Consider the following 243,679-nt stretch of genomic DNA (forward strand, 5'->3'; position numbering starts at 1 on the left):
TGCAAGAGAACCACCTCTTTCAACCTTCACAAACATATGCAGTTTTTAATATCTGGAAAAATTTGGAATTAACTTGCTTAGAGATCTTTATATAGACAACGTCTTTGCATCCTATGAACAATTACATTCCAAATTTAACATTCCAGCTACAAATTTCTTTCACTATCTTCAAATCAGGAACTTTGTTAAACAGAACCTTCCAGATTTTCCTCATCTTGCACCCTCATCCACGCTGGAAAAATATTGCTCAATTTCAAGGAATTAGACTCCATCTCTACAATATATAAAATCATTTTACAATCCCTTCCTTTCAAAGATCCAAGAGGACACTGGGAAAATGACCTCTCAATTAATATATCAGAAAAGGAGTGGAAAGTAGCAATGCAGAGAATTCACTCAAGCTCCATATGCAAAGCATACAATTATACAACTCAAAATTATATATCGAGCACATCTGTCTCGACTAAAACTCTCCAAAATGTTTCCAGGGCATGATCCAACCTGCGAACGTTGCAACCAAGCCCCAGCCTCACTGGGTCACATGTTCTGGGCCTGCACCAAATTAACATTATTCTGGACAAAAATTTTTAATTACCTCTCAGACAGCCTTGGACTCACAATCCCTCCTAACCCATTAACAGCTGTGTTTGGGGTTCTTCCAGAGGGCTTAAAGTGGAGAAGGACAAACAAATTGTGATTGCATTCACTACACTGTTGGCACGCAGACTTATTCTGATAAACTGGAAGAACCCAAACTCTCCTCTTTAAGTCAGTGGGAAACTGATGTGTTATACTATTTAAAATTGGAAAAAATCAAATACTCAGTTAGAGGATCTGTGCAGACTTTTTTCAAAACATGGCAGGATCTAATCAGTAATATTTTAAAATAAGTTTATAAAGCACAGAGAATTTATTAATTTAGGTATTTTTACAAGCCTTAAATTTTACACTGTTTGGCTTGCTCTCTCTCTCAGGGGTGGGGATCGATCTGTTCTTAACATAATTCTTTTTTTTTTGTAAAAACTTGATTGCTATGTATCGATTGTAATAAAATTAATAAATTAAAAAAAAATGCAAGTTTTATTGAAAATGTGACTCGTAAATAAAGAGAAGTAACACCCTTATTGTTGTAGACTGTGTTTGTAAGTGAACAGTAAAGTCTTGATCAGGATGCTCAGTTTCCAAGCTGTGTTATCCTGTAGGATTACCGGCGAGTCCAGTAAAGTCCAGTGTGCCATTTGCAGTCCATGATGATAAAAGTGGAGGCTCTGCTCAAATCTCTAAGTTCTAGTTGTGTTAATACACGAGAAGACTGGGCCAGCACAAATGAAACTAAACACTAAGTATTGTCACTGCCAAAAACAAAAGTTTATTAATAATAATTCAGTATAAATTGTACAGCCATGTCAAGAAATATTTACAATTAATAATAATGATGGGTCAGTTGAACTGAAATAAACAACAAACAGGGAAGATTAATTTAACAAACAGACTGATCAGAGAATATACTGAAGCTGAAGTATTAAAACTGCAGGACGCCCACTTCTATAGATTATATAGAAATAAAAGAACAATGTAATGGGGATAGATGGCCAGGAACCCTTCCCCTCCAGGATTCCTGGAGAAACGAGGAACCCTGATAACGGCACTTCTTTTCCCCGGGTACCCAGCTAGTCCTTGATACCTGGGGGACAGCAATTCAGGGACATCAGGAAGTGCTGACAGACCAGGGATGGTTTATTTCCGGAGTGCTTCTGGGTGCAAGGGCAGCACTTCTGCCACACTGGGGGGTTCTGCCAGAAGTTCATCGGCAGGCACCTGGGGCACATCCGGGATGGGATAAAAGGGGCCGCCTCACTCCAATCAGGGAGCCGGAGTTGGGTGGAAGAAGGACGGAGCTTGCAAGACAGGAGTGGAGGTGGCCAGAAGAACCAAAGACTGTCAACTGTAAATTATTGTAAATATTGCTGGGAGTGAACATGTGTGTTGTGGACACTGCAGTGTCGTGTCTGTCTGTGGCCGGGCTAGCTTTTACAACATGTTTACTTGTACAGAAAAGGAATAAAACTGTACAATGCAGTTATAAAAATTAAAAAAAAAAAACTACAGATGACATGAAATGGCTAAAAACAGAAGCAGATAATTTCAAATATACAGAAGTTAATCAATGATCTTTAACAATAAAAGTGTCCTTTATTATTGACATCAATAGTTCAATCAAATCTACACAACTCTATTATGCACAGTCAGTCAGTTCAGCACTCAGAAATCCAAAAGGCCAAAGACCAGTAAAGCCAGTGACACGTTTATCAGAGGAGGCGCTGGGATGGAATCCCAAGTTGAGAGCCTCAGTGATGCTGACCTTGTGCTTCCAACTGCTGCAGTTCAAGTACAGAATGGCAAACTCTTCTCTCTCACTAAAGATTCACTTTCACCAGTAATAAGTTTATTAATGCGTATTTTAAATTTCACTTTAAACATATATATATTTACATTGATATCTATTTAGTTTATATTCTTGTCTAAATTCACTACAAGTAAAATGTTATTCTGATTAACAGATGAATGGTGCTGATAGGAAACAGAAAGGACCGTCTCTCTCCCAACACCACATGACGTCCCACTCACCGCCTGCTGGTTCATCAATGATCAGACCTTCTGCCTCTGCTAGAGAAATCCTCTCAACTGTTCCTCGAGCTTTAATAAGAGCCGATGACAGACACAGAAACAGAGAGGACGTCACTCACAGTGACACTTTCTGTACTCAGAGACTCACTGAAGCCCAATGAACCTCCGGCATCAGCACATCCAGAATGACGTGAACTCTGTGGATCTTCACAAAGTGCCTACAGCTCTTCACAGCACTTCATCAGGTAGTTGTAGAGACCATCTGTCAGCTCTTCATCTTCTACTGTATAGAGGTCATTACCTGGTGACCTGTAGGATCTTCATCATTTTTAAACCATTTGGATGACACCTTTGAGATACAACAGCCTGTTGGACATGAAAATACAAGAGTTTGGTGCTCTAAAGGCATCATGGCTCTCTGTTACTAGATGTTGTTATCTGAACTAAGTTACCAGCAAGTGATCATCTGCTCCATGGCCGTTTATGATGAACTCCACGAGTTTTTCATGTTGAGTCCTCCTGGAGGTCCTGCTGATCTCTGCAGCCTCATAAACCTCAGCCCTTTGTTCTCGAATCTGCTGCCCTTCGGCAGTCACACAGCCAGCCTGCTCTCCTACATGGTGGACACACAAATAAAAACATCAGACTGTCAGATGAAGCACAGTATTTGTCTTATGCTGGCTGTCTGGTTTTGGTCTGAACACTCCTGTTTTCTCATAAAAGTGGACACTTTGGAATGGAGTTCAAACTGTGAGGATTCCTCTGTGGTTCATTATAAAAACTCTTGTTTGTGGTTATCTCAATAGTTTTTTTTAGAATACATCGATTATTTCAGAATATTATGAATACACCAATCTGAACACTACCTAAAGTAATATGCAAGTCACAGGCATGTCATCCTAAGATAAAAAGGATATACTGTATACAGTGCTCTCCACTATTATTGGCACCCCTTATAAAAATTAGTAAGAAGGGTTAGAAATTAAATCCCAGTTTGCTGAAGAAATGTCACCTCGCACTGAAAAAATGAGAAACATCTGACTTTTAATTGAAACAATTTCATTCAAAGAAAAACGAAGCGCTCATCAATAAATATTTTTTAAATTAACTTTTTTATAAGGGGTGTCATTAATAGTGGAGTGCATGTTAAATGAATGCCACAATAAAAAGTATGCCACACATGAAGAAAAAAATATCATCATCATCTTTAAAAGACTGAGAGCAGTAAAATCAAAGGGTCCCTCCTGGTCAGATAAAGAGCAGACTGAGAGAGGATAAGAGATAAAGTACTGAACTCCTACACAATCGAAAGACAAATGTAAAGTCACATAAAGCCTACAGTTCATATTCAAACACCATCAACGTGTCTACTCCACAGTCTACTGAACCAGCAGGGATGTCCTAGGAAAAGAAGGAAAGAAAATAAAAAGACACGTGAAAGTCAAACACTCCGAGTGAATTACGAGTTTAACAGGCGGGTGTTTGCAGTTTACCTGATTTTTCATTAACACCCAATTTACAGAAGATATTCTTGTAGCAAGTTGGCTGAAAGGAAAAAATCTAAATGTCACTTGTAATTAAATTGAAAGGCTCTGTGCACATCGTGACTGTCAGTCTGAGTCACATACAAGTTAGTGGCGCACTGCACATTGCAGGAAAGTCTTTAACAGTTTATAAATGGCAGGCATCATCTGCACAAAACTACCATGAAATGTTATTAACATTGAGAGTATAAAAAACACGGCAGATTACTTGGGATTACAATTTAGACACATTACTACAAGAACTCAAACATAAGGAGCTAAACTGAAAAAAAATGAAAGGTAACCTGGTGCACCACTGCAGTCAGTCTGAACTTTATTCAAAGCCTGCTTTACCACAAAATTACTAATAAAGCGTTTCCAAAATTCTTGTAAAAGTTTATTTTGTCTTCCATGCACAGTCGAGGAGTTCTCGTGAAACTCGCCTTGTGGAATTTCAGGAGTTGCCGGTTCCGCTGAGTGCTGATCCACTTCAAGCACTGAATATAAATCAATTACTACAGCGAAAATGATTATTAATACAAACGTAAAGGTTCACGGTACAAACATAACCATGCAACACAAAGTTGTTAAAAAATGCAAGGAAAACTGCAAATTTCAAACGCTTTCATTTCGAAACACACTTACTTCCAATGCCAAAAATACAAGTAATTAGTTTTGTCGCTAACTCTTCTTCTTTTGTCTAATGCGGAGTTTCGTCGCTGCTACTTCTTTTTTGTCTCCATTCGTTTAATGGAGTTTCATCGCTTGCTACAACAGCTGGTTATTTAAGAGGAAACTCTACAATGCTGAACCTTATAATTGACGGAGATTTTTGTTGAGAAGAATAGACGCATGGACTTCATTTACAAATAAAGGTAAGACCATAAACGGTTTACATTTTTAGAAAAAATGGGATCAGACTAAGAAAGAAATCAATCCCATATTTAAAAACTAAATTTTGACCCTAAATAAAATATTATTTTGTTTTTCTTGTTATCCTTTTGTTGAACAGTCGATTAAAATTGATTAAAGCATCGGAATTAAAAGCTCTTAAAAACAATTAAATATTTCAATTAAGGTAAAAATTGAAATCCATTTTTTTTTCTACACCACTCTACAGTATACTGTCATTTGTATTAAATGAGTATGAATTGTGGAGGGTGAGGATCAAATGCGCTCTCTCCGTCGCTCTAAATGTAAATGCTGATGAGATATGAAACATAATCAGTAGTCAATGAGCACGCTGGCTGCCAATCGAATAGTGAATAAGCTGCTCTTTGGGGTTCATATATTTGTAAATCTGACAGACTCTAAAGGAGTCAGTGCCTCACCAGCCATGAACCTCACCGCACGTCACTGATCAGGAGGACAATCACAGAATGCGAATGACCAGGAGCAGCGCTAAGTGTCCAGACTTTTAAAACGTTAAAAATGGGCTTTCAGAGAACACACCAAACACGTCTATGATGCTCTCTGGCAGCTGGCACCGGTAGGACTGCCCAGTCCTCTCTTTTTCTCAAGTTACTCAACTTGTTCATGTCACAAGTACATACCTCTCCGCTTGTTAAATGTTGTCTTCCACCTGAGAGACCAGCACGACTCTGATTAACATTCTGTCCCTCACTTAAGAAATCACTGTCTAATCTGAAATGTACATGGGCACCAATGTCATGCCAGCACGGCCCGAGCTGTAGTGCGCATGTGCACACATTTTCTGGCCGCAGACAGAGATGTCCTTTGTATTGTGAGAGACAAGCACTTCGATCAGACAGCTGTGTTGCACACAAGCCAAAAATATTATTGAGTTATTCATTTAAGGCTTGCTGATATTTTGGCCAGTCCTTCATAAACATATTTGAATGCCTCCTAAACGTTCTTAGTTTTCAAAGTAAACTAGTAAGAGAGTGAGAGGTTGGAAGCACCACACAACGAACCGCCTGGACTGAGACCCGAGTGTAGCGGGTGACACCTCAGCACCACACTGGGCACTGTGCGAGGTTTTTTATGGTGACTGGAGAGCCAATCCTACCACCAACCCCCAAGTTCTCCCTGTAAGTTGGAGGACCTTCTTGCAGTGCTGGATGCAGATTAACATCATACCCAAGATGAAGCAATTGTAGGTTAAGCACCCTGCTCAATTGTCCAGCAGAGTAGAGTCACTATTGGCATTTAAGGGATTCAAAGGGTTTATTAAAAATGTTTATCCAGTTGTAAGATGAACCATCATGTAATGTCATTAAACAAATATATCTCGTATTATGAAATGGGTAACTTTTGAACATTAAAACATTTTAAAGAGAACAGGCCATTCCTCCTAACAAAGCTCGCTAATTGTATCCACTTAATTCCTCCAAGATAATATCAAGTCAAGTTCTGAAGTTCCATAAACTCCTACTCTCCATCACACTATTAGTCACCCATTCCGGGTGTTTGCAGTTCTTTGCATGAAGAAAGACGTCCTAATATTTCTGCGAAATTTACCCTTAGTAAGTTTCCAGGGGCCTCATGTATAAACGGTGCGTACGCACAGAAATATTGTGTAAGAACTTTTCCACGTTCAAATCGCGATGTATAAAACCTACACTTGGCGTAAAGCCACGCACTTTTCCACGGTACCTCATGCCTTGTCGTACGCAAGTTCTCTGCTCGGTTTTGCAAACTGGCGGCACCCAGTGTCAAAGCAATGGTACTGTTCTTGTGTGATTACTCATTATTTTCATGACGCGGCTTTATAAATACACAGAAACTAACCGCATATTGTTTATTAGTGTAATGCATCTGATTGTAATTAACTCGTAACAATATAATGGTCCAGGGAACAGCCATAGTATTCCAAATACCATAACTGCTTTAGCGTTGTTACTCTCACTTCTTCTTCTTCTTCTTCTTCTTCTTCTTCTTCTTTCAGCTCCTCCCGTTAGGAGTTGCCACAGCGGATCATCTTTTTCCATATTACTCTCACTGCACAACTCGGAGTATTTATATCACTGTATCTGAGTGTGAATCACAGCAGCAGCTGATCGGAAAAAGAATTATCGGTATACAGCTTTAAGGACACGCTGTCTCAGCCACTGCAAAATGTTTTAAAGCCTTTCCTGTACGGACCTCGCGGTTCAGAAACAGTTTAATCCCAAGAACTTTAAATGCACTCAATCAATTGCTCCTTGTAGAACGGTTTGTACTTATAAGTACAATCACCCCAATGTAAACTTGCACTACAGTTATAATATCTCACAACCTGGGCCACTTTATAAAGCGTGTATTTACATATGATGACGATATCATTTTTAAGGTGAAATGCAGCAAAATATGTTTGTTAAATTATACACATAAAACTTTAACTTCATTTAAATAATCTATATTCTTCACTGGGAGTGTCGTGAAGGATAGAATAATTAAACATGTACTACGAAGATATTTCAATGTTCTTTAAACGTTTTGAAGAATCGGCACTAAACTTACAGATAGCTTAACTTCTATTACAGAGCTGATTGTGTGGCGATCGGTTACTTGGGGAAAGAAAAGCAAGGACTCTTGGGGCGGCCACGCCAATATATATTGAATATAAAACAGAAAGAGAAAATAACAACACAGCTAAACGCAGCGACAAATTTCGACAAAAGATAAATGCTTGTCTTGAGCACGAGGCTCATGAAACACATGTTTAATAATGTGCTTTAGCTCCTATCATCATGAAAATGACATCACGTATACATCTCAGTATTTTAGTTATTCAAAGAGCTGTAATATCACAAATGTAATGGACTCTGTGTCCAGTTGGAGGAAGAGAGCCAGTTTAAGAAGCAAGTAGTGATTCACACACATAGATCACATACGAGTAGAAGATCAAATACAAAACAAAGCATTTAACGTGCTACTTTAATTACGATGTAATTTTGAGAAACTGGTTAATTAAACGATTTTAAGATGAAGTTTATAATGTTCTACTAAATGACAAAATAAACTATGTGATTAAAGTGGAAAATTCGAGATTAAAGTTGACATTTTGTGCTTTTTCCCCACCGTGTGCCTTTTTTCTCTGTACCCTAATAAGCTTTCATATGACACTCAGACAGTGGGCTACAACTCTTCTTTTCACGGCAACTTTGATATGTGACTTCTTTTTTATTTCTGGCACTGTGCGATTTTCTGAATGTGAGCTTTCAAGTTTCTCCAACACGCTATGTCACTCGATCAACTTCATTTTGTTGATTATACCATGGTTTATTTGAACAAATAGTATGTTTTTCCTTTGCCTCCACTTGGTATTCGCTGAAATTCTTATATTTTCCCCGTGCTTTTCCCATTGTCTTTTCACAGAAGGCTGCGCTTAAGGGCGATTTATATTGATTTACATATTCAAATAGGCGTAATTCTGGGAGGATTTGAGGCGTTACAAAATGCGCGTGCACGAGCGTTAGTTTTCACGCTGATCGGGATTTATGTAACGAAAGAACGTGGAAGTTGGAGTACGCACAGATTCCAGCATCTGGATTTTTCTGTGCGTAAGCACATTTCGGCTTTTGTGCTTAAGCCATGTTATAGTGCGAGTTCTACGCACGGCATTATACATGAGGCCCCAGGTCTTTCTCTGTGACCTTGATTAACATTTTAAAGTCACAGTTCTGATCCACTGGACTAATTCCCTTCCTATCTATACTAATAAAAGGCAAAGCCCTCACTGACTCACTGACTCACTCACTCACTCACTCACTCACTCACTCACTCACTCACTCACTCACTCACTCACTCATCACTAATTCTCCAAGTTCCCGTGTAGGTAGAAGGCTGACATTTGGTAGGCTCATTCCTTACAGCTTACTTACAAAAGTTAAGCAGGTTTCATTTTGAAATTCTACACGTAACAGTCATAACTGAATCCTACTTACGTACATATATACGTCCATATCCTGCAGCTCGGTCACCGTGTGAGGCGGCATTGGGTCCCCCATCCCAACGCCTCCCACGTTGTTGGCTGCCTGCCTATATAAGGCTGTCCGTCGCTCCGGTCTCTACATTCCCTTCCTTGGTTCACAATGGTATTCACGTCTCCCTGCTGATAACTGCATCCTTTTTATTTAATCCACGGCTTCTCCGCTGTTTTATTGTTTGTTTATTACACTTATAGTTATTGTGTAGGTATTTTAGACTTAGTTTACATTGTTCAGGTACCCATTTCCTTTATCATTCCAACCATACCCCCATTAACATGTCTATCGAGGTGATCACCATCGATCAAAGAACTGTCACTTACTGAGTGGTTTCCATGCCAAGAGATGGCACCTGCCTTTTCCATTCTCTGTGTTACATATTGCACGGCCATATCAGGCTCTCTCTTAATATCCAGAGGAACATTGTGTCTTATGTATTGAATGACTGGGACAGGTTCAAGGTGTGGACTGATGACGGTACAGGAGATAATTATACTACACAGTAGCACTATAAGAGTGAAATGCTTAAGCCCTTCTCCTATGGTTCTGCATGTGAGTTGTTGGCTGCCGCTGAATTGTTCGGTTGTCGCTTTCAAGTGTACCGAAATGGCCAAATATTTTACACCTTTGGAGAACCGCCAATGACTCTTAAACATCTTAGATTCACAGGTGACGGTTTGAGTAGTGGACACTTTGATGTGTATGAATGTTTAAACTCTCAAAAGCTGGATGTGAAGTTATTGGTGAAGCCGGTTGTATGCTTACAACGCTTGACAGATGCCGAATGTCAATTCAACACAAGTCCTGCAAATACAGTCGTAATTGAAACAAACCATAAAACTTAAACCGATTATGACAGCAGCAATCCAAGCTGTGAGAAAACAGTAAAACGGAGGCGTGTCAGACGTTATGGTACATTTTCTGATGCAGCTAGACGAAAACAACTTTGTGACACTGCTCACAGAAATATCCACAAGTTAATACCGGGAATGCCTGTTACACATTTTAGATTCACGAGTACCGATTTGGGTAGTGAACACTTCGATGAATGAAACCTGTTATCTTTACAACGATTGACAAACACGGAATGTAACTTGAACACAACACATCCTCCAAATACGAACCTGATTGAAAGAAATAATGATAATCAAATCCTTGATGACAGCAATACTCTTAACAGTCACAAAACAATTACATTGACAATCATGTTACATTATTTTTAAAATGTTTCCTTTTCTTTTTCATAACTTCTTTAACAAGCTACTTCTCCGCTGCGAAGCGCAAGTATTTTGCTAGTTTTAAGTATTTCAGTCATGTCTCCCCTTAATCTCCATTTGCTTAAACTGAAAAGGCTCAGCTCTTTTAATCTTTCCTCATAACTCAATCCCTGGATTGAGCCTAGTCTCTCTTCTCTGGACCTTTTCAAGTGCTATTATGTCTTTATTGTAGAGCAGAGACCACAACTGCACACAGAACTCCAGATGAGGCCTCAACAGTGTGTTATAAAGCCTGAGCAGATCCTCCTTGGACTTGTACTCCACACATCAAGGCACTATATAACCTGACATCCTGTTAGCCTTCTTAATGGCTTCTGAACACTGTCATGTTCAATTTTCAAATCTTCCATTGTGTATTAAACACTCATATTTTTACTACCTACATGTAATTCTTTACATTTACTTACATTTAGTTTCATCTGCCACAAATCTGCCCAAGCCTGTATGCTGTCCAAGTCCCTATGTGATGATTCCACAAATTCGAGATTATCTGTCAATTCACCCAGCATGGTATCATCTGCACCAGCAGCTTGTTACTGTCAAAGCGGAGATGGGCACCATTAGCCCAAAGAAGGCACTCGGAGTCTCAGGACAGGCAGCAGAATCAAGCTTTATTATGCAATACACATACAGACTCAGAGTCAGGAGGACTGAGTGCTCAGCAATAGGGCAATCTTACTTTTATTACAGGCCTTATCAAGAGCGTACCTCACTTAGTTCATTTGTCCCCCTCATCTGACTCCCAGCATTCCAGTGTCTTGGTCCTGCCTCTGAATGGCTCCACCAATATTTCCCAACCTAATGAACGTAGCACTCTGTTCTGTCCATCATGACCACTTGACAGACCCTCTCCCCACTTTGCACTCATCCAGTACCTGCCAACATTATTTCCAGTCCTCAGCTCAAATTCACCACATAGAAAATGTCTGACCTTGACTTATTAAATATTGGTAGTTTCCAGCCTTCTAAGAAAAAATAAAAAAATATACAGTCACGGGCCTTTTTGTGATTTAACCCTTACTATACTAACGTCTACTAGGATACAATGCTTATTTTCATATATGCTCATGATTCTCTTTGAATACAGTAATCCCTTGCTATATCGTGCTTTGACTTTCATGGCTTCACTCTATCGCGGATTTTATATGTAAGCATAACTAAATATATAAAACGGATTTTACGCTGCTTCGCGGGTTCTGCGGACAATGGGTCTTTTTACTTCCTGTACATGCTTCCTCAGTTGGTTTGCCCAGTTGATTTCATACAACTGACGCTATTGGCAGATGGCTGAGAAGCTAACCAATCAGAGCACACAATTAAGTGCCTGTGTGCTGAAAGGCTCAGTGACGGAGCGCTGAATTCGATTCCGCGGCGTTAACCAGGAAGGCTTGTCTTGCTCATTCAGCATCAACATGTTTCTCTGTGTAAAGAGTTAACTTTTGTGCTCTTTTGTGTTTATCTTTGTGCATAGTCAAGCCCTTCATTAAGGCTCCAAAAAAATCTGCTCCTGCTACTGCTTCAGGGTTTGTACCCAAGCACCTACGGAAGATATTAATGATTGCTGAAAAGGTAAATGTTTTGGATTTGTTGAAGGAAGGGAAAAGCTACACCGCTGTAGGACGCCATTACAGCATCAATGAGGCTACGATTGTTTTTATTTAAAAAGTAGGAAAGGAATATAAGATCTACGGCCACAGTGTCCTTGTAACCAGGGTGCAAAACGAGTTGTAAGTGAATGTAATAAGGCAGTAGTCTGGATGGAATCTGCTTTAGGGATTTGGATTGAAGAAGAATAACAGCGGTGCTACACAGTTGCCTGAAGTGGCTCCTTTACAAGGGCTGTAACGCTCTCCTTTGTTGTGCAGTAAAATTAAACTCATCGTTATCGGACAAGTCATTGTGTCATTGTTGGTGAGTAACCATAATTAATTTTCTACTTACAGTACTTAGTACATGTATGTACGTTTATTGTCACTGTACACACATTTACTTTATACAATTTTTCTTGCATTGTACGTATTTATTTCTGGTGGCCTGTCTTTCGTAATGGCTGTAACATATGTGATATCGGAGACACTCGATATCTTTAAAATAATATTTTGGTTTTACTGTATATAAATAGTGTGTTTACATACAGAATTTCAATGAATCTTACCTAATATCTAAGAGAATACAAAGGGTTTATGCTGTATAACTCTGCGGGGAATATTTAATAAACAGTGTGGAAGAGTTTATAAGGGCTTAAAATATATAAAAATAACCATACAAACATATGGTTTCTACTTCACGGATTTTCACCTATCGTTGTCTGGAACGCAACCCCTGCGATCGAGGAGGGATCACTGTATATGCAAATCATCACCTTTAACAATATACTTTTCTATATTTTCCCTCCTTTGAGGCCAATAATTTTTATAACCCAGAAGGTGAAAAGGAGGAATCAGCTCTCAATCTTCTTTGGGCCTTGAACCTGAGACCACTGTCAGTCTTCACAACCTCTGGTTCACCATTTTCTCCTCCTGGTGACACAGAGGCCAAACATCTCCCCCCTTTCATAGACTAGAGAGGAGTAAAAGACCTCTTGCTGGCCAAATCAATGGAGGTGCAAGACGTATCAGTAGTATAAGTATACAGTAGGACAAATATAAGTAGACGTCGCTCAATGTAACAATAACACAATGGATTACAGGTAATCTAAAAATCAATATAAGACAGTTTAGAGCAGCAGCAGCAGATGATTACAGAATCCAGTGTTCTTCCCAGTCTTGTGCAGATTTCTTCCAGTGTGTAATTGTGTGAAATATTGCTATGATCCAGGAACTTTGCACACCATAGAGGGTCCTCTTCCTGGGGAGCGGTTACCAGAACTTCACCCAGGAAGCCTTTAGTTTGCCATCTCTTGTCCCAAAATGTCATCGAGGAGAAAATCAACATTTGAAGCTACAGATGCTTGTGGTTCAATAACTTGGATATTCATTTGTTTGACAGAAGATCTGGCAATAAGTGATCTGAAAACTGGCAACAGGCAGAAAAACACAAATACAAGACATCCAAGTATAATCAAGAGAATAATGCCTGATTTTGTTAATAATGCTTTTGTGTGCCCAGGTTGAAATGGCATTAATACAAAAATTTGAAATCCTTTCCTTCATTTTCTTTAATTTCTTTCCTAAGAGTTTTACGCTTGGCCATAACTTGTGTAAAAGATCCATCAGGTGCTGTGTTATTAGGTATAAAAGTGCAACACTCCTCTCCTCACATATGGCACACTCCTTCTTCTTCTGCCAACAGCCAGTCTAACACCTGCCTATTCTGCCATGTCATGTGACTGGTACCATCTAATTGCTCTCCTAAAGCTGATAAGGCAGAGTCAGTGCAGTTGATAAATCTCTGCTGATTATACTGATAATGAATCCACTCTGTGTTTCTATTATGCGTAATCCACCCAAATACAAACTCAAGTCCTGATTAAATTTTATCCCTTGCTTTAAACTCATTTAAAACACCTCTAGGTTACCTTACTGCATCTAAGTAAACATTCGGCTCAGGCTCATATGCTCTCGTAACTCGCCTCTCTTGGGATACCTAACTGTAACCTCCTGGATTACCATGACCATTGTGCACCTCGCTGACCAGTCATGTGGGAGAACATCTAGTAATCCATATTATGAACCACATTACCACCATCTATCTGCCTAAGGTCAGTCCTGCACATTTACTGATCTCATGTCTAAGGAGGCACACGTTAAGTTCCACGTTTTGGTGCAGTTTCCTCCAAATCTCCCCACCGGTACCAGACCCTTCCTAGTATAGCACTTGTACTCGGACTGAGCTATCTTGGTGTGAGAGGGTGGTCTTTGCTTTGTGGTTTGCCAAACACCAGAACATTTACAATCTAGATATGTTAATCCTTCCCTAGAGAAGTCTGACCACCCTTGCAGTAGGACACACCAATAAGGACAATGTGTCTCTTTTTTCCCTCAGACACTTCTGGCACATCTTTGTTGAATATGGAAATGGAACTTCGACTATCGCTGGTTTTGCTTTCACACAACCAACATTGCTCCCTTGCTATCTCCTCAGTTGTCTATATAGTCCATTTATAGCAGTCATTTTTCTGTGCACACTCTAAGTGCCATTCTCATTTTCCTGTTCAGTTACACTACTTCTCTTGATTCTAGTCCCATAATCATTATCACTTTCCTCCCTAGCTGCCATTTCAGTCTTATTGTCCATTGGCCAGTTGCTGATCTCAAATGTCCTATTGAAAATCTAAGAAGCTAATGGTGGGAAGTCATCTCAATGCTCCTTCTCCTGGACTTGCTGGGTCATCATCATTTCTGGCAGTATCATCAGGGTCATGAATGCTGCTGCCAGGTACAGCGCCATCACACACGCTCCTTCTTGTCTCATCATTATCAGGTATAGGTTGTCATTGGGGTGAGCCTTCAGATGATTTATTGAGAAATTCGATTAAGGGTCAAAATGCTTTATTATTAATTTTAGTGTTCTTAGCTATGAAGAGCCTAGGCCTGGAGCAGCTTTACAAGGACACCATTAATTTTGTTAGAGAGGCCTCTTACCTGCTTGTCCTCCTCACTTGCCTTGTTTTGAGTTTCTGAGAGTCGAGCTGTGAGCCGAGGTCATCATGATCTCCGAAGAATAAGCAGGCAGATTTTGTTTTGAGAATGCAGGAGCCGAGCTTCTTACTGATAGAAGACGAAACAAACTGTGTGCAGGGCCTTTGTCTGTGTGAGTACAGGGCAGGCTCTCAAGATATCACATAAAATAGATACGCACTTATCTGACATGTAGACTTATTAGAGAACATCAACAGATTAAGCAATAAAATTAAAACAATGTATTATAATATTAGGTAGTTTGAGCAATACAGGGGCTTAACAGTTGATTATTGAATGCTGGGGGACGTTTTCCTGAACATGTGCAGTGACGTAAGCAGTAGCTTGGCCTCTGTCAGACCACCGGGCAGCTTAGTGCCATGACTTAAGAGCGCTGCTGTCTGTGTTCATGGGCTTTTATATTAGCACACACGTATATGTGTTACAGTAGCATTTAAGTTTATATGGCAATGTTTCTTTATAAAGCTTAGTGATAATAATATTAAGATATAGTAGCACATATGAGTGAGCTTAAAGAATCAATTGTTAAAGGCTTGTGTTTTTCCTTCTTTCAAGTATGAAGCTCCATGTCAAGGTCTCTGCAATTTGGTCTTCATCAGTGAAGCTGTGCGCTGCCATTCACTGGCACAGTCACCTATTATGTTAGCCTTACAGGACACTAGTGCAACAAGCAATCATTAATTGAATTATTTATTAAGAAGTCCAGTTTTCATATATGGGTCCTTCTGATCCCAACTTAATTATTAATCATTGAATTGTTAAGAATTCATTAACTGAAAGGCCATCGATCTTTAACAGATCAGGATTAGGCCGTGAGAATGAAGGGAGGTGTAATCAGGTGATTCTCACCTCCGGGTGGCAAATCTGTCCTTCGAGCCAAAGTGGTTGTAATGAGAAGAAGGGCTGGTTAGGAGATTAGTATGGGGATGTCCATGTGGGCAAGGGTATTGTTATGAGGAGGTCTGACACACCAGGTGATTGTTATGAGAAAAGGTGCTGAATGAGGTCATCATCATGAGAAACCCTGTAAAGTAGATGATCGAAAAATAATGTGAGAGGAGGGCATTTTGTGAGAAGAACTGTAATATATTTTGGGCTCACTGAACACTCAGGGCTCACTTCATAAACTGAGATGGCTTTATCTGCTCTGCAATTGTTTTCTGTGCTGTGCAATAAAGTCTAAATTCTGACTGCCTTTCTGAAGACTCTGCTAGTTTTTTCTAAAGATTTTTCCACAACAGATTCTGTAACACTTTCTCCGGGACTTGATTAGTCTTCGAGGGCTGACCTTTGTTCTTTGTTGTCAGGAACATCTTCAGCAACATCTTCCTCATCTTCAGAAGGTGAATCATGGTGGCTGACATGAGTGGTCCCTGGGGCTGCAGTGTAGTAGTTCACATGATACCAGGTGGAGTTTCCCTTCACTTGGAGAGCAGTTGGAGTTGCCCATACAACTTCATATAGACCTTCTCATCTCGGCTCATTCCATTTATTTCAGAACACTCTTAGGAAAACTTAATTCCCAAACCTGATCACACTCAGTTCTTCTCCTGCAAATAGAAAGTTCTATGAACAGCAGTTAAGTGCTTCATGTAATTTTTAATTTCTAATTACAGCTGTTCTAATGATGGCCCCTTATAAGGCTCCCTGCAAACAGGCCTGGGCATTGGATGGCCAGTAATCACTTCATGTTCTGTTAGATGCGTTACTCTGATAGTTTGCTCATTATACATTGCTGATAGCTCATTATAGCAAGTGGCAGAGCATCTAACCAGTTGATCTTCATTGTAGCACAAATCTTATTTATATTTCCCTTCAATGTCCCATTTGTTCCACCAGTCCTTACGATTGTTGATGGTACCCACAGCCAAGTCTCAGTTTAACACCCAATGCCTGCTAGTCTTGTTTCTCTGTTTTCTGAACAAATGCTGAGCCGTTGTCTGAGCTTATTACTGATGGAATGCCAATCACTGGTCTGACCTCCCTAGTTAAACATTTCACAACTGTAGTTGCTCCTTGATCTGGTTACGTCCAGCCATCTGCTAAACTTGTCTCTTATTACAGCAGGCATCTCTGTTTTCACACCGTTTTTTTGTATATCCACACAGTCCATTAGCAGGTGTCTAAATGGGCCCTCTGGTGTTGCTATGTGTCCTAATGGAGTAGTAATTCACTTTCTCACATTGTGTTTAACGCAAATAAGGCATTCTAACAAAATTTATCAACAGTAGCTTACAAATGAGGAGACGATCATCCTTGATTTTTAATCCTCTTAACAATTTTCCCCACTGCTCTCTCCTGCATGTCACTTATGTCTCTTTCAGTGATGTAAGGCTAGATAATCACAAGTGGAGCTAATATAGGAATTGGTGTTTCAGATGCTCGTCTGGCCACCTCATCTGCCATGTTATTCCCTTCGCTCACAAATTCATTGCCTTTCTGGTGTGCTTGACACTTGATCACCACCAACTTAGCAGGCACCATCATAGCCCTGATCAGTTCTTGAATCTTCTGCTGTATAGGTGATCCATCGCTTTTCCTAAACCCTCGCTATTTCCAAACTGACCCAAAGAGTGACGTCCTCCATGGGTATAGGCTGAGTTTGTGAAGACTTTCACCATTTTATTCATTCCCAGCTTGTAAACTTCAGTCTGTGCTTTAAGTTCAGGTTGTTGGGCAGAGCAGGGCTCTTTACAGCCTTGTGACTCAAACACTTTAAATTGTCACACTTTGTCCTTTCTACAACTCCAAATCCTGCATGGTTTCCTACCTGATCCCCATAACATGAGCCATCTATAAAACGTGTGATCAGCGTTCTGTAGAGGCACAGACTCCAAGTTCAGACGTAGCCTGGTGATAACTGATGACTCTGCGATACGCTCATGTGGTTCACCTTCCACAGGCACAAACTCTGTCATGTTTACTGTGTCACACCTTTGGAGGACATGTCAGGATACGTCAGCAACTGAAAAGCAGATATCAGTCTAGCTGGAGTCCAAACAAATCTGCCCAGATTTATTAGTTCAACAATCTTGTGATGGGTGTAAATGATAACCCAGTGTTATAGTGGAGGCTTTATCACTGGGATATTGGAGCACTGCTAAACCCTGAAAGTAAGGTGGGTATCCTTGTGCCACACTGACCAGCTTAGAGCTGTAATATGCCACTGGCTGTTACTTCCTGCCCTTACATGTCTCTTACATCAGCAGAGAAGTGGCACAGCCTGAGTGGGCATTGCCCAGGTACAGCAGAAAAGGCTTGTCATAGTTATACGAGGCCAATGCTGGCACTGACTGCATCTCCTGCTTAATCGAGTCAAATGCCACATTAGCATCACTCGTTCATTCCAAGTGATTTCTCAGATTGTGTAACCCTGCAGTTCTCATGATGTCTCGAAATGGGGCTGTTTTTAAAGCATACTCTGGACTCCAGTCTGAGCTAAAAACCAGTCATCCCCAAGAACGTCACCATCTGTCCCACGGTCGTTGGATTAGGTGCCTTTCTTATCCCTCCCAGTTGCGGTGGAGCTATTGCTTTACTGCCTTGTGTGATAATCCTTCCTAAATACTCAGCCTCAGGTTCACAGTACTGCAGTTTAGCCTTTGAGATCTTGTGCGAGTTTCTTAAGCACTTTTATTGAATCTGCATGGCTTTGTTCCAATGATCCCAAGCAAATCAAGAAATCATCCACATACTGAATCAATGCACCATCCAGAATCAAGTCCTCCATGTCAGTTTTGAGAACCTGATTAAAAACATGTGAGGAGTGTTTGTACCCCTGTGTCATCCTCGTAAAAGTCTGTTACTTCTTCTTATATGTAAATGCAAACAGCGGCTGGCAGGCCTCAGCCAGTGAACTGCTGAAAAAGGCTGAGCATAAATCAGTGAGTGAAGAGCGTTTTGTAGTCTCAGGAATGTCTGTGAGCGACGCGTGGGGGTTAGGGATCTCTGCTGGCCAGTCCTGTGCTCCCTCGTTCACCGCTCTTAGGTCATCTACTGACCTCCACTTTGATTTATCACCTTTCCAGACATGGAGCAGTCTCGTGTTACAAACGCTTTGTGTCTCTTTTAACACTCCTGCCTGTAAAGCCCTGTTACTGTGCTCTCTATTCCTTCCTCTGCCTCAGCTTTAAGAGGGGCTTGCACCCAGGCTTCACCGTCACTCCCACTGGACTGGCTCAACTACTAGGCCCACATCCGTGTCATGTGCAGACCACAGCTCGGTCAGGACTGCTCCTCCATGTCAAGCCTTAGCAGTTCTTGTTTTGTTTCATGCATTTCTAACTGTCGAGATGCTGGCAGTTCCACTACTTTGGTCACACCTTCCATGCTAGCTACGTACTTAATTCTTATGTATTTTTTATCCTCAGATCGATTAATCATTATGTTATCTGTCAGGCTCCACCATGCCCTTTTCACCATAGGCCCTAAGTCTTTGCCCTCAAATCCCTCAGCTACTAGCAGAGTCACGTGTGGCACAGCAGAAGGGTTTTTGAACCATTTCTTAGTGAATTTGTTTTGATCTATCTGCTTAGCAGCTCCCTGTTTCCTGATTAAAACATAGCGTGTGACAAGAAGGACATTCTGAGGAGCAGTTTCAGACAGTCATCTCCGCACCAACTGGCCATCGCCTCCATTATCATAAATCACCATGAAGTGATTACATGACTCAGCCACCACCGTGAGTGGCAGCCTTTCCAGCAGCTCTGTGTACGACTTTAAATTTCTACCATTTTCTCTATTTCACTGATCACTCCTACCACTTTCTTTTATGTGGCCTTTTTCTGAAATAGTGAAGTGAAATAAAACAGATGTAGTTTAATCTAATGAGAATTTATTTGTTTTGTACATATTAATGAAAGTATTCTTTTTTCTTTTTAGCAAACTGGTTTTAGTAATATTTGTAAATATCTGTAAATAGTCTGGACAGAATTGCGTTATAATTATATTTGTTAATAATAATGATGCTAACAATAGGAAATTGCAGTGTAACAAGGTAGTTGGAATATTATTAAAGGCCTTGAAAAAAGTCAGTACTAGTATTACTAACCATTATATTTATTTATTTTTTTTTGTGTCCCTTTACTCTTTCAGAATTCAGAATTGACTGTTTCTGGTATCCCTTACCATGGCTGCAACTAGTGTTCCTATGTGAGTCTTTGTTTTTAGTAGCGATGTTCCTCTTAAAACGAAGGTTTCTTTCTTTAATTAACGTACTGGTTGATTGCGTTGTTTTAATAGACCCAACATCGCCTGCGGTGTTGACATGTAAGTATTCATAGGTTAAATAACACAAAGGTTAATTCAAAAAGTTTTTGGAATATTGGGCTTGGTGCTTATAGACTTTGGTAAAAGGTGGCGGCTAATAGTCTTGCTGTTCCCCTGGTCATTTTTTTGTATGCTCAGTTACTTTTTATTTTATCTCTATTGGAGCTCACGTCGCTTGGTGCAGACTATATTTAGGTTGTAACCTATTAATTATTCCCTGAAGGCCAATTTGTAATATTCTGAAATGTCTTTTAATTTCAGTTTTTGGTAACCTAAACTTTAAATGTAAATGTCTGCCAGTTTCCTGCTGATCTGTTGCAGGTCGCTCGTTGCATTCCAGTTGGTAAAAATTGAAGAAAAACAGAGGTGTTGTAAAACTGGAGTGGAACTGTACCTTTCTCTTGGTTTATCTAATTCATCCAGCTTGAACCCTGTGCCACAGTTCCACCGCGAGACCTCCGGTGAACTGACCCTCAAGGCCTCCGCCAAAGTGATCCAGGTCGCCAAGGCATATGGTAAGTATGGCGCCATGCCGTCCAGAGTAAAGTCAGCCGAGATAGTCAGGGAGCAGGCCAGGAGACGTGTACGGGCTGCAGGTGGTGACCCCGGGGACTCCAAGGTTGTGCGCAGCGCCAGTGAGCTCCAGTTTGGATAGTACGAATACAGTATGAATAGTAACTTTCTCAAGTTAAATAAAGAGAAAACTGAAATCTTAGTGATTGGCAATAATGGATACAATGAGGCTATTAGAAATAAACTGGATATATTAGAATTAAAAGTCAAGACGGAGGTAAAAAGCTTAGGGGTAATTGTTGACTGTAATCTGAATTTTAAATCGCATATTAATCAGATCACTAGGACAGCATTTGTTTTCAGTCGACTAGATTACTGTAACGCACTCCTCTGAGGACTACCCAAAAAAGACATAAATCGTTTGCAACGAGTGCAGAATGCAGCTGCTAGATTCCTAACTAGGAAAAGAAAATCCGAGCACATTTCTCCAGTTTAAATGTCACTACACTGGTTACCTGTGTCATTCAGGATTGACTTTAAAATTCTCCTTATAGTTTATAAAGCCTTAAATAATCTCGCCCCATCTTATATATCGGAATGTCTGACACCTTATATTCCAAATCGTAACCTCAGATCCTCAAATGAGTGTCTCCTTAGAATTCCAAGAACAAAACTTAAAAGAAGTGGTGAGGCGGCCTTCTGCTGCTATGCACCTAAAATCTGGAATAGCCTGCCAATAGGAATTCACCAGGCTGATACAGTGGAGCACTTTAGAACACTGCTGAAAACACATTACTTTAACATGGCCTTTTTATAACTTCAATTTAACTTAATTTAACTTAATCCTGATACTCTGTATGTTCAATTTCCTCATAATAACTACTCATGGTGGCTCTAAAATCCATACTGACCCCTACTCTCTCTTCTGTTTCTTTTTTTCGCCTGCGCCACCTCCACCTACTCAAAGCATCATGATGCTCCAACAATAATGGATGGATTAGAAGGCTACGTGACCATCATCATCAAGCCCTTCTGTGAGAACCCTAAATCCAAAGAGGACTGTTTCATTTATATTAGGTAGAATGTCCAGAGGGGACTGGGCGGTCTCATGGTCTGGAATCCCTGCAGATTTTATTTTTTCTCCAGCCGTCTGGAGTTTTTTTTTTGTTTTTTCTGTCCCCCCTGGCCATTGAACCTTACTCTTATTCTATGTTAATTAATGTTGACTTATTTTGTTTTCTTATTGTGTCTTTAATTTTTCTATTCTTTATTATGTAAAACACTTTGAGCTACTGTTTGTATGAAAATGTGCTATATAAATAAATGTTGTTGTTGTTGTTGTTACCGGGGTCAAACTTTTAAATGGTTGCTGACCCATGACCTCAGCTATGCCGTCATGGTGTTGATAACCCACCTGAGGGAGCGTGAAGATGGCCAGGTGTTGGATAGCCCACTGGTGAGCAATAAGAACGCCTTGGAGTCCTACGCCTGGCTCTTTCCCGACGTGAAGACGGCCATCCGTCATCGACAGGAGAGAGACGGGTCAGTTGGGACCCTGGACGAAGGCAAGAGGCTTTTTGGCTTCGGTGAACATGCACACCTGACATTTCAGGCCCTTTACAATGCAGAAGATCGGGAGCCAAAGAGGTGAGAGACTTTTGGGTGGGGTCTGAGGGGAAATGCCACAGCAAGGTATTGGGACCCTGCTTCCATTTGTTCACCTGTTACCATTCCCACTTTTGTACCCCAACACAGTTACAAAACATGGCTCCGGCGCTAGACCACCAAAGTCGGGACCAAGATGCATGCGCTCCAGCTGTATGTGTGGCGGAGAGATGAGGTGAAGGCGGCAACAACCTCCTCCTTTCCCAAAACCACCACTGTTGCCCCCACCACCTCTCTCTCTGCAGCAGCCTCCGTCGTCAAGATTCCCAATGACATGCTGCTGTCAGCCAGCATGGTGTTGCAGGCTGGTACAGTAAGTGACACTCACCCATGGAAACTGGTGGTGGCTCCTTCACTTTTTCTGTTTCACCTGTTATTTGTTTGAATTTGTTAACAACCTTCCCCAGCATCCACCTCCCAGTCTGCAACCAGTGGAGGGCCTGTGCCATCCCAGTGCTCCCAACTGACGGCTGATCCGGGAAAGCAGCCTTCGCAAACGCTGTCTGTAGCCAGGAGAGAGGTGAGTTAAAAGGATGTGTTTCTTTGAATTGCATTGCCGGGAAAGGAACAGGCCCTGTGTGACTCTTTTTGTTTGTTTTTCTTTTGCTCATGCTGTCTCTCTTTCTTTCTTTCTTTCTCTCTCACTCACTCACTCACTCACTGCTACTTTTACCCGATAGCTGGAGGACATCACTATCTAAAGAGCAGCACGTGTGGGTAAGCCGGGTCCTTTTCACCAGGGGCAAGGACAGAAAGCCTACACTGACCTCCAACCTTCACCTTTTGTGGTTTCCTCCCAGCCCCTGCAACATGCACCTCCAGCCCCCGACATCACCCGACACCTTTTTTCAGCACCCATTCTTCCTGTAGATGCCCTACCGAATGTGGGGCTACAAGCTCTCCTGCACAGTGTGAAGCCACAGGTTGTCGGGAGCCGGACTCTACAGGACTATCTGGAAGGTCCTGGGGCCTCATGTATAAACGGTGCGTATGCACAGAAATGTTGCGTAAGAACTTTTCCACGTTCAAATCGCGATGTATAAAACCTACACTTGGCGTAAAGCCACGCACTTTTCCACGGAACCTCATGCCTTGTCGTACGCAAGTTCTCCGCTCGGTTTTGCAAACTGGCGGCACCCAGCGTCAAAGCAGTGCTACTGTTCTTGTGTGATTACTCATTATTTTCATGACGCGGCTTTATAAATACACAGAAACTAACCGCATATTGTTTATTAGTGTAATGCATCTGATTGTAATTAACTCGTAACAATATAATGGTCCAGGGAACAGCCATAGTATTCCAAATGCCATAACTGCTTTAGCGTTGTTACTCTCACTGAACCTTCTTCTTCTTCTTCTTTCAGCTCCTCCCATTAGGAGTTGCCACAGCGGATCATCTTTTTCCATATTTCTCTCACTGCACCACTCGGAGTATTTATATCACTGTATCTGAGTGTGAATCACAGCAGCAGCTGATCGGAAAGAGAATTATCGGTATACGGCATTAAGCACACGCTGTCTCAGCCACTGCAAAACGTTTCAAAGCCTTTCCTGTACAGACCTCGCGGTTCAAAACAGTTTAATCCCAAGAACTTTAAATACACTCAATCAAGTGCTCCTTGTAGAACTGTCTGTACTTATAAGTACAATCACCCCACTGTAAACTTGCACTACAGTTATAATATCGCACAACCTGAGCCACTTTATAAAGCACGTATTTACATATGATGACGATATCATTTTTAAGGTGAAATGCAGCAAAATATGTTTGTTAAATTATACAGATAAAACTTTAACTTCATTTAAATAATCTATATTCTTCACTGGGAGTGTCTTTAAGGATAGAATAATTAAACATGTACTACGAAGATATTTCAATGTTCTTTAAACGTTTTGAAGAATCGGCGCTAAGCTTACAGATGGCTTAACGTCTATTACAGAGCTGATTGTATGGCGATCGGTTACTTGGGGAAAGAAAAGCACTGACTGCAGTGACGGCTACGCCAATATATATTGAATATAAAACCAAAAGATAAAATAACAACACAGCTAAAAACGCAGCGACAAATTTCGGCAAAAGTTAAATGCTTGTGTCATGAGCATGCGGCGGCTAGTGTCTGCAACATACGTGGCCATCCACCGTGCATGACATTGGCGGCAAGGAGCCACCGATTCTTCCTCTGCCCAGTGCCACCACAAGCTTAGAGCCGCCCCTGAGTACTGCTGCAATAAATTATTTCATCGAAGTGAAACATGTTTAATAACGTGCTTTAACTCCTATCATCATGAAAATGACATCACGTATACATCTCAGTATTTTAGTTATTCAGAGAGCTGTAATATCACAAATGTAATGGATTCTGTGTCCAGTTGGAGGAAGAGAGCCGGTTTAAGAAGCAAGTAGTGATTCACACACATAGATCACATACGAGTAGAAGATCAAATACAAAACAAAGCATTTAATGTGCTACTTTAATTACGATGTGATTTGAGAAACTGGTTAATTAAACGATTTTAAGATGAAGTTTATGATGTTCTACTAAATGACAAAATAAACTACGTTATTAAAGTGGAAATGTCGAGATTGAAGTGGACATTTCGTGCTTTTTCCCCACCGTGTGGCTTTTTTCTCTGTACCCTAATAAGCTTTCATATGACACTCAGAAGGTGGGCTACAACTCGGCTTTTCACAGCGACTTTGATATGTGACTTCTTTTTTATTTCCGGCACTGTGCGATTTTGTGGATGTGAGCTTTCATGTTTCTCCAACACGCTATGTCACTCGATCAACTTCATTTTGTTGATTACACCACGGCTTATTTGAACAAATAGTATGTTTTTCCTTTGCCTCCACTTGGTATTTGCTGAAATTCTTATGTTTCCCCCCGTGCTTTTCCCATTGACTTTTCACAGAAGACTGCGCTTAAGGGCGATTTATATTGATTTGCATATTCAAATAGGCGTAATTCTTGGAGGATTTGGGGCGTTACATAATGCGCGTGCACGAGCGTTAGTTTTCACGCCGATCGGGATTTATGTAGTGGAAGAACGTGGAAGTTGGAGTACGCACAGATTCCTGCATCTGGATTTTTCTGTGCGTAAGCACATTTCGGCTTTTGTGCTTACGCCATGTTATAGTGCGAGTTCTACGCACGCCGTTATACATGAGGCCCCTAGTACTTTATGGCCACGCAGTTCATGGAGTGCCAGTGCTCCATGAAGAAGTTGGCGGGCTGGTCGCAGGATGTCCTGGATCAGCTGCACCAAAGCCACCAGGATGAGTTTCCAGCTATCTTGACTTACAGGTCAGACAAGGAGTCTCCGATGGCTGGGTTAACTCTCCACAGGAAGACAGGCACACACGGGCAGTCCTAACATCTCTGTTCTGTCTAACACAGGTTATCCTGTGACAAAACCTCATCAGGCAGATGCGTGAGCGCAAACTGGGCAATGGGGCCAACTGGCTACGCAGATATCTGATTGAGGATCACACCAGGTCCTGGATGTTGTGGTCCAAAAAGTACCTGTTCACATTGTCCAAGTTCATCACATTTGGTGCTGATCCATCTGCAAGTCCCATTCAACCACCATGGATGACCCCGTTGCCCGGTGCAAAGTGGTTGCTGTCCTTCTACGCCAGGGAGGTGGATTCGAGGCTAGAAGAGACCAAGGCCCAGATCACCTCCATCTTCGGCTCAGTCTTAAAGATGGACTCAACCAAGAAGGTGAGCAATATCGCCATCCCATCCTTCCTTCTTTTATTCTTTCCTTCCAGCTTACCGTCACTCTCCCTTTCATCGCTGAGGTGACCAAGAAACTCACTGGTGCCGCAGCAGGTACGGCAGCCTGGATGAATAACCTTGGGAATGAGAACAGCCAGATCTTGATCAGCATCCTCACTGCAGCTGAGGGCGCTGGCCTGCACCCCATGGCCACCGGACTGATGCAGCGATACCGTGATGCCAGTGTGTCCCCGCCTCTGTTCCTATATGTGGACCGTGACTGCTGTTTCCATCGGGGACCATCCAAGGTGTCCCTCTTATTCCAGTAGTGGGATCAGCTAGTGGTGCGGCTCAACATGTGGCACCTGATGCGACGCTTCACAGAGGGTGTCACCACAGAGAGCCACCCATTATACAGCCTCTTCATGGTGCATCTCTCATTCTGTATTTTTGAGAGGGACCAGGGAGACGTCGCACGGCTGCGACAGGCCAAGGCTGGTGAGGCAGGGAAGGGTCCCTAAGACTCCGGCTTCGGAAACATCCCATTAAAGGAGCTTGCCCGCCACTGCCGCGGCTACACGTGTGGGGCGGAGGAGACCGGCCAGCTCATTGATCAGATGCTGGAGGCCTTCGGGGACACCACTGACACCATGGGTATCCCGCGGTTGGACTGTGAAAAGATCCAGGACATTTGGAAGACTCAAATGCGCCACCTCCACTGCATCCAGGACCCACCCGGCATGCACTTGTACATGCAGACCAGGCGGCTGGTCAAAGGTGGCATCACGCTGCCGGAGCTCAGGTGTGTGTGAGGTTCAACTTCCTTGGAGTCATTCCACCTGCATCTGGACCGCTTCATACCTGGTAAGGGTGCCTGGAAACCAGTTCTTTGTGACCTGTGTTGTGCAAGGGAGTGGATGGCATTATATATTTCTCTCTTTCTTTCTCACTGTGTCTCTCAGGCACTTCAGCCAGCACAGCCCACTTTCAAGCCTATCTCTTGGAAGGCCTGGCACGGTGGAACGAGGACCGTGCGGCACAAGCAGTGGAGGCAGCAGACCGTTATACGGTCTGCTACAGTGGCCAACTCCAGCACTCCCTCAATCAGCTGAGCAAATTTTTGTTTCACAAGAAGCTGGTTAAGGATTACATCTGGCCTGTGAAGTACACTGGTCAGGTGGGCATCCATCCCTTGTCTTGTCTGGTCTGTCTCTGTCTCTCTCTCTCTCTCTTCCTCCCTCCATCCCTCCCACCTTTTCATTTTAAACCAGTTCCCTCTTTTTCACAGGTGAGCTTATTGGCATCCAGTACTTATTCTCACAGACTGGTCGAGTGCTGGAGGAAGTGATGGGCAGGGATCCTGACACTGTGGATGGGACTGATACAGATGACGACAGTGTCAACGAGGGCTTCCAAGAGGATGAGGGGTCGGTAGAGGACCATCTGGACCACACCGTCTTTGGCCTAGAGGAAGACTTTGCCCAGCACACTTCTAAACCATTGTCGTCTGACACGCCCCAGTCGTGCCCTGCCATCGGGGCATCACAGTCTGGGCCAGCCAACCAGGAGACCTCCCCTGAAAACAAGGCCATTCATAGGGTGGGCCACGAGCCGGTAAGTCTCTCCAAGTCATGATATACCTGTGGAATATCTGATGAGAACTCCCCTTTCTCACTTTCGCTCTCTTCCCACAACAGAATAGCCTTGGAGCTGACACTGTCCCGGGTTACGATCACGTGGTCAGCCTGGCCTGCAGTTTCTTGCAGCTGTGTCACCATGCCTATGTGACGCAGCAGCAAGTGGCAGAAATCTTCGCCCTCTGGGAACGATTGCCAGAGGGTGACAAGGCCCCAGTCCACTTCCCACCACGCCACCAAGAAAGACTGGTGGAGGGGAGGTTCAGGCACAAGCACTTACAGACCAGTGTCACACCAGGAGTGGAGAGCTTGCAACGGTACGCGCTCAACTTCTTAGGCGTGGACTCTTTCCTTTTGATCAGATATCGATGGCAGGACTGTCTCTCTCTCTCTCTCTCTCTCTCTCTCTCTCTCTATCTATCTATCTCTCTCTCTCTCTCTCTCTCTCTCTCTCTCTCTCTCTCTCTCTCTCTCTCTCTCTCTCTCTCTCTCTCTCCCAAACCCACTTCCCGAATTTTGTATGTGTATGGTCGGCCAAGGCAGCCAAGCTGCACAGATGCCAAACATCAGCCGCCTTGTGGAAGCCGTTTGTATAGAGCTGTCCAGAATTCACCCTAAAGGAACCACCATCTGTGGCATGAGGGTGAACTGCTGGGCATCAATAATGAGAAATTACTGTATATCTGCATTCAGGAGAATGTCCTTACAAACTCGGTACTCGTGGCCCAGACACGCATCCAGCTATTCCCCCTTAATCAATGCACCCTAGCACAATGGTAAGTACACACTGAACAAATGGGGTCCAACATGCCCCTTTCCTCCCTCCCACCCTGACTTCTTGTGCTTTTTGTCCCTGTAGGCACTATGCTCGCACCAGGGAGCTGGTAAGGCGGGTTCTGGAAATGACCACGCCATTGCCAAGCAGCTCGGCCCTTGCTTCAGAGCCCACCCCTGCAATGCGCCCACGGCCCATGGGCCCTGAGCAGTCCACTGCACAAAATTTGGGTACCGTGACCCACCTGACCTGTCTGGTCAGGCATCACAGCGAGCTCGGGGCCCCATGGAAAAGGCACCACCCATCATCGGGCACCCAATACCACATTAACCACACACCACCCAGCCATTCCCCATGCCGGCCGACACTGCCGTTCCTCCGGCTCCACCGGTACAACCATCAATACCCCGCACCACTGCCTGGTGGTGAAGGAAGAAGCAGGATGTGGTGGAGCTGGCATGACACCAAGGTATCCCCTCAAACAAAGGAAGAAGGTGGGGAGGCCTATGTATGCCAGTGTCATGGCCAGTTTAGCCACAGCCGGTTTTTTGGGTGCCTTTTGCTCCACCTCAGCCAGCAAAAGTATTCAGGAGTGGCTGGACGAAAACAGGAAGGAGAAACAGAATCGTACTGAGGAGGATGGCCATTAAGGATTTTTTTTTTTATTTATATATTCTTTAGATGGGCCCATACATTGCTTTTATTTCTTTTTTTTTACGAGGAGGCCTGATTAAGATTTTGTTAATCTGTATTAATGCCTGGCACTTTGTATGTTGGCAGAAAGGGAGGCCTCCTTCCTTTTTCAAGCTGTTTTTACTTTTTTTGTTTTTTGCAATCTCTGCAGGTGACTGGCACTTTATATGTTGGCAGGTCTCCTCTTCTCAATTTTCTTTTTTTAATTCAGGGCTTCATCTGCAGGTTATGGCTGGCTTAACTCAACTATATATATATATATATATATATATATATATATATATATATATATATATATATATATATATATATATATATATATATATATATATTGCAAAAAATGCCTTTTGTATAATTGTATGTATATAGCTATTTCATGTTATTATTTCATAAACCTTGCATTGTTTGATTTATATTTATTATATGTATATAGTTATTTCATTTTATTTTTTCATAAACCTTGTTGATTGAATCGTTGTGTCTGCCTGCCGACTTCTGTCCTGTCGCCACTTTAAGGGCAGTCTGTTTACCTTCCCGCGACCACGTGGCTAATCGGCTTTGCGTCCGCCCCTTTCACCTTCTACGGACCCGGCTCTTCCCCGTAACCGGCCTTCTGCCTACAAGAAGATCGGTTTACTTTTTTTGCGCATCGAGCAGCCCATCACTATGGAATTCCTACATTTTTAGGGCGGACACTTCCTATGAAACCGAAAGTATCTTTACCAGAATAAAAACACGTCCTCCGTTTGTGGCAGTCTCTTTGGCTAACGGATTTATGAAGTTTTCTTACTTCTGCTTTTATATTTGCCATTCTAAGATCCACTGCGTCTCCTGTAGTCTTTGAAATAATCGGCAACTCGAGGTAAAATATTTTCTTTGTTAATTTGGTGGTGTACGGACTCGTTATGAAAAAGGCCTTAAAGCGCGTCCAGAGAGTCCGTTATTTATTAATTGTTTTTCCGCCGATGTGTCTGTTCGTTTATCGTTCTACATTTATATTTCCTTATTTGTCTGATACCTTTATATATTAACCCTGTTGGAGTTCAGGCAGGTGACACGACTTGTCAAGGTCCCCCGGTGTCAGCAGAGACACTTGAATTCACAGCCTCAGGGTTTTTAGTCCCAAGCCGTCACCAGCAGACCACGCCGCATGTCTGCTCCTTCTTTTCCTTGCGGCTCTGCGGTTGTGCCTGTGAAGTGTTATACTGTGCGGGACACTTTGACATCGCCGTGTGCTGCTTCTGTTCTGGGTGGACTCGTCACACTGAACACACTGACCCCTGCGCAGCCCTGCACTGGACAATCTGCGGTGGGCAGCGGGAATCTGAGGGGAGAAAATCCTGCCGTGTCACCATTGAAGTTCGTTTACGAAGAGTTAAAGTGGAGACTATATAAGCCAACGTGAATAAAATGTATTTATCAAAGCCGTGCTGTTTTGTTGAGGCCAAGTAAACCCGTAGCCGTCATTATTATATGAACTGATACTTCGATATCTTGTGACATGATCAGGCTATTCAAGCTCGTGTGTTTTTGTCACTTGTTACTGTTGTGCCATCACGATGTGTGGGTTGTTAATCTAAATCGGAGGAAATGCTGTAAACGTGTGGTGTGTACAGTTTAAGGAGACCAGAAGATGACAATGCCATTACAAATATTCCAATTTATTAATATCCACACATGTAACTGCAGTCTGTGACAGTGGATTAGGTGAGCCTTCAGGTGAAACACTCACAGAGGTAGAATATTATTGACTTGAGAAACTCAATGGTTCTGGTAGAGTTTATTATTAATTAACATATTAATAACATTAAGTTAATCTAATGTAAAAAAAAAAAAAAACACAAATACACAAGGAGTGCAAGCTTTCATTTTCACTGACCATCTCTAATGAACACATTAACCGAGTGAACCTGTCTGACTCCATGTAAGCCAGAAGGTCAACACCAACACAAGCACAGCCACCAGTCCTGTTACTGGTCAGTCCAGCTGGAGACATCGAGGAGTAGAAGCCCTAAGCAGTTTTATTTATTTTACAATGAATGACCCTTTGATCACTCAAGCATCAATCAATACGACACACCACTCATATCAGTGTCTATCAACCCCACACCACATTCACACTGAGATCCTTTTAATTTTTTTTTTAACTGACAAAATGAAAAATTATGAGAAGCAGGCGGCAGGGTTACAGATTTATTTTACTTTATAGAACGCCTTACATGATGAGCAAAGTCCATAAGGGTTTCTAGCGAGGTAACCTTTGTTTTGTTCTCTTTTTGAATTTTGATAATTAAAGACAAATTGATTGACAGGACTTACTTGATGCTCTGTGATGGCCTGGCGCCCTGTCCAGGGTGTGACCCTGCCTTGTGCCCTCTGCTAGCTGGGATTGGCTCCAGCAGCCCTCCGACTGGCTAACTACTCACTTGATGCAGACCTTTTGCTCTTGTGACTCTTCAGTGTGGACGCTGATGTACCTCCTTAAATCCATTAAATGAGTGCCATTGATTTGCTGCTGAACGCTGAGGTATGGGTCAGGTAGACCAGTAAAGCAGGGCGCTACATGGCTTGAGTGCTCGCCTGTTCATCAGGTTAAAGTCCAAGTCATGTATTCCCATTTGAACTTTTCATATTGTAGCCAAGTGTCTGTGATTTATTTTTTATTTTTTGTTCATTTCATGAACTTTGTTAAATTGTCTCCTCCCTCTGCGTGTTACTAGTTCATTTACCACATTCCTTCTCCTGCTGTTGTGCAGTATTGATTAAAGTTGCACAGAAGGGGGTAATGCCACGCACTTCGCTGCCACCTGAAGAAAGGTGTAAAGCTGAAAGTTGAGTTTTTTAAATTTATCTTTATTAATCAACGGACGCACTGCAAACAACAGTATATAATTCTTGCATATAACATTATTCTGGGATGCAATACATACATAACACATACATCAGCATTTCTACACAGGTACATTATATAGTGTGGCCATCAGGGGGTGCCCCAGAGCTCCAAACACAATTTTAGGTAAAATAAAAGGTACTTTAACAAACAGTACGTTCTTTACAGGGCTCATTCAGTCAAATATAATAATAATGTAGAACTGGTTGCCTTTGCCCACCACTCTTCCACAGGTGTCATCTGCTGCCTCATGACTTGGACCCCCTGATGTAGAGTAGGTGGGCTCATTTATGCTGGACTCAGGAGTACTTCTAGTGTCAGACCACTGCACATTAGAAGCAGTTCTGGGCCAGTTGGAAACCCTCCAAAGTAGCAGAAGTGTTCCCCTGCAGCTCCCTGTGGCAGCACCCGAGTACCCCATCAGGACTTCAGCTCCCAATATGCCCTGCAGTCATACAAATGGAAGTTCCACCAGAGGGGTGCTGCCATCCTGTATACAGGGGAAACACTTGGTCCTGGCAAGCAGTCTGCCTCTGTCCTTCCATTATGGTCTGCCAGGCTGGGAAAGGTCCCAACGACCAAACTGGCTTGGGATAGGCTACTGTTTCTGTGTGGTCTGCCTTTCATTTTTAGATTCACATCCATGATGTGGGCTTTATCAAATACACCAAAATTAACTGTGTATCACTCACAAATTTGACACACCTGATTATAATTATTCTGTAACAATATAATGGTGTCCGGAATGGCCAAACTGTTCCAACTACCACAGCTACTTTAGAGTTGTTAGAAAACATTGCAAATGGAGGAATTAGAAGAGAGTGTGTTTTGTAGATCATACTGACTTCTTGATCCATGATGATGACTGTCGTCTTAGTCGATTTAGATCTCCAGGCACTATGATCTTGGAGCTCTGTGCTGTTAGAATACTGGGTGTATATTTCGTATCATTTTATGATGAAATGCATTAAAGTATGTATATGACATTTTACAGATAGTTAACTTCCTTTAAATAATGGACAGTAATCCCTCCTCGATCGCGGGGGTTGCGTTTCAGAACCCCCCACGATAGATGAAAATCCGCGAAGTAGAAACCATATGTTTGTATGGTTGTTTTTATATATTTTAAGCCCTTATAAACACTCCCACAATGTTAAAATTATTAGAGCCCCCTAGACATGAAATAACACCCATTAGTCAAAAGTTTAAACTGTGCTCCATAACAAGACAGAGATGACAGTTCTTTCTCACAATTAAAAGAATGCAAACACATCTTCTCTTCAAAGGAGCGCCGTCAAGAGCAGAGAATGTAAGAGAGAGAGAGCGAGAGAAAAGCAAACAATCAAAAAATCAATATGTGCTTTTGTGCTTTTAAGTATGCCAAAGCACCGCGATAAGGTGGCATTTTGTAGAGGAGCGTCTGTATCTTCTAAGCAAACAGTCTCTGTGCAAATAGCCCCTCTGCTCACACGCCCTCCGTCAGGCGCAGAGAACGTCAGAGAGAGAGAGAGAGAGAGAGAAAAGCAAACAATCAAGCACCGCGTGGGAAGCATATCGTATATCATTAAGGAGTTTTAGTTAATACGTGCTCTGATTGGGTAGCTTTTAAGCCATCCGCCAATAGCGTCCCTTGTATGAAATCAACTGGGCAAACAAACTGAGGAAGCATGTACCATAAATTAAAACACTCATTGTCCGCAGAAATCCGAGAACCCGTGAAAAATCCGTGATATATATTTAGATATGCTTACATTTAAAATCCACGATGGAGTGAAGCCGCGAAAGCCGAAGCGCAATATAGTGAGGGATCACTGTATACTGTTATTAATTAAACACGTGGGGGTGAGACAAAAGGCCAAAGGAGGGACACAAGGAGAAGGAGTTCATTCACCTAAGATCTGTGGATTTTTTTATTTTGCTTTATTTGTTTGGTTTATTTGTTATTTGGCTTATGGTGAGACTCAAGTGAATGGGGCCAGTGCTGTTCTATCTGTTGACCACTACACACCCGAGCTACATGTGGGACCCCCCAATGGAGTGACTAATTACTCTGAACGGTATTGGTACTAAGCAGGGTTGCCAGATGGTGTGCATTTTTATCACCAAGCTTAAGCCAAAAAGTTGTCTAATAGTACCAAAACTAGCCCAATAAAACTGAACAAAGTGAACAGAACAGAGATATAATCAAAATTCATCATTTTTCCACTATCGCTGTGTTTTGTATTTGAAGATAATTGCAAGAACATTCAATATTCTACATGTAAACTGCATACATTTGTTTTCTTAACTGTAATATCAGTCACAGCCAGTTGACACAGCATGACTTTCAGTGCAGCATAGCGACATGCATGAACAGTGTCAGAGATAATGAAATGCTAGAAAATAAGAATCACACTATAAGGAAGACATAAACAAATAAACGTAGTGTATGCAGAACAAACAGAAAAACAATACAATGAATTGTTCATGGTATTCAAGGTGCAAGACAACATTTTGTGTCTGGCTGTAGAACAATGTTAGCTGCTTACAAGAAATACTTTAATGGCATAGTAGAAAAGGACATACATTTTAGAATATTGTCAAGTAGGAGAAATTTAGAGCATCGAGGTAGTCATTGTCATTGTCTTCCGCAAGTGAAGTGTAGAGGTTGGATATAAAGTATGACAGCATTGATGCTGATGGCACAAAGATATTGCAACAAAAATTATGTCTCAACATGAATGTACAAATGTTCAGTATTACTTCAAGCAGTTCTTGCTGCATTCTGTTCATTTTTGATAAGATTCATCTGAGAGAACATTCTCTCCACAGCAGCGTTGTTAAATGGAAGAGATAGGAGTGACAGGGTGTATTATCGTGGTATTTTCCTTTATTTACCCTTTACCTGTTTTCTCAAGGGTAAGTGTTCTCGTCAAGTTTGTTATCGGGTTGGTCTACTGTTGCACTTTAAGATGAACACACACACACATAGCTATACAGAGACACACAGACTCTAACCACAACTGTGCCCCTTGAGCGACACACACACACACACTGATTAACCTTTACTACTTTATACCACACAAGTGCTTTAGGAATAACACAGCCTGTCACTCAGCACTTCAAGAGACTTACTTATTATCGGCAGGAACAACATGCGATGTTTTAGTAATATCTCAGACCTAAATATTACTCTTGGTCTCCAAGAATACATTTAAACATACAAAGACTCAACACTCTTGACTATCGGCCATTTATCAGCCAAGAATACCTTCTTTACGTACTGTTCCTACTATTGAGTAGAGCTCTCACTCGCAGCCTAATAAACCTCGCAGCACAGAGGTAATGGAAAAACTCTGTTGCACTAGGTGCTCAAAGAAATCTAACTTATTATTTCAATCACTCTATAGACATTAGGAAAAAGCATAGAAAGTTAAAAGCAGCATGGTATTTATTACAACAATAATAATAATACCACAGGAACAAAGAATAATAGAAAAATAGGTACTGATATAGTATACATTATATAGTCTTTAGAAAAAGCTTACGAATAAGTTACAGATGACAAGGATGAATGTCGCAGGGCGGTGTTTTATTTAGCAATCGATATTCATGATGCTTTTTTGACAACCAGTGACGTCTTCATCCATTCTTCTTCCTCCCTCCTTCCTTCCTTACGTCCTTACTTCCCTACTCACTCCTCAGAGAAGACATATTTATTCTAAACTTTCATGACGTGGTTTCACAACACATGAATGTTGCGTGCATCTGATTGGCTGGCTTTCAATATGATGGATACATTTTATCTATCTTTTCCCAGATAATACATTTTTTTTATTTTGCCTCATGTCCTCCTTTTCAAGGCTGTAAACCAAATTGTTGTCCCAGATGTCCAATCCATACAGTAATCAATAGCCTGAGGCATCGGCTCAGTTCTTCTTTCCCAGGCTGTAATACCAATTTAACACTATGCTGTGAACAACAGTTGTAAAAGTGAGGTGTAAGGGAAGAAGATATTGCCTTTTTATTATAATGCCTTGTTGGAATTGAGCAAAATATAATAATAAAAATATAGAGAATAATTTGTAGATTTTATACACCATAACACAGGGCAAACTGGCCATTTCACGGAAATCAAAGTTACCAGCTGTGTCCGTTTGATTAATGACATATATCCAGAATTGCTCAACATCCAAATCCTCTGTGTTAGGCCAGGAAACAACGCTAAGTTCGTTCTACTGTTGCTCAAGTGTTCCCAGGTTGTATTTCCCCTGATATAATGGCCAGAATGAGAGCTGAGACAAGGTTGTTTTTTTTTTTCCTAGAACAACAGATGGACTGAAATCAGCCAAAGATTCCAACAGATTTTTTTGTTGGAAGTCTTTGCTGCATCCATCCATCCATTTTCTAACCCGCTGAATCCAAATACAGGGTCACGGGGGTCTGCTGGAGCCAATCCCAGCCAACACAGGGCACAAGGCAGGAACCAATCCTGGGCAGGGTGCCAACCCACCGCAGGACACACACAAACACACCCACACACGAAGTACTACAGCGCTACCACTGCGCCACCATGCCGCCCTCTGCTGCATCACCTTAACTAATTCCAGGAGGTATGAGTGGTCAACAGTGACCGGCTTTGCAGGGTGACATCCGACATCAAAAAGACTTTGAGCATTAGAATGAGGAACTGTGTTGCGACGGTGCTTTTTAGGTGTTTAATGCGACTTCAAATCACCCCAATGGGCCTGAATTTCACATCGTCAGTAGTTGCAAAAAACTTTTGTAGTGTTTGCTGGATTTCTCTGGATCCAGTCCTTAAATTCCACTTCTTTTCCCACTTATTATTCTTGTGTTTTTTGTGCTGTACGTTGTTATAATATGCAAGTGTTTGGTTGTCTGTTGTTAATTTCAAGTAATGAGACAGTTCCTTTTCTGTAAACTAGGAGTAAGTTGTGGTTGTTATGTGCTAAATGGTGGGTGGTGACTGATATTGAAAATTCAATTATAGGGATGGTGATGCCATACTTAAGAACTCAGGGCCTTGCACACTGCTTAAGACGTAAGGGTGGTGCAAGGGGGTTACACGATAAATATTCTTCTGGTAGTAAAACAAGCTATAAAGTTAGGAAAACAAGTGTTCAGAAATTTTAAGGAACATAGAAAAATCTTCACTGTACATGTTTAGTTATTCCATCCAGGGTTTTGTTCGTCCCAGCAAGCATGGAGCACAAGGCAGGAAGAATCCCTGGATGGGGTGCCAGCTCACCCAGCCTCCACATGTTAAGTACATGCTTTAATGCATTTCATCATGAAAATGATATCAAGTATACATCTTAATATTCTAAAATGATTACAGAGCTGTAATATCATGAATGTAATTTATTCTGTGTGGCGATAACAACAACAACAACAACATTTATTTATATAGCACATTTTCATACAAACAGTAGCTCAAAGTGCTTTACATATTAAAGAATAGAAAAATGAAAGACACAATTATAAAACAAAATAAATCAACATTAATTAACATCGAATAAGAGTAAGGTTCAATGGCCAGGGGGGACAGAATAAACAAAAAAATCCAGACGGCTAGAGAAAAAATAAAATCTGTAGGGATTCCAGACCATGAGACCGCCCAGTCCCCTCTGGGCATTCTACCTAACATAAATGAAACAGTCCTCTTTGGATTTAGGGTTCTCACGGAAGGGCTTGATGATGATGATGGTCACGTAGTCTTCTGCCTTTTAATCCATCCATCATTGTAGGAGCATCATGAAGCTTTGAGTAGGTGGTGGTGGCGCAGGGAAAACCGGAAAAAGAAACAGAAAAGAGAGTAGGGGTCAGTACGGATTTTAGAGCCATCATGAATAGTTATTTTGAGGAAATTGAACATATAGAGTATCAGGATTGAGTTAAATTAGGATTAAAATGAAGTTATAAAAAGGCCATGTTAAAGTAATGTGTTTTCAGCAGTGTTTTAAAGTGCTCCACTGTATCAGCCTGGTGAATTCCTATTGGCAGGCTATTCCAGATTTTAGGTGCACAGCAGCAGAAGGCCGCCTCACCACTTCTTTTAAGTTTTGTTCTTGGAATTCTAAGGAGACACTCATTTGAGGATCTGAGGTTACGATTTGGAATATAAGGTGTCAGACATTCCGATATATAAGATGGGGTGAGATTATTTAAGGCTTTATAAACCATAAGCAGAATTTTAAAGTCAATTCTGAATGACACAGGTAACCAGTGTAGTGACATTAAAACTGGAGAAATGTGTTCGATTTTCTTTTCCTAGTTAGGATTCTAGCAGCTGCATTCTGCACTAGTTGCAAACGATTTATGTCTTTTTGGGTAGTCCTGAGAGGAGTGCGTTACAGTAATCTAGTCGACTGAAAACAAACGCGTGAACTAATTTCTCAGCATCTTTCAGTGATATAAGAGGTCTAACTTTACTTATGTTTCTTAAGTGAAAAAATGCTGTCCTAATGATCTGATTAATATGTGATTTAAAATTCAGATTACAGTCAACAATCACCCCTAAGCTTTTTACCTCCGTCTTGACTTTTAATCCTAATGTATCCAGTTTATTTCTAATAGCCTCATTGTATCCATTATTGCTGATCACTAAGATTTCAGTTTTCTCTTTATTTAACTTGAGAAAATTACTATTCATCCATTCTGAGATACAAGTCAGACATTTTGTTAGTGAATCAATAGAATCGGGGTCATCAGGTGCTATTGATAAGTACAGCTGTGTGTCATCAGCATAGCTGTGGTAGCTCACGTTGTGCCCTGAGATAATCTGACCTAACGGAAGCATGTAGATTGAGAATAACAGCGGACCCAGGATAGAGCCTTGTGGAACACCATATCGGATATCATGTGTCTTCGAGTTGTAATTACCACAACTAACAAAATTTTCTCCCTGTCAGGTAGGATTCAAACCAATTTAAGACCCTGCCAGAGAGGCCCACCCATTGACTAAGGCGATTTCTAAGAATGTTGTGATCAATGGTGTCAAATGCAGCACTCAGATCTAAGAGGATGAGAACAGATAAATGGCCTCTGTCTGCATTTCACGCAAGTCATTTACTACTTTAACGAGTGCAGTTTCTGTGCTGTGATTTGTTCTAAAACCAGACTGAAATTTATCAAGAATAGCATGTTTATTTAGGTGGTCATTTAACTGCATAATGACTGCCTTCTCCAGAACTTTACTTAAGAAAGGCAGGTTAGAGATGGGTCTAAAATTTTCAAGAGCTGAGGGGTCGAGATTATGTTTCTTAAGTAGGGGTTTAACTACAGCAGTCTTAAGACAGTCTGGGAAGACCTCAGTATCTAGTGACGAATTTACTATGTCAAGAATATTTTAAATTAGCACGCCTGACACTTCTTTGAAAAACCTTGTTGGTATCGGGTCAAGGACGCAGGTGGAGGGTTTTAATTGAGAGATTATTTTCTTTAAATCAGGTAAATCTATCCTAGTGAAAGAGTTTAATTTGTTTATAACAGGATGCTGGGGTTTAGGAGGATCCTTAGTGTTGTAGGGATATACTATGTTATTTCTAATATCATTCATTTTTTGATTGAAAAATACAGCGACAGCCTCACAGGTTTCACTGGAAGCACTTAGGAGGCATTACTTTGAGCTACCTGGGTTTAGTAGGCGATCAGGCGATAACTGCCTGCGTGCTCCTGTCTATGAAAGAGAAAGCCCGTTTAAGAAGCCCGTTTAGTGACTAATGACTTGGTTAGGGAACACTTAAAATGCAAAGCATTTAACATGCTATTTTAGTTACAATGGGATCTGAGAAACTCTAGGAAATTAAACATTGATTTTAAGATGAAGTTTACAATGTTCTAATGACAAAATAAACTATGAGATTAAAGTGGAACCTATTTTTTTCTTCACTGCGTCCCTATTTTTTTCTCTTCTCTGTGACCATAATACGATTCTGTATGACATTCAAATGGTGGGCTGCGACTAGCATTTTCATGGTGACTTTGATATATGACCATTTCTTTTTTTATTTCGGGCATGGTGCAACATTCTAAACCTGAACTTTGAGTGCCTCTGCCATGCTGTGCCACTCCATCAATTTCATTTTGTTGCTTATACCACAACTTAAGCCACCAAACAGTATGTTTTTCTTTGCCTCCTCTTCACCGAGTAGTACCTCTATTTCACTGAATTTCATTTTTCCACATGCGTTTACCATTTTCATTTAACAAAACACTGAATGAAAATTTCTATTTATATTGATTTGCATATTCAGATATGCGAAATTCAGGCAGGAGTCCGGGTGGGGCTGTAGGCATGTGCATGAGTGTTAGAATTCACATTGATTAGGATTTTTAAAGGGACAGTGTGTAAAATTTTTCTTATGTACAATTTTATGCATCTGAATTTTTTGTTCACATTCACACTTCTAGTTTTGTCCATATGCCATGTTTAAGTGTGAATTCTATGCAAGACATTATACATGAGGCTCCTGGCGTGTGCTTTTATACTTCCCGCCTTTGAAGGCGACTCTCTGCGTGCCTCCTACGCCTTTACTGCTCCGCTTCTGACTCACACTTGCACTTCCTCTTTCAATCGCATACCCAAAACCAAACTGACTAATCATAACGAAACCAAGCTGACCAATCAGGTTGCTCAGATAGACCCAATACACGCGCACACAGAACTTTATTGTTTTTATTATATATAGTAGTAGACAGATGTCATCTTTCAACTTCAGTGCAATAATGACATCAGATATTCTCATTACGTTGGTGTTAGTACAGCCATTTATAGATCGTAAGTAGGTTCATCCTTGAAAATGTTTTGTTTTACTTAGGCCATTTTTATTTATTTATTTTTTGTGAATGTGATTATCATGCAAGAAGTATTCATAAAGTTATCAAATGTGTAATTTTACCATTAACATCATTCCTTTTGAACCACAGTAGTGTTTCACCATTAGTCAAGTCTAATGCAAGATTAGCAAAATCAGAAAATTTAGTAAATCATTTCATATCACCTTACAGTAGATCAGCAGTTAGGTTCTCAACCTGTGATACTCAAACAATTACTGAGTGCTCTGTGAAAACATAAAAAAAGGAATTTTGGAAAAATTATGAGTGACAAGAGTGGGACGATTAAAACTTCAGTGGTCACCCTGGGAATGTTGACAGTAGGCTGGATACAGAGCAGCTGAAGCTGAATATCCATCTTTAAAGGAAGACTTCATCCATTTAGTATATATTTTTTTTATATGTTACGTAACTCATGCAGTTTATAGTGATGGCTAAAAAAAATTTGAATTTCATGTTCTCTCGCAGAATGGAAGTAAAGTTTCTGGCAAAATAAGCGTTAAATGAGACCAACGCTGTATGACAACAAACATGAAAAAATGTCACATTTCTTGCGTCACCTAATCCAAAAGTGAGGCTGTCTTCTTGCAATATCTAAAACACGTTTTTACTAAAATGCTGTTAAATAAAACACATCTTGTGAATAAACGTGGAACACGTTCAGATTTGGCCGAGCTGGGATTTGCACATTTTGTAACATTGTCTGGCATTTGCTTTGCTTGTTAGCTCTGCTGACTGTGTAAACAAATATAGGACTTTTTGTTTGTTTGTTCAATTTTGGTCATTTTTGGTAGATATTTTGAATGTACGTGAAGCACAACTTAGTACTGCATAACAGTCTGTCCTGGGAAAGGTACAGAAGTTTCTTAAAAAAGAAAAGGAAACACAAGTTTGACAGTCAAGTAACAGGACAGAGGAGCTTTGTGATTGAACACCACATCATAAGTATAAGAGGTGCCTAAACAAAAGTGTACCTTTACGGAAAGTACATATAGAGTGTACAGTGCATCCGGAAAGTATTCACAGCGCATCACTTTTCCCACATTTTGTTATGTTACAGCCTTATACCAAAATGGATTCAATTCATTTTTTTCCCTCAGAATTCTACACACAACACCCCATAATTACAACGTGAAAAAAGTTTACTTGAGGTTTTTGCAAATTTATTAAAAATAAAAAAACTGAGAAATCACATGTACATAAGTATTCACAGCCTTTGCTCAATACTTTGTCGATGCACCTTTGGCAGCAATTACAGCCTCAAGTCTTTTTGAATATGATGCCACAAGCTTGGCACACCTATCCTTGGCCAGTTTCGCCCATTCCTCTTTGCAGCACCTCTCAAGCTCCATCAGGTTGGATGGGAAGCATTGGTGCACAGCCATTTTAAGATCTCTCCAGAGATGTTCAATCAGATTCAAGTCTAGGCTCTTGCTGGGCCACTCAAGGACATTAACAGAGTTGTCCTGAAGCCACTCCTTTGATATCTTGGCTGTGTGCTTAGGGTCGTTGTCCTGCTGAAAGATGAACCGTCGTCCCAGTCTGAGGTCAAGAGCACTCTGGAGCAGGTTTTCATCCAGGATGTCTCTGTCCATTGCTGCAGTCATCTTTCCCTTTATCCTGACTAGTCTCTCAGTTCCATCCCCACAGCATGTGCTGCCACCACCATGCTTCACTGTAGGGATGGTATTGGCCTGGTAATGAGCGGTGCCTGGTTTCCTCCAAACGTGACGCCTGGCATTCACACCAAAGAGTTCAATCTTTGTCTCATCAGACCAGAGAACACAAGTTTGACAGTCAAGTGACAGGGCAGAGGAGCTTTGTGATTAGGCACCTCTTATACTTATGATGTGATGTTCAAACAAAAGTGTACCTTTACCAAAAGTACATATAGAGTGTATATATCAACCCTTTTGAACTAGATACAGCAGGATGCCAACTGTAGCGACTGTATGTGGCACAGGAGCAAACAAAGGTGCTGGCGAGTCAGTAGCTCACATTCACATCAGAACAGGACATCTACCTGAAGTTAAGCATGTTTGGGCCTGGCCAGTACTTGAATTAGGTGATCATCGAGATTGGGTTGTTGGTAACACCAGCAGGGGGTGCTTACTGTGGGGTCTATGTATAGATCCAACTGCAGTGACGGGGACACTGGGATGTAAACATGAGTGCTATCCTTCAAATGAGATGTAAAACTGAGGTACTGACTGTCCATAGTCATTAAAGACTACTGGGCATATCTTGAAAAAAGTAGGATGTATTCCGACGACCTGACTAAACTGCTCATCATATTATGGTCAATCTGGCCTCCTAATCACCTCCTAACTATTCCTCTCACTCCCTTCAATACCTAAAGGCTAATGGGTGTTGGGCGTACTATCACAAGAATGGCTGCCATCACATCATTCAGGTGGAGGCTGCATATTGGTGATGAGTGAAGTGTTTTTCTTCTTTATTCTAAGTAAAGCAGTGCTAGGAGTAGTGAGAAAAGCACTTGTGGTGGTATGCAGATCGGATGAATGCTAAAATAAGGTTGGGTCAACCAGCCTGGAGATCCCTGTTTAATAAACAAAAGTGTATCACAAAAAGAAAAGGTGTGCACATGAATGAGAAAAACATCACTGCCAAGTTAAGCCCATCTTGATCATCTTGAATTCCTCAGAACTCCATTATGTGGGAAGCCTCTGGTCCAAATGACAACCTTCTTCCAGTGGCTGGTCTGAATAAATACCTCTGCACCAAGAGTTAGGTGGCTTATGCATCCTCTGCCACATGTGCCTTGGAGCTATGGATGAGAAGTGAGACGTTTTTAGTATCCCATCCAATCCCACTCCCATCCTGGCATGGTATCATTTACATCGGTACAGCCCTCCTGGCATTCCTTGTGTGTGCACACATAAAAACACTTTATAAATGGCATTAATTGTTATTATTCGCTTTACTAATAAGAAAACTACTGTTTAGGAAGAGAGCTCCTCTGCAAAAGTGGCAGAGTATTTGATGAGAAGAGTTGAACCTTTACAGTTTAAGGAAAAGAAGATTAAAAGGAGACGTGATTAAAGTGTTTAAAATCAAGAAAATGGGAACACAGTTGGAAAGGTTTTAATGGCAAATTTGGCAAAAATATTAAGAAGTGTTTCTTTACACAGAGAACTGCAGACACTTGTAATAAGCTACCAAGTAGTGTGATAGACAGTAAGACTTTAGGAACCTTCAAAATGTTTTTAGAAGAATTAAGTGGACAGGACTGGAGAGCTTTGTTGGGCTGAATGGCCTGCTGTCATCTAGATTGTTCTAATGTTCTAAATACATAAAACACTACAAACTGCTTCATTATTACGTGCTTTGTAAAGTGATTAGAGATAATATTAGCCATTTATAGATTAAATGAGAAGTGAAGCTATAAATGACACTTCATACTTACTGAGTGGATTACACTATATGGGATTTCAAGGCAGTTAAGGCCTCTTCTTCAGGCAAAGTGGGATACATAAACAGAAATTGCATGTGTTTATATACAGTGCCCTCCATAATGTTTGGAACAGTTTTTTTCTTTGATTTAGTCTGATCCACAGTTTAAAATTACAAACCAGCAATTCAGATGTGATTGAAGTACACATTGCAGACTTTCATTTAAGGGAATTTGCATACATTTCAGTCACAGCATGTAGAAATTACACTTTTTCTAGATGATCGCCCAATTTTGGGACACTTAATGTTTGGGACAACGGGTTCACCTTTGTCCATCTGCCTACTAAGTGTAATTCAGGAGCCAAACTGAACAGAACACCAGTCCATTGCAGGACCCAATCTTACACACAAACACTCATTCAATGTAAGACTGGTAAGCATTCACATCTGGACAGGGACACAGTTAGAATGTGCAGAGGCCACAGCATCGGGCATTAAGCATGTCACATGATCCAATACTTTAGTACCAACTGGATTGCCAAAGCAATAACGGTAGTCACTTTTTTATAGTATCGGTAGTGCTGGGCGAAAGCCGATGTATTACTTCAGAAGGAACAGTAATACGTGATTAAAGCCTATGATGGCTACAACTGTATGACCAATCCTTGAAAAGAAGAACAGCAGCTGTCATTTCTGGAAATGCTTTGTGTTTGAATGAGGAGAATTTCAGCACACAATTGAAAGAATCTTGCTTATCATTTTAAAAGAAATGTCAGAACGCACACACAGGCTTTTGTTATTGACACTTTTATCTCCTTCTGCTGTTAGCTTGTTTTCTGAATGCATTGACATGACAGATTAGATGTGAGTTGTAATTGTTTAACTTGTAGATGGGGAGATGATCGCTGTTTTAATGCCATGTCCTGTGATGTCCTGGTAAAGGAGTAGAGGCTTTGCATTCATCCTTTGATTTGTTTCCTGCAGTTGACTGATCAAGCATGTATTCATTTTTTAAGCTGGTGCATACAGTTCAGGGTCAAAGGGTAAACCTCACACACATACAGAATATGGGGTTGTGGATCAAAACTGCATGAGGTAAGCATCACATGAAGTTGCTGTTTGACTCATCTGCATCTGTGAAGACTTCAGCTGCTCCATTTGTTAAGACCAAAATAAAATATATGTAGTGTTCTGATGCTTTAGAGTACAAAACACATCTCTCTATTTATTGACATGTATTGTTAACAGAATGTATTGCACAGATACGCGTCTGTAGCAAAACAGATGAAATAGCAATCTGAGCACTAAATCTATACACCCTAAAGCTGTGTCAGTCGTTTGGTTTCTGAAGAGAAACTGATATCAAATATATGATGAATGCAGTGGTAACACGGGCAGTATGTCATAACTTAAAGATATGTTACCAAATAAAATACAGCCTTTCAGTCAGAATTTATGGACTACATGTAAGGTCAGTCCATTTTTATTTTTCTAGATTTGTACACTGACTAAGCAAAAACAAAAGTCTGACCCTCGTCTGTAGTAAGGTCAACAAAGGCTGTTTTAAAGGAATACTGAAAATGAACAAATCTGATGTCACACAGAAAGCCTTGAAGTTGGGACAAATGTAGAAAACGAGGGGGAATCTGGACAATTAAAACACCAGCGGCCTTGTTTATAAAGCCTGAGTACACACAAAAGGAGGCACGAAATGTACATACACACAACCTCCCTGGCAAAATGTCAACATTTATGAAAGAAAACTTAATGGGAAGGCTTGTGTATATTTACAACATTATTTTAGAAGAAACTCTCAGCTATGTAATCATGCAGTCATTAACATTCTATTATATTTCACAATTCATATAACATTAGATTAGAGGAACATAAGGAAAAGATGGAAAAGGATATTGATATAGCACATGCAATGAATTCCTTATAATTCAGAGTATGTTTGTATTTTAAATGCCTGGCTAGTTAATGCAGCACACTGTTACATATTGATTATGGAAGTTCTACCTTTTTGTAAATTAAATAATGCCTTTTCTTTCAATTATAAGAAAATAGTTTAATCGATCAATATTAGTTTATCTATATTTAAACTGTTGATTTCTTTACCCATAACTTCCTGTTAAAGCTATTTTATGCATGTGGCATTGTTGATATCCAGAATTCTCTGTTCATTTCCAGAGTGTTAGTTATCTAGTAAAAGTAGAGCCTGTGTTTCTGTTGGTGAAACATTCTCTCCCATTAGTTACACACCACGCATGTTACTATAGAACACTTCAACCTGCCCTGAGTACAAGAGGCAGGGAGGATACCTGGATAGGTGCAGGCCCAGTAGTGACTGTGAACACACACACATACACACACACACACCACAGCCAATCCAGCACCTGGAGGTCACCCACACAGACACAGGGAGTACATGCAAATTCTAAACATAAAATAATGAGACTTCAACTTGAGTTCACTGTACCTTTGTCATTTTTAAGATACAGTCATAAGAAAAAGTTTGGGAACCCCATTGGCTGAGCTTTCAAAGTAGCAACTTCCTTTAATTATATGACATGCCTTATGGAAACAGTAGTATTTCAGCAGTGACATTCAGTTTAATGGATTAACAGAAAATATGCAATATGCATCATAACAAAATTAGACAGGTTCATAAATTTGTGCACCCCAACAGAGATATGACATCAATACTTAGTTTAGCCTCCTTTTGCTCTTTTGAGCCTCTAAACACTGTCCTCCCATAGCCTTTGATGAGTGTCTGGATTCTGGATGGAGGTATTTCTGACCCCATTCTTCCATACAAAATCTCTCCAGTTCAGTTCAATTTAATGGCTGCCGAGTATGGACAGCCTGCTTCAAATCACCCCATAGATTTTCAATGATATTCAAGTCAGGGGACTGTGACAGCCATTTCAGAACATTGTACTTCTCCCTCTGCATGAATGCCTTTGTAGATTTCGAACTGTGTTTTGGGTCGTTGTCTTATATATCCAACCCTTGTGTAACTTCAACTTTGTGACTGATGCTTGAACATTATCCTGGAGAATTTGTTGATATTGGGTTGAATTCATCCGACCCTCGACTTTAACAAGGGCCCCAGTCCCTGAACTAGCCACACAGCCCCACAGCATGATGGAACCTCCACCAAATTTGACAGTCGGTAGCAGGTGTTTTTCTTGGAATGCGGTGTTCTTCCACCATGCAAAGCCATGTTTTTGTTCTGACCAAATAACTCAATTTTTGTCTCAACAGTCCAAAGCACTTTGTTCCAAAATGAATCTGGCTTGTCTAAATGAGCATTGGCATACAACAAGCGACTCTGTTTGTGGCTTAAGTGCAGAAAGAGCTTCTTTCTCATCACCCTGCCATACAGATGTTCTGGCCCGGACACACACTGACGGACATCGTTATTCACCCAACACACGTTTATTTATATACAATATTTACAAAGTTTTACTTTAGTGCACTTCCCAGTGCCTCCTGCACCGTTCCCCCAAATGTCCAGGCCTCACAGTCCTTGTGCCTTTCTCCTGGCCGCCTCCAATCCTCTCTCCAGCTCTGTCCACTTGCACCCGACATCCACCAATGACTGGAGGGAGGCGGCCCCTTAAATAGGAACCCGGATAGGCTCCAGCTGCTTCCCGGCACTCCTCTGAAGACACGCCCCAATGTGGCAGAAATGCCGGCTGCGCACTCGGAAGCCGTCCGGGTGTCCCCTGTCGTCTTCCCCCCAGCACTTCCTGGTGTGGCGGAAGTGCTGGGCTCCAGGGATATCCAGGCACCGGGGCGCCGCCTGCCGGTGGCCATGGGTCCCTACAGGTCTGGGCTTCCAAGCCCTTTACCCGAGGCCCCCAACATAACCAGGGCGGACGCCCCCTTGCCACACCATTCTCACAATCCTGCTCATATACCACTCCTGTAATTTTCTTGGCCTGCCAGACCTGAGTTGGATTAACAGCAACTGTGCCTGTGGCCTTCCATTTCCTGATTCCATTCCTTACAGTTGAAACTGACAGTTTAAACCTCTGAGATAGCACCTTCAATTGCTCCAGGGGTGCTGTACAATAGCTGACCCTGCGCTCTGACCCCAGGGGTATGCGAAAACTAACAAATTCCTAATACGAGAAATAAGGTGAAATAAAGAACAAAAACCATGATACTGAACAATCTTTGTTTTCAGATCTTTTGAGAGTTGCTTTGAGGATCCCATGCTGTCTGTCACTCTTCAGAGGAGAGTCAAAGGGAAGCACAACTTGCAATTGACCACCTTAAGTACCTTTTCTCATGAGCTAATCCAACCAATTTGATGTTGCACGTAATCAGTATTGAGCAGTGACAGGCATTCAAATCAGCAAAATGACAAGGGAACTCACATTGTGCACAGCCAGTCTTTCACATTTGATTTAATTTCATACAACTAAGTACTGCTTCACTAAAATTCTTTGTTCTGAAAACACCCCAGTGCTCCAATGTTCCTAGGAAATTGAAGCCATACCACTGTTATCTTTTTTGTTGAAAGTAGAATAAATTATTATTCAGGCTGAGAGGACTTTTTTTACATATGACTGTATGTTAAACATTTCATCAGCTTACTCCACTTATTTATATATGTATCTCTACTTAATGTCACTATCTTTTTCATAGTATTTTAATCAAAAATGTGTCAACTAAACAGTCACCTTAAACAAATTTTTACATAATATATTCTCATTTATAAAACAAACAAGAGTCTGTATACTGTTAAAAAGCACCTCTTCTGATACACAGCTGTCAATTGTGAGAGAATGTGTCTCCTTTGTGTTTTATAATTATCAAAAGAACATTTTTTTCTTAAAACTTGATCAGAATTTTAAGGGAAGACGTTACATTTATAAACCTATATTTATAAGCAAAAGTAGAGACATTTTCATTATACAAAATATTATACATATTCCATTCCATATTTTGTTAATATAAAGGAAAGATTGTTAAAATTTTTTGTGAACACCATATTTTTAGTTTTAACAATTTAAACAGTACTGACAATAGTTTAATATTAGTGTATTTCAGATAGTGAAAGCCCTTTTGATTTTTTTTTCTTACACATAATACCACATTTTCAAACTGAATCATATTTCTTTCAACCCATTTAACCACTCGTTCCGTTTTTCCTCAAAAATTTGATCTTATAAAACAAAAGCAGCATTTTAATTCCTTCCTGCTTTCAGAAATCCTCTCAGTCTCTCTTATTGCTTGTTTTCACAGCGTCTAAGATCCTTCTGTTTATCTGAAGCATCCAGGTAGTCCTTCACCCCCATTGTATTGTTTTGAGAGTATCTTTCAGTTTGTCGTAATTCCTGACTTACCGTTAGTCAGACTCCACTCTTGTCTTTGACTGACTATAAGCGAGATCTTCTACAAGAGCTGCTGTTTTCTGATCCCCCTTCATTTCAGTTCAGTATCCATACCTACTGGTTTAATATGCACTCTTAAAATTAAACTTCCATGATCAATTTAAATTATTACATTTCTTTTTCTCTGTTGCTTTTTACTCTCTTTTAAAATGTTTTTTCTTTTACCCATATTTTTGCAGAATTAATTACAATGGCAACTCTGATAAATGTAAAAATAAATCAAAAAACACCACTGAAGTCTTTGAACATTTTACTCTTCCACTTAAATATGCTTTCATTTACCTTTCTCATCAGTAAACAGAATGTAGATGAAACAGAAAAGAAAAATAATAAAACTCTACAAGTGGATTACAGAAGTCTGCTAAAAATGTTAAAGTGAGCTACAGCACCTCAAGATAAAAGTGGCATACAGCATTAGAATAAATGTAAAAATTCCATGCACTTTTTATTTGCAAAGATGAAGTGTCTCTCTTCTTGCCTTACAAGTGAAGCCTGTCTCAAAATGAGACTTCTGTATGGTCTGACTACTCCGTATGATTCTGACTAAATCTATTAGTCTTTGTACCCAGCATGGTCTTATATAATCACAAATGGTCTATAATATTATCTTATTTAATTTAAGTTTCTAACCCTTCTATTTGTTATATTGGACTATCATCAAAACATGAAATGATTCTCAAATAACACTCACCAGCAGTTCCTGAAATATTCGCAGGCCCAGCCTGACCAACACATTGCTGATCCCGGAGTTGTGAGACCCACTTGGTAATTCTTTCCCACGGCTAATCTGAGTTAGCATCGAACAAGGGAGTTCAAAACTCAGTAATCACAGAGGCAAAGGTCACAGAGAGATGTGCAGACTTTGCAGAGGTTTAATTCAACCACCATTAGGGAAAATATTCATTAAATAAAGAAAAGGCACGAGTCACCATTGAAAATTAAATTCAAGATGGCCGCCTTTTATTTAGGCCAAGTAATGCAGCCCTGCCATGTGAGCAGCTGAGTTCTCCATGACTTAACTAAAGAATTTTAACAAAATAGCTTAAATTTATTTTTTATATATGTTACCGGCAATGTGTGAAAAGCAGGTATAGTAGACAGAGCCTAGGTATTCTTTCAAATATGTGACATTTTTAGTTACTTTAATATGCTATATACTTAGTTTCCCTAGGCATTACACAGAATAACAAATACTATTTCAGCAAGGTATTGCAGAGAATGCCTAGGAAATGTTTGAAATTTTGATTGTTTCATATTTTGACATCCCATTTTCAGCATTCTATAGATTTCCTAAGCATTCTGCACAATGCCCAAGTTCACACATTGACAGTAACATATATAATAGGTAGAACCCTTTTCAATTACAACAATAAGCTCACAGAAACATTTCTTTTTAATATCCATTTATATATAATATACCATTTGACACACATTACAACAAATCTATCAAAACCCAAACAGACACAATGAGAACATGCGAGCCCCTCACACACACTGACCCGGCCGTGGATTTGAGCACTGATGCCTGTAACAATAAATGGAAGTGCCAAGTCACTAAATAACAGTCTAGATAATAGGTGTGAGGTTTCATTTGTATGGAGATTTATTAAGTGTTTGAAAGACTTTGAATAAGTATGTCTTCAATGTTTCATTATGACTTAAAATCACATATAATTGTATGGAGCAGCCTTTGTATGTGTGAGCAGGAGAGAGTTGTTTTATATTCATAGATTTCACCAGGAGCCTAACTGTCACCATGAGCGAGGGATGGCTGTGTTATGTTACTGTGTGGAATCTTCTGCAGTCTGTAATGAGTCCCTGGCTCAGTCTCTGGTCCCTGCATGTTGTAAATCATCTACAATTGTCACAATGCTAAAGAATACTAAGCCTTTCTGCCAGAATGACTATCGACCTGATGCACTAACATCTTTAGTCATGAAGCTGTTTTTAAGATGTAGCTTTATCTTATATTATTAAATACTTCATTGTGTCACTTTCTGATGAGAATAAAGTAAACTCTGAAAATAAACATCAAGCATATTATGATCTCTATTGTTTACAGTGAGAAAATGGCAGAGCGACCCATCTCCATTACAACTGTGGCTCTTGGACGGCCATTCCAGTTAGGAATGCTTTATGACTGTCGCAGTGATCAGCTTGTCCCAGGTAACGTATGTCACGTCTGGTTTTATAAATGGTCAGAACTGAAAACAGCTCTAAAAGGACAAAGCAGACAAATTGGATGATATGCTTGTATGCAATGATCTCTGGGTTTCAGGTGGGATTGAGAAAAGATGGCGGTGGCGTGTGCATCATTGACTGTTATTTTTTTAAGAATGCACAAAGATTCAGGCAGGAAAAACTGACCTAGTTCACGGTAAAAAAAAAATCTTCTTGTTCTCTTTCCACAACTGTTTTGTTTGAATAAATCTTTTATTATACCTTGAAAGTACATTTGTAAAGGTATATGGCACTTTTAGCAAGTATTTAGATCTCCCACTTTGTTTACATTTTGTTCTGTTTCAGCATTGTGCTGAAATCTTTTTGATTCATTTTTCATTCATCAAGCAACACTCTAGAATGACAAAGTAAAAACAGGATTTTAGGTAAGGATTCTCATATCAAGTCACTTTCTAACCTGCTTAGTCCTGAGTGAGGTAATGTAGGGTCCTGGGGTCTATTCTAGCCAGTATAGTGTGTAAGGAATGTACAGACCTCATAGAGGGTGCCAGTCCTCGCAGGCTGAACACACACACACCCCAGACACGCACTAGGGCCAGCTGGCCATTGCCAATTTACCTAACCTTCATGTCTTTGGAAGGGGAAGGAAACCCAGGAAAGCACAAGTAGAACATGCAAACTCTATGTAAGAAGAACCTGAGAAGGCCGCATTTACTTTGAGGCAGCTGCAGATCTTATAATGGGTGGTTTGTTAATCCTACAAATCCTACAACCACAAGAAATTCATAAGTCTTGAATTCTTTAAGTAGGCCTCAAGGCCTACATCCTGCAAAAGCCCGAGGCATGCCACACAATCACATAAGGAAGAGGGGAACTAGAAAACCCCTAGCAGAAAATTCAAACTATTATTCTTTAACACTATAATCACTGAAGCTTATGAAAAAAAATCATAATCCCGACCCACCTTAAATTCCTTCGCACCTCTCAGTCAGCATCTTATGTTTTGTAAATGTGTTGATCAGCACAAGCAGCCTGCTATCCCATCCCCATCACTGCCACAGAATTGGTAAAAAGCTCTCCCAGCTCCGAGCAATGGTACGAGAATGCAGTCAGACTTCGTTTTTTGGTTACATACACTGTTTGTGTTTTACATTTCTTGCATTTCCTGTCATCCTACTATATGAACTGCATGTGTTCCAAATAACAATATGCAGTATTATTTATCATATACAGCTTCAGGTACCACACTCCCAGATAAACCAGGCATGAGCTGGGGGAGCTTTTTGCCCTTACTGCAGTAGTGGAGGGTGGGATATCAGGCAGCTTGTGCCGATCAACAAATTTACAAAGCAAAAGATGCTAGTGGAGGGGTGAGAAGGGATTTAAGGTGAGCAGGGATTACACATTTTTTGTAGGCTTCTGGGATTCTAGTGTTAAATGATACATTTTTAAAATAAGAAACATTTAAAAGAAATAAGATTCCAAAGATGAATGAACAATTCAAAAAGGTTCCAAATGAACAAAACTAGAATGTAAGTCAATGTGAAAATTCTGAAAACTAGATAAAGATCAAAAGACCAATAATACTTGAATGAATTTGTGAACAGAAAAAGAAAAGGGAGCAGAACATCACAGTCAGGAGTGCCCCTGTTGTTTCTGGAAATGTTTGGCCAGAATCTCAGTAACGACTGCCAATTGGTCATTAAGTCATTTTAAACTGTATGGGCTAAACAAGCAAATAAGAAGTTTATGGATCACAAACAAAGAATAAGACAAAAGTCAGAATAGAAATAGAAATAAAAAACTAAATTTATACTTTTTTTTTTTCATTGTCTGTAATAAAAATCTGCAGTTTCTTCAGGCTCCATGAATGAGTCTTCCCACCACCAGGCTGTGCAGCCTGACACAAGTGTCCATTTTGTACATTTTGTTTGGTAATGGCAGAGGAATAGTGGGGGATGCAAGGCAAGAACAAATCCTGAAAATGGGGTGTCTTTGTGCCACAGGGTATACTCAGGTGTCAGTACATGGACCCCAAAACACACACACTCATTCAGGTAACTCAATACACATATTTCAGAGAGACAATAGAAATGTCCTTGAATATCCCTGAGGATACAAGGAGAGCATGCATATTTCAAAGAGAGAGTGACTAGTTCATTAAAGTGTGTCACAGCACTGGTTACCATAATACAGGATATTTTATTGAAGAATATTATAGATCAATGCTGAAATATAATATTTTCAATTAGTTCATGCAGGATACTGTAAAACTAGAAATATATTTGCTTCCACAGGGGTAACACTCTGGAGTAAGTCTGACCTGGAGAAAGACATCAGTGTTGAATCACAACGTCTTACAGAGCATTCACTGGAGACCTCCAACTCTCTGACTGATAAGTCCAAGGCACTCAATATAAATGCATCACTGAGGGGAAGTTTTGCCTGTGGCATTGTAGAGGTTGAGGGTTCAGCTAAGTACCTGAAAAACAGCAGGTCCTCCAAGAATCAAGCTAGGGTGACCCTGAATTACTTCATGACCACCATGTTTAAGCAACTGACAATGAGTCATCTCAGTAGAAACAACGTCACATATGAAGAAGTGTTCAGGCATGGGACAGCGACTCATGTGGTTACGGCGATTCAGTATGGAGCTCGGGCCCTCATGGTGTTTGACAGAGATGTTTCTAAAGATGAATCACTGGAGATCATTGCAGGAGAATTAAAAGCATCAATAGACAACATCCCAAAGATATCCATTCATGGCAGAGGATCACTGGATTTGTCTGCTAAAGAGAAGGTGGAGGCTGAAAAAATCCGGTGCACTTTCCATGGAGACTTTTATATTCATGAACTTCCAGTTGACTATTTAACAGCCCTAGATGTGTGCAAGAAACTGCCCACTTTCCTGGGTGAAGATGGTGAGCATGCAGTGCCCATCACTGTGTGGCTTTACCCTCTCAGTCTGCTGGACTCCAGCGCTGCCAGGCTGGTGTATGAGATAGGTACTGACTTTGTGATCCAGGTAGAGCGTGTGCTGGACTCTTTACTAGAGGCAGTGTCGATATGTGATTATCTTTTAACAGATTCTATAGTCAAGAGCTTCTACAACATAGAAGAGAAAATCAGCAAATTCAAAACTCTGATTGAGAGGTACAAGCTGTATTTTCAAAAGAGGCTCGCTCAGATTTTGCCATCAGTTCGGGGAGGAACAACAAATGCAACTGCATTGGATGACATCCTTGAGGCACACAAGACATCACCATTCGGTCAGCACAAGTTAGAGGGCTGGCTGTGCTCACTGCAGACAGAGATTAGGGGGATTAAGGCCCTGATTAAGGGTATGGAAGACAGCAATATATCACTTCTAACTGGAAGGTTTGATAGAATAGAGCCTTTGATTTTTGAGCCAAACATTACCTGCATTGTGAACTTTAATTTTAACTTGTTAAGCAAAGAAAGCAAAAGTTTAAACACAATGGAAAATTACTTATCTGAAGAACAAAATAGTATTAGAAGCACTGACATTGAGAACAATGACGAGTGGGTCCATTCACAGGCGGATTGTGACAAAATAATACTGCGAAGACAACTCTTTCTTGATTTTGCAAGTAACAATCAACAGAATGAAGCCACCAAATTTGTGGTTACTAGCAGGCCTGTTGAGACGCAAGAAGGCATTTCAGTTCTCTTGTATTGTAAAGGGGAGCTGCGTAGTTCAGACTTTGAGCCCCCTTCAACTCCAGATGTTCCTAAAGTATTAAAAACATCGAGTCAGTCAGCAGAAATAGAACTGTCCCTCCCGCCTCATGGAGCAAGTGGGTCAATAAAGTACCTGGTGCAGTTCCGAAAGCACACTGAGAGATGGTGGAGGTCACAGATGACGAGAGACACCGAGAAATCTTTCACTCTGGAAGGACTTCAGAGGTCTACACAGTATGACGTGAGATATGCAGCTGTCTGTGAGGCTGGAGTGGGACCTCCTAGTGAAGTCATCTCTGTGAACACGGGAGAACCAGGTATTGTTTTGAACTTTTTTGATGACTTTAGAGATGCTGGAAAACTTTTATTTTTAAATTGGGCCTGGCAATAGTAAAGGTGTTTGATAAATACTGGGATGAGGGCAGCTGTGTCCATCATCAGTATGACTAAAACCACTTATAAAATGCTGGATATTCAAGGATGAGCTTATGTGATCTCTTTATGTTAAAGTTAATATACAGTCAGTTAGTTGTAATTAATATTGTGTTTATTGCTTATATGAATTAATCTATGGTGCTTGGTCTGAAACCTGAGCCTTTTTTTATGTTTATGGTTAGGGTTAGATGATTAAAAGAAGAGAACAGCACGTGGTGAGCAGACATAGTGTAAACTATAAAACAAGATGTTAAACTTACAAGTATGGAGAGCTGGAGTGTGTGTGAGTGGCATTTCCAGTCAAAGGAGCACACAACATGAGGAGCTTTTTTGCCTTTTTTCTTCTTTAAACATTTATTTATTTATATATTAATTTATCTATATATCTATTTATTTATAAAGGACCTTGTCCATTTATTTTTATCTAAATTGAATGTCCTAGGCATGCCCATGAAAACGATCCTTGATATGTTAGTCAGTCCATTAGTTTAATTGGGACGGTTCTTCTGTTTGGTGTTCATCTTTTCTTATACGTGGACATTTATATCTGAGTGGGGTTTGAAAGTGTGCCATTTATTTGAACATTCCGAGCAAGCTGAAGAACAGTGTAGTTAATAACGGCATATGCTGTGAACGATAAAACACTGGGTGTCCATACATGGCAGAAGCAGCTTGGTAGTCATTTCTTCTTTCTAACTAACTGCCATAGCTTCTGCCCTTCTACCACAGTGTGGCTATGCAGTTAAAGACATATTTTACCTGCTTGTTTAGGTATGAGAGACAACAGCAGTCTTGAGAGTGGGCCGAGGGGGTGCAGTTATTTTGGCAGGAGTCTGAAGTTAAAGTCTTCTTGCAGCTGTGGGGCTTTTCTGAATTCCCACTTGTGATGACCCCACACCCTAGTTTGCTGAGTTAATGTGGAATTCCAGGATAAAATCACATTTTTCTTGAACCTGAAGTGTACACACTGAACTTTTTAAAAAATGTTTTGTATTTCTCAGAATACAATTTAGCTGAACAAAAAGAATTTTTGCTTGATCAGGTAATTTATTTTTCATTTTTTTTATTTTATATTAATGAGAGATTATAGCTCAGCATTATTACTCGTCCCTAAGAGCTGAACTTTTTGAAGTGAACTTCCACTCTAAAAGGTATTTACGTTAAATCCAACTTTCTGATAGTAAGACAGTGCAGCATGTAGGCGATGGTGGATGTAGGCTGTAGTGTGATCACGTTAAGTGTAGGCTCTGGGTACGTCTTCTTAAATGTAGGCCACAGGGCAGCCACATTGGTGACAAGCAACAAGGAGGCCTTGTTGGAGGAAGACCATTTATGAAGACAAGCACTCTCTTATGAGCAGAATGGTTGCTGGGGAATTCTGGGCTAGGATGACATCAAAGTCATAGGCAACACATGCAGTGGCTTAACAGGCTGGTGACAAACCCAGATGACGTTAGAGAGAACCTATGACTCTCCAAAGGGTCCTATTACTATTAGTGGTGTGACTCAAACCACACACCTCTACCTGTTACCTCACACACATAAACACACACACACTCACTCAAATACCCACCTTCACCCACCAATACATAATCAGCACCAATGCTATTATTACAATGAAGGAAATTGACAACGATTTTGCCTTGAAAGACATAACTTTATTGACAAACTCAGACCTAACTACACACTACTCAACCTGAATCTTATACCCTCACACATACACATATAAAGCCTGTCTTTTACGTTATTATTAATACAGAAGGAAAAGGATCTCAACATGCATGGAAAAACATAATATATTGACAAATCCCAAGTGTATGTAATATTTAAAGGCATCTTGTTAAGTTTAAGAGTCTACATCTTCAGCACTAAATAAATGTCCTTACTTAACTTGAAGTAAAATTGAAGCACATATAAAGCAAAAGAAGCTAAACTACAATCATAATATATCCACATAAATAGTTGTATAAAGTTATTAGCTTTATAAAGGGTGTTCATCACATTTGAAATAACATTCTAAATAAAACAGGAATCAGAGTGATATTTAGAAGTTAACCAATTAAAAATAAAAAGCTAAAAACATACTGCAAACAAGGATTCAAATGAACAGTGAACCTGCACTAAACCAACTGCTTTTATTTTATATAATTTTATTTCAAATGCTTTTTCAGTTTGGATGAAGGCAGTCAGCAAGCAATCCATCTCTACAGGCAAGATGAGCATTTTCAAACTCGACTTGATGTTATTTTGGAGAAATTATGTGGATAGGACTGGTGAGCTTTCTTGGACTGAATGGGCTGTTCTTGTCCAAACCCTTCTGATGTTCTCACAAAACACTCATTGACAGCAACATCCTTAATTATTTGATGTCTCCTACTAAAGAATGGCAAATCTACATTTCTATCACCACACACACAGGGTTCTTGGACCAAACAGTACTCCTCTGACTGTACGAGATTTGCTTTGTCCATTGACACATCAGACCTCCTGTGATAGACCTACGTCTTAAACAACAAATGTATGCTCAGAAAATTAAGTATCACATTCTGCCTTTGGTGTTTAATGGAGAAATATTTTCACAGTAAATGATACAAGCCATTTAGCGAAGCAGTGAAGCAGGATGAAAGTCTGGGTTCCTCTGACAAAGACAGAAAAGTAGCGGAGCGACATGACAGCACAGCCTGAGCCAAACCTAACACCATAGCTTCCGTATAGAAATCTGAGTTAACACCATTTATAAAAGTGGTTCTGAAGTCAGCGTTCCAACTTTTCTATCAAATGCCCAAGAAATATTTTATTATTAACCTGGTAGGGGTTTACATCTAGAAATGTAAAAAAAGTCCCAAACTGCTGACTCTTCTTGATGCTCGTCTATTGGTATAAGCTCCAGGTGGAAAACTGTGATATGGTAGGATTCGGAATGAGTAGAAGGCTGTGGTGGCCTTGATGGGTTCATAGCATTAAATGCAAGGTCACCATCTCTCATGTGATATCTACTACACTTCTGGGTGGGACAGAGAGCTTTGTAAGCCCATTCAGGAGACAGGATGGCCGACAGCTGCTTACCAAACTGTAGTGAGCCCTCAGTCTTGAACCTTAATGATCACTCATTATTATTTGAGATGCACCACAGTCTAACACGTAAACATCCTATTGTTTCCGTGAAATGTACCCTTATCAAATTTCCAACTGTGTCCATGTGTGAACTCAAATTTAAAGTAAAAGACTGCTTTCGCTATAGTAATTCCTATCATGATTTTAAACACTTCAATCATGTCATCATTTAATCTTGCAAGAAACAACATTAGAGTCTAAACGTTTCCAAAATGCCAGAGAATTTGTTCTTCCTTACTTTGTAAGGTATGCTCTGTTGTTTTGTAATTTGTGTGACTGAAGCTATTTGTAACAGCAGAGCTGTGAATTACTGTCTTCTTCTTTTCTTCTTCTTTTTTTAGCTGCTCCCTTTATGGGTCGCCAAAGCGGATCATCTTTTTCCATATCTTCCTGTTCTCTTCATCTTGTTCTGTTACTCTGATCACCTGCATGTCCTCTTTCACCACATCCATAAACCTTCTCTTAGGCCTTCCTCTTTTCCTCTTCCCCTCTTCCCTGGCAGCTCTATCCTTAGCAGCCTTCTCCCCATATATTCAGCATCTCTCCTCTGCACATGTCCAAACCAATGCAATCTCAACTCTCTGACTATGTCTCCCTACCGTCCAACTTGATCTGACCCTCTAATGTACTTATTTCTACTCCTATTCATCCTCGTCACACCCAATGTAAATCTTAACATCTTTAACTCTGCCACCTCCAACTCTGTCTCCTGCTTTCTGGTCAGTGCCACCATCTCCAACCCATATAACATAGCTGGTCTCACTACCATCCTGTAGACCTTCCCTTTCACTCTTGTTGATACCCGTCTGTCACCAATCACTCCTGACACTCTTCTCTACCCACTCCACCCTGCCTGCACTCTCTTCTTCACTTCTCTTCCACAATCCCCATTACTCTGTACTGTTGATCCCAAATATTTAAACTGATCCATCTTCGCCAACTCTACTCCTTGCATCTTCACCATTCCACTGACCTCCCTCTCATTTACACACATGTATAGTAGACTCCCGCGTAGTCGTAGTTAAGGGTTTGCGGACTCAGTCATTCGAGGATTTATTCTTAAAACCTAACTATTAATTGTTAGCGGAAAGTGCAAATATCCTCCACAATTTTTTATGATTTTTTTCGTGGAAATAATGTGCTGTAGAGAGAACAGGAAGCAACCGCTGAGGGAAACACGGACTGGGATGGTGAAAGTAGCCAATCCAAGAGCGTTATTCACTTCTCCTTGCTGATGATTGACTGCTGCTTTCTGACACATCTCCAGCTGAGTGTCCTTGTGTTTTCCATCTTGTTATTGTTTTGTTATTCTTAAACACACACAATGTTGTTGAATCGCCCTGCACAATTCGAAGGCTTCTGGAACTGAGCCTGAGCACCAGAAGAAGCTTAAAACACTCCAGGAGAAGGATGAACTACTGAATTTGCTCCAGGAACTAAAAAGTTATGCTGCAGTAGCACACCACTATGGCATTAATGAAAGCACTTTATGCTACATAAAGAAGAACAAAGCAGCGATCTTGAGTACCGTATCTGTAAGTTTCTGTGATAGTGCAAAAAAGGTAACAACCGTAAGGAATAAAAATATCGTCAGGATGGAATCTGCATTGGCACTGTGGATCACCGACTGCAGGAAGAACATCCCCTTGGATGGTAACATCATCCGTGAGAAAGCACGGAAATTGTACCAGCAGTTCGCTACAGGAGACAATGTAGCAACTTCCTATCACAATGTTCCTGAAACCTATAAAGAAAAGCCTGCATGAAACCCCACCAGAAGAAGACCCATACAAATATATGACTCCTCGTGAATCGCCTGAAGAAGAGGCACCACCTGAGGATCCTGTGCATTGTACTGCACAGCTACTTCATCATCAATATCATTCATCATTGGTGAGTACCCGTATATTTTACTGTATTTTAATTAAATGAAATTATTACGTATTTACTCTACTTATAACAAAGAAAACTACAGCGCATACCAAAGAAAACACACTTGCATGAATTACAGTACGTATAGCGGTAACATCTGTATTTTACATTCTAGCACTGCGGGAGACATAACAGTACTGTACTGTACAGTATACGGGTTTAGCTTTACATTCTGTTTTAGGTAATGTATTAAGGTCATTTTTTAGGTAATATATTAATGTATTAAGCTGAGTTTGCAAGGAAATTAAAGTGCTTTGGGGGCATACTGTATTTAGGGTTGAAACTATAAAAAAGGCATTTAAAAGGCATTTTTTAACCACATCCAAAAGTTGCGGTTTTTCATAATTCGCGGGTGCTCTAGGAACATAACCCCAGCAAATTTTGGGGGTGTACTGTATTCTGAATTTTTCTTACTGACCTTCATTCCTCTCCTCTCCAGAGCATATCTCCACCTCTCCAAGGTCTCCTCAACCTGCTGCCTACTATCCCTACAGACAATGTCATCAGCAAACATCAAAGTCCACGGGGACTCTTGTCTAATCTCGTCTGTGAACCTGTCCATCACCATTGTAAATAAGAAAGGGCTCAGAGCCGATTCCTGATGTAATCCCACCTCCAACCTGAATACATCTGTCACTCCTACTGCAGACCTCACCACTATCACACTTCCCTCGTGCATATCCTGTACAACTCTTACATACTTCTCTGCCACTCCCGATTTCCTCATACAATACCACGACTCCTCTCGAGACACCCTGTCATATGCTTTCTCCAGGTCCACAACGAAGCAGTGCAACTCCTTCTGGCCTTCTCTATACTTCTCCATCAACACCCTCAGAGCAAACATTGCATCTGTGGTGCTCTTTCTTGGCATGAAACCATATTGCTGCTCATTAATCATCACCTCCCTTCTTAATCGAGCTTCCACTACTCTTTCCCATAATTTCATGCTGTGGCTCATAATTTTATCCCCCTGTAGTTACTACAGTCCCGCACATCCCCCCTTTTCTTAAATTATCGGCACGAGTACACTTCTCCACTCCCCAGAAATCCTCTTACTTTCCAAGATTCCATTAAAGAATCTGGTTAAAAACTCCACTGCTATCTCTCCTTAACACCTCCATTCTTCTACAGGTATGTCATCATACCTTCTTGCTGTCACCCTTACTACATCTGCTGTAGATGCCCAACTGTCTGATAACTCTTCACTACCACCCAGTGCCTGTCTCACCTTCTCCATAAACTCAACCTTGCAGTCTTCATTTTTCAACCTCCACCATTTGACCCTTGGCTCTGCCCTCACTCTCTTTCTCTTCTTGATCTCCAACATCATCCTACAGACTACCATCCTATGCTGCTTCACCACCCCTTTCCCTGCAACCACTTTGCAGTCTTCAATCTCCTTCAGATTGGCTCTTCTGTATAGGATGTAATCTACCCGTGTGCATCTTCCTCCACTCTTGTACGTCACCCTATGTTCCTCCCTCTTCTTAAAATACGTATTTAGCACAGTTCTGCCCATCCTTTTTGCAAAATCCACTATCCTCTGACCTTCTTCATTCCTCTCCTTGACACCATACCTACCCATCACCTCCTCGTCTTCTCTGTTCCCTTCACCAACATGTCCATTAAAATCCTCTCCAACCACCTCTTTCTGTCCCTTGGATACACTGTTCATCACTTCATCCAACTCACTCCAAAAATCTTCTTTCTCATCCATTGCACACCCAACTTGCAGTGCATATGCACTAACAACATTCATCATCATGCCTTCAATTTCCAACGTATTTAATCATTACTCTGTCTGATACTCTTTTCACCTCCAAAACACTCTTGATATACTGTTCCTTCAGAGTAACTCCTACCCCATTTCTCCACCCATCCACACCATGATAGAACAATTTGAATCCACCTCAGATCCACCTGGCCTTATTCCCTTTCCATTTAGACTCTTACATGCACAAAATATCAGCCTTCCTTCTCTCCATCATATCTGCTAACTCTCTCCCCTTACCAGTCATACTGCCAACATTCAAAGTTCCTACTCTCAGTTCCACTCTCTTTACCTTCCTCCTCTCCTCCTGCCTCCGAACATGTCTTCCCACTCTTCTTATTCTTCTTCTTCTTCGGCCAACAGTAGCCAGCACCCTGTTGGCTAACAGTACTGGTGGTGGTCGTTGTTAACCTGGGGCTCGACCGATCCGGTATGGAAAATTGTTTTGTTGTCCGCATATTGATTTGGCAAAATTTTACACTGGATGCCCTTCCTGACGTAACTCGACCGGCACGAAGAAAAACACTAGTTTGTACATCCCCAGTGGCTGGGTTAGAGCTGTGCATTACTGTATGATAGATAAATTAGATTAGATTAGGTAAACTTTATGCTTCTGGCTGGCCAGGCTGTTTGCAAACATCCACCATATCCTCTCAGTTATGAGAAGCAGATCATAGATATGTTATACAGTACCCACCAAATAAGCCAAACAGTACACAACACATGTTTCACCCTAATTGGAGCTCATGAGGTGTATGCACCTTTGCTTCATCCTGTCAAGTAAGTGAACCAGCCACCATGGCACAACATCAGAGGCTTCTTCTCAGGCATTGATTTCTGAGGTTCGATCGCCGTAGAGAGAAGCAAAGGTTCATTCTTTTCGCTGTTGCTGGCTGATGTGAGTTCTATGAGACCCTTTGTGAGCCCACAATGCCGACATGAGGGTGACGTGTTTATCGAGGGTTACTTGTCTGCTGCCGAGGCATCCACACTGCGTAATGCATCGGATTGTGTCTGTTACTAAACTGAAGAAGGGAACTAAAGTGAGATGACTGATAACACCACAAATTATTTGGTGTGTCTGTGTGTATTGCTGTGGTAGCTCATATTTGAATAAATACCTTGATTGTTTTTGTTTTCAGCAGAAAAATAAAGCTGGTTTTCCCGAAGCCTCTACACTCAGCCTCTTCTTTTGGGTTTAAGATATTAAGTCATGCATTAGTATATATATGTCTGCCACAAACAAGAGTCTTTATTGTGAAATGCTTCCCTCAAGTGGTTCTTACCATACTGAGCACAAGTACAGTCCCAAAGCACAATACAGCACTTTGTCTAATTTCTTCCTCTGTCTCTCAGCCTCCTCTGCTCCTCCTAGCAAGCTTTTTCCTTCTTCCTCCTGGCTCTGGCTCTCTAAATGAGGCGAGGCTGCTCCTTTTATTTAGAAACTTAGGAGTACTTCCAGTGTTCCGTAAGCGAGGTCCAAAAGTACTTCCGGGTAACGCTGGAGTAGGGCTCCCCAGTTCCCACAGCACTCCCTGGTGGCACCCCTGGATTGCTAATCCTTTTTCCTGAAAATGTTCCAATATCGGCCCATTGAAGCAGCCAAGGTGAGCCAGCCATTGTTTCTCACACTGCAGTTACAATTGATCTAATGGAACACAATCACACCTGCACAGCAGTGACTGGGGAGACAGAGACCTTGTACAGAAAGTGCTGATAAGACAGTGATGCCAACAGAATTTTTAATATAACTGGTGTGGATAATTTTTGGCTCCCCTTATATATATGATGGTTCCCAAAGTTGGATGGCCGACTGAGATTAATAACTACAGACTTGTAGCCCTCACATCACATATCGTGAAGGCACTGGAGCAGCTGCTTCTGCATCGCCTCAGGCCACAAGTCCAGCATACATTAGATCACCTACAGTTTGCATACCAGAAGCACTTTGGTGTTGTGGGTGCAGTCCTCTATATGTTACACCAGACCTACTCCTTTTTGGATAAACCAGGGAGTTATGTGATCATTATGCTTTTTGACTTTTCAATTTCATTAATAATAACAATTCTTTACATTTATATAGCACTTTGCTCACTACTCAAAGCACTCGCAACACCATTCAACCCTCCATTCTTAAAGATAAACTGGAGAGGATGGGAGTAGATTCCAACTTCACCTCCTGGATTCATAACTACCATTCTTCTTAACATTATAGACATCAGATTTTAAATCTAAGTTGGACTTTTGCCACATTCTGAAGTACTCTGATGATACAGCTATTGTGGTGTGTATAAGGAATGGGCAGTAAGGAGAATATAGGAATCAGATGGAAGCTTTCAGTGACTGGAGGAATAAGATCTGCCTGGTTCTGAACACAACAAAGACCAAGGATGTGATTATAGATTTCTGCAGATCTAAGCTCCACTTCAGCCGGTTCACATCTGAGGGGAGGACATTAAGGTGGGGCAGACTTATAAATATCTAGGTGTCCACCTTGATGACAGACTGGACTGGTCTGTGGATGCAGATATCCTCTACAGGATGGGGCAGAGCAGGCTCTTTTTCCTCAGAAGACTCGGATCATTTGACATATGTAGCAAAACGCTGTCCTCTTGTCTGCTTCTCTTTGTTGCAGAGGCAGTATAACAAATAAGAACACTAAGAGGCTGGGCAAGCTGGTGAAGAAGGCTGGGTCGGTGCAGGGCAGGGCTGTGGATTCACTAGGAATTGGGACAGAAAGGTGTATGGGGAAGAAGGTACGAGTACAGGTGATCCTTGACATTAGCATTCATCCTGTCCTAAACATCATGGTAGGTCAGAGAAGTAAATGTAGCAGTCATCTTCTCTCATTGTACTGTAGAACAGAATGCTTTAGAAGATCATTTGTTCCTGCTGCCCTGAGATTTTATAACGCTATTGTTAATACAAGTGATTTATGACCTGGTCACCACTCTACCTTCCAACACTATAACAATGGACCCATTTGTACTTTTTACTATTTAATTATTTATGTTTGTTCTTCTTGCTTTTATCTATCTATCTATCTATCTATCTATCTATCTATCTATCTATCTATCTATCTATCTATCTATCTATCTATCTATCTATCTATCTATCTATCTATCTATCCAACCAACCAACCAACCAACTAATGGCCTCAACACCAACCCCTGACTTCACCACTTTTAATATCAGCTAATTAAAAAAAAAAACTTCCCTTAACCTAAAACCCCTTGCTTCTTGTGTTTGAGCCACTTCTGTACCCATCTACTCTGAAATATTATTTTTTGCGGTTAATCACTACCCTTTCATGTGGTACCTATTAAAACTAACTGAAAATCAAAATAAATAATATCATATGCACCTCTCCAATCATATTTTTTTATTGCTTCGTCTCAGAATTCCAGTGCATTAGTGATGGATGACACACCTAATCATGACATGTGCTGCTGGATCTTTTACTTGCTTCAATTAATTTACCCATGATGCATCTTAAGCTTACTGGATTATAGTTACTTGGATTTGCCCAATTAACCATTTTAGACAACAGAAAAATGTTTTTTTTTTGCTCCCCTTTACTATTCCTGATTTACTTCACCTCCTCCTTGACTGTTCTTTTACTATTAACATACTAAAAGAATCTCTTTAGGTCATCTTTAACCTTTTCTCAATAGTTCTCTCCAACTGTCTTTTAGCTTTCCTATTATTCCTTCTAACTGTTGATATCATATGTTACCTCTGATTAGTTATTAGTCTCATATGCCCTATTTATCCCTTTTTCTTTTTTTTTAACTTCTTTTTTTAGGTCAATTTTAATCCATTACAGTGTTGCTTTCTTATATTATGGCCACTAGATCCTGATTATTACTAAATACTAAATCCTCTGTATTCAAATTCACATATCCTCACTGAGCTGTAACTCAACATCTAATTAAGGAAGCCTTCCATTTGTATTCTGTTTGACATACATGGTGACTGCCCTACTTTTTCCATTTCTCCTGCTCTTCCTAAATAATGTGTTCCTCCTTGAACTGCCACCTTATCGTGGTGGAGGGGTTTGTGTGTCCCAACGATCCTAGGAGCTCTGTTGTCCGGGGCTTTATGCCCCTGTTTTGGTCACCCAAGGCAAACTGGTCCTAGGTGAGGAATGAGACAAAGAGCGGTTCAATAGACCTCCTATGACGAAGAAAAAATTTGGACGCCGTTTTCCTTCACCTGGACGCAGGTCACCGGGGCCCCCTGTGGAGCCAGGCCTGGAGGTGGGGCTTGATGGCGAGCGCCTGGTGGTCAGGCCTGCACCCATGGGGCTCGGCCGGGCACAACCCAAAGAAGCAAAGTGGGTCCCCCTTCTCATGGGCTCACAACATATGGGAGGGGCCAAGGAGGTTGGGTGCAGTGTGAGTTGGATGATAGCTGAAGGCAGGGACCTTGGTGGTCCGATCCTCGGCTACAGAAGCTGGCTCTTGGGATGTGGAATGTCACCTCTCTGAAGGGAAAGGAGCCTGAGCTAGTGAGTGAGGTTGAAAGGTACTGCCTAGATATAGTCGGGCTCACCTCAATGCACAGCTTGGACTCTGGAAACAATCTCCTTGAGCGGGGCTGGACTCTCTACCACTCTGGAGTTGTTACCGGTGAGAGGCGCCGAACGGGTTTGGGCATACTTATTGCCCCCCAACTTGGAGCTTGTACATTGGGGTTTACCCCGGTGGACGAGAGGGTAGCCTCCCTCCGCCTTCGGGTGGGGGTACTGGTCCTGACTGTTGTTTGTGTGTATGCGCCAAACAGCAGTTTGGAGTACCCACCCTTTTTGGAGTCCCTGGAGGGGGTGCTAGAGGGCATACCTTCTGGGGACACTCTCGTACTGCTGGGAGACTTCAATGCTCACGTGCGCAATGACAGTGAGGCCTGGAAGGGTGTGATTGGGAGGAATGGCCCCCCCAATCTGAACCCGAGCGGTGTTTTGTTATTGGACTTCTGTGCTTGTCACGGATTGTCCATAACGAACACCATGTTCAAGCATAAGGGTGTTCATATGTGCACTTGGCACCAGGACACCCTAGGCCTCAGGTCGATGATCGACTTTGTAGTCGTGTTGTCGGACTAGTGGCCATATGTCTTGGACACTCGGGTGAAAAGAGGGGTGGAGCTGTAAACTGATCACCACCTGTTGGTGAGTTGGCTTCAATGGTGGGGGAGGATGCCTGTTAGGCCTGGTAGACCCAAACGTGTTGTGAGGGTCTGCTTGGAACATCTGACAAAGTCCTCTGTCAGAAGTAGCTTCAACTCTCACCTCCGGCAGAATTTCGACCACGTCCTGAGGGAGGTGGGGGATATTGGGTCCGAATGGGCCATTTTCCATGCCTCTATAGTTGAGGCGGCTGACCAGATATGTGGCCGTAAGGTGGTCGCTACCTGTCATGGCGGCAATGCCCGAACTCGTTGGTGGACACCGGCGGTGAGGGATGCCGTCAAGCTGAAGAAGGAGTCCTACTGGAACCTTTTATCCTGTGGGACTCTGGAGGCAGCTAATAGGTACCGACAGGCCAAGCAGAATGCGGCTTCGGTGGTTGCTGAGGCAAAAACTCGGGCATGGGAGGAGTTTATGGAGGCCATGGAGAACGACTTTCGGATGGCTTTGAGGAGATTCTGGTCCACCATTCGGCGTCTCAGGAGGGGGAAGCAGTGCAGTGTCAACACTGTATATGGTGGGGATGGTGCGTTGCTGACCTCGACTCGGGACGTTGTGGATTGGTGGGGGGAGTACTTCGAAGACCTCCTCAATCCCACCTGGGGACTCGGAGGTGGGCTCCCCCATCTCTGGGGCTGAGGTCACCGAGGTGGTCAAAAAACTCCTTGGTAGCAGGGCCCCAGGGGTGGATGAGATACGCCCGGAGTTCCTCAAGGCTCTGGATGTTGTAGAACTGTCTTGGTTGACACGTCTCTGCAACATCACATGGACATCGGGGACAGTGCCTCTGGATTGGCAGACCGGGGTAGTGGTTTGAAAAGTGGGACCTGAGGGTATGTTCCAACTACACAGGGATCACACTCCTCAGCCTCCCTGGAAAAGTCTATTCGGGGTTCCTGGAGAGGAGGGTCCATCGGAGAGTCACACCTCGAATTCAGGAGGTTTTCATCCTGGTTGCGGAACAGTGGACCAGCTCTACACCCTTAGCAGGGTCCTGGAGGGTGCATGGGAGTTTGCCCAACCAGTCTACATGTGCTTTGTGGAATTGGAAAAGGCATTTGACCATGTCCCTTGGGGAATCCTGTTGGGGGTGCTCCGAGAGTATGGGGTATCGGACCCCTGAAAAGAGCTGTTTGGTCCCTACACAACCAGTGTCAGAGCTTGGTCCGAATTGCCGGCAGTAAGTCGAGCCCGTTTCCAGTGAGAGTTGGACTCCGCCAGGGCTGCACTTTGTCACCGATTCTGTTCATAACTTTTATGGACAGAATTTCGAGGCGCAGCCAGGGTGTTGAGCATGACTTCTGTGTAGGTGTAAGTGATATCGAACTGGAAGGGAATGTGTGAAAAACTGGCTCCTATGAAGAAGGAATCTTCTGTTGATAGTCCTCTCTGACACATCCACATCTGCCCTCCTGAAGATTGCTGCTGATCTGTTGGACAGGCATTTGGGGCCTTTTCTTTACCATAACAAGGATTCTTCTGTCATCAGCTGTGGAGGTCTTCCTTGGCCTACCAGTCCCTTTGTGATTACTGAGCTGACCAGTGCATTCTTTCTTTTTCATGATATTCCAGACAGTTGATTTAGGTAATCCTAAGGTTTTGCTAATGTCTTGAATGGTTTTATTTTTGTTTATCAGCCTCATAATGGCTTTTTAACTAAGCCACAGGGGGTGCACAAACCAGTGTGTTTCTTTAGGCCTGTCCCAAGCCCGGATAACTGGGGAAGGTTACGTCAGGAAGGGCATTCTGTGTTTTGCCAGATCAATATGTGGACGGCAAGACAGATTTCCATACTGGATCGGTCGAGTCCCGGGTTAACAATGACCTCCACCAGTATGGTTAGCCAACAGGGTGCTGGCAGAAATTGGGCTACTTTTGGGAGAAAGTTAGCCGATGTAAAGGAGAGAAGGAAGGCTGATATATTTTGCATGCAAGAGACTAAATGGTAGGGGAGTAAGGCCAGGTTGATCAGAGGTGGATTCAAATTGTTCTATCATGGTGTGAATGGGAGGAGAAATGGGATAGAGGTTAATCTGATGGAATACACAAGAAAACAGAAGAGTGTTTTGGAAATGAATAGAGTGTCAGACAGAGTAATGATTATGAAGCTGCTAATTGGAGGTGTGATGATGAACATTGTTAGTACATATGTCCCGCAAGTTGGGTGTGTGATGGATAAGAAGATTTGTGGAATGAGTTGGATGAAGTGGTGTAGAGTGTACCCAAGGGACAGAAAGTGATGACTGGAGTGGATTTCAATGGACATGTTTGTGAAGGGAACAGAGGAGACGAGGAGGTGATGGATAGGTATGGTGTCAGGGAGAGAAATGAAGAAGGTCAGATGATAGTGGATTTTGTGAAAAGGATGAACATGGCTGTGGTGAATATGTATTTTAAGAAGAGGGAGGAACATAGGGTCACATACAAGAAGGAAAGAAGATGCACACGGGTAGATTACATCCTATGTGGGAGGGTCAATCTCAAGGAGATTGAAGACTGCAAAGTGGTTGCAGGGGAAAGTGTAGTTAGACAGCATAGGATGATAGTTTGTAGGATCACATTGGAGACCAAGAAGAAGAAGAAGAGAGTGATGGCAGAGCCAAGGATCAAATGGTGGAATTTGAAAAAGGAAGACTGCAAGGTTGAGTTTATGGAGGAGGTGAGACAGGCACTGGGTGGGAGTGAAGAATTACCAGACAGCTGGGGAGCTACAGAAGAAGTAATAAGAGTGACAGCAAGTGTGACATCAGGACTGAGGAAGGAGGAAAAGGAAACCTGGTGATTGAATGGGGAAAATACAGGAGAGTATACAGATGAAGAGGATGGCGTAGAAGTAGTGGGATAGTAAGAGAGATGTAGAAAGTAGACAAGAGTACATAGAGATTAGGTGCTAGGTAAAGGGGGAGGTGGCGAAGGCTAACGAAAAGGTGTATGATGAGTTGTATGACAGGTTGGACACTAAGGAGGGAGAAAAGGACCTGTACCATTTGGCTTGATGTTGGGAAAGATGTGCAGCAGGTTAGGGTGATAAAGGATAAAAATAGAAAGGTACTCACAAGTGAGGAGAGTGTTTTGAGCAGACGGAAAGAGTACTTTGAGAGAGAATGTTGGATGATGTGGAGATTGTGAATCAGGAAATGCAATGAATTAGCAAGGAGGAAGTAAGAACAGCCATGAAGAGGATGAAAAATGGAAAGGCCATTGATCCAGATTACATATCTGTGGAAACATGGAGGTGTTTAGGAGAGATGGCAGTGGCGTTTTTAACCAGATTTTTAATGGAATTTTGGAAATTTTGAGGAGAGGAGAAGAAGTGTACTGGTACTGATTTTTAAGAATAAGGGGGATGTGCAGAGCTGTAGTAGCTACAGGGGAATAAAATTGATGAGCCACAGTATGAAGTTACACGAAATAGTAGTGAAAGCATGGTTAAGAAGGGAGGTGATGATTAGCAAGCAGCAGTATGGTTTCATGCCAGGAAAGAGCACCATAAATGTGATTTTTGCACTAAGGGTGTTAATGGAGAAGTACAGAGAAGGCCAGAAGGAGTTGCATTGTGTCTTTGTTGACCTGGAGAAAGCATATGACAAGGTTTCTTGACAGGGGTTGTGTTATTGTATGAGAAAGTTGGGAGTGGCAGAGAAGTACATAAGAATTGTACAGGATATGTACGAGGGATGTGTGAAAGTGATGAGGTCTGCGGTAGGAGTGACAGATGCATTCAACGTGGAGGTGGGATTACATCAGGGATCAGCTGTTTGCTCTTTCTTATTTGCAATGGTGATGGACAGGTTGCCAGACGAGATTAGACAGGAGTCCCCGTGGACTATGATGTTTGCTGATGACATTGTGATCTGTAGCAAAAGTTGGGAGCAGGTTGAGGAGACCCTGGAGAGGTGGAGATATGCTCTAGAGATGAAAAGAATGAAGGTCTGTAGGAACAAGACAGAATACATGTGTGTATGAGTATAAATACTTGGGATCAACAGTACAGAGTAATGGGAATTGTGGAAGAGAGGTGAAAAAGAGAGTGCAGGCCGGGTGGAGTGGGTGGAGAAGAGTGTCAGGAGTAATTAGTAACCGACGGATATCAGCAAGAGTGAAAGGGAAGGTCTACAGGATGGTAGTGAGACCAGCTATGAGTTGGAGACGGTGGCACTGACCAGAAAGTATGAGTCAGAGCTGGAGGTGGCATAGAGAAAGATGCTAAGATTTACATTAGATGTGACGAGGATGGACAGGATTAGAAATGAGAACATTAGAGGGTCAGATCAAATTGGATGGTTTGGAGACCATGTCAGAGAGCTGAGATTGTGTTGGTTTAGCCATGTGCAGAGGAGAGATGCTGAGTATATTGGGAAAAGGAGGCTAAGGATAGAGCTGCCAGGTGGAAGGAAAATTGGAATGCCTAAGGGAATGTTTATGGATGTGATGAGAGAGGACATGCAGGTGATGGATGTTACTTAGCAAGATGGAGAGGACAGGAAGATATGCAACAAAATGATCTGCTGTGGCAACCCCTAACAGACCAGCTGAAAGAACAAGAATGACTTCTTTGACTTTTATTAGCACAGCTGTTGTCCTCATGTTGAACAATGGCAACTAAAGAATCCAAAGGGTATGAGCAGGCTAAGGTATGAAGCAATGATACACACCTGAGGAATCACAAACACCTGTGATGCCAATTGTTCCAAAAGTTATGGTGCCTTGAAATAGGGAGAAAGTTTAGAAAAAATGTGTGACCAAAATGTATGCAAATTCCCATAAATGAAGGTCTGCAGTGTGCACTTCAATACATAATAATAATAATAATAATACATTTAATTTAAACAGCACCTTTCTCATGCTCACATTAATCATTTTGAATTGTTTGATTTGTCATTTAAACTGTGGAGCAGAGGATGAAATCAACGAGAAATGTGTCTTTTTCCAATACTTCATGGAGGGCACTGTAGTTATAAAGTAGCCCAGATACACTTGTGGTGGCTCAACAGTTTTATGAACAGAAGAGACCAACTCAAGTGATGTCTGAATTGCATTCATATCCTGTTACTAACGTGGGAGAGTCAGAGAAAAACTTTGGTTTGTGTTTACGATAGGAGGGTTTAGCTCCTTGGAAATATGTTCTTTTATATTGCGGCATTTTAATGAACCTGTATATAAATAATTATAAATAATAACGGCGATATCCCTCTCTTAAGCGATAGGCAGAGACAAACTCACAGAAAAGAAAGGATACACTTAGCTTTGTTTAATATTGGCTTACGCTGCATAGCAGACGGGAGAAACAGGCAATTTTCAGTCCAAGAGTGGGGTTTGCCCAGCGTATAGAAATTGCATTCATCATCACAGCGTTGGAGGATTTTTGGACCAATCCGTCTTCCATCCAAATGGTTTCTCAACGTTGGCAATGCTCCAGGCTTCTTTTTATACTGCTTTCTACACGTGCAGGCGCCAAGTACAATTCCAAACAAGGACAGACAATGTTGTGCTGACATCAAACAGTAGGTTCAAATAACACTCAGTTTTCTCCAGTGTTGACAACACAGTCCTCCAGCTGTCCCTGTCTGTCTTATGCTTTGCTTGGCCCAACAATTCTGAATGCTGACACTCTACGCTAAATCTGGCTCAGCTCTGCATGTCACACAGAAAAAGAATGAAAAATACATTTAAAAAGAGTCTGAACAGAGACAGTGACATAAATCTTATTATTATAACAAACTTATTATAACAAACCATCCTTTGTCACTGGATCTGTGACAAAACAATCCCTGAGGATCTTATCCACAAAGCAAAAGGTACTCGATCCCCCTACACAATGTAAACAGCTCCTCAAGAATGCTTGTAAAGACCTGGGGTGTAGTGCTGATGTAGCTCCTGCTTCACTCATCTAATACGCAAATGTAGGTAAATATTTGTAATGGTAAAAATGATAATAATAATAATTAACAGTACAATTGGATGAACAAGTACATTTAAAATAGTGTTACTAGATGGTGACCACTTAGTGAAAAAATCACACCAGTGATGTGTAGATATCTCTTCAATTTCTTCTGCAGAGGTAATTACTTTCTTTTCATCAGTTTTTAATCTTACTAGTAGGTCCCTTGCTTTTTGTAACGTTACATTAAAAAGATGTTCATATTGTTTAGCATGCTCTAAAATCGCTTTATATTTAGGTAATTCTATCTCAAAGGCAAATTGTAAATGCAGGAATGGGTTAGCTTCTGGTTCCCAATGTATATCCTCCCATGTGGTTAACATGTAAGTTCTTCCATAATAGTCATCTTGTATAGTACTAACATTGGTACGACAGGATTCCCCTGGGCCCTTGTAATGGGTACCATCACTCCAAGTTACGTTATTTATTGTCACTGCACATGCAGAAGTGGTATCAGTTTGAAACACTTCAGTGGAATTTACTGCTATTTGGCACCAATAACAGTCTCCAGCTAAAGGATGCAAACAGGGTGTGGCAATGTACCCACCCTTTGACATACGAACCCTTCTTGCCAGTTATAACAAAAGGCAGGTTCAACAGTATTATTATTTAGATCTATCCATTGTCTATCTACTATGGGTGCCCACCATGTTCTTCCTAGTAAAACAGGTAAACATTGTCCTCTTCAGCAGTGGTTGCTACCTGAAATACAGCTTGGCATATTGATTCCTCACACATGAAGGACTTTGGCTGCAACCACCAGTCTGATGGTAATTTTAATTCTTTTCTCCAATGTTGGGGGTTTTTGAATCCCCAATCTGTCTTAAAATTTAAATACTGCTGTATAGCAATAATCTGTTTTAAATAGCAAGCTGATTCTTCATCTATGGCCCATTGGCTTTGTAAACCAGTCCATAAGGACTCATTTAACCACCCATGGTGAGTCTTCCATAAAAGCAACTCCTGTAAATGCCTGTCTGACAACTCTGGCCCCCAATGAGCCAAAGTTTGCAAACTATTGGCTTGTTTCACACCAATAGATGATATTTTGTTCTATATTGCTGCTATATCAGCAGTATTAAGAGACCCTAAACCTCTTACTCCTAAACCAGTTCCTATAGCTCCCCAAATGTCTCGCTTTGGCCTTCGTTTTATTTCTACCTTATGAGGAGGCCATAAGGATTGTATGTTTCTACAATTATATGTTGCACCTGTACTGCGTGGTACTATATGTTCTCCTCTTGGAAACTCGTGACGTTTTATATCAAACCCACTAACATTAATGTTGAGTGCTACAGTAATTATTTTATGTGCTATCCTAGCTTTTTTACAACCTTTCATTTGTCTAAGTAATGTTGTATCAGATGGATATCCATTCCCTCTCTTAGTTTTATGAATTTCCCATAACATTACTGGTACCTTTACATTTGTTGTTGCTTCTTGTTTAAATACATATATATTACACCATTCTCGGGTGTTGATATTGCAGTCAACGGTTGCCCCCTTCAATTGTCCAACATGATAGTCCATTAGAATCAGGTTTACAGTTCATCATAGCCAACCAGACAGATACGTTATTATGCACAGTCACAGTTATTTCAGTGTCCTCATAAGTCATCACAGGGAAAGGTAACAGTTCAGGATATTCCAGTTTCATGGAAAATGGAGCCGTAGGTGTCTTGTCTCATAACTGCCTGGTACAGTTCTTGGTAAGTGTGAAGTTCAAGGTCACATACTTTTCCATTCCTGGCATATCAGCAGCCCAAAAGACTTTATTGTAGGGGGTGCATCAGCTCCATCCGGTCCATAAACCGTTCTGTTCTGATTATTCCACACGTGAGGATAATCTGTGTAAGGGAAAGCAGAGGGGCGACTGAGAGCCCGTTAAAAGAACCATTCTAGTGTCTCCTGGTCCTGCAGCTATTATTTCTCCTGCCCTCGGCTTTTGCCCTGGAGTTAAAACCCATACCTTCCCTCCAATTTCTCCTTTAAACTGTTCAATACTGACTAAAACAGGTGTGACTTTTCTTATGTGCAATTTACATATGGCCTGTCCTTCAGCTATGTGTATGTCTTTACTGCCTTGATTTTCAATACTAAATACCATTCATTTAAACAGATATCTAATGTCTCTGTTAAGCATGCATCTGTTACAAGCATTTCAACATTTATTCTAACCTCCCATTCCTTTGGCCACTGACCTGTTATTCCCAAGCTGAGTCTTTCTGAGGAGTTTAACTTGATTGTAAGTGATTTAGGTGCCCTAACCAATAACCCTGTGGGAGTTAATTCATTGTTTGCCAGTGGACTAATTGTTGTCAGGCGGAGGGCACACACAGGTGGCTCTCCTCCGACATTTTGATGTCTCATAAAAGTGTGGACCCAGCCAACGGACGATTATTGAGATTAAATAAGGCTTGCTTTAAAACTTTAGTCCAGCCTTTAAGATGATTGTGCCCAGTTAGTTTTTTAACTTGTTCTTTCAACAGGCCATTCATTCTCTCAATAAGTCCTGCAGCCTGTGGGTGATAAGGGATATGCAGAGTCCACTGAATGCCAGCTCCTTGAGCCCACTCTTGTACGTCTCTCCCAGCAAAGTGGCTTCCTTGATCACTTTGGATTTCTTCGGGCACTCCATGGCTCAGTCCATTAAGTGTAGCTTTCTGGTCAGCTCTTGTTGATGGATAAGCTTGTAACAGTCCAGAATAAGTATCTACTGCAGTTAAAGCATATAATAGTTTATTTTCTCGTGGCAGTGGCCCAATGTAATCCACCTGCCAAATTTGTCCTGGTCCCATTCCTCTCTTCAGTTTACCAGTTGCCTTCTTCTGTAGGGGCCATTGTTTTACTTCTGTACATGTGGAGCAATTGTTCACTATTTGTTTAACAATATCAATAGTGACTGGTATACATCGCTGATGACACCATTGATATGTTTTTCTCCTCTCATGTGTCCTGAAGTTTCATGAGCCCACCTTGCTAATGATATTAAGGAAGGCTCGATTACATTTACTTCAGCATATTTGCACAGGTCATCATTCTCTGTATAGGCTTTTTCCAGGTTGATTTCTCGAACAGCAGCTATTAGATCAGCTTGTTGGTTATAAATCCTCTCCGGGGATATCAGTGGGGCATGGACATCTACATGACCAATGAGAGTCTCCCTCTTGTGCCCATTGTCCAAAGCTGCTCCCACAGTTCTGTGCCACCCCAGAGTTCTCTCCCATGAATAGTCCAAGCAGCCCTTCTCCACATTGTGATCCACACTGTTAGTCCTTGAAAACTGCCCAGCTATCAGTATAAACAACAATAGGGAAGCTTTGATTTTCTGTTAATGCCATAGCGACAGCAATAAGTTCAGCCCATTGGCTTGATTTACCTTCCCCCTGTTGCTTCAGGATGGTCTCAGTGTGAGGTTGATAAGCCACTGCTCTCCAAAGCCTTTTTCCTCCTTCCACAGTTGCTGACCCATCTGTGAACCAGCTGTTCTCCTGTTGCACTGGTGTCAAATGATCGTATGCTGGTGCTTCTTTAAAGGGCGACTCCACTACAGGCAGAACAGGTGGTATGTCCTCTGGATCCTCATAAATCACAGCTCCGGCCATAGCCCCTTGTAAGGCACTCGTGTCTTTGCCTTCAAAGTGTGCTCTTGCTTGCAAATACCATTTCCACTTGCATAAAGTTTGATTTTGGGCAGCGCCTGCTCTCGCTCCCAGGCCATTATCTCTAACCCACCCAGCAATGGGCAAGTTAGTGCGTAGCTTTACCGGAGCAGGACCTGTCTGTCTCTCAGTGTGCAAAAGAGCCCAGTATGCTGTAAGAAGCTGCTTTTCAAGTGGTGTATATTTAGTCTGTGAGCCTGTCAGCTGTCGGCTCCAAAAGCAGATAGGGACACGTTTACTGCCATGCTTTTGCCACAAGCTCCATGTAGTAATATTGTTCTGTTCTGTGACTTCAAGTTCAAAAGGCAAATTAGCTTTTAAAGGTCCCAGTCCTTGGTGTTGGACTAAAGCTTCTTTAGCTGCCTCAAAAGCAGCTTGTTGTTTTTCTGTCCATTCAAACTGTGCCTTTTTCTTGACAACATCATGTATAGGTCTTAAAATTAGTCCCAAATGTGGCACAAAAGCTCTCCAAAAGCCCATTAAGCCCACAAAGGATTGAGCTTCTTTTTTGTTAGTTGGTGCCTTTAATTTATACAAAGAGTCAATTACTTTTTGGGGCACTCGTTCTTCTGGTCCAAACCACATCATGCCCAGAAATTTAACTTCTCTGGCGGGTCCTTGGATTTTGTCTTTATTTATAGCCCATCCTCTGCTCTCCATGTGGGATATTAAAACTGGCAATGCATTTGTTACTGATGCTTCATCCCCAGTTAACATTATATCATCCACATAATGGAAACATTGTACCTTTTCCAAATCTTTGCAGGTAGCCAGATCTCTTGCTACAAGTCCATGGCATAGTGTAGGGATGTGTAGGTATCCCTGTGGCAGTACTTGAAAGGTGTACTGTCTGTCCTTCCATGTAAATGCAAACTGATCTTGACTTTGGGTTGCAATTGGAATAGAGAAAAAAAAAATTAGCCAGGTCAATAACAGCATGCCACTCTCCTGCATTAGCCATGATGTCTTCTATGATGGTCACAATATCAGGAACTGCAGCAGTCAATTGCGGTGCTTTAGCATTTAGACCTCTGTAATCGATTGTCATTCTCCATGAACCATCCGGTTTTCTGACTGGCCACACAGGAGAATTGAAAGGGCTAACTGCAGGTCGAATAATTCCTACCCGCAATAACTCTTCCACTGTTTCTCCTATTTCTTGCAAACCTCCTGGCAAACGATACTGTTTTAAATTTACAGGTGTGTCAGGGACTGGAATTTCTAAAGGGGTCCATTTTGCCTTTCCTCTTACTATTGCTTTTCACTATTCTACACATGACATTACGAATCCCAAAAGAAAATGTTCCCCATTCTGTTTGGAATGACTTTCCTGTAAGAATATCTATCCCCAGAATATATTCAGGCAATTCTGAAATAAGCACCTTAGCTTTAAAAGAGGGTGACTTTCCTATTGCTAAGTGTACTGTGATTAGTTTCGCCTGTATATCTGAGCCCCCATATCCGTTTACATTTACAATTGGTCCTGAAAAGTTATATGGATTCCCGTGAATTAAAGTTACTTCTGCCCCAGTGTCCATACGTGCCATAACCTGATGTGGTTTTCTTCCTTTACCCCAGTAAATTGTTAGCGGACGTACGGGCGTCAGCCTCCTGTATGAATGAGCCGTACCTCCGTGCCTACAGGATACCTGCCATCTCCTCAATATGTTGGTCGAGGTGTGTGTCACTCTTTCGAAAGTGAAAATATCGTTTTGGTTTTTGTTCGGAGTGTTTCTTTTCCTCCTCACTAGGCAGTGTGGTTGGAGTGATTCTGCCCTCTTCTTTTTTAGACTTTCTCAGAGCTTGCCATCTCCGATAAAATTCCCCAGTTGGCTTGCCATCTACATCCTTTTTATTTATTCCTGCTTGTAGTAGATCATGAACTATCCTTGCACGGCTTACTTTTATTTTATTATGTCCTTCTATGGTTCTGACGGGTCTCTGCCCAGCCGATACCTTCGCACCCAATTCATCTAACTGACCCAATAATGCAGCCACATCCCATACTGTCTGCTGATTAACTCCGGCAAGCATAGATAATAGAGCCCCTTTTAAATGATGCAGTGCATTTTTAATTAGATGGTTTCGCATTCCGGCAGTGAATGCTTCATTATCAGGGCCAGCAAACACGACTCCTGTTGTGGCTTTATAAATAGCTGATTGCACACCCATTTTTCACAGCTGCTGAATTGCTTCAGAAGTTGTACGCCAAGATCTATCAATGTCTTCCGAGTTTCTAGCATCTGGATATGCATGTTTCACAACATTTACTACCCATTCCACTATCGATACAATCGCTTGATTCTGACCCCCTTGTAACTCATTTCTTAATTTAGGATTCGTATTGATAGAGCCTAATGTTTAATCTCTGTATCTGTCAACTGACAGCTATCACCCCCCTTCATCCCACATACGTAATATCCACTGCATTTACCAATTTCCATAAACTCTGCTTGTGTAAAATCTCATACGGTTCGCTTTACCCTTTACTGTCCACCTGGGTGCCCTTTGGCTTTATTTTGAATGACCGGTCTTACATCTATAATTTTAAAATTATCATTACTACAATTTATCTCATCTACTTCTATATTGTCCTCCCCCCAGATATTGTTGTCACTATCTGAGTTATATACAATGCCATCCCATGTTTCTGGGTTCCAATCACCTTGCATTATGGCTCATATTTTAAAAGAGGAAATGGGTTGTGTATCCCTTGTTTACGCCGCTTAGCATACACTAAACGTACAACTAGAGTGGTACATTTAGTCTCCCACTCATTCGCCCGAGACGTAGCATTTTCCATTCTTGAGTAATAACTTGCTTTTCTTGTAAATTTTCTATTTCTTGTTTAAGTTCCCCACACTCTATAACCATACTTCGCAGTTTATGATCTAACTCGCGTACTGCAGTTAATAGAAGCCATCCTATTTCACCGGCGGCTTGTTGTTCCTTTTTCTCCTTGCATCCTGGCTTAAGTGCCAAAACTGCCTGTTGGATATTTGAAGGATTAATTTCTCCTTCTAGCTCAGGCCATGCTATTGGGGCAGTATAAGTATTAAATAAGTCAGCCACGGGTGTCCAAGACTATGCGCGCGACCAACCTATCCTAGAGGAGGAAGCCTGACTGAGGACTCGCATGCCGACATTATCCGAAGCATATGTTTTAAATATATTGTACATCATAAATATATGGTTTATTAATATAGACACAACCCTGCTCGCAGCGCCAGAATGTTTCCAATAGGAGGGTTTAGCGCCTTGGAAATATGTTATTTTATATTGCGGCGTTTTAATGAACCTGTATTTAAATAATTATAAATAATAATGCCAATATCCTTTTCTTAAGTGATAGGCAGCAACAAACTCACAGAAAAGAAAGGATACACTTAGCTTTGTTTAATATCGACTGAATATTGAGAAACAGGCAATCTTGAGTCCGAGAGTGCGGGGTGCCTGGCGTGTAGAAATTGCATTCATTGTCACAGCGTCGGAGGATTTTTGGACCAATTCGTCTTCCGTCCAAGTGGTTTCTCAATGTTGGCAATGCTCCAGGCTTCTTTTTATACTGCTTTCTACACGTGCAGGCGCCCAGTACAATTCCAAACAAGGACAGAAAATGTTGTACTGACATCAAACAGTAGGTTCAAATAACACTCAGCTATCTCCAGTGCTGACAACACAGTCCTTAAGATGTCCCTGTCTGTCTTATGCTTTGCTTGGCCCAGCAATTCTGAATGCTGACACTCTATGCTAAATCTGGCTCAGCTCTGCATGTTAAACAGAAAAAGAATGAAAAGTACATTTTAAAAAGTGTCTGAACAGAGACAGTGACATAAATCTTAATATTATAACAAACTTATTATAACAGTTTGAAATTCTTAAACATTACTCTTAAAAGAAGTACTGAATAGAAAAGATGAAATCTCTATTGAAGTCTCACTGTAAAATTGTCAACTTCTTCAGACCAGGATAGAAAACAGGTCTGGAGCTTTGCTTTGTTTTGCTTTGACTAATATGTTCTGGGGATCTGAGCAACTATCAAAAATGTAAAATTGATAATAGAAAAATTATACAAGCTGAAGCGACATCTCCTTAGGTAAATGTTAAATACAGTAAACCATAATTAAAATCACAAAGAATGTTTCTCTGTTTTCATTTAGATGAGAGGCAGCACGGTGGCACAGTGGTAGTAGCGCTGCTGCCTCGCAGTTAGGAGACCTGGGTTCGCTTCCCGGGTCCTCCCTGCGTGGAGTTTGCATGTTCTCCCGTGTCTGCGTGGGTTTCCTCCGGGCGCTCCGGTTTCCTCCCACAATCCAAAGACATGCAGGTTAGGTGGATTGGCGATTCTAAATTGACCCTAGTGTGTGCTTGGTGTGTGGGTGTGTTTGTGTGTGTCCTGCAGTGGGTTGGCACCCTGCCCAGGATTGGTTCCTGCCTTGCGCCCTGTGTTGGCTGGGGTTGGCTCCAGCAGACCCCCATGACCCTGTGTTTGGATTCAGCGGGTTGGAAAATGGATGGATGGATGAATTTAGATGAGTTCACAGTAATGACTAAGCTTTTCAATGGGAGATTTAGAAATTTCAGATCTTTGCACAATGCACTCTAGTTGAGATATCAGAACAAAAATTGAACTGTCTTGACAAATTTCACCCAAACTGGCCCACTGGGAGATAAGTTGTTTCAGACAGACAGACAGACATGGCTATCAGAGCAGGTACTTTCTGTATTATATCTGAACTTACCAAAAAACAATGCTAACAAACATGGAGATCACATTATTTCATTACATTTTGACATTATTTAAAATCTGTTGAACCTATCAGACAATATGGTCAAGTACTGCAGACACTGGACTTTAAACCTTGAGGCTATTAGTTCATTTTTAGCCATCAGTTCAGTTTGCAAGTTAATTAACCTGTCTGTGTTCATAATATAAAAAATATACATAAAGTTTACAAATCACCTTGGGATGCTGATTAGAACTGGGCTTTTCATGCAGTTCTTCCCATTCACATGATGGGAGGCGTCCTTCAAATAAAAGAGAGAACCTGGGATTCCTTCCTTTCTCCAGCATTGTGCTTGCAGTATATACAACAACAACAACAACATTTATTTATATAGCACATTTTCATACAAAGTGCTTTACATAATAAAGAATAGAAAAATAAAAGACACAATAAGAAAACAAAATAAATCAACATTAATTAACATTGAATAAGAGTAAGGTCCAATGGCCAAGGAGGGCAGAAAAAACAAAAAAAAAATTCCAGACGGCTGGAGAAAAAAAATAAAATCTGTAGGGATTCCAGACCATGAGACCGCCCAGTCCCCTCTGGGCATTCTACCTAACATAAATGAAACAGTCCTCTTTGGATTTAGGGTTCTCACAGAAGGGCTTGATGATGACGGTTATGTAGACTTCTGGCTTTTAATCCATCCATCATTGTTGGAGCATCATGAAGCTTTGAGTAGGTGGAGGTGGCGCAGGCCACCACCACAAAGAAACCGGAAAAAGAAACAGAAAAAGAGAGTAGGGGTCAGTACGGATTTTAGAGCCACCATGAATAGTTATTATGAGGAAATTGAACATATAGAGTATCAGGATTAAGTTAAACTAAGTTAAATTGAAGTTATAAAAAGGCCATGTTAAAGTAATGTGTTTTCAGCAGTGTTTTAAAGTGCTCTACTGTATTAGCCTGGCAAATTCCTATTGGCAGGCTATTCCAGATTTTAGGTGCATAGCAGCAGAAGGCCGCCTCACCACTTCTTTTAAGTTTTGTTCTTGGAATTCTAAGGAGACACTCATTTGAGGATCTGAGGTTACGATTTGGAATATAAGGTGTCAGACATTCCGATATATAAGATGGGGCGAGATTATTTAAGGCTTTATAAACCATAAGCATAATTTTAAAGTCAATCCTGAAAGACACAGGCAACCAGTGTAGTGACATCAAAACTGGAGAGATGTGCTCGGATTTTCTTTTCCTAGTTAGGATTCTAGCAGCTGCATTCTGCACTCGTTGCAAACGATTTATTTCTTTCTTGGGTAGTCCTGAGAGGAGTGCGTTACAGTAATCTAGTCGACTGAAAACAAATGCATGAACTAATTTCTCAGCATCTTTCAGTGATATAAGAGGTCTAACTTTACTTATGTTTCTTAAGTGAAAAAATGCTGTCCTAGTGATCTGTTTAATATGCGATTTAAAATTCAGATTACAGTCAACAATTACCCCTAAACTTTTTACCTCCGTCTTGACTTTTAATCCTAATGTATCAAGTTTATTTCTAATAGCCTCATTGTATCCATTATTGCTAATCACTAAGATTTCAGTTTTCTCTTAATTTAACTTGAGAAAGTTACTATTCATCCATTCTGAGATACAAGTCAGACATTTTGTTAGTGAATTAATAGAATCAGGGTCATCAGGTGCTATTGATAAGTAGAGCTGTGTGTCATCAGCATAGCTGTGGTAGCTCATGTTGTGCCCTGAGATAATCTGACCTAACGGAAGCATGTAGATTGAGAAGAGCAGAGGACCCAGGATAGAGCCTTTATGAAAGCCCTGGTGGTTCTGGTTATTTTGTGATTCTGTCAACTCCACTGACTGATTTCTGAGTTTTTTCTTTCTTAACATGTTGGATGTTCTTCATAACTATACTTGATTTTTATATCTTTTTTACTTTCTGTCATTTTTCATTGATTACTGTACTTTATTTATTTACTTTTATAACTAGCACTGCTTACTCAAAAATCCTGCATCCTGGGTTGAATCCCAGATGGACTCATTGATTGTGTAAAGGTTTAATGTGCTACTCACCTTAGTTCTGCAGGCTCGTCATTGTATGTGCTGACTGTCAACCCAAGTCTAAAAGTGGGCAGAGGAATCCCACCATTTAATTAGATGATGAGTTTGAATGATTTGTAAAAACCATACCTATGTTTGGATTAAACTTGGCTAGTAAGTTAAAATTGCAGACAAAATACATAATTAGAAAAACTTCCAAGAAATATTCATATTCAGTTCATTCATTTTTTAACATTTTTATTGTATCACAGTGTCACTTGGGTCAGATCACAATGGCTGTGTAGTCAGTTTATGCAAGGACTCTTGTTTAGGACCAATTTAAGGTATTCAGCAGTGATGAGTGAACCCTGCATTAGGTGAAATCACAACAATGTTCTTGTCCTTCGCCAAACTCCACAAAAGTGGCGACGTGGAGCTGGCTCATTCCATTGTTTAAAGATGAGGCTCCATGCACAGCTGGAATGTCTTTTTTGTTTCCCATGTATCTGTGCGGATACTCCACACTTAATTCACTCAAGAAGATACAAACACTTTTTACATAATGATTCATTTGTTGTTGTTGTTGTTATTAATATTATTAATATTTATTCACAGGGTGACATGTTTTTCCTTTCTCTGGAAGGGTGAGGATCTCCTTTAAGGCTTGTTTTAGATCATAATTGAGGCACTTGGCTAATCATGCATTCAAACATACTGTACATGCACAAGGATCAGTGTTATATATCCACTGCACGGCACTTCTCTTTGCGTTTTACTTTTAGAAGTCACTATGGAGCCAGGCAGCACTTTAAATGGATTTTTATTATTGTCTACAAGAGTTTAGAAGAGGTTTATTCTGTTTTTTTCAGTTTCCCAGTAGCAAAGGCACATTGTGAGTGAGTGCTGTGTGTGCATCTCAGCAGCAGATGACAATGTGGTGTGGCAGGTCAAATAGCTGTGGTGGTTAAAGTGATGGAGAAGGTGTGCTGCAGCTCAGCAGTAGAACATCACATCATTAACTGGTCTTGAATCTGCTCATAGTGGCACTTGGAGAAAAAAACACACATACAAAAGGAGAGTGCTTAAGTAGTTATAACGTAGATAAAGACAAAAACACGTTCAGCAGGCAGCTTACAGCCAAGGTTATTATAGTTTTGCCTTTTTATATTAGTTTTTATTTCTATATTATTTCTGACCTTATTTGGAAATTGAATTCAGTTTTAGTTTTCCTTCATCGTATACTTTTAGTTTTAATTTTTTTTTTTTATTTCACAAAGGCATTTCTATTTTATCTTTATATCTATTAGTTTCAATGTAGTTTTGTGTCACAATGAGACAAAACTTTACACTTAACGAGTTTGGATATAATGTGAGTTTAATGTTAAAGCTTACTACACTGCACTACATGGTTTACTATCTGGTTTTGTTTTTGTCTGATAAAAACAAGCATGATCAAAACTAATTACTGAATATGAACAATTTTATACAATTTTATGATTTAAAAAATATTTTCTATATTTTTTTGTGCTGAACAAATGTGAACTGACTGTTGACCAGTTATCCAGTGGCAGTACTAATAATATTCTCATTATAATCAGCTAATGTACCCCTCAAGTGAAAATACAGCATTTTTTTAAATGAAATCAGGGTGCAAGGGTAGAGTGCTGATCGGGTTGTGACATCACGCATGCCTGAAACAGATCAGCAGTAATTTTATAGTACGCATGCATCAAAGTTCTGTACATGGCCGTGTTATAAGAGGTCCATGGCAAGCTGCAGTTTTAAATAAATAATCTCATCTCAGAGCATTCAGGCCCCAAATGGATATGGGTGTGTGGGAGGATGCACTTCTTTGGATTGATGGGGGTGCTTGGCTGATCGCTCACTCACGTGAAAATGCAATCAGATCAGTCAGGTGTATAAAAGAAGCCTACAAGGCAGAGAAAGGGATCTGAACAAAGATAACAAGAACCACAGGAAAAGAAAGATCAAAAACAACTGGAAAAAACATTTTGAGGGTTAAAGATAAGAATAGAAGAGAAAACAGAGGTTACACAAGGAAGGAAAAGAGGCAGGGCAATGATGAACCTGTGTTATCTGGAAAGGAGGAAGGTAGTCAGGAGTAAACAGCATGGCAGTGAGTGTCAGGCCTGCGCTTGATTGTGGTATTGGAGAGGGGACCTCCTTAGACCAATGCAGAGGAACAGGAGCGACCAACACAGCCTGTGTATGGGAGACATGCATGAAGTCCGGAGGAGTGTCCTATGAATGCCAATGGACTGCCGGTAGGACCCCAAACCAATGTTTAAGGGAAGACTGCAAGCCCCTGATGAGATAAGCTTAGGAAACGCCAGATTTTACAAATAGTCGTTTGGATTTTTGTTTGTTTTTAGAAGAGGCTCCTGCTGTGATTTTAACCTTGGCTTCACTGGAATTATTTATTGTTTTTAACCTCCACTGGACACTTATTTATTTATCGAAGATAATTTTTCCACAGTACTTTTTGCACTTTTGCTTGGATTTTAATAAAAGCACTGAACACTTTTGCACCATCCCTTGCTGAATGTGTGTGTCCTCATTCACTCGTCTCATCTCAGTACATGAACATCAATGGTTGTGGGTTTGAGAGCATCTTGGAAGCACCAGGAAGTGTGAAGGCAACCTGAACCATGTACAGCTCGGTGATGTCATACTGGCCTTGCAAAGCATCATGGGCCACTTGGAAAAAAGGTTTATGTAAGCTGACCATGAGGTGAATTTTCTGGAAAATATCAGCGACCACGGTCACTGGCAAACACTGCACATTCACTTTTTAAAATCCATCTATCCATTACCCAACCCACTATATCCTAACTACAGGGTCATGAGAGGTAGAAAATACAAATTGAAAATATGGGCCTGGATTACAGCAAAGGACAGGACTCTGTTTCTCTGAGACAGCAGTGCTAAGGATGGCAAAATTGTGTGGCCAGTATAAAAAAAAAAAAATCTGGAAAAAAAAAGTGTCAAATTAGGGAAATTAAATTGTTGTTTGAAATGTGTTTTACAAAAATAATCAGGCAACAATGTAGTAGTTTATCCAATTTAACCTCTCATTAGTATACTCTTGGTAATGAATTTCAAGTGATTTCTCTTTTGTCAGAATCAGCCAACTGCTGCTGTGAACATCTGGAGAAGCTTGACCTGTCACATAACAATATCACTGAAGACATCATGAAAATACTGGCAATAACTCTCCACCTCTACAGATGTGTCAGGTGAGTAACAAATCTTCAAGAGTTTAATTCTGCTGTCATTAAACACCATTGTGTGTCACTTAATCCACTCCTAAAATCTTCTCGCAAAATTGATGTCACTAAACACATTTCAAATATTCTTCTTCTACCCACCCATTAAATGAACCTGATTAATCCTAGTTAAAGATATCAAAAATGTGGAACCTGCCCTGAGATCATGAGGCACAAGGCAAAAAACAACCTAGTCTGTAAAATGAGAAAATTAAATTGTTAAATCTTTGACTGATGTATTATTGAGGTGCTCCTTTGTATCAGGAGATTGAGACAGGAGACTGTTCAAGAAAGTCCATTAGCCCCATGCCAGGTGAGACATTACTTTAACTTAGCATCTCATCTACTGACAGGCTCACTCCATACCTGAATGAAGCTGGTGATCCTTGGCTAATGTGCAGAGTGTGTACTGCAACCAGACATCAGTCTTGTCTGTTGATTGTGCTGAGAGATGTGTTATGTGTGTTGCTTCTGTATGAAACTTCACCAATACATAGCACTTCTCCTTGCAGTTTTGTTTTTGGAAGTCACTATGGAGCCAGGCAGCACTTTTAATGGCTTTTTATTCTCCCCTACAAGAGTTTAGAAGAGGTTTTTGCTCTTTTTTCAGTTGCCTAGTAACAAAGGCACATTGTGAGTGAGTGCTGTGTGTGCATCTCAGTAGCAGATGACGTTGTGGTGTGGCAGGTCAAGTAGCCGCAGTGGTTAAAGTGATGGAGATGTCAGAAGGTGTAGTGTAGCTCAGCAGTAGAACATCACGTCATTAACTGGTCTTGAATCTGCTCATAGTGGCACTTGGAGAAAAAAACACACATAAAAAAGAAGAGTGCTTAAGTAGTTATAACGTAGATAAACATAAAAACACATTCAGCAGGCAGCTTACAGCCAAGGTGCTGTGTGTGCATCTCAGCAGCAGATGACATGGTGGTATGGCAGGTCAAGTAGCTGCGGTGGTTAAAGTGATGGAGATGTCAGAAGGTGGAGTGCAGCTCAGCATCTGGACATCACGTCATTAACTGGTCTTGAATCTGCTCATAGTGGCACTTAGAGAACAAAATGCACATAAAAAAAGAGACTGCTTAAGTAGATATAGCGTAGATAAACACATTCATCAGGCAGCTTACAGCCAAGGTTATTATAGTTTTGCCTTTTATATTAGTTTTTATTTCTATATTTTTTCTGACCTTATTCAGAAATTCATAGTTTTAGTTCTCCTTCATCATGTATTTTTAGTTTTAATTTAGTTTTTATTTCACAAAGACATTTCTATTTATAGATCTATTAGTTTCAGTTTTAGTAAATATGGTATGGTTAAAGAGCTACTATGGACTTTAGTTTTGTGTCACAATCAGACAGAACTTTACATTTAACGAGTTTGGATATAATATGAGTTTAATGTTAGTGGAAGCTTACTACACTAGATGGTTTACTATTTGGTTTTGTTTATGTCTGATAAAAACAAGCATGATCAAAACCATATACTGAATATGAACAATTTTATACAATTTTGTAATTTTAAAAATATTTATTTGTGCTGAACAAACTGACTGTTGACACTTGTGATGAAATTTAGGTGAATTTTAAGGCTTGAGGGTTTTTTTCTCTAAATGTTGTGGAAACCGTACCCCCAACACAGACAGACCGACACCAGGATGTATGAAACACGCTATTTATTTTTTATTTACTGCACCACAATGCCTGCTCTCACCAACTCTTTCCTTTCTTCTTCTTTCACCAACTCTTTCCTCTTCTTCTTTCTCCTCTTCTTTCACCAACTCTTTCCTTTCTTCTTCTTCTTTCTTTTCCTCTTTCTCTCTCTTTCTCTTGGACCTCCTCCTCCTCCTCACAAGCTTCGTCTCCTTCCTCCCAACTCTGGCTCGCTCTCTGGAAGGAGGCGGCTCCTTTTATCAGGACCCGGATGAGTCCCAGGTGCTCCCTTGACGTCACTTCCTGGTGTGGCGGAAGTGTCAGGAAAGCCCTGGAAGCACTCCGGTCGATCTTAGAACCGTTTCCGGGAGCACTTCCTGGTATGGCGGAAATGTTGCCATCCAGGACTCCCCAACTGACCGGGCGCCCCCTGGCGGTGGCCACATCCTCACACGGGCATCCCAGCTCCGTCTCTGTGGCCCCCAAATAGACCCGGGCGGCTGCCCTCTCATGGCTGAGGAGAAGTATTGTCCCCGTTGGGGACTGTCCAGGCGTCCCGGCCGGGCAGTGTCCCCGTACATCTCTGACACTGCCCCCTCACCAGCTGAAGCCCATCCGGCAAAGCGGCCCGTCCCCCGAGGGTCAACAGTTTCCCATTTCGGGGTCCCGGCGTACCATCTTCCATGGTCTGGACCTGAAAAAGAAGACACAGGTGCGGAGACGATGTCCCGACGCCGCCTAATGGTATTTCTGCTCGGGGCATACGGACAACGCCTCCACAAATGCCCAGCTCCATGGCACCTGTAACACCGGCGCACCCCTTGTATTTCAGGTGTTCTCCGGGCCTGAAAACAGGACGGGAACGCCCGTGCCTGTATCCGTTCAGCTTGGCTCGGGGCAGCTCTCCATTGCCTCCGAACTGCCTTCACTCAAGCCCTTTAGCTGCCTCCCATGCGCACGTGTGTGACAATGTCTACAGCACACATCATATCTTGCTCCAAGACAATGTGCTTATAATGAAAGTCTTCAATAATGCATTAAAAATCTCCTATACTTGGCTTTGTTATCGTCTGCCAGCCATATTGATCTCTGATTCTGTCACAGACACATACAATTTATAGATACCTGCAGGCCTGAAAATATGTCAATAATTAAAAAACAGATTCTACTGTGTTCTGACAGGTGTGATCATGAAAATCATGGGGGATTAGGAGGAACATGACTCTTAGGCTTGAATCAGTTTGCAGACCCCACCTGGTTCTACTGAGATAAACAAAGAAAAACAAGCATGTAGTGTGAAGGTAGTGACACTCGAATAGACCATGCATAAGAACAGTAAACCATTAATGAGCAGAGCAAGAGTAGGTGTATGGTCAGGCACAAAATGACAGAGACAGCATCTGAGATTAGGAACAATATGTACATAATATAAACCTGTTTATCCAAAGCAGAATCGCTGGAAAACTGGAGCCTACTCCAGCAGGTTTGGATGCAAGGCAGGAAAAATCTCTGGTATGCAATATGTCTGAAATGGCTGATGTTAAGAACAAAAAGAATGATATTTCTACCATCTATTTTAAGAGAGAGATGGTGTATTATTTTCTGTTTTAGAGTTAAAAGTTACGGGAGATGGACGTCTGAGGTGAAACTCCGTTAGCAGCGGTGTTATTTTTTTATTTTTATTTTTTTACAATTCTGAGGTATCCTGTATTTACTCAGTCAGAGGTGTTCAATTATAGTATATACAAGCCTATATAAGCATGGCTGGCAGAAAAAAGACTACAAAAGAAACGGAAAAGACAGCTAAAGCTTAATCCAAGTCTTAACATATGTCAAGTTTAAGCTCAAGGTATGGCCTGTCAGAGACTAACCTGGAACAGATAGTAGAATGCACAGATTCCCCAGGACTTGTTGATGCTGCTGCATCATCCCCAGCCAAGAGCAAAAGTGGGAGCGAATGTGCAAGTGATTTGGGACGGGATAATTCCAGAAGGCTCAGTGAAACTGATAATGGCTTTTCCTTCCATATTGTCATCTACCCCAGCAAATAACATCGGCTGCAACTGTGCATACTACTTCATCCACGGAATTTAGGGAAGACCAAAACGATCTGTCTAAGTTGAAGTTGATCACCACAATGGCTACTGCTCAAGACATAAAAGATCTCAAGGATAATATAAAGAAGGATATAAATGATATAAGGATAAAGGACATAAATAATATAAGGAATGAAATTAGGAACATACACAAGACAAACGAGAAGCTGTTTCACGATATTAACACTTGAATTACCAAAGCCAATGAAAAAACTCGTAACTCCTGCCCACCTTAAATCCCTCTCCGTCAGCGTCTTTTGTCTTGTAAATGTCTCTATCAACATAAGTAGCAAGCAGCTTACTATGCCATCCCCCATCACCGCAGAAAAGGCAAAAAGTTTTCTCACCTCAAGCCTTGATTATCTCAGAGTGAGTGTATAGGGTGAATAATATATTGTTATTTGGAACACATGCTTTTCATGTGTGTTCAGTGTGTACAACAATCTTTGTAAACACATCGTTAAAACAGAAACATTTTTTCATGTTTTAGTAATAAATGATAAAATGTAGACATGAACTGTATAATGTGTAAAGGCTGAAGTCCAGATACTGTATCAAATAAACACTTTCACAAAAGGTACAAGGATAATACGACAGCTTCCGTGGTTCAGTGGTAAGAACTCCTGACTTGTAATTAACAGTTCGATACTGACTGCCTAGCAAATTTGCCATTTTGAGTAGTGAGCTGCTCTTATTGTTAATATTGTATAATAAAAGCATACATTTGATTTGCATCTGTAACAGCCGGTGTAAATTTATAGTTAGTGTTTTTTTTTTTTTTACTTTCACTCAGTCATGATCACAATACAAATTAGTTCAACAAGCTTTGCATTCAGAACTCAACCTCTTGACAACAAAAGAAACAGAGCAACTCATTTTTAAATCATGACATCATTACTATGAACACAGAGAGAAACCTAATAATTTTTTAACTCAATAAATCCACAAGCATGAAGCTCACAATGCAATCCCAGCAATTACCAACACAGACGGAGACAAAATCATTGATCATAAAAATACAATGCACACATTTAGAGACTACAATATGGCATTATATTCTAGTCAGATTAAAGAAGACAAGACACAACCTAAGGCATTTTTGGATGTATTACAGATACCAGAACTAGATACTCTCAGTGCAGAAGAATTGTACAAACTTCTGGACCATCAGAATTATTAGATGCTATGAACTCACTTCATAGCGGTAAAGCAGCAGGCTCTGATGGCTGACCTGGCGAGTTCTCAATCAAGTTAGCTCCAATTTTATTAGCAACATTTACAGAAGCTAGAGACAATAAAATTCTACCTCAAACTTTTCACTAAGCATTAACTCTTTTGGGGCAGTTGTCAACTTTTGTCGGCACAAGTGGCTGAGGATGGATATATGGGTCAGAAGGCAAAAGAAAGCTGTAAATACTGATAAAACTCACCATTGTGTTATAGGTAGGCCCCCTTTGCTTGCAGGACTGTTAGACTCATTGACATGATGTTGAAACCCTGCATGTGCACGAGTAGCATAGAGTAAGCAACGTCTAGAATGATATGGACATCGAGCGAGAGAGTGAAGCAAATGCACAAAGAAAAAATACTCTGTACATACTTTATTTATTTTTTGTGTATTATTGCTGAATCAGACTCTGACTTACCGGACTCCGATTTTGATACAAGTGATCTGGAGATCGAAAACGAAAGTCAGGTGCCTGCATCAGCTGACCGGTCACCAGCTGATCGTAGTGCTGGACAAGCTGAGGTTGCTGACATGCCAACAAAAATGTTTGCCCCGGGAGGACTACACACACATCGATCTGTGAGAGACAAATTGGCAACTGGACTTCACCAAATGATGCGGACTGCTGATAGACACTATGGATTATCAGCCCCTCAACAACTTCAAGGCATTTTCTTTTATCAGAAAGTACCTTTCAGCTTATGAGTGATGAGACAAACACGTATGTAATAAATATGTGAATATGCCTATTGTAGGGGCTCCTGGAGCATAAAACAGAGTGATATTTGTCATAAATAAGTATTTTATGTTGATTTATGCGTGAAATCATTGCTGGCAACAGTCCCAACTGCCTATGTATCCTTCCTCTCAACCCAATCAAGGCCAGGGATAGAGCATCTGGCCAGATTAAGTTTGTCTGCTCACAGATTTTTGCCAATTTTAATTTTAGGGTGCCATTGCAGCTTTCTACAATACCTCCACTTTGGGGATGGTATTTGCAGTAATGATGTACATTTATCTGGAGCCAAGTAGTCAGCTAATTTATTACAGAATTCACAAAACAGGTACCTTTATCGGTCTGCAGTTTCTATGGTATTCCCTATCTTGGAATAATTTCCTTTATTAAAGCTTTAGCCACAGATTTTGCATCTGCATGTTTAAAGGGAAAAGCCTCTGTCCACTGGGAGAACACATCGTCAATCATGAGATAGTATTGATATCCTTTGGATGCAGTTAGTTCAATGAAGCCAATTTGAAGATGCTCAAATGGACCCACTGGTTTCGGGGTAACGGCGGGACTTACCTGAGTTCCTTTGCCTATATTGTACCTTTGATATAGGGCACACTTTTGGCAGAATTGTTCAGCATATGCAGAGAACCCTGTGGTTTCCCAATGTCACTCGACATCCTGAGTCATAGCGTCTTTTCCTTTGTGATCCAGGCCATGTACGATTTTTGCCATTCTTGGAAAAGAAACCTTTGGAAGGAAAGGTTTGTTAGTTTGCCTATGGGTCCAGACCCCAGCAAAGAGGGATCCTTCTCGGGACCACTTTATCCTTTCTCAGTCAGTGGCAGCACTCTGTGAAGAAATAATTTGATTATCAGGGTCTCTGTCATCCCTCTGTTGGAATAAAGAAACTGGTGTGTTATAATAGGCAGCCTGTTTAGCAAAGCGATCAGCCAGTTCATTTCTTTGGCTGACTGGGTCTTGTTTCCCAGTATGGGCTTGGCATTTAACTATTGCCAGTTTTGATGGTTTTGTTATTGCTTCAAGAAGGGATTCCACTAATTTGTGATGTTGTATGGGCTTACCAGTACTGGTTTTGAGTCCCCTTAATTTCCATAATGCCCCATGATCATGGCAGCCTCCAAAGACATATCTGTAATCTGTGTAAATGGTTATGACCTTCCCTTCAGACAACTAGCAAGCTCTGGTAAGAGCTATTAGCTCAGCTGCTTGTGCACTTAAACTAGAAGAGATTCGAATTGCTTCAAGTAAGTGGTCTCCTTTGACCACTGCATAACTAGTGGAGAGTGTTCCATCGTCTAATTGCAATGATCAGCCATCCACATAAAGTACTTTTCCTGTTTCTAGTGGAGTTTCCTAGAGGTCCAGCCTAGGTTTCAGGACCTTTGTTATCTCATCATGGCAGTTGTGTGGTTCCCCCTCTCCCTCAGTGGGGAGTAGGGAGGCCAGATTCAAAGATAAGCATCTTTCAATAGTGACATTTGACACAGTACAGAGTACATTTTGATAGTGTATTGCCCTGGCAGTAGTGAGATGTGAGGTTTTGGCCTGGACTAAGATGGAGTGAACAGCGTGAGGCATTTTTACTGTCAGGGGACTCATAAGTCACCTGGAATGGTCCTTTTCACCTGGGCTGGTGCCAGTGTTTTCACTGTGTCTCTAATGGGAGCCCAAGTCCCAATTGGTATAGAAATTTACGTTTCAGGTAATGAGGTAGTTCACCATGTTTCCCTCACATGTTCATTCTCTCTATTTGTAAGGCACTACGCAAACCTGAAAGAAAAGATACAAGATAATTGTTTACCATGTGGAGAGTAATTTTACATAGCGGAAAGCACATTAGCATGGGGCGGCCAGTAAGAATCTTCAATGGTGACAGGTCTTATTTGGCGATGAATCCTTCCCCGCAGACCAGCCAGGGCCAAAGGCAATGCATCAGGCCAAGATAGGCCTATTTGTTCAAAGATGTTTGCCAATTTAAATTTTTAAGGTGGAATATATTTGCTCCACCAGCCCTCCACTCTGTGGATGATACTTGCCGTAGTAGCGGACATCAATCTACAGCCACTGAGTATGCTCTTGTAACAGAGTATTTACTTGCAATTTTCTAAGGTAAACCCCAAATGTGGGATGATTTTTTTTTTTTTTTTAAATAGCGCTTTGGCCACTGACTTAGCATCTGTGTGGCAGCATGGGAAAGCCTCCACCCAGCGTGAGAAAACGTAGATGATTACTAAGCAATATTTATACCCATGAGATGGGGTTAGTTAAAAAAAAATCTATCTGCAGATATTCAAAGGGCCCCCCGGCATTTGGTGTTACAGCCGGACTTACCTGCAAGCCTTTTCCTACATTAAATCTTTGGCATAGTGTACACCTCTTACAGAACTGATCAGCAAAGTTAGAAAAACCTCGGGGTGTGACAGGATTGTTGCATTTGTGCTATCACTGCATCTCTGGAAGCGTGGGCCACACCATGCACAGCCTTTGCAATACCTAGAAAGAAAGCATTTGGGAAAATAGGATGTTTAGTTAATGGATGGATCCAAATTCCTTTCGGATCTTTTTCTGATCGCTCTTTCTGCCAAGTCTTTATCTCCTTTTCTGTTGCTGCAGTTTGTAGAGATAAAACTGCATCCTCGGGTGACTTTTGTTCCTCCAACTGTTATAGACATAAAGAGGTTAGTGGTGAAGTAGAATCCAGTCAGCTTTCTTTGCCTACATGTCTGCTTGCGCATTTCCCTGACTCACTGGATTAGTTTTCCCCTTGTGAGCTTGACACTTCACTACCGCAAATGCACCTGTGAAATGAGATGTTCTTGTCTATACTAAGTTGGAATGTACAGGTTGTGGTACCTTAACAGTTAATAGACTCATGAGAACAACATCTGAGTGCTAATATGGCCTCTGTTGTTGCAGCAGCTGCTTGTAAACAGGCAGGGATTGTAGCGGCCACTGGATCCAGTTTTTTTATTTTTATTTTTTTTAGAATAGTATGTAACTGGTCCTTGTCTATCTACTTGTTGTTGAGTTAATACTGCAGTCATACACCCCCCTTTCTTGTCCACGAACAGAGTGAAAGGACGAGACTAGTTTGGAAGTCTTAACGCAGGCACAGACATCAAAATTTATTTTATATCAGTTAAAGCCTTCTCAGCTTGCTCCATCCATGACATTTTATCAGTCAAAGCCAAATTAGAAGAGGTCTCTAAATCTTGGAGTGGCTGTGCTTTCTCATTAAGTTTTTTTTTTCTTTTTTAACCCATTGCCGGCAATTTCCTAACATTACAAGAATGGACATAACTTGCCGTCTTGCAGACTGTGCACATTCCCCTGAAGTCAAAAAATGACCCAGGTATTTCATTTTTCTTTAACCAGTTGCAACTCTTTTCTGGAACATTTTGTGCCCGATTTCCACTTGAAGGACGACCAAAGTCTTTGTGTCTTCTTCGCATTATTCCTGAGCCTCAGAGCATAAAAGCAACTCAGCTACATATTACACCAGGACACCACCCCCCCTTTGACCAATAACCTTTCAGTTTTTTATCTGTTCTAATTCTTGTCCATACACACACTGACACACGCACACACACACACACACGCACGCACACAGAGTCTCTTTATATCTCTGCTGCATCACAGTTCCCTTTAAAAGTGAATGTGAACCAGAACTGGGAGTCGGGGTGAACAGGAATTGAAAAGAGAGCATTCACAAGATCAGTAACAGAAAACCACATAGCAGTGGTCGGGACAGTAGAGAGAATAGTGGAAGGATTTGGGACTATAGGAGTCCTAGGGTGTATAGCAGCATTGACTCCGTGGAGGTCCTGAACGAACCGTCATGAGTCATCTGCTTTTCTAACTGGAAGAATAGGAGAGTATTGGATCAGAATAATAGCACCCCACTTAACTAAGTCAGCATAAAGAATTGTAATACCGGCCTCAGCCTCAAACGGAAAAAGATATTGTGCACAATGTAAACAGAAGGATGACTTTGGGAAAATGACCATAGGTTCAACATGTGCTATTCAGACAAAATATTATTTCCCTTGTACCCAGAGCGATGAGTGGAGTGAATCTAAGTAAAAGATTTGAAGGGTAAACAGCATGGGTGTTGGTGAAGAGGTGGAAGGTAAATGACAGAGTGATTGGGTTACAGGTAAAACTCATCCTACTGTAATTTTCTTAACAGATCCATCTGGGGTGGACCAAATATTAGGTCCCACATACTCCCAATCCTCCCCTTCCTGACATGCTAATACCCATTGTCTCATATTATGCCACTGAAAGCGAGCGGATTTAGCAATGGGGATATGTGGGATAGAACCACTCCAGAAGAAAAGCAGTTGTTGTGACAAAAGAAAGATACCGCTCCAGCCAATTCTGCTACGATATAACAATTCATTATGCAAATAGTCTATTTTTCTGACAGCAGCAGCTAAAGTCCGAGAGCCAGACTTCACCATAATACAGTCCAAAAAAGAAAAAAGAATGCAATACAGTAAAAAGATCTTAAATGCTGTAATCCAAGAGGAACCCGGGACAGCAGAGATTTTTTCTTTGAGAAAAACATGAACAATCAAGGCAGCATAAGAGCATGTAATGGTGGAGGGTGCAAAGGCGGTGTGTTGTTCTGATGTGACCTTCACTCCCTTTTTGCGTAACTGAGATGCAAAGGCACAGGCGGGCCATCAGGTCTTGTCCAAACAAGTTCACTGGGCATTAGAGGGCTGATATATTTTGCATTTCTTTGTGCTCATAACTGTCCACTGAACTGGCCACTATCAACCCCCTGCCATCCCAGAGTCTTATTCCATTGCCCTCTCACATCACTTCAGCTTGGAATTAGCTTTCCTTCTAAGGACCTGAATCCATTCTGCAGCATTTGGCTTATTCATGTCATCTAACTGCTTCTTCGCCATCACAAACTGGTTCAGCAATTCCTGCATCACCTCTTTTAATTCTTGCAGGTCCCAGTTTCTTTTCACCATCAAGGTGGGACGGTTTTAATCTGAGTCAGACTGTTGTACGTTATATTGCGGAATAGGCACTTGTATTAATGGTGCTTGAAATTCCATTCCATGTTTGACCCTGAAGGGTCAAAATCGAGGATTATGAGGCATCCCTTTCCCCCGAGCTGTGTCTTTGTGCCGCAGTTCTTGCTTGCACCGAACGTAACTGAGGTTGGTGGTGTTCTGTGTCCTCTCCCTCTTCTTCATCCCTCTCTGGCTAAAACTGTCCATTTTAGAAATCATCAGGACCATCTTCTTCCTCTCCCTTATTAATTCCTCCAGCTGCCCCAAGGGGTGGTGATGGACAATTGTCCTCAAAAGGAGGGGAAAGACATGCTGATGCTAAATCAAGGTATAATCTGTTCTTCTTCTTCTTATTTATATTATTTTTATTTACTTATTCTTCCATCCTTTGTCTAGACTTTTGGGATGGTTCTTGCATTATCAAGAACAACTTTTCTTTTTCTGCTATAAGTTTCATTTAGCTTTGCAGTCCCTCATTGCACTTCTGCATCACATTCAGGGCTCTATCTTTAATTATCAATTCCCATTTCTCAAACATTTTCATTTTCTCGACTACAGCACCCTCGTGCATTTCTATATGCAATCTTCCTAACTTCCTGTATTCCACTCATATCACCAAAGCCTTCTACTGGCCACCTATCCCCGCTCTGTTTATTCCACCATTTACATTATTTTTTAAATCTAGCCCTGTTTTCTGTTCTATGTAGCACAGCGTTTCTCAACCTTTAAGTATTTGCGACCCGAGTTTTCATAACAGTTTTAATTGCGCCCCCCTAACATTTTTTTGAAAGGAGCCCACTAATACCAATTTGTTCTTTTTTAATTAATGATATATCATAGATGCATATTTTATTATACCTACTTAACTTTTATCGACATTTATCTAACTCTATATTTTTTTTTCTAGTATCAGAATGTATTTTAATTAATTTGTTTTGGTTTCAATAGATGTATTTTTCATATTTTTGATTCTTGTTTTTTTTGTTTCACATCTTCGCACCCCCCTTTTTGTTACTTTGTGTCCCCCTAGGGGGGCCGCCCCACAGGTTGACAACCACTGATGTAACGTCTTGAGAGCCGCTTTTTTTTTTCTTTTCCTTGGTATGTTTTCCAAAAACAATCCTCCGAACAAAGGCTCCTCATTCACACCCTGTTTTTTCAATTTCTTTCTTTTGCGAATCCCCGCCTGGGAGGTACTTTCCCTTTTTACTAAACTTCCACCTCTCCCTTCTAATTATGAGAATACTTAAAACTCTGGCTCATTCCAAGAGGCGCTCTTATCTTTATGTTCTTAGTACCTCTCCTGGATGGTAAAGCAGTTGTGCTCACCGGTCACCGATCTTATTCCTGTCTGCAATTCGCACCTTCGCTCGGGTTCTCTGAAAGGTGGGGAGCTGCTCGGGTGCCAAATAAACTGTGAAAGTAACACCTGAGGAAGACAGGAAAAGTTCAATCAATTAGTCTTTATTCAGTCACAGATGAGAATGTGGATTCATGCTTTGCAAAGCAGAAGAGCCAAGTTTTCCGGTTTCATTCGGCTTTAATATTCAATTTCCCCATAGCCAGTGAGTTTTCCACACTCTTTTTACTAAACAAGCCTCTCATTGTCGCTTCACTCCCGGTCCCTCCTGTCCCCCGGTCCACCGGGACAATCAACCTGATTAGCGGACTGACAGTCTCATCCGAAGGCTGCTGGTTACCGCTGTTTAGATGATCGATTCCCAGAGTGACCCGTTGAGTTAGGATATAACCAGACCGAGCAAAGAGTCTCGCCATCCCACAACAATGCTTATTCCTGATCACAAAATGTTCAGTTATTTATCTGTTCTTCCCACTCCCTTTTATTTTGCTTTTAAGCCTCAAAGAGACTTCTTCTTTGTTTCCTAGGGAGTGTACTAACTCACGTCCTTAACATTCATAATCTTTACAGTGTTTTATTTCCGAGAGGTTATCTATACATTCAGGTCCACTCACTGCCTGGTTTCTTTTGTTTTCCCCGGTCGGACTCCCTCAGTCTACTCACCAAGAATTTTCCAGTTGACTCGACTTTCAGGAAAAATCAGAGGACGTCAAGGGCTCCTGCGGGAGTCGGCAGAGACAGGCCAGTCCTAACTTTTGCCAGAGCTGGTCCTTCCGATCCAGCCAGAATCTGTCCTTTTGCAGGTCCTCTGGATGATCCCACTCAAGGAGTAGCTTGGCCGTCTCTGATCTGGGTCACAGCAGCAAAAACTGTGGACGCTGATGTCGATAATAACGAGAGACAAAAACACCAATATAAAATGAAAATCAATTTCTTTATTCTTGGTGAGAGGAGGCTACAGACCGTCAGCCTGCCAGCAGCCTGCCTGTAGCCTGCAGCCTAACGTGAGGCCTCCCTCTATATATCTTCTTCATGTATTAAATGAAAATAAATATTTATGGCAGTTCATTTTGAGGTTATACATAAATTATAATAGCTTACTACTCCCTGAATTGGAATGCGTACATTGCTTCTTTCAGATAAAGAGGTTATCAGAGCACTCACAGTTTTAAGAATAGGGCTCAAATAAGTTTAATGCTGGAATTCAGAAACTATAATATTGATTTATAATATCACATGGTGTTCTGTTTATATCAAGAGGTCAGCATTTTCCCATAAAAGAATGCCAGCCAGTCTTATATTCTGTGCATAAGCTTAATTTCTTTTCTACCTAAATGAAGACCAAATCATATAGAAGTAAAAAATCATATAGCTCTCTGCAGCATGATTAATACAAAATACGGCCATTGGTATTTGTGAGTTAAATACTTATAATCATCTGTGATGGGCTGGCACCCTGCCGGGGTTTGTTTCCTGCCTTGCACCCTGTGTTGGCTGGGATTGGCTCCAGCAGACCCCTGTGACCCTGTAGTTAGGACATAGCAGGTTGAAAAATGGATGGATACTTATAATCATTACAGTTAATAATGTTTTCTCTTCCTCAAGTGATTCAGTTACATTAGAACCAGACCCTGTTCACTTTTTATGTTGGTAAAAAGTTTTATGTTTAATATACAGTGATCCCTCGCTATATCACGCTTCGACTTTCGCAGCTTCACTTCATCGCGGATTTTAAATGTAAGCATATCTAAATATATATCACGGATTTTTCGCTGGATCGCGGATTTCTGTGGACAATGGGTCTTTTAATTTATGGTACATGCTTCCTCAGTGTTTGTCCAGTTGATTTCATACAAGGGACGCTATTGGCAGATGGTTGAGAAGCTACCTAATCAGAGCACGTATTACGTATTTAATAAAACTCCTCAATGATATATGATATGCTTCCCACGCTGTGCTTCGCATACTTGAAAGCCCGAAAGGCACGTATTGATTTTTGATTGTTTGCTTTTCTCTATCTCACTCACTGTCTCTGGCATTCTCTGCTCTTGACAGAGGGGGTGTGAGCAGAGGGGCTGTTCGCACACTGGCCTAGAGGATATGGACGCTCTTCTAAAAAATGCTGAAAGACTACCTTCACATTAATCCCTTTGCAGCTGCTTTGTCGGACAGTGCTTCGCATACTTAAAAGCCCGAATAGCCCTGTTGATTTTTGTTTGTTTGCTAAACTCTCTCTCTCTCTGTCTCGTAAACAGGTTTTCTATGCTCTAACTGCAAAAATATTCGATTTATAAATAAAGAATCCTTCTTCACGGAAATTCATTTATCACGGTAGAGTCTGGAAAGGATTAACCGCGATAAACGAGGGTTTACTATATATATACACCCATACCATATGAAAACTGAATGTAGTGCCTTGTGAATCAGCTAATGGCTTTCAGCGCTGCGGGTGTGACGTAGTGAAGCTCGTCTGAGATACTGTTGTCCAGATATCTAAGAGGCTACAACAGGTAGTCGGTATAAACTGATGAATTACCAAAAAAATGACTTCAGTGCAAATACGTAGCATTGGCCCTCTTAAAAAGGAACTAAAATAGAGTCTGTGCATCACAGCAGTGATATTTCAGTTCTGATATTAATTGCAGTTTTTGTTTTTATTTTGTTTTATAAAATTCATTTTTATTTTTATTTTGTTCTAGTTTTTGGTGGAGTCAACAATTTTTATTTTTATTTAGTTCTGTGTTTAAAATTTTAGTTTTTATTTTATTTAGTTCTAGCAATTTTGCGCAATATTAGTTCAATTTTAGTGTTTTTTTTTTTTTTTGCTTCATTCAACAAAATACACTCACAGCTCATAATGCTCTTAAACACAGCTTGACTATCCATGATCAAACAGATGAAGTGGCCTAATGAATGTAGTCAGCAGGATCAAATGTTTCAACCCAAGAAGCCAGTCTGGGCAGCACATTGCTGTCAAGCTTTAAACAAGCACACATTTCAAGAGATTTCTTCATGTTGCAATGACGTCCACTGCATAAAATGGCCACATAGTAAAAATATTCACTTGACGAGCTCCTGTAAGGCAGGTACACAGACAAGGTCCTCGACAACTGGCGCCAGCAGACTATATGGTGATGATTTCTGCCACCGGGACTGAAGGGCAGTGATGTGCAGTGAGGTTCATGGCTGGTGAGGCACTGACTCCTTCAGAGTAAGAGTTAGAAATCTATGAACCCCAAAGAGTAGCTTATTCACTATTCAACTGGCAGCATGTACACTGATTACTGGTTATGTTTCATATCTCATCATCATCATTCTTTACACACACGCAAGGCAAAGTACATATTTGGATAAGAAAGAACATTACATTTATAGCGGCGAGAGAGAAAGAGTGGAGAGAGCGCATTTGCGCCTCACCCTCCATGTATTCTAAATTTGCCGTTGCAATTCCACAATTCATACTCATTCAATATAAATGAAAATATATAGAGGTGTATAAAAAACAGATTTTAATTTTGACCTTAATTGAAATATTTAGTTGTTTTTAAAAGCTTTTAATTCTAATGCTTTAATCAATTTTATTACAAACTGTTCAACAAAAGGATAATAAGAAAAACAAAAGAATATTTTATTTAAGGTCAAAATGTAGTTTTTAAATATTGTATTTTTTCTTAGTCTGATCCCATTTGTTATAAAATTGAAAACAGTTTATGGTCTTACCTTTACTTGTAAATTAAGTCCATGCGCCTACCCTTCTCCACAAAAATCTCTATCATTTTTTTGTAAAAGTCCTCCTTATTTTCCTTTAGTTTTAAAAGTCTTAATCTTCCATTTTGACTGTCAGTCGGAACAAAAAATAAAATAAACGGATTGCTGCAGTGCACTTGACTTTCTGATATCGCTAACTTATTGGCGCCTCTGCGTAGAAGAACAGTAACAACAACAACATTTATTTATATAGCACATTTTCATACAAACAGTAGCTCAAAGTGCTTTACATAATAAAGAATAGAAAAATAAAAGACACAGTTATAAAACAAAATAAATCAACATTAATTAACATCGAATAAGAGTAAGGTTCAATGGCCAGGGGGGACAGAAAAAACAAAAAAACTCCAGAAAATATAAAATCTGTAGGGATTCCAGACCATGAGACCACCCAGTCCCCTCTGGGCATTCTACCTAATATAAATGAAACAGTCCTCTTTGGATTTTGGATTCTCACGGAAGGGCTTGATGATGATGATGGTCACGTAGACTTCTGCCTTTTAATCTGTCCATCATTGTTGGAGCATCATGAAGTTTTGAGTAGGTGGAGGTGGCGCAAGTTGTAGGTTGTAACAAACTATTCATCCATTCTGAGATACAAGTCAGACATTCTGTTAGTGAATCAATAGAATCAGGGTCATCAGGTGCTATTGATAAGTACAGCTGTGTGTCATCAGCATAGCTGTGGTAGCTCACGTTGTGCCCTGAGATAATCTGACCTAACGGAAGCATGTAGATTGAGAATAACAGCGGACCCAGGATAGAGCCTTGTGGACCACCATATCGGATATCATGTGTCTTCGAGTTGTAATTCCCACAACTAACAAAATATTTTCTCCCTGTCAGGTAGGATTCAAACCAATTTAGGACCGTGCCAGAGAGGCCCACCCATTGACTAAGGCGATTTCTAAGAATGTTGTGATCAATGGTGTCAAATGCAGCACTCAGATCTAAGAGGATGAGAACAGATAAATGGCCTCTGTCTGCATTTAACCGCAAGTCATTTACTACTTTAACGAGTGCAGTTTCTGTGCTGTGATTTGTTCTAAAACCCGACTGAAATTTATCAAGAATAGCATGTTTATTTAGGTGGTCATTTAACTGCATAATGACTGCCTTCTCAGAACTTTACTTAAGAAGGCAGGTTAGAGATGGGTCTAAAATTTTCAAGAGCTGAGGGTTCAAGATTATGTTTCTTAAGTAGGGGTTTAACTACAGCAGTCTTAAGACAGTCTGGGAAGACCCCAGTATCTAGTGACGAATTTACTATGTCAAGAACATTATCAATTAGCACGCCTGATACTTCTTTGAAAAACCTTGTTGGTATCGGGTCAAGGACGCAGGTGGAGGGTTTTAATTGAGAGATTATTTTTTTTAAATCAGGTAAATCTATCCTAGTGAAAGAGTTTAATTTGTTTATAACAGGATGCTGGGGTTTAGGAGGATCCTTAGTGTTGGAGGGATATACTATGTTATTTCTAATATCATTAATTTTTGATTGAAAATACAGCGACAGCCTCACAGGTTTCACTGGAAGCACTTAGGAGGCATTCCTTTGAGCTACCTGGGTTTAGTAGGCGATCAATTGTTGAAAATAAGACTCTGGGATTACTAGCATTGTTATTTATAATCTTGGAGAAATAGCAGCGTCTCTCAAGACGGACAGTGTTATTGTATTCTGTTATTTTGACTTTTAATATTTCGTGGTGGATAGTAAGTTTAGTCTTCCTCCATTGACGCTCAGCTCTACGGCATGTTCTCTTTAAATCAGACACTCTTTGGGTCTTCCATGGTATACCAATGCTAGAAGATTTTTCACTGTCTTTTCAGGTGCAACTATGTCAACAGCAGCTCTCACTTTAGTATTAAATCTTTCCACCTTACTATTTACATTATCCTCGCTATTATAGCTGGCACTATAAACGGACTGATTGCTTAAAATGTTTGTAAGTTTTAAAGCTGCTGCCAAATCAAAGAAGCGTTTTTTAACAATATGCTTCTCATGAGTGTTTTTTATCATTATTTCTATATTAAAAAGTAGAAGAAAATGGTCTGATAGACCAATATCAATGATCTGTTTTATATCAACTTTCAGTCCTTTAGTAATCACTAAGTCTAACATATGACCTGCTTTATGTGTAGGCTGATTTATGAGTTGTCTCAAATCAAAAGAATCCAGGAGGTTCATAAATTCTTTTACTTTTAGATCACACTGATTATCTATATGAAAATTAAAGTCGCCAACTATTAGGAGTGTGTCATAGTTAGTAATTAAAATTGACATTAAGTCAGAGAATTCCTCAAAAAACGACGCGTTATATTTAGGAGGTCTATACACGGATAGTACTAGAACTTGAGAATCTCCATGATAACAACGGCGAGATACTCAAAGGACTTGAACTTACCAAAACTGACATCTTTACATTTTAATCGGCTCGAGTAAATGTTAGCCAATCCGCCCCCCCTTTTTCCCTGGCGGTCTGCACGAGTAAAACTGTAATCCGGAGGGCAGATTCGATTAAAACTGCCGCGCCATCTGAACTAAGCCATGTTTCATTTAGTGCAATAAGATCTATTTTTTTATCACTAATAAGACTCGTTGATAAAAAACGTTTTGTTAGTTAAAGCTCTAACATTCAATAGTGCCATATTTAATGTTTCAGAGGTGCAGAGATGAATACTATGTGCGTTATTGATATTTGGAATAGGAACTAAATTATTATTATTAGCGCGCTCTGTGTGTATTTTTTGTTTAATCTGTGATCTGTTTTATAGTTTTAATACATTGTTCCTCTAAAATAGTGATTTTAATTAGATTATTGGAGTTTATGCCGTATTTCCTAGGTTTTCTACGTGCATTGAGATTGCTTATTACAGTATTAATGTTGTGCACTTTAACGGAAGACTCTATTAAACACTCATCATGTCCTGGCACAACAGTATTATTTCGAAGGGGTTAAGAGCAGAGATAGATAGTCAAGAAAAACAAATTACCTTCGATATGTTTTCGGAGAGGACCCGGGCGCCAAACTGTTCGGATGCAGGCCATCACGCTTGAAGAGACGCGGCCTTTCCAAAAAGAGATTCCAATTGTTGATGAAACCGACATCCTTCTTCTTGCAGAAACCCAGTCGTTCAATCCTAGCAGACGACTGTAGTACTCGTTGGATCGTCTGACGAGAGGTAGTGGACCCGAAACGAAGATCTTTGCCGATGGGGTCCTCTCCTTCGTGTCTTTAATCAAAGCTGCAAAGTCAGCTTTCAGAATTTCTTATATCGTTTACACCGGCATGCAGAACGATTGCTCCAACTGCCCTCTCCTTGTGTTTCTCGTAGATCGCTGGCGCACGCCTCATTACATCTCGGACACGAGCACCGGGAAAACAAGAAACAAACGATTTTGCATTAGGGCATGCGACATTAAGGTTTCTAACGATAGAATCACCTACCACTAATACATCACCAGGTGCTGAAGGCGAAATGGGGACGCGGAGAGGGTCAAACCGGTTCTGAGATAGAATGCTCGCCTGTGCCGATGGAGGTGCTCTGGCCTTGAACCCCCGCCTGCATAGCTGAAATCCACCGAGGTCAGCAGCGCCGCTCCCTATGAGACGCGGGGGTGAGGTCGGCACAACGCGGGGTTGATGTTTCGCCTGTTCCAGATGGCAAGGACGGTTTATCCAACAGCCGGGCCTTCAGATTTCTCAGGTAGCCCTGTCGGGACAGGAGTTTCTGAATCTGTTCATCAAGTGCCTGGAGTTCCTCAACTACGATTTCAACGCGAGTTACCCCACTGTCGGCCATTTTCTGCTTCGTGCCCTAGGAGAAATGAGAGAGAGAGTGAGGTTAGACGGGGTTTGCAGTAGCAACAAGAGCCTGTTGGGCTCACATGCACCCACTTCAGGTCGGCATGGTACAGTCTGCCTCACCTTGTACCTTTTCACTGTGGTTTTATGTCCGATCAGTAAGACTAAATATGTTACACAAGTTCTTTAAAGATATTAGCCAGACTGTGGAAAGTCGGGGTGTATAATAAACATGTCTGAAAACATTATATTGGCGACATACAGAGAGACAGCAACAGGCACGCACCAACTGCAGGCATCAACTCAGTGTATGAGGGAGATCGCAATTCGAGGAGAGGTGAGGCTTATCTTGTCGCTGACACACCTTGCATTTCTCCCATGTATTTGAACAGGAAATGCGGCAATTCAGCGATTTTGACTATAAAAATGATCAAAATTATTGGAATCATACAGAAAACAAATTTATAGCACAGACCAGTGGACACATTTATTTTATGTGATCATTATTAGTTTTTTTTACTTTTTATGATGACTGGCGAGACTGCATGTCCTTGTATGAAGTGCAGTCCTTTTGCCAGAGAAGTGCTGGACTTCCACTAAGTCCTGATCCAGCTGGCCCTGCACTGAAACTCAGAGACTCCTTTCTTTTTCTTGCATGCTACATTTGCTTTTATTATCATCTGCGCTGTAATTAAAGTATTTCCACACATTGGTTTCTTGCTTTCTACCAGCAAACATCTGTGCAAAACTCGCCATCGTCACCCACATGTGCTTACTGCTTCAACCAGACGAGCCGAATGTGCTCAACAAACAAACAGCGGTCCTTTACAGAAGTTGTGCCACGTGAATAGTAAGCCCAAGTTACAAGATCACCACATAGTAAATAGCAAAATGTAACTGAACACTCAGGGCAACCTACAAACAACTCCTCTGCACAACTGAACCGGACTGAAGGAAAATACTATTGCCGATTTTTTCGTTTTTACTCAATTTTTGTTCCCATTTTAGTTTGGTCACATATCACTAATTTTTATTTTTGTTTAGTTTAAGTTTCTCTGTTAGCTTTAATTTCAGTTTCCATTCTTGTTAAACAAAAAATAATATTTTTAGTTCTAATTCTCGTTTTCGTAATGAAAATATCACTGCATCAGAGTTACCACTTTGAGGTTAAATATGTTTGTCATGTTAACAAACTTTATGATAAAAGCTTGGCAGTATGAACTTTTATAATTCATATAACAGAATCATTCTCATCATTTATAATAATAATATTACAATAATGCCATCACTCTTTTGCCCAAATATTCATTGTCTCTCCTCCTCACATGTCCATACCACTTCCATAAACTTTCTTGTTCTTCCTTAGATTTCTCTCCCACTTTTATTTAACCTCTGATTGTCTCATATCTTATTTTCATTTTGTATGACATTAGCTTTATCCCCCTACAGCTTCCACAATCCTGAATGTCGCCCTTCTCCTTATAAATGTGTAGAATCACTCTGTTCCTCCATCTGTCTGGTATTCTCTCCTGTTCATACAGTAGATCTTCTACACTAGATTCCACAACATGTCTACTTCCTTTTCTGCTAAACTTTTGCACACTTCTGCTGATATTTCATCCAATCCAGTTGCCTTTCCATTTCTCATTCTTTAGTGTCTCCTTATTTCTCCCATTTGTCATTCTTGGTAGTAACCTTTCTCCAAATCCTACCCTTGGAGTTTCTTCATTCACCAGGTTTTCAAAGTACCTCTTTCAGCTTATTCTTGATCCTTTCATGCTCACTGAAGACCAAACTTTGCTCATCTTTTATCTGCTTTATCTGACTAAAATCCTTCCCTGACTTGTTGATAGCTTTCATATTCTACAAATTAGGGTCTGTCTTCCTCTTTTGTCTTCATTTTTTTCTTACACATCACCCAAGGCTTGCCCCTTGGCTCTCGCCACTGCCATCTTTGACTCCTTGTTTGTTTGCTTATACATTTCTCTTTCTACTTCCCTCACTGATTGGCACCATGTCTTAGTCTTTTACACATCCTGCATCTTTCTGCTTCACCACCATGTCTCCTTGTCCACAGGTGGTCTCCTTTCTGTCATCCTACCACATACCTCTTCATCTGCTTTTAATACATATTTGCAATTCTTCTCCTATCATTCCTTTACACTCTCAGATGACTGCACTTCATTTCAAACATTATCCCTAAACCTGTTCTTCAGCCCTTGCTCTTTTAATCTCCGCCACTGTATCTTTGGTGCAGCTTGTTCTGGTTTTTATTCTCCTGTTGATTTTGATCTCCCAGTCCATCGCCACCACTTTATGCTGCACCGTCACACTTTCCCCATGTATTACCTTTCAATTCTTTATCTGTTTTAGATGAGATTTTCTACTCATTACAAAGACTCTGATTGTCCATCCTGCACTCTACACCCATAGCAGAGCTCTGGTCAGATGGCCACGTCTCTGCTTTCTGTTCATCAGCTCCTCATTTTGTCTGATCTTCTACCTCTTTCCTTGGTCTTTTGTCCTCTAATCTAAGTCTTACATGTGGTCACCATCTGTGATGTTGTGTTTGTTATTTAAAATTGGTGGTATTGTCTAAAAACTAATAAAATGTGATCAATAAAGAAATTAATAAATAGATGCAACAGGGTTTCAGGTATTCCAGGTTTAACATGGTGAAAGAAACATGGGGGTACACCAAGGGGCTCACCTTGGCCTTGGAGCTTCTGAAAAAGCAGGGATGGAAAAAATGATAAGAAACTACTGAAGTGGAAGAATTAATAGATAGACAAAAAGTGTATAAAGGAAAAGTGTATGATACAGAAACTGGAAAATGTAGGCTCAGAAAGAAATGACTCATGTAAAATAACAATAGGGTCTCCAGTAAAACAAAGCACATGAGGACTGGCTGGTCCTTTACATGAGTAACCAACCCACTTGCTGACCACCAGCTCCTTGAATTGTGTGAGCACTTAAAGTAGAAATATCAGTTAGAGTTTGTTACAAAGTAGTTTTGACTTTTGTCATTGGGGTCTTTAAATCTTTAACCTCTCCCTTGAGGGGATCATTTCTTTGTAAACCCGTCTTCTCTCACTGATTCACTCATTTTTAAATGATCCGAGTTTAAATCAGGCCTATGATACAAATGGCAGAAAGGAAATGCCATTTGAGAGCCAAAAGAGGAGATCATAACTGGTAAGATGAAAAGCCAAACGTCAAAACTGAAAGTGAAATCCAAACTCACAGTCAAAACACAGCACCAGTTGTAACGTCTGACTTTTAAACACGTGTGCTTATTCTTTGTGACACATCCAAAAACTTGAAAAAGGCAGAAATCCAATGGATTGAACTTTGTACTGCTTCATCTTTCACAAAACGCTTAGTGTGACCCCAATTGTTAATTTGTAGCAACTTCTTTGAAAAGATACACAAAATAATGACACATGAGAACTGAAGATGGCGTCACAGAAAAACGCAAAATAGCTTCAATTACCCATCCATCCATCTATCCATTATCCAACCCACTATATCCTATACAGGGTCACGGGGGTCTGCAGGAGCCAACACCAGCCAACACAGGGCACAAGGCAGGAAACAAACCCCGGGCAGGGTGCCAGCCCACCGCAGGCTTCAATTATCTCAGTCTAAAAAATTCACAAGAAGTAATAACAGAAATAACACAAAACCAATCAGTAAAAATAAAAACAAGGTTACATTTGCCATATTAATATGATAAAAAAATAAATGCAATCATAACAATAACAGACTGAGACAAACATGGGGTACAAGACCACTGAGCAGCTCACATCGGCCTTGGAGCTTTTGAAAATGGGAGAAGTCTGATGCTCCCTGAGTCCTGCAGTCTGCGGCCTGACACAGGCCTGAAATGTGTTGCTGACTTGTCAGTTTACCACGTCTTTGGCTCATCTTCTCGTCGGCTGTTAAAACGATTTAAGTTGTGAATTAAGCACACAAACTCAGCTCAGTGTGTTCTCCTTGTTGGAGATCTACAACACTTCAGAGTTTGTCCCATGCCATTTGATTGCAGCCCTTGTCACTTGTACATCACTCTCATTTGTATACATTTTAATTTATAAGTTTATTGTCACTATATCCTTGAGGACTCGAATTAAAAATATAAGTCAGCCAACACCCCTGAAGTCTTATAAGCACAAAAATGAAAAAAGAATCATCACCAAGAGCCGAGAGCTCAGTCATGTGTTCAGATTTGCACCCTGGTCCCTGATGTGTGTCTAAACACTGTGCCACTGTCCTGTTTCTGTCACACGTTTGAGTGTCTGTGTGTCACTTCAGCCCTCCTTAGCGTTCACACTTTGACCAAATGTTTAACAACACAATAATCAAACACTTCAGTCAGTTGACATTTTTAGGGCATCCAAAGACACCAAATCGTCCCATTTGATCAAAGGCCTGATAAATCAAATTCACTGAGATGGCCGCCTTCTCTTCACATCTTCTCAGGCTGAATGACAGCTCATGTCCCACCTCCTCTGTCATTTTTAACCAATCCTGATTCCCAGTTTTGTGGCCCAGTGGCTGGGGTACCACACTTGACATCCCAGTGACGCGGGTTCAGTTCCTGCCTGTCACATGTTGTGTGATCCTGAGTGAGTAATGTCACATGTCTGTGCTCAGAGTAAGAATACAAGGAAAGAGCTGGACATGTAAAGTGACATTGGATTGAAAGGCACTATATAAAATAAAGGGGATGGCTTTGTCTCTTTTCATATTTTTTATCAGAAATGTCTTTATATTTGCACTCAAATTCTAATTTGTAAACTGTGTCCAATTGTCCACTTTGTCACAGTGACACTCAAACACATTTTTATTTTCCATTTGGTATGATTTTTCTATGTCTTATTATTTTATCCTCTATCTTATTTATTATTCAGTTTTATAAATTTGTCCTTAAGTGGCCATGAACAGCGGAGGCCTGTCCAGGGTCCAACCTCTCTACTTACCACCAAAGCTCTTCAGTCCTTCATGTCTGTAACAGCTGGTGTGTGCAGTGACACTGAGAGAGACCCTCGCTATGACACAACAAGCCCGTCACCTTGAACCCGTGTCACCAGCCGGCTGAGTGATGTTTGTCCATTGAGCTCAGGTGGCTGATAGGCCTTAGAGAAGATGACTGGACAGAGTGGAGTATCACTGCGAGTAGCCGGTGACCCTCTGTGTGTCCCTCCTTGGACTGGACTGTCATGTCCTCCCGTGTCCCATCACCTCTCCTGTCAGCTCTCCCTTGTCACTTATTTATCTTTGGGATCATGGTGTTTATTTGTCCTCTTGTTTGTGTTGTTAGTTTGTGATGAGCGCTCTATAAAAAAAAGGCTGACTGAATTACAGCTGCTGTCATTGATCATCTGGAGAGGCTGACATTTGTAAATGGACTCCTGTTAATCATTTTAGTTGTGTCCTCACCCTGAGTCCTGAATGAAGGACAGAAGTCTGAGTTTGTCACTCGGCTGTGACCAACTCATAGAAGAGGATCTGAACACTCAAGTGGAGGACAAGGTCAGTCCTGCTGTGTGACACTCCTGTCCAGTGTGATGGCTGATAACTTCTCATCACTCAGGGTGACCTGACAAACAGAAGATGCTTCAGGTATATAGCGCCTTGAAGGGCAGCATTGGTGTGGAGTTCAAATTGTGTTTCAGTTCAAATGCTAGCAGCAGCCTGCTGTTCAGAGACACACCTGAGCATCCAGCTCTGCCTCTAGTCATCATGTCACTTATTGAGACCCCCAACGGTCTGTCTGTCCACTTGTCCTCACTTCTCTCTCTTCTTCTCCACAGCCTGTCATCATGTCGTCTCACCTCGAGATGTTACTCAGCTCTCTTCTCATCTCTTTCTGCTCCACACTCACGACTGACTGAACTGAACCTGAGCGGCAATAAAAACATGGAGGATTCAGGAGTGGATCAGCTGTTTGAGGGGCTGAGGAGTGAAAACTGCAAAATAGAGAAACTGAAGTAAGTGAACATCTAGTGTGAGTCAGAGTGTGTGTCTATATGTTTTTATTCAGGATAGACGTCAGTGTCACACGTGGGCAGACAGATGGATGTGACGAGGACAAAGCTGCAGATTTCTCTTTAGTTGTTAAATTCTTAAAGACAGCATTGTGACCCTGAGCTCCTCGCCCACAGTGGTCTCTTTCATCCTCTCGTTGTCCTGTCTGTTCAGCCTGTTGTTTTATTTCCTCTCCCACAATCCCACGTTGTCCATTCTTTGTTTTAATCTCAATGTTGTCCACATCCTTATGTTATGAACTAGAGAGTTCCAAGCATGTAAGTCCAAAATAATACAAATCAAACTGCCCACCAGAGGGGACGAGAACCATCAAACCAGACTAGTCACCAAAAAGGGCACTGAAGCATCTTTATAAATACAAAGGTTAATTTTCACAAAAAAATGCTCAGAGGCACAAAATAAACTCCAAATAAACATCAAAGAGCACAAGAGGAGTTGCATAAACAACAAAGGGAATTCAAAGCAAACAACATTCCAACACACAAAATTTGAGAAGGTAAAAAATTTTCAAAACTCCAGTTATGATGACAGCACAAGAATAGTCACAAATGCAGCTAAACTCATCATAGCACAAGTACATTCATAATGAACCATAGGGGACTGCAGGCTTTCCCAGTCTACTCCCTTGATGGTGATGGGCAGGTAGCTCTTCATCTTGAAGGACCACCCACAAAGCACATGAAGCATAGCAAACAATCTTTAAACATAAAGAAACTAAATAATCAAAAATTAAAACATAAAAAATGAAGGAAATAAGCAAAAAAGTGACCTTTGAATTCCAGAACAGGTGAGGAACCCTGGCTGAAAAAAATGACAGTGGGAAAGGTCACAGGAGGAGAGTCAGAAGGATTAGAATTTCAAAGAGTGTGGACAGTAAGGTGAGACACAGGAGGTGACCACAGGTAGACAGACAGCTCTGCAGGTGTCCATCATTATTGGCGAGTCTTCTGTGAAGGTCACTTTCTATCAAAAATGGTCAATAAAATAAGACATAAGCCAGAGATCTGTAGAGGAGGTGCACTGAAATAGTCAGTGGGTTAAGTGATCAATAGGTGACACACATTATGTCATATGTCCAGAGACACTGAGAGGAATTCTGGAATGGTGACGTGTCACTGAGGTACTGCAGAGTGTGAAGTGGCAGCCTCTTGTGATTCTAACTCACACTTGTGTTTCTTGTGGGCATTTAAAAGAAACAGCTCCTTGTAAAATAAGTGCAGGCTATCAAATGACTTTCTAATCAATCCAGTAAATATAGCACCTTTCATTTTTTTTATACTCATGTTCAGCTGCAGCTTGCTGATGTGAGTAGAGGTCACTCCATAATAATTCTTAAGAAAGCGTCAGCTTTTCCATATTTATAAACTAAATGACAGGTAGGGCAGAAATCAAATCTACTGAAGAATATTCTCCATCTATCATGTCTGCTTTTTAATTGTTTAGCATGTTTAAATAAGTTTTGTGATAAGTTTGTATAAAAAAAGGACACACAGCACTTTCAAGACAATGGTGACACTCTTTAAGGGACAACGTCATGGCCAACAGTTTGTGCTTTACTACAGTGGAGTTATTTTCAATTTTCATGAAAAAAATGCCCAAAGGTGAACATGACTTTTGTATAAGTTCACTAACTTGACACATCTTAGGATTTTTTAACACTCTCTGTCGGCTGAAACATTATTGATGTGCAAAGGTAAACGTTAATGTGACACTTCAGACCCAAGAAAGATGATCTTTTCTGTTTGAAATTCACATTTGTCTCATTTTACAAAGGGCTGTAGAAACTCGAGAATCTGGAGAGAACATCCTTCACATTTTAGGTGTAATTCCATATTTTCCTAGAATATCACAATATGACCTGCATAACCCAACACATCAATTCCTAACATAACCTTAAAAATGTCCTTCATGAATGACTGAAATGCCGCTGGGTTGTCGGCTCACACAAAGGACATTATCATGTTGTCATTGAGCCCACTTGTAGAATTCCAAATGGTTTAACATTCATCTTCCTCATTGATGTGAATGAAGTTATAAGCACTTCTTAAATTAAGTTTAGCAAATAGAGTAGAACATGTTACTTGGTTCAATATGGTGGAGATCGGCAGAAGGGGATCATTATTTGTACCTGTAATTTGATTTAGTTCATTATAATTATTACATGGCTGCAGACTCACATTCATTTTTTCCCAACAAATTGTACTCTTGTGAGGTTTAATGAATCCTTTTGTGTATTTTCTCTTTTCTATAATATCCCACGTCTTCACTCTCAGGTTTAGATAAAACATAAACCTACCCTTTAGGTTATGGCGCCCTGCTGATAATTCAGTCAATAAGTTGTGCTTGTGATGTGCTGGTAATTCTGGACTAATTTTGTGCAGATTAAAGATACCTTGAAAATCAGAATATCAGGAAAGCCAAAGGGCGAGTGGATTACAGAAAGGCTGAGATAACAATAAAGGAGATCAACAAGTACAAGAATAGCATTTTCCCACACTTATAACCAACTTGCATTAATATTACAGTACAATAATTCAACTTCAGTATCACACTCTAAAATGACAAATACAAATGTGAGAGTCCGTGTTCTACTGTTGAATGCTCTCTGTTCATTTCAATTCTCTGTTCTGAATCATGTAAAGAACTAATAATTAGGACAGAACCGAGATGATACAAGTCATACACTACAGTTCAGTTTAAGACAGAATAACAGATGGGTAGTAATTTTCCAAAAACTTGCAAAGATAAAATATATCGCTGCTCAGAGCTGACTCTCATACAGAAAGCTAGAATATTCACTTCATACGTAAGCTGCACTTTCATTGGTCTTTGTGGTTCCCAATCAGATTTTAGTGTTCCTGCAGCAACAAAAATACTTACCTCTAATTGTAGAAAAGCTGACTCCCCTTTTATTGGCACTCATACAAGCAAGGTACAGCAGGACAATGGAGTCCACTCTCATGAACACTCATGTGACCCTCTCAGGCCACGAGATCTCAATTGAACCCGAGTCTGTCTTCTTCAACTAACCAGCAGCTTATATGGCTGAGCTCATGCTTGCTTTTCAGTCGTTAGTCTTGTGTGTACAACATATGGATATTATAATTTTCACAATATACTACTTCTGCTTTCAAGATATTACTAATGACCATAAAATGTTTGCACAAAGTTAAAAAGACTCTGCTTTTTGGAACTTCAGAGGCTCCATATAACACAGCATAACAAAGGGAAAATAACACTTATCTCACCCTGCTTCTTTAAATGTAAAGGTGAATTCTTTACATGAGAGCAGAGATTTCTTTAGATGCCAATAGACACAGATGGCACTGCATTATATATGAATCACCTTTGAGTTTTGCATGGTTGAGTGAAGTGTTCAAATACAAATGCAAGGAAAATGAGCAACTAATTTCCACGTCTTAACAGTGAATGGGAAAGCATGGGAACAAATGAGCAGAGGAAGGCATACTACAAAGAGTTTATTTTTGAATAATATACAACACACCTGATTGGTCTCCTTTATGAATTTATATTAATAATAGTTTAGTCTGTGTAACAAATAGCGAGGACTTGCTGGAGAATGTAACAAAGGAAGAAGTACACCATTTGACCTCAAAATGTAGTGAGATAAAATTAACAGTAGCTATGAATGAAATTTGCTCAAGTAAAATACAAATTGCTGAAAAATGTACTTAAAGTAACAAAATAGTCGTACTTCATGACTTTACACCTCTGGTCCTGAGCTAACTGGAAACATTTGGAGGTTGTTGAAGTAAGGCGTCATCAGCTAAGTCTCAATTTCATAAGTGCACTTCGTCAAATACCACCCTTCAGGTCTGACTGATGGCATGTAGGCAGATACTCAGGGGTCTTAAAAGATGTCCTGAACAAATCACGCTTGATGTGTCATCCTACTAAGAACATCCATCACATTACAGAGCCAAGGGTAATAATAATAATAATAATAATAATAATAATAATAATAATAATGACTACTTACTTAAAAAGCCCCTCTCATTGTGCCTGTACTGCTCCTTCACACTCAGGCCACTCTCATTCTTCATTTGTCTTCTGTCTTTGTCAAATATTGTGGTGTGTTGGCTGTGAGGTTAGGGATCTGTGCTGGAAATCAGAAGGTTGCTGCTTCAAATCCCGTAAATGCTAAAGGCGATTCCACTTCTTTAGGCCCATGAGCTAGACGTATAACCTGCAATTGCCCTGACCTGTGTGTGATGTTATCCTGCATTGAGCCCTGCAAGAAGGTCCTCCAAACTGCAAGGGAAACTGGGGGGTTGGTGGCAGGATTGGCACTCCAGCCGCTGTAATAAACCTCACACTGTTCCATCCTAACTGAACTAGTGTGGAGCTGAGGTGCCCTGCACTCACGTCCTAATCTGGGATCCTGAGGTGGTTAGTTGTGCTGCTTTTGGGGGATGTTGAAACATACTGTATCAGCACAGGCTCCTAACCCCTCTCTTTTTGTCAAATGTATGACTTCTCTGTGACTGATGGCCTGTGGTGTAAACTCAGAATTTGAATCCATCTCTATTTATTTAATATGTTTTAACATTTTATCTGAATATCTTCTTATATAATATGCTACCGTGGCTGTCCGTTTGTCTTTCCAGGATATTAAATCACCTGAGGTCTAATGTATAAACAGTGCGTGCATACAAAAATGTTGCGTAAGAACGTTGCCATGTTCAAATCACAAATATAAAACCTAAACTTGGCATTAAGCCATGCACATTTCCACGGTAGCTTATACCCTGGCGTACGCAAGTTCTGCGCTCGATTTTGCAGACTTGCGGCACCCAGCGTCAAAGCAGTGCTACTGTTCCTGTGTGGTTACCCTTTCTTTTTCAGATCCACATCCCTGACGCAGCTTAATAAATACACTGAAATTAACAGCATATTGCTTATTAGTTTAATGCATCTGATTGTAATTAACCTGTAACAATATAATGGTCTACAGAATGGTCAAACTATTCCAAATACCATAGCTGCTTTAGCGTTGTTACTCTCACTGCACCTTCTTTTTCTTCTGTCTGCTGCTCCCGTTAGGTGTTGCCACAGTGGATCATCTTTTTCCATATTACTCTCACTGCACCACTAAGAGTATTTATATCACTGTATCTGAGTGGGGAATCAAAGATCTGCAGAAGGTGAGAAAGAGAATTATCGGTATACAGTAATCCCTCCTCGATCGCGGGGGTTGCGTTCCAGACCACCCCCGCGATAGGTGAAAATCCGCGAAGTAGAAACCATATGTTTCTATGGTTATTTTTATATATTTTAAGCCCTTATAAACTCTCCCACACTGTTTATAAATATTCCCCGCAGAGTTATACAGCATAATCCCTTTGTATTCTCTTAGATATTAGGTAAGATTCATTGAAATTATGTATATAAACACACTGTTTATATATAGTAAAACCTAAATATTATTTTAAAGATATTGAGTGTCTCCGATATCACATGTTACAGCCATTACGATAGACATGCCACCAGCAATAAATACGTACAATGCAACAAAAATAGTATACAGTAAATGTGTGTGTACAATGACACTAAACGTACGTACATGTACTAAGTACTGTAAGTAGAAAATTGATTATGGTTACTCACCAACAATGACACGATGACTTGTCCGATAACAATGAGTTTTATTTTACTGCACAACAAAGGAGAGTGTTACAGCCCTTATAGGAGCCACTTCAGGCGATTGTGTAGCACTGCCGTTGTTCTTCTTCTGGCAGTTTTCAATGCAGAACCCGCAAAGCAGCGAAAAATCCGCTTTATATATTTAGTTATGCTTTCATATAAAATCCGCGATAGAGCGAAACTGCGAAAGTCAAAGCGCGATATAGCGAGGGATTACTGTACAGCATCAAGCACACGCTGCCTCAGCCATGCTGTCTATTGAACTGCTCTCATACGGCAAACGCTTCAGAGCCTTTCCTGTACGGACCTCGCGGTTCAGAAACAGTTTCATCACAAGAACTATAAATGTACTCAATCAGTCCATCAAGTGCTCCTTGTAGAACTGTTGGTACTTATAAGTACAATCACCTGACTGTAAACTTGCACTACAGTTATAATATTGCACAACCTGATCCATTTTATAAAGTGCGTATTTACATATGATGACGATATCATTTTTCAGATGAAGAAATGCAGTAAAATATGTTTATTATATTATACAGATAAAACTGTAACCTCATTTAAATAATCTATATTGTTAATAAATTAAACATGTGAGGACACGGTGTCACAGTGCTAGCAAGGAGCTGGGATTGATCCTGCCTCATGCTGTATTCTTGCTTGTGCTGGCACAACACTGGAAGGATAGAGGGATAAAATAATTAAACATGTACTACGAAGATATTTCAGTGTTCCTTAAAAGTTTTGAAAAGTCGGCATTCTAAGCTTACAGATGGCTTAACGTCTTTTACAGAGCTGGTTGTGTGGTGATTGGGTATTTGGAGAAAGAAAAGGAAGGACAGGAATTAAGGGTTAGTACGTTTGAAAGATAAAGTACTGCTGCAATAAATTATTTCATTAAAGGTCGCGCATGGCGCAGCAAGCATCTTGCATGACACATGAACAATCACTGCGGCACCATGTTCTCATGTTTAGTAACATGCTTTAACTTCTGTCATCAGGAAAATGATATGAAGTATACATCTCGGTGTTTTAATTATTCAGAGAGCTGTAATATCACGAATGTAATGGATTCTGTGTCCTGTAGGAGGAAGTGAAAGCCCAGAAGCACGTAGTGATTCACACACTCAGAGCACTTAGAAGATCATATACAAAACAAAGCATTTAACAGGCTACTTTAGTTATGATGGGATTTGAGAAACTAGTAAATTAAACGATTTTAAGATGAAGTTTATGATGTTCTACTTTAATGACAAAATAAACTACGCGATTAAAGTGAATTTTTCGAGATTAAAGTTGACATTTCGTGCTTTTTTCCCAGCTGTGTGCCTATTTTTTTTTTTTTTGTCTGTACCCTAATAAACTTTCAAATGGCACTCAGACGGTGGGCTACAACTCACCTTCTTACAGCGATTTGGATATCTGACAATTTATTTTTTATTTTGGGCGCTGTGCGACTTTGTGAATTTGATCTTTCAAGTTTCTCTGACACTCTGTCACTCGATCAGCTTCTTTTTGTTGATTATACTTCTGTTTAAACTAACAAATAGTACATTTTTCTTTACCTCCACTTGGTATTTGCTGAAATTCTATTTTCTTCCGTGTTTTTCCCATTGTCTTTTCACAGAAGGCTGAGCTTAAGGGCTATTTATATTGATTTGCATATTCAAAGAGGCATAATTCTAGGAGGAGTTTGACAGCAGGCGCATGCACGTGCGTTAATTTTCATGCTGACCGGGATTTATGTAGCGGAAGAACATGGAAGTTTGTGTACGCACAGATTTATGCATCTGGAATTTTTTGTGCATAAGTACATTTCCACTTTTGTCTGTACGCCATGTTTTAGTGTGAATTCTACGCACAGCGTTATACATGAGGCCCCTGTAGCTCACAAACTGTTGGACCTATTACCCTGAAATTTGGTACACATATAATACGTGACCTCTACTATCCACGTTCGTGATGATGATTTTTTTATTCCTCTTTTTATTTATATTTAATTATATTGTAGAATTATGGTACTGTGAGTGCTGTGCAGAGTCGAGGCAGGACCTCTGCATTTTTCCCAGTTGATTCTGGGGTTTATCAAGGTGGTGTTCTGCTCCTACTTTGTTCAATGCTTGTATGGACTGGGTGTTGGGCAAGGTTGTGGGGTCCAGCGGCTGTGGGGCATCTGTTGGTGAAGAAAGATTCATGGATCTTGACTTTGCTGATGATGTTGTGATCTTTGCTGAGTCAATGGAGGCTCTGATTGGGGCGCTTGAGAGACTGAGCGAGGAGTTTGAGCGTCTGGGCTTGCAAGTGTCCTGGATAAAAACCAAGATACAAGCCTTTAATGATCTCTTGGGCATGGCCATCAGCGGTGTGTCTGTCTGCGTAGAGAGTGTCAACCTCATCATTGAGAGGTTTACTTACCTTGGTAGTGACATTCATGTCTTTGCCAACTCTTTCTGTGATGTTAGTAGATGGATTGGGAGAGCATGGAGGGTCATGAAGTCACTGGAAAGGAGTTTGTGGTGCTCCCGATATCTATGCAAAAGAATGAAGGTTCAAGTCTTTAGAGTCCTGGTGCTTCTATATGGTTGTGAGACATGGACACTATCCAGTGACCTGAGACGAAGACTGGACTCCTTTGGTACTGTGTCTCTCTGGAAAATCCTTGGGTACCGTTGGTTTGACTTTGTGTTGCTCATGGAGTCCCAAATGAGGAACATGACCTGCATTGTGAAGGAGTGTCAGTTACAGCACTACGGCCATATGGCACATTTCCCTGAGGATGATCCAGCTCATAAGATCCTCATTGTTGGGGACCCAAGTGGCTGGAACAGGCCAACAACAACAACAACATTTATTTATATAGCACATTTTTGTACAAATAATGTAACTCAAAGTGCTTCACATGATGAAGAAAAGAGGAATAAAAGACAAAGTAAGAATTAGAATAAGACAACACTAATTAACATAGAATAAGAGTAAGGTCTGATGGTCAGGGAGGACAGAAAAACCAAAAAAAAACAAACAAAAAAAAACCTCCAGATGGCTGGAGAGAAAAAATTAAATCTGCAGGGGTTTCAGACCATGAGACCACCCAGCCCTCTCTGGGCATTTTAGCTAACATAAATGAAACAATCCTATTTGTATTTAAGGTTCTCATGGAAGGACTTGATGATGATGGTCATGTAGACTTCTGGCTTTTAATCCATCAATGTAGGAACATCATGATGCTTTGATTAGGTGGTGGTGGTGCAGGTCGCAACCACAGAAAACCGGGAAAAGAAACAGAAGAGAGAGTAGGGGTTAGTAGGGATTTTAGAGCCACCATGAATAGTAATGATAATAATTGAATATACAGAGCATCAGGATTTAACTAAGATGAAGCTATGAGAAAACCATGTTAAAGTAATTTGTTTTCAGCAGTTTTTTAAAGTGCTCCATAGTATTAGCCTGGTGAATTCCTATTGGCAGGCTATTCCAGATTTTAGGTGCAAAACAGCAGAAGGCCGCCTCACCACTTCTTTTAAGTTTTGCTCTTGGAATTCTAAGGAGACACTCATTTGAGGATCTAAGGTTACGATTTGGAATATAAGGTGTCAGACATTCCGATATATAAGATGGGGCGAGATTATTTAAGGTTTTGTAAACCATAAGCAGTATTTTAAAGTCAATTCTGAAAGACACAGGTAACCAGTGTAGGGACATCAAAACTGGAGAGATGTGCTTGGATTTTCTTTTCCTAGTTAGGATTCTAGCAGCTGCATTCTGCAATAGTTGAAGTTGATTTATGTCTTTTTTGGGTATTCCTGAGAGGAGTGCGCTACAGTAATCTAGTTGACTGAAAACAAAAGCGTGAACTAATTTCTCAGCATCTTTCAATGATATAAGAGGTCTAACTTTTGCTATGTTTCTTAAGTGAAAAAATGCTGTCTAGTGATCTGATTAATATGTGATTTAAAATTCAGGTTACAGTCAACAATTATCCCTAAGTCCTTTACCTCCATATTGACTTTTAATCCTAATGCATTAAGTTTATTTCTAATAACCTCTTTATATCCGTTATTGACAATCACAAAAATGTTAGTTTTCTCTTTATTTAGCTTGTAAAAATTACTATTCATCCGATTAGAAACACAAGTAAGACATTGTGTTAGTGAAACAACAGAGCTGGGGTCATCCGGTGCTATTGATAAATACAGGTGTTTGTCATCAGCATAGCTGTGGTATCTCACGTTGTGCCCCGAGATAATCTGAGCTAACGGAAGCATGTAGATTGAGAAGAGCAAAGGACCCAGGATAGAGCCTTGTAGAGCCACCATATAGGATATCATGTGTATTTGAAGTATAATTACCACAACTAACAATTTTTCTACCTGCCAGGTTGTATTCAAACCAATTTAAGACCCTGAGAGAGAGGCCCACCAATTGACTAGGGTGATTTCTAAGAATGTTGTGATAAATGGTGTCAAATGTGGTACTCAGATCTAAGAGGATGAGAACAGATAAATGGCATTTGTCTGCATTTACCCACAAGTCATTTACTACTTTAACGAGTGCAGTTTCTGTTCTGTGATTTGTTCTAAAACCCAACTGAAATTTATCAAGAATAGCAGGTTTATTGAGGTGGTCATTTAACTGTATAATGTCTGCCTTCTCTAGAATTTTACTTAAGAAAGGCAGGTTAGAAATGGGTCTAAAATTTTCAAGGGCAGAGGGGTCAAGATTATCGCCTACTTAACACCTGGCTGTGGCAGATAGAGGGTCATTTCTGGAGAGTAGGACTGAACTGCGTTTCTGCCTGGGGTGTTGCCAACTGGGATCCCGAGTTGTTTCATTAAGTAGTGGGTGCGGCAACACACTGTACCAGTGCATGCTCCCTAACTTGACTTGACTTGATTGTAGAATGAACTCTCGGCAGCAGGGTGGCTGTGTGGCACATGCGTACGGGCTCCATTCTCATTCCCTCGCCGTCACTTCCCCTACCTCTTCATATCTTAAATCACTCTTGAGGCAGATTGGGCACTTTAGTGAAAAACTAAGAAAAACGAACTAAGTAATTGCAACACAAACACTTACTTAATCAGTTTTAATGTGAATAGAGGGCGACGGAAGAAGAGAACAAGCGGGCCGCTAGGGTGGAGAAAAGAATAGCTGCTCATGAAGCAGCAAGCACATCAACCTCCAAGCAAATGAATGCTAAATGTACAGAGAAAGAGGATGAAAACTATAAGTGAAGTGTATTCACTGCATGTTATCATGCAGTACGCCGTTACTGGTTTATAATATAATTTGTAAAAGTTCCTAAAGTTTCTGCCATCGTCAGTCTGCTCATTTTCTCTCCAGTGGCAGACCTTCCTGATTTACCAAAAAGACATCAGAGAAAACAGTAAAGTCAATCCTGAAGAAATGATCAGCTATTGCACTAAATGAAACGTGGTTGAATTCAGATGCCGCGGCAGTTTTAATCGAATCTGCGCCTCCGGATTACAGTTTTACTCATGCAAACCGCCAGGGAAAAAGGGGGGGCGGATTGGCTAACATTTACTCGAGCCGATTAAAATGTAAAGATGTCAGTTTTGGTAAGTTCAAGTCCTTTGAGTATCTTGCCGTTGTTATTCATGGAGATTCTCAAGTTCTAGTACTATCCGTGTATAGACCTCCTAAATATATAACGCGTCGTTTTTTGAGGAATTCTCTGACTTAATGTCAATTTTAATTACTAACTATGACACACTCCTAATAGTTGGCGACTTTAATTTTCATATAGATAATCAGTGTGATCTAAAAGTAAAAGAATTTATGAACCTCCTGGATTCTTTTGATTTGAGACAACTCATAAATCAGCCTACACATAAAGCAGGTCATACATTAGACTTAGTGATTACTAAAGGACTGAAAGTTGATATAAAACAGATCATTGATATTGGTCTATCAGACCATTTTCTTCTACTTTTTAATATAGAAATAATGATAAAAAACACTCATGAGAAGCATATTGTTAAAAACGCTTCTTTGATTCAGCAGCAGCTTTAAAACTTACAAACATTTTAAGCAATCAGTCCGTTTATAGTGCCAGCTATAATAGCGAGGACAATGTAAATAGTAAGGTGGAAAGATTTAATTCTAAAGTGAGAGCTGCTGTTGACATAGTTGCACCTGAAAAGACAGTGAAAAAATCTTCTAGCATTGGTATACCATGGAAGACCCAAAGAGTGTCTGATTTAAAGAGAACATGCCGTAGAGCTGAGCGTCAATGGAGGAAGACTAAACTTACTATCCACCATGAAATATTAAAAGTCAAAATAACAGAATACAATAACACAGTCCGTCTTGAGAGACCTGCTATTTCTCCAAGATTATAAATAACAATGCTAGTAATCCTAGAGTCTTATTTTCAACAATTGATCGCCTACTAAACCCAGGTAGCTCAAAGGAATGCCTCCTAAGTGCTTCCAGTGAAACCTGTGAGGCTGTCGCTGTATTTTCAATCAAAAATTAATGATATTAGAAATAACATAGTATATCTCCCCAACACTAAGGATCCCCTAAACCCCAACATCCTGTTATAAACAAATTAAACTCTTTCACTAGGATAGATTTACCTGATTTACAAAAATAATATCTCAATTAAAACCCTCCACCTGCCCTTGACCCGATACCAACAAGGTTTTTCAAAGAAGTATCAGGCGTGCTAATTGATAATGTTCTTGACATAGTAAATTGTCACTAGATACTGGGGTCTTCCCAGACTGTCTTAAGACTGCTGTAGTTAAACCCCTACTTAAGAAACATAATCTTGACCCTCGCTCTTGAAAATTTTAGACCCATCTCTAACCTGCCTTCTTAAGTAAAGTTCTAGAGAAGGCAGTCATTATGCAGTTAAATGACCACCTAAATAAACATGCTATTCTTGATAAATTTCAGTCAGGTTTTAGAACAAATCACAGCACAGAAACTGCACTCGTTAAAGTAGTAAATGACTTATGGGTAAATGCAGACAGAGGCCATTTATCTGTTCTCATCCTCTTAGATCTGAGTGCTGCATTTGACACCATTGATCACAACATTCTTAGAAATCGCCTTAGTCAATGGGTGGGCCTCTCTGGCAGTGTCTTAAATTGGTTTGAATCCTACCTGACAGGGAGAAAATATTTTGTTAGTTGTGGGAATTACAACTCAAGACACATGATATCCAATATGGTGTTCCACAAGGCTCTATCCTGGGTCCGCTGTTATTCTCAATCTACATGCTTCCGTTAGGTCAGATTATCTCAGGGCACAACGTGAGCTACCACAGCTATGCTGATGACACACAGCTGTACTTATCAATAGCACCTGATGACCCGATTCTATTGATTCACTAACACAATGTCTGACTAGTATCTCAGAATGGATGAATAGTAATTTTCTCAAGTTAAATAAAGAGAAAACTGAAATTTTAGTGATCAGCAATAATGGATACAATGAGGCTATTAGAAATAAACTGGATACATTAGGATTAAAAGTCAAGACGGAGGTAAAAAGCTTAGGGTGATTGTTGACTGTAATCTGAATTTTAAATCACATATTAATCAGATCATTAGGACAGCATTTTTTCACTTAAGAAACATAAGTAAAGTTAGACCTCTTATATCACTGAAAGATGCTGAGAAATTAGTTCACGCTTGTTTTCAGTCACTAGATTACTGTAACGCACTCCTCTCAGGACTACCCAAAAAGATATAAATCGTTTGCAACTAGTGCAGAATGCAGCTGCTAGAATCCTAACTAGGAAAAGAAAATCAGAACACATCACACCAGTTTTATGTCACTACACTGGTTACCTGTGTCATTCAGAATTGACTTTAAAATTCTGCTTATGGTTTATAAAGCCTTAAATAATCGCCCCATCTTATATATCGGAATGTCTGACACCTTATATTCCAAATCGTAACCTCAGATCCTCAAATGAGTGTCTCCTTAGAATTCCAAGAACAAAACTTAAAAGAAGTGGTGAGGCGGCCTTCTGCTGTTATGCACCTAAAATCTGGAATAGCCTGCCAATAGGAATTCGCCAGGCTGATACAGTAGAGCACTTTAAAACACTGCTGAAAACACATTACTTTAACATGGCCTTTTTATAACTTCATTTTAATCGTAATTTAACTTAATCCTGATACTCTGTATGTTCAATTCATCATAACAACTATTCATGGTGGCTCTAAAATCGGTACTGACCCCTACTCTCTTTCTGTTTCTTTTTCCGGTTTCTTTGTGGTGGTGGCCTGCGCCACCTCCACCTACTCAAAGCTTCATTATGCTCCAACAATGATGGACGGATTAAAAGGAAGAAGTCTACGTGACCATCATCATCATCAAGCCCTTCCGTGAGAATCCTAAATCCAAAGAGGACTGTTTCATTTATGTTAGGTAGAATGCCCAGAGGGGACTGGGCGGTATCATGGTCTGGAATCCCTACAGATTTTATTTTTTCTCCAGCCGCCTGAGTTTTTTGTTTTTCTGTCCCCTGGCCATTGAACCTTACTCTTATTCGATGTTAATGTTGATTTATTTTTTTTATAATTATGTCTTTCATTTTTCTATTCTTTAATATGTAAAGCACTTTGAGCTACTGTTTGTATGAAAATGTGCTATATAAATAAATGTTGTTGTTGTTGTTGTTGTGAGAAATTCAAACAGTAATGACACAAAGAGACTCTCACAACATCGCTCTGATGGACTTTGGGATGCTGACCATCTGTAGAGTGAGTAAGAAAACTGAGCTCAACACCACTGAGGTCAGCAGGTCAATGGCACCAGTCAGTATGTCAGGTCTGAATGGCCAAGGGCAGAAATGTCTTTTGTCAGTCGTGTCCTTTATGTCATTGATCTAAAGCATAGATCTAGTCTTAACTAGTCTAGTCTCGTTTAATCAAGGTGTCACAATACACCCGATAGAATGTCCTCATTGTGGCATCTTGACAGTCAAAGTATCCACATGTCTTGGTTGGTGATTGAGACAGAATTCTGAGTTTGTCGCTCTTTTGTCACCAACTGTGACAGCTCCATCTGGACACTCATGTGGAGAACAATGTAAGTTTAGGAGACCACCTTTCACCAGTCAGGATGACCTGAAGAACAAAAGACATACCCAGGCGTGTAGACCCTTCATGGGCAGCATTGGTTCAAATTGGGTTTCAGTTCAAATGTAAGCAGGTCAGTGACACACTTGAGTGTCCAGCTCTGCTTGTAGTTGTCATGTCACTTATTGAGACCCCAGGCAGTATGTGTGTCTGGCTTTGACTCAATTAACACAGTGGGGGGCCTCATTGTGGAATTACATGAAGGAACAAAGAGGACTAAAGACAAACAGACAATTTTAGATGATATACTGATAAGACTGACCTGAGACAGAGGTGACAAGTGTCTGAATGGGGATTTTAATGAGGTGATAAACTGAATATAAAGTGAGGGATTGCAGGAGAAGTGATGACAATGAATGAGGACTGAGGTGACAGGTTCTGAGTGTGACATTGACTGTTCTGACTTTATTAAACAGGCCTTTCTGGTCACTCATCGTCCTCTCATGGTGACAGTTGCTCCTCATGTTGTCCTGTCAACAGTGCAGTCAAATTGTTACTGACATGTCTGACCAACAGGCCACATGTGGACATGATAAGCAGGAATGGACTGAAATACAGAACTGCGTTTAATGAGGCAGAAAACACAAAGGTGCTGAGCTGATGTCCTTCTCACTTCGGTGAGCTCATCAGATGAAACTGCATGGAGAAAAAATAAGAAAAACTGAAGAAGAGTTAAAAAAAAAAGAAAGAAGGAGAAAGACAGCCAGCCATGAAATCCCTGTGCGTGTCTTGTCTTCACACCACATGATGTCTGTCCCTCTGTGCTTTTCTTGTCTTCTTCTCCACACAATCCCAGTGTTGTCTTATTACATTTCTTCTCTAAATGTGTCTCACTATAGAGGAGACTCCAGCAGCTCTCATGCATTTTGTTTTTCTGCTCTTCTTGTTTCTGTTTGATTTTTTATTTCATTCCCAAAATGCTCTTTCATCTGCTGTGGTCAGTGTCTCACCATGGATGGACGTCACGGTCAGCACAATCATTGAGGTCTCAGTCTTTGTGACAACTGGCAGGATGTTTGTTTGGGCTACTCTGGTGTTGTGTGGCTTCTCTGTCAGTCTGTATGTTCCTCCTCATGTCCACCAGATCCAGAGACCCTCTGTAGTACATCAAGGAACTCTGGAGGTCTATGGTTGCTTTTCAGTTTTCCCAGAATTCTTTTCTTTCCTTGGCCATCTTTATCACTGCCCATTTTCCACTCCCAGCTGTTCTTTGATGCCATCAACCCATCTTGTTGCTGGTCTTCCTACTCGCTGTTTCCAGTTTCTTGTTCTCTCTGTCATCATTGTGATGAGCCTCTCCCCTCCCATCCTGCATGTGTGACCCAACGTGTGTTCTTGACACTTCTCTCTTTATCTCCACAGCCTGTCAGATTGTCATCTCACCTCTAGATGTTGCTCAGCTCTCTCCTCAGTCCTTTCATCTCCAAACTCACGACTAACTGAACTGAATCTGGGCGACAAGAACATATTAATTTTAGGGGGAAAAATTAACAACATCGGAGATTCAGGAGTGACTCAGCTGTGTGAGGGGATGAGGAGTGAAAACTGCAAATTAGAAACACTAAGGTAAGTGAACAGCAAGTGTGTGTGTGTGTGTGTGTGTGTGTGTGTGTTTGTTGAATTGTTTTTCTTCTAACTTTATGGCTGTGACTGTTTTACCCCACAGTACAAACACTGTATTTAATCAGGACAGCCTGCAGTGTCCGATTTAGACAGACAGACAGACAGATGGACGTGAGGTGGACTCACATTAAATAAATGAATACAGCATTGTGACCCTGAGCCCCTCCCGCACAGTGGCTACTGTCATTGTTCTCTCAATTCAATCTTTAACTTTCTTTCTTGTCCCACAATGCCACACTCAATCTTGTCCCCCACCCTTCTTTGTCACTTTCCTCCCTCACACTCCTCTGATGTCCTCACTAAAGTTTGTTAAAAGTCACTAAAATAGTATAAGAAACACTGTGAGTGGGGGCAGAAGAGCTGACCAGAGTTGCCGTGGACAAACTGCAGCAGGACTGAGGTGACAGACAGAAAAAATAAGTGTAGGACATCAGAGATAAGGAGAGACAAAAGAAGAAGAGAAAGAGAGAGAAGTCAAAAAGAAAAGAAAAAAAGAAATAAAACAAGAGGATTAGGAGAAGGTGTGAGAGCTGAACATACAAAGGAACAGGAAGAAAGGCTGACAGCAGCTGTAGGAGTTACCAGCCAATCACAGCATGGAGTCTGCATGTGTTCCCAGTGTTTGTTTGGGTCTCCTCCAGCTTCACTGGTCTCATTCCACAGTCCAAAGATCTTCACGTTAGGTGGATTGGTGATGATAAACTGATCTGTATGTGTGTGTGTGTTCACCCTGTGATGGACCTGTCAAGGTGTTGTTCCTGCCCTGTACCTGATGCATGCTGGGATAGGCTCCAGCTGTCCCTTCACCCTGCTCAGTATAAGTAGATTAGTAACTTGGATGGACTAATGGTGAATGATGTTGAACCTGAGTCTACAAGTCAATGATCTGAGCTTACCAAACAACACAAACTTCACTCAACTGAATGGACAAACAACTGACTGGTCAGCAGAGACACAAGGCATTATGGGAAACAGAAGGAGTGGGAGAAAGAAAAGGAGATGGGAAATGAGGAATTTGGAAAAGACGAGTAAGAGAAAGGAAAAGAATTGAGAGCTGGAAATAAATACAAGGAGGGCAGTGACAGGACTTCACCATTAGAGAGCAGAGCTGTGTGGGAGACTTGAAGACCTGCAGATCAGGCTAATTATTATTTTTATTATTACAGTAAACCCTCATTTATCGCAGTTAATCCGTTCCAGACTCTACTGCGCTAAATGAGGATTCTTTATTTATAAATTGAATATTTTCACAGAGCATAGAAAACCTGCTAAATACTTTTTTTTTTTTAACATTTTAGCGCTCTCTAGACATGAAATAACACCCTTTAGTCAAAAGTTTAAACTGTGCTCCATGACAAGACAGAGATGACCGTTTCATTTCACAATTAAAAGAATGCAAACATATCTTCCTCTTCAAAGTAGTGCGCATCAGGAGCAAAGAAGGAGTGCGCGTCAGGAGCAAAGAATTTCAGAGAGAGAGAGAAAAGCAAACAATCAAAAATCAATAGGGCTGTTCCTCTGGACAAAGCAGCTGCAAGGAAGGGAGCAATGTGAAGGTAGTCTTTCAGCCTTTTTTAGAGGCTCTAGGCCAGTGTGTGAACAGTCCCTCCATTAGGAGCAGAGAATGTCAGAAAGAGTGAGAGAGACAGAGAAAAGCAAACAATCAAAAATCAATACATGCTGTTCGGGCTTTCAAGTATGCACCACACGGGAAGCATATCCTATATGTTTGAGGAGTTTTATTTAATACGTAATACATGCTCTGATTAGGTAGCTTCTCAGCCATCTGCCAATAGCGTCCCTTGTATGAAATCAACTGGGCAAAGCAACTGAGGAAGCATGTAACCTAAATTAAAAGACCCATTGTCCGCAGAAATCCACGAAGCAGCGAAAAATCCGTGATATATATTTAGATATGCTTACATTTAAAATCCGAAGTACATTAAATCTTGCCTGAAGAAGGGGCCTGAGTTGCCTCGATAGCTTGCATATTGTAATCTTTTTAATTAGCCAATAAAACGTGTCATTTTGCTTGGCTTTTCTCAACAAGGTGACAAACAACATTTGAGATACAATTGGCTCAATTTTTTTTCCAATTGGTGTACAGGCAGGTGAAGTACCTCTCTTGTGTTCACACAGCGTCAGTAGTAGAATTTAAACCCACAACCTCAGGGTTTGAAGTTGAAAACCTTAATCACTACAACACAGTGGGTGTTGCAGGGAGATAAATGTGTTTGATGTCATCTTGAATAAAACTTCCTCCATTGTCAAGCACTCTTTATGAAAGGCAAAACGAATATAAAGGACCCCAGTCACGCAGCATGGACATTTGTCTCCCTACTTCCATCAGACAGGTGCTACTGAACTATGAGCACCTGAACAGTGAGATTTAAGAGGAGTTTCTAAACCCCAGTAATAAGTCTGATCAACTGTTGTGTGTCTATAATCAAAGGAGTGAATGCAGTGGCACAACATCTGAGGTTCTTGTGTATGTGACGTCATGCTTAGTATTATTTACTGGGATTGTTACTAATATTAGATTGAAGGTTGAACTTTTTCTCCACCTGATGTTTTATGTTGAAGTTTGTTTTCCTGCTTTATGACAAATTAGTAGAAGGACTAAAATAACTGAACTCAATACAACTGAGGCCTTTACTGGATAGAGGTCAGCTGGTCAATGGCACCAGTCAGTATGTCAGGTCTGAACGGCCGAGGACAGAAGTGTCACATGTCAGTCTTGTCCTCACTGTCCATTATGTCCTTGATCCTAAAGTCCAGTCCACTCTGTGTCCTTAGTGGTGTCACAATAAACACACAGAGTGTCCTCAGTGTCTGGTTAGTGTGACATCAGGAGAGTCGATCAGGATAATCAGTTGAGCATCAAGCTCTCCAGTGTCCAGCAGTGACCCTCATGTTGCATGGCGTCCTACAAAACAGACAAAGGGTCTTCAATTTAATTAAATTTTATTGTCCCAATATTGTCATTATTTACCTCCTTCCCCTTGGCAATATCTTTTGTAATTATAACATTACGTTCCACTGTTATGCTGATGACACCCAGCTCTATCTCACTAGCAAGCCTACTGCTTCCTTTCCACCCTCCTCACTTACTGATTGCATTGCAGAAATCAAATCCTGGTTTTCTTCAGATTTTCTTAAGTTAATTAACAAGTTACAAAGCTGAGGTTCTACTCATTGGTACAAAATCAAAATTATCCAAAACTGATCATTTTTCCTTTGTTACTGATAATTCCTCTGTCTCCCCTTCCTCACAGTTAAAGAGTCTGGGTATCATCCTTGACAGTACTTTATCCTTTCAGTCCCACATCCCATTCATCTCCCGGTCTGCATATTTCCACCTGCGTAACATTAATCGTATTCACCCCACATCACTGCTATCCTTTGTCACAGCCTGTCTTGCCACTTCTCATCTGGATTATTGCAATTCCCTTTTCTTTGGTCTTTCTCGCAAATCTCTTTATAAGTTTCAACTGGTCCAGAATTCAGCTGCCCCCATCATTACTAGAAACCCCTCTATTCACCATATCACTCCCATTTTGCAGCAGATTCATTGGCTTCCAGTTCAGTTCTGAATTCAATTCAAAATTCTGCAACTAACTTTAAAGGCTATTCACATCCTTGCCCCTCCATATCTGTCTGACCTCCTCTATGTTGCCATTCCCTCCCACACCCTCAGATCCTCTTCATCCATCCACTTGACTGTTCCCTTCGTCCGTCTTACCACCATGGAGAGCACAGCATTCCAGCTTTGGAACTCACTACCACCTGAGCTTTGAAATATTGAATCATTTTCACTTTTCAAATATAAACTTAAAACTCATTTGTTAAGACTGCTTTTTCTCTTTGATTACAATTGCTCTGTTTGATTTTAACTTTTGTATTTTACTTTTGTTTATAATCTGTGTTCTGTCTATTGTTCGGTGTCCTTGCGTGTTTAGAAAGGCGGCTACAGATAAATAAAATGTATTATTATTATTTATTATTACGGTGGGCTGGCGCCCTGCCCAGGGTTTGTTTCCTGCCTTGCACCCTGTTTTGGCTAGGATTTGCCCCAGCAAACCACCGTGACCGTGTAGTTAGGATATAGCGGGTTGGATGATGGATGGATAGATTATTTATTATTAAATTTGGTTTTTCATCAGTTTATACTGAAGAGATCACAACATAAGATTAAGGACACATAACAAAGTACATAGCCATCAAACACAAACTTAGTACACATAAATAAAATATAGCAATGAGTGCAATACATCTGGCAGAGCATACTAGACATCAAAATTAAACCAACTTTTACTCTTAACTGATGACTGATGTAAATGCTACTCGTCATCATCCCATGATTTAAGACTGTGGGTGTTTATGAAAATTGAATTAATTTAACAGATTAACAGCAGTTGGAGTGAAACAGAATTTGAACTGGCTGCTTTTTATTCTCTGAACCTTCAACCTGTGACCTGACGGTGAAACCTAGAATTTTGAATGTAGTGGACGAGGCGTGTCTAACAGAAGACCCTCTGCTTTTGTAACACTTGCTTGTTAAACAGGTCTGTAAGATCAGACTGTCCAGTCCTTGTTATTTTACTGCTCCATTTTACAATTTTATTTACTCTGTTTTTGTTTTTGACATTAAGATTTCCAAACCAGGCTAGCAGTTTATAAATACAAACAGACTCAATACAAGATTTATAAAAGAGTGTCATCATGGAAGGACTCACATTACAAAGACTCGGCTTCCTTAAACAGTTGAACTGCTGCTGTAACTTTTTGCTGATGGCTTCTGTGCTTCCCTTAAAAATCACCTCTGAGTCTTTGATTGTCCTCAGATATTTATAACTGTCAATGATCTCCACTGCCTGCTCTTTGGTGATTGTTTCTTGCTGGTGAATGGTGCTGCTTCTAAGTTTGATTATTAGTTCTTTAGTTTTTCTAACATTGTGGTGTCGAAAAGACTCATCACACCAGTTAACAAGTCATCTCCCACTGGACCAGGACTGGTTTCATTCTCATTCAGTAGGCAAACAATCATGGAGTCATCAGCACATATTAAGATGAACCTGTCCTCAAATTTACTGAGACCACCATTAGTGAAGAGGAGTACAAAAGAGGAGAAAGAACAGACATGAGGGGACCTGTGGATGATGACAACACATCAGACAGACAGCCATTGACTTTCACTCCTCAAGTCCTATCTCTTAAGTCAGTCAGCCATTCTACCAAACTGAAGTTGAAATTAAATTCTTTAATAAGTCTCCGTGTAAGAAGTTGAGGCTGAATGGTGTTAAAAGCTGAAGAGAAGTTTACAAACAGGAGCCTCACATGAGCCTTGGTGCTCCACAAGGGGTCATACAAGAGATGAAGCAAAGTGACATAAGAACATAAGACAATTGACAATGTCTTCAGTTTTAAATGTACTTCCTCTTAAATTTCAGTGATGTCCTCGAATATGTGATATACACTTAAGCTGAAAGAATTCTGCTAGATCTCCTTTATCAATGCCTTTGAGCATTTTAAATACCTGGATGAGGTCCCCACACAGTCTCCTCTGCTCAGACTAAACAGGTTTAAGTCTGTCTCAGTAGGACATGTGCTTCAGTCCCATGATGCACTTGGTTGTTCACCTCTGCACAGTATCAAGTCCAGCTATGTCTTTCTTGTATTGTGGTGGCTACAACTGCACACAACACTCCAGATATGGTCTCACTAGTGAATTATACAATTTGAGCACAACATTTTGACTTAAATTTGACAGTTTTTATGATATAATCTAAAATTTCATTTGGCTTTTTCTTTGCTTCTGTTCATTTCTTAGTTAATGAAAATGCTGTGTGAACATAAACCCCTAAATCCTTGTCAAGGATCTCTTCCTGTAGACCAGTGTCCCCTGTCTTGTATTTATAATTAATATGCCCTTTGCCCACATGTAGCACTTTGCACTTTTTTACATTAAACTCTGTTTCACAGCTGTTCGCCCAGTTCAGCTTGTCCAGGTCTTTTTGGATTCTTTTAGATGCTTTTTCAGTGTCAGCCACTCCTCCAATTTTAGTGTCATCTGTGAATTTCACAAGTTTACTAAGTACACTAGAATCAATGTCATGGATAGAAAAAGTAATGAGGGTCCAAGGACAGACCCCTGAAGGACTCCACTGATGACCTCACTCCATTCTCCTCACCTCTTTATTCTTTGTCTCCTGCTGGATAACTAACTAGAGATCCAGTTTTGCAGGTTACTTCTGATGCTTACAGTTTCTAATTTCAGAATTAATCTTTGGTGTGGGCTGACTGAGTCAAAGGCTTTTTGAAAGTCTACGTGAATTATGTTGTAGGATTTTTTTTTTTTTGTCAATTATTCCTTTTGGTTTTTCCAATTGGCTTGGCAGGACCTTCCTCTCATAAACAATACAATACAATACAATACAATTTATTTTTGTATAGCCCATTATCACACAAGAAGTGCCACAATGGGCTTTAACAGGCCCTGCCTCTTGACAGCCCCCCAGCCTTGACTGTCTAAGAAGACCAGGAAAACTCCCAAAAAAACCCTTGTAGGGAAAAAAATGGAAGAAACCTTAGGAAAGGCAGTTCAAAGAGTGACCCCTTTCCAGGTAGGTTGGGCACACAGTGGGTGTCAAAAAGACGGGGGTCAATACAATAAAATGCACAAAACAGAACACAAGTAATCCTCTATATATAATATAAAAATAGCAGAATTCAACAGTTGATGATATCACATAATATGATTTGGATTTGTTCAGAGTTGTGGAGACCTCAGCCATCAAAGCTGCCTCCCCCATTTGGCCATTCCAAAGCTGAGTCAGCGCTGGGCCAGCCAATCCGATGAAAGGACCCCTCTATCCAACGATTTCTGTGATCCTCCATCAGAGATGACTTTACCTTAGGCAGTCAGAACATTTTGGCAGGTGGGCAGTGGCATCAAGTGCCATATTTGAGAAGCAAGAAGAGAAACAGAATAGGTGAGGGTTAGTATCCAATTATAACTATCCTGTTACTTAGGTTTTACTGCTAATGACTAACAGAGATGCAGTCTGTACAGTTAATCAGCAGCTCTAGTCAGGATATGCTAAACTGAAGTAGTGAGTCTTCAGCTGGGATTTAAAAGCTGAGACCGAAGGGGCATCTCTTATAGAAGCAGGAAGACCATTCCACAGTTTAGGGCCCCTTTAACTAAAAACTCGACCTCCCACTGTTATTTTATTAATCCTTGGAATCATAAGCAGACCGGCATCTTGGGATCTTAATGTGCGCTCAGGTTTGTAATTCAAAAGTTCAGACAAGTGAGCCAGACCTTGGCCATTTAAGGCTTTATATGTTAAAAGGAAGATTTTGAAATCTGCCTAAAACTTAACCGGAAGCCAGTGTTCAGATTTAAGAACTGGAGCTATGTGTTTGCATTTTCTTGTTCTTGTAAAACTTCTTGCAGCAGCATTTTGGATTAACTGGAGGCTGTATAAAGAACAGTTTGAACATCCAGTGAACACCTCATTGCAGTAGTCAATCCTACTAGAGATAAATGCATGGATTAATTTCTCAGAATCCTGTTTATTCAGAAAGCGCCTTAATTTCCCAGCATTTTTATGATGGAAGAAACATGATTTGGACAACTTTGTAATAGGCGCTTTAAAGAATATGCTAGACTCAAAGATAACTCCTAGATTGCGGGCTGATTCAGTAAAATTAATGGTGATTCCAACTGAGTTAAATGATGACAAAATATTGTTGTGATCAGCGTCATTCCCTACAACAAGTAACATCTCTGTTTTATCTGTATTTAAAGATAATTAGTTCTCATTCATCCATTCCTATAATTCACTGACACAACTAATTAAAGACAACATCAGAGAAACTTCATTTGATTTAAATGAAAGGTATAACTTGGTGTTATCTGCATACATGAGGTTTCCTAATGAGAGATCCCAGTGGAAGTCTGTAAAGGTCCCAGTACTGAGCCCTGCGGGACACCATATTGAACTTCTGTGTATAATGATGGAGTACTGTTGGCACATTTCTGTACGTGTTGGAATCGATTTGATAAATAAGAACTAAACCAAGCGAGCATGGGGCCTGTGAGCCTAACGTCATTTTCTAGCCTGTGCAGTCAAATTGAATGGTCAATGGTGTCAAACACTGTGCTTAAGTCTAACAACATAATTACAGTGGAGTTTCCTTCATCAGAGGATATCAGAATGTCATTTACAACCCGTGTTAGTGCCGTGTCTATACTATGACCAGTGCGGAAACCAGATTGGAATTTCTCAAATAAATTGTAATGCATAAGGTGTGACTGAAGCTGACTGGCGACTACTTTCTCTAGTATTTTAGAGAGAGGGGGTAAATATGAAATATGCCTATAGTTATTTAGTATGTGTGGGTCTAGGTCTGAATTTTTAAGTAATTGTTTAATGACTGACACTTTTAGTGCATCAGGTACTGTGCCCCATCTAGGCTGTTATTTAGTATATTATTTATGTTTTAGCAATTTTTAAATGTATTTCTTATTACGGTTTCCATACTTTTGCATGGCACAGAAGTAAGAGTAACTAGTCTGTATTTAACTATTATCCATTTTGTCCCCCTTCTTGAAGATTGGAGTCACATTTGCAAATTTCCAGTTCTCCGGTGTTTCTCGTTTCTGAAGTGACTGCTGCCTAATAAGAGTTTATAGACAATGTCTTTCGTTTCTTTCAATACAATTGGTGAGATCCCATCAGGTCAAGGGGTTCTATTAGCCTTCAACATACTGAAGTCTTGAAGCACAACTGACTCTTCTTTTTTAAAATCTATGAACTCGGAGTTTGTTTTTACTTCTACATGAGGCATTCCACTTGTTTATTCCTTTATAAATGCTTGGGTGAAATATTAATTCAGTTCATTTGCTGTTTCAAAGTAATTTTTAATGATTTATCCATTCATGTCCCTAAGGCTTTTTAATTTCTTTTTTATTGTCTGCTTACTGGAGTTGCGCTAAAAATAGAACTTGTTGTTTGTTTAGGATTCTTTAGTAATTTTTATTTCAGTTTCTCTTTTGATGTTAAAAATCTCTTGCTGTAGTGTCCGGTATTCCCCTATGTCACAATCTCTCTGTTTTTGGTTTGTTTGTTTTTTATTTTTGATTTTCTGGTACAGTGATCTTTACAGTTTAATTTGTTTCATCATTCTCCTATATATCCATTTTGGCTCATTTTTAAGTCATTTTGTTTTATAGGTTTTCAAAATGAACTCTCTTTGAGTCCAGATCAGAAGATAGCTGAAGTAACACCAATTGTCATTTAGAGTTGCTGAGTTTTTGTTTTCCCATTTGATGTTTTGTAGAAATGTCCTCATCTCCATAAAGTCTGCTTTCCTCAAGTTAGAAGTCTTTGTTTTGGTGTACAGTACATTTGTGTGTTTTCAAAGATTATCTCACATTTGACCGTGTTTTGATCACTGCTGCTTAAAGTCTCAGTATCTTCTGCTCTTGTTCCTCTGTCTTTATTGTTTGAGCAGATGAGATCTCGACAGGCGTCACCACACATTGGGCTTGAGACAAACTGGGTGAACAAACAGCCATTTGCCATCTGCACCATTTCAGTTTCCTTTTTTGTGTTCCGGACAGGGGCTTCTCAATCAATGTCTGGAAAGTTCACATCCCCCATGACCACTATGTTCTCTTTGTGGCACATCAGCCTTATTTGATTAACGCATATGTTTTTTGGCAGCCTGTTGTAAACTCCAATATCCAGAGCTCTGCCTTTCTTCCTCACCAGCTTAACCCCCAGTGATCAGTGCATAACACCGGTGTAAGCACACACTTGACTACTGTTTCCTTACCTCAAAGTGACAAGTAGTCTCTCTTCGGGGCTAACACCAAGTCGCAAATTGGTTGATCGTGCAATCTGGCATTGCACCAGCTGCAGCAGACAATCAAAAGTGGAAACCGACATCCGACAGTAATTAAAAAACTTTCGCATTTCTTCATAAAGCACAAAAAAACTTCCTTTAACCCGACGTTGTGCAGTCAGAGGATGAACCAGTAGCGCGGCGATTTTTCTCTCCCTACATCGCCGTATTACGAGTATTTTTAAAACAAGAAGATTAATATCTAACATAGCAAAATGGTCCATATTGAAAGGAGGCACCTCAAATAAAACGACAAGGGCTTTCATATCCAGTTCCCAACACTGCCTCCACAGGTTAACACACAAACTACAATTTGGGCTGCAGGCTGGCGTTAGACAGAGACAAATGAACGCTGGTGTAGAAGTCAATCGATCGCCACCACAAAATGCAACATAAACGTCTAGGACATTCAGAGCAAGTTCATTTATCCAAAAACTTAACGCCCGTGTGAACAAGGCCTAAGTCATCTTCAGTTGGATGATGAGCCCCATCTTAGTGAGGACATGTGGCTTTGCCTGGAAAATATTAGGGAAGGAGGTCTTATTTCAGGAGTGTGTTATAGACCACCCGATTCAGACAGTAATTTCAACACACATCTTTTTAGTAATATCAAAAAGGCAAGTTTACAAGGGGATATTATAGTCATGGGGGACTTTAATTATCCAAATATTAACTGGGATAACCTTGCAGATGTAGGAGCACAAGAGCAGGAGTTTTTAGGAGTAATCAGTGACTGTTTTTTAACACAGCATGTTAAAGCACCAACACGGGGTGAAGCCTGTCTGGATTTAGTATTCTGTAATAATCAGGATAGAATTGAGGGTGTAGAGGTGATTGAACCACTAGGGTCAAGTGACCAGAATGTAATACAATTCTCAGTATTTCGTAAGAGTACAGATGCAAAGACTAAAATTGTTAAATTGAACTTTGGTAGGGCTAAGTTTGATCAGATGCGACAAGATCCAAGTAGGATAGACTGGGATAAGCTTTTAAATGTGGAGACAGTCGAGGAGCAGTGGAACAGGTTTAAAAATGTTTTACATGTAATGCAGGACAGATACATACCTAAATGTGGAATTAACTCCATGGTGGATTAATAAAAACTTAAAAATTAAGTTGCAAAGGAAAAAAACTGCTATATAAGGCATATAAGACTAATGACTGCAAAGTGAATTGTAGAGCATATGAGAACATGAGGGCAACCATTAAGGAGGTTATCAGGGAGGCTAAAAGAAAGTTGGAGAGGAATATAGCAGATAAGGCGAAAGAAGACCCCAAGAGATTCTTTCAGTATTTTAGTAGTAAAAGAACAGTTAAGGAGGAGGTCAAGTTCATCAGGAATAGTAAAGGGGAATTAAAAGATACAGACAATGAAATAGCAGATGCCCTAAACTTACATTTTTCTGAGGTGTTTACAAGTGAGCAAGTGGATAACCTGCCATCTGTAACAGGAACTACTAAGGAGGTACTGAGGGATTTGGAAATTGTAGAGGGAGAAGTGCTGCTCAGATTAAATAAGATGAAATCAAACAAATCACCAGGCCCAGATAATATTTATCCTTGTGTTCTTAAGGAGGCTAGTGAGTACATATATAAACCCTTGACACATATTTTTAGGAAGTCACTGGCACTGGAGAGATTCTGAAGGACTGGAAAATGGCAAATATCATCCCATTATATAAAAAGGGTGACAGGGCAGATCCAAGCAACTATAGGCCAGTAAGCGTAACATGCATCACAGGAAAATTGATGAAAGGAACTATTAAGTATAAGATTGAGCAACACATGACAAGGACAGGAGTTTTTCAGAACTGTCAGCATGGGTTCAGAAGAGGGAGGTCATGTTTTACTAACATGCTGGAATTCTATGAGGAGGCAACAAAAGGATACAATCAAAGTGGAGCAGATGATATTATTTATCTGGACTTTCAGAAATCATTTGATAAGGTGCTGAAGTGGGAGTTCAGGGTGATGTTTTTAGATGGGTGCAGAACTGGCTCAGACACAGGAAGCAGATGGTGATGGTGCGAGGAACCGCTTCAGAACTGGCTGATGTTAAGAGTGGTGTTCCACAGTGGTCAGTGCTAGGGCCGTTGCTATTTTTAATATATATAAATGATTTAGATAGGAATATAAATAACAAGCTGTTTAAGCTTGCAGATGATACCAAGATAGGTGGATTAGCAGATAATTTGGAATTCGTTATATCATTACAGAAGGATTTGGATAGCATACAGGCTTGGGTAGATTTGTGGCAGATGAAATTTAATATCAGTAAATGTAAAGAATTACACATAGGAAGTAAAAATATTAGGTTTTAATACACAATGGGCGGTCAGAAAATCGAGAGTACACCTTATGAGAAGGATTTAGGAGTCATAGTGGACTCTAAGCTATCGACTTCCAGACAGTGTTCAGAAGCCATTAAGAAGGCTAACAGAATGTCAGGTTATATAGCGCCTTGATCTGTGGAGTACAAGTCCAAGGAGGTTATGCTCAACCTTTATAACATACTGGTGAGGCCTCATCTGGAGTCCTGTGTGCAGTTTTGGTCTCCAGGTTACAAAAAGGACATAGCAGCACAAGAAAAGGTCCAGAGAAGAGCGACTAGGCTGATTCCAGGGCTACAGGGGTTGAATTATGAGGAAAGATTAAAAGAGCTGAGCCTTTACAGTTTAAGCAAAAGAAGATTAAGAGGTGACATAATTGTGTTTAAAATTATGAAGGGAATTAGTACAGTGGATCGAGACTTGTATTTTAAAATGACTTCATCAAGAACACGGGGACACAGATGGAAACTTGTTAAGGGTAAATTTCGCACAAACATTAGGAAGTTTTTCTTTACACAAAGAGCGATAGACACTTAGAATAAGCTACCAAGTAGTGTGGTAGACAGTAAGACGTTAGGGACTTTCAAAACTCGACTTGATGTTTTTCTAATGAATGATTTGACACCAGTCAGTCCAACGTGAATGCAGGAGACCCTGTCAGGTATATAGCGCCTTACTTTATAAGAATGGCAGTGGTCTCATGTTCACACTGCACTTCAGTGAAAAGTCAGAATACAAGTGGCCATTGAACCTTTGTGTTGTTTTTCCTCCTGTCTGTCAGTCTGTCTGTCTCTCCTCATGTCCTCACTTCTCTCTCTTCTTCTCCACAGCCTTAGGTATTGTGGTCTCACCTCCAGATGTTGTTCAGCTCTCTCCTCAGCTCTTTCTGCTTCACACTCACAACTGACTGAACTGGACCTGAGTGACAACAACATGGAGGATTCAGGAGTGGATCAGCTGTGTGAGGGGCTGAGGAGTGAAAACTGCAAATTAGAGAAACTGACGTAAGTGAACAACAAGAATGTGTCTGTGTTTGTGTATCTGTGTGTTTATGGACACTTTGTTCAGTGTGTCATAAAATCACTCCGCACTTAACATCTCCATTTGCTTGTTTGTGTTCATATTGCTTGGCTCATACTCAAACTTAACTATTGATGTCTCAATTTCAAAGGAGTGTTATGGCTGTGGCCACCAAGGCCATCGCAAACCTTTTAAGAGCATGGGGATCAGAGAGGCCACAGAGGAGTCACAGGATGGCTTTAATTCAACATATTTCAATGTCTTTAAAATGGACAAATGGGAATTAGCACAAAACAACTGCAAAAAATAAGGACAAACTCGGGTTCAAGCCTGACCCCACACGACTGGACCAAGACAAAGAAATGGGAGGACTAGAAAAAGGCCTGGAAAGCACAGCCTGGAGTAAAGGAGGAGAGAGGACAAGAGGAACAGCTGAGACAAGCTTGGGGACAATTCTGTGCACATGGCTGTGTGACAAGTGACAACTGAAATGTAAAGTTGCTCAACCCACCAGACAGGCCAGCTGGACCAGTCCAATGGCAGATAAAAAAGACCACCGGACATTCACAAAGCTGCTGTTCACTTCCACTACACCACATTAGGGGTGACTCAGGACAAACTGACACAATGTGACTGCACTTTCATGACATTTCCTATCCATTTATTCACGAAGAAAAGGATATTGATATTGTAATGTGATAACAAGTGAAGCAGAGGCCCATTTAAAGTTATCATGAAATGAATCTGATATATCTAAAAATGTATTTTAGGACTTTCAAATTAAAGTGAATTTCAAGATATCTTAAAATAATTTCCCATATGGCAAGCCAAATGAATATTTAGAGGCACAGTCATATAAAAAAGTTTGGGAACCCCTCTCATCCTGCATAATAATTTACTTTCAACAAAAAAAGATAACAATGGTAGGTCTTTTATTTCCTAGGAACATCTGAGTACTGGTTTATTTCCGAACAAAGATTTTTAGTGAAGCAATATTTAGTTGTATGAAATTAAATCAAATGTGAAAAACTGGCTGTGCACAAATGTGGGTCCCCTTGTCATTTTGCCGATTTGAATGCCTGTCACTGCTCGGTGCTGATGACTTTCAACACCACATTGGTTGGATTAGCTTGTTAAGCCTTGAACTTCATAGACTGGTGTGTCCAATCATGAGTGGTAAAAGGTATTTAAGGTGGTCAACTGCAAGTTGTGCTTCCCTTTGACTCTCCTCTGAAGAGTGACAGACAGCATGGGATCCTCAAAGCAACTCTCCAAAGATCTGAAAACAAAGATTGTTCAGTCTCATGGTTTAGGAGAAGGCTACAAAAAGTCATCTCAGTGGTTTAAACTGTCAGTTTCAACTGTAAAGAATGGAATCAGGAAATGAAAGGCTCAGGCACAGTTGCTGTTAAACCCAGCAGGTCTGGCAGGCCAAGAAAAATATAGGAGTGGCATATGCACAGGATTGTGAGAATGGGTACAGACAACCCACAGATCACCTCCAAAGTCGTGCAAGAACATCTGGCTGCAGATGGTGTATCTGTACATCGTTCTACAATTCAGCGCAATATGAACAAAGAACATCTGTATGGCAGTGTGATGAGAAAGAAGCCCTTTCGGCACTCGCACCACAAACAGAGTAAACATTGTATGCAGATGCTCATTTAGATAGATAGATAGATAGATAGATAGATAGATAGATAGATAGATAGATAGATAGATAGATAGATAGATAGATAGATAGATACTTTATTAATCCCAAGGGTTTAGACAAGCCAGATTCATTTTGGAAGAAAGTGCTTTGGACTGATGACACAAAAATGGAGTTATTTGGTCATAACAAAAACATGGCTTTGCATGGTGGAAGAAGAACACCACATTCCAAGAAAAACACCGGCTACCTACTGTCAAATTTAGTGGCGGCTCCATCATGCTGTGGGGCTGTGTGGTTAGTTCAGGGTCTGTGGCCTTGTTAAAGTTGAGGGTCGGATGAATTCAACCCAATATCAACAAATGTTTCAGGATAATGTTCAAGCATAAGTCACAAAGTTGAAGTTACAGAGGGGTTGGATATTCCAACAAGGCAATAACCCAAAACACAGTTTGAAATCTACAAAGGCGTTCATGCAGAGGGAGAAGTACAATGTTCTGGAATGGCCGTCACAGTCCCCTGACTTGAATATCATCGAAGATCTTTGGGATGATTTGAAGCAGGCTGTCCATGTTCGGCAGCCATCTGATTTAACTGAACTGGAGAGATTTTGTATGAAGAATGGTCAAAAATACCTCCATCCAGAATCCAGACACTCATCAAAGGCTATAGGAGGACAGCGTCTAGAGCAGGGGTCTCCAACCTTTTTTCCCTTCAGAGCTACTTTTACAAAATGAAAATGGCCGAGAGCTACTCATGTTTTCTAACGTTTATTCTCATAGCTTATTTCAACCCAAACAAGCTGAATACGCTTGTTTTGCCTGAATATTTTCAAAATGTTGGTGTCTGCAACTCACATTTTGCATTAAAACATCACAAAAATATTTAGTTCACCTGCAAGTGCATTCTGTACGTCTGTATGCATTTTCTAGTGTGTCTCACACTATTGAATTAAAACCTGAATGCTGTCAAAATTCTAAATACACAGATATGACTTATTCATTTGTCATTTTGTCACATGTCACTGTGTCACTTTATTCACATGTGTGTGACGTGTTTTTGAGTTGGTTAGATGACTGACACTGCCTGGAGTCAACAAAAGAGGTGTATGGTGGAGTGTAGCCACTGAGGTTCACTCTTATGGAGTCATTTTAATGTTCATCTGTCAGTCTTCTTCTGAACTTTGATTTCATGACATTCATGTCAGACTCACAGAGGTATGGAGACCCAAACAAAGCAAACATTTTCAGAGCTGTTTGTTGAAAAATGTTATAGTTATCTGGCTCTACTAAGCTCCAGAAATACTGAGAATGCTGTTGAGACTTTAACTGCACATTATTTTGAAGGTTTACTAATATATAATATATAAAATCCAATGTCTGTCTGTATGTCTGTCTATTTATAAACAAGAGAACTACTTAAAGAATTTAGATCTGTTTTTTTCTATAATTTGCTTGAACATTCCAGTTGATTTTGTGACTACTCTAATTTCGCAGTGTATCATAGTTCACTTGCGGTACCGATTTATTTGTGCGAATCCAAGAAACACGCGGTGGGCCGACAGGAGGTGCATTCCTCACTCATTCGCCAGCTTCGTTGCATAGTCCTTAACTCTGCTTAGCTAGCGAACAAGAGAACAATTGAATTCAACTTTGTTTGATATTTAAAATAAAGTGTTACTTAGGTGTTGATGAGTTTGAGTCCGGATATTCTCTTAAGTGTATGCCACATTGAAAAGAGAGATTGAAATTCAGATTGTGGATCGTAATTTTGTTTTAAAAGGATCGTGATTTGATTTATTTTTAAAGATCGCCCACTACTAATTTGACTAATCAAGTTTTTAAATTTATAGGATTCATTAACCCTTTGGCAAGCTACTTGGAAAAATGTTGTGAGCTACCAGTAGCTCGCGAGTGACATGTTGGAGATCCCTGGTCTACAGGCTGTTATATTTGCCAATGGAGGCTCAACTATTGGTGTCATATTTCTGTTGAGGTGTCTACATTTATGCACCTGTCTAATTTTGTTACGATGCATATTGCATATTTTCTGCTAATCCAATAAACTTAATGTCACTGCTGAAATACTACTGTTTCCATAAGGCATGTCAGATATTAAGTGAAAGCTGCTACTTTGAAAGCTCAGCTAATGATAAACAAAAATCCAAAGAATTAAGAGGGGTTCCCAAACGTTTTCATATGACTGTATCTCGAAATATAATTAAGATATCTTAAAAACATTTACAAAATCTTCAAATTCACTGTTGTTTGAAAAATGTAAAATAACTTTTTGGATATCTCAAATTCATTTCAGGATACCTTAAATTGGGTCTCTGATCTACTTGAGAAATCTTAGAATGCATTTCAAGATATCTCAATAGCATTTTCAGATATCTCCAATACAAGTTCAGATATCTGAAATACATTTCAAGATATCTCAAGTAACTTCCTGAGCATTTCAAGATGTCTCAGATACATGAAAGAATCTTGAATCTTGAAAGAGTAAGACATTTTACAGGAAGCGGTTTTGAGGTATCTTGAAGGGGTTTTGAGATATCTTGTAATGCACAAGGAGTTATTTTAAGATATTTGAAAATGTATTTTGGATATCTTGAAAGGCATGTGAGATATTTTACATTTTATTCCAGATATCTTATAATGATAATGAAATTATTTTGAGATCTCAGAATGAACTTTTAAATATCTTATAAAGTAAGTTTCATTTTAAGATATCTGAAATTCATTTTCAAATATCTTTACATGTTAATTTGGCTTGCCATATGTAGATGTATTTTAAGATATCTTGAAATGTATTTGAGGTATCTCAAAATACACAGGTTCTTATTTCAAGATATCTCTAATTGTATTTCAGATTCCTCATTTTCCAACTTGCTTAGTCCTGAATAGGGTTGCAGGGAGTGCTGGAGAAAATCCCAGCTTGCACAGGGCACAAGGCAGGAACAAACCATCAACAAGATGTCAGTCCATTGCAGGGTTAACACACACCCCTCAGTCACATAAACTAGCCAATTTAGTATCACACATGCACGTCTTTGGAGTGGGGGTGGCAACCAGAGCACCTAAAGGAAACCCACACAAACACGGGAAGAGAATACAAACTGCATGCAGGGAGGACCCGGGACGTGAACCCTGGTCTTCATACTGATAGGCAACAGTGCAACCACTGTGTCACCGTGCTACACATATCTTGAAATTCATTTCAGAGATCTCAAAATAGTATTAGTATTAGTGTATTATTTCTAGATATCATGAAATCTGTCTGAAATATCATAAAATTAATTTCCAGAAATCTTAAACAGCATTTAGAGTTATTTCTAAATGTTAATTTGGCTTGACATAGTAGTTGCATGCATTACCCAGGTTGGTGAATCTCCAATTCTTTGACACAAGGATACTTTTCTCTCAACACATACCACAAAAACACCTGATTGTGCATATTACTGGGTTTTCTCAGTAAACTCAGAACATGAAAAGCTGTTGATTAAACAACAACCCTCTCAACCACCAGCAACCACCTAGCAGAGGATATGCGGAATTAATTTTTTTTTTCCTAGAAATTTTTAATTAAATTGTAAATAGCATGCAGAGACATTCAGAATTAATGCAAGGAACGGTCACCAGTTGGACTAAACATATTTCTTCTTTCATGAATGGAGTAAATTTAGCTGAAAGTAAAACACAATTTATTACATTTATTTTTTGTTATAAGAGAAACATTGAGATTTGCTCGAAATTCAATTGTTCAAATCATTTCACTCCTCACTATTTGACACTAATGTCAAAAAGTGTCTGAAATTTACCAAAAGTAATCCTCGTGAATAAAGAGTGGTTTGGAAACTGCTGATGGTGAGCTCAATGGCTTGATGGACTCTGAAAAACTGGAGGGCCTGTCGATGTCTCTTATGCCCTGTTGTCCTGCCAGCGGAAAGGACATTGAACATCACAATGTAGTATGCTCTGTACCACAGATGTGTGTTCTTACATGATATTACATGACAATTGGACAGGAAATAATGCTGAGACTGAGACATACTGATGTCATCCTTGAAAATGGATGAGAAGTGGCTGAGAAATTTGTGCTCTGAGGTGTGAGAGTTAATTAAAAATACATTTTGATTCTAAAAACTTTGTGTTTGGGTTGCCACTAAGGAGCCATGCAGGAAATGTAAAAATTTCTTTCCCTGTTAAAAGGTTTATTTATGCCTTTCTTTTGCCAGGAGTAAAAAGTGCTGAGAGTTTGGTTGAGCATTTGTAAAAGTTACTTGTACTTGTTCTTGTTATTTGTATTCCAACTTCTGTCGCCAAGGCAGTGCAGTAAGCAACAGTAGCTGACACTGACATCTCTAAGTAAATAACTGGTGTCTTATTAATAACAGAAAAAACAATTCATTATTGGGGATAAAAGTCAGTGGCTGACTTGAAAGCAATAAAGAAAAGAGCTCAGCTGACAGGCGAGTAGCAGTAAGACGTCAATCAAACATAAGTGGTTGTAGGAGTAGACAAGACAATAATAAATGAACCCACAGTGTATATTAAGTAAGTGTGTTTTTCTAATTGAGCAGTTCTTAGCAGTCAAGAAAGTAGAGAAGTTAAGAGAGCAACAGTTTAAAGAAAATTAAATACAAAGAAATACAAAGGAATACAAATAGTGTGAGTCGGGAGCTTGTAAGTAAGTAATAAGAGGAGTGCAAAGTTAAGAGAAGAGACAGGGAAAAGTAAAAAAAAAAAAAAAATGTAGTAATAATCCACAGTCAAATTTTAATAATGAGGCCAGTGCAGTGTAACCCCTGTTGGATGTGAAACATTTTAGAGGACGGGTTGGAGGATCCTGTAGTCTTCTATGATGGCTACATCTGCTGAAGATACCAGCTGATCCAGCACCTCAAGCTCAGAGTCGCTAAAAAAGGAGGAGGAGATGGCTGGCCTACATTGTAGTAGAGAATTGGTGGACCTGGCCCAGGTGTCCTATAGAGAGAAAGTGTGTACTAGGTGACGCTGGAGGAGATTCCAGACCAGAGAAGTAGAGAAAGGCGGATCACGGTCACAAGGTGCAAGGTAAAAAGTGCACACTGTCTGGGGGCATCAACCCCAGAACTGGAAGTGTGAAATTGTTTTCAGGTCCTTGCAGAGCTAGACGGTACCTCTGAAGATTCTAAGGTGGTAGACAGGCATGAGGATCCCCAACGGGCCATCAAATAACAGTTCCTGGAAAGAGAGAGGTTGTGATAGTTGGAGGCTCAGTCATTATAGGAATTGATGCACATTGCATACAACGTGATTCCTGATTTTAAGAAAGCCCTCCCCTTCCTTTTGATTGCTTTGGTAAAATTCATTATGGGGTACTTGGTGTTAAGAGTTTTTACTTTAAATGATGTGTCAGGCTGTTGGGCTTGGCAGCTATTATGTGAAGTGATGAGATGAGCTGATTGTTACATGCAGGCTCAGTCAGCTCATCTCTTTTGATATTATGCAGGTTGTTTGGCGGGAACCTGTGCCCACGGGGATAAAAGGAGCCTGAGTAGGTTAGATTGGGAGGAAAGAGTGAAAAAGAGAATGGAGGGAGGTGATATCAGAGGTAAGAAAAAAGAAATGTCAGGTTCAAGGCAGAGCTGGTGCAGTGGAGAGGAAGCCTGGTGGTGAGGGAAGTCAACCCGGTACTGAGCCACAAAGGGAGGCAGACATGACCAACCATTCGGAGAAGTACTTCGGATGCTGAGTAACAAAGATGGTTTTATACCAATGATGTTAGAAAGAAACTTTCATTACTCACTTATCAGCACACCGACATGTGTTACCAAAAAAGTTCACTTACTCTTCACAAGGGCCTTAATACTCCCAATAGGGACACAACACCACAATGCTACAAATAGGAGTGAAAGATAAAGAACTTAACAACATCATCTCTTTTGGATAAGAAAAAACAATTAAACTGCAGTACACACCAAATATTTATTTAAATGCACAGAACTAATGATTACTCTTCTTCAAATAAAAAAAAATAAAAAAAAATGCCTATGCTAGTCACTTACTGTGCCATATTCCGTCTATAAGTCCTTTTAAATATACAAAAGGAGACGTCTCTTTTTTCAGACAGTCAGCAAGCTGGTCCTTTGTAGATGACCACAAAACACATTGGACTTTTTAATCTTGAAGACGTTCTTTTATCCCACTTAATTCTTGATGAAGTCTTTTCTCTGTTACAGACCTGATGGATTGAATCACACCAAGTAAGCAGTAGGTGTCTGTCCTGTTTTTGACTTTAGTTGTTCTAGTTAGGTGCTTTGAGGGGAGCGTCCCTTTTTAAGAATTTAGAAGAGACTACAGCAGTGGGCTGAAGATTCTCTATATAGCTAACTTGGTGCATATATATTTCTCCATTGACACTTAGAACTTCTAGTCCCACATAGCCGAAGTGCTCATACCCTTCATCACCATCCTGCAAAGTTGATCTGAGGTATGGAATAACTGAGATAGAAAAGTTATGTGCACCCACCCATATAAAGTCATTAACATGGCATATAAGAATTCCATTCACAGTATCATCTTCATCTAACCAGTACAAAAAAACTGCAGGATCCATTTGTGCCACATTTCCACCCATCTTTAGCATGATCTCCTTGACTTTATTATACCAGTAAAGTGGAACATCTATGAGACCACAAACGTTTTCTGAGCCTCCACAGTTTTTCCCGACACAGCGTCAAACCCTGTAGAAAAGCACATTTGACGTCCAAGGAATGAACTGTCCATTGTCTTTGACAGATGAAAGCTAAAAGAACTTTGAGAGGTTTTGAGCCCATTAAGTCCATCAAACTCTCTCGCCACTGTGGTGTGCTTTGGGTTTTTCTCCTTCTGAAGTCTGTTTTGGAGTGTGTGACCAGCTAAGGTGACTGGGGCAGAAACTGATGTGAAGGAAGACTGCTGTTGCTGGTGGTCTCTTTTCTTGCTGACGAGAACATAAATGGCAAGCAGAGGAGATGTCAGTTTTAGAAGGTGAAACAAAACTCTTGTTATGTTTAATGGACCAAATCTGACTGTGATGTTCCCCTTATTTTTTATCTATATCACATTTAATGAAGTGATACAAAACATGATAAAACTGGATGTGATGGACCCAATAAAACACACCTTTTCAGCCCAATAGACAATTTTTTTTTTGCAGTTGTGTCACACGCTTGCTCCATGTCAAGTCTGCGGGTCCAACATCAGACTGCATGCTCTGGGTGGCCGGCAAGTTTTCAAGAGCCCCACCCAGAAAGACAGGGGTAGCTCTGGACACTGCAGCTGAGTCAGTTACCCTCATTTGGTTTCTTCTCAGAGCTGCAGGTTGTAAAGGAGAGACAGTCAGTGTGAGCGCCCCATCTCATCTCAGAGTGGTATCACTTACCTCAGCAGAGACAGGAAGGTCATCTCCAGGTACACATGCATGACAATACATATAACTGTCTGTTATGTTTTCACGTATTTTTCATAATTGTTTTCATTATACTTGTTTTTATTTATTGCTGCATTTATCTGGAAGTTTTTGTTGTTTTGTAACCGTGTTCTTCTTCATTACTTAAATAATATTCATGATTGTTTATATTGTATTCTTTTTGGTTTATTATTTCTTTACATGAATATGCATTCTCTTTAATAATTAATATCTAGTTTATGTTTTTTGCCATTTTATTTAATTACTCTTTACAATTTTGTTATGATATACCACTGTGTTTTATGAGTTATTATAAATTTCTTTGTGTTCATTTCACTTATTCTGTCTGTTTTTGGGTGGCACAGTACCAGTGCTGGTGCCTTGCAGTATGGAGATGATGGTTCAAGCTCTGAGTGCTCTCTGTGTGGAGCTCACGTGTTCTCTGTGTGGTTTTCTTCCACAGTCAAAGAACATGAAGGTTATGGGACTTGGTGTTGTTGAAGTAGAACTTGTGTGTGTGTGTTTGTGTATGTTCACCCTGTGATGGACTGGCACCCTGACCAGGTGTTGATCCTACTTCATACGCAATGACTGATATGAAAAACCTTGTCCGGTACGGGAGATGGACATCTGAGGCAGAATCTGTTAGCAGTGGTGTTATTTTTCCGATTATTTTTTTAATAATTTCAAGGTATCCTGTGTTTTTTCAACCGTTTTGGTGCGTTCAATTATAGTATATACAGTGTCATAAATACGAGTCCAAGACATTATAAAAGTTTGGGGCATCCACCCATATATTGTTTTTCCCAGCTGCAAAAGGGTTTTATGAATCAAATACACGATGTGCTTATCACAGAGTCCAAAACAGAACTGCTATAGTAGCCCAAGATGGAGGCTTTAAAGGTCTGCAAAAAAACTGATGTCAGCAAAGAGGCCGGAACCAGAAGTGATGTCATCAAAGGGGCCAGCTTTGGAAGTGACGTCATCAAAGGGGCCGGCTTCGGAAGTGACGTCTTCTGAGGCACCGGAACCTTGCAGGATTTCCCAGGAAAGGTCTGTAGAGAACTGAGAAAGACAGTCAGCGCACTCCACCGCCCCCTGGTCAGATGTTTTATTACAATTACTCAAGCCCTTTAGCTGCCTCCTACTCGCATGTGTGTGATAAGGCCCCCCCCTTCAGCCCAAACCCATCGGGTTGGGCGTCCTGTACTGAGAGGTCGTGGGCATGAGAGAGAGCATCAGTGTTGGCATGGAGAGAACCCTTACGATGAATAATCGAAAACTTGTAAGGTTGAAGGTCAAGAAACCACCTAGTGACCTGTGGACTCGACTCCTTGTGAAGGGCCATCAACTGTAAAGGAGCATGATCCGTCACTAGAGCGAACTCCTGGCCCAAGAAGTAGTACCTCAACTGCGTAATCACCCATTTGATTGCAAGGGCTTCCCTTTCCACCACTGCGTACCTGGTCTCCCGAGCCAACAGTTTCCGGCTCAGATACATGACGGGGTGTTCAACACCATCGACGCTTTGGCTCAGCACAGCACCCAGGCCTGTGTCCGAAGTGTCCGTCTGGTGAATAAAAGGGACAGAAAAATTAGGAGCTTTTAATATTGGTGCTGACGTAAGAGCCTGTTTCAAGTCACTAAATGCAGCGTCCGCCTTGTCAGTCCATACCACATGATTAGGAGCCCTCTTCTTTGTAAGATCAGTCAAGGGCGCCACTCTCTCTGAAAACTGAGGTAGAAACCGGTGGTAGTACCTGGCCAACCCGAGAAAGGCTTGGATTAGCCTCTTGGTTCGCAGACAGGACCATTTAACAATGGCATCTATTTTTGAACACTGTGGTTTTACGGTACCCCGATCCACAAGGTAGCCAAAATATTTAGCCTCTTTCAATCCAAAGAAACATTTCTTGGTATTAATAAGAAGCCTCCTAGTGTCCGCAATACCGCAGTGACCTGCTGTACATGTTCCTTCCATGTGCTGGAATAGATGACAACGTCATCCAGATAGGGAGCACTATGCGCATTATGGGGTTGGAGCACTTTGTCCATCAGACGCTGGAAAGTCACAAGAGCCCCATGTAACCCGAATGGAAGAACCTGATACTGCCAGTGTCCGCTTGGAGTGCTAAACACGCTCTTGACCATCGCGAAGTCTGTTAAAGGAATCTGCCAGTACCCTTTTGTCATTTCAAGTGTGGTCAAAAGTTCAGCTTGTCCAAGTCTCTCGAGGAGGTCATCCACGCGAGGCATGGGATAAGCATCAAAAAGGGAGACCTGGTTAGGCCGAAGGAAGTCATTGCAAAACCTCCAGCTGCCGTCAGGCTTACTAACCAACACAACTGTGCTGGACCAGAGACTATAACTTTCCTCAATCACTTCTAGTTCCAGCATTCGCTTGATTTCCGGGCTCCACTTCTGTTTTCTTTGCCTCAGGAAGTCTATAGGGGCGCTCCTGGACTATAACCTCTGGTTCAGTCACTATGTTGTGCGCAATCAGAGAGATCCTTCTGGGTTTTTCACTCACCGGACAGGATAGCTGAGTCCAGCTCCCGTTTTTGTCTATAAGTTAATTCCTCGCCGAAATTAAGGGTGTCTATGTGAGCAAAGAATGAGCAGGGCTGAGCGGAGGTGGGATCTGGTTCCCTCTCCTTCCACAGCTTCAGCAAGTTCACTTTATAAACCTACTCAGTTAGTCTACGATTGGGTTGCTTTACCAAATAGTCGTCCAATCCTTTTCTCTCTTTAATTTCACAAGGGCCTTGCCAATGGGCAAGCAATTTAGAATGGGAAGTGGGAACTAATACCATGACATGATCCCCCGGCTGGAATTCTCGAAGTGTCATGCCACAATCGTAATAACGGGCCTGTGCTGCTTGTGCCTCATCCATATGACTTTTTAAAATAGGTCGGATTTTGTGGTCTCGTCCGATGCGAGAGATGGACGTCTGAAGTGGAGCTCCACTAGCAGCGGTGTTATTTTTCATATTATTTACTTATTATCCTGAGATATCCTGTATCTATTCAATCCAAGGAGACTGCTACAGTATATGTAAGCATATACTGTATAAACGTGGCCAACAAGAAAGGGGGTCTGAAAGAATCGAAAATTAAAGGTGCACCCAAGCTAAGATCAGCAAGCCCTAGTTCAAGATACAGCCTTTCAGAGACAGACCAGGATCAGATGGGCGAAAATACAGACTCCTCGGGACCACGGTCCACTACACCGTTGCCGGCTGAGACTGAAAAGGGGAGCGAATGTACGATCGTGAGTGCAGATCTCGATAGCTGGCCGATCGGAGAAGAACACCTGAAACTGGAAAAGGTTACAGTAGAGCCTGCCGCCTCACCAACGGTACAAAAAAGCACTTATTATGCTTATTTTGGACAAATTTCTAACACTATCCCCCGGGTTTATTGTCTAGGTGTATCATCTTAATGCACTAAGATTGCTGAAGACTATATACATTTTAATTGCACTTTTTTTTTTTGACTATATTGCTAATAGATCTCTCTATCTTTAAATCCTAAAATGCTGCTGCATGGGGGCTTGTTTTGCTTTGGATGTGCTAGGTCTCTGGGTATGTCAGAGGACTGCGACTGTGTGAAGTAGGTTCTAGCCTCACTTGGGGAGGCAAAAGGGAGGGTGGGGGGGGGAGAGAAAGAGAGCAAGCTTGATCTATACCTAATCTATCCTCTTAATCTTTATAATTATAACTACCAACATAATAATAAGCTGCATGGCAACAACTCTCAACAAATCACAAATTATTGAGAAAGAAAGTACTCTCTCACCTAACAGGTCTAAATGCTAAAATAGTATTTTTACAGGAGACCCACTTACTAGGCAAGGATCAGTTCCGGCTGCAAAAAGACTGGACTGGCCAAATGTTCCATTCTAGTTTTACAAAGAAAACTAGAGGTGTGGGAATTCTCATACATAGAACAGTACCATTTGTAGCATCAGATGTAGTATTGGATCCTGAAGGGAGATATGTAATGGTCATGGGAGACTTATCTAACTGTAAAATGATTTTGATAAATGTTTATGCACCTAATGTTGATGATAAGGAATTTATACAAAATTTATTTGCATCCATTCCCAATCTGAACACTCATGAAGTTATAATGGCTGAGGACTTTAATTGTGCTCTAAATCCACTTTTAGATAGGACTTCTTCCACAGGGGGAATGGCATCTAACACCGCAAAGATAATTACAAAGTTTATAACTGATCACAACTTATCAGACCCCTGGAGGTTTTTAAACCCAAATTCAAGAACATATTCTTTCTACTCACCAGTACATCATTGCTACTCAAGGATTGATTACTTCTTTATAGACAATAACTTTTTGCCTATGATTAAATCTTGCAAATACGATGCTATTGTTATTTCTGACCATGCACCTATGATCTTGGAGCTAAAATTACTAAGCCCCATACACTCACCCTGCAGATGGCGCCTCAACCCGCTTCTATTAGCAGACGAATTGTGGAATTTATATCCAAACAAATCAAATTATTTCTAGAGACAAATACATCCCCCGAGATCTCTGCAGGAATACTCTGGGAAACTCTTAAGGCCTTCTTAAGAGGACAGATTATCTCATATCTTTCCCACAGAAATAAATCAAGCCAAGAAAGTAGCAGAGATAAAAAGCGAAATTACTAAAATAGATGAAGAACATGCCAGACTACCAAGTGAGACTCTACATAGGAAAAGGCAGGCTCTACATTCAGAACTAAACCTCTTGACAACTAAAGAAACTGAACAACTAATTTATAAATCCAGACATCATTACTACAGTATGAACATGGAGAGAAAGCTAATAAGCTTTTAGCTTAACAAATTCACAAGCAAGAAGTGCAATGCAATCTCAGTAATCACCAACGAATAGAGATAAAATCATGAACACAAAAATATAATGCACACTTTCAGAGACTACTATAAATCCCTATATACTACTGAGTTTAAAGAAGACAATACACAATCTAATGCATTTCTGGATACATTACAGATACCACAAATAGACACTTTTAGTGTGGAGGAACTTGAGAAACCTCTGGCATTATCAGAATTACTAGATGCTATAAAGTCACTCCAAGGTGGAAAGCAGCAGGCCCTGATGGCTACCCTGCAGAATTTTACAAGAAATTCTCCTCTCAGCTAGCTCCCTCCTATTAGCAACATTTACAGAAGCCAGAGATAACCAATCTCTTCCTCAAACCTTTGCCAAGCACTAATCACTGTTTTCCAAAACAAAATAAGGACTTATTACAATGTGCATCATACAGACCAATTTCACTTCTGAATAACAACGTTAAAATACTCTCTAAAATCATAGCTAGAAGGATGGAGAAAGTGCTCCCCTTGGTAATATCACAAGACCAAACTGGATTTATTAGGGGCCACACTTATCTTCAAATCTTGACGCCTGTTTAATGTAATATACTCACCAACTAAATCAAACACCCCAGAAATATTATTATCATTGGATGCAGAAAAGCATTCACATGATTGAATGGAAATACCTTTTACTACATTGGAAGTTTGGGTTTGGCCCGAACATTTGTGCATGGATTAAATTACTGTATACTAACCCAGAAGCTTCAGTTTGCATCAACAACATTTGCTCAGACTACTTTAAACTAGAACGTGGCACTAGACAAGGATGGCCCTTGTCACCGCTGTTGTTTGCAATTGCCATTGAACCACTGGCAATACATTGTCGAAATACTGATCAGATAAAGGGGATTAGCAGAGAAGGACTGGAACAGAAAATCTCATTATATGCAGATGATATGGTACTGTATATATGGACCCAGAAAATTCTGTGCCTGCAGTCTTAACAGCACTCACAGAATTTCAAAAGATCTCTGGTCTCAGAATTAATCTGAATAAAAATGTACTCTTTCCAGTGAATTCTCAAGCATATAATATTAGATTAGATACCCTACCTTTTATCATTGCAGAACAGTTTAAATACTAGGGTAAACATCACAAGTAAACATAAAGCTCTTTATCAGCAAAATTTCGCCATCTACATGGAAAAAATTAAACAAGACTTGCATAGATGGTCAACCCTTCATCTCACACTAGCTGGAAGAATTAACACTGTTAAGATGAATATTCTTCCTAAGCTCCTTTTTTATTTCAAAACATTCCAATATACATTAATAAATCATTTTTTAAGCAATTAGATTCAACAATAACCTCATTTATTTGGAATTCAAAACATCCACGCATCAAAAGAGCGACCCTACAAAGACAAAAGGCAGAAGGCGCATGGCTCTACCTAACTTCCAGTTTTATTACTGGGCAGCAAATATACAGCATAAGAACCTGGACACAAATAGAATAACATATACAGGCATGGTCCGCAATAGAAGTAAAATTCTGCAGTACTTCTTTGTATTCCTTGCTCTGTGCTCCAATAAACACACATTATCGGCAATATACTAATAACCCAATTGTGCTCCACTCACTTAGAATCTGGAACCAATGTAGAAAGCATTTTAATATATATTTAATTATATATTGAGCACATCTGTCTCGACTAAAACTCTCCAAAATGTTTCCAGGGCATGATTCAACCTGCGAACACTGCACACTAGTTTCATCCTCACTGGGTCACATGTTCTGGGCCTGCACCAAATTATCATCATTCTGGATGAAAAATTTTAATTACTTTTCAGGCAGCCTTGGTCTCACAATCCTTCCTAACCCATTAACAGCTGTGTTTAGGGTTCTTCCAGATGGGTTTAAGGTGGAGAAAGACAAACAAACTGTGACTGCATTCACTACACGTTTGGCACGCAAACTTATTCTGATAAACTGGAAGAACCCAAACTCTCCTCTTTTAAGTCAGTGGGAAACTGATGTGTTATACTATTTGAAATTGGAAAAAATCAAATACTCAGTTAGAGGATCCGTACAGACTTTTTTCAAAACATGGCAGGATCTAATCAGTAATATTTTAAAATAATCTCATAAAGCACAGAGAATTTATTAATTTAGGTATGTTTACAGGTCTTAAATTTCATGCTGTTTAGCTTGCTCTCTCTCTCAGGGGTGGGGATCGATTTGTTCTTAACTCAATTTTTCTTTTTGTAAAAACTTGATTGATTTGTATGGAATTCAATATAATTAATAAAAAGGAAAAAAAAAAAAGGTTGGATTTTCCCAAATTTATCACGTAACTGTGTGATATTTTCCAAAATAATTGTAGAGGGAAGAGCCTCTCCTTCTCAACCTTCTTTCAAAATATCCAATATACCTCAGGGTTGTCATCCGTATAACAATTCAAAAGGAGAGAACCCCATAGAGGCTTGTGGGACTTCCTGATAGGCAAAGAGAATGAGGGGGAGTTGATACCAATTCCTCTCCTCCCTGCTGACCACCTTGCGAAGCATCTCCTTGAGAGTCTGATGAAATCTCTTCACTTGACCATAGGTTTGTGGATCGTACACCGCAGTCTTTTAAGTGTTTTATTTTCAGTAACTTGGCTGTTTCCCTGAACATCTCCGAGTTAAAAGGTGTTCCTTGGTCTGTTAGGACTTCTTTAAGAATACCGACACGCGCAAATACTCCTAACTAGTTACCCTGCGATTGCTTTAGATATACAGTAGCTGAGTGCAAGGGAACAGCTTCTGGATATCGGGTCGCATAATCCACAAGGACTAATATATATTTACAGTATGTCCACGTGGTGAGGGCTCCAAGGGTCCTACAATATTGACCCCTATTCATTCAAAGGGGACATCAATTAAAGGAATGGGAACGACAGGAGCACGGTCCCTCCTAGGAATTTGCCGCAATTTATATTCTGGACAAGAATTACAAAAATGGCAAACCTCCTCCTTAATTAGTGGCCAATAAAATCTGAGCTTAATCCGCTCTAAAGTTTTTTCGGAGACTGAATGGCCTTCAAGGAGGTGGGCGTGAGCTAATTCACAAACCTGCCACCGATTGGTTCATTAACAACAGCTTCCGAACCTCCGCCCCATGTTCCGCGACCCGATATCTTAGATCATTTTCTATTACAAAGTGAGGTCATTGTGGCATGGGCTGGTGTGTGCATTGGCCGTTGACAAGGACTACTGCATTTTTTGCAAAATTTAGGGAGTCATCATTCCACTGCTCCCTTTTAAAAGAAGCCAGTGTTTGTTTAAACTGAAAGTAAATGCCTGGAGATAGGGTCCAGTCTGACCTCAAGGGGAGGAGATTTCTCCGGAATCGTCGAGGCGCAGGTGGATGACGTATTGGCCTGCAACGAACCAGGAATCGCCCTATCCTCCTTGTGGGCTTCCGTATCTCTCTCCGCCGGCTGTGTACACGTCGTGGAGACAGCTTGAGATGAGTTATCCCCATCTTTAATGAGGCCTAAGTTTTTAACAGGAGTAGTCAATAGTTTACCGCATTTATTTTCTGACCAGTCCTGCCCTAGAATCACTGGAAAGGGAGGATTAGGGTGGACCACCATGGGAAATTTTTTTAGTGATTCTCCCTGACTCACGAAACACAGGGCGGTGTTGTACATCCGGGTGTCTCTGTGAATACATTTAATACTGGTCTTTTTTTTAATTCTCTCTCGTGGTAAAACATTTTGGCAATCATCAATGGAAACGTTGCTGCTGGAATAAAACAGGGCATGGAGTTTATAACCATTAATGACTACTTATCCTTTATTTGAACACGTCAAGGGGTTGGCAAGAGCACACAAACCATCTCCCCCCTTCCACCTACATCCTGCCTCGCTCCTGAGTAGGTCGCATGCCTAGTGGCCCGGGAACTCAGAAACAGGTTCCGTTGTATGTGTAAGAGACTTATTCAGTAGGATGTGATCTCTAGGAAATCCACTAGAGGGCCGTTTTGCTCTCCCAGATTTTGAGACTGTCTCGGGTGATTTCATAAGCTTTATAAGCTCTTCCATAGAGTGAAAGTTACTCCAGTCCGGCTGGGCAATGTTTTAGGGAGGCCTTTTAAAAAGAGAAGGCAGGCTACCTGTTGAACTGTCTGGCAGGTGGTTAATTCAAATGGCCTTAGCCATACAGCCACCTGCTCCCAGAGGGCCATAGCCTGTTCCTGGACTGATCTCTCTGGATCAAGTACCCAGTTTTTTTTTTTTTTTGCCTGATGGACTGGGGATAGCCCATATAAATCTGGGACATCAGTTCCAATGGGTGTCTCAGTTCTCTCCTTTGAGAGAACATAATAAGCCCTTTTTGTTTCATCCCCAGAAACCAGCCTATGCCTGTATGTCCCCTTCACATTCTCCATTTGGTAAGTTATAAGCCCGGGGTTGTATTTGAGGAGCGGAGCCTGTACTGAGCCTTCCTGACCCCCAAACGCACTTCCCCCCCAGAAACTCGGCCCCGGTACTTTCCTACCTGGTTATTTACATGTCCAAGCCCCGATTTCTTCTGGGACTTCATCCTGCCAACTACGCCACTGTCATAAATACGAGTCCAAGACATTATAAAGGTTTGGGGCAGCCACCCGTATATTGTTTTTCCCAGCTGCAAAAGGGTTTTATGAATCAAATACACAATATCACAGAGTCCAAAACAGAACTGCTATTGTAGCCCAAGATGGAGGCTTTAAAGTTCTGGAGAAGAACTGATGTCAGCAAAGTGGCCGGAATCTGAAGTGACGTCATCAAAGGGGCCAGCTTCGGAAGTGATGTCTTCTGAGGCGCCGGAACCTTTCTGGATTACCCGGGAGAGGTCTGTAGGGAACTGAGAAAGACAGTCAGCGCACTCCACCACCCCCTGGTCAGATGGTTTATTACAATTACTTAGGCCCTTTAGCTGTGTGTGTGGCAACATTCATATACAAGCATGAGTGGTAGGATAAAGACTCCGAAACAAATGGAGAAGACAGCTAAAGCTTCATCCAAATCTAAACCAACATCAAATTCAAGCCAAGGTATATCCTGTCAGACACTGACCTGGAATGGATAGGCGATAGCACAGATTTTTCAGGACTTGACACTGCTGCATCATCCCCAGCTGAGAGCGAAAGTGGGAGCGAATGTGCAAGTGAATTGGGCTGGGAGGACTCGTCAGTTCTAGAAATGAAACTGAAAATGGCCTTACTTTCCATGTTTTCATCTACCCCTCGTGAGCCAATAACATTGGCTGCAACTGGGCTTGCTACTTCACCCGCAGAATTCGGGGAAGACCAAAACGATCTGTCCAAGCTGAAGACAATGATCAACAAAATGACCACCGCCCAAGACATAAAGGAGCTCAAGGATAATCTAAAGAAGGATTTAAATAATATAAGGAATGAAATAAAGGACATACAGAAGACAAATGAGAAACTGCTTCAGGATATTAAGGGTTAGGAAGCTTGTTTAAGTAAACACTTTGAGGCAGCCTTTAAAGGTATGCTAGAAAAAAACGGAGGCAAAAATACAGGAAAATGCATCTAAATTTGAGAATAAACTTAGAGAAGACCCCCTTGAACCTGTGTTAGGATATAGCGGGTTGGACAATGACTGACTGACTGACTGACTGACTGACTGACTTGGAAGACGTTAAGCAAACGTTAAAGACTCGTATAGAAATAGCGGAACAACTGGCATCTATCCTGACAAAAAAAGCAGCAGCTGCAAATTCCAAATGCAAAGTGCTTGGAGACAAACTTGCCTCACTGGAAGATGGATACAGAAGTAATAATATCAGAATTAAAGGTCTCCTTGAGAATCGTGAAAGTCCAAACCCAGTGAAACTGGTAGCTGAACTATTCTCTAAAATAATTGGAGAGAGGAGTTCACCGAGATGGCAGCAGCTTACCGCATACGGGGATTGAACACCTCTTAACCTAGGACTTTAATCGTGCGCTTTGAAAAATGACAGTTTAAATTACATAAAGTGTTACTTCTCAGACATAAACAAGAGATTATATTTGAAAATAATCACATTCATATTTTTCCTGATTTCTCACCCTCAACAGCTGCTAAACGTGCCACATTTTACAACATTAAACAGAAAGCCGAGATCAAATAGAGCCTCTTGCATCCTGCCAAACTGAAAGTGGACATTCAAGGGAAGTTCTAAGATCTAAGAAAACTGACCCAGACACTTTTTGAAAGATGATCATGAGTTGCATTGTGTCCTGGCATGTTAAAGAAGATCTTACCAGGTGTAGAAGCAATTCACAATGAAACTCATTCCATAATTATATATTCTATTTCATTACCTGCCATCTTTTATGTTTTAATTACAATTATATGACTGTATGCATGTATGTGAAATTTATTTCCTTCATAGTGGACTGTTTAACATCGTACCCTTGGCTTATTGTATTAGGGCTTACTATCAAATGTTATCTGCTTATCCAGGTCTGCTGTTTAAAGTCATTCCCTGGGTTTACTCTCTCAAACTGTTTAAGATTACATTTTATGTTTATAGTATTTGGACTGAACTGTCAGTAGATATCTTTATTGTAATCCTCATGCGCTGCTGTTGGGGGCTTGTTTTGTTTCAGATGTGCTCTGTCTCTGGGTATGTCAGAGTACTGGGACTTTGGGAAGTGTGGATTAGCTTCACTTGGGGAGGCAAAATGGGGGATTGGGGTGTAAAGAAAGAGAGCAAGCTGTCTATCCTTTTAATTCTGATAGTGATAAGTGCCAATGTAACAATAGACTTCATGTCAATAATTCCTTGAAAAATTGGAATTTAAGGTCAAAGCTGTCTTATGTAATAATGTATTATCTTAAACTAAGACTACAGAATGTCAACTAAAGTATTTCAAAAGATCTCTTGTCTCAGACTTAATTTGACTAAAAGTGTGCTCTTCCTATTGAACTCTCAAGTACACAATATTAGATTGGACACCTTCCTTTTTATCATTGCAGATCAATTTAAATACCAAGAGGTAAACATCACAAGTAGACATAAAGCTCTTTATCAACAAAATGTCACCGTATGGAAAAATTTAAGCAAGACTTACATTGACGGTCCAACCTTCATCTCACTTTAGCTGGAGGAATTAACATTGTCAAGGTGAATATCCTCCCTAAGCTTCTTTTTTATTTCAAGACATTCCAATATATATCAATAAATAATTTAAAAAAAAAATTTAGATTCAATCATAACCTCATTTATTTGGAATTCAAAACGTCCACATATCTAAAAGGCGAGATCAAAGGTCCTACAGAGATCAAAGGCAGAAGGTGGGATGGCACTACCTAACTTTCAATTTTATTGCTGGGCAGCAAATATACAAGCTATAAAAAACTGGACACAAATAGATGAACACACACAGGCTTGGTCTGCAATAGAAATAAAACCCTGCAGTACTTCTTTATATTCCTTGCTTTGTACCCCAATAAGCACAAGTTATCGCCAATATACTAGCATCCCAGTTGTGCTTCACTCACTCAGAATATGAACCAATGTAGGAAGTACTTTAAGATAAAGAAGCTTTTATATGTGGCACCTCTGCACGATGACCACCTTTTTCCAAATTCTCTCAAACGTACTCAGTTTTTAATGTCTGGAAAACATTCAGGATTAAGTCACTTAGAGATCTGCACATAGACATTTCACTGCCTTCAAATTAGAATGTTTGTTAAACAAAACCTGTCCAATTTTCCTCACCTCCAACTTATTTCTAATGTGGAAAAAATATTTATCAGTCTCGAGGACTCAGACAGCATTTCTTTAATATATAAAACTATTTTACAGTCCCTCCCTTTCAAAGATCCCAGAGTACAGAGGAAAAAGGATCTCTCACTAAATATCTCAGAAAAGGAGTGGAAGGTAGCAATGCACAGAATTCACTTGATCTCCATATGCGCAAAACATACAATTATTCAATGTAAAATTATATATCAATTACATCTGTCTTGTTTAAAATTGTCCAAAAAGATCCAACCTGCAAACATTTCAATCAAGTCCCAGCCTCACTGAGTCACATGTTTTGGGCCAGAGCCAAATTAACATCATTCTGGACCAAAATCTTGAAGTGCCTCTCAGACAGCCTTGGTGTCCCAATCCTTCCTAACCCACTAACAGCTGTGTTTGGTGGGCTCACAGAGGGGCTTAAAGTGGAGAAGGACAAACAAACCGTAATCACCTTTCCTACACTATTGGCAAGTTGAGTTATCTCGCTCAACTGGAAGAATCCTAACTCTCCTCTTTTAAGTCATTGGGTAACTGATGTTTTATATTATTAGAAACTGGAAGAAATCAAATTCTCACTTAGAGGATCTGTGCAGAACTCTTTTAAAACCTGGCAGGATCTGATAAATAACATTCTAGAATAAGCATTTTATTTGAGGAAAGAGATTCTTTTCCCCTTTTAATTCTATTTATTTACTTACTTATCTTTTCTACTATTAAGGTTCACTATGTTGGTGTAGCTTTCTTTCTCATGGGTGAGGGTTGACTTGACTTGAACGTAGTTTTGTAAAATTAGACTTGCTTGTATGGAATGTTGTTTGATTTTAATAAATTCAATAAAAGGATTAAAAAAATAATAAAATCCTCAGCCACCTTGCCCTGATAAGCGGGTTGGGAGAACAGACAGACAGACAGATGGACAGATCTCTGATCTCACACATTTAAATGATTTGTGTTGTGTATGTCAGACTTATTACACCTACATTTATGTTTTTTAGGTCTGTGTTTCTATTTCAGTGTGTTGGGTGGTCTTGTTATATTCATACTTTTTGAACAGAAATCTATTTAATTTCATGTGAAGTTGACAGGCCTGCTAATTTGTTTGCACTGCTTGTATTGTGACATTCAGCGGCACTTTGAGAACTGTTTCTCATTACATGCGTATTTGTACTTCATTTTTCTTCATCCTTGTAATAACATGGAGTTGAAAGTTTGGAAATATAATTATAAATGTAACAAATGTTTAAAAACTATTCATGATTCCTGTAAATTTAACAAATAGCATTAAATTTGGTGTAAAACACATTATGACTTGTTTGGGACTTGACATTTAAGACTTGACTCGTAACTTGCCCTTCATGACTTGATAATTACTTGTAATTTGACAAACAGTGACTTGTCCCAAAATACATAAAAAGTGGTTCAGATGTCCTGCTGGATTCACACCTTCAGAGAATTCCAGCTGCCACAGAGCTAAAGGGTGAGGGTTTCACATTGGCAAGTCTACTAAAGTGTCCCCTGAGAGTTTGCTGACAATCGTTGAGGACTTTGCCCTGATGTTACACACCAGCTGAGCAGATCTGCCCTCCTTTGTCCAATTCACAGCGAGCCATGTCCCTTTGTATTCGCACTAACGCTCACTCCTGTACTCCCACAGGCCTCTCACCCGCTGTACACACAGAGGTCCCTGTTGCAATAACGCTTTGTCTATGATGTGGTCATTAGACGTGTATTATATAAATTGGTGTGGTGTGTTAATGTTAGAAGAAATAGCTCAGATGAAGCTTTTTAAGTGAATCAAATACGTAAACAAGATTGTGGAGCTCATAAGGATAGGCTGACATGGTGTGTGATGGGCTCTCATTGCTGCCCTGAGACTCAGCTCAGAATCAGAAGGAGTGGAAAATGAATGTTTATTTCAATGTTCATTTGAGTTAAACAAACATCAGAAACTTCACTCAAACTAATAAACAAATTATTGACTGGTCAGCAGAGACACACAGCATGATGGGAGGTCAATAAGATTGGACTGATCAGTTCTTGTTATTTTACTTCTCCATTTTCCAATTTGGTTTATTCTGTTTTTCTTTTTGACATTTTGCTTTCCAAACCAAGCTAGCAGTTTATAAATACAGACAAACTAAATACAAGATTTATAAAAGACTGTCATCATTGAAGGACTCGCATTACAAAGACTCGGCTTCCTTAAACAGTTGAGCTGCTGCTGTCACTTTTTGCTGATGGCTTCTGTGCTTCACTTTAAAGTCAGCTGTGAGTCTTTGATTGTCCTCAGATATTTATAACTGTCAATAATCTCCACTGCCTGCTCTTTGGTGATTGTTTCTTGTTGGTGACTGGTGCTGCTTCTAAGTTTTATTATTAGTAGAAAAGACTCATCAGACCAGTTCACAAAGTCATCTCCCACTGGACCAGGACTGGTTTCATTCACACTCAGTAGGCTAACAATCACTGAGTCATCAGCACATATTAAGATGAACCTGTCCTCAAATTGACTGAGACCACCATTAGTGTAGAGGAGTACAAAAGAGGTGAAAGAACAGACATGAGGGGACCTGTGGAGGAGGACAACATGTCAGCCAGAGAGCCATTGACTTTCACTCTTCAGTTCTTGTCTCTTAAAAGTTCAATCAGCCATCTTACCAAACTGAAGTCGAAATTAAATTCTTTAATTTCTGTTCAAGAAGGTGAGGCTGAATGGTGTTAAAGGCTGAAGAGAAGTCTATAAACAGGAGCCTCACATGAGTCTTGGTGATCTACAAGGGGTCATACAAGAGATGAAGCAAAGTGACAAAAGAACCTAAGACATTTGACAAACGAGAGGAGACGATTGAGTCCATCAAGCCTGTTTGTTTAGCTAAACTCATGAAGATTCTTCTTAAAGATTATCAAGGTTTCTGCTTCAACTCCATGTCTTTGTAGTTTGTTCCAGAGTCCCACAACTCTTTCTGCTTTCTTGCTTCAATTTTAAATGTACTTTCTGTTAATTGCCACTAATGTCCTTGAGTATGCGATTACACTTAAATTGAAAGAATTCTGCCTGATCTCCTTTATCAGTTCTTTGAGGATTTTAACAACCTGGATGAGGTCCCCACACAATCTCCTCAGCTCAGACTAAGCAAGTTTAATTCTCTGAGTCTGCCACCGTAGGACATGTCCTTACCACAATAACAACATTTATTTATATAGCATATTGTCATACAAATAATGGAGCTCAAAGTGCTTTACATGATGAAGAAAGAGAAGAAACACAAAATAAATAAGAATTTAAATTAGGGAACACTAATTAACATACCCGGGTCGTCCCTGCATGGAGTTTGCATGTTCTCCCCGTGTCTGCGGGGGGTTTCCTCCCGCACTCCAAAAACATGCAGGTTAGGTGCAATGTCAATCCTAAATTGTCCCTGGTGTTTACTTGGTGTGTGTGTGTATGCCCTGCAGTAGGCTGGTGCCCCGCCCAGGGTTTGTTCCTGCCTTGCGCCCTGTGTTGACTGGGATTGACTTCAGCAGACCCCCGTGACCCTGTGTTAGGATATAGCAGTTTAGACAATGACTGACTGACTCACTAATTAACATAGAATAAAAGTAAGGTCTGATGACCAGGGAAGACAGAAAAAACAAAAAAACTTCAGACGGCTGGAAAAAAGATAAAATCTGCATGGGGTCCAAGGCTACGAGACCACCCAGCCCCCTCTAGGCATTCTACCTAACATAAATGACCTCAGTCAGTCCTTGAGGTATTCAGGGTTCATAAGGAAGAACTTGATAATGACAGTCCCATAAATGCACTTGGTTGTTCTGCTCTTCATATAGAAAAGTAACTCATATTAAAAATTAATCAAAAAATGTAAATAAACTTCAACAAAGACAGAGACAAACAGACCTGCTGCTGGTCACCACTAGAGATGCCAGTCCTGAGTGGTAAATGACAGACAAGAATTTCAGTTTGTCATCCTCACCCCGTGGTCACCTGTGACAAGTCCATCTGGTCACCTGAGTGCAGGACACCGTCAGTCTCATGTCTGTGACGTTCTTATCCAGTGTTGATGTCCACATGTAAGTCTGAATGACTTGGCACCAGTCAGTCCAGCGTGAAGGCAGACCCTGTTAGGTATATAGTGCCTTACTTTATAAGAATGGCAGTGGTCTCGTGTTCACACTGCACTTTAGTGAAAAGACAGAATACAAGTGGCCATTGAACCTTTGTGTTGTTTGTCATTCTGTTTGTCTGTCCGTCTCTCCTCATGTCCTCACTTCTGTCTCTTTATCTCCACAGCCTCAGGTCATGTGATCTGACCTCCAAATGTTGTTCAGCTCTCTCCTCAGCTCTTTCTTCTCCACACTCCCGACTGACTGAAGTGAATCTGAACTCCAACTACAACATGGAGGATTCAGGAGTGGATCAGCTGTGTGAGGGGCTGGGGAGTGAAAACTGCAAATTAGAGAAACTGAAGTAAGTGATGAACAAGTGTGTATGTGTATGTGTGTCTCATGAATTTTATTTGTTGTCACATTATCGCTCTGACTTTTCTACTCCCACAACACAAATGCTGTGTTTAGTCAGGACAGACTGCACTGTCCCTTATGGACAGACAGATGGATGTGAGGTGACACAACTGCAGATTTCCTTTAGTAATTCAATTCATAAAGACAGCATTGTGACCCTGAGCCCCTCCACCACACAGGTCACTCTCCTCATCCTCTCTGTCCAGACTGTTGTTGTGTTTCTTGTCCCAAAAGACCACGCTGTCCATTCTTTAGTTTAATCTCACACTTGTTCCTGTTCTCCGTTGTCACTTTCCTCCTTTCAGTCATCTGATGTACTCACTAAAGTTTGTTAAAATCACTAAAATAGAATAAGGAGGAGAAACACAGTCATTGTGAGGAGAAGAGCCGACTAAAGTGACAGAAGATAAAGAGGAGTGGACAGCTAGAGCTGGACTGGAGTGACAGATAAGGACAAGGAGAATAGAAGAGCAAAGGAGAGACAAGAGAAGGAGATCAACAGAATGAAGAAAAGGACGAATAAAAGAGGACAGGGCAGAGGTTAAGGAGAAGGAAAGAGGGGAGGACAGACAGAGGAACAGGAGGAAGTCTGTCAGTGGGCTTAGTGACCAACAGGTGGACACACACATCATGTGCAGTAGACGTCCAGAAACACTGAGAGGATTCTGGGAAGGTGACCTCAGTGAGCGTGTCAGTGAGATACTCCAGTGTGAGGAGTGGCACCCTCTTGTGTTTGTAACTCACTTGTGTCTCTTGTGAGACATTAAAACAAGAATCTCACCACCTGATCAGTTTAGGCTGTCACATGACTTTGTCAATAATCCAGTATATAGTGCCTTTTTTATATTTTTATACATACATGGTCTTTACTGATGTCATCACAGGTCCAGACCCTCTGCCTCACAAATCCTTCTTATGTCATTTTAGTCAATCAGGGACTTCCTCAATGCCAGCTGACAATCAAACGGTTGACTAGAGATGTGAATAATTTGACGTCACTAAGGACACCTGTCACACTAGTCCTGTGCCCCACTGGTCACTCTGGTCACTGCAGGATTCTCTTTACTACTAAATACAAAGCTGTGTGGTGACACATGTTAGGTGTCTGAGGTTGTGTGCAGGTTTTTAAATTAAAATGGTGGACTCAGAGGGACGTAGGTGGATGTGGTAGTGTGGGGGAGCAGAGCAGCCCTGGAGTGTTGGTGGTGAATTGGCGGAGCGGAATTTACACCTGCAGTTCAGCCAGTGTCCTCATTAGTGTTCTGGGGTTTGGAATTAGACACCTGCACCCCAATGAGTTTAAAATGAGAAAAATAAAGAGATGAAGATGAAGGTTAAATGAGAAATAAAGTAAATGTAGAATTGTGGCTGATCTGATGCAATGGAGTGGAGGTCAAGAAGTGGCTGTGAGAGGAGTGAGCACATGGCACTCAAGGGGTAAGGTTAAAAATTATTGTGTGCCCAAGGAGCAAGATTGACCAACTGTACTGAGTGGGCTTCTGCTGAAGGCTGAGGGATGGCATTAGGAGAAAGGAGAAGGTCTCACAAGGCACCCTGCTGAAGGCCATGGGATTGTGGTGGGAACACAAGCTGAGTTTGGGGTCCTCAGTGGTGACCAGCTAAGGTGGCTGGGGCAGAAGCTGATGTGAAGGATGACTGCTCTTGCCAGTGGTCTCTTGGCTTGCTGAGGAGAACTTAAATAGTAATCAGAGGAGATGTCAGATTTAGGTGGCACAGAAACTCTTTGTTTTTGCATATAATAATGACAGTACAGTGAGAATTGTGCCAATAATACTACTATCAAAGTGACAGGTGGCACATGATATTAAACATAATATGAATGTGACAAATACTAAAGTGACATATCATTAAAGGAAAATAAAATAAAGTGATATGACTTATGCTGATAGGAAAACATGTTTGAAGTGACCCATAACAACATTAAACAAAATAAAACTCATAGAGCAGTGAGCCAATAGTGAGATATCAGATGTGGTGCCCAGCTAATACAGTCAATACAGCTTAGGAGGAGAGAAGGAGCATCAGGCCCAGAACTCCACCACCACCCCCTGTTATGAAGAGTTAAAGAGTCTAATGGCTCTGAGGACTAAAGATCTCTGGTATCTGTCCATATTGCAGTTCTGTGATAGCAGCCTACCGCTAAACAAACTCCTCTGATTAATTATGGTGGTGTATAGTGGGTGATGTTCATTGTCCATAACAGATAGCAGCTTGCACAGTGTCCTTCTCTCTGCCACCGTCACCAGAGAGTCCATTTCCATGCCAGCCACAGATCCTGCTCACCTGATCAGCTTGTCAATACACTCACCATCTCTCTTCTTCAAGCTACCCCACTTGATCACTAAATATAAAGTGATAGATTACAACGGTGAACAGATATAATGGACATAATTAAGGACAATACACATAATCCAAACAGACAATATTTGTCTTCTAATATGGTGACTGGAGGACAGACCTGCATAAGTTGCTTTATAATGTCGGGGTACCAAGTGTGTATTTCCTGTAGGGGGCGATACCTTCCTAGTTAGAATAAGTTCTGTTGTAATTGCGGTGTTTTAAGTAACCCGAAACTATATATATATATTAAAAGGCAATATCTATCCCATAGTGATATGGCAGTAAGAAATCACATAAGAGAAAGTATTTTTAATGACAATTTATGCGGCATTACAGGCGGAGGAAGCCAAATGACAATACTTGATCAAGTTGAGATCTTGATGTATTCAGCCTGTCATTTTCTGTGGCAGGAAGGATTCTTAGGATGAAAGACATTATCACCCATCCGTCCATTGGCTTCAAGGACTTGGCTGCTGTCCAAGACTTTTATACTGTTTTCTCCACGTGCAGGCCCTCACTTATGTTCCAGACAAGGCAAGGAGAGGATTCAATTTCATCTGTAACATAAGGAAATTGTATAATGCCCATTGTCGTAGTTGTACCTTTCACTCTTCAAATGCTTGCCTAGCAGTTCGAAATTCTGAGAGCCCATGTGTGCTAAATTTGGCCTGGCCTGTAGATTCGAGTGGATTTATAAAATAATTTTTGTACAGAGCACAGTAACACTAAACTTATTATTCTGATTACACTGGGTGTCCCCCTTTAATGAAGTACAAGGAAACAAAACAAAAGTGGACGTGATGGCCCAACAAAACACACCTTTTCAGCCCAATCGACAAATTTAATTTGCGGTTGTGTGAACACGATGGCGCTTGTTTCATGTTGAGTTTCTGGGTCCAACAGCAGACTCCATCCTCTGGGGGGTTGGCAGCTTTTCAGAGTCCCACCCAGAAGGACAGGGGCAAGCTCTGGGCACTGCGGCTGAGTCAGTTCCCCTCATTTGGTTTCTTCTCAGAGCTGCAGGTGGATAAAGAGAGACAGTCAGCGTGAGCGCCCCCTCTCGTCTCAGAGTGGTCTCACTTACCTCAGCAGAGACAGGAAGGTCATCTCCAGGTGGGAACACATGTGTGACAATACATAGAACTGACCTGCTCATTTGTTTACACTGCTTGTATTGTTGCATTCAGCTGCACTTTGAGAATTGATTCTCATTACGTTTATTTGCACTTCATTTTTGTTCATCTTTGTATTAAGATGGAGTTGATAGTTTGGAAATGTAACAGTAAATGTAATAAATGACTCCTGTAAATTTTAGAAACAGCAAATGTAAATTTGGTGTAAAACACATTATGACTTCTTTGGGACTTGAAATTTAAGACTTGACTACAAGCCTGCCTAACAACATTTATTTATACAGTATATCATATTTTCATACAAATACTGGAGCTCAAAGTGTTTTACATGATGAAGAAAGAGAAAAAAGACAAAATAAATAAGAATTAAAATTAGGGAACACTAATTAACATTAATAAAAGTAAGGTCTGATGGCCAGGGAGGAAAAAAAAAACAAAAAAACACCAAACGGCTGGAGAAATAAAAAAAAAATCTGCAGGGGGTCCAAAGCCACGAGACCACCCAACCCCCTTTACGCATTCTACCTAACATAAATGACCTCAGTCAGTCCTCATGGTATTCACGGTTCACATGGAAGAACTTGATGATGACGGTCCCATGATGCACTTTGTTGCTCTACTCTTCATATCTTCTAGTGCTGTTATGTGTTTCTTGTACTGAGGAGACCAGAACTGCACTCAGTAATCCAGATGTGCTTTCACTAGTGTATCATAAAGTAAGAGTATAATGTCCCTTGATTTAAATTCAAAAGTTTTTATAATATAACCAAATATTTTATTTTATCTTTTTAATTGCTCCTGTGCAGTACTTAGTCAATGAAAATAATGTGTCAACATAAACCTCTAAATGCTTTTCAGAGGTCTCCTCCTGTAGCTCAGTGTCTCCCATTTTGTATTTATATTTTGCTCAACTGAATCACTCAGGTGAATAGAAGACGCATCGGGACGACAGCAAGTGAAGTGAAAAAGTATCACCAAAATAATACAAACAAACAAAAGAGGAGACTCCATAACACTTCAGTGAGACATATATTCCTTTATTCCTGTTCAGAAAATGAACCCATGACTAAAATAGTGCTGGTCACCACTAGAGCTGCCAGTCCTGAGTGGTAAATGACAGACAAGAATTCCAGTTTGTCATCCTCACCCCATGGTCACCTGTGACAAGTCCATCTGGTCACATGAGTGCAGGACGCCGTCAGTCTCGTGTGTGACGTTCTTATCCAGTGTTGATGTCCACATGTCAGTCTGAATGACTTGGCACCAGTCTGTCCAGCGTGAAGGCAGGTGACCCTGTCAGGTATATAGCGCCTTACTTTATAAGAATGGTAGTGGTCTCGTGTTTACACTGCACTTCAGTGAAAAGTCAGAATACAAGTGGCCATTGAACCTTTGTGTTGTTTGTCCTTCTGTCTGTCTGTCTCTCTTCATGTCCTCACTTCTTTCTCTTCTTCTCCAAAGGCTGTCTCGTTGTCATCTCACCTCCAGATGTTGCTCAGCTCTCTCCTTGGCTCTTTCTTCTCCACACTCACGACTGACTGAACTAAACCTGAGCAACAACAACAACATGGAAGATTCAGGAGTGGATCAGCTGTGTGAGGGCCTAAGGAGTAAAAACTGCAAATTAGAGAAACTTAAGTAAGAGAACAACAAGTGTGTGTGTGTGTGTGTCATGACTTTTATTTCTTGTCTCATTACGGCTCTGACTTTTCCCACCCAAAACACAAACGCTGTGTTTAATCAGGACAGACTGCAGTGTTCTTATGGACAGACTGATGGATGTGAGGTGACACAACTGCAGATTTCACTTTAATAATTCAATTCATAAAGACAGCATTGTGACCACGAGCCCCTCCACCACACTGGTCACTCTCCTCATTCTCGCTTTCCAGACTGTTGTTTTATTTATTGTCCCACAAGCCCACGCTGTCCATTCTTTATTTTAATCTCATACTTGTTCCTGTCCTCCATTGTCACTTTCGCCCTTACACTCCTCTGATGTCCTCAGTGAAGTTTATGAACTGGAGTGACAGATAAGGACAAAGGGAAAAGAATAGCAAAGATAAGTAGATGGAAGAGAAAGAAAATGAAGAGAATGAAGAAAAGGACGAATAAAAGAGGAAGACAAGGCAGAGGAAAAGGAGAAGGAGAGAGAGGAGGACAGACAGAGAAACAGGAGGAAAGGTGGACAGCATTAGTAGAAATGACCAGCCAGCCATACACAGAAAGAGAAGGTCACAGGGAGGAGAGAATTAGGATTGAAGGCAGTGTAGACAGTAAGGTGGGAGACACAGGAAGTGACCGCCATTATAGCCAAGTGGACTGAACAGGCCGAGATCATTCTACAAGACATGACCCCCAGGTCTACACAGGACATCGACATACATCTGTCAGTGGGCTTAGTGACTGACAGGTGGACACACACATCATGTGTAGTAGACATCAGAGACACTGAGAGGATTCTGGGAAGGTGACCTCAGTGAGCGTGTCAGTGAGATACTCCAGTGTGAGGAGTGGCGCCCTCTTGTGTTTGTAACTCACACTTGTGTCTCTTGTGGGACATTAAAACAAGACTCTGACCACATGATAAGTGTAGACTGTCACATGACTTTCTTATTATTCCAGTATATAGCGCCTTTCTGATATTTTTATACACACATGGTCTTCACTGAAATTATCACAGGTCCAAACTCTCAGCCTCACAAATCCTTCTTTTGTCATTTCAGTCAGTCAGGGTCTTCCTCAATGCCAGCAGACAATTAAATGGTCAACTGGAGATGTGAATAATTTGACTGTCACTAAGGACACCTGTCACACTAGTCCTGTGCTCGACTGGTCACTCTGGTCACTGTGTGATTCTCTTTACTACTAAATACAAAGCTGTGCGGTGACACATGTCAGGGGTCTGTGGTTGTGTGCAGGTTTTTAAATTAAAATGGTGGACTCAGAGGGACGTAGGTGGATGTGGTAGTGTGGGGGAGCAGAGCAGCCCTGGAGTGCTGGTGGTGAATTGGCAGAGCGCACTTTACACCTGCAGACACGTGTGGTTCAGCCAGTGTCCTCAATAGTGTTCTGGGGTCTGGAATTAGAACCTGCACCCCAGTGAGTTTAAAATGAGAAAAATGAAAAGATGGAGATGGAGGTTAAATGAGAAATAAAGTAAATGTAGAATTGTGGCTGAGCTGATGCAGTGGAGTGGAGGTCAAGAAGTGGGTATGAGAGGAGAGAGCACATGGCACTCAAGGGGTAAGGACAAAACCTACTGTGTGCCCAAGGAGCAAGAGTGACCAACTGAGTTTGGGGTCCTCAGCGGTGACCAGCTAAGATGGCTGGGGAAGAAGCTGATGTGAAAGATGACTGCTCTTGCCAGTGGCCTCCTGGTTTGCTGAGGAGAACTTAAATGGTAAGCAGAGGAGATGTCAGTTTCATGTGACACAGAAACTCTTGTTGTTTTTACATACAATAATGCCAGTGCAGTAAGAATTGTGCAAATAATACGACTATCAAAGTGACAGGTGGCACATGACATTAAACATAATATTAATGTGACAAATACTAAAGTGACATATCATTAAAGTCAAATAAAATAAACTGACATGACTTATGCTGATAGGATAACATGTTTGAAGTGACCCATAACAACATTAAACAAAATAAAACTCATAGAGCAGTGAGCAAATAGTGAGATATCAGATGTGGTGCCCAGCTAATACAGTCAATACAGCTTAGGAGGAGAGAAGGAGCGTCAGGCCCAGAACTCAACCACCACCCCCTGTTATGAAGAGTTAAAGAGTCTAACGGCTCTGAGGACTAAAGATCTCTGGTATCTGTCCATATTGCAGTTCTGTGATAGCAGCCTACCACTAAACAAAACTCCTCTGATTAATTATGGTGGTGTATAGTGGGTGATGTTCATTGTCCATAACAGATAGCAGCTTGCACAGTGTCCTTCTCTCTGCCACCGTCACCAGAGAGTTCATTTCCATGCCAGCCACAGATCCTGCTCACCTGATCAGCTTGTCAATACACTCACCATCTCTCTTCTTCAAGCTACCCCACTTGATCACTAAATATAAAGTGATAGATAATTACAACGGTGAACAGATATAATGGACGTAATTAAGGACAATACTCATAATCCAAACAGACAATGTTAGTCTGCTGATATGGTGACTGGAGGACAGACCTGCACAAGTTGCTTTGTAATGTCGGGGCACCAATTGGGTGTCCATCTTTAATGAAGTCAAATGAAACAAAACAAAATTTGACGTGATGGCCCAACAAAACACACCTTTTCAGTCCAATAGACAAATTTAATTTGCAGTTGTGTGAACACGATGGCGCTTGCTTCATGTTGAGTTTATGGGTCCAACAGCAGACTCCATCCTCTGGGGTCCAGTAACTTTTCAGAGTCCCACCCAGAAGGACAGGGGCAGCTCTGGGCACTGTGGCTGACTCAGTTCCCCTCATTTGGTTTCTTCTCAGAGCTGCAGGTGGATAAGGAGAGACAGTCAGCGTGAGCGCCCCCTCTCGTCTCACAGTGGTCTCACTTACCTCACAGAGACAGGAAGGTCATCTCCAGGTGGGAACACATGTGTGACAATACATAGAACTGGCCTGCTCATTTGTTTGCACTGCTTGTATTGTTTCATTCAGCAGCACTTTGAGACATGATTCTCATTACATGTTTATTTGCACTTCATTTCTGTTTATCTTTGTATTAACATGGAGTTGATAATTTGGAAATGTAACAATAAATGTAATAAATGGTTCTTGTTAATTTAAGAAACAGCAAATGTAAATTTGGTGTAAAACACATTATGACTTCTTCGGGACTTGAAATTGAAGACTTGACTCAAACCTGCCTACAACATTTATTTATGTAGCACATTCCCATACAAATAATGGAGCTCAAAGTGCTTTACACGACAAAGAAAGAGAAAAAAGTCAAAATAAATAAGAATTAACATTAGGGAACACTACTTAATATTGAATAAAAGTAAGGTCCGATGGCCAGGGAGGAGAGAAAGAAACAAAAAAAAACTCCAGACAGCTGGAAAAAAAATGAAATCTGCAGGGGGTCCAAGGCCACGAGACCACCCAGCCCCCTCTAGCATTTCTACCTAACATAAATTACCTCAGTCAGTCCTCGTGATATTCAGGGTATACATGGAAGAACTTGATGATGACGTCCCATGATGCCCTTGGTTGCTCTGCTCTTCATATCTTCAAGTGCTGTTATGTCTTTCTTGTACTGAGGAGACCAGAACTACACTCAGTACTCCAGATGTGCTCTCACTAGTGTATTATAAAGTAAGAGTATAATGTCACTTTATTTACATTCAATAGTTTTTATGATATAACCTCACATTTTATATTATCTTTTTAATTGCTTCTGTACATTACTTAGTCAATGAAAATGTTGTGTCAACATAAACCCCTAAATGCTCTTCAGAGGTCTCCTCCTGTAGCTCAGTGTCTCCCATTTTGTTTTTATATTTGGTTGAACTGAATCACTCAGGTGAACAGAAGATACATCGGGACGACAGCAAGTGAAGTGAAAAAGTATCACCAAAATAATACAAACAAATAAAAGAGGAGACTCCATAACACTTCAGTGAGACATATATTCCTTTATTCCTCTTTAGAAAATGAACTGATTACTGAAATTAAAAAACTGAAAAGACTGAGACAAACAGACCTGCTGCTGGTCACCACTAGAGCTGCCAGTCCTGAGTGGTAAATGACAGACAAGAATTCCAGTTTGTCATCCTCACCCCATGGTCACCTGTGACAAGTCCGTCTGGTCACCTGAGTGCAGGACGCTGTTAGTCTCATGTCTGTGACATTCTTATCTAGTGTTGATGTCCACATGTCAGTCTGAATGACTTGGCACCAGTCAGTCCAGCGTGAAGGCAGGTGACCCTGTCAGGTATATAGCGCCTTACTTTATAAGAATGGCAGTGGCCTCGTGTTCACACTGCACTTCAGTGAAAAGTCAGAATACAAGTGACCATTGAACCTTTGTATTGCTTGTCCTTCTGTCTCTCTGTCTGTTTCTCCTCATGTCCTCACTTCTCTCTCTTCTTCTCCACAGCCTGTCTGATTGTCGTCTCACCTCCAGATCTTGCTCAGCTCTTTCCTTAGCTCTTTCTTCTCCACACTCACTACTGACTGAACTGACCCTGAGGGACAACAACATGGAGGATTCAGGAGTGGATCAGCTGTGTGAGGGGCTGAGGAGTGAAAACTGCAAATTAGAGAAACTGAAGTAAGTGAAAAACAAGTGTGTGTGTGTGTGTGTGTGTGTGTGTTTGTGTGTCTAATGAATTTTATTTCTTCTTACATTATTGCTCTGACTTTTCCACTCGCACAACACAAACGCTGTGTTTAATCAGGACAGACTGCAGTGTCCCTTATGGACAGACAGATGGACGTGAGGTGACACAACTGCAGGTTTCCCTTTAATAATTCAATTTATAAAGACAGCATTGTGACCCTGAACCCCTCCACCACACTGGTCACGCTCCTCATCCTCTCTGTTCAGACTGTTGTTTTATTTCTTGTCCCACAAGCCCAAGCTGTCCATTCGTTATTTTAATCTCATACTTGTTATTGTCCTCCATTGTCACTTTCCTCCTTACACTCCTCTGATGTCCTCTCTAAAGTTTATTAAAATCAGTAAAATAGAAAAAAGAGGAGAAGCACAGTCTGTGGGAGGAGAAGAGACGACTTAAGTGACAGAAGACAAAGAGGAGTGGACAGCTAGAGCTGGACTGGAGTGACAGATAAGAACAAGGAGAACAGAAGAGCAAAGATAAGGAGAGATAAGAGAAGGAGATGAACAGAATGAAGAAAATGACAAATAAAAGAGGAGGACAAGGCAGAGGTGAAGGCCAGAGAGGACAGACAGAGGAACAGGAGGAAAGGTGGACATCAACAGTAGAAATAACCAGCCAGCCATACACAGAAAGAGAAGGTCATATGGAGGAGAGGATTAGGACTGAAGGCAGTGTGGACAGTTAGGTGGGAGACACAGGAAGTGACTGCCATTATAGCCAAGTGGACTGAACAGGCCGACATCATTCTACAAGACATGACCCCCAGGTCTACACAGTACATCGACATATATCTGTCAGTGGGCTTAGTGGCCGACAAGTGGACACACACATCATGTGCAGTAGACGACGAGAAACACTGAGAGGATTCTGGGAAGGTGACCTCAGTTGGCGTGTCAGTGAGATACTCCAGTGTGAGGAGTGGCGCCCTCTTGTGTTTGTAACTCACACTTGTGTCTCTTGTGTGACATTAAAACAAGAATCTCACTACCTGATCAGTGTAGGCTGTCACATGACTTTTTCAATAATCCAGTATATAGCGCCTTTTTGATATTTTTATACACACATGGTCTTCACTGATGTCATCACAGGTCCAGACCCTCTGCCTCACAAATCCTTCTTTTGTCATTTCAGTCAGTCAGGGTCTTCCTCAGTGGCAGCAGATAATCAAATAGTCGACTGGTGATGTGAATAATTTGACATCACTAAGGACACCTGTCACACTAGTCCTGTGCTCCACTGGTCACTCTGGTCACTGCATGATTCTCTTTACTACTAAATACAAAGCTGTGTGGCGACACATGTCAGGGGTCAATGGTTGTGTACAGGTTTTTAAATTAAAATGGTGGACTCAGTGGGGCATAGGTGGATGTGGTAGTGTGATGGAGCAGAGCAGCCCTGGAGTGTCATTGTCACCATCTAATTACTGTGACATGAGGAGAGTCCATCATGACAAACAGCTGAGCATTAAGCTCTGCAGTGAGCAGAATGTCTAACAGTGGTCTTTGCATGATGTCCTACAAATCAGACAAAATATCTACACATCCTGAGTCCCGAATGACACAAAAAAATGTCACTTTCTAACCACCCCCCACCATTGTCACCTTCTACATGTCCATGTGGCCTCTCAAGTGCAGGACACTGTCAGTCTCATTTCTTTGAGGTTTATCTCCTAAATTAATGTCTGTTTGGCCGTTTCAATGACTTCTCACCTGTCACTACAGCATGAAGGCCGGAGACCCTCTCAGACCCTCTCAGCCTTTGCCCAAATCCAAAGGCACTCAGTTTGGTGCCTTACTTATAAGAACAGCGGTGGTCTCAGGTTCAAACTGACTCAGTGAAAAGTAAAAATGTCAGCAGTCATTGAGCCTTTGAGCTCTGTGGCCTTCTGTCTGCCTGTCTGCCTGTCTGTCTGTCCATCCTTATGTCCTCACTTATCTCTCTTTATCTCCACAGCCTGTCTTTTTGTGGTCTCACCTCCAGATGTTCCGCATCTCTCTCCTCAGTCCTCTCTTCTCCACACTCACAGCTGACTGAACTGGACCTGAGCAAAAACAAACTGGGAGATTCAGGAGCTCATCAGCTGTGTAAGGGTCTGCTGACCCCAAACTGTAAATTAAGGACACTGAAGTGAGTAAACAGGGTGAGGTGTGTGGGATTATGAAGTCACTCAGCTGATGGCCTGATGGATGGACTGATCACAGGACACCACATGGACTGACTGAAGGAAGGAGAAGGACAGGCAGTGGGACGAGAAGGACAAAAAGCAGTGGACAAGTGGAGCTGGACACAGGTGACAGACAGGGAGGACAACAAAGATAATGAGAGATGACAGAGGGAGAACAACAAAGAGTAGGAGTGTAAGATGAGCTGAGAAAAGGAAGAGCAGAAAAGGTGGACAGACTTAGGGACAAGGACACAGGGGGGAGAGGTGACATGATCAGGACAGCAGGCAGATTGGACAGGAGGAGAGGATAGACAGGGTTATGGGGGTCACTTGTAACTAACAAGACAGTGAAGAGCCAATGTCAGTGAGCAGGGTGTTGAGGGGACAACAAGAAGAAAGAAGAGGACAGAAAATGAGAGAAGACAGGAGAGTCAGGAGAAGTGGGAAAGAAAATAATAAAGAGAGAGACTGAACATTAATGAAGAGAGCAGGACACAGGAAGTGACCACAGAGGGGTCAACACAATGTCACCTGGACAGACAACCTTCTGTTGTGATTGCTCTAACAGCACAATATAATAAAGGGGTGAGGCCTCTAGAATAGCCCACCAAACAAATGTCACCCTTAGGCAGGCCCACCTCAGGTAAACAGGAGGCTTAAGGCCAGACTAGGCCTCAGAAATGAGCTCAGGCTTTTAAATTCAAAATAAAATCAAAAAGAGTCTCATAGGCGTGAAGTGAGTGTGACCAGAGGGAGAACCATGAAAACTCCAGCTGGAGCAAAGACAAGTCCAAAAGTGGTCTTCATAAAAAACAAGGTTTATTAACAAAACAAACTATAAGAGAATCTGAACTCAAGAGCCAAAGGTTCAAAGACAATAATCAGAATTAAAAACAAAAGAGCAAAATACTCACAAAGACCACCAATCACCAGAGCGCAGTCAAATGAGCCACAGCCTTTAGAGAGTTGGGGGGGCAGGTAGTCCTGCGTCTTGGGATCAAACCACAAAATACAAGGAATGTGAGAGAACTGCAAGACACACACAGAGATACTGACTAATAATGAAGTAGAATAAAAATAACAGAAAATACAGAATTAAACAAATAATAAATGAACAGAACAATTTTATAAAAACAATGGAAAATAATAAAGGATAAAAAAAAAACAGTCAGCAGGCACCATGGATGACCCCCGGCCTGACTTGAAGACCTTCACTGAGATGAAACCAAAAGGCCTTCAGAGGACGGTGACCTGACTGGACAGTGAACTGAGTGACTGGCAGGAGAACACACGTCATGTAACTTAGGGACACTAAGGAGAATTCTGGGAAGTTGACCTGAATGGGAATGTCACTGTAATAGTACAGTGTGTGAGTTGGGGTTCTCTTATGTTTTTAACTCCCACTTGTGTCCTTCACAGGCTGTGGCGTAATGAGATCAGTGAGAGTGAGAAGAAGAACCTGAGGTCACTACAAGAGGAGCTGAACAGGACTGGACGGCAGGTGGATATCCACACAGAAGAAGACTGAACACGCTGAACCCCTGTGACGGTGCCCCCTGTCCATTCCCTCTAAATTCTTCTCTTTATTCTTTTATAATCTCCTCAGCTCTCCTCCACATTTAATAAACTATCCATGTCCTTCTCAGCCTGTGTTCTTCTTCTTTAAACTCACTTGTGCTTCTTCACCCTGTCATGCTGAACTTGTCACTAAACTCCACAAGTTCAGACAAGAAACCGGCCAAAGGACCACATTGTCATCTGAAACCAGGGGGGGCCACAAGGCCCACCGAGGGGAGCATCAGGAGCAAACATGGGTGGACAGTCCAGTTGTAGGGTGATGGAGAGTGACGCTAATCCTGGCATTGGTGACAAATTCTGGACAGGCACCGGGCCATCACAGGTCAAGCTGATGGTCCTCTGAGCAGAACTCTCATAAACCTACTGCTCCACAACATTATGTTGTGTTGTTTGAACCCGTGGCTGCTCCACTCCATGTTCACTACCTCATTTGCACACAATTCATGTCATCTTCTGTTTGTGACTGAACAGACTCTACCATGTGCTGATTTGGAGTTCACACACAAAAGGCTCAGGTCTCTTTGTCTTCTTTGTCATTCCCTAATTGTGACCTTGCTGTCACTTCCATTCATGTCCTCTTTGGAGAGCAGTGGCCTGAACAAGTGAGCCATTTAAAAAGAAATTAGAGCAAAAGGAAAAGATGAGGAGAGCTCAGGCCTGCTGGTGAAGAAGGTGTGAGGGACTGATGGCCCACCCAGGGTTGGATCTCATGCATTGAACCCGATGTTGCCCTTGAACTGGACTGAGTGGGTTCAGAAAATGGAGGGATGGAGGACACAAAACATATCATAAGAAATAAGAGTGGAACTGGAATGAGAGTACAATTGCTGCGGGCCTGGATGAGGGAGTGTGACCTCAGCTTGAAGGTGGGCTTCTCCTGGACACCTGGACAAGGAGCAGAGTGTGAACAGATCTCTGTGGACAAGAAGACTCTGCTCTGCCTTGTGGTTCACGCAAATTCATGACATTTAATAGCCATTGAAGGTTATGCCTGCGGTGGGTTGGCGCCCTGCCCCGGATTGGTTCCTGCCTTGCGCCCTGTGTTGGATGGAATTTTCTCCAGCAGACCCCCATGTTTCTGTGTTTGGATTCATTTGGTTGGAAAATGGATGGATGGATAAAGGTTATGCAGTGAAAAGATCCAAATAAAGACCGCAGTGGCAGAGATGGAAATGTGTTGCACATTCTACATCATGGGGTATACCAGCCCAAGAAAACACAAGGTTGGTGTGGTATTCGATTGTGCAGCTTCCTTTCAAAGGACCACACTAAATGAGTAGCTTCTTCAGAGGCCAGATCTTACTAGCACACTGATAGGTGTCATTATGAGGTTCCACCAAGAATCTATGGCATCAATGGCTGATGTGGAAGCCATGTTCCTTCAGAGGATGTTGATTTACTCAGATTTTTATGGTGGCCAGAAGTTACATTAAAGGAATGCAAGTGCCATTGTTTGGTGCCACCTCCTCACCAAGCTGTGCTATTTATGCTCTCAGACATTGTGCCGAGGACAGCAGGCATTTATTTGATGCTACATTAGTAGACACAGTTTTGCACAATTTTTTTGTTGATGTCTGCATAAAGTGTTGAAGCAGATCAGGCAGCTCGGACACCCTCAGCCCAAAAGAAGGCACTCGGAATCTCGGGACAGGCAGCAGAATCAGACTTTATTGTACGGCGCACATACAAACTCATCTTCAGATGACTTGAGACCCGAGCATTCTGTGAGCTTCGGATTTATTACAATTCTCATCACAAAATATCCCCCCTTCACACAGATTCCCATCATCTGCTTTCTAGGGTTTCTCATGATGATGACCTCGCTCAGCACCTTTTCTCAGAACAATCAACAGATATTGCTGACTTTCTCATAACAATATCCTGCCGTCATAAACTTTCTCATAACAATTTATCCTTCACTATCTGTTTGTTCATTAAAATCTCTTTGGCTCAAAAGACGTATTTGCCTCTTTGAGTTGAGTGTCAGCTAATCACTCCTCCCTAATGCTGAGCTGTTAAAGATTGACAGCCTTTCGTTAATTAGTTCTCACCACTACTTTGGACTCTGTAGAACCCCCTAGTGAAAACTGGACTGCTTAATTAATAATTCAGTTAATGTTTACTCATTTCACTAGCATCTCTTATGACTGATATAATGGATAGCCATGCCAGTTTGGTGGCAGTGTGCAGCTTCACTTATAAGGGCTAAGCAGTGGACAGCTTGGCGTGGTGCCTCTTGACTACTTGAAATAAAAGCACAGGCCCATAACAATTAATACTTACATAGTTTAAAACTTGTTTAGTATACACTTCTGTAACTTTATTATTATTCATAAGGAGGCACAGACATATAAACTTAAATGCTTCTTTAACCTACATATATATATATGGGCGTAGTAGTGAAACAGGACAAACTTTAAAAATCAAACAGGTATCGCTAGCTAAGTACAAGTGCTTAGGTACAATCCAAAATGTGACCAGAGAAAGAGAGATTCGAACGTAGGCTGGCGCGTGAGTGAGGAGGGCCCCGCCTGGCTACCCACTGTTGATGTCACGTTTCACCCCACCGTTGACCCACAGCCTCTGTCTTAGATTAGCGGAGTATATCCCTCCTACAAGTGAACTATGATTCTTAGCACCATGAGACAAGTCACAGAATTAACCAGCATGTTCAAGCAAATTATAGTAAAAAGCTTGATCTAAATCTGTTAAGTAGTTCTCTCGTTCGCTAGCTAAGCAGAGGCAAGTTAAGCTCCAAGGCTGGCATGTAAGTGAGGAGGGCCCCGCATCTCTGCCCTCGGATTCGCACAAATAAATCGCTACCGCAAGCGAACTATGATACTTAGCACAATGAGAGACGTCACAAAATGAACAGGAATGTTGAAGAAAATTATAGAAAAAACCCCAATCTAAATCCATTATGTAGTTCTCTCCGGAAAAGTGGACAGACATACAGACAGACGTTGGATTTTAGGTATTGTGGAAAAAGCGCTCTCTTGGCATCGACCCAACACAGACTGACAGCAGAGGCACGTATTAAAATGAACAAAAAGATTTTATTTTTGTTTTCAGCATATAGAGCATGTCTTCCTCATGTCCCACAGGCACTACACAATCCCCAAAACACATACAAAAGAAAAACACCACAAATGTCACTTGTCTTTCTCCTCCACTCCTCCTAGGCAGATTTGTCATCCTCCTCTCGACTCTGGTGCCCCAGGTAGTGGCTGCAGGCTGCTTTTATAGCCCACCCAGAAGTGCTTCAGGTGATAATTAACCTAATTAAAGCTGCACTCCCAGGTGTGGCTGTATTGCTGCCCAGATGGGCTCAGGAAACCGTGCAGCTCGCCCTGGTGGTGGCCACGGAGCCCAACTGGGATGAGTTCTGGTGTTACACAATTGTGGCCCCAATGTAACCCATGGTGGCTGCCAGCAAGTGTTCCGGGGGATGTAGCGTGCATCCCATGGCTGCTCCCCCACATCCAGTGTCAAAGGGGCGTCCCAACCAGGCATAGGTCCTGGCCGTCCGCCACAATATATATACAGAGATATTTATACTAGAGATATTTATACACACACTAATATGAAAGCTTGCCTGTAGTGTTCCCATAATTAAGCCTTGAATGCTTAGAGAGACTTGCTTAATCTACAGTATGTCAGGCAGAAGGCCCAGCACTTGTGTCCCTAAAACAAAATCTCGCTGCTCGTCAGCTCACCTCCTTCAATGAACACAACGTCCTTGATTCACAGAAATTCAAAACAAAGCAAGTAAAAGGGCAGGCAGGCTGGTCTTTTATGCTAAAATCAGTTGTGGCCTTTCTTAATCAACTCCTTCATGGTCTAAGACTATACTAACGTGCACCAGGATATAAGACTTATTTTCATATATGCTACTGACTCTCTTTGAATATATGCCGATCATCAACTTTAAGAATATACTTTTCTATAAAAGTCATTTAAATCAGCTGGACAAAGTGTGTCTCTGTATCACAATCTGAAAGCTGCCTCTGTTAGACAGGAGGCTTTAAGATATCAAGGTGAGTTAGCAATGATCAAGTTGTGTTGGAAAACATCGCTGAAGATGACAGGGCAAAGGAAATAACAGGCCTTGACCTCGATCGAGTATTACTTCCTGCTGAAAGAGCACTAGGGGTACAGGCGTGTATCCAGTCCGACTGCTTCAACTTTAGATGTTGACATCAACACCAAATTCCTAAGCAGAAGTTTACTGTCCATGGTGAGCTCTGTATGTGACCCATTGGGATTCTTAACACCAGTGATTTTGCCTGCAAGAAGCATTTTACAAGAGTTGTGTGGGTTGAGAATAGGATGGGATGACAAGCCCATAACCACTCCATGATTAGAATTAACAACATCAACTTTAGCAGTACGCATGGACAGAATGCTAAGGAAGGAACTACAGCTGCCATTGCAACATTCTGTGTTTTGGACAGAAAGTAACTAAATATTATAACAACGAGACAACAAGATTCTGTACATTTGTGGCTAAAAAGGTATCAGCTATTCTACAAATGTCAAAGGTGTCTCAATGGAAGTACGTAATGTGGTCTATGGCCAGCCAGTCATACCGGCCAATACCCCCAGGCCGCCAGGTGGAGCCCTCCCTGCAGCATGGAGGTGCCCCGAATGCCAGCAATGGATTATGGACAATGAAGTTTTCATCCACAGCCCTGCTGGATATCACAGGGGCCACTAGAAGGCGCTGCTCACATGGACAAAGGGAATGATGTGCTTCTGGGTTGAAGAAGAGGAGTTTTGATCTGACCCGGAAGTGCTAAGAAGTCATATGGACAGGGGTTCAGGAGCACTTAGGGGTCACAGACTATTTAAAGGACTGTGGGAGATCCCTGTGTTGAGCTGAGCTGGGTGGAAGGGTGACAACAAGTGTTGTTATTGATTATAGGTATTGTACTGTATTTAATAAGTATTGGAGAGAAGAGGGTGCTTTGTACACTGTTGTTTATTAATAAAGTCAATATTTGGACTTGTACCTGTCATCTGACGTTTTGTCCGAGGGTTCAAGAGGATGAGAGCGGCCTCTATCTGTCACAGTGAGCTCTCAAATTATTCCTGCTGATTATGCATCTAATGGCCAAAATGTGAATGAGATCCCCTGGAAGACCTTACTACATAGACCCTGAGATAAAGATAATTGTCCTGGTTAATTCAGTTGTGGCTAATGAAAGGTTAGATAGAGTTAATCAATTGACAGAGTACTTCTTCTTATGGATGCAACTTAAAGGAACAGTGGCATGGTCCTTTAGATTAAAAATGATATTACTTAACCACTCCAAAATGAGAGAGGAGCTAAGAGCAAACAGAGCACAGAGTGAAACAGACAAAGTTCCACAACAACACCAGCTGCACCAAGGAAGGTTGTCTTCTCAAATGCAACTAAAGAAGAACTGAGGAGCTTATGCAAGCTGAGATGGAAATGATCTATCATTGTCAGTATCAAGAGGAAATCTCAGCTCTACAAAAGAAGAGTAGCTGGGAGCATGCGCTGATAGCAGTAACATCTACAATCTAAATCTGATACCTCAAGATGGAATTCTTTGTGTTGGAGGAAGACTCAGTCTATCAGCAATGCCAGAGAAAGCCAAGTACCCTGCTGTCATGGCAAAAGACCATCATGTGTCACAGTTAATACTACAAGAGATTCCTAAAGAAATATATCACGTTGGGTGCTATCATATTCTTCTCAATTGCATCAAAGGTCCCAGATTCCCAAAGCTAATTCTTGAAACAGGAGAGTCCTGTCCAAGTGTAAAACTTGTCACAGGCTGCATAGCACAACTGGTCACCAACTAATGGCAGACCTACCTAGTAACAGAGTCCTTCCAGTTGAACATGGATTTGTCTGTAAAGTTTGTGTGAAGACGATAACAATGACATTTGGTAGACAAATCACTAAGATCTGTCTTCTGCAAGAAGCAGAATGAGGCATATTTCTTAATTTTCTAATGACTTTGAATCGTGTATTATGGTGATTGTTTCTAGGAACACAAAATAATTAGCGGCCGGGTTTGTGTGAGCCAGGTTTTGTATTGACGTTTGTTATATCCTGTTAAGTTGAATTTAACAGGAATTTTGTAGTTCAAGATTAGCTTTTGTATTAAGAATAGGGGTAGATAATGATTCTGTTTTAATGGGATATTGTTTCTTTACAATGGGATGCTGGGTTGCAGGGGTCAATGTGAACAGAAAGTTTATAAGTTGTGTGTGGATTAATAAAGACTTGGAAACACACAGTTTTCTTACTGTGTCTGTCATAAAGCTTCATATTATACCTGTGAAAATATATAACTTAGAAAATAAACGTTGTTTAATTTTTGCAACAATGGAGTGGATAAATGTGAAGTCCCAAGGACTGAACATGTGTAAATTATAGCTGAGGCCACACATTGTTTCTCACCTACACTCGGTTAATTTCTGATCTGCCTTCCCACCTGTTTCATTATTTCACTTTGCTACATTAACTTTTGTTTTCTGAGATTGGGTTTTGCTTTATGCAAAGTTTGGGTTTTCTCGTAAAGTTATGTCAGCCCATTCTTGCTTCATCTCAACCGCAGCAGAATGTTTCTAAGGACTTTATCACAGATCTGTCTCCTTCTAAGGGTTTTACATCTTTACTGCTAGTAGTTAATCTCTTTTCTTCATACATTCATTTCATTACCCCTAAAAAGTACCTTCATGGGTTTACATGGGTTTCCTTCATTGCAGGTTGTGAATCCCAATTCATGTCTTGGTTTTGGAGAAGTGTTTGTGATTGCTTGAGTTGTACTGGCAACTTAACGTCTGGTTATCACCGCAAAGAACTGAAGAGTCAAAGCATCACTGGCAAATGTCCAGTCATTATCACCAAGTAGTCAGAGCCAAATGTCTGTTTAATGGAGAATGCAAAAATGATAGAAATAAAAGAATTCATGGACACCTTTAGCATAAAAGCCCACCAAAGCACTATACAGTATATACCTCACTCTATTGTCTCATCAGACACAAAAGCCAGAAAAATGTCTCATAAATGTCACCTGACTTTATTTATTTTCACAGGTTTTAAGGTGGATTTGGGGGGAATATCAATTATATTTTCAGACCACAGAAATTAAATCTCTCTGTAATTCAACAACTGTTTTAAATTTGTGTGGAGAAAAATAGAAACATAAGTATTATTATGATAAGGGCATACTGATACTCCATGTTTTCACACAACAAGGTAAAAAAGGTTTAGAATAATGTTTTTCACACTATATGCAAACAAAGACTTGTGATATTAAAATTTGTGTGGTGTGAATATAATATTATTAGATGAGATTATTACTGTAGATGAGATGCAGCTTGTAAATGGTGTCACAAGAACGAGACATAAACAGATAAAGGTTTGGGGCAGCCACCCATATAATATGGTATCCTGGCTGCAAAGTCGTTTTTTATCAAATACACAGCACTGATGTGCATCCAACTAAGTCCAGAACGAGACTGAGGGAAAAGGGAAAAGGGCAGGCTTTTAAAGGGGAAGACAGGAAGTGAGGTCATAAGGATCGGGCGCGTGTTCTTCATTCATTGGATCGAGCCCGGATGTGACGTCAGAGGAGCCAGAACTGGTAAGGTCTATTTCCATTGGCTCGGTCCCGGAAGTGACGTCAAGAGAGCCAGGTGGAATGGTCACTCAATCCCTTTAGCTGCCTCCCATGCGCACGTGTGTGACAATGGATAAAATATGTACAGAAGACCGTGGAGCTCATAATGTGATGGCTGACCCTGTGAGTGACGTCACATCTGACAGGAGTTTGACACGAGCTGAAGTGTTTGTAGACAGGAATGTCAGCAGATGCTGAACTGTCTGTGGCCTGTTGGGCGTTACGCACATCGAGAGCAAAAGTTCATATAGTGCTGTGAGTGTAGATTGTATGAGCTGAACACTCAGATTAAATCACCATTGTGTGTGTTTGTGTGGAGATATAAAACAAGTGACTGGGGTGTTGTCTAGTGAGGAGGACTATAATCATTGTTGTATTAGCCATCTCAGGGTGGTCTCACTAATGAGGAACACGACCAGTGGCAGGTGATCTGTTGCTTGATTTTAGCAGGGTGTAACTTTTGGTTTATGTAAGATATGAGACTCGCTGTGTCATCTAACTTTACCAGGACTTTTCCAACATAATCAAGGTACTGTATAAAAGGGTGGGTTCGGGGACACTTTTTCTTTTCTATTTATTTTTGTACATTATTAAGCTTACAACAGCATTCCAGCAATCAAAAGCAACTTGGCTGGCTCAAGAAGAAAAAACTCCTAGCTCTGTAACTGCTCGAGGGAGCCCACCTGACACGAAGCCTGCTGTGTGGACATTAATTTAAACCATTGAGGTTAATTAAATTATTTAATTTAATTAAGTCCTAGGGTTTGATAAGTGTTGTTTCTCTGAAAAACAAACCGCTGCATGTTAAGGTGAAATAAAGTTTGTTTTTACTTCACTGACACAAGTCACAGAGACATTAGCGGTTGCTTTATTACCTGATTCACGTCCTGTTGGTCATCTTTGTGTGGCACTCACAGTGGTGGGAAAACTGGGTGAAGCCAAATCAAAGGTCCAGACTGTAATTTGTAGGTCCAGACGTGTGGAACCTGTCACTGCTGAGGGTCCCAGGGGTGAATATTGCAGGGTGTGCATGTAAGGCAAGGGTTAACATGCTAAGGTATTGTTTGGGGGGCATTTCTTGTCACCAATTATGAAAAGAAACTAATTGGTTTGTGTCCTGCCTTGTATTTTAATCACTGGCCTCATTGAGCTCAAATTCTGCTGTTCGTTACTGTTGACATTTTACATCAACAATCTTATTAGTGATTGGAAAATTTATTTTATTGCATTAAGTAAAACATGGCTTAGCTCTGAAGGTGCAACTGTTTTAATCAAATCTGCGCCTCTGAATTACAGCTTTACTCAGATAGATAAGGAAGGAGGTAGTTAAGCAAATATTTACTCAAGTCAGTTAAAGTGTAAAGATGTCAGCTTTGATACATTCAAGTCTTTTGAGTTCCTTGCTGTTGTTATTCACGGAGTTTCTCAGTATCTAGTATTGTCCGTGTATAGACCTCCTAAATATGATGCTTCTTTCTTTGAGATATTCTCAAAGTTAGTGTGAATTATAATAACTATGACAGGTCCTAAATAGTTGATGACTTTAATTTTCATATCGATGATCAGTGTGACCCGAAAGCAAAATAGTTGTACCCTTTTGATTTGAGCCAGCATTTTAGTCAGCCAACACACAAAAGAGGGCACACCTTGGATTTAGTGATTAGTAAAGGATTAAAAGTTGATGTGAGGCAGGTCATGGGTATCGTTTTATCAGACCATTTTCTCTTACTATTTAATATAAAAATACCGATAAAATAAATAAGAAGCAAACTGTTAGAAACACTTCTTTGATTCATCTGCAGCTTCAAAGTTTACAAACATTTTAAGCAACCAGTCCATTTGTAGTGCTTACTGCAATACTGATAACAGTGTCAATAGTAAGGTGGGAAATGTTAATGTTAAAGTGAGAGCTGCTGCTGACATAGTCACACCTGAAAACACTGTTAAAAAATCATCCAGCACTGTTACACCATGGAAGACCCAAAGAGTGTCTGATCTAAAGGGAACATGCTGGAGAGCTCAGCGTAATTGGAGAAAAATTAAACTGATTATCCACCATGAGATGCTAAAGGCTAAAATAACAGAATACAACAACATATTCCATCTTGGGAGGCCGTGTTATTTCTCTAGAATTACAAATAACAATGCTACTAATCCCAGAGTCTCATTCTCTACAATTGATCATTTTGTAAACTCAGGTCACTCAATGGGATGCCTCCAAAAAACTTCCAGTAAAACTTGTGAGGCTTTTGCTAAATTTTTTAATCACAAAATTAATGATATTAGAAATAATATAATACATCCTCCCAGTACTGATCCTTTTAACCCCGGTATTCCATTTCAAGTAAATGTAATTCTTTCACTAGGATAGATTTACCTGATTTATATAAAAAAAAATTCTCAACTGAGACCCTCCACTTGTGTACTTGACTCAATACCAACAAGTTTTTTCAAAGAAGTATCTGATGTGCTAATTGAGAGTGTTCTTGATATAGTAAATTAATCATTAGGTACGGGGGTCTTCCGAGATTCTCTTAAGACTGCTGTAGTTAAATCCCTGCTCAAGAAAAATAATCTTGACCCCTCTCCTTTTGACATTTTTAGACCTATTTCTAACCTGCCTTTCTTAAGTAAAATCCTAGAAAAGGCAGTCATTATGCAGCTAAATGACCACCTCAATAAACCTGTTATTCTTGATAAGTTTCAGTCGGGTTTCAGAACAAAACACAGAACAGAAACTGCACTCATTAAAGTAGTAAATGACTTGCAGGCCATTTATCTGTTATTATCCTCTTAGATCTGAGTGCTGCATTTGATACCATTGATCACAATATTCTTAGATCTCACCTTAGTCAATGGGTGGGCCTCTCTAAATTGGTTTGAGTCCTACCTGGCAGGTAGAAAATTCTTTGTTAGTTGCAGTAATTATACTTCAGATACACATGATATTCTATATGGTGCTCCACAAAGATGGGTCTGCTGCTCTTTTTGATCTCCATGCTTCTATGAGGTCAGATTATCTCAAGACATGATGTGAGCTACCACAGCTACGCTGATGACACATAACTGTATTTCTAAATAGCGCCTGAAGACCCTGACTCTCTTGGCTCACAGACCCCAATGTCTTACTTGTGTTTCTGAGTGGATGAGTAGTAATTTTCTCAAACTAAATAATGAGAGATCACAAATCTTAGTGACTGGCAAAAATGGATACAATGAGGGTATTAGAAATAAAGTTGATGCATTAGGATTAAAAGTCAACTATTGACTCTGACCTAAATTTTACATCACATATTAATCAGATTACTAGGACAGCATTTTATCACATAAGGAATATATCAAAAGTTAGATCCCTTATAACTTTGCAAGATGCTGATAAATTATTTTACAGGTTGCTGTTATGCACTCCTTTCAGGACCCCTAAAGAAAGTCATCTAGCAGCTGTTAGAATCTTATCTAGTAAAGGAAAATTGGAGTACATCACCCCAGTTTTGATGTCACCACATTGGTTACTTGTGCCATTTAGAATTGACTTTAAAATACTGCTGATGGTTTACAAAGCCTTAAATAATCTCACTCCATCTTATATTTCAGAATGTCTTGCACTTTACACTCCAAATCATAACCTTAGATTTTCAAACGAGTGTCTACTTATCATTTCAAAAGCTAAACTTAAAAGAAGTGGTGAGGCGGCCTTCTGCTGTTATGAAGCTTAAATTTGGAATAGCCTGCCAATAGAAGTTCGTCAGGCTAACACAGTGGAGCACTTTAAAAAAACTGCTAAAATCTAATTATTGTAACATGGCTTTCTCATTTTAGTTAAACCCTGATATTCTGCATATGCATTTAATTATCTTCTTTTTTTCATAGCTCCACAATCCATACAAACACCTAATTTTTCTGCTGTTTCTCTTTCTGGTTTTCTGTGGTGGTGATCTGTAACCCCACCGCCTGCTCAAAGCAAATTGCAGTCCCTAAATTCATGGATTGAAGGCCAGAGGTCCACATGACTGTCATCATCTAATTCTTACATGTGAAGCCTGAGTACCATGAGGACTGTTTGAGATCATTGATGTTAGGTAGAATGCCTAGAGGGGGATGGGTGGTCTTGAGGCCTGGAACCCCTACAAGTTTTGTTTTTTCCTACAGTCCTCTAGAGTTTCTGTTTTATTTTTTCTGTCCTCCCTGGCCATCTGCCTGATTATATTCCTTGTTTATTAGTATTGCCTAATTTTTATTCTTTTTTTTTTCTTTCTTCATCTTGTAAATCACTTTCATCAACATCATTTGTATGAAAATGTGCTATAGAAATTGTTGTGATGTAAAATTTAGAGAATTTACATTTATAGAAGTTAATAAATATTTTGAATGTCTTTGTTTGTAACTTAAGCAAAGCAAATGTAATATTAGTAATTCATTAGTGAGAAGCATTCATGTTAACAACAAAACTTTAGCTCAACAAATAGTTTTGGGGGCAGGTATGAAGGTGTTCTGTTCCCCCATTGGTCTGAAATATGGCTGTTTGGAACTGACTTGTATCAGAAGCCTTTAAGTACTATAATGCCCTATTGGCTCTAGGGGTTGGACAGAAAATGTATAAATTTGCTCAGTCCCTCACTCTCTCTCTCTCTTACCAAACTGATGCATAAACTGAAAAGGACAACACAATGAAGAGCACAGCTCGGCAGCCATATTGAGACAGGCATGCGGCCTGTATTGAAGAAAGCTGACCACAAATGAGGACTTAACTAGAGACATTTAAAGTAACTAACAGTCTGTGGGCCACCTGAAACTACACAACACCATTTATCAGGTTGTATGGGTGCCAATATTCAAATATACTTTGCAGATTGTAAATTATTTATGAATATTATCAATGATACATTATTTTATGTGTAACTTAACTCCTGCTTGTCTTTTTCTACACCTAATTGCCTGATGTTATGGATGTAGAAGGGAAGGTGGGGAGAAGTTATAAGTACAATACTTTATAAACAGGGGTAAGTCTGTGATATCTCAGGCATTCTGAGAAAGGCTACATATTAATAATACAAAAAGGTGAAAGTAGAGTAAAATATTACTCTACCAAAACTAAACAGAAATAAATATTGTTGCTGTTGTTATTGTGCTGTCACAAAGAGTGTGTTGGAAATCTAAACAGGAGGACATGCTGCAAACAGAGATGTCTACACGTTTCACCAGTTCATAATGTAATCTTACTGCAGTGTTGATCAGAAAGTCACACATACGTTATGATAACGTCACTTGGCAATGTTGCAGTAACGTTACAATAGAAACTTCTTTAGCTGTTCCCAGGACTTTATCTAGGAGCGTTAGCAGGTAACCATTTTGGACCTTGAAAGACCTCACTCCAGGTCATCTTTAAAGTCAGTGTATGTTGTTTCAACATGAAGCACTTTTGGATTTTTTTCATCTAGCTAATAACTCCAAACCTTTCAACAGTGAGTTTGCAAGACTCTCCCTGGCTTTTTAATCAAATAAATAACTGGGGAGGGATTACAGGCATTGGATGAAGTTCTGAAGGTTCTTAATGGCAGTTGTTAAACTTACAAATTTACATTGCATTACATTGATGGACTGGGCATTAGGACTAACAAATCAAACCCCACCACTTTAAAGTCGAAAGAGAGAGAGAGAGAGAGAGAGAGAGAGAGAGAGAGAGAGAGATTGGCCCACTCGACCTCCTCCAGGCCCCTGTCCAGTAATGTGATCTTACTAACTCTCGGCCACCAATTCAATTGTCACTACCCGATTCGCACTGCCAGCCCAATCCATGTGCTCATGTGTATTGAAAGCCTACTTCATCGTGTGTTTTATGGTGCTGCCCGATCTGTTTAATGCATGCTTGAACAGTTTACGGCATGTGTGATGTCATAACTGTGCTGATGTGACACACTGCCTGAAAGACTGACCCTGAAGCTCTTCCAGTTGCAGCTGGCTTTAATTCAGACTTTAAGGTAAAGCCAAAATAAAGATTCCTAGCTGCCGTTTCAATATCTGAATGGCTGATCTAATTTAAATAAAATGTTACACATGCAGTAGTTTAATAGCAAAGTATTAAACCTTCATATTACAAACATTTACAAATGGTTTGATCTTATATGTTTTCCCACTGGACTCCTTCCAGCTGCTGTGCTAAAACCATATGCGTCAACCACATTGGTGGTGAATATCAGATTCATTTTAGTTACTAACTGTTAGAATGAAGACACCTTGTTTGTTTAATTCTCTTCATGATGCACTTAATTTCCTTATTAGAGGCCTGTTGTCTCTTTGAAGTTGGAATGATTAATGTTAAACATGGAAGCCTGGCAGCATGAAATTAATGTGATGTATAAATATTCACAGATGAATCAAGAACTAGTAGTAAAAATCACAAAACAATTCACCCTGTTTGTAGCTGATGTTCATTCAGATTGAGACATTTATGTGATGTTTTACAGAAATTTCCTACCAAACTCTTGAGTCGTTCAGTAAATTAGGTGCATTCCTGTTTGTAAGTGCTGCAGTGGGCTGGCGCACTGCCCGGAATTTGTTCCTGCCTTGTGCCCTGTGCTGGGGTGGATTGGCTCCAGCGGACCCCCGAGACCCTGTGTTAGGATATAGCATGTTGGGCAATGACTGACTGACTGACTGTAAGTGAGAGAGGAAGTGGGCCTCGCTATTGGTAGGTTAGCATTGACTACTCTCATTGGCTAGAAGGAATAAGTCCCGTCCTTACCTTGCTGCTTTCACTCTGAAATAATTTTGCAGTGATACCACACAATAATACTGCTAAAAACAAGTAATCAATGAAAAATTTCCCAATTATAATTACCCACATTGATTCAGTACACATGGTGAAGAAAACATTTACATTTATTTGAATGGTAGATGCTTTAATCCAAAGTGACTTACAAGGAGGAGCGCAGGGCCAGCTATTTGTACAGAGGGGACATGAAGTATCAGGACAATGAGGAACAATAAGGGAGGCAGACACAGTTGACATAACAACTAAAAAGGTGTATTTATTAAAGAAAAAAAAGTCCACAAAGAAATAATTTTAAAAAAAGGCAAATAAACACTGCAATGATGAATCAGTAAAAAAAAAAATTCTTAGCCTGCATTCTCCCCCTATGCAAACACTTGAAATATGACTTGTCCTGGCAAATTGGAATGATAGTCTATTCCCTGTCAATATATCACCCTGCAGCTCCTTCTTCTGCTCTGAACTGAACTCCTATCTCTGGCATAAACACTGGCTTATATCCCGGGTCAACCATCACCTGACTCGGGTCGAACACCCCTCACACTCCCTAGTCACGTGCCAAGCCTAAACATTATTTGTGCCGTCTGCGGCGTGTGTGGCTACATTGCCGACGCTCCACACCACTTCCTTCTTCATTCTCTTATGCTTGAGACCAGCGTCCGCTGCACGCCTGTCTGCTATTCCACAGCGCCGCAGCCTCCAAAGACCGTGGCCAGACCTGAAAAATGCTGGAATAAGGCACGATGGGCAGCAAGCACACAAGCCCACCCAAGGGCCATTTGCATGGAAACACACACCACCCCATCCGCTCCAAGCCATGGCACCGACGAACAAACTGGTAAGTAGCAAGTTTTTTTTTTTTTTTTTATACAGATGTTGCATGCAGTCCAACAGAAACGGATCAAAAACTTTTAAATGACTACATTGGGAGGCGTTTCCTTGCAGTCCCTGGAGCAATTGCAGATTAAGGGCCTTACTCAAGGGCCCAACAGAGTAGCATTCCTCATGGCACTGCCATGATTTGAAGTGACAACCTTTGAGTTACCAGCTGGGCTCCTTAAGCCAGAGAAACAAAAACAAACCTGAAAACTGTTAGCACTCTAGTTATTTCACTTAGGTAAAAAACAAAAAGAAACTTATTTGAAATTCTATTGAATAGTTCAATTTTATTTAGTTAATGATATATACACACTGTGAAATACAAAGTACAAAGTCAGAATAAATTTTATGTGAGGAAGAAAGAACATGCAAAGTGGCACATAGTGAATGGAGAGATCATAGAGCAGGGGTGGAAGAGCTTGGATATGCCTGATGAGAGCAAATAGGAATCCAGAAAATTCATCGTGTACCAAAAACTGCTAGTCCACAACTGCTAAAAAATGAGAAGTGCCAGCCCAATTTAAGTGAAATGCTAGCACACATTCTAAATGACATACACAACTTCATGTAGAATCACATTCATCTTCTCGATGTCAGATGTGTGCACATGCAAAAAAAAGAAAAAAAAAAAAACAGTTAATTCTTGTATTTTATTTTGTTGTGTTTGCTGTGTCTATGAAAACATTTCACATGAGCAGCATTCAATCACAGAATCACTCGGTCCACATGGTGCCAATTCGCGTGTTCTCCTGTTTCCATGTATAACTTACAGCTGGCAGGGCAATCTGAATACTGCAATGACAGACACTTGGCAGACTGTACAGAAGTGGATTATGCTTTAGGAATGAGGGCAGACATAGTCATTGGGGAGCAGTTCTGGAAATGTTTATGACTTTTCATTCAGAGAAAGTCCAAGTAACCTAATGATATATATACTGTGAAAGACCATCCTGGACACAGACCGACACTGAGACAGGCAAGTCCCAAAACACACGCTTTATTTACAGTTCTTCCCCCTATTGCACACAATGCACAAGTCACCAATAAACAACTCACAATTACTCAGCTCAGTCCTTTTATTTCTCTTCTTATTCTTTTCTGCCACCTCCACTCCTCCAGTCACAAGCTCCATCTTCTGCCTCCTAACTCTGGCTCTCTGAATGGAGTTAGTTGACCCCTTTTAAAATGCACCCGGATGTGCTCCAGGTGCTCCCCGATGACCTTCTTGCAGTACTTCCTGGCTTCTGAACCATCCAGTTGTCTCCTGGCGGTGGCCACTGATCACCACAAGGTTGAGCTTCCCAGCTCCATGGTTCCCATGCAAACCTGGAGCTCTTGCATCCTGGGGTAGGAATTACCCCTTTCCTGGTCCCCTGCTTCCCCAGGTAAGGGTAAGGTCCCCAGCCATCTATTATAATATAATAAACTGCTCAAAAAAATTAAAGGAACACTTTGAAAACACATCAGATCTCAATGGGAAAAAGAAATCCTCCTGGATATCTATACTGATATAGACTAGGTAATGTGTTAGGAACGAAAGGATTCCACATCGTTTGATGGAAATGAAAATGATCAACCTACAGAGCCCTGAATTCAAAGACGCCCCAAAAATCAAAGTGAAAAAATTATGTGGCAGGCTAGTCCATTTTGCCAAAATTTAATTGCAGCAACTCAAAATTGTACGCAGCACTTTGTATGGCCCCTGTGTTCTTGTATACATGCCTGACAACATCGGTGCATGCTCCTAATGAGACGACAGATGGTGTTGTGGGAGATCTCCTCTCAGATCTCGACCAGGGCATCACTGAGCTCCTGGACAGTCGGAGGTGCAACCTGGTGGCATTGGATGGACCAAAACATAATGTCCCAAAGGTGTTCTATTGGATTTAGGTCAGGAAAGTGTGGAGGCCAGTCAATGGTATCAATTCCTTCATCCTCCAGGAACTGCCTGCATACTCTCACCACATGAGGCCAGGAATTGTCGTGCACCAGGAGCCACTGCATCAGCATAGGGTCTGACAATGGGTCCAAGGATTTCATCCTGATACCTAATGGCAGCCAAGGTGACCCTCCATGGATATACCTCCCCATACAATCATTAATCCACCACCAAAGTGCTCATGCTGAATGATGTTACAGGCAGCATAATGTTCTCCATGGCTTCTCCAGACCCTTTCACTTCTGTCATGTGCTCAGGGTGAACCTTCTCTCTTCTGTGAAAAGCACAGGGCACCAGTGGTGCATCTGTCAATTCTGGTATTCTATGGCGAATGCCAATCGAGCTGCATGCTGCTGGGCAGTGAGCTCAGGGCCCATTAGAGGACATGGGGCCCTTGGGTCACCCTCATGAAGTCTTTCTGGTTGTTTGGTCAGAGACATTCACACCAGTGGCCTGTTGGAGGTCATTTTGTAGGGCTCTGACAGTGCTCATCCTGTTCTGCTTTTCCCAAAGGAGCAGATACCGGTCCTGCTAATGGGTTAAGAACCTTCTATGGCCCTGTCTAGCTCTTCTACAGTAACTGCTTGTCTCCTGGAATCTCCTCCATGCCCTTGAGACTGTCCTAGAAGACACAGCAAACCTTCTGGCAATGGTACATATTGATGTGCCATTCTGGAGAAGTTGGACTACCTGTGCAACTTTTGTAGGGTCCAGGTATCACCTCATGGTACCAGTAGTGACACTGACTGTAGCCAAATGTGAAACTAGTGAATAACAGTCAGAAAAGATGAGGAGGGAAAAATGTCAGTGGCCTCCACCTGTTAAACTATTCCTGTTTTGGGGGTCCATCCCATTGTTGCCCCTCTAGTGCATCTGTTGTTAATTTCATTAACACCAAAGCAGCTGAAACTGATTAACAACCTCCTCTGCTACTTAACTTACCAGATCAGTATCCCAGAAATTTCATTGACTTGATGCTATACTCTCATTAAAAAGTGTTCCTTTAATTTTTTTGAGCAGTATAAATACTGTACATACATACACATCCCAAAGTGTGATCATCGCATCTGTGAAAGACAGTTTATCAGTTGCCTAGGCAACCGTGGGCTCCCAGAGCTGCAGTGGCTTGTTAAGCAGCTCGCTGCAAACGCAAATCCTAAAAGGTTGCGGTCACACTATAAGCACTTGCCATCGATGGGTGATGTAACGAACATTTTAAATGCAGGGAACAGGATTACTTGGCCACTAACCTGGCCACAACCCTGCCTGACTGCTGTGTCCATGTATAGGGGAGTGATAGATTCCACTACAATAAATAACAGTGCTGTTCCTGCTTCAAGCTGAATAAAGCTGGTTTTGCTAAAGTACTGAGGCTCAGCCTTGTGTTTTGGGGTGCAAGGCAGGGACTCACACATCACATGGTACCAGGAGTGGGATTCTTGCACCGATGGATCTCCAAGGAGTACAGAACAAGGTGAAGCTCCAATGGCCACCCCTGCCTTGGCAGGGCCATGAGATGTGCTGCTGAAGATGGCTCCCTCAGACAACCCTAAGTGTTTCCTATTCCGCTTTGAACATATGGCAACATTGATGTATTGGGACAGGGAAGCCTGGGCAGCTATTTTTGCTCTGTTTTTAACTGGAGAAGCCCTCCAAGACACATGGAATCTCCCTCCCGAAGGGCTTGATGATTATGACTACATGAAGCAACAGATTAACCTCCACATGGCTGTGAGTCCGGTGGTCAAGGAGCGCCAGTTTCAGCTGTGGCATATTGATCTGGATCACCCTGCACGAGGACAGATCCAGGAATTAATGGACCTGATTCAAAGCTGGATCTTTGGAGACCCTTACGAGTAGAATATGACTGTCTGGGATATTAACATTAGAACATTAGAAAAATCTAGAAAAGAACAGGCCATTCAGCCCAACAGAGCTTACCACTCCTATCCACTTAATTCTTCTAAAGAAAAAACATGAAGTTGAGTTGTGAAAGTCCCTAAACTCCTTCTGTCTACCACTCTACTTGGTCACTTACTCCAAGTTTTTATGTTTGTCTGTGTGAAGATAAACGTCCTAATGTTTGTGTGACTTTTACCCTTCACAAGTTTCCAACTGTATCTCCGTGTTCTTGATAAACTCATTTTAAAGTCACCATCTTGATCCACTGGACTAATTCCCTTCATCATTTTAAACACTTCAGTCAGGTCTCCTCTTAATCCTCTTTTTCACTGTTTAGGCTCAGCTCTTTAAATCTTTCATTATAACTCATCCCCTGTAGCCCCAACCCCGTGATCAGCCTAGTCGCTCTTCTTTGGGCCTTTTCTTGTGCTGCTATGTCCTTTTTGTAGCCTGGAGACCAAAACTGCACACAGGACTCCAGATGAGGCCTCACCAGTGTGTTATAAAGCTTGAGCAGAATCTCCTGTGACTTGTACTGCACACACTGTTAGCCTTCTGAATGGCTTCTGAACACTAGCAGTTGATAGTGTCAAGTCCACTACAATTGCTAAGTCCTCCTCATAAGGTGGACTTTTGATCTTCTACTAATCATAAATCTCTCAGTATCTCCTTAGTATTCTCTTTTACCACTGGGAGTCTATCGACTTCCTGACATGTGAAGGACTGATACGGGTTTAGAGTGTCTGCTCCTTCATTGTCTGTAGTTTTTAATCCCCCTTTACTATTCCTAATGCACTTCACCTCCTCCTTTACTGAAACACTGAAAGAATTTCTTACAGTCTTCTTTCACCTTATCTGCTATATTCCTCTCCAACTGCCTTTTAGCCTCCCTGATATCCTTCTTATTGGTGGCCCTCATGTTCTCATACGCTCTACGATTCACTAAGGAGTTGTTAGTCTTATATGTGTTATGCGCTATTAGTTTGGCAAGAAGAAATAAGACCACACAAAATGATGATTTGTCTTGAATCAATAAGCAGCTTTACTATCCACTTAAAATGAGGAAAGTAAATCAAGACCTGATACGGCCTTGGAAATTCTACATGTGCTCTGTGTGTTACAGGAGTGGGCCAAGTTTACCAGTGAATTTAAACCAGGTACCCATGTTGTGCACAGCAACACTCAACTGACATTTAATAAAGGAATCTGTCTTGTCACAAAACTTTAAAAATTGCAACCTATTTTTATCCATGCTGGTCCAAAATGTGAATATATATTGTGGCAGACGACCAGGGACCTTGCTCCACCGGGACGCCTGGATCAGGGAAGGACCGGGAAAGGGGCAATATCTTCTCTGGACGCAGGAGGGCAGCCCCCCTAATTTCCGTGGCCCACCAAGGGGCTGCCTAGATGGTTCCTGAGCCCTGGAGGACAGCACTTCCGCCACACCAGGAAGTGCTGCCGGAAGACCATCACTGAGCACCTGGAGCACATCCGGGGCGTGATCCCTTTGAGAAGCCGGAGTCGGGAGGAGGAAGACGGAGCTTGTGAGAGAGGAGTGGAGGCAGCCGAAGAGAGATAAGACTGAGGAGTCATGAGTGAACTGGTGGAGCCAGTTGTAAATAATTTGTAAATAAACCCATGTGTTTTGGACATTGGTGTCGTGTCTGTCTGTGGCCGGGCTAGCTGTTACAATATATATTGTAACAAACGTGACCTGCCACGGGCGGCACAAATAAAACCCAATAAACTTCCCCATGTCCCACAGGCATCACACAGTCCCAAAACACCACAAGCACTACACAGAACACACTGGTCTTCACCACCACTTCTCCCTTCAAGTGTTGTCCTCCTCCTGCTCCTCCTCCCAACTCTAGCTCCTGGAGTGGTGGCTGCTAGCACCTTTTATAGCTCACCTGGAAGTGCTTCAGGTGCTTGACCACCTGCTTTCGATTGCACCTCCAGGTGTGGCTGAAGTATGACCCAGACGGGCCCAGGAACCCCTGCAGCGCCTCCTGGTGGCCACCCCAGATCCCAACAGAGCTGTGGAGAACTCCATCTCCCATGGAGCCCTGCGGGTATCTGAGGCACCACAGTCACCCGGGGGGCTGCCACCAAGTGGTCTAGGGGAGATACTGTGCAGCCCATGCTTGCTCTCCTGGCACATACACAGAAGGGGCATTGGCGGGCATGGGTCCCGGACATCCTTCACAATATATATATATATATATACATACATTTATTTATATATACATACATTTATTTATATATATTGTGACAGACGGCCGGCAGCTCATCTCGGCTGGGACGCCCATGAGATGGAAGGACAGGTGAAGGCAGTTTTTCTAGGACACTGCCTCCCCCAAAAAGCTAGATGAAAACTCTCCTGGAGTGTAGCAGTGCCGCTGATTCCTGCAGGGCATCCTGGGACTTGGAGTCCAGTTTTTCTGCCCCGTTGGGTGCCATGGGTGCCACCATGGGGAGCTGTGAAAGGACCTGGGGAGTCATGATTCCCTTGCAGCAATAGGAAGTCATGAGAATGGAAGCCCCAAAGTACCTTCCGGGCAGATTAAAGAATTGGGATTCTCCATTAAGTGCTGGCAAGTCATGTGGGATGAAGAACAGAAGCATTTACAGGTCATGGAGTATTTAAAGGACTGCTGGAGACCCAGCAAGCAAGCCGGAGTCGGGAGGAGTGTGACAGAGCTTGCTGGGAGGTGTGGAGGAGAGATTGGTGTTTATAATTATTGATTTATTATTATTGGTACTTCTGTTTATTGTTTGATGTAGTGTGTGAAGGGCTTCATTTAAAGAAAATATTAAACAACTTCTTGGTGTTTTATCCAGTCCTGCGTCTGTCTGATAGGAAAAGGTTGGCAACAGTGCCACCTAGCGTCCACTTATTGACAATATCTACTTTTTTCTTAAATCATGAATCAGTTTTAACGGCACAAATTAATGTATTTGTTGTTGTATGAAATGTCCTCTTTTTCATTTAGAAGAAATTACAGCGTTGCATAAGCTGTGCAAATAAGTAGTTTACTTCGCTTTCGTTAATTTCATGACAAAAACAGAATGACCTGACCAGCCCAGTGGAGTTTACACTAACAGAGCAATAAAAGGGGTAATAATTCAGCGGGTTAGGACTGGCAAACATAGCACTGCATTGGGCCACAATACGATGTTCCCATAGCATTTTTTCACAATTTTAATGTTTATTTGTGACATAGTAGAAGAAACCGTGGAAAATAAATCAATTTAAAACTTGAACCCCTGATTTAAAATTGAATCATATTTTCACAATCACGGCAAAACATCATATTTATCTGCTTAATTTGGAGAGAAAAAGAAAGCAAACCATTCCTTTAGATCCTCGTTTTATGTTTTAAATGCTGTTCTGCTTTATTCGAAAGATCAAGAAAATCGCGAACAAAACAAAGACACTTGGGATTCATTATTAACGTGCCCTCTCTGAAGTACTCCATTTTCACTTTTACTTTCCTTTTTTTTTATTTAATTTTCATACGTTTGACATTTTTTTTAAGTGTTGAAATACAACTTATAGAAATTTAAATGAATTATTGCATGGGGACGGGGGTTAAGTAATTGCAGTATTAGTACCCTTCGCTGTTAAATTATTGACTTACTTGACCGCCCAGTGCCGAGGTTTATTGTACAAAGCTGGTCGCTCCATTCCCGTTGGGCGTTTTAAACAGTAAGTTTAATTGTGTAACGAGGGTCCGGACCTCAATGGGACTTGCTGCTCAGGTGGCGACGTTCTTTCTTATAATCATAAAGTAACCCGTGAGCAGTGGGTCGAGGTGGTGGTTGGTTTGGGGGAGGTTAGTGTTTAGCAGACACAACATTTAAAGATCACTTCCATCGGCGAGCCTCGAACTGGACCCTTGGATTTAGATCGTCCAGCAGAGAGTCGGGGAAACAGTGTGACATACGGGTTACCTCTGACCCCAGGTGAGGTGGCGTGCATGTAGGGAAAAGGCGACAAGCAGATGGGAGCGCTTCAATGGCGCCGCTGAATATCTATGGATTACGAATGGGGCATCTAAGACGGGGAGGAGACCACCGGAATGAGGAAAAAGGAGCGCATGTGAATGTGTGGAGTGGAAAGAGGAAAGGAAGGGAGGACCGAGGGGACGGAGCAACAACAAAAGTGGGCGGAGTTAGGGAAATGTGGAAGCTGCAGAGAGAGAGAGAGAGAGGGAGGAGGAATAGGAGCCGCATTTGCTCTTTATGTTTGTATTTAAATTACTTTACCTGGAAGTAAAACACCTTATTAGAACAACCTTCGTTAATTTAATACAACATGTCTGTGAAACTCAATACGGTATATCCACAGTATTATGAATGAGTTGGAGTTTATTTGGTATCATTTTGTACTGCGGCTGATTTGCTATTTGTATTTGTGATATTCAATGATAGAGCTGTGCTATTTGATGGATTCTCCTGCTCCTACAACCTCTGGCTTCAAGTGGGGAGAACCTGAGGTCAGCATACCCCGAGCTGCCCTTCTCCTTATCTCGTACTTCTTAGGCCCTGAAGCACACTAGAAGAGTGATGTGTTCATCTCAGCACTCATAACAGAATATGGCATTGACATAGCTAGGCAGTGTGTTTGAAAAATAAAAGGGCCAGGGTTGTTCTTCAGAGCGGTGCCATAGGGGAACCATGTTAGGTTCTCAAAAGATCAAGCCACAAGAGAGTTCCAGAAAGAGTCTGTATTTCTTTAGATCTGTAACAGGTTACTGTAAATAACCAGGCAGTAGAAGGTAGACAATTTGTGTTACACCAGTGGGTCCCTTATTTTAATCTTGAAAGGACGTTTACTGCATGCTTATAGTAACACAGGCCTAGTTCAGGTATTTTGAAATCTGTTAGTGTTCTGCTAGGTAGCCTACCATACATTAAAAAGTTCATTATTTCCCAGATATTAGGATGTTTTTCAAAGCACAAAGACCCAAACTTAATAGAAAAAAAAATTCCCAGAAATAAATGTTGCTTGGTCAAGTAAAAGATCCACCATGAACCATTTAACCCAATAATTAACTATTAAATGCCATTAAAGAACCAGTATTTTAACTCGTGTATAGTGAATGAGGTGGCATAATTCCATGCTGCCTCTGTAAATGCTGTGATCATAATGTAATAAATGCTGTAATGACCAGCCAGAACAATTACAAAGTTATGAACGTTTGTCAGTTTTTATCAGAATGACAGTCACTACAAGTAATCACACTTCCAACCCTCAGTTGACTGGGCTTCCTTTCACACTTCACCCCAGGACCCAATGCTGCCTGGGTTGCCTCCCTAGATGACTGATGAATAATCCAACAGTAATCACTGCTCCAAAGTTTTTGATGTGATGTCCCTTGCCAACCCTGGTCAGATGCCCATGTTGCCCATACTTAAAGAGAAGAGGGAACAATGTGGTGGGCTGTGCAAGTAGCCTATCAAATCATATTGGAGTATTACATGTAAATTCAATGACACCTATTTCTGAAAGGCACTAAATACTGAGCAATGGGTCTGAATACTAAGGACCATGTGATATTTCAGTTTTTCTTTTTTAATAAATCTGCAACAATTTCAAAAATTCTTTTTTTTGTCTGTCAATATGGGGTGCTGTGTGTACATTAATGAGGAAAAAAATTAATTTAAATGATTTTAGCAAATGGCTGCAATATAACAAAGACTGAAAATTTGAAGGGGGTCTGAATACTTTCCGTATCCCACTATATATATATATATATATATATATATATATATATATATATATATATATATATATATATATATATATATATATATATATATATTCTTTCAAAAAAAGAGTCCTTTACTAAATACAACAGTATGGTGACCATCCCCGTATAATGTCAAATGGATAAATAAAAAAACAGACTTTGTTGTGATCAAAACATTAAGTATTTGACGGTCATTGTACAGTAAGATGGAGTTTGTATACAGTGACAAAGAAAATGGATGCAGGAAGTGAGTTGGCAGGAAATGACGTTGAATCAGAGGGATGGGGGTGCCGTCATCAAGGATGAACCGGAAGTGATGTGCCAAGGTGAGTGATGTCATCAGGAGGAGCCGGAAGTGGTGTCATCAGGTGGCCATTTTTAGAGTTCAGCCACACTGATTTATTTTTCTTCTTTCTTTCTGCCAGAAGTAAAGACAGAGAGGTATCGTTACCGCATATCAACCCCTTATCTTGTGATGTTTCACTCACCTTCAGGCTTATTGACTGTCCCCTAATCGCATGTGTGTGATTAACTATATATACAGTATATGCACAGGGTGGTCCAGATCTAATTATGCAGATTCAGATCGTCTGGATGACTTTGATTTATGCGGGACAATTCCAGCTCGGCGCGAAGATGATTCTTCATGTTGTCAGTTCACACACTTCTCGATGGTCCGTGATTTTTCAGGTGATTTTCTATGTAATAAACTTAATCAGTTATAGCATAATGAAAATTGCATAATTACATCTGGACCACCCTATATATATATATAAAGTAAATTATATATGTTAATTATATATATATGTACATTTTTTCTGATTATACTTACAGTAGTATTCTTATTTTTTTTTCTGATTATACTTATACTGCATCCATCGCACACCCAACTTGCGGGGAATATGAAGTAATAACATTCATCATCACACCTCCAATTTCCAGCTTTATATATATTACTCTGTCTGACACTCTTTTCACCTCCAAAACACTTTTGCCATACTGTTCTTTCAGAATAACACCTACCCCATTTCTTCTCCCATCCACACCAGGTAGAACAATTTGAATCCATCTCCAATCCACCTGATCTTAATCCCCTTCCATTTAGTCTCTTGTATGCACAATGTATCAACCTTCCTTCTCTCCATCATATCTGCTAACTCTCTCCCCTTACCAGTCATAATGCCAACATTCAAAGTTCCTACCCTCAATTCCACTCTCTTTACCTTCCTCTCTTTTTCTCTTTTGGCCAAAAGTATCTACATTTCCCCCAGCATCCTATTGGCTAACAGTAGTGGTCGCAGCTATTTTTATCCTGAGCCTCAACTGATCGGGTATAGAGATCTGTATTATTATCCACATATTTGTTTTGCAAAATTCTACTCCGGATGCCCTTCCTGACTATCCCTCCCCATTTAACTGAGCCTGAGACAGACACAAAGAAACATACTGATTTGTGGAGAGTCAGTCTGAAAAAGATGGGAGACTGGAAAGTGGTGGCACGGGGAAGCATAGTTAGGCAGATGGTGGTCTGTAGGATGATGTTGAAGATCAAAAAGAGGAGGAGAGTGAGGGCAGAGCCAAGGGTGTTAAGATGTTAAGATTTACATTGAGTGTGATGAGGATAGACAGGATGTGCATTAAAGGGTCAGCTCAGGTTGGACAGTCAGAGAGGCGAGATTCCATTGGTTTGGTCATGTGCAGAGGAGAGATGCTGAGTATATTGGGAGAATGATGCTAAGAATAGAGCAGCCAGGGAAGAGAAAAAGAGGAAGGCCTAAGTGAAGGTTTGTGGATGTGGTGAGAGAGGACATGCAGGTGATGGGTGTAACAGAACAAGATGCTGAGGACAGAAAGATGTGGAAGAAGATGATCCGCTGTGGCAACCCCTAATGGGAGCAGCTGAAAGAAGAAGAAGAAGAGGGTGTGCTTAAGTTGGACTGTTGGGAGACAAAGTCACAGAAGCGAGATTTTGTTGGCTTGGTCATATGCAGAGGAGAGATGCTGAGTATATTGGGAAAAGAATGCTAAGGATAGAACTGCCAGGCAACTGAAAATAAGTTAGGCCTAAGAGAAGGTTTATAGATGTAGTGAGAGAGGACATGCAGCTGATGGGGGTAACAGAACAAGACGCAGAAGACAGAAAGATATGGAAGAAGATGATCCGCTGTAGTTAGCCCTAACGGGAGTGGCCGAAAGAAGAAGAAGCAGAAGAAGAAGAGTAGAGCTCCAGACCCTTCTCGATTTTTTCTCATTTTATTTTGTGCCAACAGGTAGGCAAATGTGTGGTGCAACACAGCCACCAAGTGGACAACAACAAGAAGCAGGAATCTGGAGTTCTTTGTCTTTGTGCTTAATTAGCGTTGGACCTCTAAAAATTACCCCTAAGATAATGATGTATGAAACATTTTCTATGTGATTTGAAAAACTGCTAAATGTCGTCCTGTGAAAGCAATGATGTAAACATTTGAGCCTAATAATACTGGCTGCATTTCTCACAAGACAGGATTCCTTCCCAGTTCATGTTTAAAGTGTTTCTTTTAGTCTTCTTTGTATTCTTATCATTATTGTTCATTGTTTTCCATGTGTGTTTTGTGGACTTGGATGAGGCATACAACAATGTCCCACAAGGTGTCCTCTGGGGGTTGATTATGGAGTACTGGGCCTGCAGTTTTGGGTAATTAGTTTCTGTATAATCAAAGCAAGAGCTTGGTTCACACTACGGGCAGTAAGTCAGACACATTCCTAGTATTTGTAGGACTCCACCAGAGCTGCCTTCAGTGATTCTGTTCATTATTTTTATAGACAGAATTCCTAGGTGCAGCCAAGGGGTGAGGAGGTCCATTTCAGTGACCACAGGATCACATCTGTACTTTTTGCAGATGATGTGGTCCTTCTGACTTCACTGAGCAGTGACCTTAGATACACATTGGTGTGGTTTGCAGTCAAGTGTGATGTGATTAGGATGAGGATCAGCACCTCCAAGTCTGAGGTTATAGTTCTCAACTAGAAGAAGGTGGGGTGTCCTCTCCAGGTTAGGGAAGAGGCACTAAATCAAACAGAGGAATGTCTAACTGTAAAGTGCCATCTTTTTTTACTTTTCAGAGTTTACCAGTATTTTTACTCTTACCATTTACATCTATAGGGTAGTTAATTCTAAAGGAGTGCTGAGCGTACTTTACAGAACTGTTACAGAGCTGCAAACCACACATTTGGATACATTTCTTATTGTGGATGGAGATTTTAATCAAATAAAATTTTAAACCCTTCTCCTCAACTTTTATCAACATGTAAACTTTCCAACCAGGGAGAGAACATACTGGACCTTACCTTTACAAACTCTCACAATGCCCACATTTCAGTTTTTCTGAGTGTGTTTCTATTAAGTTAATGCCTAAATAAAAAACAACATAAAAAGTCCCAACCAACTCTCACACAGACCAGGGTTCAGTCAGAGGGAGCTGTTTCAACTCTGCACATCTGTTCTGCTGATTTGGACTAGGCCACGTTTAAGGCTGCTGTCACCTATGGCCATACAATCAACTTAGAGGAATGTGCATCATCAGTCATTGGCTACATAAACAAGTGTAAAGATAAAGTGACTATGTCAGAGACCATCAGAACTTGTGCAAATCAAAATCTGTTGGTGACACTGAGGATAACTGAACTGTTAAAAGCCTGCAATGCTGCCTTTAGATCAGGTGATAACAGTAGCCCTAGGACAGCAAGGGCAAACATATCAGGGGGCATCAAAGCAGCTCAGTGAGTTTATGGTAAGAAAGTCCAGAGCCACTTTCAGGCAACAGAGACACACAACACATTTTATAGGGAATCCAAGCCAACACAAACTGTAAGACCAAACCACCTTTCTGCAAAGGTGATGTGTCCTTTCTAGATCTTCAAGCTAACTTCTATGTGCAGTTTGATGCCCTGAATGACATAACTGCAAGGAAGTCCATCTCTCCTCGTGAGGAGCAGTTATTGTGTAAGTAAAAAGAACTTTGTTGAATGTAAACCCATGAAAGCTTCTGGACCAGAAAACATAGCTGACTGAAAGCTGCAAACCAGGTGACAGATACCTTTCCAATTATCTTTAACATTTCTCTGAAGTAGGCAGCTATCCCCAAGTGCTTCAAAACCACCACCATCATATCCATGTCAAAGATGACTTCTGTCTCTTGCCTCAATGACTGTTGCCCTATAGGACTCACACCTGTCATCATGAAGTGAATCAAGAGGCTAGTCTTGGGCCACTTGAAATCCAGACTTCCCATATCAAACTACACTTTTCCGCTTGCCTATCGCTTATACTGTTCCATTGAAAATTTCATATCATCTACTCAACATCTGTCCTCTTCATCTTTACCCACTTCTATTTGTGGTCCATGTTCCTGATCAATTTTCTCCATACAACTTGGTCCTGCACCTTCTCTCAAGTCAGACCCTTTTTCCTTTTACATGATCCATCCACCTTCACTTTTTTGCCTCCCTTGCTTTATCTTTTCCTGTACTTCCATTCCCATCCTTCCTTTAACCACATATTCATATTCTCTCCTTATCATATGTCCATGCCACTTCAACCTTCTTTCCTGTACTTTCTTAGATATTTCTCATATTTTGTGTTGTCCTTTTGATCATCTCATTTCTTATTGTGTCCTTTTTGGTAACATCTCATCTCAACTTTCTCATTCCCAACAAATATCTTCTTCTCCACAGCTCCGTTTACTGCCCATGTGTCAGCTTCACACATTATAGACGTCTAACGTGGTCTTAAAAACCTTATCTGTAACCTTCACCTTAATTCTCCGATTACAATTTACTCCTGACAAATTCTTCCAATTGTTCCATCCACTAGGTGTGTTATCTCTGCATGCAGTTATCCATCTTGGGCTACGATTGATTTTAAATATTTAAACTTATTCACTTCTTTCAATAGCTCTCTCCTTGAAGGCTAACTCCTGAAACCTGATCACCATTAAACCTAATATATTGGGTCTTTTTCCTATTTATCTTCAATCCTCTCTCCGCCAAAGCCCTTCTCCACTCTTCCAACTTTCTCTTTTCTGGTGCCACACAACACAAAGTCTGCACCACAGAAATTGATCTTTTATCACAGGAATTAACACATTGATAACTAGATCAAAAAGGTGAGGACTTAATATAGATACATGGTACAGGCCTACTCTTACTGGGATCTGCTTCTAACCAGAGTTCTCCCTACCTCACACATATTCCTGGACAATCTTTGTATACTTCTACACTACTCCTTTCTTCCTTATGCATCTCCAGACTTCTTCACATGAAAACCTACACCAAGCCTTCTCCAAATCAATAAACGCCATAGGCAAACCTTTTTATTTATTTTTTTTTTCAGTCTCAATGCAAGGACTGTATCAACTGTTCCTATCCTTTGTGCAAAACCAAACTGCTCCTATGGTGGTCTCTTCCTTAAGCTTACACAGTAGAACCCTTTCCCAAAATTTCATTATGAGTTAAATCAGCTTTATCCCTTTATAGTTTTCACAGTCCTGAATATTTCCCTTCTTCATATAACAATTACTACAATCACACTGTTCCTCCACTTCCATGGCATTTTGTCCATATCTTCTGTATTAGATCCCATAACCCCACCTTTCCCTAAACTCTGACTTCCACCGGTATTTCAGAAGGTGCTGTTGCTTTCCCGTTCTTAGACAAAACTATTACCAGGTGTGTAATGAAAAAGCTTTTCCAAAGAAGAGCCTCAAACAACACATTGCGTTTCACCCAACTGCAGTAGCACCATTTTATTGTCAAAGTTTATTTTTTTGGTCGTCTTTAGCACTGTGAATACATTCAGATAAAATCTTGTAAGGAAGGTTAGAAGGATTGCTGATGTTGAATCTGAAGAGAAGCCATAGTGGTGTTCTGAATGTGGTAAGCGATATCTGAATACTAAATCACACTTCTTTGTCTCCATCAATCCCAGCATCCTCCTGAGTTTCATCATCCTGACCAGTAAAAATTCTATTGTGATACCAAGAAGTCCATTCAAGCCTCCTTCTAGGTTTCATCATCATCAATGGAAATCCTATTGCTACCAAAAACAAGTCCATCTAGTAAAGTGTTTGCTAGTTTCAGAACAACAATACAACTTCTGTCCCTTGTGTTGATCTGAAGTGAAGCCATTTATGAAAGTCTTGTGTCACATTCAGAACAGTAATACATTTCCTCTACTCTGTGAAGTGAACAGTATCTTTGAAGATGGCTTCTGACAAGCATTTTTTTCCACATTTACAACTGCAATATAGCATCAGAAGTTTATTTTTCCATAAAAGTCTTCTTGTGTACTTTCAAGCCAGAAGTGATCCTCACTTGCTAGTCAAGACAAGTATTACCACGAGGGTAATGACTCCTTTTGTAGGTCACAAGAAGTGCTAGTAATTGGTAGATCATCTACATGATTATAAAGGTTTTGTTTGATTAGACCTGTTGATCTTGGCATCACTAGGAATTTTAGTGTAAGCTGACCTGTCTAGTGGTCCGACAAGCATGGTTGCTGAAGTGATGAGAGATAGTCATGGAGTAGGTGGGGCATGGCTGACTGATCTCTGTAATGTTATCATAAAAGAAGGTAAAGTGCCAGAGGACTGGGTGATTATATTACTACTATTGTACAAGAAAAAGAGGGATCCTATGAGCTGAGCCTCATATAGAGCATGGAAGGAAGTTTGTCAAATGGTCTGTTGAGCAAAGAATCAGAGGAATGATAAAAATGAAAAGCAGTTTGGTTTCATGTGAGGACCTTCCATGCAATTTTTATTGTGAAACAAGTTTAGGAAATGTATGTAGAGAAGTGCAAACTGGAATCTTTCACTTTTGTAGATTTAAAAAAACTTTTTGACCCTTTCCCAAGAAAAGTCAAAAGAGAGATTGAGAGTGGAGGAATAGCTTGTAAAAGTGTATGGGACAGCAAGAGCTTTAGCATGAAAGTGGAGGTACGTCAAGGTTCAGACCAAAGTATTTGAAGCTGCATATAGAGAAATAAGAGGACCGCCAATCTTTATGCAGATGATTTGGTTATAATTGATGGCAGTGAGGATGAATTAACAGAAAAGTTTCTTAAATGGAGATTATCCATTAACCTAGGATATGAAGGTATTTGCAAAACAGGGAACTACAGAATAATCTGAAAGGTGGCCATGCAGCGCATGTGATAGAGGTGTGGAGTGCATGGAATGTGAGAAATGGGTGCAACAGTACGACAAAGCTCAGCATCTCTTTCCTGTTCAGACGATGTGGCCTGAAATCACACAGACAGTCAGCAAGACATCAGACTTAGTGACTGAAGGTGATACAAAATTAGAGTAGGTAGCTAAGTTTTGTTATCTTGGTGATATCATAGTTTCTACAGGCAGGGCAGATTTAGCAGTGCCCAACAGATTGATGTGCAGATGACAAACGTTTTGAGAAATACTACCATTACTAAAGTTCAAGGAAGACTTCATTAAAACAAAAAGGTATGGTAAAGAGACATGGGCATTAAAATTTCAAAACCTGATGAAGTTAGAGACAGCATGAAGAATGCAAATCTACACAGCAAAGCAAATGTTGAAAATATAATTTTCAAGTGGTGAAGGCACTACTTTAGGTGGTTATGTCAAAGGATGATGATGACTGGGTGAAGTAAAACTCTTGATCTATTGATGGATTGTAAGAGGCCTAGAAGTAGGCCAGATAAATGGATTGATGAGGTAAGAAGCAATATGAAGAAAATGAAACTTACAGGTGCTGACTTGCATGAGAGCAGTTGATGAAGAAGAGGGAAGAGTAAAACAGCCAGCCAGGTATATCCTGGAAACTAAATATAAAACTGAATTGACCTCAGGTAATTTCATTTGCAGCTCACAGCATTTTTAATGTTTCAAAATGTGAACATAACGTGTCACTTAGATTTTATTTTCTTTTGATATTTTTGTTTCTCTGTCTAATACAGACTCTTTTGTGTTTCTCAGAATTGCTTGTTCTCGCTCAGTACAGTCAGAATGTGGCTTCTTTGTGCTGTGAATTCCTGTGTGCTTCTGAAGATGGTGCAGTCGTGAAAACTGTCTGCTGCATTCCGAACAGCAATAGGCTTTCTATCCGGTGTGAAGTTCCTTGTGTCTATGTAGACTGCTTACTTGCGAAAATTGTTTCCCACATTCAGAACAGCAATATGGCTTTTCTCCAGTGTGAATTCTCATATGGGTGGTAAGACTGCCCCTGTAAGAGAACTGTTTGCCACATTCACAACAGCTAAACAGCTTTGCTGCAGTATGAATTTTTTTGTGGGTCTGAAGATTACTCACTTGTGAACATCACTTTCCACATTCAGAACAGCAATATGGCTTTTCTCCTGTGTGATTTCTCATATGAAAGTTAAGACCGCTCTTTTCGAAGAATCGTTTGCCACATTCATAGCAGCAAAATGGCATCTCTCCTGTATGAATTATTGTATGGGTCTGGAGAGTACCCTTTTGAGCAAATTGTTTTCCACATTCAGAACAGCAATAGGGTTTCTCTTTTGAGTGAACTCTCTTGTGGTTTTCCAAATGGCTGCTTTGCACAAATTGTATTCTACAGTGAGAACAGCAATACGGCTTTCTTGCATTGTGAGAATTCACATGGCTGTTAAGACTGCTCTTGACATGAAATCTTTCTCCACATTCAGGACAGGAATATGGCTTCTTACCAGAGTGAATTCTAGTGTGCATCTGAAGATGGCTGCTTTACAGAAATCGCTTCCCACATTCAGAACACCAATATGGCTTAAGTAAGTGGCAAAGAAAACAAAACTTGGAAAGCAGTAACATTTTTCAAGATGGGCTTCAAAAAAAGTCAACTTTAAAGGGTAGAAAACTAAACATCAAAAAAAGTTGACATCACGGAGTTGAAGGCTAAACATCGAGAAAAGTCAACATCATGTGGTAGAAGTCAAAGTAATGTTGACATCAAGAGGTACAAGGCTAAAAAAAGTAGTCACTGTAATTACTGATCATATGACCTTGATGATGTTCAATTATATGACTAGGAACTGCAGGCTATGACCATGAGGTCAGGGACATGTTACAAGATTTTTAGCTGTAAGAGATTTCAAATCTAATGACTGCAATTGGTCTCATTGGTTTAAAGATGTCAGTTTAAACAACTAGGAATTACAAAAAATAGTGAATTATATGATTTCATGTCAAACATTTAGCTCAATTTCACATTTCCAAAAGTATCACAAGCTTGCCACATACTGGGAGCCAATTGACGTGTGGCTTAACAGCACAGGTACCTGTACACATGTCTACTTAAAATGATGAGTTTTAATGTAGCCCCCTTTCTTTGTTTCTTTGTCCATTCTGTTGTGATCTGACAAACACAATCAGGCCGGTGTGAATTGCTTCTCTCCTAAACTTGTTTTTCCTTTTTTCTTGCTACTGCATTATACACATTGTACTTTTCACACACAAAATCTCCAGTAACTCTTTAAAGGGTAGATGGAATACAAATATATGGATGACAATTTTACTGGGTATGCCTTAATAAGGGGTGACATTGTGGCACAGTGGTTGTGCTGCTGCCACATAGTAAGGAGATCAGAATTCGCTTTGCAGAATCTACATGGGTTTTCCTCACACAATCCAAAGACATGCAGGTTAGGTGGACTGGCAGTGCTAAACTAGCCTGTGTGTGTGTTCCCCTTCCTTGTGTGCTGTGCTATCTTGGTTAAGCTCCATTTACATGTTCCATAAAGCTAACACAGTTTTCCACAATAAGAACTTCACGGTCACAGTCAAACATGATGGTGGTAAGTGGGATGCTGTGGTGATATTTTGCCACTTAAGTGTCTGAGTGATTTGTTGTAATTGTGGGGAGATCAAATTCAGCCATCTACCAGAAAGTACTGAAGGAGAATGTCTGGTCATCGGTCCGCAATCTGAAGCTCAAGTGCAATTGTGTTATGCAGCTGGACAACAATCCTAACCAAAAGAGCAAGACAATCTCTGAATGTATAAGCAAAAGAAAATTGGAGTGGCCTGATCAAAGTCCTCGCTAGAACCCCTTTGAGATGCTGTGGTGGGACTGTAAATGAGCAGTTCATAGAAAAAAACCCTACAATGTAGCTGAATTCAAAAATTCTGTTGAGAGGTCTGGGCCAAAATGTCTCCACAGCAATGCCAAAGAGTGGCATCCTGTTACTGGAAGTGTTTGATTGTAGCTGTTGGTGTTAAATGTGACATAAACAAGTTTCAAGTTTAGTTTTGTCAGTTACTTCTTTACATAACTGATGTAGGTGTTGGTGAATGTGTTTCCTTCAAAAATCAGATGGTCATTTAAAAACGGTGTATTGTGTTTGTTTAGGTTTTCTTTTGCATTAAACTAAATGTGCTTGCAGATAAAATTAAATGTTATGAATAAGCAAAAACAATGGAAATCAGGAAGGTGCAAATCCTGTTTCATGGCACTGTAAATGGGGGAAAAAAACTATAAATGCAAATTTCACAGGTGGACAAAGTAAGTGCAGCCCTACATTAATCAATCCCAAAATTAAAATCTTGTACTGTTTTCAACAGATGGAAATGATATATATGTTAATTTTTCTTTAAATAAATTAAAGGAAATTCAAGTTTTCAAGTATTTTTCCAATTACATCATCTTAACTTATAAATATAATTTAAATGAACTACTAGAAAATAGTTAATTTAAATTCAATTCAAATAGGAACTTCACCTTACAACATGTTAGCAAATCAAAGTACATCACCAGCTCAACCAGGAAATGGCTTAAGAAAAGGAGATAGAATGTGAAGGAAGGACCCAATCAGAGTCAGGACCTCCAATCTATAGAGTCACCTAAAGAGGGCGCTGTGCACAGGAGGTCCCTGAGCACCTTGGGTTTGAACTGCTCTGTAAATAACAAAGGGAGCAAACTGAAAAGCTCAGGAGTGCTAAATCAGAAGAACAAGAGACGTAATGGTGGAATCAAAGTAGAAGGGTCTTCAGCTACAGAAAAAGCAAACTGAAGTAACAAAGACATCAAAAGGGTTTATTTCCTCTATAAATAATTAACTTGTTCATATTTGAATGTTATCATCTTCAAGGGTTTACTGCATGTGATAACAGTGGGCCATGAAGTAAGGCCATTAACCCGAAAATTGCTCCAGGGGTGCTGCAAAATGGCTAACCCTGTGCTCTGACCTCCAAAGGTCATGTGAAAAGACAATTTTCACCCAGGGATTAACAAAGTATATATGTCTTAGCATTCACATTTTACATTCACTGAAATTTCAGTTATCATGTATAGACCTCTTAGTTTTCCCGTTTGCTCCCTTTCGTACTCACCTCCTTCAGAATGATTTATAGAGGATGGCTGACTTTCAGGTGTTCTCCTTGACATTCTGTCACTCATTGTTGTGTCTGAATCAGACTTCACACTGACAGAATGCTCCAGAACAGCACAGTTTCTTCTCTGAGGGGAGACTAATCCTGTCAAACCTCCATCTTGACCCCTAGACTGAAGGCTGAACTCTGAATGAAGGTCTTCTCTCTTGACTATAATGTGCTGTTCTTGTAAATTGATGATGACAGGCTTTTCCTCTGTCTCTTCCTTAATGTGTAAAGTCTCCTGTTCATAATCCTCACATTTAATGGACAGACTCCCCCGTAGAGGGTACACATGTCCCCATTCATAGTCCACCTCCTCCTTAATATTCCTGGTCTTTATCTCCACAGCATGCATGTCTGCTTAGCACATCTTCTCTGTCACATCTACACACCATAAAGAGTTACGAAAAATGGCAGCTTCCTCTGTGTGGAAAGAAAAGGATTTAGTTCCGGTATAGATGAATTTACAAACACCCAGACATGTCAGTGTTCAATTATTTATCCATTGTGGTAGATAGGGGGCGCTCTCGCTCTCTTGAACCCCTGTCCATGACTCCAGACCCCAGGTAAAAGTCCAAACTTTGACTTTATTTAAATCGCCACAGTACACAAAGCACACTCTCCACCACTATACTCATAAATCACAATGATAACTACAATAAACAATCCTCCAGCTCCCAGACGCGTTGCCACCCTGCCACCCAGCTCAGCTCGCCGTCTGGGAGCTCCCACAGTTCTTTTATATTCCCTGACCTGGAAGTGTTCTCCATTGCCAGTCCATGTGACTCTCAATCACTTCCGGGTCAGGTACAAGTTCTTTTCTTCATCCTGGAAGTCTGTCGCTCTTCCTATGATGAACTTCCAGGTCAAAGGGCACGAAGAAGTCTTCGGTCCTCCCTGCAGCATCCCCTAGTGGCCCCCACGGCATCCAGCAGGGCTGCGCATAAAAACTACTGTACATTGTCCATGATGCCCTGCTGGTCTTCTGGGGACCTTCATACTGCAAGGAGGGTTCCACCTGGTGGCTTGGGGGTATTGGCCGGGATAAATGGCTGGCCATCCTCCACACCATCTATAAAAAAAATCTGACAGTCAAACTCACCTTATTACTTTTCAATGTAATCCCCCACTTGACTTCAACACACTTGGTCTACTTTTCCTCCAGTGATTTAATTTCTTTGGAAAAAGAAGGAGAAACCAGAAAACTACTGCCTGCCCTTGAGGTCATCATCATCATGAAATCTTCAGATTTCAAAGAGAAAATAAACACTGAGAGCCCGGTCAGGACTCTATGGTGGTTGATTCAGCTCTGGGAAGCCACAGCCTTCCATTTTTGTGATTTGTGGGACATTGCAATGTTGTGAAGCAGCACCAAGCCTGCTGATGGTTTTTTTCATGACATTTCTGTTTGATGGCCTCATGTGATAACTTCATTGTGAAAGTTATTGTTGACTTGTGTGGCAGCAATTCCAACCGCAGAATACTCTTTGTATTCTAGAAAACTGTTGGCATGACTTTTACAGCCGACTGCTGCACACAACATTTGTGGTTCAGGAAGCCCTTATGTTTCTATTCAATTGACTTGTTTGGTTTCAGGGTACCCAATAACAATCCATGTGGAAAAAGTCTGTGAAATTTTCTTTAAGAAGGTCCAGGTTCTTATTACTGAATTCCTGGAGATGTGCTTTCTGTTCTGGTGTCAGCATTGAGGAAAACCCATCAGGAACTGACCTTTGACATCATCAGAGGAGTATGGATTACTGTGGAAGCTGTGCCTGTTGCTGAAATTCTTTCCTTTGTAAGGAACACAATGACTGAACGTTGCTCCCAATCTGTTAATTTCTTTCTAGACTCATAAGGAGAGTAGTTTGTCTTCCTCACTTTCTGAGTGCTTGACATGAAATGACTTCAAAGTGCAGGTGTGGCAGACCAAGACATGTCCTGACCTCCAGTGACAAGTTCAGATTTGTAACACAAATAAACGACACTCTGGTAGATAAATTACTGAACAACCCTTGTGTTGTTAACGTCACATTTTTACAGAGAGCAACATTCCTGATACAATGAGCTTCAATGGCAATCCAAGGTGAACCAACAGCAAACAACATCAACATGTCAATTAAAAAAAGAAAATCTCAACTTACTCCTAATGTGTATTCTGACTAAAACATTCTCGCAGAGAATTTGCATGTGAACAGCGAGACTTCACTAATATGGAGTTGAGGTTCTGAGCTGAAACCTTTCTTTTCCTTAATTTGCAGGTCATTAAACCACACGTACAGAACTTCTGGGTTTTTCTGTCCCCTGATTGTCAAACTGCACCAGTGAATTGACTTTCTTCTCGTGAAGCACTGTGAGGTCACAGAGATAAGAGGCTTGTTTTCCATTTGATTGCATTGTTGCTCACTTTACTTGAACTTTTAGTCTCTAGTTGTTCTCTCACAGACCAATGTGGACGTGGTGTAAAAGACTAGCGGGGGACATACCAGCCGATCGAGTGTACAGGATGAGGTTCATCTTTTGGTGTGACTTTCATAAAAATGTGTTACTGCTAGGCTTAAAACTAACACATTTATGGGAAATGTGAATTTGTGTTGGTGTTTGTGTGGCTTAAAGGAAATGTTTTGTTATGGACTTGTATGTGACCGTCATGTAATAACTGAGCCTATCACTTTAATACAGGAAGGTCTGAATTAAAGAAGCCGTGTCTTGTAGTGTCTGAGTTCCTTTAGCAGGAGTGGCAGCCTGAGTGAGGTGGACACCTGATATTGAATCTGTTTGAGTACCAAGGCATAAGCACTTCAGTGGGTCAGAGTCGCATCAGCACTTAGAATTATTTAGGAGTAACATTGGTTAAAAATATGTTTCACTTAGAAAAGAACATACTAATACATTACACCTTTTTTCTACTGACACTGTCAGAATTTTGGCTAAACTGTCCACTCCTAACGTGAAGCAGCATAGGAGCCAACAAATCAGGTGTTAGTGAATAGGACTCTTGACCAATGAGTGAGGTGGAGGCAGGCTGTTAATTTAAAAGCATGTCCTCATTTTAGCCAGCTCCATTTTTGCCCACAAGAGGACTGGTTTATTTAATCTCCTTGGCCTTAACCCCAAGTGTGACACGGGCTCAGACTTCTATGTAAATGTGGTTAAGCCCGAGTCACACTCAGGGTGATGTGTAATGCTCTGCGTAACAGTGTTAAGCTTGAATAACTCACAGGACAGAACTCTGCTGCCACCTAGTGAATGAAAGAACATCATGTTGGAAAAACTCCTGCCACTCTAAGATAACTCAACAATCTTCATGAGCGACGTAGAGCCATCAACTAAAACACAATGGCATACAAACACAAAGCCATACAGCCAGATTTAGAAGAAGCTGAAAGTGAGCCATTAGCTGAATCGAGTGATAGCGATGACAATGTGAATCCATCACCAGACATTGACATAGACAGTGAAACTGACATGATGGACTCGTTGTCATATGTCCTGTGACTTTGGTTGATCTGAAGGTTCACTGGGGTGCAAGGAGGTGCAGAGCAAAAAGTAAAGAGGATTGTGATTAAGTAAAGGACAGGAAAGATGGCAGCCCTCCAAGCACTGTGCAGAATGAGGTAACAGTCAAGGTTTGTGTCAAGAGAAATGTGGAGGTCACTAAGCCTTGTGCTGTGGCTAAAACAATGGGGGCATCGATCGTGAGGATCAGGCACCAACATTCTACCCTGTTATGTTCAAACAACAGAAAAAATATTAAAAACATGTGAAAAGAAGCCTATGTCTACTGTCCTGATTGAGACGTCGAGCTGTGAATTGGCGACTGTTTCAAAACATCACATGAAGGACGTGCGCTAAATCAGCATCAGTACAGAAGTGGACACTCGACAGACCATACACTACTGTATTTATGGTGACATTTTAATATTGATATGTTTCTGCAACATATAATTTTATCTATTGCAAAAAAAAATCAATGTTTATCTGGGGGTAAACATATCGTTAGTGGGCTACTGATATTCTAGCAGGTCTCTAAGATGTTGTGATCATACAATTGGGTTCCTGCCATGTGACTTATCAGTAACTGAGATTCCTGTTGTGGATGTCTGGATATTGTTTGCTGTTTTCAGTGTTAATCTTCAGAGATGCCTATCATATCAGGAGTTTTGTTATCTCCATTCTCTATAAAAACCTGAAATTAGCAATTTTTCTAAGCAATCACTACAAACAACACAGGGCAAGGAAAACATTAAAAAACATCTACGTTTTTGTGTGTAGAATTTGTGTGTTACGCACACAGTACAAAGGGGGAAACACTGAGGGGTACTGTACATAAAAAGGGAGAAATGTCAGGAATGTTGAACTGGACACTGAACAAGGCCTGATACGCAGTAGGCAGACTAGCACTAGGGTGACAGCCTGTCTCTCAATGATGACAAAACTAAAGAAATGTTCATGGACGTCAGGGAGACCCACACTCCATTGCACATGTGCTACAAAGGGTGAAAAGCACCAAATTCATGGTGTGCACCTCGTGGAGGTCCTGATGTGGTCTATCAATACACCCCAACTTGACCAAGAAAGCACAGTAGCGACTCCACTTTCTGTAATGGCTGAAGACAGAGAGCCTTCCATAGCACATCCTCACCACAATCTAGAGGGAAGCCATTGAAGATTTCCTGACCAGACGTGTTAAGTACACTGGGATAAGGCAAGTAACCAGTAAAGACACAAACCTGCTTCCTAAAATATCCCTGTTTATATAAGTGAGTCCATTTAGATCTTCTCCATTTTGCAAAGCACACCAATGTCATAAAAATACACACACAAAAAAAGATTAATCATCGTCAATGGCTACCATGAATCCAAAAACAAGCATGGAGCATGTGTCTCCCGTTTCTGCTAATCTTAACTCTATACATTCAGCTCATCAACATAAATTTAGAAAATTCTCAAAAATGAAGACAAATTACTTCTACAAGAAGGGATAAAACAATTGCCTAGCAATTGCTTTTGGAAATTTACTTTTGTGGAGGTTTCCATCGTTATCCAATTTATTACACATAAGTTGTGGACTGTTTTGATTTCTTTGTATGTGTGGATTTCTTGGGTTGTTACTGACATCTGGTGTAAATTTCATGTCAACAGCCCCAATAGAAATAGACTAGCTGGAATACCCGGTGTTGCCCGGGAATCTATAACTGGTGAATTTCCCAAATGAAAGAAACAGAACATAGAAATAGAACAAACAGTTTTCTGATTCACATTTTATTGTAGGTTCCTCTACTTTGGATTGTGTCTGATGTGGCATTTGAGACTCCCTTGAAATAAACTTTTCTCTGGCATCTGAAGTGGACCGTGGAATTGTACGTCTTTTTTTCGGTGACATGGGTATATTTGCGTAAAGCAGTAGAATTATAATGTGTTACATGGTATTATATACGAAATACACACCACAGTGAGATGAATTCACTTTATTTACACTACGTCAGAAAGCGAACAAATCATAGACATATATAGACAGATGCTGCATTCACTGTGTTGCCCAGTCGACACGATACATCAGCGCGTCTGCCATATTGTGAGTGGCAAAAGTGACATTTAAACTAATGCAGGTAGACGTGGAAACCGGGTTTTCTGATAAAAAAAACAATAACGTTTAAAACAGTATCGTTTACATACAACAGATTTTGACGAATTGTTTAAATGTAATTATTTATATCAATTTAAACACTAATAAAGGCAATTATTAAATAAATATTAATAATAATTATTATTCTTATTAAATAATTCCTCCCATAGAAGTAACATTTCGCGGACTGCCTTCTTCCATCTCCGAAACATGTCTAGAATTCGTCCTGTTCTTACACAACACAGTATTGAAGTATTGGTTAATGCTCGAGTCACCTCACGTATCGATTACTGTAATGCTATTCTATCTGGCATCCAACAAAACTTATCCATCGCTTACAATTTCTTCAAAATTCTGCTGCCAGGATAATACTTCCGGCTCAATTCAATAACGCATTTTAAAACACCAAACTTACTGTTATCTGTTCGAATCAACACCGACTTACTACACTCGGCCGTCCAGCGGCCTCACTGTCGCATTCAAACATTCTTAACTAATAATGCAATACTGCATCCGCGTTTGGCACGTTATGTTCTAACTACAGAGGCAGAGTCCCATGGTTCTAACTTGTATTGAGTCGAGGTATTGTATGGACGCGAACACCATACATACGGGGTATTGACGCGAACACCATACATACGGGGTATTGACGCAAACACCATACATACGGATACTATCAAATAATATATTAAGGACTGACATAAAAACACTGATGCGTTCAATACTTATTTTCCCCTCTGTATCTTGATGTTATGGCGATGAAGTCCACTTGACGTTTCTCTTTTTTTTATGCTTGACGGTGAAATAACGTATCGAGAATGCAGCTTGTCCTCCTTGTATTACATTCACAATAGCGATGTTTAAAAAAGCAGAACAAATATAAATTTGTGTAATTTGATCAAATGGGAAAAAATATCGGAGCGGACACACGTGTTGCGGACATACGTCAACAGATAATAAAGGGGAACAGTCGTCGGGTCCTCGAATTTCTCGGTGAACACCTTGAAATTGACTGTCTTCTGTCTGGCTGGCTGACTGACTGACTGACTTACACACACACACCGAGTTTTAGACCGATCTGAACAAAACGCACTCTGAAAGAATAAAAAAGCTCCGAACTCGACGAGCATCACGTGTTCACGTTAACAGTCCCAGCACTGTGCTCAAGTCGTACGGCTCACCCAAAGGACTAATAACAGAGGTCATACAAGCAAGTGATGGGTTAACCGGTCCGGCTTTTATAGTATAAATGGGGATGTGAACCGTGAGCTGACCAGAGCACATCTGCTAGGCTCGAAGTTCCAGATGGCTACAGTCTGCCGATAAAAGTACTGCTCGTCGGATACGATTTTTTACAAATTCTCTCTATTTCTTTCATATGTCACGTAAGCACGTACCTTTTGTTCTCCATGAATCGTATTGTGCTACCAAGCGTCAGACACTACGCATAATACGCATGCGCGAAGCAGATCGGGTTGTCCTAAACACAATACTGTACAGACACTCAAGCAAGCGCAAGGGGGCGAGTCTAGTTGACAGATCCGAATGGACTATTAATACATTATTACTATAAAAACAGAAACCAAATAATAGCTTAAACATGCCGCTTAATTAAAACAAGATGTCTTTTAACACTAGAATTACCAGAGCCTACGAAAAAACTCGTAATTCCGTCCCACCTTAAATCGCTTCTTAAATCTCTTCACACCTCTCCGCCAGTGTCCTTTGTCCTCTAAATGTGCTGATAAAGAGAAGCTAGGAGCAGCCGGCTATTCCATCCCCCCACCAATTTAGAACGTGCACGAACTTCTCTCAGCTCATGCCTTGATTGAGTATCTGGGAGTGAAGTGGAGTTTTAGAGTGGAAATAATAGATCGTTATTTGGAACACACGCATTTCATGTCTGTTCCATTTCTACAGTAATCTGTGTCAACACAATGTTAAAACAGAAACGTTTTTTATATTCTAGTAGTAGATGATAAAATGTAGGCATAAACTATATAATGTATGAAGCCTGAAGTCCAAATATCAAAGAAACATTTTCACAAGAATAACACAACAATTACGCTTTTATTCAAAAATATAACTGCAGAAACAAAAAGCCGCCTTAACATGCGACATTGACAGCCATTTATTGTAACTGCCTCCGTGGTTCAATAGAATCAGTTCCCGCTTGGGAATCAAAAGGTCACGAGTTCGATCCTGCGCCACTCTGTTTTGAGAAGTAAACTGCTCTTAGTCTTACTATTTTAGAATAAAAGCATATTTTTGATTTTGGTCTGTGAAAGCCGGTGCAATTTATGATCCTTGTAAAGGTTAGCTTTTTTTTTTTTTCACTTTTCATTCCCTCAGTCGCGTTCAGAATCAATCCATACAACCCCATCTGACACGGCTGTTTTCACATAAAGACGCGCTATAGCTCTGCAGTGTACCACGATGCATACTAAAGCCCCCCCCCAGGTTGCTGACACGCAAACACTGGCAAAGCTGCCTTCTTCGTATCTCACCGTCACTTGATTTTCTTTTTATTCAGTTTTATTGAGTGTTCCTGCCAGTCCCCGTATGTTGCTGTACGCTGTTTCTTTTGTACTCCAGGACATGCAGAGGAAAGAATGGCAAAGAGCAGTAACTTCAGCGCTATATGCAATAATCAGACACTCCCGCATGCTCAAACACAGGAACATATGTTGGTGTAAAAGTATAACAAAACAACGGGCAGATGGGGAGTGGCAGATGGGGGTCTATGGGCCTGAAACAGGGACAAACAAACTGATAAATACTCTGAAAAGAAATACGTTTCTAAATAAGTAACTGCACTAAGCCTGTCGTGAAAATCTGAGTGATGACAACTAAGTTGAGGTGGCGATACACATTTTAAAAATCTGATGGAGTCCGGCTTTACTTAGTTCATTTCTTACACAGTAGTGCCATCTTCAGGGCGACGGAAGACAGTGCAACACTGTCTCATTCTTAAAACAAGAGGTTTGTTCCAGATATATATCTTCTTCTATAATACGCTACCGTGGCTGTTCGTTTGTCCGCCAAGGATTTTAAATCACTTGTAGCTTGCAAACCGTTTCACCTATTGACTTGAAATTTGATACACATATACTACGTGATGTCTACTGTTTGCTTTCAGGGTGCTGATTTTATTACTCTTTTTATTTTTTATTTTATTTTATTGTAGAATCAACTCTCGGCAGCAGCAGCGGCGGCGTCGCGGTGCATGCATACGGCGCCGTTCTCATTCCCTACAACCTTCGCTTATCATTCTTGAGGTAGATTGAAGACTTAAGTGCCAGATTATGTGAAAATTTAAAGAAAACGTACTAAGTAATTGCACCACAAAAACTAACTGAATCAGTTTTGACGCGAAAAGATGCCAATGAAAGAAGAGAAGCAGCGCGCTGCTAGGGTGGAGTAAAGAAGAGCTGCTCCAGAAGCAGCAAGCATATCAACCTCTGAGCAAATGAATGCAAAATGTACAGAGAAAGAGGGTGAATACTATGAATGCTCAAGTCAAGTGTATTTGCGCTGTTACTGGTATATACATATACTGGCCGATGCCCGCCGTAGCATACGGCGGTGTAAGAATAGGAACGGAAAACGGTGAGAAAGGAATTGAGAAATCAAGAAGAAAGAAATACTTCTTGAAAGACGCAGTTGTGAATAGGTGTTTTGGTGGAGACGACAGATAATGAGTTGAAAGGTCTAACCCTAGAAAAAGCCACGAACAACTGACCGTGGCTGAAGACTGGTTGTTATAGATTAACGGAAATCTTTGCAAACGTTTGTCCTTGGGACTTGTTGATAGCCATGGAGAAGGCGAGTCTGAGTGGGAATTGTGTGCATTTAAATTTAAAAGGGAGATTGTTGTCGGAAGGAAGGAGAGAGATTGTGGGAATGAAGATTGTTTCAGAATTTTGTATAGCGATCAGTTTGCACTCAATAATACGTGTATGTATTCGGGTAACGATGAGTCTTTTTCCGTTGCAAAGACCTTTTGATGGTATAATATTTCGGAGGAGCATAACTATGGCTCCTACCTTTAGATGAAGGATATGGGAAGGCATGCCAGTTGGTGTGAGGGTGTGTAAAAACTCCTGTGGGTACGTTAGTTGATCATTAGGATCATCACTGACCACTGTATCTACACTCTTGAAGGTCACTTTTTCACCCTGTATAAGGTCAAGAACTTTATTGTTAATATGTAGAGAATCATCATTTGTGACGCTCAGTATTGCTCTTGCAGCAAGTTCTTGGGTTAGCATGTTCTTGCTGTAAGGTAATGGAAGTTGCATTGTAACCTTTGTGAACATATTTGTAGAGATATTTGATGGACTTTATAGATGAGCAAACTTTGACATTAATATTTGCATTGATTTTTTTACTCAACCAAGATTTGTATGGAACTATCCATCGATTATCATTATAAACTTGCCTATTTGTGCAGTTAGCCCTTCTCTTCTGCGGTAGATTGGGTACCCATTAATGTTTTCTTGCGTGTATTCCTTGTAATCTTTCGGGAATCGCTTGGTGCAAGTACCATCCTTCATGCACAATGCTGTTGGGTTACCTGCTGTACTTCATGGTCCATGTACCATGCATTTAGTAACAATTTCAAATAACTTACGGTCAGTGTCAGGGTTAGGGAGTTCAGCAGTGACATATTTATCAATGTCATCTTTGGTTCTTATTTTAGAATTATTGTGAAGAGTAAACAGCAAGTGGGCATGAGGAAGGCCATGCTTCCGAAATTCGATTATGTAAATATAAGAGATAACAACCCCAAAAAGATGTTGTTGTAGAATGTCTCTAAGTAATTCCTGCAGCTTAATCCAAAAGACTCGTACTACAATATCAGGTCTGTGTACCGGTCTTTGGGTATCCGACAGTGCATGTAGAATTTCTGGCAAAGTGTGAAAGTGGTAAATAAATAAATAAAAATAAATAAAATAGATCAGGCTTTACAAATTTCCGTACTATGGCCATGGCATCCTGATAGTTTTGTTGCATGTATCTTGGACTTCCTGCAAATGTGGACGGTAATATGATCATTTTTCCTACACATACGTTGTTATTTTCAGCCTTTGCTTGCAGTGCTTCTGATAGTCCTTTGTATTGTTCCACACGCAGATCTTGTTGATGTAATCTCAGATAGTTGATATGCTCGCCCTCTGTTTTAACATACGCATCTACAACGTACTGTTGGAATAGTTTGCAGCTGGAGTGCTAATTATTGCTAATCTGTACACGTAAAATGGCATTGAGTAAGCCTGATTCACTTGGCGGTTCTTTTATCGGAAACATGTTTAAATCTTTGTGCCTGCCAATGTCTCCATAAGGGAATAAAAGTGGGTAAACCATAGGATTGCAATTCATATTGAGCGTGGAAATCTGTTTACAGGAGTTGCTTCTGGGATAAATGCAAATATTACTTTCAGCAGGGGGTTCCCCATCTTCTCCGACGAAAATCACTGCAACATCGGTGTGATATGTCGGGGCATTGTATCGTCGTAAATCCTGCCCAGGGTTTTCCTTGAAAACCATTCGTACAGATGCTGTTGGATTGGACTGAGCGATTTCATGCATGTGTTTGTATGATTTAGCAAAGGGGTTTGATTGTTCTGAACATAGAATCTAGCTGGAGAAGTACATTTTCGCTGCATGCAGAGTTTGCTTTATTTTGTAAGTGTACTTCAGTAGCTTGCTCTGTGTCAAAAACTTACAATTGTCCATATCCTGGAGAGGTAGAAGTGTTATCGTACAGTGGAGAGATTTGGTGATAAATTTGCCTGTGTATTTTAAAACAGTATGGTCCGTGGCCAGGAGGTTGAGATATCTGTGCACCCATGGAAGCAAATGCTAGAGAAGAGTTGTATTCTCAAATGTGTTCACGATAATTTTTACCTTCTAATGTTTGCTGTGTAAGAAGCTGTTGTAAAGATACAGGTGGCTCCCACAAAGGTGGTAAAGTTACTTTACCATTGTGGTAGCACCTCGAGTACTTGTTGGATGTATTACACTCAGCAGACCAGTATAGTGCATGACAATGTTTGCACTGCTGGTTTAGAGTCCAAATGTTGTACTCTTGGACGGGAAGACAGGAATGAGGTGAAGAAGTACCTGTGGTAACGGGAAGAGGATTTTGTGTATGTCTGCTGAGACTGTGTTGGTTTGGAAACGTTGCTTTGCAGATGTCGCATTGGAAGACTTGTGAATGAGTTTTGTTGCGTTTAGTCAGACAATCCTGTGTAGTGAACTTCTTATTGCATTTCTGGCACTCATATAGTTATTGGGAAGAATGCCTTTTCTTGTGTTTAGCAAGTGAGGTTCACGTTCGAAAAGTTTTGTTGCAGGAATCACATTGGAAAAATGTGTTACTGGAGTGGGAGTCAGGTAATTTTTCAGCGGAGTGAATTTTTGTGTGCTTGTGAAGATAGTTCTGCGTTGCGAAACGTTTTTTGCAAGTGTGACACTGAAACATTTTGTCGTTGCAGTGAATTTTTTTGTGTTTGGCAAGGCTGGGTTTTGTTTTGAAAGGTTTACTACAAATGTCGCAGAGGAAGGTTCTACCAGTGGACGAAACTGTAGTGTTTTGTGGAAGAGAAGAATGTCTGAGGATTGATGTGTTGGTGTTATCAGACATTATATGCTGCTGTGGAGACATGATCAGAATCAGTAGGAGGGCTTCATAGTGGCCATTGTCCAGTTGTCCTGAGTACAGAAGGTAAATGAAGAGAGTATTTCCAGAATTGTAAATGCAAGGCGGGATGTTGGGGTCATGTTTGAAGTAAATGACAATGGTAGCATGGAGAGCTTGAATTTCAGCTTCACCACCATAAACTCCAGATGTTGCCATGTCCCCACACATTCCAGGGGTCACACACTTGACCTGGTCATTTCAAATTCTGCCTTAATCAGTAACCTACAGGTATATGATCTTGGTATTTCAGACCACAAAGTAGTGTCTATGGAGCTGCCCTTTCTTTCCCCCCATACCAAACTAAAATGACAGATCCATTTCAGAAATCTGAAGAACATCAATGTGGATGCCTTGGCCCTGGACCTTAAACTTCTCTCCTCTGACCCTACCAGCTCCCTCTCTGTTGCTGACCTTGTGGACTTTTACAACTAGTCCCTGAGAAGTCTCCTGGACTTCCACGCCCCCTTAACATCCAGGTTTGTCTCATTCTCATGCTCAGCACCTTGGTACACCTGCGAACTGTGAAAAATGAAGGCGGCTGGGCATGTCCTTAAGCAGCGGCTCAAGGCCTCTGGGCTAACTGTCCAGAAACAGGCTTACAGGGAACACAAGAGGGTGTATGCAGAAGCTCTGAAGGTTGCACGGTCCAGGTTCTATTCCACTATCATCAGCAACAGCTCCAGGAACCCCAAAAAACTTTTTTCATCTATAAATCACCTTCTCAAACCTCCTTCACCTGCCCACTCTGAGGCCACCGATGAGAGGTGCAATATGCACATCAATTTCTTCAAAGAAAAAATTGATAACATCCGCTTACACCTCTCCACAACGGATATCCTGCCCCATAACCCCTAATTGCGAGAAGAGGTGGATGATGTCATCAGGACAAATGAAACCGTCTACCAGTTCCCTGGACCCTTTCCCTACAGCTTTGCTGAGGGCCAACGTCTCTGCCGTCTCTCCACTTAACACCAGGATCATAAACCAGTCCCTCCTGGCTGGCCATATTCCTTCTTCACTAAAAACTGCTGTCATCAGACCTCTACTGAAAAAACTCACTCTGGATCTTGAAGTTCTTTCCAATTATAGGCCCATCTCCAATCTTCTATTTCTGTCTAAAGTTCTGGAAAAATAGTTGCAACACAACTTCATGATCACCTCAAACTGAATAATCTGTTTGAAAAGTTTCAGTCTGGTTTCTGCCCTGGCCATAGCACCGAAACCGCCCTGGTCAGGGTCACCAATGATCTTCTGATAACAGCAGATACTAGTTCCCCTTCTTTACTCATCCTCCTTGACCTGACAGCTGCTTTTGACACAGTAGACAACAACATTCTCATTCACCACCCGAAATACGCCATTGGACTCTCAGGAAATGTTCAAAATTGATTCACATCTTACCTGACCGGCAGAACTGAGCATCTCGCCCTGGGCAGCGTAAAATCTCATACCCACAACGTCAGCTGTGGTGTCCCATCGGGCTCTGTGCTAGGTCCCATCCTTTTCACCATCTACATGCTCCCTCTTGGAAATGTCATTAGCAGACATGGTTTATTTTTCCATTGCTATGCTGATGACACTCAGCTTTACCTCAGGACTTACCCCACATCCTCTACTGCTCCTCTACCAATATCTACATTTACTACCTGCCTGTAAGAGACAGAGGCGTGGATGAGGCTCAATTTTTTTCAGCTAAACAGATCCAAAACAGAAGCCATCTTAGTTGGCACATCACACCATCTCCGCTCTTCTACCATCACCAGTATCACTTTCCCTAGCCAAAACATTCCCCTTTCCACATCTGTCACCAGTTTGGGTTTTAAAATGGACCCTCAACTCACCTTTGACACCCACATCAAACACCTCTGTAAGTCTACTTTCTACAACCTCAAGAACATCGCTAAACTCTGCCCAACTCTCACCCTGGCAGATGCAGAGAAACTCGTCCATGCCTTTGTCTCCTACAGGCTGGATTACTGTAATGCGCTCCTCATCAGGTTTCCTGGCAAGAGTATTCAGAGACTCCAGTATATTCAGAATTGCGCTGCCAGGATCCTGATGAGGGTGCAAAAGCATGACCATATTACCCCAATAATGAAAACCCTTCACTGGCTCCCTGTCCCACTCAGAATAGAGTACAAGGTCGTTCTCCTCACCCATCAGTGCATTTATGGACATGCCCCCCTTTACTAAGAGGAACTCCTTACCCCTCATACCTCCTCACGCACCCTCCGCTCTGTACACACTAACACTATCAAAGTCCCTAGAACCAAGCTTCGCAGCATGGGTGATAGGGCTTTTTTCATCTGTGGCGCCGAGACGGTGGAAAGCCCTCCATGACTACCTGAGAGCACCACAGTCGACTGATGTTTTTAAACAGAATCTAAAAACTCATCTTTTTAGAAAGAAATTTTGTTAAAGTATAAATAGATTTTCTTATTTTCTTATTTTTAATTTTACTCTGTAGCTCTTTGAGATTGCTAAAATATAAAGTGCAATATAAATAAATGTAGTATTATTATTATTATTATTATTATTATTATCCCTGACCATTTCATCTTCGTTGGCGTAAGCACAGTCCTTCACCAACAATTTTAACTCTGTTACAAAGTGATCAAAAGTCTCGTTTATTCCCTGCATCATCTCATTAAATTTGTATCTTGCGAATATTGTATTCGTCTTAGGCATGACATACGCCTCAAAGCAGTCATAATAAGTTTTCAGTACCTTGGCTTCCTCCTGGGTGACAGTCCATGTGTTGAAAATGACTCTTCCTTTTTCCCCAGTCCACAGGAGCAGGTAGCTGCATTTCTCACTCTCGTCTTTGCCTTTTAGCGCCCCAGAAAACATCAGCTCCACGTGTTGTCAGAACTTTTTCCATTCTCCTGGCAGGTTAAGAGAATCCCAGTCAATTCGTGGCGAGGGAACTGCAGCAAAATCCATGACTGTCCTCTATTCTGACACCATGTCTTGTTTTCACAAATTGTGCAAAATTAAATGATGGCAATCGAGGTCCTTTTTTTCAGACGCCTTCCTTATGACACGGGTGCCTAAACAATGCCTGATAATAATACATTTCAATGACATATCTTAAAACAAACTGCATATATATGTATTAATATTTTGTTGACACATAAATATTACAACAGAGGTGGAAAAAGGACAAAGTGCAGGTCTCTTATGAAATTCTTAAAACTCACTGGAAGTCCTATCAAGAGGCTGTGAGATCAGCAAAATCACATTTTTTATCGTGTTTAATTGCGAATGCTACCACGAGACTTAGGGTGCTACACACTCTTTTAAACCCACCTATCAGTGGCTTCCCTGAGAGTACGCCTGAGACATGTGAGCTTTTTCTTAATTATTTTATAACTAAAATTCAAGCCATTCGTTCTAGCATTACTCTTCCAAGTGTTGATTACTGTGGGAAGACACCAGTCACTCTAAGGCCGGTGCACAGCCAGTTTACTTCCTTTCAACCTATTGACTCTTCTCAGCTAGCTGATATAATCCTGCATATGAAACCTTCCAATTATCCACTAGATATCTTACTCTACCAATTGTGTTGGCTATTATTAACAACTGTCTAAAATCCGGTATAATTCCAGACAACCTTTGCTGAAGAAGCCCACAACTGATCCTACACCTCTTTCAAACTATAGGGCTATTTCTAAGCTCCCATTTCTGTCCAAAATTATGGAGAAAATGGTTTCTTTGCAGTTAATTTCATATCTGGAGGATAACAATGTATGTGATGTGTTTCAGTAAGGTTTTAAAAAATTTCATAGTACTGAATCAGCTCTGCTGAAGGTAACAAATGATATTCTATAAACTTTGGACTCGGGATCTTCTGCAATCTTGGCTTCTCCTCTACACATATCCAAACCTAACGCAATCTCTCCTCTCTGACTTTGTCTCCCAACTTCCAACTTGAGCTGACCCTCTAATGCCCTCATTTCTAATCCTGTCCATCCTCGTCACACCCAATGTAAATCTTAGCATCTTTAACTCTGCCACCTCCAGCTCTGTCTCCTGCTTTCTGGTCAGTGTAGGTCTATGAATTGTGTAATCAATTAAGGAACAGAGCTGCGAGCAGATACAATAGGTCTACCTGGAGAGTTTAACATAAATAGATAGATACTTTATTAATCCCAAGGGGAAATTCACAGACTCCATCAGCATACTGATAAAAAACAATATTAAATTAAAGAGTGATAAAACATGTGACCAGTGAGGCTGGGACTTGGTTGCAGCGTTCGCAGGTTGGATCATGCCCTGGAGACATTTTGGAGAGTTTTAGTCGAGATTGATGTGCTTGATATATAATTTTGAGTTGTATAATTGTATGCTTTGCGCATATGGAGCTCGGGTGAATTCTCTGCATTGCTACTTTCCACTCCTTTTCTGATATATTGATTGAGAGATCTTTTTCCCAGTGTCCTCTTAGATCTTTGAAAGGGAGGGATTGTAAAATGATTTTATATATTGTAGAGATAGTGTCTAAGTCCTTGAGATTGAGCAATATTTTTTCCAGCATGGATGAAGGTGCAAGATGAGGAAAATCTGGAAGGTTCTGTTTAACAAAGTTCCTGACTTGAAGATAGTGAAAGAAATGTGTAGCTGGAATGTTACATTTGGAATGTAATTGTTCACAGGATGCAAAGACGTTGTCTATATAAAGATCTCTAAGCAAGTTAATTCCAATTTTTTTCCAGGTATTAAAAACTGCATATGTTTGCGAAGGTTGAAAGAGGTGATTCTCTTGCAGAGGTGCCACAGATAGAAGCTTCTCCATCTTAAAATGCTTTCTACATTGGTTCCAGATTCTAAGTGAATGAAGCACAATTGGGTTATTAGTATATTGCCGATAATGTGTGTTTATTGGAGCACAGAGCAAGGAATACAAAGAAGTACTGCAGGATTTTACTTCTATTGTGGACCAAGCTTGTGTATGTTCTTCTATTTGTGTCCAGGTTCTTATCGTCTGTATATTTGCTGCCCAGTAATAAAACTGGAAGTTAGGTAGAGCCAGGCCGCCTTCTGCCTTTTGTGTTTGTAGGGTCGCTCTTTTGATGCGTGAATGTTGTGAATTCCAAATAAATTAGGTTATTGTTGAATCTAATTGCCTAAAGAATGATTTATTAATGTATATTGGAATGTTTTGAAATAAAAAAAGGAGCTTAGGAAGAATATTCATCTTAACAGTGTTAATTCTTCCAGCTAGTGTGAGATGAAGGGTTGACCATCTATGCAAGTCTTGTTTAATTTTTTCCATGCAGATGGTGAAATTTTGTTGATATAGAGCTTTATGTTTACTTGTGATGTTTACCCCTAGGTATTTAAACTGTAAATTTGAAATAGGCCTATAATTATTTAGTATGTGTGGGTCTAGGTCTGACTTTTTAAGTAAAGGTTTAATGACACTTTTAGTGCATCAGGTACAGTGCCATGCAGTAATGAACTATTGATAACGGATAGAATAGGCAGTGCAAGAACATCCATTGCACTTTTTACTAGTTTTGTTGGCACTGGATCTAGGGAACAAGTAGTGGGCTTCATTTTAGTAATTAAAGTTAAGACTTCCTGGTGAGTTACAGGATTAAAATTACTAAAGTGCTGAATGCAATGTGAGACAGGGTCTGCTAAGCTAGTATTTGGTTTGTACTGTGATGCTGAGATCTGGGATCTTATATTTTTAATTTTCTCATTGAAGAAGTCCATAAAGTCTGTACTGCTAATATCTGTTGGTATTTTGCACTGTTGATCTGAATTGCCATTTGTTAATTTAGCCACTGCTCTAAAAGTACCCTAGGATTTTTATTATTGCTATCTATTAATGTAGAATAGTATTCTGAGCGAGCTTTAAAGAGGGCTTTTTTATATTTTTAACACTCTCTGTCCATGCAATTTGAAAGACATGTAGCTTTGTTGTTCTCCATCTGCGCTCCAGTTTTGACACTCTAATTTAAGAGCTCGAGTATTTTCATTAAACCAGGGAGAGTTTCTATGTGCTTTGATCACTTTTGTTTTAAGGGGAGCCACTGTGTCCAGAGCATCTCTCAAGGTCACATTATAATGTGATATTAGCTGATCTAAATTGTTTTCCACGTTTACATTTGATGTTAACTGATCTAAATGGTTTTCCACAATTACACTCGACTTACTCAAGGTATCTATAAATTTTGAAGCAGAATTACAATCTAGATGTCGCACTGTCTTTGTTTTAATCTGTGAGTGCGTTGGCATGGGCAGAACTAAATCAAATGTAATTAAGAAGTGATCGGAAATAACTACATTTAATGGAGTAATATTTAAATTTTGAATTTCAACTTTGTAAGTTATAATTAAATCTAATGTGGTTATGATTATGAGTTGGACCTTTGACAATCTGACAAAATCCTACTGAATTTAACAAATAAGTAAAACATTTGCTAAAAGTGTCAGTTTCCACATCAATGTGTACATTAAAATCCCCATCAGAACTACGTGATCATAATTTATAGCCAAATCAGACAGAAGGTTGCTAAATTCAGTCATGAACAATGAATATGGCCCTGGTGGTCTGTAGACTAGCACTATAATTGTGTTGGAATCTGTTTTAATATTTAAAATGAATGCCTCAAAGGATGTAAAGTTGCCTAAATTTTTAGAGTGATTTGCATTTTGTTACAATGAATTATTCCAAGGCCTCCTCCTCGACCAGAATCTCTAGACTTATGAAGGAACGAGTATCCATCTGGTGAAGCCTCAGCTAGGGAACAGTGTCACATTTACTAAGCCAGGTTTCAGTAAGAAGACACAGATCAGATTTTGTACTTAATATATATCATTTACCAAAACAGCTTTAGTGCCAAGAGAGCGAATGTTCAATAAACAGCATTTAAAACTGCATGGTTCTTTCTGAACTGCTGATATATTTTTTGTTTTAATTTGAATTAAATTTCTATTACAGATGCCCCTGGTGGAGGTCTGGTTTTATCCCTTGGTCTAATTATACACCTTATTTTTGGTTATCAATTAATTTATGGTTTGTATCAACACTAAATTTACTGGATGCCCCACAACAGGGATTATGGGTAACAGCTTCAGGAAAATAACAGGTGGGATAAACAACAGCCTGTGATTTAAGATCACATGACTGCGGCCTGGATGGTGCTCTAATCAGTCAACCAGGCAGTTTTGCTGCCATATTTTGGGATAATACATAAGATCCCTCCAGTTAGGATGAAGACCATCTCTTCTGAAAAATCCAGGCCTTTCCCAAAAATCATCCCAATTGTTCACAAATGCTATGCTTTTATTTGCACACCAGGTTTCTAGCCAGCAGTGAAAGGAATGCAATCTGCTATAAATCACATCCCTCTATATAATCTTGGTAAGGGACCAGATACAATTAAATTCCGACATTTTGTTTTAGCTTTGGTGCATAGAGAGATGAAGTTCGCTTTAATACCTCAGATTGCTGTAAATAAATATCATTAATGCCGACATGCAGCAATAAGGTAGATACTTCATCGCCGGCAACACGGTCCAATGCGCCTTTATGCCAGAAATCTTGGCCCCTGCAAGGCACTTAACATTAACTGCTGGTTTAACATAGTTTGGAATTCTAACATTCCGCACTATGGAATCGCCAATTATGAGCACTTTATTATTCTCAGTTTCCACAGGCATGCTGCGAGAGCTGAGAATCTGTTCTGGGTCCGAATTGGTGACCTGGGTGCTGGGGGACTAAATTTTGGATTCTTAGACCCCCGTCTTACTGTTACCCACTCACCCTGTGGCTGAATTGGTGCTGCTGATTTCGCCGCACTGACTACAGTGGGACCTGGAGAGACTGAAGCCGAATCAGAAGTAGCCTAATTGTCTAAACAAACCGAGCCGATCCAATTTTCGGTTTGCCTAATCGCTATCAGATTCCTAACGCGGTCGTCCAATTCGCGTATTTTCCCGACCAACTCTAAATTAACTAAACATTTTTGGCAGGTGAAGCTATCTACACTGTCGGCCGGAAAACCTGAGCTGTACATACTGCAGGACACACAACATATAAACATGCCCTCGATGGGCAGAGAGCAGATAGAACTTACATTGTGTTGAAGTCATCTTTGCCGTTTTTATAGGTGCTTCGGCGCTTTCCGTGTTCAGCTGAATCACCGTCGCTTTAAGTTTCCACCACCCACTGAACGATCGACTTTAATTTCTCACTGCCGGTTATTTCTACTGGTCAGCTGACGGCTTTACCTCAGGTGAACTTGTTCGGGTGCTTTCGAAGGGCTACGTGTCAGCCGGGTTTGTCGTTTAAATTTGTTACAAATAGAAATGGCTTCATTTTATAGCACAGAATAGTTTCTACTTCCTAGCTTTCATTACATTTTAATCATCTTCCTTCACAAAGTTGTTTTGGAAAAGCAAGCACGTCCACATCTTACATCTATTTATGTACGACTACTGCTACCCACACCTCCCACATTCCATTCCCACAATTGAATTTATTTTTACTAACTTACAGCAGCTGTAATAAAGCGACTTAAAAAAGTTAGTACAAATTCCATTTAGTGAGCAGGTTTACTTGTCACTAGCGTGTGATTATGATAGTGACGCGGTCGAGGACACCACTGCCCAGCTGGCCCCTAGGATCAAGTTGAGAATAAATTACTAACAGTTATGCCAGACAGGAGGGGCTCACCTCACAGTGCTGCACGGGGACCTTCAGCAAGAGAGCTACGCCACTGACAAGAGTGAGGGACGAAACCAGAATTATGATGATCCGCAGATGTGGACTGAAATACCACAAACTACAAATGTGCAGCTTATGGATTTGATCAACACTGATGCCAATCTGTTTCAGCTGTTTGAGCTTCACTGTACTCTGAACATATGACAGTAATGACCCTCTAAACCCCAGAGTGGCTGTCACGCAGTTTTGAAAGGATCTGATAAGAGAATGAAGGGACTGCACAATAAAACTGCCAAGACTTGTTAAGAAAAGAAACGAATCTGGCCCACAAGGAGAAGATTAGGGGGAATACCAATTCAGATCAGACATGGCACAAAGTTAACATACAAGCTACTGAGTGTTCAGTTAGTTAACTTGGATGTAAAGAAGGTTAATGACTATTAGCTAGCGGTTTACTAGATAATGTTTTCGAATAATCTGTCATGGCTTCTTGCATTTTATTGCTCTAACAGATTCAGGTGGTGGGCATCAAGCTAGGGGTTTCATTAAAAAGTTAAGCACAATTAAGAATAAGAACGATAGGATGGGATGAAAATCCGAACACATTTCTCCAGTTTTGATGTCACTACATTGGTTACCTGTGTCATTCAGGATTGACTTTAAAATTCTGCCTATGGTTTATAAAGCCTTATATAATCTCGCCCCATCTTATATATCGGAATGTCTGACACCTTATATTCCAAATTGTAACCTTATATCCTCAAATGAGTGTCTCCTTAGAATTCCAAGAACAAAGCTTAAAAGAAGTGGTGAGGCAGCCTTCTGCTGTTATGCACCTAAAATCTTGAATAGCCTGCCAATAGGAATTCACCAGGCTGATACAGTAGAGCACTTTAAAAAAAACTGCTGAAAATACATTACTTTAACATGGCCTTTTTATAACTTCAATTTAACTTAATTTAACTTAATCCTGATACTCTGTATGTTCAATTCATCATAATAACTATTCATGGTGGCTCTAAAATCCGTACTGACCCCTACTCTCTCTTCCGTTTCTTTTTCCGTTTTTTTTGCGCCACCTCCACCTACTCAAAGCATCATGATGCTCCAACAATGATGGATGGATTAAAAGGCAGAAGTCTACGTGACCATCATCAACAAGTCCTTCCGTGAGAACCCTAAATCCAAAGAGGACTGTTTCATTTATGTTAGGTAGAATGCCCAGAGTGGACTGGGCGGTCTCATGGTCTGGAATCCCTAAAGATTTTATTATTTTCTCCAGCCATCTGGAGTTTTTTTTTTGTTTGTTTTTTCTGTCCCCCTGGCCATTGGACCTTACTCTTATTCTATATTAATTAATGTTGACTTATTTTGTTTTCTTATTGTGTCTTTTATTTTTCTATTCTTTATTATGTAAAGCACTTTGAGCTACTGTTTGTATGAAAATGTGCTATATAAATAAAAGTTGTTGTTGTTGATGAGACATATAAGTGACCGAGGATTACTGTGACAAACAGGAAAAGGACCAGGAGACGACACACAGGCTTAACAACACCATACCAGGTCTGAGAAAATGACAGATAGACAAAGCGAAGGAAGACACAGTGGATTAAAGAAACCCCAAGCTGCATCCACAAGAAAGCCGGTAGCACAGGGGTCCTTAATCACAGTCCTGGAGGGCCGCAGTGGCTGCAGGTTTTTGTTCCAACCCAGTTGCTTAAATTGAATGCAATTCTTGCCAATAATTTGATTTCATGGCTTGTTAGTGCTTTAACTCTGCCATGTCAGGTAATTCTCATATCCTAGATATTTTTCCCATTTCTAAAGATATCATCCAAATGATTTGGAGGATAAAATGGATGAGTAATTCTCAGTCCTTCACTTTTTTCTCTTCACTTTCCTTCCAAGTATTTAATTAAACCCAATAGTGCATGATAAATACACACCTGTGTAAATAGTAACAAGTTAAATGGGGAAATGCTGGTTTCTTTTGTCATTTGCCTGTTATTGCTAATTAGGAGCCATTAAAAACCAAGAATACAGCTGTTCAAGATTAAAATAAGCAATAAGGTTCCAAATTTTAATGAGTGTGACAACTAAAGTGAAACAGAAGTGTTACTTGAGCAATAGGTGCTTCCCATTAAGCAATTGGGTTGGAGCAAAAACCTGTAGCCACTGCGGCCCTCCAGGACCATGATTGAGGACCCCTGCAGTAGCACACTGAGCCGTAGATGTGCAGCCATCACACAGACAGTCACGAGGTAGAAATGACATTAAAAAAGTAAAATATGGGGATATGAAGAGCGGAGCGGGCACTCTGATAAGTGTCTCTGACGAGTGCCTGCCCAGGCCTCTCTTCTTCTTCTCCTATATGGTGCAAGTGTGTACCTGTCCCATGAGGCATAATCCGCGTCTTCCACTCAACTGACCAGCATGTCTGTGTGGTCCTGTTGATGGTCAAACAATGGACTTTTCATAACTTCACTTTAACTTAATCCTGATACTCTGTAATATAACTGTTCATGGTGGCTCTAAAATGGGTACTGACCCCTACTCTCTCTTCTGTTTCTTTTTCTGGTTTCTTTGTGGTGGCGGCCTGCGCCACCACCACCTACTCAAAGCATCATGATGCTCCAACAATGATGGATGGATTAAAAGCCAGAAGTCTACGTGACCAGCATCATCAAGTCCTTCCGTGAGAACCCTAAATCCAAAGAGGACTGTTTCATTTATGTTAGGTAGAATGCCCAGAGGGGACTGGGCAGTCTCTTGGTCTGGAATCCCTGCAGATTTTATTTTTTTCTCCAGCCGTCTGGATTTTTTTTTTTTGTTTGTTTTTGTTTTTTCTGTCCACCCTGGTCATTGGACCTTACTCTTATTCTATGTTAATTAATGTTGTCTTTTATTTTTCTATTCTTCATTATGTAAAGCACTTTGAGCTACTTTTTGTATTAAAATGTGCTATATAAATAAATGTTGTTGTTGTTGTATGACAAAATCAAACTGGCCATTCTGGTGAGAAAGGAAGACCAGATGGCAGAGAGAGCAGTTGATGCAGAAAGCAAGAGAAGGAAACAAAATGGGTGTAAAATGACATGGATTGCTCATGTGTGTTATTTATACTTACCTACAGTTAATTTTACAGTTATGCAAATATATATTTGAATATTTATATATCTGTATAAGGGCAGCTCACAACATGAGGCTGGGATTGGAGCTCTAACTTCTCTCTACATGGAGTTTACATGTTCTCCCCGTGTTATTGTGGGTTTCTTCCTGATGGATCCGCTTTCACTCGCAGTCTAAAGATATGC

General features: G+C 40.7%; 3 protein-coding genes and 1 long non-coding RNA gene across 4 annotated transcripts; 2 read left to right on the forward strand and 2 right to left on the reverse strand.

The window, feature by feature from the left end:
• Positions 1–29,888: 29,888 nt before the first annotated feature.
• Positions 29,889–169,351, forward strand: LOC120533501 (stonustoxin subunit alpha-like). Its single transcript, XM_039760406.1, has 9 exons — positions 29,889–30,134; positions 51,882–51,985; positions 54,298–56,019; positions 87,676–87,790; positions 113,326–113,502; positions 129,703–129,906; positions 143,039–143,212; positions 152,218–152,315; positions 169,245–169,351. Exons 2-9 carry the CDS (start codon positions 51,889–51,891, stop codon positions 169,262–169,264), a joined length of 2,607 nt encoding a protein of 868 aa, XP_039616340.1. The 5' UTR covers positions 29,889–30,134; positions 51,882–51,888; the 3' UTR covers positions 169,265–169,351.
• LOC120533577 lies at positions 75,372–77,248 on the reverse strand. The gene is made up of 2 exons (XR_005634550.1): positions 76,265–77,248; positions 75,372–75,933 (listed from the first exon to the last, which is right to left on the reverse strand). It is a non-coding gene; the product is annotated as an uncharacterized LOC120533577 (long non-coding RNA).
• A 5,221-nt stretch (positions 169,352–174,572) lies between the features above and the next one.
• Positions 174,573–184,089, forward strand: LOC120533558 (ribonuclease inhibitor-like). Its single transcript, XM_039760504.1, has 4 exons — positions 174,573–174,606; positions 179,066–179,239; positions 181,263–181,436; positions 182,893–184,089. Exons 2-4 carry the CDS (start codon positions 179,169–179,171, stop codon positions 182,999–183,001), a joined length of 354 nt encoding a protein of 117 aa, XP_039616438.1. The 5' UTR covers positions 174,573–174,606; positions 179,066–179,168; the 3' UTR covers positions 183,002–184,089.
• A 32,207-nt stretch (positions 184,090–216,296) lies between these two features.
• On the reverse strand, positions 216,297–216,692 carry LOC120534741 (zinc finger protein 239-like). The gene has a single exon (XM_039762325.1). The coding sequence runs from the start codon at positions 216,690–216,692 to the stop codon at positions 216,297–216,299; it is 396 nt and encodes a 131-aa protein (XP_039618259.1).
• Between the last annotated feature and the right edge of the window lie 26,987 nt (positions 216,693–243,679).

This window comes from Polypterus senegalus, chromosome 8 (genome assembly GCF_016835505.1).
Source record: "Polypterus senegalus isolate Bchr_013 chromosome 8, ASM1683550v1, whole genome shotgun sequence".
Lineage (NCBI taxonomy): Eukaryota > Metazoa > Chordata > Cladistia > Polypteriformes > Polypteridae > Polypterus > Polypterus senegalus.

Excerpts from the sequence above, each read along its gene's own strand:
- LOC120533501 (XM_039760406.1), top strand. The coding sequence starts at position 51,889 with ATGGCAGAGCGACCCATCTCCATTACAACTGTGGCTCTTGGACGGCCA. Across the intron at positions 87,791-113,325 it reads CACCTCTACAGATGTGTCAG|CCTGTCATCATGTCGTCTCA; the intron begins GTGAGTAACAAA and ends TCTTCTCCACAG. Across the intron at positions 113,503-129,702 it reads TGCAAAATAGAGAAACTGAA|CCTGTCAGATTGTCATCTCA; the intron begins GTAAGTGAACAT and ends TTATCTCCACAG.
- LOC120533558 (XM_039760504.1), top strand. The coding sequence starts at position 179,169 with ATGGAGGATTCAGGAGTGGATCAGCTGTGTGAGGGGCTGAGGAGTGAA. Across the intron at positions 179,240-181,262 it reads TGCAAATTAGAGAAACTGAA|CCTGTCTTTTTGTGGTCTCA; the intron begins GTAAGTGAAAAA and ends TTATCTCCACAG. Across the intron at positions 181,437-182,892 it reads TGTAAATTAAGGACACTGAA|GCTGTGGCGTAATGAGATCA; the intron begins GTGAGTAAACAG and ends TGTCCTTCACAG.
- LOC120534741 (XM_039762325.1), bottom strand. The coding sequence starts at position 216,692 with ATGCACACTAGAATTCACTCTGGTAAGAAGCCATATTCCTGTCCTGAA.